General features: G+C 43.4%; 2 protein-coding genes and 1 pseudogene across 2 annotated transcripts; 1 reads left to right on the forward strand and 2 right to left on the reverse strand.

Moving 5' to 3' along the window:
* Window positions 1-83030: 83030 nt before the first annotated feature.
* LOC105475886 (DDB1- and CUL4-associated factor 13-like) lies at window positions 83031-84554 on the reverse strand (annotated as a pseudogene).
* A 12645-nt stretch (window positions 84555-97199) lies between these two features.
* On the forward strand, window positions 97200-118730 carry LOC105475326 (synaptophysin like 1). Its single transcript, XM_011730469.3, has 6 exons — window positions 97200-97342; window positions 97619-97690; window positions 110476-110600; window positions 111870-112077; window positions 117272-117460; window positions 118489-118730. The coding sequence occupies exons 1-6, from the start codon at window positions 97292-97294 to the stop codon at window positions 118621-118623; spliced, it is 780 nt and encodes a 259-aa protein (XP_011728771.1). The 5' UTR covers window positions 97200-97291; the 3' UTR covers window positions 118624-118730.
* Window positions 118731-129536: 10806 nt separating this feature from the next.
* LOC105475888 (cadherin related family member 3) lies at window positions 129537-243361 on the reverse strand. Its single transcript, XM_071094128.1, is given in 24 exon segments — window positions 129537-129665; window positions 141929-142059; window positions 174139-177838; window positions 179378-179406; window positions 179408-179424; window positions 181566-181597; window positions 183602-183762; window positions 185895-186076; window positions 187994-188125; window positions 188127-188248; window positions 189905-190076; window positions 192403-192629; window positions 194460-194558; window positions 195271-195373; window positions 197477-197648; window positions 205844-206033; window positions 209025-209169; window positions 212073-212095; window positions 214263-214345; window positions 216133-216227; window positions 226491-226590; window positions 229661-229824; window positions 235395-235644; window positions 243348-243361. Coding segments are annotated over 22 exon segments (2817 nt in total). The 3' UTR covers window positions 129537-129665; window positions 141929-142059; window positions 174139-177533.
* Window positions 243362-261906: the final 18545 nt, after the last annotated feature.

A 261906-nucleotide genomic window follows, 5' to 3' on the forward strand; every position in this document is an offset into this window, starting at 1 on the left:
AAAACAGGAAAATGAGAGAAAATATATTTTCAACATATATCCTTAACTCACAGAGAGCTGTTATAAATTGGTAGTACTTAAAATAGCAATATTTATAAAATCCCATAGATAAAGACTATGAAGAGGCCTGGCCTGTTCAGCTGTAGAAGAGAATCTGAAAATAGCCAACAATCTATGTATTGATGTTTAATCTCATTAGATCCCAGGAAAAGGCAAATTTAAAAAGAAGAGAAATCATTTCTGCCCATCATATCAGCCAAAATTGAGATGATTCTTAATTTCCTGGTAAGGTTGGTAAAGTTTGAGGAAGATAGCTATACTTGTTCATTAATAATAAGACTAAATTATTGCAAACTTTTTGATAATAATCTGGCATCACATATTTAAGTATATAGCACACATTCTCTTGGACCCAGAAGGGCTACTTCAGGGCATCCACAGAGAAGAAATAAAACTACAAGTATATTAACACATTTTGCAATAATATCAGTAACATTTACTGAGCATACACTATGTGCCCAGTGCTGTGCTAAATGTCTTACAAAGGGTATCTGAATTATCATAACAGCTTTATGAGGTACTTGCCATTATCTCACAGATGAAGACTAAAATTTAGCAAAGTTAAATATGTTGTCCAAGGTTTTAAAAAATACACTAGCAAATGTTAGAGTTGAAACCTGAAACTGTTCAATGTGATGGCAGCCACTGTAACATGCTGCCAAATTAGAGACAAATAACCAAAAAAGAAAACTAAGCCAAACGCCCTTGGAAGAGGAGTGGTCACAATGACCTCATCCACTAGAAACAAAATGCCTCGTCTCACTTTAGTTTCGGAATTAAAATCCACTTTGACTAGGGGTAGGAAAGTTGGAACAAATGTTTTCCATAGAAGCAGAGAGAAGTTGTGATGAGGAAGAAAGAGATTAATATGAAAATTTTTGCCAGATAGGTGGTTTGGGAAGAGATTTCTATCCAAGGCAACCTCACCTTCTCCCTATGAATGACTCTTAAGAATCGGAGGCAGAATCTCTAACCAGACCATGGGCAAGACGCAGCTTCCACAAGACTTCCCATGAGAAGCAGCTCTGCTGCCCTCACCCAAGCCGGCCTTCCCAAGAAAAACGGTTGAGGGCATGAGCAACATTTTCAAATGGCAGAGAGATGATTCTGAGGATTTTCAGGGCACTGGAAACATTGCCTCAGTTTTCCTGGAAAATGCCACTTATTTATTTTATCTCCTTGGTATTTGGAGAGTATGTCATAAATACTATGTCCTCACCAAGCCCACAGCTGACTCTGCCCTGAAACCTTAACCCCTGGTGGAAAGGAGAGAGACTTCATGTCTGTGGCAGGGTTATTTGCCACCATGTTCTGGGTTGCAGGGCTGACTACAGTCACTCCTCCTAGGGTTTATGTCTGGAATGCGGGTCAATATTCTACAAACAAACCACATGTCAGTGCTGTAGCTCTGGGTCCAGAGTACCCAGAAGCATATATTAGAATCGGTTCTCAACTATGCTTTAAAATAGGATTTAAAACAATAATCACCATAAACAAGTTGCAAGGACCAGTGTAGACAATATATTATAAGTCAAGGGTAATGATCAGTGTAATTCTGTGAACCCGAATTCAATAATAATATAAAAGAAATAAGTAGCAAGTGGCAGCCTGATAATCTGGTTTAAGAGACTATGATAATCAGTCCCAGACTTTTTTTTTTTCTTTTTGTCAACTGTTATTAATAGCTACTTTACCTAACCTTATTCTTTCTTCAGACTCATAGAAGTAAAATTCTAACTTGTCCAACTCCTGCCTTAAGAGTGAAAATCTTTGAAGCGTATTTATAGCTCAGTCTCAACAATGTGGGTATTTCCAGACAGACTCTCCACAACAAAGTGCTTGTAGAAAGTTCCTATTAAATTCTTCCTTTCCACATAGGAAAATTTTGCTTATTACCAGCTTATCCAAGAAGGCATGACGATGCTCCCTGACATGCCCAAGGAGCCCTAAGCATCATGAACAATCCCACACCTTCCAAGACTTTGACCACAACAGAGCAAGAGAAGACTGTTTTGTGGCATTGGATACACAGGAAACACCCAGATCCTGAGAGAACCATTATTTGGGTTCAGATCCCAGCTCTGCTACTTACTAGCCTTGTGAACTTGGGCATGATACTTCACCCCTCTGTGCCTCAGTTGTACCAACTATAAAATGGGAGCAATTCATTATTCCTCCTTTATAGATTTGTTGTAAGGAGTGAATGAGAAATCACATGTAAAACATATAGCACTATGTCTGCATAGAGGAAGCACTAGATAAATATTTAGTTGCTGTTGCTCTGTCATGTAAAAGAAAAAACAACCTTTGATGGACTTTCCTTGACGATCACAAGAGTGGTTAATCCCTTAGCTCTGGCATCTAACCGACTTGGATTCACAGTTCTGCTGTTTACTAGCTGTGTGACCTTTGACATTTTCTTAACTTTCATAAGCCCTTTCCTTATCTAGAAAAACGGACATGACCACAGTGCCATACCTCCTAGGGTTGTCAGGAGAATTAGAGATAATAAACCTTTTAAATTCCTAGTCCTACTAACACACAGTAAGTGTTCAATAATTAGCTGCTTTTTTATTTGAATGTGTACTTTTTATTTTAATTTCTGCTTTAAACAGGTAGTTAGAACACAACTGATTTCCCTACTAAGATTTGCAGGTTTACTGCAGTTTAATAGTCAGTACTTTTTATGGTACAAATCCTGGTCTAGGAGTTCATATATAAAGATACCGGACACGACTCTGTTGAGTGCTAGCCAGGAGACTTCAGGAAAATATCAGAAGCTCGAGTTTCTTCACTGTGAAATGCGATAAAAATATCCTTCCTCACAGCATAGTAACATTTCCATGGAGTCATGGATGATAAGCACTTTGTAAATTATAAAGCAATACAAAAATGTAAGACTTCATTTTCCCTGAAGAAAAATGAGGACTTCATATAAGAAATATAAATAGAGAATAACATAGACCTACAAAGTAATTTCTCCATTGACTGAAGTGGATTTGGAATTTTATTTTGGAATACATTTAAGATAAGAATCTTTAAGAATCTCTCAGATTGAGGCTGGATATAGAAGGACAGAATTCCACCACAATCATCAGTTAATTTGTGTACATGCTACGGGAACATGATGTCAAGAGAACAGGGACATAGACTAGCCTTCAGCATAGGGACAAATAGACCAAACTTTACCTCTAAGCACCAGACAAGTCTTCTGGGCCATGGAGTATGCTTTGGCATTTAGTGGGTATTTGCTTCTGGCTAATTTTAGTTCTGTGTCTCAAGGGATTCTCTAATGCATACAAGTAGCTAAATATCTGAAGGTCTTTCTCACCTCCCTCTCCCCCTTTCTCCTCTTTCTCTCTCCATTTTTTCTTTATCTCACTTTTGCTCTCTGAAAATAAACCCATAAACTTGTCAAAAGAATGTGACAGGCAAGTATTCACAGTTCTACTAAAGATTGTAGTTAAGTTAAACAAAAAAAATACTAATTATTTCCATTACTCAAAATTGTTGGTGGATTTTTGGTTTTATTTTCCCCATGGTGTTTTAGAGATCATATATTTTTTCTATTTGAATTTATGAATTGATTTATGGCTGAGAAAATTAAAAGAGATCCAGGATGCAGGCAAATCCATCGGTTGCCTTATCTCCTTTGCCTCTATGCAAGCAGTAATATTGGTTACCCAAACATCTGGTCACTTCGTCCTATGTGAATCCACTCCCACAATGTCCCATAATTTAGTCCCATACCAAATGCATTTGTTCAGACAAGGAATAGTCTCAGAGCAGTCAAATATTTTGATAAAATCCAGCTTAGAAAGAGGGTCTGGGTGCAGTGGCTCGCACCTGTAATCTCTTCATTTTGGAGGCTGAGGCAGGAAGATGACTTGGGCCCAGGAGGTCAAGACCAGCCTGAGGAACATAGCGAGACCCCATCTCTACAAAAATTTTAAAAATTAGCCAGGCTTAGTGGCACACACCTATAGTCCCAGCTACTTGAGTGGCTGAGATGGGAGGATCACTTGAGCCCAGGAGGTTGAGGCTACAGTGAGCTGTGATAGTGCCACTGCACTCCAGCCTGGGTGACAGAGTGAGACTCTGTCTCAAAAAAAAATTTTTTTTAATCCAGGAAAGAGAAAGAGGGGGAAGTTTTCCATCTTACAATGAGCAAATTAGTGTGCAAAGTAACTGAAGAGTTACTGCCCACAACTTCTGTAACTGCTGCCCACAACTACCTGACAATCTGCAGTCAGTGTGAGAGCAGATCTTCTGATGTCTGAATCCATCCCCAATTGCTCTTAAAAGAGAATCTCCATTAAAAAAATAAAATGACAGAAATAAACCGGGAGGGGGTCAACACACATTTATTCACGATGTACATACTGAGTATCTACTCTAAGCAAAGCAGTTCAGGGCACAGGAAAGTCTGTAAGAAATGATCTACTCTAGACAGAGGTTTCTCTCCAGCAAAGGGGATTAAATGACACAGTGGGCCATGAGTCCTGCCCGCCCCTCACCCTATTGCAGAACCATAATCTCAAGTAGGTCAAGAATCCACCTTCTTCAAAACCCTCCCACAAGGGTTATAGATTCCTCACCTCTTCATCCCCAGCTCTGCACAATTGGAATCCCATCATTTCATTCCCACCCTTTACTCTCAGCACTCCCCACTCCACATCAAGTTCAAGTAGAGTCCCCCCAAACACACCACATTACTGCACCTTGCCTGTTGCTGGGGTCCTCTTTGCTGCTAGAATGGCTTTTCCCTTCCCCACTTCCCAACTCTTGCACAGCCTGAAGCCTACCTGGACATCACCTCCTGCTGTCAATCTATCCCCTTTCCCCTCACTCTGGGCAGACTCATCCCACCTCCTGCTGCAGCCAGCTTTGGTTCTGTGCCATGGAGATGCTGTCTCTGGTCCTTCGTGGCTATAGTGTTTTCTGTCATTCTTCCTGGCTCCACTGAGAGCCCAGGTAGGCAAGGACCATGCATTTATCATCTCGTGTCCTCAGAGCCTAGCAGCCTAGCTTCTTGAACTTCTCAAGAAATCTGTTGACTTGAACGAAATAGGATAGTACTAGAAGACGGTCTGTGCTGAATATGTCTTCAGAGGGACCTCTGAAGAGTTCTAAAAGTCCACTGGAAGAAGAAAGGGAGTCTCTGAAGTTATGGATTCCTTTCACCAACCATAAGAACTTGTAAAGCCAGCAGAGCAGCAGATTCTAAAAAGCTCAGAAATGCACAGGGCCGGGCATGGTGGCTCACACCTGTAATCCTAGCATTTTGAGAGGCCAAGATGGGCAGATTGCTTTAGCTCAGGAGTTCAAGACCAGCCTTGGGAACATGGTAAAATCCCATCTCTACAAAAAAAAAAAAAAATACAAAAAATTAGCCGGGCATGGTGGCATGTGCCTGTAGTCCCAGCTACTTGGGAGGCTGAGTTGGGAGAATCACTTGAGCCTGGTTGCACTGAGCTGTGTTCACACCGCTGCACCCCAGCCTGAGCGACAGAGCCAGATCCTGTCTCAAAAAAGTACACAGAGGTGAGAGCACATGTTCCTACAAGTTTCACAGAAACTCGGCTAAACAATGAAGCAATATTATCATAATCAAAATAAACATTTTTAAGCACAAAGTGTATGAGCCACAGCTTTAAGCTTATAAACTTTGATTTTTAAAGGGATCAGCAGAGGTTAAGTAAACAGACACTTAAACAGAAGTATCACTAGGAAGGGCCACACTCTGAAGCAGCAGTCTACTCAGACTTTGGACTCACAGCATTAGGTCACATTCTGAGTCTGACACTTAGCTGTGCAACCCTGGGCAAGTTCCTTAATCTCTGTGGGCCTCAACTTTCCCATTTGTAAAATAAGACTAGTAGACCCCCATCATAGGGTTGGTTGTTAGAATGATTTAAAGAGATAATGCTGGTGAAAATGCTTAGCGTGGTTTCTAGCACACAGTAAACACTGAATGAAAGTTTATTGCTCAAACGTGATTTGCATCTTTCTATGGATGACCTAAACTCACAGGTCTCTTTTGATCTGGATATGGCAAATTCTCTATAAGGAATCATTCCATAGAAACACATGCTTCCTCTCATTCCACTCATTGCAATTCAGTCACTCATTTAGCAAACATTTACTGAGTATCTTCCATATGCCAGGCACTGTTCCAGACCCTGGGGTCCAGCAGTGAATAAAACAAACAAAAATCCCTGCCGATTTAGAGCTCACCTTCTGTTGGGGAGAGGTAGGAAATAAACATAAGTAAGTTATACAGCGTATTAGAATACGCTGTGCTATGCAAAAGAAATCAAGACAGGTAAAGGGAATTCAGAATGGGAAGGGTTGCACTTTAAATAGGGGAGGTCATAGCAGGCCTCACAGAGAAGGTAACACTTAAGCAAAGGAGGTGAGGGAGAGAGCTACCCAGAGATCCGAGGGAAGAGGGGTACAGGCAGAAAGGGCAGCCAATGCAAAGGTCCTGGGGCAAGGCCATGCTTCATGTACTCCAGGATAGCAGGGAGGCCAGCATGGCTAGAGCAGAAGAAATGAGAGAATAGAAGATGAGGTCAGGGGATAGTTGGCGTCCTAATTAAGCCACTGTAAGGACTTTGGTTTCTACTTGAAGAGAAGTAGGGGGCCACTGAGTGGTTTTGAGCCAAGGGTCAAGGTGGGGGCAGGGTGAGCTGCAAAGACTGAGGCAGGGAGACCTGTCAGGAGGCTCTTGTCGAAAGTCAGATGAGTGATTATGGCAATCAGAACAGGAAGGGAGCAGTGGAGGTAGAGAGAAGTGATAAGATGATTCTGGCTGTATTGTGAAACTGAGCTAACTGGATGCTATGAAGCGGGAGGGGTGGGGTGAAGGGCAGATGAGCCTGGTCTGAGCAAATGGGAAAGGACACAGCTGTCAATACTGTAACGGGGAAGGCTGGTGGAGAAGCCTCTTAGCAAGGACCAGGGTCAGTGATTCGGTGTTTGGCTATGTACACACTGAGCTTGGGATATCAAGGACATAGCTGGAAGTTGGGGGCAGTTGGTTTCTACAGTTCAGGAGAGAAGATATAGAAAGACCTCAATTACGTGTTAGAAACTAAACTGCCCTAGCTATTATGTCCTTTGTCACACTACAATTAGTCTTGAACCCGTGGTTCTCCAATTTTAGTGTTCACAAGAATCACCAGAAACACTTGTAAAATTAATGATTCCTGGGTCTCATCCCCAGAAGTTCTGAGTCAGTTGATCTTGGGTGAGGGGACATGGGTCGGGGAGAACAGGAAATGAATATTTTTAAGCTTTTGGGATTCTTGTCCAAGTGGCTCATGGATCGCCATCTGAAACATCTTGGGATCGTTTCCTCCCGCAACCCCACTTCACCACTCAAATATTCCAGCCGCCTAGGCAATATTCATTTAATTTCTCAAACCACTCAGAAAAATACACCCTCCCTCAAAATATTCTAGATTTAGAAAAAAGTGGTACTGGACAGACACTTCATTCAAAGGACATTTCACTTGCTATGGACTAGAGTCTGAACGCTGGTTTGGCTCCACTTCCAGCAGGCAGGCCGTGGTATAATTGGAAAGAATGCCCAGTGTGGCCCTCAGTCCTTCAGATCTGTGCCCTTTTCCTTACAGGCTACTCACCCAAATTCCACATGCCCTCAGTGTTGTCCCAGAGCCCTTCCATCTGTCATAGAATTAAAGAATTTAGATGAAGTGTTTATCTGAAAGTGTTACTGATTCAATCTGTTACTTCTTTCAGAATTGAGCCAGAAGGCAGGGCAACAATTAAACAAAGGGCTTGCTCCCTTATGGTGGAATTTCAGACAATGTGGCAAACAGAAGGAGGAAGGAGATATCTTAGTACATCCGGAGCGTGACCTCTGGTTTCCCCCGAATACAAGCTTTGTTGCAACTACCTGTGCTATCACATGCTGTCCACGCATGACACTACCTGTGGCAGCCACAAAAATAGACTGTATGTGACCTCTCAGATCAATGACTGCAGGGAGAGTACCTGCCTGACAGCTGAACTGAGGTGTTCGGAATCCACCACTGTGTTTTTCTGCACAGAGGCCATGCTTCATGCAGGCTGGGACACAAAGGTAGGTCCATGCCTGTGAAACTAGGACTCTTCCAATGAGGACTTTGGCTTGAGGCCTCACCAGCAGCCTGGCTGAACCTTTCCTAGACCTGCACCACAACCTAAGACTTTCTACCCAACCTTTCCTCCTTCCCTCTCTCCACCCCAGGGGCAGACTTGTATCAGTCTGATAGCTCTCCCAGCCTCCTCCAGCTCCCTCCTCCTCTTCCTCAAGGCATATTCCCCAAAACAGTTCTTACATATCTACTCCTGTCTTAACTTCTGCTTCTTGGAGGAGCTGAACTATCACAGCCACCTAATCCCCAACTCCTACAAACCTGATGTAGCGAATGTCTCTGGTGTCTACATCACATCCCTCAGCCCACCTCTGATTTTTGCCACAGCTGTGAGAGCTCAGACCCACTTGTGCTGACAGGATCCTCCCTCCAGCAACAGCCAACAGTTCTACTTTTTGTCTGAGTCTTCTCCAGTCCCATGGGGCCCCTCAGCCTGAGCACGAGCACAGATCATAAGTGCAAGGGAAGTTAACCACCACCGCCCCCCGGGGAAGCCCTCAGTCAGTGGAAGGAGAGAGTCAGTGGATAAATGCCCTGGCCTCCCGTCTTTCAAGTAGATAATGCTGGGAGGCATTCAGTCCCCTTCTTAGGAGGTCCCAGAGGAATCAAGTCCAAAGTGGCTATAGCAGCAGCCTCCATAACATACCTTCATATTGGCTTTCCCTTCTTCCTTGCTCACTGAACCCACTCCCATCCTCCTGCTTCCTGGGACCACTTCCCAAATAAGTCATTGTCTCAGGTTCTGCTTTCAGGGGAACCCAATCCAAAACATGTGACATGTGATTTACAGCAATGAAGTCATGTTAACAGATCACTCCTTCAGGAAAACAAAGCTGAGTATCTACATGGACCACGTGATTTCTAAATATTCTGTAATTATCCAGGCATGGTGGTGCACACCTGTAGTCCCAGCTACTTGGGAGGCTGAGGTGGGAGGATCAATTGAGCCCAGGAGGTCAAGGCTGCAGTGAGCACCATTGCACTCCAGCCTGAGCCACAGAGTGAGATCCTGTCTCAAAGTAAATAAAATATTCTGTATTTTAGTTTCCTGTACCTAGTATCAGTAACACAATAGGACATAGTGCCTTTTTGAAGGGTATGGTAGCCAGTCTCCAAGATGACCCCCACTGATAGCATCATGCCCTTGTGTAGCCCTCTCTCACATTAAATAAGAGTGGAATAAAGCTGAAGCGATCGTGTATGATTTCCAAAGATAAGTCATAAAAGGCATTGCACTTCCACATCAGTGTCTTAGGTCTCTCACTCCAGAGGGAAGGTGGCCGCCATGTTGTAAGGACACTCAAGCAATCCTACAGAGAGGCACATGTGAAGGTGAACTGAGGCCTCCTGACAACAGCCAGCACCAACTTGCCTGCCACGTCAGTGAGCCACCTTGGAAGTGGATCTTCCAGCCCCAGTTATGCCTTCAGGTGACCTCAGCTCCAGCAGACATCAGACTGCAACTTGGGAAATCTCAACAGAATCACCCAGCTAAGCTGCTCCTGAATTCCATACCCCCAGAAAATATGAAAGATAATAAATGATGATTCTTGTTTCAAGTTACTAAGTGTTAGAATGATTTGTTACATAGTAACAAATAATAGAGATACCCTGTCTTTTTATCTGCAAAGCACTTGAAACACATAGACTGTGTTGCATTGGTACTCATACCAGTCCTATGAAATAAGAATTATTTAACATCTGAATTTAAAAAAAAAAAAAAAAAGCAAAACAAGATAGCGAGAAGTTAAGTACATAGCCAGGGTCATTCACTTAACAAGTAGAAGAACAGGGATAGAAAAAAGAAGGTCTGGCTCCAACATTTGTGCTCTTAGCCACTGTAATGGCCCACCTCGAGTGTGGGAGTTACTCTGAGAAGAAAGTACTTGTATTTCTTAACTTATTCTGAATAATACTTTGTACCCTAAAAAACTTACTCTCTGTTTTGGCATTTAAGCATATGACTTTTTAGAAGTTGACTCTAGTTCAGGACATGATTTTTGACTTGGAGTAAACATTACCTTCTTCCAGAAAACACATTTATAATTTTATAAAATATCACTGGGAAAAAGTATTCCATGATCAAAAGTTCACTTCACTACCAAGCTATTTGGGAGCACATACATTCGTCAAGCAAGACTCGCCTCTTTCAACCCATTGGTGATGTTTATTCATTCTCAGTGTATGGATGAGATTCTATACAGGAAATACACAAACAGCCAGCAGCAAATCTTTCTTGAATTCCTAAAACCCTACTTAATCTGCATAATTCACCATTGGCAATGCTGTCTTATATTTTTGGCCTGTTCTGTTAACCATCTCCTGACCTCAGTGTTCAGCTCTCTGAGTGAAAGACTAATAGCTCACAACTTTTCTATCCTCTCTAGTGCCTTGCACATAATAGGCTCCCAGATCTTTGATTATTTAAGATATCCCAAACTTTCAGAACTAAAAATCATTCTATTTGTTCTCTGGACTGCTCCCAAATTCCACCAGTTTCTCTTGCTTCTAGAGTCCATATCTGTGCTGAGAGTTGTTTAATCTTCCCTATGAGGTTGTAAATAAAGCAGCAGAATGAGACTGTCCCAAGGGTTCCAGATGTGCTCATTAGAACCAACCCAAAATCCACCTTAGGGTTACTATACTCAGTTCTGAACCCCATGCATTAGGAGGAACATACATTGGCAAACTGGAGCTGCCCAGAGAAGGATGACCAGAGAAAGAAAGGTCTGAAAACCTGACCATGAAGAAAACTAAAAGATGCAAGGATGCTTAGTTTGGAGAAGATTATATTCACAGCACACACACAACCATTTGAAAAGCTGGCCTGAGAAAAGCAGGACCTGGCTCCTTAAAACTGTGAGACACCCCAGTCTTACCTCCCCAGCCATTTCCAGTGGAGCGTTAGTATGTGGCATTCAAGAAACAGTTGTGTGGGTAAATAAAATTGGAAAACGCCACAAAGGTAAGCCCCTCTGAAGTTCACAAAGCACATTAGCATACAGAAGATTCTGAGAAAATCCTCTAATAAAGAAACCTCTGTTCAAGTGTATTTACCAAACTCACTGAACCACAATCTCATCTTTTATTTCCCAATGTAATGCTTATTAACGTCACATGTAGAACATTAGGAAAAGCCGTTCTAAAAAGCAGAATTAGGCAAAGCATTGCATTGTACACTATAAATACATACACTTATTATTTGTCAATTATACCTCTGTAAAGCCGGGGAAAAAAGAGAAACAGAACTAGGGCAGGTTTTCAGAAATTATCAGGAGATGAATTCTGGCACAATATACAGTATAATATATCCGAACATTCAAGCTAGCCAAAGACAGAATGGGCTGCCTGTGAGGTCAGGAATGCTTTCTACTGAAGTTGTTCACTATGGGTCAAATGCTGTCATGAGTCACATCACAGGCTTGAGATTCTGTGATAAGTAGCAGGAAAAAGAATGGATTTCCATGTTGGGGTTTCCATACCCTGTTAGTCATCCATCTGGAATCAGGGGTCTCCACTTCCTGTTGCAGGAAGTCAGGGACCTCGAACAGAGGGACCAGCTGAAGCCACAGCAGAAGAACATAAATTGTGAAGATTTCATGGACAATTATTTGTATCCCAAATTAATACTTTTATAATTTCTTACGCCGCTCTTTACTGCAATCTCTGAACATAAATTGTGAAGATTTCATGAACACTTACCACTTCCCCAATCAATACCCTCATGACTCTGTGATGACTGCGTTAACTGCACATATTGTTTGTAGAGCATGTGTGTTTGAACAATATGAAATCTGGGCACCTTGAAAAAAGAACAGGATAACAGCAATCTTTAGGGAACAAGGGAGACAAGACTTGGAGCCTGACTGCCAGTGAGCCAGGCAGAACACAGCCATATTTCTCTTCTGTCAAAAGCAAATAGGAGAAATATCACTGAATTCTTTTTCTCAGCAAGGAACATCCCTGAGAAAGAGAATGCACCCTGAGGGTAGGTCTATAGATGGCCCCCTTAAGGCAACCGCCTTTGACAGTCGAAGCCGAAGGGATGTAATAAGCCCCGGTCTCCTGTAGTGCTCCCAGGCTTATTAGGATAAGGAAATTCCTGCCTAATAAATTTTGGTCAGACGGGTTGTCTGCTCTCAAACCCTGTCTCCTGATAAGATGTTATCAATGACAATGCGTGCCCGAAACTTCATTAGCAATTTTAATTTCGCCCCATCCTGTGGTCCTGTGATCTCGCCCTGCCTCCACTTGCTTTGTGATGTTTTATTACCTTGTGAAGTATGTGAACTCTGTGATGCACACCCTGTTTGTGCACTCCCTCCCCTTTTGAAAATCGCTAATAAAAACTTGCTGGTTTTAGGGCTCGGGGAACATCACAGATCCTGCCGACATGTGATGTCTCTCCTGGACACCCAGCTTTAAATTTCTCTCTCTCTTGTGCTCTTTCCCTTTATTTCTCAAACCAGCTGAGATGCCTAGGAAATAGAAAAGAAACCAGGATAAATATCGGGGGTGGGGTTCCCCCAATAACTTCCTTAGAAATAATTAGTCTCATACTCTTGTTCCACTTTCACTGATATCCTGGTATAATAATGATTTATAAACATGTATGCCTTCTGAACAATGACTCAGCCTGGAAAACACAGTCCACCTGCCCTTCAGCTGTGTAACAGAGATAACAGTATGTGAATTATAGGGTTATTGTAAAGATTTAATGAGCCACTTCATGTAAATCACATGGAACAGTATCTGGCATTAGGCAAGAGATTTAACAAATATTTTTGTAATGATATATGTTGGGACAGGAAGAACATTGAGACTCTTGCACTAGACATTGAATTCTTGAGAATACAGTCTTTTTTTATATATATACTTTAAGTTCTAGGGTACCTGTGCACAACATGCAGGTTTGTTACATATGTATACATGTGCCATGTTAGTGTGCTGCACCCATTAAATTGTGATTTACATTAGGTATATCTCCTAATGCTATCCCTCCCACCTCTCCCCATCCCATGACAGGCCCCAGTGTATGATGTTCCCCTTCCTGTGTTTAAGTGTTCTCATCAATTCCCACCTATGAGTGAGAACATGGGGGGTTTGGTTTTCTGTCCTTGTGATAGTTTGCTCAGAATTATGGTTTCCACCTTCATCCATGTCCCTGCAAAGGACATGAACTCATCCTTTTTTATGGCTGTATAGTTTTTCCATGGTGTATATGTGCCACATTTTCTTAATCCAGTCTATCATTGATGGACATTTGGGTTGGTTGCAAGTTTTTGCTATTGTGAACAGTGCTGCAATAAACATACATGTGCATGTGTCTTTATAGAAGCATGATTTATAATCCTTTGGGTACATACCCAGTAATGGGATGGCTGGGTCAAATGGTATTTCTAGTTCTAGATCCTTGAGGAATCGCCAAACTCTCTTCCACAATGGTTGAACTAGTTCACAGGCCCACCAACAGTGTAAAAGTGTTCCTATTTCTCCACATCCTCTCCAGCACCTGTTGTTTCCTGATTTTTAATGATTGCCATTCTAACTGGTGTGAGATGGTATCTCATTGTGGTTTTAATTTGCATTTCTCTGATGGCCAGTGATGATGAGCATTTTTTCATGTGTCTGTTGGCTGCATAAATGTTTTCTTTTGAGAAGGGTCTGTTTATATCCTTTGCCCACTTTTTGATGTGGTTGTTTGATTTTTTTTTCTTGTAAATTTGTTTTCTTTTTTTTTTTTTCTTGTAAATTTGTTTAAGTTCTTTGTAGATTCTGGATATTAGCCCTTTGTCAGATGGGTAGATTGCAAAAATTTTCTCCCATTCTGTGGGTTGCCTGTTCATTCTGATGGTAGTTTCTTTTGCTGTGCAGAAGCTCTTTAGTTTAATTAGATCCCATTTCTCAATTTTGGCTTTTGTTGCCATTGCTTTTGGTGTTTTAGACATGAAGTCCTTGCCCACGCCTATGTCCTGAATGATATTGCCTAGGTTTTCTTCTAGGGATTTTATGGTTTTAGATCTAACTTTAAGTCTCTAATCCATCTTGAATTAATTTTTGTATAAGGTGTAAGGAAGGGATCCAGTTTCAGCTTTCTACTTATGGCTAGCCAGTTTTCCCAGCACCATTTATTAAATAGGGAATCCTTTCCCCATTTCTTGTTTTTGTCAGGTTTGTCAAAAATCAGATGGCTGTAGATGTGTGGTATTATTTCTGAGGGCTCTGTTCTGTGCCATTGGTCTATATCTCTGTTTTGGTACCACGCTGTTTTGGTTACTGTAGCCTTGTAGTATAGTTTGAAGTCAGGTAGCATGATACCTCCAGCTTTGTTCTTTTGGCTTAGGGTTGTCTTGGCAATCTGGGCTCTTTTTTCGTTCCATATGAACTTTAGTTTTTCCAATTCTGTGAAGAAAGTTATTGGTAGCTTGATGGGGATGGCATTGAATCTGTAAATTACCTTGGGCAGTATGGCCATTTTCATGATATTGATTCTTCCTATCCATGAGCATGGAATGTTCTTCCATTTGTTTGTGTCCTCTTTCATTTCGTTGAGCAGTGGTTTGTAGTTCTCCTTGAAAAGGTCCTTCATATCACTTGTAAGTTGGATTCCTAGGTATTTTATTCTCTTTGAAGCAATTGTGAATGGGAGTTCACTCATGATTTGGCTCTCTGTTTGTCTGTTATTGGTGTATAAGAATGCTTGTGATTTTTACATATTGATTTTGTATCCTGAGACTTCACTGAAGTTGCTTATCAGCTTGAGGAGATTTGGGGCTGAGATGATGGGGTTTTCTAAATATACAATCATGTCATCTGCAAACAGGGACAATTTGAATTCCTCTTTTCCTAATTGAATACCCTTTATTTCTTTCTCCTTCCTGATTGCCCTGGCCAGAACTTCCAACACTATGTTGAATAGGAGTGGTGAGAGAGGGCATCCCTGTCTTGTGCCACTTTTCAAAGGGAATGCTTCCAGTTTATGCCCATTCAGTATGATATTGGCTGTGGGTTTGTCATAAATAGCTCTTACTATTTTGAGATACGTCCCATCAATACCGAATTTATTGAGAGTTTTTAGCATGAAGAGCTGTTGAATTTTGTCAAAGGCCTTTTCTGCATCTATTGAGATAATCATGTGGTTTTTGCCTTTGGTTCTGCTTACATGCTGGATTACGTTTATTGATTTGCATATGTTGAACCAGCCTTGCATCCCAGGGATGAAGCCCACTTGATCATGGTGGATAAGCTTTTTGATGTGCTGCTGGGTTTGGTTTGCCAGTATTTTATTGAGGATTTTTGCATCGATGTTCATCAGGGATATTAGTCTAAAATTCTCTTTTTTTGTTGTCTTTCTGCCAGGCTTTGGTATCAGGATGATGCTGGCTTCATAGAATGAGTTAGGGAGGATTCTCTCTTTTTCTATTGATTGGAATAGTTTCAGAAGGAATGGTACCAGTTCCTCCTTGTACCTCTGGGAGAATTCGGCAGTGAATCCTTCTGGAACTGGACTTTTTTTGGTTGGTAGGCTATTAATTATTGCCTCAATTTCAGAGCCTGTTATTGGTCTATTCAGGGATTCAATTTCTTCCTGGTTTAGTCTTTGGAGGATGTATGTGTCCAGGAATTTATCCTTTTCTTCTAGATTTTCTAGTTTATTTGCATAGAGGTGTTCATAGTATTCTCTGATGGTAGTTTGTATTTCTGTGGGATCAGTGGTGATATCCCCTTTATCATTTTTTACTGCATCTATTTGATTCTTCTCTTTTCTTCTTTATTAGTCTTGCTAGCAATCTATCAATTTTGTTGATCTTTTTAAAAAAACAGCTTCTAGATTCATGGATTTTTTGAAGGGTATTTTTTGTCTCTATCTCCTTCAGTTCTGCTCTGATCTTAATTACTTCTTGCCTTCTGCTAGCTTTTGAATGTGTTTGCTCTTGCTTCTCTAGTTCTTTTATTTGTGATGTTAGGGTGTCAATTTTAGATCTTTCCTGCTTTCTCTTGTGGGCATTTAGTGCTGCAAATTTCCCTCTACACACTACTTTAAATGTGTCCCAGAGATTCTGGCATGTTGTGTCTTTGTTCTTATTGGTTTCAAAGGACATCTTTATTTCTCTGCCTTCATTTCATTATGTACCCAGTAGTCATTCAGAAGCAGGTTGTTCAGTTTCCATGTAGTTGAGTGGTGTTGAGTGAGTTTCTTAATTCTGAATTCTAGTTTGATTGCACTGTGGTCTGAGAGACAGTTTGTTATAATCTCTGTTCTTTTACATCTGCTGAGGAGTGCTCTACTTCCAACTATGTGGTCAATTTTGGAATAAGTACGATGTGGTGCTGAGAAGAATATATATTCTGTTGATTTGGGGTGGAGTGTTCTGTAGATGTCTATTAGGTCTGCTTGGTGCAGAGCTGAGTTCAATTCCTGTATATCCTTGTTAACTTTCTGTCTCATTGATCTGTCTAATGTTGACAGGGGGGTGTTAAAGTCTCCCATTATTATTGTGTGGGAGTCTAAGTCTCTTTGTAAGTCTCTATCTCTCAGCAGAAACTCTACAAGCCAGAAGAGAGTGGGGGCCAACATTCAACATTCTTAAAGAAAAGAATTTTCAACCCAGAATTTCATATCCAGCCAAACTAAGCTTCCTAAGTGAAGGAGAAATAAAATCCTCTACAGACAAGCAAATGCTGAGACATTTTGTCACCACCAGTCCTGCCCTACAAGAGCTCCTGAAGGAAGCACTAAACATGGAAAGGAACAACCGGTACCAGCCACTGCAAAAACATGCCAAAATGTAAAGACCATTGATGCGAGGAAGAAACTGCTTCAACTAACGAGCAAAATAACCAGCTAACATCATAATGACAGGATCAAATTCACATATAACAATATTAGCCTTAAATGTAAATGGACTAAATGGTCCAATTAAAAGACACAGACTCGCAAATTGGATAAAAAGTCAAGACCCATCAGTGTGCTGTATTCTGGAGACCCATCTCCCGTGCAGACACACACATAGGCTCAAAATAAAGGGATGGAGGAAGATCTACCAAGCAAATGGAAAACAAACAAAAAAAAAAGGCAGGGGTTGCAATCCAAGTCTCTGATAAAACAGACTTTAAACCAACAAAGATCAAAAGAGACAAAGAAGGCCATTACATAATGGTAAAGGGATCAATTCAACAAGAAGAGCTAACTATCCTAAATATATATGCACTCAATACAGGAGCACTCAAATAATATATTCCTTTTTATCAATTTTTGTCGTCATTGCTAATTATTATCCTAGATAGAAAGGAAGTATTTAATAAATCCTTATAAGGTGGATGGATGGGTGAATGAGTGAATGCAATGGTCTTGTCCCCATTTGGGCAGCTCTCAAGGCCTTCTGCATGGGCTTGGCCCAACAACGTCTCCCTCCAAGTCCACTAGACAGTTGCAGGCCTTCCATAAGGGGCTCCCTCTCTCTTTCCCTTTTTAGGGGCACTGTAGCTTTAGAGCAGGTTTTCAGTTTTCCCCACTGAAGTATCCCTGTCCATGCAGGGGAATGACCAGAACCTCCTCTGCCCTCTGGAGTCTGAGGGCATGGTCTAAGGTCACCCAAGGCTCAGTATTTCTTCTAAGTCTAACCATTTTATCTTAACATTTGGTAAATTTTTTCTTTTATATCATAATATACCTGTTTGCTTTTAAACTGTGTTTTAAATTTTTACCAACGTGTACAATTGACGTCCCAAAACAGGTTGTGTTCATCCTGTGGCTTCCAGCCCCCCAACATTCTGCTGCGCATCTTCAATCATTCTGTTCCAGAAACCTAACAAACCTGAGTCCCATCACCCAAATCCACTTGCTCTATTTTGTTTGTTCTGTGTGCAGACTTACACTCTGGAATTGGATGCTTCAGACCCATTTTTGCTCCTGTCAACAGTAAACCTTTTAACATTCTAGAAGGCCAGGGATTCATCACATTTATTGATGTGTTTCTCTTGAGGAAGAGGGAAAAGACACAGACCTGGAGTCAAAGGATTTTCTGTCTGACAAAAAAAAAGTGACCATTTGTATAATTTCTAAAGTAACCATTCTCAAGTTGAATACCACTACGTTTGAAGACCAATGAGCAGAAAAGGGTCTTTGGAGGCTTTTAAAGGCTCTACTATGCAAGAGACAAATGTGTGAGACGGAATTGGCTTTTCAAACAAGTTTTTTATACACAGTCTTACAAAGATGTGCAATAATTTTTAAAATACAGGTGGCCTTTCCTTCTGATAGTTTTCTGTTTTCAAGTTTACCTAAAAAGTCTCCTCCAGTTGCCTTCCCTGTTCAGCATGCCATCCCTCTGACTCTGCATCACCTAAGCCTCAGTCCCTTCAGATTTCCTGATGTACTGGACCTCCTACTTGACAGGATTTCACTTGTCAGAATGAAATAAAAAGGTCAGAGCTGCCCGGGTGCAGTGGCTCATGCCTATAATCCCAGCACTTTGGGAGGCCAAGGCAGGAGGATTGCCTGAGCTTAGGAGTTCAAGACCAACGTGGGCAACATGGCAAAAACCCATCTCCACTAAAAATACAAAAATTAGCCAGGAGTGGTGAAGCGTGCCTATAGTCCTAGCTACTCAGGAGGCTGAGACAGGAGAATCGCTTGAACCTGGAAGGTGGAGGTTGCAGTGAGCCATGATCACATCACTGCATTTCAGCCTGGGCAATAGGAGAATACAGGAAAAGGTGTTTTAAAGAAAGGATCTGTGTCTATATTCTCTGACCGTCTTTTATCTAAGATAAGGGCAGTGCTTTTACTTTTTCACCCTCACAGAAAGAACTGGGCTTTCCAATCCCACACCCTAGGCACAGCTCCCAAGAACCCTGTCTGAGCCACAGCCCTCAGGCCTCCCACTCAGCCAGAAAGGAGGATGTCAAGAAGAAGACCCTCCCACTGAGAATGAATATAGGGAGTAAGCTCCTGCAGGATTTCTTCCATCGAGGCCTTGACTCAAGGCAGAATCTGGGAACTTCTGCTTCCAAGGAAGATGGAGGGACAAGGACTGTATTTGCTCTCATTCCTAAAACCACTTTTAAAAACATACACAGAGAGGAAAAAAACATGAAACTATGATTTTTAAGGCACTGAACACCGTACAACAAAGAAAAGTGATCCCTTGAAGAAACAAACAAGAAATGAACCTGGGGAGATTGACAGATTCTTTGAGTTAAAAAGCTGAAAAGCCAAGAAGACCAAGGCAGCTAGAGTTCACACGGCTGGCATGTAGGCTAGGGTACCATAAAGGAGAGAACTACAGAGAAAGAGAGAGCGAGCTAGAGAGAGCGAGCGAGCGAGAGAGCACGCTCCAGAGAACTGCGGAGGGTTTTTCTTGAGTATTCAGCAAATACTGATCAGAGCACGTGTGAGAAGAACTATCTGAGAGAGTTAAATGAAATAGAACATAGAACACACGCCAGCCCAGAAATGGTGCCTTTTTTCTGCCATCCAAATTAGAAAACATTATGATTCACAGGTTATGTGGTAGATACTCCAAAGTGTCTTACCTCAATAGTGAGAAACAATTAAACCTAAAGACAGTTCTGGCCCCACATAACAACCTTAAAAATAACCCCTGAAAGAATCAAATTGTTCTAAAATATTAACTGCATCCCAAAACAAAGCTCAAGAATATTTATAAAAATACAAAAATACAGTAGTCCCTTCTTATTCACAGTTTCACTTTCTGCAGTTTCAGTTACCCATAGTCAACTGTGGCCTAAAAATATTAAATGGAAAATTCACAAGTTTTAAATTGCACACCTTTCTGAGTAGCAAGATTAACATCTCACACTTTCCTGCTCTGTCCTGCCCAGGACATGAATCATCCCTTTGTCCCGCATATCCACACTGTTGTATACCCTATTCTCCCATTAGTCAGTAGCCATCTGGGCTAGCAGATTGAATGAGGCAGTATTGCAGTGCTTATTTCAAGCAACCCTTATTTTACTTAATAATGGCTACAAAGCACGAGAACAGTAATGCTGGCAATTCAGGTATGCCAAAGAGAAGCCAATAAGTGCTTCCTTTAAGTGAAAAGGTGAACATTTTCCTTGGATAGGTAAAATACATATATATATGCTCAAGTTGCTAAGACCTATGTTAAGAACAAATCTTCAATCTGTGGAATTGTGAACAAGGAAAAAGAAATTTGTGCATAATATTTATAGGGTTCTGTATTATCCTTGGTTTCATGTATCCACTAAGGGTCTTAGAAGATACTCCGTGCAGATATTCTGGTACCAACAAGGTAAACATAATATTGGCAGCCAATCAGATTTCAGAACACACAAAGAAGTAGAAAACTACAATCCGTTATAGGGAGAAAAATCGATCAACTGAAGCCAACCCAGATTGAACACAGATGCTCAACTTAGCAGAAAAGCACATTAAAACTTTCCATTATATTCTGTGTGTTCAGAAAGCTAGAGGAAACAGTGAATGTGTCAAGTAGAAACATGGGAGATATTGTAAAGACCCAAATTGAACTTCCAGAGATGAAAATTACAATATTTGAGATTTAAAACACACTAGATGGGAGTAAAAGCAGATTAGACAGTACAGGAAAAAAAAGGTTAGTGAATTTAAAGACATAGCTATAGAAGCTTTCTAAAATAAAACAGAGGGAGAAAAAAACACTCAAAATAAAATAACAGATCATACTGATTTGTAGGAAACATCAGGTGTTTCCTAATACATGTGTCATTAGAGCCTCCAGAAGAGAGAAGAAAGAGAAAGGAACAGAAAAAATAAGTGAATATATCTGAAATGTTTCAAAATTTAACTAAAATTATAAACAGATCTAAGAAGTTCACCAATCCCAAGCACAAGAAACATAAAACAACTATACCAAGACATATGACAATCAAATTTTTGAAAAGAAGTGTTAAGACAAAATATTGTCAGGCATGGTGGCTCACATCTATAATCCCAGCACTTTGGGAGGCTGAGACGGGAGGATCACTTGAGCCCAGGAGTTTGATACCAGCCTGGGCAACATGGCAAAAGCCAGTCTCTACAAAAAATACAAAAATTAGCCAGGTCTGGTGGCAGGCACCTGCAGTCCAGCTACTCAGGAAGCTGAGACAGGAGAATTGCTTGGGGACCTGAGGCAGAGGCTGCAATGAGCTGAGATCATATCACTGCACTCCAGCCTGGGTGACAGAGCGAGACCCTGTCTTGAAAAAAAAAAGTCTTAGAATCAGCCAGAGGAAAAAGATACTTTACATACAGGGAACAAAGATAAGCATTTGGTCAAATTTTGTTGGAAGAAGTGCAAGTGCGACAACGATGAAGAAAAATCTTTGAAGGATTGAGAGAGAAAAAAATCTATACCCAGCAAAAATATCTTTCAAAAATGAGGTGAATTAAGTACATTTTGAGATATATAAAATTGAAAGAATTTATCACCAGCAGATTCACATTACAAAAAGTGATAAAGTCTTTCCGAAAGATTAACACCATCTGATTTCAGTGTTTATTGTAAATCTACAAATATCAAGACAGTATGGTATTAGTATAAACATAGACAAATAGATCAATGGAACAGCACAGTCTAGAAATAGACCCACATGTGAATGGACAATTGATTTTTTTTTTATAAAGGTTCAAAAGAAATTCAGGAGAAAGAATGTTCTTCCTAATAAATGTTGACACAATTATATATCCATATGCAAAAAAATGTGCTTTGATCCACATGTCATATTCAAGAATTAACTCAAAATTGATCATAGACTTAAGTGTAAAACCTAAAACTACAAAACTTCTAGAAGGAAATCTAGGAAAATCTCTTTGTGACCTTATGCTAGGTGAAGGTTTCATAGCTATAGTATTCAATGCACAATTCATAAATGGAAAAGTTGACAAATTTGATTTCACTGAAGACAAAAGTTTCTGCCCTTTAAAAGATACTGTTAAGAATGAAAGGTCAGAAATCAGGAGAAAATATTTACAAATTACATGTCTGATAAAGGACTCTTATCCAAAATATATAATGAACTCTCAAACCCAGTAATAAGAGACAAACAATAAAAAAAGATACAAAAAAACCATTAAAAATGGGCAGATTTGAAAACACATTTCACCAAATAAGATATATGGATGGCAAATAAACCTTTAAAACATTCTCGACATTATTAGAGAAACGCAACTTCAAACCACAATCAGATACCATCATAGAGCCGCAAAAGTTGTCAGAATCAAAATGGAGTTACTTGTATCAAAACCCTGACAAATGGAGCTGGGGAAGGCCATGAAGAAAGGGCTTTTATGCACATATGCCTTATAACAGGAACTATCACAAAAGATTCTGCAAAGACCACAACCTTGCACAAAGGCTGCCACTACCTTACAAGAAACTACTTCTACAAGGACATCTGCCTACCAACTGCCTGTCCAAACTTGGATCGATGCCACCCTTGCTATTGGTCCTAGTAGCCAAGGATAATTGTCTGAAAACAACTTACATAATCCTCTTCGTTTTACCTTTAAAAACTCTTGCCTTCCTTTATCTTCCTGAATATTGTCTTCCTGAATACACCCAACATACTCTCATTTCAATGCCCATTCCTGAATAAATCTCTCTTTCAGAGTCTCCCTCTGTTATTTAGGTTTGACACACCTATTAGAGTGCTTAAATTAAAAAGACTAAACATACTAAGGTTGGAGATGTGGGATGTGGGAGATGTGTGAATAAACTGAATTATCATACGCTGAGAGTGGGTCATTTTACAGACCCGCTATCTGTGAAACGATGACTTTAAAAATAGTATGAGGCTGAGCGCAGCGGCTCACACTTGTAATCCCAGCACTTTGGGAGGCTGAGGCAGGTGGATCATGAGGTCAGGAGTTCAAGACCAGCCTGGCCAAGATGGTGAAACCCCGTCTCTACTAAAAATACAAAAATTATCCAGGCGCGTTGGTAGGTGCCTGTAATCCCAGCTACTCAGGAGGCTGAGGCAGGGGAATTGCTTGACCCCAAGGGGCAGAGGTTGCAGTGAGCCGAGATCACACCACTGCACTACAGCCTGGGCAATAGAGACTCCTTCTCAAAAAAAAAAAAAAAAAAAAAATTAAAATTAAAAAAAAATAAAAACAGTATGAACACTTCATAATATGTTAAACATACTCCTACTATTTGATCCAGACATTCCAACTGTAGGTATTTAGCCAAGATAAATGAAAATGTACATCCACACAAAGATCTACACATGAGTATTCATAGCAGCATTATTTGTAATAGCACAAAACTAGAAACCACTTAAATGTTAATCAACAGGTAAATGAACGCCAACTATGGTATATCCATACCGTGGATCTAACAGGTGAACACCAACTATGGCATATCTGTACAATGGAATACTACTCAGCAATAAAAACAAAAAAGCTGCTGGCACACAATTTATAATCTCAAAAACAAAAGAATGCTGACTGAAAGAAGCCAAACAAAAACATATACATCCACATACTGTATGATTTCATTTACATAAAATTCTTTAAAGTACAAACTATAACAGAAAGTTGATGGGAGGAAGAAACTACAAAAGGGCACTAAGAAACTTTTAAGAATGGTAAATATGTTCATCATGTGAATTTTGGTGATTGTTTTAGGATCTGTACATATGTCAAGACTTATCAACTTGCATACTCTAAAATGCACAGTTTATTGTATATGACAATTACACCTCAATGAAGTTGCTAAAAATTTACAACGGGGAAAAAGGGAATAAATGATAACCAAACCGTAAGAAAAGGGATAAAGAGGAACCAGCAAAATAAAACGAACAACAGGTGAGGCGCAGTGGCTCACACGTGTAATCCCAGCACTTTGGGAGGCCGAGATGGGCAGATCACCCGAGGTCAGGAGGAGTTTGAGACCAGCCTGGCCAACATGGTGAAACCCCGTCTTTAATAAAAATACAAAAATTAGCCAGGCGTGGTGGCATGTACCTATAGTTCCAGCTACTCAGGAGGCTGAGGCAAGAGAATTGCTTGAACCCAGGAGGCGGAGGTTGCAGTGAGCCGAGATCGTGCCACTGCGCTCCAGCCTGGGTAACAAAGTGAGACTCCATCTCAAAAAAATATAAAAATAAAAATAAAAAACAAACAATAAACATACTTAAGCTGGCAGAAGGAAAGTGAGTATAGTCATCCTTTGTTACACTTGGGGGTTTGGTTCCAGGACCCCCACAGATGCCCAAATCTGCTCATTCCCAAGTCCTGAAGTCAACCCTGTGGAACCTGCCTATGTGAAAAGTGGGTTAAAGTGGGTTTCGCATCCAGGGAGCACTGTATTTTCAATCCGAGTTTGGTTGAAAAAAATCTGCGTATTAGTAGAGTCTCCCAGTTCATACCCGTGTTGTTCAAGGGTCAACTGTAGTATCAGTTATCACTAAATATAGACAAACCGAATTAATCCATTAAAACACAGACTGTCAGGTTGGCTTAAAAACAAATCCAGCTATGTACTATATGCAAAAAAGAAATGTAAAACAAAGTGATTCTAAGAAGTTGAAAATAAAGGCGTGGGCTACCGATAGATACCTTGCAACCACAAAGAGAGGGAAAGTAGAAGCATGTTAATTAAAGCAACCAAAAAAGACGATCTAAGTGTCAAGTGGATTCAGAAAAATTAAAATTTAATAATCATTTGTCTTGAATAGATAGGAGCTAAAACTTAAGATACTAACATGATTTTACATAAATGGTGATCCAAAAGAGGGCCTATGCTGGTTTTTAAATTAGCCTACCTAAATTAACTTTTTCACAAGTGTTTTGTCCTACTTGGAGGTTCTTCAAATACCACTACTTGCTTTGAGGGCATAGTTTAGTGATACATTGTGTTGGTTTTAATCATTAATTTCCAAGGCTAATTGCTGTTTCTAAGTAATTATGAGTATTGAGAGTCTTTGGGGACAGACCATGATTTGTAATTTAACCCATCAGTTATTAGCATATTACAACTTGAAAAAGCTTGGAGAGTACTAGTTTAATGTCTTATTTTGCTGATCATTGGAGGACAACAGATGTGACAAAGCTTGGATAAAAATCTATCTTCTGTTCCCTTTTCCTGTAGATGCAGGATTTGGGCCAATGCAAGGATGGGCTCCATGTACTTTGTTGCTTTTTAAGGTTCTCATACTTGGTCCAGAGTTTCCATCAGGGTCAGGAAGAGGGAGGAAAGGGTTGTATTCAATCTACAACATGCCTTGAATGCCACCTTCTACAAAATATGTGAACTCAACAAATACTCTTTGAAGTCTTCAATCAGTCTTGCCAATGGGGTAGTCTAGAACTGTGGTTCTCAAACTTTGGCTTGCATCAGAATCATCTCGAGGGCTTGGTAAGATAGAGATTCCTGGGCCCCTTCCCCAGAGTTCCTGACCAGATCTGATACGGGGCTGAGAATGTGTATTTCTAACAAATTCCCAGGAGGTGCTGCTGCTAAGTGGTGATTCTGGCACTCAGAACCATTGTTTCTCCTGTTGTTGCTGCTTCTCAGCATGGCTTCAGCCCGTGGCTGTTTCTCTTGCCGTTGTCATGGCATCCACTGCCAGATGCACTCACCTGGAAGTCACCACAACATCCACTGCCAGACACACTCACCTGGAAGATGACAAGAGAAATAGCCATAGCTGTTTCTTGTCGTCTTCCAGGTGAATGTGTCTGGCAGATGTTGTGGTACCTCCCCAGATCCTTCTTTAAGACTTAGCACCTCATTCCCGAACAATGGGGAGTGTTGCTTATTCATTTATTAGAGACAGGGTCTCACTGTGCTGCCCAGGCTGTAGCGTAGTGGGGTGATCACAGCACATTGCAGCCTTGAATTCCTGGGTTCAAGCAATCCTCCCTCCTCGACCTCCCCAAGTGCTGGGATTACAGGCATGAGCCACCACGCTGGCCCAAGTGTTGCTTACTGATGGCTCACAAATCCTCCTTTCTAGGAATGCTGCTTCTAATTAAGGAGCTGCTTGCCCAAGGTCTGCTCCCATCTCTGAGGCAGCCACTATGTCCCCATAACTGGTGGATGAAGAAGGTATAAAGCTCAACCCCACTGCCTCAATTCAGGACCTCTGAAGAACCACCCTGACTCCCCACGGGGCTTCCCCAGTCTACATGCAATACAGCTGCATGCAAATCTCTGACTCTCAGTATGTTTCCCAGGACCCAGTGCAAGCCCCATCTACTCGGCATCCCTCACCCCACCCCAACCTTACCCCTACCCACATTGGGTCCCTCCCCCTGCATTAGCCTCAGAAAACTGAATACTCGGCCGGGCGCGGTGGCTCAAGCCTGTAATCCCAGCACTTTGGGAGGCCGAGACGGGCGGATCACGAGGTCAGGAGATCGAGACCATCCTGGCTAACACGGTGAAACCCCGTCTCTACTAAAAAATACAAAAATCTAGCCGGGCGAGGTGGCGGGCGCCTGTAGTCCCAGCTGCTCGGGAGGCTGAGGCAGGAGAATGGCGTAAACCTGGGAGGCGGAGCTTGCAGTGAGCTGAGATCCGGCCACTGCAGTCCAGCCTGGGCAACAGAGCAAGACTCCGTCTCAAAAAAAAAAAAAAAAAAAAAAGAAAAAAAAAAAAAAGAAAACTGAATACTCAGAGACCTTTGTGGGTCTGAGCCTCAAGAACACAGCAGCTGAGGCACAGAAGAGGGAGCCCTCACTGCCTCTGGCCCCACACAGAAGTGACGCTGCTGCCACAGTCACAGGAGTCAGCTGGACACTCCACATGCTCCACGTGCTCCTCAGTCTACAGGACAGTTGCCAAAACAATCAACCCAGGTGTTTGCTCTGCAGAAGAAAACATGCAGTGCTCCCGCTTCATAGCCACACAGGCGGAGTGAGAAGCCAGGAGGGTCCCACCCAGGGAAGGGCTGCTTTCTTACCCAGCTAGGTTCTCCCCAGAGGCCAAAATGTCCCGCCCTAAACTCACGAAGCTCTCAGAGACATTGGTTCCAAGAAATGCAGGGTAAGGAATGGTTTAACTGATGCTTTTCTTCTTCCATTCATTCACACATTCATTCAACCAACATTTGCTCGAGCTTCCACTGTGTTGAGCTCTGGCGTAATCTGGGGACCCAAGGGGGACTAAAACAGAATCTTTTCCATCAAGTGGTTTACAATCTGGTGCAGGAGATGGACATGAAATAGGCAGTCCCGGGAAGTCCCGTGAGAGGCAGTATGCACAGTGGTGAAGAACCTGGGCTCTGGAGCCAGAACACCCAGCTCCAATTCCTGTATGACCTTGGGCAAGTCACTTACCTGAGTCTCAGTGTCCTCGTCTGTGAAATGGGGATGATAGCAGTGCCTACCTCACACAGGGTGGATGCAAGGTCTAAATGAGTTAATACCTGAGAAGTGTTTAAAGCAGTGCCTGGTGGGCCCAGCACAGTGGCTCATGCCTGTAATTTCAATACTTTGGGAGGTCAAGGCAGGGATTGCTTGCACCCAGGAGTTGGAGCCCACCCTGGGCAACATAGCGGGACCTCGTCTGTACCAAAAATGGAAAATTATCCAGGCATGGTGGCACGTGCCTGTAGTCCCAGCTACCCAGAAGGCTGAAGCAGGAGGATCGATTGAACCCAGGGAAGTCGAGGCTGAAGTGAGCCGTGATCATGCCACCACACTCCAGACTGGGTGACAGAGCAAGGCCCTGTCTCAAACAAATAAAATGAAATAGTGCCTGGTACAGAATCCTAATTGTTAGGTATTGTGAATATCGGTGTGAAAGAGAGAAGGGTGCTGAGGACCCATAACAAGAGGTCAGGGTTCCAGACATGAAACTGACAACCTCTGAGGGCTACAGCTTGCCTGTAACATGAGCAGATCCAAACAAAGGATCCCTACAGCCCTTCTAGTGCTGGAGCTGTGGGCTAGAGGTGCCACCCAGTGGGCACCTACTAAAGAAGTAGTCAGGGGAACATCTCCTGCCTTGGACATGTAGGATTTAGGGAGAGAGGGAGGACTTTGCTACACTTGACTTCACAGGAGGTTTGATGATGGCTGACAGCCTGTTGCCAAGGACATCAGCTGAGGATAAGCAGAATGTTTCATGCCCAGCAGGCACCTCCTCCATCCCAGGGCCCCAGGACCTAGGGGCTGCAACCCCCCTCCACATGCATCTCCTCTCCTCCCCTCCCCTCAAGGTCACCCGCCCCATCTCTGGACCCACATTCCTCTGCTCTTTGTAAATGCCACTGACAGCCTGCAGATTTGCACATGCCTCTGCTTGCTTGGCCAGAGGGACTATCGACTCCACGGCACACATCAGCAGGGAACTTTCAGAGGTCATGGGCCAAGGCTTTAGGGAACATAGTCCTGTCAGTGAATGCCCAGGTCAGGAAAGGACACTGAATGACAGACACATGAAGAACGCTAGAGCTCAGAGCAAGGCTGGCGGCTCCCCAGAACAGTGGCTTGGGAGAGAACAGGCCAGCTGGCAGCCCTTCACTGTGCAATGCAGACTGTACCCTCTGCTAGGCCACCAACCAGAGGGGCATTCCTGGCTGTAGAGAAGGGAGGAATGATGGAGCAAATTCAGAGGGATCCCAGGGTCTATTTTGTGTTGTCTTATTCTCTGCCAGTTCTTGCCTTCCCTCTTTTCTCCTCATCTTCAGTTAAGAAAAATGGAAGCGTGGTGTGGGGGGTAGCTAAGACCTTGGTGCAACCTGGATGCTAATTTCAATCCACAACACTGGACGTAAGCCCTGGCCAGCAGCCCTCAGCTACTTCCAGCTCAGCCACCCGAGGCTCCTAGGGCTGAAAATACCCAAGCATCTGATGAAGCAGCTGCAGGTTAAATTTAGCTCTGGCAAACCTGGGACTGATCTGGGTGCTAGAAGCAGCAGAGCAGACTGACTGATGCACCCATCACAGGTGTGAGGGCCGACAATGGCACCTGGGAGGGAAGCACCTGGGAGGGAAGCGGAGCAAGGGAAAGAGATGGGGCGGGCCCCAAAGCCAGTTCTCATCTTGCAGGAGTATGACAGGACTCGTCAGCCCGGTGCTGCTGTTAGCGGATGCCGGGCAGGTAGCATCAATGAGCAAAGCAGAAAGATGTACAGAAAGGGGAAGGGTAGGACTGTGATAAACTGCAAAGCAGATGTCCCACCTAAAACCACTGGAACAGCCTGGGCGATAGAAGGAGACTCTGTCTCTAAATAAACAACAAAAGCACTGGAATTTAGATTTTTAAATAACATCACGTTAACCAAATAAAATCCTACATTCGGTCTGTAGACTCTCAGTGTGATACCCTGGCCTAGTTGAATGGAGAAGGCAACCCCATGGCCACTATTTCACCATCAGCTATTTCATTCTTTGTTTCTTCAGATCCTGTTAAAATCTAAACAGACCTCGGGCTTTGAGCTTTCTTAGGTAACTCGGTTATTCTTACTGACCCCTTTAAAGAAGGAAGGAAGGGGAAATAATCAGCATGCATTAATAAATTAGCTGGTAAATTGGCACCTATTAATATGTTCAGAATCAACTAATGGTTACCTGTATTAAGCAGCAGTTATTGAATGCAAAGAATTCCACTCAACTGGGGTTGGAGTCAGACAGGCTTTGGTCTCAATCCTGGCTCTGCCATCACTGGGAAACTAATTAACTTCCCCAAACTGCAGCTTCCTCTGTGTAGGGTGGAAATCATATGCCTTTCTTGGATTGTTATGAAGATTAAATGAAATAACCTAGGACAGTGTTCGACATGAGATAATTCATGCTCAGCAAACGGTGGATGAACTTTAATTATCTGAAAGCCAGGTTCTGTGCGACAGGGACTAAGAGTGGAAGGGGAAGAAGGCAGTGGGAGAGCCCTTCACCAGCTCACAGCTTTCCTGGAGCCTGGGTCCCAGCCCGAGTCAGGCCTCATGCAGAATCAGAGGGCTTTGGAGCCACGTGGGGCCACACTGCCTCCCTGTGCCCATTCGTCACACTGCGGCTGCATTCAAGCTAAGCTGCCATTTGAGATGCAGAATCAGTCCAGTAGACCACGGCTTCATCATTGTCTCTACTCCACTGGAACCCCTCCTGCTGTCTTGTACTGAGCTAGGTGGTTGTGGAAGCCAATTATCTACGACTGCAACATCCAGTCACCCAAGCAAGCTACTCCCACACTGGAGAGCACTTGTCCAACTTCCCTGAGCCAGCACTCACCCACAGACGGCCAGGTACTGTAATCACCTGGATAGATTTGGAAATAAATATCCATCGACACCCATCCAGACCTACAGAATCAAAATCTCTGAGGATGGGTCTGGGGGATCCATATAAAAAGAAAAACCTTCCCAAAGGATCTTACATTCAGCTGATTTTGAAAACACGCTGCTTTAACAACCCTTACTGGGCTGCTCCACAATACCTTTTGGGTCTGACTTGGTTTTGTAAGTGACACAAGCAGAAAAAGACAGTGCTCTCTGCACTGAAAATGAATATTCCCACGGAGCTGGAGAAGCAAGGAGGTAAGGAGTGGATGAAAGGAAGCAGACAGAGCAGGAGGTGGAAAAAAGGAGATCCTAAGGAAGACAGACAGAAGGGAAGGAAAACAGGCACAGAGAGAAATGGGGAAAAAGAGGAAAGGGAGGAGGCGGGAGGGAGGGAGAGGGGAGAGAGATATAAAGACATGAGATGGAGGTAGAAAGTAGAATGACAATTACTAGAGGCTGGGCAGGGTGTGTATGTGGGATGAAGAGGTGGCTTGATGAACACAAACGGATAGAAGGAGTGTATTCTAATGCTTGATAGCAGAATAGAGTGACCATTGTTAACACTGCATTGTATGTTTCAAAATAGAAGAAAGGATTTGAAATGTTCTGAACACATAGAAATGAGAAATACTCAAGGTGATAGATATCCTGGATACCCTGACTTGATCATTACACGTTCTATGCATGTAACAAAATGTCACATCTACTTCAATACTATGTACAAATATTATTTATATAAAAAAAGAAAGACATAAGATGCAGCACACTCCTAAACTCATGATAGCATTTGCCAGGGCAGTGATAACCTGCACCAAAACAATAGACACATTGTAGATTGAGAAAAAAAGTATTTCAATGTAGGCATAGGATTCATACCCACAGTGTGCAAAAAAAAGGTTCTACATATTGACAAGGATATCAAAATTGTAATGGAGAAATGAGCAAAGACATGGAGAGAAGATCCAAGTAGCCAACACATGAAAAAGTGTTCAGCTCACTAGCAGTTTGGGAAATGCAGATCATTATTGTATACCGGTACTTACTGGCAAAAATCAGAAAGCCACTTACTTATAGCTGGGTGGGATGTAGGGGAAAGTGTTTCTTTAAATCTTGATGGTAGAAAGTGTGAATTGTTACTGAACTTTGAAAAGCTATCTGATGTCATCTAACAAAATTAACCACTCAATCAATCAATCCACCTGTTCCATTCAGGGGACTTGATGCTCTCAAGATAAGATCACCAGGACACATTGATATTTGCATAAGAATGCTAATTGCAGCATCGTCCCCAGTAGCAAAGACACCAGTACAAAGAAAAAGGCCATTAATAGGGTACTGTTGAATAAACACTGATACATCTAGTCCATTCAATGTGGCTTTATACAGCAATTAAAAGGAATGAATAGAGCCATATTGGAGTTGAAATTTAAGGAATGAGGTATTGTGTGGAAAACAATAATTAAAAATATAGGGCAAAAATGTTCATAATATTGCTCCATTTTTGTAAAACAAAATAATGACAGAAATTTCTATTGTGCATATGTGTATGTGTGTGTGCCGGGCTGGTATTCAGTCAGTGTACACTGATAAAACCATATTGGTTATTTCAGCAAGTGTTCACTGTGTTTGGTTGGTACTGTGCATACTGCAGCCAGTACGTATTTGCTACATATTTTGAATGTCATTCCTGCATATATGCATTCATATTGTATACAAGTATATAAGAAATATGGAGAAAATATAGATGGCTGCATAGTAGGCTGTTAACACGGATTACTTGGAAAGGAAAGGAGGCTTCTTTGGGTAGGACAAGGGAAAATAAAAGAGGGGATAACCAATCTAATAAGGAAAAGAAAAATAAAGACAGCAGGAAAACCTGTGTAACACAATCATGAATACGCTATGCACTTCCATAAAAATATGTTTTCAAGTATATAGCATTTTAAAAATATAAATGTGAGAAGCTTGTATTAGTTAGCATTGTTGCAATCATGCTGTGTAACAACCCAAATCCGAAAATCTTGGCAAGTACAATGAAAGCATGTATTCTCACTCACAGATCAGTGGGTTGACTGGCGTGACTGCTTTAGGCTGTGGGTCAGGCTACAGTCAGCTCCCTGTGTCTCTCATTCTGAAACCAGGACCACCTGGGGCATGCTCTTCTCATGGAAAATGGCAGTGGCACAGGAGGGGAAGCTAAGCCACACAAGCACACGTAAAGCCTCAGCTCACATCTCATTCACTCACATTCTGATGTCTGCAGGAAGTCACATGGCCAATCCAACATCAGTGGGATAATATGTTCTTCCCATAAAGGGGTTGCGGGGGTATGGAGGAGGGAGAGCAAATACTTGCTAAATGAAAATAGTCTCCCCCAGAATCCTGTGGAAAGCTAGGCAAGAGAGGATGATTGTACCATGGAGAGAGAGCTCTCTTGGAAAAAAGAAAAAGGGGGGTGAAGACAATGCCACGGGCATGTTGTACAAATGGCCTAGTCAGTTGAAGAACACAGATAGCCCTGTCCTGACACATCATCACAACAGATGAGATACTTGTTGGTGGAGGAGTGTAAATTGGTGCAACATTTTTGGAAGGTTGTTTAATAATATCTCTTAAAATATAAATGCACAAACTTTAAAAACAATCTACAATTTCTCTCCTGGAATGGAACCTATCTGTGGATATACTAGCCAAATGTCATCAAGTAAAGCAATGTTTATAGTAGGAAACAAAAACTAGGAAAAAACTAAATATCGGAAGAATATGGTTAAATAAATCATGCTATATCCATAAAATATTACATTCTGAAATTGTTAAAAACAAAATACAAGCACTCTATATGTGCACATATCTAGAAATACCAAGATATATTAAGTTTAAAATGAAAGTTCAAAAAATAAGCAAAGAATATAAACAGGCAAGTCATTTAAAAGAAAACCCAAATTGTCAATGAATATAAAACATGCTCTACTTCACTAGTGAGTAGGAATTTCTAATTACAAAAATAATACGATACCATTCTACCCTCAGAAAAATTGATTTAAAAAATCTGATAATACCAAGTGTTGACAAAAATGTGGAAAAGCAGGAACTCTTACATGGTAGCAATAGTATCATTCACAAGTAACAAATGAACCTGCCTCTTGAAACTTCCGCTCAACAAAGGGACAGCTGATGATATATAAGGACCTTTTTTTTTTTCTTTCTTTCTTTCGGAGACAGAGTTTCCCTCTGTCACCTGGGCTGGAGTGGAATGGAGTGATCTTGGCTCACTGCAACCTCTGCCTCCCGAGTTCAAGTGATTCTCCTGCCTCAGCCTCCCAAGTAGCTGGGATTACAGGCATGCACCACCACATCTGGCTAATTCTTGTATTTTTAGTAGAGATGAGGTTTCACTCTGTTGGCCAGACTGTTCCTGAACTCCTGACCTCAAACAATCTGCTCGCCTTGGCCTCCCAAAATGCTAGTATTACAGACGTGAGCCACTGCGCCTGGCCTGTTTTCTTTTTATGGTAGTTATAATAATGTAGATATAGGCTGTGAATTTCAACAAAGCGTTTAGAAAGGCTTTCATGGCATCCAGGTGGGGAATATAGAGCTATGTGAGTTGAAGATTAGAACAATTAGGACCATCCATAGCTGGCTAAAAAAGAAAGAGTACCGATTGATTATTCAGCAAGTGCAAGCCAAAAGGGGGTCTCTACTGGTGTGCCAAGATCTCTAGACTAGACTCTTGCGATGTCTCAATTGACAAGATGTATGGCCTGGTCATCAAATGGTCAAATTATCCATTCAGCATAGTGCACATTCAACTGATTTGTTGGGCAAAGGCAAAAAAAAAAAAAAAGTCAAAAAGACCGGGCAGATAAAATGAATATGTCCACAAACAACAAAACGAGTGTCATAGGCATCAATGTGTGAAGCCAAGTGTTTGAGTACAAATATTCACTGGGATGAGTACAGAGTCAGAGATAGGAGGTTTGTTAACAGTCCATGTAAAAAAGAACTGGGAGGGTTTTTCACTCATTAAAAGATCAACTTAAGTCAACAATATATGTGGCTACCAAAAAGTAAAAATAAAAGTCTATTGTAGATTAAGCTATGTCATTAGAAGAGTTCAGAAGTTGTTGAACTAATTAATTACATCATTATAAGAGGTGCCTGTTCAGATTTGGTTTCTGCTTTTTTTTTTCTTTTTTTTTTTTTTTTTTTTGAGATGGAGTCTCTCTCTGTCACCAGGCTAGAGTGCAGTGGCACGATCTTGGCTCACTGCAACCTCCACCTCCCGGGTTCAAGAGATTCTCCTGCCTCGGCCTCCCAAGTAGCTGGGATTACAGGCATGCACCACCACATCTGGCTAATTCTTGTATTTTTAGTAGAGATGAGGTTTCACTATGTTGGCCAGACTGGTCCTGAACTCCTGACCTCAAATGATCTGCCCACCTTGGCCTCCCAAAATGCTAGTATTACAGACATGAGCCACTGCTCCTGGCCTGTTTTCTTTTTATGTTAGTTATAACAATGTAGATATAGGCTGTGAATTTTAAGAAAGCATTTAGAAAAGGCTTTCATGGCATCCAGGTGGGGAATATAGAGCTATGTGAGTTGAAGATTAGAACAATTAGGACCATCCATAGTTGGCTAAAAAAAGAAAGAGTACCGATTGATTATTCAGCAAGTGCAAGCCAAAAGGGGGTCTCTACTGGTGTGCCAAGATCTCTAGACTAGACTCTTGCAATGTCTCAACTGACAAGATGTATGGCCTGGTCATCAAATGGTCAAATTATCCATCCAGCATAGTGCACATCCAACTGATATATTGGGCAAAGGCAAAAAAAAAAGTCAAAAAGACCGGGCAGATAAAATGAGTATGTCCACAAACAACAAAATGAGTGTCATAGGCATCAATGTGAAGCCAAGTGTTTGAGTACAAATATTCACTGGGATGAGTGCAGAGTCAGAGATAGGAGGTTTCTTAACAGTCCATGTAAAAAAGAACTGGGAGGGTTTTTCACTCATTAAAAGATCAACTTAAGTCAACAATATATGTGGCTACCAAAAAGTAAAAATAAAAGTCTATTGTAGATTAAGCTATGTCATTAGAAGAGTTCAGAAGTTGTTGAGCTAATTAATTACATCATTATATGAAGTGCCTGTTCAGATTTGGTTTCTTCCTTTTTTTTTTTTTTTTTTTTTTTTTGAGATGGAGTCTCGCTGTGTCACCAGACTAGGGTGTCATGGCATGATCTTGGTTCACTGCAACCTCTGTCTCCCGGGTTCAAGAGATTCTCCTGCCTCAGCCTCCTGAGTAGCTAGGACTACAGCACGTGACACCACGCCCAGCTATTTTTCGTATTTTTAGTATAGACAGGGTTTCACCATGTTGACCAGGCTGGTCTTGATCTCCTGACCTTGTGATCTGCCCACCTCGGCCTCCCAAAGTGCTGGGATTACAGGCGTGAGCCACCGCACTCGGCCAGTTTCTGCATTTTAAGAGGGACATTAAAACATTATTTCTATGGACAGTATGTAAAACATTTACTATGCTCCAGGAATGAGTAAACATAAACAACAGGATAAGTTTTGTGTCATTTAACAGTTGTAACAGCTCTATGAGGCAGGCACTAAAATTCTTGTTTCACATAATAAAATAAAACTATGGCTCAGAGAGGCTAAGGCAACACTCTAACCAGGACTCAAACCCAGGTCCCTAAATCTATAGCCCTGGCCTTTGCATAGGACATTCTTCCACTTGCAGCTAGAGGTGGGAAGGCAAAACTCAGGATGAATGCTGCAGCCATGAGGCCCACTGGGAACAGAGCTCTGCAGCAGCCAGTCAACGCTTGGTACATGTTTATATAACTGTATGGTATAATTTTAGCAGTTGAGCCAATCACTGGGCTCAGGAGGCTTATAGAAACTAATCAATGCTTGGTCATAAAGATAGAAAATTAAAACTACTAACACTTTAGTAGTCACTCACAACTATTAATAGATAAATTAACAATAGCACTATTTAGTGGCAGAAGCACCTACCACTGCCTCATCTAAGTTGTCTGTACCTTCTCTGTCCCACCACCTCAATTTTTGTCGAGCTTCACCAATGGAAAAAAAAAAAAAAAAAAAGCAGAAGAAACTCCAGTGTCACTTTTGGCATAGGCTAGAACTCAGGGAGGCTGAAACAGAGAGGCCACAAAGGCTGACCTGGAACTTTCCAGTTATAATCTCTCACATTTCCAAGCCAACAGAGGGAACGACACAAAGAAAAATCAAAGCTAAGGGATCCAGCAGAAAGCGACCTAAGTCAGTTTCATGAGACTCAAACCCAGGAATTGTTCCTTATCTACTGCAAAGGAGAAAGTCACTATTTGAGGGAGCTAGGCCATGAGTCTGGAGTTCCCGGCCACTGTTTTGCCATCTCTGCCTGGTCATGAAAGCCAGAGGAAAGCTCTGGGGGAACTGGAGACAGACCACCGTAGATGGCACTCATACTGGTTACTGAGTGTGAGGAATGAATTACCCCAAAACGAAGCCACTTAAAGCAACACATTTACTATCTCACCTGCTCTGTGGGTCAGAAATGCAGGAGCAGCTTAGCTGGTGGTTCTAATTCAAGGTCTCCCCAGAGGCGGCGGTCATCTCAGGGCTCCCTGCAGGAAGAACTGCACTCACCCAGCAGCAGGTTTCAGAGCACACCTCAGTCTGAGCTTACTCACTTGGTTGTTGGCGGGCCTCGGGTCCTTGCTGAGAGCTGGAGACATCAGTTTCTTGCCACCAGGGCCTCTCCATAGGACTACTCCCAACATGACAACTTGACTCCTGCAAATGGAAGGCTCTGTGAGAAGAAGAGCAAGCGATGGCATGCAAGGCCCAGGTCACAGTCCCTCTGCAACCTAATCTCAGAAATGACATCCCATCATTTTTATTGTGCTCTATTTGTTAGAAGCAAATCTTAGGTCCAACTACACTCAAGGGGAGGGGATTACACAGGGAATGAGTACCAGGAGGCCAGGATCATTGAGAGCTATTTTAGAGACTACCTAACACAATAGAATTTGAGCCCCTGGAGTCAGCCATGCCTGAAGCAGGATTCCTCCTGGTCTTCTCAGTTATGAGACATAATATATTCTCTCCTTGTAAAAATCAGTTCAAGTTGGGTTTCTGTCATGTCATGTGTAGCCCAAAGACCCCTTCACTAAAACATTAATACACATCCTGAAGGCCCACACCAGTAACACCAGAGTGGCAAGAGAGGTCATCAGACAAGCTTTTCCTGGAGTGGATGCAATTCTTTTTTAGGTTTTATTGGTTTGTTTTGTTGTTTTGGCAGCTCTATGCCCAGTGCCTACCAAGCAGAATTCTTAACTGTTCTGTACAATCCTTGATGGTATTTTTGGACTTATTCTGCCTGGTTATAAAAATCTAGCATTCTCAGATTCTTCCCAGCTAATTTAGCATGCCTGTGTGCAGTGTGAGAGCATGCCAAACTCAGAATTTTCCTGCCAAAAATGATAGTGACTAGAATTAGACCATCAGGAGTGCAATTAGCTTAGACATGCTATTAACACTCCAACCATGAACACAGAAGGAAAAGCTGGAAAAAAATGCAAAGTTAAAAGGAAAAATAAGTTAGCTCAGTTAATGGCAAACAATAAAATAAATTTCTACCCTGAGTTCGATTTTGTTGTGGTTGTTTGTAAATGATGCAAAATTTTAACAATCACTTGCATAAATTTAGCAGAAAAACAACCTACCATGTGTCTCTGGCTAATAAACTATGCTGTAGAGAATACTGAGATTTGAGAATTTTCCTTTCTACGCTCGCCTTAAAACGTATTCTCTTTAGCACCCAATCATGGTGGATGGTATCACTTATCTCTCAGACACTTAACCATGACATAAAAGCTGTATGAGTTGGTTTGCTTTATGAAAGATATCATCTGTGTATGTATTGCCTGTGTGTGTGTGTGTGTGTGTGTGTGTGTGTGTGTGTGTGTATCTGGGCATATTTTCAAATACAGGATCTTACTACATTGCCCAGGCTAGAGTGCAGTGGCTATTCACGGGTGCAATCATAGCACATTGCAGCCACAAACTCCTGGGCTCAAACGATTCTCCTACCTCAGCCTCCCAAGTAGCTGAGGGCACCACTACACTCACACCTCACAAAATACATTATTAAAAAAAAAAATTTCAGGCACGTTTTTTGAGACAGGGTCTCACTCTGTTGCTCAGGCTGGAGTGCAGTGGCATGATCTCGGCTTGCTGTAGCCTCAACCTCCTGGGCTCAAGCGATTCTCCCACCTCAGTCTCCTGAGTAGCTGGGACCACAAGTGCGCCCCACCATATCCAGCTAATTTTTTTTTTTTTTAGAAACAGGGTCTCACTATGTTGCCCAGGCTTATCTTTCACTCCTGGGCTTAAGTGATCCTCCCACCTTGGCCTCCCCAAGTGCTGAGATTACAGGTATGAGCCACCATGCCTGGCCAGTAATTATATTTTAACAGGAGATGCTCACATGGACAACAGGGTTCCACTCTCCTCTACATCAGAGGTGTCAAACTTGAGTATGCTTCCAAATCCTCTGGGGAGCTTATCGAAACACAGATGGCTGTACCCCATCCCTGAGTTTCTGATTCAGTTGGTCTGGGGTGAGGACCTAGAATTAGCATTTTGAACCAGTTTCCAACTGACGCTCCTGCCAGTTGAGGGCCAGTGCTCCAAAAGTTGAAGGGAACTTGTTCCTCTCACAGCTACTCTCAGGCCCCCGGCTCACTCATGGGCCTCTAGAACTCTCACCTTTCTCTGGCATTGCTAATTCTCCAACTGCCATCCCTCTCTTTCAAGTCCATTTCTCCTAGCCACCAAGAAAGGCAACCCAATTTTGTGACATTTCTGGCATTTGTTAGCTTAAAAAATTTAATTTCTGATGACGTCTTTCTCATTCTAAATAAATTTTCCCTTTTGTATCTAGTTTTTATTCCAAATTCTGTGTTCTTTTGCTTACAGGCCACTCACACACACACACAATTATGTCAACCTTCAGGCCCCACCAGACTAATATCACATTGTATAAAGAAATATTTGAGACTGGGTAATTTGTAAGAAAAGAGGTGTAATTGGCTCATGGTTCTGAAGGCTGTACAGGAAGTATAGAGGTTTCTGCTTCTGGGGAGGCCTCAGGAAGCTTCCGATCATGGCAGAAGGTAAAGGGGGAGCAGGCATTTCACATGACGGAAGCAGGAGCAAGAGAGAGCAAGGCAGGAGGTGCCACACACTTTTAAACAACCAGATCCCACAATAACTCATCATCATACCAAGAGGATGGTGCTAAACCATTCACAAGAAACACTCCCATGATCCCACTGCCTCCCACCCGGCCCCACCTCCAACACTGAGAATTACAATTGAACATGAGATTTGGGTGGGGACACAGAGCCAAAACGTATCAACCACAAAACCTGGACCTGCTTCATTGCATGGAGCTCTTCATGGGAGGGGCCTGAGAGAGGGAGACTACCTAAAGTAGACATTCAGCATCTCCACAAACTCCCCTCTGCCCTCTTCCCGACAGACAGAGGGAAACTCCTCAAAAGGCACTGACATTTCAGAAGGAGACTTGTGCTAAGCACCGACTCCTGGAGGGGAGGTCGCATGCCTTCAGCATGGCATGAGGAAGTGACCCCCAGCTAACACTGGTCAGGAGGACATTTCCAATCCCCCACCAGGGCCCAGGGCCAGGTGAAGCCAGTCAGGGACAATAGACCCTGTGAAGATTTACCAGCTGGTGCAGTACCACAGCAGGTGCTAAATTAAGTCGTGGAAGACCAAAGATCTAGGGACAGAGCCAGAGAGAACTGTGACATTTAGCCCAGTCTGACTTTTACCCAGGTATTGCTCCCCTGGGCTTACTTACTTACCCGATCATGGGCTCTCTCCCCTACAAGAAGTCAAGCTCCTAAACAGCAGCAACTTTGGCCATCAGCATTACATGTAAAAATAGAAAGCTATAAACTGCAGGACTTTTTTCAGTCTTAAGATTATACTTGAAATCCAAAGCTACATGTTCCAAAAATGGTCATTAAGAAACTTTTAAAAAATAAAAATACTATCATCACAAATGCTTTGAGAATAGCAAGTCCAGCTAGTCTCAAAGACACCAAAAAGATGAATCTTAGCCAAGTTGGAGTAAAGGCCCTTTCAAGTCAGATCATAAAACTGGGTCCTTCCTTTGCCACAAGAATTCTTGCGAAATTCTATTTTAGCTGCTGTGGTTTACTGTGACGTAACCTTAACCCAGAGACTATGACACTTGTTTTACTATTTGCTGTAGAAAACTGAATTTGCTCATTGTACATTTGTTATGAAAAATTTGGTTACCATAAATCTTACATTATTTAATCCATTATTGGTGACCTCTCCAATCGTATTACAACAGAGCCAGGACTATAAATAGTGACGTAGATTCACTTGGGGTTAGAAAAAGCAACAGGAACTTTTCCTCGTCACCTAAGTCATGTAAAGTGGGGTGGTTGGTTGTTAGCTTTTTAAAATGATAATAGCAGAATAGTTTTTGAAAAGCAAGAAAAGCAAGAGCTTGACACTTTCTTCCACCTAGGTCCCAGCATCTAAAAGAGTGTGCGGTACTTGATAGGTGCTCAGCAAATGTTGACTGACTTATTCATTGGCTTCTCATTAATACTGAGAGGAAAAATATCTGTCAGCACAGGGCTCAACTGGAGGTCAAAACGTTAGAGCAGAACTTTCCTGGGGTTCTCTGAAATAACTTTTATCAATTTGCCTCAAATCTTTAAATGTCTAAGCTTTCCTCAAACACATAACTTATTATCATGAAGGAGGCTGGATCCAGGGAGAGATGAAATGCAGTTATGAACTATACCCTTTAAAACTGTTGGTCCCCGGCCGGGCGCGGTGGCTCAAGCCTGTAATCCCTGCACTTTGGGAGGCCGAGACGGGCGGATCACGAGGTCAGGAGATCGAGACCATCCTGGCTAACACGGTGAAACCCCGTCTCTACTAAAAAATACAAAAAAAAAACAAAAAAAACTAGCCGGGCGAGGTGGCGGGCGCCTGCAGTCCCGGCTACTCGGGAGGCTGAGGCAGGAGAATCGCTTGAACCCGGGAGGCGGAGCTTGCAGTGAGCTGAGATCTGGCCACTGCACTCCGGCCTGGGCGACAGAGCGAGACTCCGTCTCAAAAAAAAAAAAAAAAACTATTGGTCCCGACAAGTGCTTCCAGAATACAGTGGATTAAACGTCAAATACATGAAGCAGTAAGTCAGGAGGCCACTAGAGGGCAACAAAGGGCCAGGAATTTATTCCCATTTAGGCCCAGTTTCTTTTTTGTTTTTTTTTTTAATTATACTGTAAGTTCTAGGGTACATGTGCACAACGTTCAGGTTTGTTACGTATACATGTGCCATGTTGGTGTTTCTATGAGCCTGAGGGCAGAGGTGAGAACACAGCTAAAAAACCGGAAAAGACAGAGATGGATGATTTTTTTAAATTTAATCCAAATTAACAAAGTACATTAACAAAGTAGGAAATGCTTAAGAGTCATGGACGCAGGGAGCAGAGGACAATCGCATTACTAGTAGTGTTAAATACAAGGTTGAAAATATCAAAGGCCAGGGAGAATATACAAAATCAACAACTGAATCACTAGAAATTCAAGAATCTGAAGACAGAAAGCAAAGGGCACATGGTCTGATAAACCTGGGCCAACCCTCTCAGCCTGAAGTCAAATCCCCTGCAGCGACTAGATACTCCTGAACTGTGTCCTGTGATGAGGAAAAACCATTTTAGGCTTTTGGAATTTCTCTAACTTCTGGCATTGTCCATCATCCTAGAAGGCAGTACCCATTTACTAACCACATGATCTTAACCTCTCTACGTCTCACTTCCCTTGTCTGTTCATCGGAGCTAAAAACGATAGTGCAAAGTAACTGTTCTTTTTATATGACAAATGCAATATAGACTTCTCATTATACAAAATGCAGTAATTTAAGCTAATCCAGACAAAGAATATCAAACATTTCTGCTGTCAAGCAGGTACCACTTACAACACACTCAACCAGTCAGCCTTGGTTACGACCAGTCATGTAACCTTGATGTTCCATGATGCTTGACAAGATTTGGCTGGGGGTGGAGGAGCGATGGGAGGAGGCGAGATGTATAATAGAAATTTGCCTCATTTCAAACTTTGCACACAAAGCACGATTTTATTAATATCTTTATTGCACTATATCAAATTTCCATTAATTACATTTTAATTAAGTTAGCATGCCCTGTACCTACCCCACGGGTGTTGTGAAAATGAAGAGTCCTGGGCACAAAGTAGACCTTAATAAATCTCAGCTGTTTGTATCAGTGAGCTATGGCTGTGTAAAAAAACACCCAGAACTCCATGGCTTAAAATAACGGGAATTTGTTAATTCTCCTTCATCTGCCAGCCAGCTGGGGAGGTGGCTAGTCTAAGTAGGGTTGGGCAGTACTGCTGGTCTCTGTTGGACTCATTCATACTTCTGTAGGCAGCTAGGGATTGAATAATCTAGGCTGAATGTAGCTCGGCTTCACCTATCTTTCCTTCCCCCCGGGATTAGCAAATTAGTCATAGTGATAACAGAAGTACAAGCAAGCAAGTGGGAACACACCAACACTTGAGACTCAGACTCAGGACTAGAGGACCAGCACTTCTGCCCCATGCTATTAGCCACACCAATCACATGGCCAAGGCTAGACTCAAGGATGGGGAAATGGAGTCTGCTAGCTGATACATACTATGCATCCTTTTTTTTTTGGAGATGGGGTTTTGCTGTTGCCCAGGCTGGAGTGCAGTGGTGCAGTCTCGGCTCACTGCAGCCTCGACTTCCTCTCACTTCAGGGCTCAAGCTATTCTCCCACCTCAGCCTCCCAAATATCTGGGACTATAGGCACACGCCACCATGCCTGGCTAATTTTTGTATTTTTTGTAGAGATGGGGTTTCGTAATGTTACCCAAGTTGATCTCAAACTCCTGAGCTCAAAAGCAATCCTCCCATCTCGGCCTCCCAAAGTGCTGGGAGTACAATGTGAGCCACCACCCCCAGCACTTTTTTTTTTTTTGTCTGTCTCCTACAACTACAGTGTGAATGCCTTTAAAACAGGAATCCTGTCTTACTCCCATTTCACCACTGAGGAAACAAAAGCAAGGAAAAGCCATATAGCCATGAAGTGACAGAAGCAAGGTCAAATGAAGAGAATTTGGATCCAAAGTCTGTGCTATTAATAACTACACTACATTAACTCTCCTAATAAAAGACATGCAAGTAACTGTATGCTATGAAAGATTCTCAGCCCCAAAGTGGGCCTAAATATTCTAACCCTTTTTTCCTGAAGCAAGATTGTCTGGAGGAAGCATCAAATCACTGTTTACTACGGGATCAGATGGTAACACAGAAGGGATGCATTGAGAAAACTGCATTTATTAGAAAGACTAGAAGAGCCCATGAAACAACCCAGAAAGATCATCTGGTCCATCCCTCTGCTTCCAGGCAAGATTGCACATGAGTCTTATTAGGAGTACTTCAGTCAGCTATAATTTTTAGCCTTCAGAGCCTATTTCCACAACCACCTCTGGAAATGCATATCATTGTCTCATAATTCCATCAGCAAATTTTCTTAATGTTGGAACTAAATCATTCCGTTTAATTGCACTATGATTTGGATCAGCTCTCCTGTGTAAGGTTTAGATCAGGGGTTGTAAACTGTCAGACTGTGGGCTGAAACCATCCTGCAAATATATTTTGTTTTGCCTGCACCGACAAAAATGTTTAAATAATTGCCAACGTTTAAAAATAGAGAGAATTCTATTAAAAATCCAGCTCTTCTCGAAATAAGTTCCCTGAAAGGGTTTGCTTATAAGCAGAATTATCTACTCTTTTTAAGTTTGGTGAAAGTCACCTATAAAACCTTCTGAACTTGGTGTCTTCAAGGGATGATATTAACAACTGATCCAATTTGGTTAAGATCATAACACTATTCCTTTTTCTACTTATTCTTGAGTTAATTTAGTTACATTGTTCTAAGAATGTAATAATTTAAACCTTCCTAATTATTTGCAAAAAGTTATTCATAATTTCCTTTTACTATCATAATGTCTGCAGCATCTGCTGTTTTATTCCCCTTTTCATTCCTATCATTGTTATTTACATCTTTTCTCTTTTTTATGGGATAATTTTGCCTGAAGTCTATTTTATTGCCTTTTTCTATGAACCAGTTCTTGGTTTTGTTGATCTTCTCTACTATTTCTTTCCTATGTCAATATAGTGCTCTTAATATTTCTAAACTGCTCTTTTTGTTTGCATATGATATGCCAGGTTTATTCTTACATTTTTTAAGTTGGAATCTTATCTCATTGATGTTGAGTCTTTCTTTTCTGATATAACCACTTAAATTATCCATTTCTGGATTTCATTTTAGCTGTACCTCACAAGTTTTGATATGTTGTATTTTATTGTTCAACTTTAAAACTATTTACACCAGAATTTTTTCCTTTGACCTATGAGGGGTGATGGATTTGGTAAATTGGCATTTATCCTCTTTCTACAAACCTCTTTCTACACTACAGAAGTACTAGAGTTCAGATGGCCGGGCGCGGTGGCTATGCCTGTAATCCCAGCACTTTGGGAGGCCGAGGCAGGTGGATCACAAGGTCAGGAGATCGAGACCATCCCGGCTAATACAGTGAAACCCTGTCTCTACTAAAAATACAAAAAATTAGCCGGGCATGGTGGCGGGTGCCTGCAGTCCCAGCTACTTAGGAGGCTGAGGCAGGAGAATGGCGTGAACCAAGGAGATGGAGCTTGCAGTGAGCCAAGATCATGCCACTGCACTCCACTCCAGCCTGGGCGACAGAGTGAGACTCTGTCTCAAAAAAAAAAAAAAAAAAAGAAGTACTAGAGTCCAAAAAGTGAAAAACTTCATATATCAGACTCCCTTGCAGCTACAGTTCTGAATGTGAATTAGGTTCCTCTATTGGACACACCTACACATGATTTGAAAGGAGGAACAGAAGTAAACGCCCTCTTCCTGCTGATAGGCAAGGTCATGGAATGTTTTGTTTTTCTTCCATAGTGCTCCCATGTCTAGTCTCTCTGGGTTTTTTGAGTGTTAAGAGTTGGTTTTGGCTGGGCGCAGTGGCTCAAGCCTGTAATCTTAGCACTTTGGGAGGCCGAGACGGGCGGATCACGAGGTCAGGAGATCGAGATCATCCTGGCTAACATGGTGAAACCCTGTCTCTACTAAAAAATACAAAAAAAACTAGCCAGGCGAGGTGGCAGGTGCCTGTAGTCCCAGCTACTTGGGAGGCTGAGGCAGGAGAATGGTGTAAACCCAGGAGGCGGAGCTTGCAGTGAGCTGAGATCCAGCCACTGCACTCCAGCCTGGGCAACAAAGCGAGACTCCGTCTCAAAAAAAAGAGTTGGTTTTGATGGTGGCAACACTGAACTCAGAGTTCTCATGTGCAGGCACTGGCTTTGCAGGTGTGTGGCAGCTGTGAGGGCAGCAGGGGCTGCTTCCTGATCCCTGGGCTGTGATCTGAATGTTCATATCCCCTCGAGCTCATACACTGATATCTATCCTCTAAAGCAAGTATTAAGAGGTGGGAGTCTTTGGGAGGTGACTATGCCATAAGGACTCCACCCTCACAGATGGGATCAGTGCCCTTAAAAAAGGCTTGCCAGGTGCAGCAGTTCACACCTGTAATCCCAGCACTTTGGAAGGCTGAGGCAGGAGGATTACTTGAGCCCAGGAGTTCGAAACCAGCCTGGGCAACACAGTAAAACCCTGTATTTACAAAAAATACAAAAATTAGCTGGGCGTGGTGGTGTGCTCCTGTAGTCCCAGCTACTTGGGAGGTTGAGGTGAGAAGACAGCTTGAGTCCAGGAGGTTGAGGCTGCAGTGAGCTGTGATCATGCCAGTGCACTCCAGCCCAGGCAATAGAGTGAGACCCTCATCTCAAAAAAAAAAAAAAGAAAGAAAAGAAAAGAAAAAGAAGTAAAAAGAAAAGAGGGTTCCACCACATGAGGACACAATCAGAAGGCGCCACTTATGAAACAGGCCCTCACCAGACACACACTCTTCTGGTGCTTTGATCTTGGGTTTCCCAGCCTCCAGAACTGTAAGCAATACATTTATATTGTTTATAAATTGCCCAATCTAAGGTATTTTCTGATAGCAGCCCAAACAGACTGAGATGCCTGGATCACAGTCCAGTGGTCTGTTCAACTCAACAGTCCCCAGTGGCACCACAGCTGCCACAGGAAACCTGTTTCCACCCTCCCGCCCTGGCAGAGTCCAATGCAGTGCCCTTGGGATATTGTTCTGGGTACATCTCCACAAACCCCACCTAAAGTTCAATTCTCCATGCCTTCCAACAATTTTGTAATCACTTAATTCCTAGTATGAAGACCTTTTCTGCTCAAAATAGCTACAGTGGTGTTTTGATCTGAGCACTGAATGATACAGAGGATTTTTTTAGTTTTAGAGATTTATATCTCACAATTGGATTGTTGTCAGAGAATATGTTCTATATGATACTGAATTTCCAAAATCTGTAAAAGCTAGATTTGTGATCTAGCATGTGGATAATTTTATTAATATTTCTTATGTACTAGCAAAAGATGTATATTCTCCAACTGTTCGTATATGTTCCTTATACAATGCATGCTAATTGTGCTGTTCAAATCTCCTATATCCCACTGATTTTTGTCTGCTTAATCCAAAACTTACTGAGAGCAATGTGTTAAAATTTTGCACTATAATGAAGTGTCACTTTCTCCCGGTAGATTTGTCATTTTGCTTAAAATATTGTGATACTGTGTTATTAGATACATACAAGTTTACAAACTCTCCAGTAAAGTCTATCTTTAATTATTTTGAAGTTACCAGCTTTTCTATCCTTTGACTTTGCACCTTTTTTGTATCCTTATGTCTCATTTAATGGCATAATTTTATTTAAATTCAATCTGACATTCTTTACCTTGTAACTGAATTGTGGTCCATTTACCTTTGTTGGGATTAAAGGTAAGTTTCAATTTATTTTTACCATCTTAATTTTCTACAGATCCCTATTGCAGATTACTGACTGTAGGTTTCTACTGATCTACTGATTGTTCTTCTCTTTCTCTATCCCCTCCTGTTTTACCCCCAGATGTTTTAAGATGCATATCCTTATAAAGACTAAAGTTAATCAATGTCCTTACCTTCCTCCCAAAGAATACTAGAAGGATAGAATATGTTTTTGCTAATCATAACACTAATAACCTATATGCTATTTTTGTTTCAGTATTTTGGGCCTATTTTGTTTTGCCTCCATAAATACAGATTTATTAAAATCATTATTTTACAGGGTCAATGTTAGTGTATTGAAATCCACACATTTACCAATATCTGTGTTTATCATTCTTTTTTACCTCTCTGGAACCTTCTCTTTCTTCCTCAAGTTCATCCTTGAATTTTCTTCTGGTAAAGATGTATTAGTAAATGCTCAAATTGGGGTTTTTCTAAAAATCTCTTAATTTTGTCCTAATACTTGAGAAATATTATGTGAGCATAGAATTATGGTTTGAAAGTTATTTTCTATTATTAAATTGAAGCTCTTATGCTACTGTCTTCTGGCTTCCATTTTTGCTATTAAGAACCAGCCTTCTTAAATAGAAAACCAGCAACAAGTAAGGAGATTGAATCGGTAATAAAGAGTCTCCCAACAAAGAAAAAGCTCGGGGCTGGGTAGCTGCGCTGCCACTCTACCAAACTTATATAGAATAACTAACACCAATTTTCCTCAAACTTCCAGAAAATTGAAGAGAAGAGAATTATCCCTAACTCATTCTATGACGCCAGCATCGTCCTGATACCAAAACCAGACAAGAACACAACAAAAAAGGAAACTATAGGCCAATATCCCTGATGAACACAGAGACAAAAATCCTCACCAAAATACTAGCAAAACGAATCCAACAGCACATCAAAAAAGATAATACACCATGATCAAGCAGGAAATATCTCAGGGATGCAAGGGAGGTGCAACATGGACAAATCAATAAACATCATTTATCAATAGAATCAAGGACAAAAACCATATGATCATCTCAATAGATACAGAAAAAGCATTTGATAAAATTCAACATTTCTTTATGATAAAAACTCAACAAGCTAGACACAGAACATATCTCAACATAACAAAGACACAAACCCACAGCTAACGTCATACTTAGTGGGGAAAGGCTGAAAGCCTTTACTCTAAGAACTGCAATAAGACAAGGATGTTCACTTTCACCACTCCTATCAAACGTAGTACTGGAAGTCTTAGCTAGAGCAATCAGGCGAGAGAAAGAAAGAAAAAGCACCCAAATGCAAAACAGGGAAGTCAAATGGTCCTTCATTGTGGATGGCATGATCTTCTATTTAGAAAAACCTAAAGACTCTACCAAAAAATCTCATGGATCTAATAAATTAATTCAGTAAAGTTGCAGGACACAAAAATCAACATATAAAATCAGCTGCATTTCTATACACCAATAACAAGCTAGCTGAAAAAGAAAATCAAGAAGGCAATCCCATTTACAACAGCTACCAAAAAAAAAAAAGTATCTAGGAATAAATTTAACTGAGGTGAAAGACCTCCACAAGGAAAACTATAAAACACTAATGAAAGAAATTAAAGAGGACACAAACAAATGGGAAGACATCCAATGCTCATGGATTAGAATTCTTATAGTTAAAATGATCATACTACCCAAAGTAATCTATGGATTCAATGTAATCCCTATCAAAATACCAATAACATTTTTCACAGAAATAGAAAAAGCAATCTTAAAATTTATATGGAACCCAAAAAGAGCCCAAATAGCCAAAGCAATCCTGAGGAAAAAGAATAACATTGGAGGCATCACATTACCTAACTCCAAAATATATTACAAGGCTATAACAAACAAAATAGCACAATAGTGATATAAAAATAGACACATAGATCAATGAAACAGAAGAGAGAACCCAACAATTTATGTATTTACAGCCAACTGATTTTTGACAAAGACAACAAGGATATATACTGGAAAAAGGACAGTCTCTTCAATAAACGGTGCTGGCAAAACTGAATATCCATATGCAGAAGAATAAAATTAAACCCCTATCTCTCACTATACACAAAAATCAACTCAAAAATCGATTAAAGTATTAAAACTCCTAGAAGAAAATATAGGGAAATACTAAGACATTCACCGAGGCAAAGATTTTATGATTAAGACTTCAAAAGCACAGGCATGTTACATGTATCCATATAGACAAATGAAACTATATTAAACTAAAAAGCTTCTGCACAGCGAAGGAAACAATCAACAGAGTGAAGAAAAAAAACTGTTGAATGGGATAAAATATTTGCAGACTATTCATTCAACAAGGGACTAATATCAAAAGCATACAAGGAACTCAACAGCAAAAAAGAAAAAAACTAAATTTAAAAATGGGGCAAAGGACATGAATAGATATTTCTCAAAAGACATACAAATGGTCAACAGGTATATTTAAAAATCCTCAACATCACTAATCATCAGGGAAATGCAAATCAAAACTACAATGAGATATAATCTTACCCCAGTTAGAATAGCTACTACCAAAAAGACAGAAAAGATGCTGAGGAGAATGCAGAGAAAAGAGAACTCTTATATACTGTCGGTGGGCACGTAAGTTAGCCATTATGGAAAACAGTATGGATATTTCTCAAAAAAATGAAAAATAGAACTATCATATAATCCAGCAATCTCACTAGTGGGTATTTACCCAAAGTAAAAGGAATCAGTATATCAAAGGGATGCCTGCACACCCATGTTTTATTGCAGCACTATTCACAATAGCAAAGATACAGAATCAATCCATGGGCCCATCAGTGGATGAATGGTAAAGAAAATGCAGTAATATGTACCCAATGGAATACTGTTTGGCCATAAAAAAAATAAAATCCTGTCATTTGCAGCAACATGGATGAAATTAGAAGTTATTATATTAAGTGAAATAAGGCAGGCACAGAAAGACAAATATCACATGTACTCACTCATATGTGGGAGCTAAAAAAATTTCATCTTGTGGAGGCAGAGAGTAGAATACTAGTTGCCAGAGACTGGGAAGGGTGTTGGGGCAAGGAGAATGAAGAGAAGTAGATTTATGGATATGAACATACAGTTAAGTAGAAGGAATACATTCTAATGTTTGTAGTAGAGTAGGGTGACTAGAGTTAACAATGTGTTATATATTTCAAAGCTGCTAGAAGAGAGGACTTGAAATACTCCCAACACATAGAAATGACAAATGCTTGAGGCAGTGGATGTCCTAAATACTGACTTGATCATTACACAGTCTGTGTAACAAAATATTACACATTCCCAGTAAATATATACAAATATTATGTATCAAAAAAATTAGGGCAGGCATGGTGGCTCACACCTGTAATCCCAGCATTTTGGGAGCCCAAGGCCCGTGGATCACTTGAGGTCATGAGTTCGAGACCAGCCTGGCCAACATGGTGAAACCCCATCTCCACTAAAAATACAAAAATTAGCTGGGCATGGTGGCACATGCCTGTAATGCCATCTACTTGGGAAGCTGAGGTAGGAGAATTGCTTGTACCCGGGAGGCAGAGGTTGCAGTGAGCCAAGATGGAGCCCCTGCACTCCAGCCTGTGCAACAGAGCAAGACTCCATCTCAATTTAAAAAAAAAAAAATTAAGACTCAACCTTCTCTAACTGCTTTTCTTTTTAACATGGCTATTTTTACAATCTCATCTTTGTGGTAGTGTTCCATGGTTTGTTTATGGTGTGTCTGGTAGATTTCTTTTTTTTCTTCTTTGAGATGGAGTCTCGCTCTGTCACCCAGGCTGGAGAGCAGTGGCACAATCTCGGTTCACTGCAAGCTCTGCCTCCCAGGTTCATGCCATTCTCCTGCCTTAGCCTCCCGAGTGGCTGAGAATACAGGTGCCCACAACCACATCCAGCTAATTTTTTGTATTTTTAATAGAGACAGGGTTTCACCATGTTAGCCAGGATGATCTCGATCTCCTGACCTCGTGATCCACCTGCCTCGGCCTCCCAAAGTGCTGGGATTACAGGCGTGAGCCACCACGGTGGGCCTTATTTCTATCTATACTACTTGATGTCTCTTGGGCTTTCTAAATCTGATGAAATCTGCTTTCATCAAATTTGGAAAATTCTCAGCCATTGTCTCTTCAACATTGCCTCATTGACATTTTCTCCTCAGCCATTGTCTATTCAACCTTGCCTCAGTGACATTGTCTCCTTCTGAAACTCTAGCGGGTCATCTATTAGACACTCTTCTCTATCCTCTATGTCCTGTTACCTGTCTCATTTTTGTGTCTTTATCCTTCTGATCTGTTATGGATAACTTCTTTGAATTTATTTTCCCATTCACTAGTTCTCTCCTCAGCTTCATCTAAAATCTGATATTTAATCTGCCCTTGGAGTTGTTTTCAATTATTAATTTTTTATTGCTAGAAATTTTATTTCATTTGCAAATTTGCTTGGTCATGCCTTACAGTCTCTTTTCCAATCATATTTCCAAGTTGCTTTTATTTATTTAGATATATCACATATAGCTATTTTATACTTTGCATCTGATGATTTTAATACTCAAAGTCTTTAGAGTCTGTTTTGGATATCGATTTTTCCAACTGGCCTTCAGTCAGGTGTCTCATTTCCCTTTTCTTTTTAAGACTTTTGACCTTGAAATTCTCACTTACTTAAAAGTAAAGAAATTCACCATAGGAAATCTCAGAAGCCATTGTTCAGGTTGCAATCCTCCCGAAAGTTCTTATGTTTGCTTCTGCCATTTTCCTGAGGACACTATCAACCCAGAACCATTCCTTATTTTTTATTTATTTATTTTTTTTTTGGATGAAGTATCACTCTTTCTCCCAGGCTGGCGTGCAGTGGTGCGATCCCGGCTCACTGCAACCTCCACCTCCTGATCAATCAATTCTCCTACCTGTCTCCCAAGTAGCTGGGCCTACAGGCGCACGCCACCACACCCAGCTAATTTTTGTATTTTTAGTAGAGATGGGGTCTTGCCATGTTAGCCAGGCTGGTCTTGAACTCCTGATCTCAGGTGATCTGCCCACATCAGCCTCCCAAAGTGCTGGGATTACAGGCATGAGCCACTGCACCCAGGCTCAACCCAGAACCATTCTAAATGTAATTATCTGTTTGAGGTTTTGTTTTTTATCACATAGGTTACAAAAATTTGGACCACAACTCTAAGAGAGCCAGCTTGTCATTACAAATTCTCATGGGAGAGATTTTTATTCCCTCCCATCCGGTGTCAAGGTTGAAACAGGGAATTCTCCTTACTATCCTCTTCAGCATATTAGGTTTATTTCTTGCTCACTCCTGCCATCACATTGTAGCCTGCTGGGTTCTCATCCTTATGCAGAAGAGTCTCCTAACATACACTCACCCCTTGGGCATGCCCTAGCCTTATCGCCTACCCGCCCCCCATCTCCCCTGCAACTAACAAAAAGGAAGCTGAAAGTCTCCTGTCTGTAGCGGAAACTCTTGGTATTACTTCACAGGATTCTTGCTTCCTTCTTGTTTTTTGACCTCTCCAGATTTCTTTTAAAGAAGCTCAGTATTACATGTTTTAAAGATGTTGTTTTGTCTAGCATTTCGTTTCTGGTTTTCAAGTGGAAGATAATTTAGAGTGTTTAATCTTCCATATGGACAGAAACAGCTATCCCAACCCATGAGGAGTAGGTCACTGGAAGAGTGGTGGGTGGGGTAGGAGTCCTCTGATTGTGTCCACAAATGGCCGTGGCAGCAGTTCTGGGCCACTATTCCCGGGGCCATTTTGTCCTCTGCAAGATTCTGAGAGAGCCAGCTACTAAGGGCTCAGCCTTAGGAGGGTGTGACTATCCAAAACTACACAAGATGCTTAGAATTACCTTTTTCTAAAGAACTGCTGCCATGGCAAAGCTTCTCCTTATGGATGTATTCTAACTAACAAATGAAACAACAAAGAGATTATTGTTTCAGAGTATCACCGTCCACGCAGACATTGAGAATCGATGGCTGCTAACATCATGCACATAAAAGAGAGATTATGAGATGAAAGAAGCCTCACCACCTAGCATCTTACCAAGGGCTCAAGCCTGAAGGTGAGCCAGCCTCTGGATCCAGCTGCCCATCTGCAGGATCACAAAAGTCAGAGGAACATGAGAGATGACCACGCACACACAATCTAAGATCAAGATCATGAGTCAAGTGGCCCAGATTCTTAAGCCCATACATTTAAAGGGAAAGGAAAAGATGGAGGGGAACATGTAAATTAAAAATAACTTGAGGACACATGACAATATTCAAAAGGGGGAACAATATTAAACTACAGTGTCTAGGACTACACATTTAGATGACAAACTAGAAAGAAATGCAAATAAGTAATTGCTATAAAAGTCCGAATAGTGGTTACTTACGGGTGTGGGAGGCTGCTGTGTTTGGGTGTCTATGTTGTAATCATTCATTAAGCTATACTTGTCTTTTGTGTGGTTTTCTATAGCTGGTTTTATTTCATAGTATAAAGGGTTTTGTTAAACAGTCGGAAGGGGGCTACTATTCCTATCTGAAAATATTATCTCACTGCTCAGTCTTTATTGGTCCAACTCTACCTGAAGCATTCAATAGCTTTTTGAATTAAACTCTAAGGAACCCAAGGCAATCTGATAACACCCTTTCCAAACATATGGGCACAGATACACAGTACTTTATACACACACACGTACATACACACACCATTCTTCCCTCCTGCTGAGACCTTGTCCCTGTTGTTTTCTCCCCAGAATGTTCGCACCTCCTCCTAGCCTGGCTGCATCGGCTGCTTTTCCACAACCTCCCTGATCTCTAGCTGAATGTGAGCCCATCACTATCTGGTACTCTTTCGTGGGATATATCTGGATCTGTCTCATTTTGTAATGACTTCCCCTCCTTCTGAGTTATATGATTATAAATTCCTGCAAGCAGAGAGTATATAACTTGTTTCATGTGTCCCTTTTAGTATGCGCACAATATTTTGCACAATATGGCCATTGAGAAGCATTTCTTAAGTACAAGAAATTTACGGCCTTTCTTGCCTGGTAATTAAGTTAAAAAGCAACTGATGTCTCTATCATTGCCTTTTTTTTTTTTTTTTTTTTTTTTTTTTGAGACAGTATCTCGCTGTGTCGCCAAGCTCGGGTGCAGTGGCGCCATTTCGGCTCACTGCAACCTCCCCTCCTGGGTTCAAGCGATTCCCCTGCCTCCGCCTCCAGAGTAGCTGGGACTACAGGAGCGTGTCACCACACCCGGCTTTTTTTTTTTTTTTTTTTTTTTTAGTAGAGACGGGGTTTCACCATGTTGGCCAGGATGGTCTGGATCTACTGACCTCGTGATCCGCCTGCCTTGGCCTCCCAAGGTGCTGGGATTACAGGCGTGAGCCACTGCGCCCGACCCTATCATTGCTTTTTTAACAGTCATGTTGCTCATTCTATGTTAATGGAGCATTGATTTTACTTAGCATTCAGTTCTAAGTCACAAAGGTCTGTAATTTGCTTGTCAGCTTCTCTCTGTTACAGACCAAAAAGAAGTACCAGGAATTGGCCAGAGCTTTGAGGATAAGCACTAGTGGTGTTGGCAGCAACATTCCAGCAGAGGGCAGCAGAGGGCTGAGCGCTGGGCAACTGCCTGCCGCAGGGCTCCCTGCTCCCGGGATGTGTTTGAGAGCTGAGGCAAGGCGGGTGGGCGCACCCCAGGAAATCTATTTCAAGGCAGAAAATGTCTAGAATCAGAGAACAAGCAAAGCTAGAATGTACCATTAGGCTCTTTGATCTGAAAGAGATCATAGTTCTAATGGGATCTGTACTTGTTCTAAGTTCAGCCTCTGCTGGGGGTGGGGGTCAGATGACTTCTTGTTTTTTGTCTGGTTGGTTGGTTTTGAAACGGAGTCTCGCTCTGTCGCCCACGCTGGAGTGCAGTGGCACGATCTCAGCTCACTGCAACCTCTGCCTCCCCGGTTCAAGCGATTCTCCTGCCTCAGCCTCCCGAGTAGCTGGGATTAAGGTGCCGGCCACCCCGCCCAGCTAATTTTTGTATTTTCAGTAGAGATGGGGTTTCACCATGTTAGCCAGTCTGGTCTTGAACTCCTGACCTGAAGTGATCCGCCCGCATTGACCTCCCAAAGTGCTGGGATTACAGGCATGAGCCAGGGCGCCCGGCCTGGTTTTTGTTGTTTTAACATAACATCCTGAAGCAACCTTCCTCCTGACTCAACATCTGCCTCCTGGAAAGCCGCCTTCCTTCCTCTGAGGGGCAGCTTCTTCTCTGTTCTCTAAGACAGGAGTCAGTGCTTTGATGCAGCCTCCTGTTTTTCTTTTGTGGACTGCCCCTAATTGCAGCAGTCAGCAAGTTCTTTCCAGGGAAGGGCTGACTCACCTGCGTTTTGGAAGAAGCCATCCTTATTTTCAGGCACAGAGAACATCTATTAGCCCAAAATGTCTTCCAAATTTCAAGGAGTACGTGTTTCAAAAGGAAATTTCATCACAGTTTTACTCCAAGCAGTTGGCTTCCAAGAAGCCTGTCTCTGGCCATTGGGAATGTTAAAATAACCTAAATTCGGCCTGAGGAAGCCTTTGCACCCAAGTCCTTACTTAAGTAACTGCAGGCAGCCTGGCTTACTACTTAACCCAATTGAAAGCCCAAATTTAGGAGTATGCTTTTGTAAGAAATAGTTGAGTCTCCGCCATCACAGCAACTGAGCTTCCTTCAATCACAGGCCACCAACGATCAAATAAGGCAAACGCTGAGCCAGAACCAGTTAAACCCTATACGTACCTCACTTCTGTTTTCCGTGCATCCATAACACCTGATCACATTGCCGACCAAGTTCTTAGAACCTGTTCTGAATCAGAGGGCTGCCTGATTTACACGTCATGTTTTTTTGGTTTTTGGAGGTTTGTTGTTTTTTTTTTCCTCACTTAAACTCTGCTAAACTTGTCTAAGGTTTTTCTTTTTAACAGGGTCTCTGGGACTCACTGCTCAAAGATCTTCCCTCTTGTTTATTGAAAGGTGACAGATCCCCTCTAAAAACTGCAAGATCCAGTATGTCTGTGACTTTAGCGACTGTCAAAAGAATGCAGGCAGACCCAACTGAGTGAGGACAGAAGGAAATATATGGGATGACAAACAAGAACCGTCAGCTCTTGTGCCAGCTTCCTATGGACTGCCTGTGCTGGAACAATCATCCAGACACTGACAGGTGCCAGCCTAGCTGCAGATCAGGCTAACCCCAACCCCACCAAGCCCTGAGGCTGAACGTGGAGCAAGACCCTGGCTCAGCAACTACAGTCAAAGAACCGCCTTGTCCAGCAAACTCTTCCCATAGGACTCTGTAATACCTTTGGTTTCCCAACTTTTTACAAATTTACTTTGATCCTGAAATCTCTAGAGCACTTAAAGATTATGGACTTTTCTGTGAGAATCAGAGCTTTTGGACTATGTGACACTACTTGTTGCCTGCCCAAAGTCTATTCTTCCTCCTCCTTTAGTAACAGAACTTTGGACAATATGTTTGTTTAAAAAGAAACAAAAACAAAAAACTGCATTCCAAGCCTCTTGCACAGATTAATGTCACTAAATATGCCGGCAAGCCTGGGGATGAGGCCTTTTGGAAGGTGCATCTGCCCCTGTTCCTGTCCAATCCCCACTGAAACAGGGACGCAGCCACAGCACAGATGGTCCAGCAGTCATTCCAGCAGTCATCTTGTGAGCTCAGTGCTGAGAGCCACCCACAGGAGTGGCAGGCATACACAGGAGGAATTGACACCAATAACATTTTGGAGCCACCATACCTGCCCTCAACTCCTCCCTCCTTCTGTTACTGGAGAAGGTAACTAAAACATTTATTCCCTAATTTTCTTAAGTCACTGACATCAACCCCACCACTATAAATGGCAGGAGGTTACCCTGCCCCATGCTCCGTGAGCATCCAGCTAACAGTCACAGAGAAAACCCAGATGGAAGAAAGACACCCTCTCGCCTTTCCCTGATCCAGATAGGCAGCTTCTGTTTTTATTTCTCTCCCCGCATTGAAATAGAAATAACATTAGAACCTTAGAGTGAGGGGCCGGGGGTCAGGAGAGAACTTCACATCTTAGGAGCTGGGCAGTGACCAACCTGTGTAGGCAACAGAGTGAGGCCTGACCATCAATGCCGACTCTAGGAGGAACAGCCCAGCTGGCCTCCCTGCCCTGTCCTCCACCCCCCACAAGTTACATCTGAAGTTGAGGGAGGTGCAGCCAAATGATGCTTCTTCTCTTTTAAATTATAAACATAAACTCATTTAACCAGAAAGTTATGCAGATACATAGTACAAATACAAAAAAAAAAAAGAGGAATATCAAAAGTGCTAATAATTCCACCCAAAGACAATTTCTTTTAAAGCTGCAGAAATAACCTGGCAGATCTTTTTGGATATACATATACACAAATACGTTTTTATCATAAAATGGGATACTATAGATAGAATACTGCAATTGTAAGCGTGCAATTCCAACCCCTCAACAATACATTGCTATTTTAATGTAACTAGAGCTGCCTGCCCCACTGAGATACCAGACCTAGGTCTGCCCTCCCACACCACCACCAGTCCATCTCCATTTCTAAAAGGACTTGAAAGGTGGTGGCACTCTTTAGAGGATGGCTTTGAGACCAGAAGCTGAAGCTACTTCTCTGCACCAGTATCGACTGGCTTGGCCTGGGACAATGGTGGGCTGGGCGTGCCGATGATTCTGCCTGACACTGACCATCCAGTGCAGTTCCCCCACCCCAGCCCCCAGCTTTCCCAGGATCACATCACCCTTCACCCTCTTCCAGTGCACTGACGAGATGCCTCCCTTTTTAGTTTCTTTCCAGTCTTCTAAAGGGGTAAACTCATTGCTCTACTCCACTGGAGTCTTTCATTTTGGCTCTTCAGTAAACCGAATGTAAACTGTTTCTCCCCATGTTTGGCATCTGTAACAACTCTGCCTCCAGCGATGCGGCGCCATGGACCGGGAGAGGCGCGAAGGGTGGCCAGTGCCCTACCCACAGCAGCAAGGTGGTCAAGCACAGAACAGGGCCTGGCCTATGCCTCTGACTCCTGCCATCTGTAACTTCTATGACCTCAGAAATGTAAGGTTCAAAGAACTAAAGGAGTCGAGTATATTAGATAACTATTAGCCAGGGGCAGAAAAGAGAGCTTTTATCTGAGGAATGCAGGTCCCTTTAATTATCAGGCCCAGAGAGACACTAAAATGAGACTACAATCATGCCCTACTCCCCGCTTTGAGCTACGTATTCATCTCTTGAGACTATTTGCTTTTTCCACATTTAGCTATAAATTAACCTAATAACGCCACGCCTCACATTAGAATACACACCCTATAGCTTAACAATAGATAGCCAATCACTAATCGATATTTCTGTAAACCCATGAGAATTCCTGACAACTTTGTGTCAGCCCATTCCCCATGCCCCTTTTTTGCCTTTAAAAATTCACTTGTGGCCAGGTACGGTGGCTCACACCTGTAATCCCAAAACTTCGGGAGGCTGAAGTGGGAGGATTGCTTGAGCCCAGGAATTCAAGACCAGCCTAGACAACATGGCAAAATTTTATCTCTACAAAAAATAAGCCAGGCATGGTAGCACGTACCTGTAGTCTCAGCTACTCAGTAGGCTGGGGCAGGAGGATTACTTGAGTCCTGGATGTGGAGGCTGCAGTGAGCTGTGATCATCCCACTGCATGCCAGCCTAGGCAACACATGAGACCCTGTCTAACACACACACACACACACACACACACACACACACACACACACACACACACACACAAAATCCACTTGTAATCTCAGGGAAAAAAATTCCACTTGTAACTGCTGCTAATTGGAATGCATATTCAAGGCAACTTGAATCTGTGCTTCTGGCTGCAATCCTCAAATTTGGCCCAAATAAACTCTACTTGTATCAGTTTTGCCTCAGGTCAACAGCCACAAACAACTGCTTTTCTGAGTGCTGAGGGGCAGGTGGTAATGTTAGGACCATCATCATGGCCTGTGCTGAGTCTCCAACAAGTAAAGCCTCTGCACCTCAGAAACACAAGAGGAATGGGTTTTGCTACCTCCTAGGTTAGTCTCAAAGCCCTTGGAGGAAAGATGAATTCTTTTCAACAAAAAAAAATCATGGCTAAGATTTACCAAGCACTTATTCTGTGCCAGGCCCTTTTCGTATATAATCACATTTAATCCTCACAAATACCCATGAGGTGGATTCTATTTCTATCCCCGTTTTACTGATGAGGAAACTGAGGCCAAGGTGGTTAATCAATGTGCCCAAGGTCATAGTAACTGGTATATCCAGGAATTGAGCCCAAAAACCTGACTCTAGAGTTCGTTCTCTCTACAGCGTGCAGCCCCCAAAGGAGGGATCAAAATAGCCTCTAAGGCACCCATTTTCAAAAATCAGGATTTTTCTTAAAAAGGTCACCAGCTATTTCAGATTCTGTGTTTCCTGTACTTCCATCTGTCCCAATAAGTAGAACATAACAGATATGGGCATTCCAAACACTGGACTTCCATGGTCTCAAATCAAACCTTTATTTAATAAGACACAAGTGAGAAGAGTCCCTGGAAAGGACCAACTGGAAAATGTAGTTAGGTTACTTCCGAGATCACAGCCCAGGAAAGAATAGTAACCCCATAATCCTCTCTCAAAAAAGCCTCATGAGGTTTGAGCCAAGTCTCCTGTGAAAAGGTCAAAATCCTAGCCACAGCACCATTAAAGTAATTCAGAGGGAGAGCTTGCATAGGTGGGCATCAGGACTTATTATAAACCTATGGCAGCTAAGAAAGTATGCATTGTTATAAAAATTTAGAAAAATAGACCAATGGATAGAGTGGAGATCTCCAAAACAGACCCACGCACACAAGTGCCCTCAGGTTACAAGGAGGGGAGCACGGTGGAGGGCTAGGGAAAGGACCTTGTTCTTAATGTGGTTACAGGAGGAAATGAAACCTGGCCTTCGCCTCACACCATGCACCAACAACACTTCTCCGAGGACCTTAGACCCAGTTATGGAAGGCGATCAGGGAGATAGCTATAATCATGTTTGTAACCCCAGATTAGGGAGGATTTATTTAACAGGTTACAGAAATATTGATAAATTGGACATTAAAATTTAAAACTTCTGCCCACCAAAGGATACACTTACAAAAATAAAAAGGCAGACCAGGCATGGTGGCTCACACCTGTAATCCCAGCAGTTTGGGAGGCCAAGGCAGGTGGATCACCTGAGGCTAGGAGTTCGAGACCAGCCTGGCCAACGTGGCAAAACTCCATCTCTACTAAAAATACAAAAATGAGCCAGGTGTGGTGGTGAGCACCTGCAGTCCCAGCTACTCCAGAGGCTGAGGCAGAAGGATCGCTTCAGCCCAGGAGATGGAGGTTGTAATGAGCTGAGAGCATGCCACTGCACTCCAGCCTGGGTGTGAAATTTAAAAAAAAAAAAAAAAAAAGTAAAAAGGCAAACCACAGAGTTCAACACGGGTAAGATAAAGAACTGCAAATCAACAGGAAAAAGACACGTAGCGAACAGAACAATAGGCAAAGACTTGAGCAGTCACCTCATGAGAGGAGAATTCCAAATGGCCAGTAAATGCACGAAAAGGTGCTTGATCTCATTACAAATCCAACAGATGGGGCCGGGCACAGTGGCTCATGCCTGTAATTCCAGCACTTTGGGAGGCCAAGGCAGGCGGATCACTTGAGGTCAGGAGTTCAAGACCAACCTGGCCAACACGCTGAAACCCCATCTCTACTAAAAGTACAAAAATTAGCTGAGTGTGGTGGCAGCCACCTGTAATCCCAGCTGCTCAGGAGGCTGAGACAGGAGAATCACTTGAACCCAGGAGGCGGAAATTGCAGTGAGCTGAGATCTCACCATTGCACTCCAGCCTAGGCAATGAGAGCAAAACTCCATCTCAAAAAAAAAAAAAAAAAAAAATCCGACAGATGCGCATTAAAGCCACACTGAGATTTATCTAATGGAGTCTTTAGACCCAACTCCCAGCTTATAGAGAAGAACGAGTGGGACACCATGAGAAAACATCAGACAAATGCAGAACGTGGGACTTCTCAGGACAGCTGGCCTGGGCTTTTTAAAAAGCCCATGTCATGAAAAACAAAACAAAACAACAACAACAACAACAACAACAACAACAAAAAGAGACTAAAAATTAAAAGAGACTTAATACACAATGACAAATGCAATGCATAAACTTGGGTGGATCCTGATTTCAAAAAATTAGCTATAAATGCATTTTCAGGTCAAATTGGGGAAATTTGAACATGGACAAAATATTGTATATGAAGAAATTGTTTATTTTCTTGATTATTGTCATAAAATGGTAGAACATCCCTTCTTTTAGGGGAGTTATGAAGAAATATTTTAAAATCAGTGACACACACACAAAATAGATAAACAAATGTAAGTAGATAGATAACTAGATCAATTGACAAATAAATGATAGAGTAAATATGCCAGATGTTAATAATTTTTGATGTAGCCAGAGGCATGTGTTGTCTGTATTATTCTGTGTTTGAAATTTTTGGCCAGGTGCAGTGGCTCACACCTGCAATCCCAGCACTTTGAGAGACCAAGGCAAGTGGTCATTTGAGTCCAGGAGTTCAAGACCAGCCTGGGTAACATGGCAAAACCCCGTCTCCACAAAAAAATTAGCTGGGGCCGAGCACAGTGGCTCACGCCTGTAATCCCAACACTTTGGGAGGCTGAGGCAGGCAGATCCTAAGGTCAGGAGTTTGAGACCAGCCTGACCAACATGGTGAAACCCCGTCTGTACTAAAAATACAAAATTAGCTGGGCATGGTGGCGCATGCCTGTAGTCCCAGCTACTCAGGAGGCTGAGTCAGGAGAATCACTTGAACCTACGAGGCAGAGATTGCAGTGAGCCAAGATCACACCACTGCACTCCAGCCTGGGCGACAGTGCAAGACTCCATCTCAAAAAAAAAAACACACACACACACAATTAGTTGGGCATGGTGGCATGTGCCTTTAGTCTTAGCTATTCAGGAGGCTGAGGGTGGAGGATCACTTGAGCCCAGTTAAGCTGGTATTGTGCCACTGTGCTCCAGCCTGGGCAACAGAGTGAAACCCTATCTCAAAAAAAAAAAATAAATAAATAAATAAATTTTTTAATAAAAAATTAGGCTAATGCAATAATGAAAATTAGGTTAGAAAACCTCTCTCTCTCACACACACACACACACACACACACACACACACACAGATATAGCCATGCACACCACCCAGAGTAGCTAACCTTACAGAATAGCATTCTCCAGTGTTGACAAAGATGTGGGGCATGAAGACCCCTCATGTATAGTTGCTGTGAGTATAAATCCACAGAATCACTTTGGCATCACCTAGCAAAGCCAATGGAGCACACCCCACGACCCAGCAATTTTACTGCAGAGTGGACACCCTACTGAAATACGCACAGGGAGGCAGGGACAAGAATGCTCAGAGCAGATCTCTTCATGAAATCCCCAAATTGGTAACAAGTAAATACGTGCAATGATATGAATTTGTGAAAACCTATTGACGTGATAAAATGCTACATTGACAATAAGTGAATAAACTACAGCTATGTGCAACAAGAATGAATCTCATGAACATCGTGCTGGTGAATGAAGTCAGATATGAAGAACACATCCTGTATGGACCTATTTTTATAAATTTCAAAAGTAGGTATAATCAAATAATAGTGGCCATGGACATATATGTATGTAGTAAAATTTTAAAGAAAAACAAAGACATGAATGACCATAAAAGTAGAGGCAGTGGGGGACCAGGCACAGTGGCTCACACCTGTAATCCCAGCACTTTGGGAGGCTGAGGCTGGTGGATCACCTGAGGTCAGGAGTTCAAGACAAGCCTGACCAACATGTTGAAACCCCATCTCTACTAAAAATACAAAAAATTAGCCGGGCATGGTGGCAGGTGCCCGTAATCTCAGCTACTCAGGAGGCTGAGGCAGGAGAACCACTTGAACCTGGGAGGTGGAGGTTGCAGTGAGCTGAGATCACACCATTGCACTCCAGCCTGGGTGACAAGCACAAAACTCCGTCTCAAAAAAAAAAAAAAATAGAGGCTGTGGTTACCATGAAACAGGGGGGACTGAAATTGAGAAGGGATAGGCAGGAGGGCTCCAGGGGTCTCGCAAAGTTCTGTTTCTTGAACTAATAAGGGGTTTACTTTATTTTAACAAATAGTAACTGTTCATTGTGTGTAACATACTTTTTTCTTTTGAGACAGGGTCTCACTCTGTCACCCAGGCTGGAGTGCAGGGGCACAGTCTCAGCTCACTGCAGCCTCAACCTCCCCAGGCTCAGGTGATCCTCCCATCTCAGCCTCCTGAGTAGCTGGGACTACAGGTGCATGCCACCACACCTGGCTAATGTTTTGATGTTTTGCTGAGTGGGGTCTCACTACCTGAACTCCTGAGTTCAAATGATCCTCCTGCCTCTGCCTCCCAAAGTTCTGGGATTACAGGTATCAGCCACTACAACCAGCTAGTATACTTTTCTAAATGTGTTTTATAGCTCACATAAAGAAGATTAAAATAAATGTCCAAAACTGCCTGCAGAAAAAAATCTGGCCCCAAAACCCTCAGTGTTATCAGTCAGGCCTCCTTTCCACCATGTTTGTCTCGGGGAAGGAAGATGGCTTTTGAAATGAGACAGCAGGTTTCCGGGCTCTTCCAGAGAAAGCCTTTCTGGATTCAACCAGCCTCACTGAGGAGGGACTGGTTGGTGGTCACTAGACTTTGAGCTTTGGCGGCCATGAGAAACAAGCAAATTATTTATTTCTTTTTACGAATTTGCCCATGCTGCTGGAGAGGAAATTCTCACTCCCTCAGCCTGCAAGCCCCGTGAGGAAAGGTGGAAATCTCCCATATATTTTATGCCCAGGCCTAGAGATTAAGGGGGCCTCAGAGCACAGTGGTCTTGCCTTGACACTGGACCTTTTAAGAGGAAGTGACTGACTCTGGGGCACAGGATGACAGAATGACAGATCTAGACCTCAAACCCAGGCTTAGGCCAGGCACGATGGCCCATGCCCGTAGTCCCAGCTACTCGGGAGGCTGAGGTGGGAGGATTGCTTAAGACCACGAGGTCAAGGCTGCACTAAGCTATCATCACACCACTGCACTTCAACCGGGGGAACAGAAGACTCTGCTCCAAAATTTAAAAAAAAAAAAAAAAAAGAAAAGAAAAAAAAAAAACCCAAGCCTGCTGTGTAATTTTGTACATCTATAAGGAAAGCTGATCTCCTATTTCTTGTTCACTCTGAGCTTTTCCTTAATATTTTCAGTCATCAGTAAGGAATCTGATCCAGCTGTGTTCAATCCAAAAACAAGGTGGGGTTTTCCTTTCCTCTCATGGAATGATAAATTTTGAAGTAGGTGAGCACTGGTGTTGGTTCAGTGACTGAAGCGGGAAGGGCCATGACTTCTGCAATTTTCATGGCCCCGAAGAGCCAGCTTTAGGGCATGTAATACGTTTGCACCAAGGACAAAAAGGATAAAGTACAAATGAAGCACATGTCTGTCCCTGTTTCAGATGCACAATTCACTAAAGGGCACGCTTCCAGTAAAATCAGGGCTTATAGTGGCCAGGTGTGGTGGCTCACGCCGGTAATCCCAGCACTTTGGGAGGCCAAGGTGGGCAGATCACCTGAGGCCAGGAGTTCTAGACCAGCCTGACCAACATGGCAAAACCCTGTCTCTACCAAAAATACAAAAAATTAGCCGGGCATAATGGCGTACACTTGTAGTCCCAGCTACTCGGGAGGCTGAGGCAGGAGAATCACTTGAACCCAGGAGGTGGAGGTTGCACTCCAGCCTAGGGGGCAGAGATTGTCTCAAAATCAGGGCTTACAGGGTAGATGGCTGTTGAATAAGGAACCAGCAGTCTCTGCCATTCTCACCAGCGAGAATCAGGACATCTCAGAGGATCTGCCAAAGTTTGTCATGTGGGACTGAAATCTAAATAATATAAAGCCTAGGACCTGAGTTCTGAAATAAAAATGAATACCACTCAAGCCCAAACTAATTGCTAGGAATTAAATATTTGGATTTTCATCTAGCAGCAGTTCCTAAAAGAAGGGTACATGGATATGCAAAAACGCATGTGTCTACCATGCTTGCATTAGCTCGAGCTGGGGCTAGTCCTAACCAATGTACTCACATGTGCACACAAACATTTCAGCATGCATTTGCCCCACCCCCTTGGGGATGTGCGGTAGCTGTGCAGCCCTGCAGTGGGGGAGGCCATGTGGCTGCTCTGTTACTTGTGCTGAGTAGCAGGCACATCCCCTGGAGGTAGGTAGCAGAGAGGACACAGCTGACCCACGCCGTGTAAGGCATGGACTTTAGGTGACCAGGACCAGTTTCATCCACACTCACTTCTCTGCATCCTTGTGACCAGTGAATGAGCTTTCTAAGAAAGCTAGCCGGGATTAGGTGCTAATCCCCAGAAGGGAGGGCCACGCTGAGCCTCATTAGCACAACGAGCTATGCTGCAAACTCCGGCCTAACTCCAGAGCAGAGGCAGCAGACAAGTCTTACCTTCCATTACCAACACACGGGGATCAATACTGCCCGCCCGGAGCAGGGGTCAGCAACCTTTTTCCATAAAGGGTCAGGGAGTAAGTATTTGAGGTTTTGTGGACCATCTGCTCTCCGTGGCAATTACTCAGCTCTGCCTTTTTAGTGTGAAAAAACGTATGGATGATACATAACCAAGTGAGTGTGGCTGTGTCTCAAAAACAGGGGGCTGGCCAGATATGGCCAATGGGCTGTAATTTGCCAACCCTTGGCCTAGAAACCACGTGTCCACTTGTTGTAATGGAGGGTGAGGATGTCTCCAGGCCCATGGTGTTGTAGTCAATTAGCCCTGCCTGCATAGGTGTTGTAAGGGGAGTACCAGGCTCTAGATCAGTGGTCTACAAAGTGGGCTATGCCTACCCCAGGATGTGTACCATGTGATCCCATGGCATACAAGAAAAAGCATTAAATTTCTGTTCATTTTAAAATCTGATTTTAGACTATTGATCTTGTCTACCCTATCATGGGTCTGTAGAGTTGGCAGTGAGTCATGCCTTATATCTAACGTGCTAATGAGAAGTCAAGCTTATAAACCTCTGAAGAGGATCTCACAGCAGTTGTATCCTGGAATAGCAATATACCCATTGCCACTCCCTGCTTGTCAGGTCTGAGATATGCAGGTCTCTCAGGAATTCTCCTGAAAGGAGAGCAGTGGTCCCCGATTCCTCGAAGGCAGCTTCCTCAGGAACTATGGTGGACTTGCCACACTAAAGGAGTTTTGGATTCAAGGTCCTGTCTTGAATCTGATTAGTGGTTCAGCCATTGGTCAGAACACAAATAAAGGGAACTCCACCCATCCCGCAGCACAAACCATTCATAAGAGCATTAAATAAGTTGTGCTTTCCTGATTTCTGGTGGTCTCTCTCTCCCTCAGTAGTTCAGGCCTGCCATATAAAGTAGACAGATTGTACACTGCACGAGAGTGCTGCATCTAACGAGGCATCCTTCACATTGTAGACATGGTAGACTTATATGCCCTGTGATAACTTCCTGGTACATAGCAACGTGTCATTCTAACAAACTCAGTGCATTATGACCATCTCTGACCAATAGATGTAAAGCACTTTGAGGGAAGCGTGTCTCTTTAATTCCAGAAGAACTATATGGGTTTGTAGCAGCCACAACTAATAGGTGAAGGATAGAAAATAAGAAAAATGCACAAAGTCCAACAGATTCAAACTCTTCCAGGGCAGGGATGTCTTGTGAATGCCTTTTACAGTGTTGAGGGACCTCTTCAGAGTGAGACAGCGTTCGAGTGCTCAATCATTAGTACAGACCCCCAAGAGCAAAGACTTGGAGGTAACCATCACCCTTCAAACAGTCACCTCTACTGAGGACTGGAGGTGAAGAGAGAAAAGACAAAAAAATATTTTTCCCCATCCCAGCTGTTCTCCCTCTTGTATAGAGGAGCTGGAAGAAGTCAAGAAAAACAGCACAGATGTGTTTTGATGTTGACTCACATGGAAGCAAGTAACAAAAGAAGAAAAATAAAACCGTACTTCAAGAAGAGCCAGTTGTTTTGTAGCTTCCAACTATTTATTCTCCTTCTACTGGTAACAGCTCTCCATTTTCCCTTTAGGAAATCAGTTCTGCCCCATGGTTCCAGATCTCTAGAACTGACAAAATACCCTGCCTTCTACGAGCCAAAGGGGTGGGCACACAACTCAAGCTAGTTGCACTGTCTCTCTCCTTCTCTGTGATGGTTAATTTTGTGTGTAAACTTGACTGGGCCACAGGGTGCCCACATATTTGGTCAAACATTCTGAGTGTTTCTGCAAGGGTGGGTGTTTTTGAAAGAGATTAACATTTTAATCAGTCAAGAAGATTGCCCTCCATAGTGAGTGGTCCTATCCAACTACTTGAAGCGTAAATAGAATTAAAAGACCAAACTTTCCTCTAAGTAAGGAGAATTCTCTAGCAGACTGCCTTCATATGCAACATCAATTCTTCCTGTCTGATGGCCTTCAAATAGGAACATGGGTTCTGCTTGGGTCTCCAACCTGCCAGACTGGACTTACCAGTCTCTGCAATCACATGAGTCAATTCCTTCTTTTATACACACGGGGAGAAGGGGAGAGATGGTTCTATTTCTCTGGAGAGCCCTGATTAATATACACTCACTCTGTCTGGATTTTGAAGCATGAGTGTAGACACTTACAAATATAAGAATGTTTGGAAAGCAGTTATTACAGCAGTGGTGTCCTGATGAGACTGTCAGGGACCTAGTTCCTGCTACCTTAGGCCCTCCAGAGATGCTCTCATTCTTATCCTTTTCCAAAACTGGTTCTCAATCTTCCTAACAATGCTTTGATCCACCCTATAACTTCTTTTAGTCCATGAATATTTACTGAGCGCTATGATCTGAATGTTGGTGTCCCTCTAAAATTTATAGAACTTAATCCCTAATGTAATTGTATTAAGAGGTGGGACCTTTAGGAGGCCTCTCGAATGGGATTAGTGCCCTATAGAAAAGGTGTAAGGGAACCTGCAGGCCCCTTCTGCCATGTGAGGACACACAGAAGGCACTAACTATGAGGAACGGGCTCTCATCAGATACCGAATCTGCTGGCAACTTGATCTTGAACATCCCAGACTCCAGAACTGTGAGCAATAAATCTGTGTTGTTTATAAATTACCCAGTTTAAGGAATTTTGTAAAAAGTCTGAGCAGACTAAGACAATGAGTACCTACTATATTCAAGATACTGTTCTATTGAGGAAATACCAGTGAACAAGCTAGCCCTTGTTCTCATGGAACTTATTTTCTAAAAAGTCCTTTTCTGCTTAAGTAGATTAACTCTTCTTGAGAGTTTATTTCTGTTGCTTGCCACCAAAGAATCCCAGCAAGTACTAATAATCTCCCTGCAGAGACTTCCAGCTCCGCTCCTTCCCTGGGTCATCTTAGATAAACCAGATGTCAATCTTCAGGAGTCAGAAGATCCCTGGATCGATGCAATTCTTGAGAGCTACTTCTTTATGATCACCCCATGAAAAAAAAAAAAAAAAAAAAAAAAACAAACAAACAAACAAAAAAAAAAAACCCTGAGAACCCACCAGTGCATATGTCTAATGTCCTAACTTTTGGATATAAATGACTCCACAGGAACATCTACATCAGAGGGGTTTCTCAACAGATGCCCTCCATCGAAACCGTCTTTTCTCCTCTCCTGCTTAGAACCTGGGAAGATCCCTTACAATGAATATTACCTTGTTTATGCCTCATTATGACTTGTTTCAGGTTTAATCTTCTTCATCAGAGCCTTTTTAACGTCCTCCCCCAAGACCCAAAGGATTTATTCTGGGATTAGACAGGAGACAAGATCAGAGAAGCTGATCCAAACAGCCAGAGATGGCTTTCTCATCAGGTAGCACCAGGCAGTTATTTAACACAACTGAAACTCTATCTTGAAGCAAGTAAGCATGCTGTTTGGTTCACTGTGGGGGTGTGAGTGACTACGGCTGGGAATTGTCACAGTTTAGTTTAGCACTCCTGGCAAACTTTGGAGCCAGCTTGCATAATGCAGTGTCTAAAGAACATGATTCCAGTTGAACAGAGCATGTTTGCAGTTAAAAATAGAACTCTGTCGCATAACAACTCATATATAAACCATGAGGCTGGGGGAGGAACAAAATTAAATAATAGTCACTGGGAGTTCTTGAACACCTGTCTCAGTCCCTCAGAGCATAAGTTATCTGGGAATTGCCAGCACACTGAAGCCAACCCTGCCCTGAAATTAAACGGCAAAAATAAACAACCAAATTGACCCAGTTAAATCAGGAAACATGACCGCACCTTTAAGCAGGCCACCATTCAGGTGGCCTCTCCAACCCAGGCCTCCTTGGGGATTTAGCTCTGAATTCTGAAAGAATTAACTGCGGTAGATCCCATGACAGCCACGCTGGATTCACAGCGGGATTGAAAGCTGAGACTGTGTTAGGTCTGAATGCCACCCTCACGTTTGCATTTTCACTGCACGCACATGGGTTATACTTTGTACAGAATGCGTGAAACGTGGGCCCTGGCTCCTTCTAAACAGTCGTGGGAGTCTCATGACCCACTCCTCAGACTTGCAAAGAGTTAAGAATTAGAAACGAAATATTTGGGTTTCCCTGCCAGGAAATGCTTTACAACAGTGTGTAGGTCTAACTGGAGGGGTTGTCCAGTGACGGAGTGGAAATTTCATGGCTGAGTACATATAAAGCTAAGCTGTCAGAACAATTAATACTATAATATGCCACCAGAAAAAAAAAAAAAAGGGTATGGGGATGAAAAAGAAAATGAGGCTACCTCCTTCCCCAACCCTGCCACTGACCCAGGCAAATTGCTCCTCCTCTCAGGGTCCCACTTTCCCTCTTTAAAAATCTATCTATAATGCCTGCTCCCTTCCAAACTCACCGAAATGCTGGAAAGTTTCACTGGACACCTGTGTCACTTATTTGTTTCTGGTTCTGAAACTCTCGAGCAGTAATATGCTCTGTGCTTCACAGTCACCTGAAGAGTTTTTAAAAACTTCCCTACCTCAGCCGCACTCCCGGAGGTTTCTGGGTGGGTCCCAGGCACGGGTGGATTTAAAAGCCCCTCAGGTGATTCTAATGTGTCTCCAGGCCTGCGAACCAGGAGCCAGGACTGGGAGAAGCACCGCCCCACTGCTTCCCCAGGGAGCGATGGAAGATGAAAGAGATGCAGATTCTCCCACCTGCTCCAATTCTTCCAGGGATTTCCTTTTATGGGGCTGGACAAATCGTCTCATTCCCAGACCTTTTCTCACCAACATCCCCCCTCACCTCTGCCAGGTTCAATCAGCAAGGAAACTAGCTAAATATCTCTTAACGGTGGTGAGGAACTGTTTGTTGCTTTTTAAAATTACTTTTAATTTTTATTTTAAGTTCCGGGGTACACACGCAAGATGTGCAGGTTTGTTACATAGGTAAATGTGTGCCATGGTAGTTTGCTGCACAGATCAACCCATCACCTAGGTATTAAGCCCAGCATGCATTAGCTATTCTTCCTGATGCTCTCCTTCCCCCTCTCATCCCCCTCACAGGCCCCAGTGTGCGTTGTTCCCCTCCCTGTGTCCATGTGTTCTCATTGTTCAACTCCCATTTATAAGTGAGAACATGCAGTGTTTGGTTTTCTGTTCTTGTGTTAGTTTGTTGAGGATAAGAGCTTCCAGCTCCATCCATGTCCCTGCAAAGGACATGATCTCATTCCTTTTTATGGCTGCATGGTATTGCATGGTGTGTATGTGCCACATTTTCTTTATCCAGTCTATCATTGATGGGCATTTGGGTTGATTCCATGTCTTTGCTATTGTGAATAATGCTGCAATGAACATGCACATGCATATATGTTTATAATAGAATGATTTCTGTTCCTTTGAGTATATGCCCAGTAATGGGATTGCTGGGTTAAGTAACATTCAAGTATATTATGGCCTTTCCGTCAAAGAAGTTCTATCTTTTAGGGTTTACTTACTGCAGAAGCATTTGTAGCCAACGAGAGTCTCAGTCTATGTTCACACTCTCAGTCTGTGTTCCCTGTCTGGAGCAGGCTGCTGCCTTCATAGGGTGTTTCCAGGGGCTTCCCGTACCCAGCTGGTGACCCTGAGCCCTCCACGTGCCTTATGATAGGTCATTGTTGGTAAGGAATGCCTTCGTGTTAAGCGCTGCTATCCTGCAATGAAATGCAAATGATTTAGGCCAGAGGATCCGTTTGAAGTCCCCAATGCCTGGATGTGGGTTAATCCAGCCAGCTTTTTTCCAGTCCCCCAGTAGGCTCCATGTCCCTTCTGACTAATGCATCTGTTATTGTAGTGACTAAAAATATATTTTCCTCACCCATCCTAGACTCATTGTTGAGGCCCCTCTAATAAAAGATAGATGAACAAAAGAAAAAGAATATAAATTTATTTAAATGTAAGTTTTGTGGGTACGGGAGCCTTCATAAGGAAATGAAGACCCGAAGAAACAGTGAAACCTGTTTTTTCTGGTAGGTTTGATGAAGAGTGGATGGTCATGGAGACATATGCAAGGGAAAAGAGTATGATGTAACGGTAATAAGCTGGGGGAACTTAGGCAGGCCTGTTTGTTCCGATTTTTCTCTGTGTCCTGTGTCCTCAGAGGTAAGGATGCTCTTTTCCTCCAGATGTGGGGAGGGCACCTCTCACATGAGCACCTGAAGACCTGCTGCAGGGGACAGTCAGAGAGGCCTTCTAGGTTTTAGGACCTGCCTCAGGAAAGAAGGCTGGACAAAGGTCACAGAGACTTTCCTGCTTATGTGTTTTTTTCCAATTCCTTCAGCTTACACTGTTCAATATGCCGAGGTACCATATTTTGGGGGTAGCCTGTCTGCACCCCATCGTTACTGTTTGTTTTGTTCTGTCAATCCTCGTCTGCAGGTCAGTGGTGCTTCCCACTCTTACAAGTCCGGGAGAACCCATTGTTCATTCTCTGTGTCCTCCCAACAACCTGTAGTTTGGTTCTTTGCCCTTGAAAGCAGCCTGTGTGCTTCTGCTGTATTGAATCAAACATTTGGACGAAGCCAGAAATGTTGGAAGAGAAACCAAAGAGACAACAAGGTCATAGAGTCGCGTGTTTAAGAGCACAGACACCAAACAGGTCTAGATTTAAATGTTGTCTCCACCACCTACTAGCTATGACCCTTAGTCGACATACCCCACCTCTCTCAGGCTTACCTACCCTCTCTAAGCCTCAGTTTACTCAACTGTAAAATAAGATCGGTTATTAAGCCTGTATCATACAATTGGTGTGAGGATTAAATGGGATGTACTTGGTATCATGTGAATACCCCTCAAACATTGGCCACTATTACCCTTGTTGTTATTAATAAGAGTGAGAGGAGCATGGTGGACAAATGGTAGCTCCTCAGATTCAACGTGAACTGAGGAGCAACAGGACTTGGGATCAAAACACCTGAGCTGAGAGCCATTCCCTCTCTCTCTGAACTTAGGCAAGTCCTATCATCTCTTTAAGCTTTGTTTCCACAGTTGCGAAACTGTGATGATTATAATAATATAACACCTGCTTCACAGGCTTATTGGGAGGACTAAATGCAATAATGTATGTAAAGCTGCTTTGCAAACTACAAGGAACCATATAATATTGGTGATTATTACTCACACCCAGTTCTCAACATTTTCTGGGACTGGTCCTGGTAAATTGAAAAAGAATGAATGGATTATCTAAGAATAGGAATGGGAAAAAATGAGGCTCAATTCTCATGACTTTAATCTGGCAGCTCAATAAAGTCCAGGCCAAAGGGTGATCGCCACAGAGATTGAGGATTCTGACTAAAAGGGACCACCGGCACTGGGCTAATTGTGTTCCTAAGTGATCCTTTCCTTTGAGTCAGCAATGACCTACTGTTTACCTACCATATAATCTCATATTGCCTCAGGAGACACCCTAACATTAGTTACCATTATTGAATTTCATAAAAAATGACCTTCATAAAAGATGGACCAGTATCACAGGGCAAAAGAGAAAGAGTGCAAAAATATCATGGCATGTGTTACCTCCCTCGAGGACCTTTATTCTTGGCTCTCAAGATTTGTTTTAATGTTTACCTTTTATCAAATTTGCATTTTGGGTAATACTTTTCTGGTATTTTATTGTTTATGAATTCTCCAATTTCTGCTGGCTTTGCTAACTTATCTTCTATTTTCCATTACTACCCTAAATAAACATTTTTAATTTGAAAGTTAAAGGCTAAGGAACAGCTTACACCTGCAAGGAGGAGGAGGCTTTCACGGCCAAAATGTTACTAGCTGTAGGCAGGTCCGGGATGGCTCCTACCAAAGTTGGAGTTCTCTCTGAGTCCTGAGTTACCTAATTCCAGGCTCTCCTCCCCTCCACTCTGGGGCTGTCCTCAGAGCAGCCACTGACACAAGCTGTCTGCCATTCACATTAAGACACAGATGACTTAGTACAATTAAAATGCAGTCCTGGCCAGTGCAGTGGCTCATACCTGTAATCCCAGCACTTTGGGAGGCAGAGGCAGGCGGATTGCTTGAGTCCAGGAGTTCAAAACCAGTCTGGGCAACATGGCAAAACCCCATCTCTACTAAAAATACAAAAAATTAGCTGGGCGTGGTGGTGCACACCTGTAGACCCAGCTACTCAGGAGGCTGAGGTGGGAGAGCCCAGGAGGTTGAGGCTACAGTAAGCCATGATCGTGCCACTGCACTCGAATCTGGGCAACAGGAGTGAGAACCTGTCTCAAAAAAATAAAGAAAATGTGGTCCTCTGGCATACTGATTTTTCAGGAACAATCAAATTTAGCCAAAGGAAAGTTCTAGCAGAATTCCAGAATTCTAGAATTGGGCTTTGCTCAAAAGGTCTTATGGGAAAGAGGCAGAAGATAATTTATACAGTACTACTTTGCACAGTAGTACAAAACCTTTCAACAACATTCTACGCCTTTTACTCCTGCCCACTAGAAAGAAATTGGGGCCAACTGAATCTGCATTTACAAGAAGTGAGCCAGAATGGGGAGGCCAAATAAAATTCATGAGAGCATAAGGAGTGCCTCTTCTCCACAATTTTCTACATGCTTGTGGAGGCCACAGGATTAACTCAAAGTGAACAGGGTCAACCTAGCGATCAGGAATGTTCTCTGCCCTCGAAACGGCTCTGAGGAGAAGCATCTTGGAGTTGGAGTGTGTATAAACATTACTGATATGAAGAGCTCCCTTTGAAAGTTTCTCCACTGCCCCCACCTAACTTCATTTTACCCCAAATTAGAAAACAAATTAAGAACCAGAAAGGAAAATTTTAACTTACTCATCTAAATCTACAAAATTAAAAACTTCACTTACACAATAGGATACTTCACCAGCAAAATAGCAGTGTGAATTTATTTCAGTCCCTGGTAAGTATTCAAATGCAAGATCCTATAGTGGTATTATGAAATACATGAGCACTTAAACGTATAAGACAGGCAATTCAGGAAATGAACGTTCTTACGTGATCAAAGAGTAAAAGTAATCCGGAATTACAGTGAAGCCTAGCAAGAGCTCTGGCTGACCTAGTCACCCTTTGTGGGGCTCTAGACATATAAGAAACAACCAGATGAACAGGTGGCATGGTAGCATGCCAGAAGAGGGCAGACATAGCCCTGAAATAAATTGGAAATCTGCCATCAATGGCGTTGGGCCTCCATTCCCAACCACTGACATATTGGGGAAAGATGCCTTTGTTCTGCTGGGCCAGTTTTGCCCCCAGCCAAAGTAAATATTAGACAAATATTTGATGAATATTATTTCCAGCAGACAGCAGCTTATATGCCTGCTTGGAGTACCCATCTCTGTTTGAGATCCCTCTTTAAACCCAGGGCACAGAGGAAAGGTGTAGCCTCAGGACTGTTGACCTTAGGAAGGGGGTGCAAAGCGTCTTTCTCCCCTTCATCCTTTAACACAGGGCCCAGTGCTCTTGGGTTGCCCAAGGCCAGGAAATGGGCCAGGTGGGACAAGGAGAGAAGGGGAATTAAGCCAGGTCTGCCCACCCTTGACCCCCAGTACTGTCTCAGTTGTGCTTCATGGCAGGGGTAGGACGAAGGGGAGTTACATATTTTTAGCACTTATTAGATGCCAAAGATTCTGCTGGTTGCATTATGTACATTATCCCTTTCTAATATGAGAAACAACACTTGGAGGTAGTTATCACTACTCCCACATTCTAGATGAGGCTCCAGGGAAGTTAAGAAATTGATCCAAGTTCACACGGATATTCAAACGTGGGTCTGACTCCCAAGCTCCTGCTCACATGGCATCCCATAGACGCTCGGCTGCCAGATATGACTCAGTTGCCTCCATACCACCAACTTACTCTGCCTGGGGCCAGCCAGCGTCTTGCCAGGGAGGGCTGGGACCATGCCCTTGCTGCTGTTGGGCAGCTAGGCAGAAAAGTCACAGGCTTGAGATTCTGGCATCTCCCACCACTTCTAGACTTAACTAAAATACAAGATGTGAGATTTAGTTTCCCGGCTGCCACCAAAAGAGGCCAGATAAGCAACCCAGAGGTAGTGCCCCAGAGAAGTTACCTTCCAGTCAGAGACCCAATCTACTCATTTCCTCTCCCTTCTTCCACCCAAGGACTGCTCCAAGGCAGACCTGTCCCACCTGAAGACTCCCATGTGGCTGGACAGGCTCACCTGCCAACTCACCAGCAGAGCTCTTCATGAAGCAAGGCCAAAGCACCCCCAGCATTAATCCCTATCCTTTCTCCTCGCCTCACTTTCCCCTACTATCAATGCTCTGAGATTGCACTTTCCAAATAAAGCATCAGCCTCAGACAGTTTCCTAGGAAAGTCAGGCTTTCTAGTCATGTTTGTGCGTAGTTTCTTATTTCATTATTCTTAATAAGTACCTGGAAGCCTACCATCCAAAACAAAATCTGGAACCTTGACATAAACTTCATCTAACCATACAGTGCCCACATCCCACACCCCCCACCCCACCCCCACCCCCTCACCCCCCACCACACACACACACACAGGGTCACCATCATCCAGAGAATTCCTTAGTTTTTTGAAATATAGTTTTATTGCACCTATATGTATGTCTATACAGCTTATTTTTATATTAATTGTAACTCTAGAAAAATAGATTGTGCATCGTTTAACGACAGGAATACATTCTAAAAAATGCATCATTAGGTGATTTCGTCATTGTGTGAACATCACAGAGAGCACTTACACAAACCTAGATGGTGTAGACTGCTACACACCTAGGCTCACGCTAGCAATGGCATAACCCATTGTTCCTAGGCTACAAACCTGCACAGCATGTCACCGCACTGAATATTGTAGGCAACTATAACACGATGCTAAGTATGTGGGTATCTAAACATACAAAAGGTAAAGTAACAGACAGTATTAAAGATTCATATATTGCATACCTATATAGGGCAGTTACCATAGGTAGAGCTTGCAGGACTGGTAGTTGTTCTGGATGAGTGGGTGAGTGAGTGCTGAGTAAATGTGAAGACCTAGGACATTACTATAGAGTACTGCAGAGATTATAAACCCTGGACACTTAGGCGATGGGAAATTTATTTTAAAAATATTTTCCTTCTTCAATAATAAATTAGCTTACTGTAACTTTTTAACTTTATAAACTTTTTTAAACTTTGAAACTCTCGAAATAACACTTAGCTTAAAACAGGAACACATTGTATTTTCTTTCTTTATATCCTTATTCTATCAGCTTTTTTTCAAATTTTCCATTTTTAAATTTTTATTTTCTACTTCTTAAACTTTTTTGTTAAAAACTAACATTAAAACATGCACTTTAGCCTAGGCCTACACAGCGTCCTGATCAATGTCACTGTCTTCCACCTCCTCAACTTGTCCCAGTGGAAGGTCTTCAGGGGCAATAACATGCACAGAGCTGTCATCTCCTATGATAACAGTGCCTTCTTCCGGAATTCCTCCTGAAGGTCCTGCCTGTGGTTCTTCTTGAGGAGGGTCACTCTTCAGAAATACATGCATGGTGGTGTTCTTGGTTTGTTTCTTTTTTCTTTTTCTTTTTTTTTTTTTTGTCAAAGATTTGCTTATAAGCAGATACTGCACTATGAACATTCCTCTCTATTAATGAAAACTTCGGTGTTGGGGTCTGTGATTTAAACATTTTAAGGAGCTTGTTGAGGTTTGCAAATGTTCTGCTAAACCCTTCATGAATTTTCTTGGGGATTCTTCTTTTTCCTCTCCTGCAATTTCCTTTTCTCTTGCCTCTTCTTCAGCCACGCATTCCTGTTCCATTTCCGAAAACTTCTTGTTAGTCAATTCCTCAGGACATCACTAGGTGATAGGAATTTTTCAGCTCCATTATAATCTTTTGAGACCACTGTCATATATAGAGTCCATCATTGACTGCAATGCCATTATGTGGTGTATGACTATATGTCATATCATATAAATTTGGAGCATTTATTTTCTTCACTTCATGTTATTGCTAGGAGTTTTCCACATTGTTGTGAATCAGTGTGGTTTGTTTTTTTTTTTATGGTCCTACAATAGTTGTGTAAATACACCGCAATTTATTCATCTACTCTCCTGTTAACAGGCATTTCAGTTGTTTCCAAGTTTCTGCATCAAAAACAGGGCAGCTATGAACATTCTTGTACACATCTCCTGTTTTACATGTGTAAAAGTTTCTATCTTGGTCCTTTTTATGCAGCTATAACACAATATCACACACTGGGTAGTTTATAAGGAACAGAGATTTATTTGGCTCACAGTTCTGGAGGTTAGAAAGTTCCAGATCAAGGGGATGAATCTCCTGCATCACAACATGGTGGAAGGCATCACATGGCAAGAGAAAGTGCTCACACAAAAGAAGGGGGCCAAACTCATCCCTCAGGAACCCACCCCTGAGATAACTAACACAGTCCCACAACAACAGCATTACTCCCTCACCTCTTAAAAGTCCCACCTATCAACACTCTTGCATTGGAGATTCAGTTTCCAGAACCTGACATCTGGGGAACACAATTGAACCATAGCAGTTTCCTTTGGTCCCATCCCTAGGAGTGAAATTTTTGGGTCATACATAGATGAATGTTCAGCTTTAGGAAATAATGGCAAACTATTTTTCAAATTAGTTACACATATCTATGGCCTTTCGTTCATACAAACAGTGTTCTTTAAAATCCAATTTTGTTTTTGTTTGTGTTTTGAGATGGAGTCTCACTCTGTCACCCAGGCTGGGGTGCAGTGGTGCAATCTTGGCTCACTGCAACCTCCACTTCCCGGGTTCAAGCGATTCTCCTGCCTCAGCCTCCCGAGTAGCTGGGATTACAGGCATGCACCACCACATCTGGTGAATTTTTGTAATTTTTTTTTTTGTAGAGACGGAGTTTCACCATGTTGGGCAGGCTGGTCTCAAACTCCTGACCTCAGGTGATCCGCCCATCTCAGCCTCCCAAAGTGCTGGGAATACAGGTGTGAGCCACTGCACCTGGCCTAAAATCCCATTTTTATAGTTCCCTTTGTTACAGGAAAGGAATCCCAATCCAGACCCCAAGAGAGGGTTCTTGACTCTCACACAAGAAAGAATTCAGGGTGAATCCATACAATAAAGTGAAAGCGAGTTTATTAAGAAAGTAAAGGAATAAAAGAATGGCTACTCCATAGACAGAGCAGCCCCGAGAGCTGCTGGTTGCCCCTTTTTATGGTTATTTCTTGATGATATGCCAAACAAGGGGTGGATTATTCATGCCTCCCCATTTTCAGACCTCCTTGGGTAACTTCCTGACATTGCCATGGCATTTGTAAACTGTCATGGTGCTGGTGAGAGTGTAGTAGTGAGGATAACCAGAGGTCACTCTTGTCACCATCTTGGTTTTGGTGGGTTTTTGCTGGCTTCTTTCCTGTAACCCGTTTTATCAGCAAGGTCTTTATGACCTGTATTTTGCACTGATCTTCTATCTTGTCCTGTGACTTAGAATGCCTTAACTATCCAGGAATGCAGCCCAGTAGGTTTCAGCCTTATTTTACCTACCTCCTATTCAAGATGAAGTTGTTTTGTTTAACACCTCTGACACCTTCTTTCTGATAACTGCCAAAAATGAGAATTGTTGGTCATCAGTTAAACATGTTATGTTTCCTCTGGGTATTTGTATTTTTCAAGAGGATGCTTGGAGAGGCAGTACTTTAATGCAAAGCCATGAATTTTTCAGGCTAATATTTCAGGGCTTCTGTTTCTATATGCCTTATCAGATTCACTCATTCAAGCATCACTGAAATGCTTACTGGGTTCTGGGGCTGTGCAAAACATGAAAATGCAGAAGTGGGAGATACAGGCCCTGCCTCCAAACATCTTAAAGTCTGACGCTTGAGTAAGACAACAAAACCATTATGTTGGACTTTGACAGGATCTTAGGTGAATCAGGTAACTCAAGTTGACCTTAAGGCAGCAGAGGGCACAAGAAGGCTTCCAGGAAAGTGGGTGCATATTCAGCAGTCTTGAAGTTACCGAAAGGCAAATAACTTCAAGTAAGTCCCAGACTGGTTATTTGTTATCATCATTCCCCTACCACTGTAAATTTCCTGGGGGAGCTTAGCCCCTCCTGACAAGGACAAGTGGTTCTACGGTGAGTCATACCCCCTCCGCCCCACCAACTGTCCCCTTGCTAATAGGCTAATAGGAATCTATCCTTCTACTGAATTTCATTCACACAAGGATCTCTTAGCATGGACAAAATGTCTGTTTGGACTCTTTCTTCCCCCGTTCCCTATTCTTCCTAGCATTCTTTGCGTCTACTTTGCTTCATCTTCAAGTTAGCCCCTTCCATGTAGCAGCAAGATGGATAGGTCCTGGCTGCTCCAGACCTCTAGAGATTTTAGAGCCTATGATCCAAAAAAGGGACATTTTTCTGGAAAGTCTCTGGTAAAACACCCAGAGACTTTCAAATGGTCCATCATATACTACATACTCTTTCATGAGCCAGTCACTGTGATGAGAGGAATAAAATATACTGATTGCCTGAGCCTACATCACATACTTATCCCTGGCCCAAATCACATGACCAGAAATACTTTGGAGTGTTGGAGGAGGAGCATGTTTCCCACAAGGAATGCTAGGCAGACAAAAATGTGTGCCACTAAAAGACCTGAGGAGATAGTTTTATTTGATTGCTCTAATTAATTATCTTGCCTCTTCCACTAGTAGATACATGAGAACAAGGCATAAACATATTTTACATAGTTCCTTGGTATTCTATTAATGACAGTACAATTAACCTTTTAACATAAAAATAACATTAAGTTATCTCCCTGTCTTCTTACTTCTAATGGCTTTAGTAATCACATGCTTAGCTAAGAAAGTGTTTAGGACTCTGCATGCATAGTACCTATTTATAGTACCTCCTTAACGCTGAGCAACAAGTCCTCAAAGGCTTACTTTGGAGTTTCATGCATGGGATCCCCATGCTATGCTCTTTTTTTTTTTTTTTTTTTTTTTTTGAGACAGGGTCTTTCTTGGTTGCTCAGGCTGCAGTGCAGTGATGCAATCACAGCTCACTGCAGTCTTGACTTCCCAGGCTCAAGCAATCCTCCCACCTCAGCCTCCCAAGTAGCTGGGACTACAGGCATGCACCACCATGCCCGGCTAATGTTTTTTTTGTTTTTTTTTTTTTTTTGTATTTTTAGTAGAGAGAAGGTCTTGCCGTGTTCCCCAGGGTGGTCTTGAACTCCTGGGCTCCAGCAATCCTCCCAAAGTGCTGGGATTACAGGAATGAGCCACTGCACGCAGCCCCTACACTATTAAACTTAAAAGGAATTCTGTTGACCACTCTCCCTCTTCTCATTACCTAAGTTACTGATGTTGAAATGGTGTGAATTCACTCTCCTACGTGGATTATCTTCAGTCAGTTTTCTTGTTCATTTTTTTCCACAGCTCTGGGCATATTCCACATTCCTCTCTCCTTGTCACTAGCTGCTTCATGACTAATCACATTTCCCTGTTTCCTTCTTTTTAGGCCAGTCTGTTAGAATTCTCAAGCCTGGAATTTCGGGATATGTAACAGGAGGGTGGGCATTGTATAGGAGGTGGTCATAGCAAACAGAAGGTAGGGTTTAACATCGAACCACACAGGCAGCAGTTAATCTCACCTCTTTAATTATTAGAATTGGCTCTGAGGAGCCCCTCAGTGTTTAGAACACTGAGTCTACAGAATTTCTTTTTTCTTTTTTTTTGAATACTGAAAGGAAGTTTTATTATCTTAACTTGACCCAAATTATAATATTATTTATAAAAGTTATATAAATGCAGGCTGATTGTTTTGAAAGGGTCAAAAAGCCAAATAAAAATAAAGCAATAGAAATAAATTCAGTTATAAAAAGTTGACATCATTCTTCTAAATGTTATGTGGAATCATAGGAAGAAACATCATTGCAATCATTTTCAAAGTAATATTAAAGGTATTAGAAGAAATGTTTGGTCTTAAATGTCAATTCAAATGTAAAGTGTCTATGACAATAGATCAGAGAGAAAGTAAGTATATCTGTAAAGGAAAAAAGGCCAGGCATGGTGGCTCATGACTGTAATTCCAGCACTTTGGGAGACCAAAGCGGGCAGATCACGAGGTCAGGAGTTCGAGACCAGCCTGTCCAACATAATGAAACATTGTCTCTACTAAAAATACAAAAAAAAAATTAGCCGGGCATGGTGTCGGGCACCTGTAATCCCAGCTACTCAAGAGGCTAAGGCAGGAGAATCGCTTGAACTCGGGAGGTGGAGGTTGCAGTGAGTCAAGATCACACCATTGCACTCCAGCCTGGGCAACAAGAGCAAGACTCCATCTCAAAAAAAAAAGACAGGAAAAAATGACTGGGTGTGGAGGCTCACACCTGTAATCCCAGCACTTTGGGAGGTCGAGGCAGGAGGATCACAAGGTCAGGAGTTCAAGACCAGCCTGACCAACATGGTGAAACCCTGTCTCTACTAAAAACACAAAAATTAGCTGGGCGTGGTGGCACGCACCTGTAGTCCCAGCTACTCGGGAGGCTGAGGCAGGAGAATTGCTTGAATCTGGGAGACAGAGGTTGCAGTGAGCCAAGATTGTACCACTGCACTCCAGCTTGGGTGACACAGCGAGACTCTGTCTCAAAAAAAAAAACAAACAAACAAAAAAAAAAAAACAGAAAAAATGAGTTAGTTGCAAGTACTGTAAGTACTGTATCCTTCAATGAAAGAAGAACACAGATTAAGGATAAAACAGTTAGACAGTCTTATCAATTAGGCCACCTTTAAGAATCATTTATCAGGGTAGCTAAAAGGAGCAACGATAAAGCTCTACATATATAACTGAAATGTTTACAATTAATCTAGTCCCAGCACTTTTATTTGTAGAGTTCTCAAATCAAAAGTAACAAGTAATTATACATCAGGATTGTTAGGAATACCAAATATTTTACAACTGCCACTATGTGTTTCTTCTTCTCTGACACAATTGGCACAGATCCAGGCTTGCTGTGTTTAATGTGATTCACTTCCTTTCATCAACAAGCTTCCTTCATGATGCACTGTTCCTGAAATGGGCTGTAGACAGAATTTGGTAGATGTCAATGATGAGCTGTTGGTTGTATATGAGGATGATGCTGAAATTTCTCCTTCAGTTTCTGGTTATAATACTTGGCTGCTTTTTCTTGTGATGTAAGCACACCCAATTTTTCAGAAGCATCAGCTTTCCATAGGTGAATGTTCATTTCATCAGATCCATACATAATATACTTGCTGTCAGAAGTCCATTTTACACAGATAACACGTTGCTTTCACTTTGTGTGATATACCTCCCTGCTTTGACTTTTATCTACAGGAAAGATTCAAATAGATTTATCGAAACTAGCAAACACAAACTCTTTCCCAGTGGGAGAGTAATCCACATCAAGCACTGCAGATACATGATCCATATGGACCATTACAGGAGTGTCCAGTGCACACATATCAAAAGTAAATACGTTATAATTATTTGCTGCCATAAAAACGAAAGCTTCCATAGGGTTCCAACAGATTGTATTTGTTCTCATATCTAAGATAACCTTTTTCAGAGGAGTAGCTTGCTTCATATCATATAGTACTATATTCCTGTTAGACGTGCAACTTTCCAAGATAAGTGTCTTAATTGCATTAAATTTACCACTACTTATACTGTCAAATCTCCAGGTCATTGAACATATAGGATTAGTTCTTTGTTTACCCCAAATGTCTAGTTGCTGTCCACATGTGGCAAAAACAGCTTCTTTCCAGTGATGATCAATCCCAGTATCTTTCCTAATATTGTATGTAATGGCTCTTCCTCCTGTCTTTCCTGTCAATCCCACTGTCTTTCCTAATATTTTATGTAATGGCTCTTCCTCCTCTCTATAGCCTGGCCTATCTATTTTCCACTGCTTCACAGTTTTGTCATCACCAACAGTGAAAAGAAGTCCCACAAAAGCGAGTACATATTCCTCATACAAAGCCTTCATGTGCTTGTATTATACGGATACATTTCAGTTGAGTCAGGTTTCAAATTCTAACCTCTCCATCACATACCCCAGAAGGGACAGTAGCCAGGCTCTTTGGATGCTTTGCCAAGCAACTGACTCCATCTCGGTGACCATCCAGCCAAGCAAGGAATGGTTTTGCAAATACTCCTTCCAGTTTGGTAGCATTTAAAACTCTTACATATTCTTGCAGGACCTCAAAAGGATGTAAGGTAGGATCATAGTTTCTTGGAACAATCTATAAGTCCAACTGGGTTTTGCAGACATAGTTGTCCAGATTCCAGCTCAACATCTTCACCTTCACCTTGATTGCTCTTCCTGCCAGAATCCACAAGCTCTTCGCTCTACAGAATTTCAAAGAGTACCGAGAGTGTCATAGGATTATCCCCAGAAATTTCCTTATATAGGACCTGAGTCAATCATAGTTTTTATGTAGATTGTGAAGACTGCAGCCCTTACCAATTTATCTCTGTTTTGCCATAGATTTCGCAGGGCAATCTAATTGTAAAGCAGAAAACAAAAAAATATACAAAAAGTACATGTTTTGTGTTCTTCACTGCACTTATCACAACTTGAAAATATATATAGTTTTTGTCCTATCTTTCCCTTTATTTATTGTATTTTGTTGAGACAGGGCCTGGGTCTGTCACCCAGGCTGGAGTGCAGTGGTGTGATCTTGGCTCACTGCAACCTCCGCCTCCTGGGCTCAAGCCATCCTCCCACCTCAGCCTCCCGAGTAGCTGGTACTACAAGCTCAGGCCACCATGCCCAGCTGATTTTTGTATTTTTTGTAGAGATGGGGTTTCACCATGTTGCCCAGGCTGGTCTCAAACCACAGAGCTCAAGCAATCCACCTGCCTTGGTCTTCCAAAGTGTTGGGATTACAGGCATGAGCCACTGCATCCAGCCCTATCTCTCCCTTTAAAATATAAACTCTTTAAGGACAAGAATATCTTGTTCTACTTTGTATGATCAGTACTTAACAAAGTGTCCAGTACATATGAGTGATCAATAAATACTAGAAGGAATGTATGAAATGTTCAGGTTTTTCTTCTCAAATGATTGGCAAACAATGAAATTAAAGATGCTAAGAGTTCAGTCTTCCCTAAGCTAACTTGTATCATAAATCCAAGTTTGCTTTAGCTGTACTTTGCATTTTCCTTTTCTTCAGTACTGAGCAGCTTCTCCATCATACTTCCCAGGCATTCAGTATCCTTTTTACAGCTCCTCGGCAGCCTAGAACTTTTCCCTTTAGTTAAGTCTGTCTTCCTGGGATGGTGCCCAGATTCCAAGACCATCTCCTTCTTGGTATACTCCCATTAAAACTCCTTTTTTTTTTTTTTTTTTTTTTTTTTTTTTACGGCCAGGAGAAAAATATTCAGATAATTTCTCATTAAAGCATTATGCTGTAATAAACCATTTAATCCAATAATTCTCCAGGGTATTTGTATTTTAGAACATGAAGCCGTTAGCCTAAGATAATGTATTATGATGGCAGTTCAGGGTCAGTGTGACAGTGGCATAGGGTATATATATATTTCCGTAGGTGGGTGGGGGGATGATTGAGACTTTTCTTATTCTCTCAGGCCTCATCAAAAAGGTGGTCATCTACCTCGATTACAAAATCAAAGTCAGTAAATTCCTAGTCAAAGTCAATAAACTCAGGCTTCTCACCATTGGTCGTACTAGGAGAGGAAAAAATCAACAAAGAAAAATAAGAGGTCGGGCGCGGTGGCTCACACGTGTAATCCCAGCACTTTGGGAGGCTGAGGTGGGTGGATCACGAGGTCAGGAGATCGAGACCATCTTGGCTAACACGGTGAAACCCTGTCTCTACTAAAAATACAAAAAAAAAAAAAAAATTAGCCAGGCATGGTGGCAGGCACCTGTAATCCCAGCTACTCGGGAGGCTGAGGCAGGAGAATGGTGTGAACCCAGGAGGCGGAACTTGCAGTGAGCCGAGATCGCGCCACTGCACCACTCCAGCCTGGGCGACAGAGTGAGACTCCGTCTCAAAAAAAAAAAAAAAAAGAAAAAAGAAAAATAAGAAAGCAGAGGGGTTTAAATACAAACACAGAAACCTTGCTTTTCCCTCAAGGAAAATAGCAACGATAATAAATTGCTTCAGAAAGCAAAGACCAATTTATTGAGCTTGTAAGACAATGGCAAATGTTTATCACTTTAAAAAATTCGAATGGGTGGAAAGTATTAAAAAATACAAGCCCATGAAATATAAACAATGTTCACAAGCAGGCCAGGTGTGGGGGCTCACGCCTGTAATCCCACCACTTTGGGAGGCTGAGGTGGATGGATCACCTGAGGTCAGGAATTCGAGATCAGCCTGACCAACATAGTGAAACCCCATCTCTACTAAAAATACAAAAATCAGCCAGGCATGGTGGCATGCACCTGTAATCCCAGCTACTCAGGAAGCTGAGACAGGAAAATCGCTTGAACCTGGGAGGTGGGGGTTGCAGTGAGCCAAGATCGTGCCACTGCACTCCAGTCTGGGCAACAGAGTGAGACCCTCAGGAAAAAAAAAAAAGAATGTTCACAAGCAGATTCTCCAAAACATTCCTTTAAGTGACCAAGTCCTAAAGTATATTTAAAAGAAAATTCCATTTGAAAAAATTACAGTTATAGTTAAGTCTCTACCAGCACTTTGGGAGGCTGAGGTGGGTGGATCACCTGAGGTCAGGAGTTCAAGACTGGCCTGGCCAACATGGCGAAACCCCATCTCTACTGAAAATACAAAAATTAGCTGGGTGCAGTGGCGCATGCCTGTAGTTCCAGCTACTTGGGAGGCTGAGGCAAGAGAATCGCTTGAACCTGGAAGGCAGAGGTTGCAGTGAGCTGAGATCGTGCCACTGCACTCCAGCCTGGGCAACAGAGCAAGACTCAAAAATAAATAAATAAAAATAGTTAACTTTCTAGAAACCCACCTACTGTGCAAAGTACCTTCCTATGCCTGCTAGAGAAATGATATACAAACTTCCATTGCCTTCAGTTCATCAGCATTGGAATTTTCCTGACCAGCCTCCACTCAGGCATTTCTTTCTTTCCCCTCTTTGCATCATGTTAGAAGACTGATTTCTGTTGTTGATAAGATTATAGATGTCCTGGGTATGTGACTAGCTAATATTGAAAGTGGTCACCTTCAGTAATCTGTTCTCTCCTAATAAATGCTCTGATGTCACTCAGAATCTGATCTTGGTGGTTCTGACACAAATTCTGCAGGGTTAGAATTAGGAGGGAAGGGCTACTGTACATTTCTCTGGGCTTCCCACCCTAGATACGGGAAGTTCAGATCCTGGAGAAATTCTGTCTAGCAGGCTTAAAACAAAGCCCCTCGTTCACCCAGTTTATTGTCTCAGAAGATCTGTCAACAGTTTTCTCCTTCGTAGGAAGTCAGTTCTCTGTGCAATTGCAAATAGGATAAACAAACCATTCATTCAGAACTAGTGGACATTTTGTTTTGCTTCCCACCTGATTTCAAGAGACAGTGCTGGCTATAACACAATGCTAAACTTGGAAACTCTGTATAAATCTTTGTGGGTACTCTGCTTTTCAGGAAGACAATAAAACATGGAAGTCCTTTGAATAATTATTTATGATACAGACTGCTCAAAACTGGATCTTAAAACCTCTTATCAACCCTGCTTATATAGCATAGGCAACCTGCTAAGCCTTCCACCCTTAGCTATGATTTTGGGACCAGCCTGTAGCATATTCATATCTATCTTCGTTCCCAAGTTCTGATTTGTTTTATTTGAAGTATTTCATCAATGTTAACATATGCAAAGCTGGTGCCATACAAATACCCTCATTACACAGATGAGGTAAGCCAAAGGAAATTAAACAGTAAATGCTCCAGGAAAATTTGTAGATCTGACAAATCTAGGACAGCAGCCAGTGGTTTCTGTGTCTAAATGCTGTGCTTTTGTCACAAGCAGTTTATGCAGCTAGTGCCAACCTGGCTGTCTACACTTGCTCATTGTCACCATACCTGGGAACTGAGACCTCACGATCAATAGGATTAGAAAATATCAGCTAGCTTGAACCTACCACCTAAACATCTTTCCAGTTCAGCTTCTACACTACTGACATAGTAATCTTCCTAAACTGAAATCTAATCATATTACTCTCCTTTGCCTGAAAGCACTTCCCTGGCAGAGAATAAAGTCCAAACTCCTAGCCTGATACACAAAGCCCTGACTCTACACTGCTCCCCTTACCCAAAGCATCGGATATATCAAAGTATTTGGTCCCACTATAGAACTCCCCCTCCTCTAGCACTATGCCCTACCTGCCCTACCCTCTGCAGCATCTCTGCTGAAAACCCCTCAGCCCCCATCTACTTGAGGAATCACCTACACATCTCTCACGCTACAATGCTGTGTGACTTCCCCTATGAAGCCTTTCCTAATACACTTTCTTCCCTCTGAACTTCAGTTTCTGCATTAGCAAAATGTGGATTACAATTCCTACACCATTCTTTAACTCAAAGATCACACTAAAAAATCACCCTGAAAGTTCTCTGAAAAAGGCAAAACACTATTCAAAGGCCAAGTTATGTTATTATAAAATAGTTATTATACAATAAGCCTTTTTTAAATAACTTAATTACAGTACTTGTAATGATTATTATAAAAATAACCTCAGCCAGCACGGTGGCTCATGCCTGTAATCCCAGCACTTTGGGATGATGAGGCGGGTGGATCACTTGAGGCCAGGAGTTTGAGACTAGCTTGGTCAACATGGTGAAACCCTGTCTCTACTAAAAATATAAAAATTAGCTGGGCATGGTGGCAGGTGCCTGTAATCCCAGCTACTTTTGAGGCTGAGGCGCGAGAATCGCTTGAACCTGGGAGGCGGAGCTTGCAGTGAGCTGAGACTGGGACAGTGCACTCCAGCCTGGGTGACAGAGTGAGACTCGGGCTCAAAAATATAAAAATAAAAATAAAATTAACCTCTACAAATTAGAGGGTTTTCCCTGTTTATTCATTGCTTAAATGTGAGCTAAGCTTGAAATGGTGATGACACAAATAGATTAGAAGTAGACCCACACAGGGAGGATTAGCAAGACCTCTGCCCCACATAGCTTTCAGTAAGGAAAAACTGCATTTAATTTGCTTTCAAGAATTATATTCTTATTTCATATTTCTTTCATTTTATCAATGGAACATTCTTCCTTACAACTCTAATTCGCTCTAGCCAAAGTCTGATTTCCTTAAATGACTTTTGTTCTAGCACTAAGTCTTTGCTGCTTCTTACCCACCCGATCAGAAGGTTGATGCATCCACTCCACTGTTTCTGGAACACAGTGGCAAGAATGGGTAACATTTCCTCAGTTCTTAGTCTGTACCAGACGCTCTTCTAAATGATCTCTTATGATTATACAATTTAAATCCCACTACAACTCTCGTTTCCCGTCTGCAAAATGGGGATGAGAAAATGGAAACTTAGGAAAGTGAAACCTCTTGTCAAAGTGTAGGGTAAACGCCCCTGAGAGGAATAACTTGAGCATACCCTTAGAATGGCCCTGTACAGCAGATACACCTGAAAATGTATTCCCAGTGAGGGAATACAGGAGTGGCCAACCCAGAGATTCATTCCTTGTATAAAAGGAACATCCGAGCCTCAGGTCCATCTGGTAGAAGGAGAGCCAGCCATACAGGGGTTTGAGTCCTGAGTTTTGGGTTGGATGTGTAACTACCTGAGGAGTTTTTCCTGCCTGCTGTACAAAGAAAGAGTACAGCATTACAGTACAGAAAAAGTTTAATAGACATGAGGCCAGCCATGCCACGTGGGAGATGGAGTTAGTATTTAAATCAACCTTGTCCAAAGATCGTAGTTTAAGGGTTTTTCAAAGGCAGTTTAGGGGAGGGGTGGGGTGGCTGGGGTTGCTGCTGATTGGTTGGGGTAGAGATGAAATCACAGGGAGTGGAAGCTGTCCTCCTGCACACTGAATCGCTTTTGGGTGAAGTCACAGGAGTGGGATTGGTGGGTCCAGGTAGAGCCATGGGTGTCAGACTTCAAAAAACCTGAAAAGATACCTCAAAAGGCAAACCTACAATAGTGGTGTTATCTACAGGAATGACTGGCAGTCTGTGTCTACGCCTTAGCAGAAATCAGGCTCCTCTCCACCCCCTGGCCTGATGGTCATTCATTAGCTTTAAAAAGGTGTTTGAGTTTGGGGGAAGGGCTATTATCATTAAACTATAACCTAGATGTCTTCTAAAATTAACTCAGCCCAAAAGCCCCGGAATGATTAAGGCAGCTTACAAGCTAAAGGCAAGAGGGGCAGGTGGGCTAGATCGGATCTCTTTCACTATTATAATTTTGTGCACATTTAAACTGATGGGCAAACTACAACAAAAAAATTCATAGCTCAAATGGTTAACCTGCACTATAGAGTTAAGTAGAGTCTTCTAAAGCTCTCTATCTTCCTCTCTTTTTTTCTGCCTGCTTTAAACCTGCTGTTACTCAGCTGCTACTGCTGAGATGATACTCATTATTTACGGTCTAACTAGAAGGTAAACATTGGAAACTCATTTAAATTTAAAAAAAAGGTAAAAGAGGTTTTGTTAAACCAAACAACCTAGAATTTTTAAATCTCCCTTAAAGTTGATGGAAATAAATCCAGCACCTCCTTTAAACCTTATTCTTTTTTTTTCTTTTTTTTTTTTTTTTGAGACAGAGACTCACTCTGTCACCCAGGCTGGAGTACAGTGGCCCAGTCTTGGCTCACTGCAACCTCCGCCTCCCGGGTTCAGGTGATTCTCCTGCCTCAGCCTCCCAAGTAGCTGGGACTACAGGTGTGTGTCACTACGCTCAGCTAATTTTTGTAGTTTTTTTTAGTAGAGACAGGGTTTCACCATTTTGACCAGGCTGGTTTCGAACTCCTGACCTCAGGTTATCTGCCCACCTTGGCCTCCCAAAGTGCTGGGATTACAGGTGTGAGTCACCATGCCCGGCCCTTAAACGTTATTCTTAAAGCTGACTCTTTTTATTCAATTCTACTGCAAGCTCTCAGTAACTATCCAACTGCCTCTCTTGAGCAGCTTCACCCTCTTGATATTAATGCTTTTATAAGGGAGATAGTACACTATTACTATTTGCAGGGGGGACCTCCAAAACTACTGCCCAGGGGATATTTCTTCATCTTTGTCCTAGTAATGTTATTTACCCCCATATCACAACATTGATATGCTGAGGCACTAAGTGTTTGGTTTTTTTCATACTCTTTACAGTCTTTCTTCTTTCCTGTCTCCCTGAGTTTACTGTATATTGTCATTTTCCTTAAATGTCCTTCTGCGTTTATTCTGTCTATTATGGCTAACTATTGCTTCCATGGCTGCACCAAGCACCCAGTCTAACCAGTAATATCTCAGGTTGCTAACACAACACACAGCACTAACCGCTGGATATGTTCACGTTGGCAGTGACTCGAGAATGACATTACTCTCCTAGCAGTCCCACTATCTATAGAAGAAATTGCTAACACAAAAGCCCAATGCTTTGGATTCAACTACACCAGGTACACACACACCAAAAATACAGGTTTATGAGGTAAACCTAGGCCAACTGATCCCTCATGCCAATCATCCACAGTGACCGAGCAAATAGGAAAGTCACCAGAGATGGCCTGTAAGGCTAGAAATTCCAAGGAATCTGGCCCTTTCCCAGGGGCTTTAACACTCAAGGCCATTGCAATTACACTCTCAGCTATAACCAAACAAACCAGAATGGAAGCCATATAATGACTCTTAACAAGTTCACTGTGCGCCTCCAGTTTTTCTCTGTGATGAGGAAACAACAAAGTTCATGCCAGAAAGATTTATAACAATTCCTTTATGCCTATAAATAGTTCAGCAACCAAGATGGAATATATAGAAATAGCAGTCAAAACTGGATGACTTCTCAACTTCACTAATACATCTACATCTTTTCCTCAATTTTCTCTTATCTCATTAATATTCAAAAATCATATCTGTCCGGCCCCACATTCACATAACACTACAAGTCTAACTTTTACCCCTTATGCATGGATAACTACTTTCTGGGTCACTGCCCATCCACATTTAATCCTGGGGGACCATGGGATCCCTCTATTTATGCAAATCATACTGGAATCTAAACTAATCACACCTATGCCTGGATATGAGGTTCCTCTTCAGGAGTTTCATGAAAAGGAACTGGGTTCTTCTTTGTATACAGATCTAACGTATTTCTAGCCTTGCCTATTAAGTGAAGAAGCACTTGCACTATAGTTGCAGCAATATCTGGAGTGCATATATATAACTCCTCAGACTTTGTAACCTCTGGCCAAGTTCAAAAGTTAAAATCCTTCTTATGTTGGTCCCTCCAAAGGACATCAGAAGCAGTACTTAGTCTCCCATCACGTGGCATCCTCGCCAATAATAATCCTGCCATAGAGAAAAATGACCTAGGACATTCTGTAGCCTGTGCAATATTTTGGTTTGCAGATATACCCATGCTTAAGTGCAGTATTCATAATCTCACCATCCTAGTCCAGCAATCTTGGGAAGCTACAGTCACAGCCATTGAAGCGCAATGGCAGGCCCTAAACTCATTGGCAGGGGATGTTTTGCAGAACCAACTCATGTTGGACGTGCTTCCTGCTGAAGCAGGAGGCACCTGCATGCTGTCAAATAAACCTTGTTGCTTTTACATCAATAACTCAGGTCAGGTAGAAGAAAGTTTAGAAAAGATAACAGAGAGCATAAAAATATTAAAGGGCCTTCAAAAAAGAGTTCCTCAAGATTCCTTTTTAGCACAACTATTTCAAAGGTTCTCCAGTTAAATTTGGCCATGGGTTGCTCAACTTCTTCTGCCTATAATAAAGCTCATATTAGTTTGTTTATTTGCATCATGTATTGTTAACACTACATCTGGTTTTGTGTTTTCTAGGATACAACAATTTCAAACCAAAATAGTACTACAGCAAATCTATCTACTAAGAGAACTCCATAACTTTCCTTTGAATGCAGCAGAACAAAATTTTAGGCTACAAATGCTGTTCCCCCATAGTCTCATAGCAACCCTGCCCAATTTAGGTCTTAATTCCGGGATTTAGGCCCACATAACCTCCTGACCGACTAACAATCCTAGGGAGGGCCAACTCTACAGCCCTGGTCAGCAAGAAGCAGTTGGAAGATGAGATATTCAACCACATGCCAAAGATTAGTCATTGTTGCTCTGTCGGGGCGTGAAGAAAGGTAGAGTCCTAATTCGGGAAAAGGATTCAGGCTGGCAGGACCAGGGGAAAGCAAAACGAGAAAGCAGATAGATAAGCTATAAGTCTGCCTTTCTTCATGGTCCAGGACACATAGCCCTCATGCGTAATCACCCACAATCTTCCTGTGCCCAGCTATCATCAGATTCTTGGCTGATAGAAAAATTCAAGTTAGCTCACTGCAACTTCAGCATTATTATTACTACACAAAGTCTTCTTCAAGCGCAGAGCACAAGCACCATCCTATATAATTCCTAGCAAGCTTTTGTCTCTTTGCAGTCAGCTCCTCTTTTGCTGACCTGCCTGTTGCACCCTTGCAATACATTTTCCTACTTTCTCAAATAAATCTGCCTTTCTTTACCTACAACTATCTTGGTAAATTCTTCTTACTGCCTGCACCACTGGCCCCAGACAGTTGCTGATCACCTATGACACTCATTACATTAAATGTGGTTTCCTGGATGAGATCCTGGGGCAGTAAAAAAGACATTAGTGGACAACTGATGAAGCTTGAAAAATTCTTTAGTTTAGTCAGTAGTAATACACCAATACTTACTTTTTTGTTTTGACAAATATATGATGGTTATAGAAGATGTTAACATTAGGGGAAACTGGGTGAAATGTATAAAGAACTCTTTGTACTTTGCAATTTGTAAATCAAAATATGTTTTAAAATGAAAAGTTTAAAAGGCTTCAAATTAATTATTTTGAGATTAATTTACTGAGCCTATCAAACCAATCTATTGCACAATTTAAATATAGTTATTTTAAAATTTTTCTAAAATGATTATTGAATTCATTAGTGAAAACAAAACACTTATTTGAGTTTATAAGCAAAAGTCAGGTTTTGAATTTGGTATTAAACAATATCTTTTCAGAAAAGGAGATAAATATTGGTCAGGAATGAGTTACAAAGTCTCATCTTGCCAATAAGCTGACCAAAACTTTGTATTCCCATTGAGAAAAACAAAAAATAGTATAGTTAGCCAATGAGTTGCCTAATATAGCTATATGTAGTTGCCTAATATAGCTAATATACGGTTGCCTAAATATACTTTCCTTTCTGGCCTTCTGAGCATTCCTAAATCCCAAGTGTCACAGTCTGGCACATGTGTTCAAAGCCACAGAGAGAAAGTAAAACAATGACAAATTATGTAAGTAACTTAGCCATAATTACACCACCACAGATATAGTTCAATAATAGTACCCCAGATAGACAGAACCATTTTATATTACAGGGATTATTTTCCAAATAGCCCTAGTAGAGTAGACCTGGAACACGTTGTTCCCAGAGCATCTGGCTCTTTCCTCAGATTTGAGGAACAAATCAGAAAATGACCAGTGTTGTAATCAGTGTGATATAGTCATCTGAACATTCTTCTCAGATTTTGAACAGTTGTGCCTTCAATGAGATGCTGTTGTTTAAACACTCTTGTCTGGGGAAGATTTTTTTTTTAAAAAATCACAATTATCTTGTCACCCAATCAGATCTCACTCGCTCTGCCAGTCACGGCCAGTTCCTTCTCAGGAAGGTAGGCCCCTGAGCTTGGCTGACTGGCAGAAGCAGTGCTGGGTTGTGACTGAAGGTGAGCAGTGGTGGCTCACTTCTGTTTTGTTCTGCTCAGAGAGGTTGTCCGAATGAGTTCTGATAAGTGACCAGATGTGGTCCCGCTCACCCTCAGTGGTCTCCATCTTTAAAACTGAGTGCCACAGGGCCAAGGACGGAACCTTCTTTAAGTTCAAGGAGTTACTCTAACACTGAAGGTTTCCTGAGGAAAAGTAACCACCACGCCTTCCACTGGTGGGCTTGAACAAGAAGCAGGAGAGGCAGACAGAAGCAACAGAAAGTTTAGCACAGAAGCTGAGAAAGGGCCTGGCCAATTCCAATTTCTAAGGCCTTCAATAAACAAAAAGAAGAAGAGATGCCAATATTGGTTTACTAAGTTATGGTATGTTTTAGATCTTTAAAGTTAATTAATAAAGCTGCATGTGAACATATCTCTAATCTGTCAAGGCATATCTCATTTTGAAATAACATTAAGAGCTGGGCACGGTGGCTTATGCCTGTAATCCCAGCACTTTGGGTGGCCAAGGAGGGCAGATCATGAGGTCAGGACTTCAAGGCCAACCACCTGGCCAACATGATGAAACCCCGTCTCTAATAAAGATACAAAAAAAATTAGCTGGATGTGGTGGCGCCCGCCTGTAATCCCAGCTACTCAGGAGGCTGAGGCAGGAGAATCGCTTGAACCCCGGGGGCAGAGGTTGCAGTGAGCTGAGATCACGCCATTGCACTCCAGCCTGGGTGACAGGGTGAGACTCTGTCTCAAAAAAAAAAAAAAAAGAAAGAACGAACGAAAGAAAAAAGAAAAAGAAAAAGAAATAACATAACAGTCTAATTTGAATCTTCGTGAATACGAAGCTCAAGCTAAATAGTCCTACTATTCACTACTCCGTCCCCAGGTGCCTACCCAGAAGACCTCAACAGAGTGAGAGTAAAAGCTTAGAAAAACGGGCTAAAGAGAACAAAAAGAGAAGTACTGAGAGGAAGATTCAGAAACAAAGTAGAAAAAAAAGGGAGAGAGAGAAAGCTGAAAGACCTGGAACACCGCTCATCGTGGTCTCAGATGCACCAGGTAGCAGTGTATGGTCACCTTGCACTCACCTAGCCCTAAGGGGTATTTATGATGCTTTGTTGCTTTAGTGGGAGAAATCTGCAACCATCCATTTGATATTAGGTGCTCACTGAGGACTAACTGTGCTGGGGACTGAGGAACCGGAGCCAAGATAAAGATTGTCTCGGTCTGCATAGAAAATGAAAAGTATTCTTTGCACTCTCTGGACAGCAAACAAGGAGATAAACAGGTCTCGAAAGAGAAAGGGTTCTCTTACTAGAAAGACGTTCAATAACAGTTGTCAACCCTGACGGAATAACCTCAGTGGCAAGTAGCCTGCTAAATCATATTCGTGCTTGAAATTCAGGTAAGTACTTGGAAGCTGATTTTTCATATACACCAATATGCCACATTCCAGCTGTCCAGAAACTTTCCAGGTACTGAGGAAGCCAGCAAGGAGATCACGCTACCTTGGGGCTCCCGTAACAGGGTGCCAAGAGGAAAGTATTACCTAAGCCGAATCTTAAAGGAGTTAGCTTCTTGAAGAAGGAGACCAACAATGCCTCAAAAAGAGTACTCTCGACTGACAGGGTAGAAGAGGTGAAAGTGTAGGTCACCGAGGGCCTGTCCGGCCACGCCTTGTCTTTTAGGTATAACCTTTCTTCATTTTTCAACCATGGCTGCGATGCTAACTTTGAAAATAAACCTAATTTCCGTAGGAATCTTTGGTGATTCACACTTTCGAGGCACCCCACAGCATGGTGGCCAGAAGTCTGTCGTTTTGCAATTTTAATCAAAGGCCCCTAACACATGTCTTGAAACGCGACTTCATCTGTGCCAATACATTGTAAATTCATATAAAAGTTGAGATCTGTGAAGGGGAGGAGAGGCCAGCTTCGGTGCAGTGAGCTCAGCTGTGGTGAGCTCTGGGTCAAGTGAGGGTTTCTCTGAGGGCAGTACCCCCCAGCTGCGCAGGCGCGGACGTGGGAGCCCCCGGTCCAGGGCGCTCCGCAGTCGCGCGGGTCCGGAAGCGCGGCGCGGGCCCGAGGAGCGCACGCGTGCACGCGTGCGCAGGGGGAGACCGAGCGCCAGGGGCTGAACTGCAGGGAAGGGGGCGCGGCGCACGCAGCATGGCGCCCAACATCTACTTGGTTCGCCAGCGGATCAGTCGACTTGGCCAGGTGCGGCCTGAGGCGGAGCCTCCCGGTCCCCGCCCCGGCCCGCCCCTCGCCTCCCCAGCCGCCCTTCTCAGTCTCTGTCCCAGAGTCTCAGCCAGCTGCTCAACCGCCGCTGCTCCCCCCCCGCCCCGCCCCGCCCCACGGCAGCCCGGGCCCGCCTCCGAGCCCGGCCAGCGCGCCCGCCCCGCCTGCCCTTCCTCGCCGCCGGGCTGCTCGGGTCTCGTCGGTCCCCTCCTTCTCCGCCCCGTCGTCCTGACTCTCTCTCCCTCCTTCCCTCAGAGGATGTCCGGCTTCCAGATCAATCTCAACCCTCTCAAGGAGCCACTCGGCTTCATCAAGGTCCTCGAGTGGGTGAGTGCAGCCCGCGCCTGCCAGGCCCGCAGCCGCTCTGCGCGGCGCCCTAGGCAGGGAGACGGGGGCCTGCGAGCCGGGACGCTGCCCTGCCGCGCGGGCTTTGAGGCCGCCGCCCCGGGACTGGGAGTGGACGGTAGGGAGGGCCGCGGCCTGGGCCCGCGCTGGGCGGAGACGCCGCGGCGGGCGTCGAATCACGAGCTCCTCGGCCGCCTGGCTCCCCTGGGAGCACCCTCCCACACCGGAGCTCCCCTCTGGGTGCCCCGGTGGAGTGGGAGTTCAAATTTCCCCTTGGCTCCACCGCTTCCCGCAGAGGAAGGGAAAACTTCCTGCTGCGGTCTAACCGAAACCCGGCGGCTGGTGTCGCGCTCTGCGGAGAGGCTCAGCGGGTACGTCCCAGCTGGTGCCCACTCGAGGTCCAGCTCCCTGGGAAGCCGATTTTGTCTTGTAGACGTGATTTGGCGAGCATTCCGTTCTTAATTTGTTTTTAAGATGGGCTCCGAGTTAAAAATAGTCAAAAATAAACTGTGGGCCAGGGGAACGAAGGAAAGGCCTTTTAACAAAACGCATGGAGTCAGATCGGTTCACTTAATAACACGTTAGGAATGAACATCGAGTTTGTTTTGGGTATTTCCAAGCAACATCCTGCTTGGAAAGTCAGCTTTTAGTCCTTTCCTGAGAACACTCAGGAAATTAACAATCATTAACATCAAAGAACACTTATTAATTCGACCTTGGCAATGATCAGTCACTTGGAGGAGTTGGTGAATATACCTGGCACTGCGGGCTTCCTTCAAACTTCGTGGCCCACTACGTATTTCTGCAGGCAAGTTGTGTTTATAGACAGCATTTATATCCATAGCTTTTTCGCCCTTTTCTTTAGTGATAGAGTGGTGAAGAAGAATAAGAACTTTCAATTTCCTGTTATAAATAACCTACCGGGGATGTTTTTAAAAGCAACTGAAACTCAGTTTCTCTGATGGGTACCTAATGTGATTTTCTACTTAGACCATTGTAACCGCCCAAGGGGTTAGAGGGTTTCACCATTCACTGAACATTTTGTGTGTTTTCTGAAAACTGAAGTAGTGCTGACTTCACACGAATGACTACTTTAAAGACGCATAAATAAATATACCTGATTTTTTTAAACCTAAGTCCAGATTTAAGTATAAAGAAAACCATGATTAAAGCATTTAAAAATTGCAAGAGGAAAATCGCATTAACGAGGCTAATCAAATATAAACGTTAAGAAAGTCCTACATCTAGATTTAGTCTCATTGAGGATTATAGTTAAATTTATAACTAATAATTTAGATTTCCACTTAAATGAAGAGGCAGCTGTTTATATCTGTGCTTATATTATTTGTCAAGTTTTTAAACAACTGTAGATTTAGCTTTTTCCTTAATATTTCAAGCACTAGTGATAAGTTCATTCGTGTTCTGATGTATTTTGAAGAATACCCTTTTTAAGCATCTTACGGAAATACTACTTTCAGTTTGAACAGCTTGTTATTACACAGGAGAGCCTTTTATGAAAAGACTACACATTGTTAATGGTGTGGTAAATATTTATTCAATGAATATTTGACTATTTTATGCCAGATCTGTACTAAACACTAGCATACCAACATGAATAAAACATGGTCTTTTTCTCATGATCTATTAAGGATGAAGGACATAAAAATATGAAAATGCCATATAATAAACTGAAATAAAGGTGTATGCAAAGAATAGTAGAAGAAATGAGGGAGAGAGCATTTGCTTGGAGGAACTAGGGAGGACTTCATAGCTGAAGGAATACTTGAAGGATGGGTACTGGTTCACTTGGGGAGTGACTTTCTAGGCAGAAGGAATCTTACATTCAGTGGTAGGAAATGCTGAAGCAGCATAACCCTGTATGAGAACTTAAAAGTAATTAGGGGTTAGTTGGAATATATACTGGGTTGGAGGATACAGTTTGAGATTATTCTGAAAACACTTCAAAGAGGTTCGCTGCTTCTAGGGTTAATCTTTGGGAATCTGGGCCCTTAAGAAAATGCATATGTGCAGGGTACAGAATATTGGAGTGTTTATTCCACTCAAGCCCATAATCCCTGCCGTAGGGGATGGGAACTTACTTAAAGGCTTTAAACAAGTCAATAATATGACTAATTTTAGGCCCTCATAATTCCTCAATGAACAAATTTCTCTTCCTCCAATTCTGAACTTTCCAAACCATCCCGCTACACTGCTGACAAAATGAAAATTTCTAAAAGGATGGATTGGAAAGGTCAGAATTGGAGGAAGGGAAATCTGTTGATTGAGGAATTATGAGGACCTAAAATTAGTTTCAGTAGAACTGAAGGGGTTTACAAAAGGGGGTTACAAATTATGTATGGAAGGTAACGAAGAGGGAGGACCCTAAGATGACTGCTGTCTTTCTGACTTGGTTGCCATTAGCATCATTATTCAAGGTATGTCAGGAGGAGGAGGAGGAGCAGATTTTTGTGGAAGGTCAGAGGTTTCAGATGTATTGAGTTTGTGGTCTTTTTAGATCTTTTGGAGGTATCCTATAGGATACAGTTGTATATATGGATCTAGAATTTAAAATATGAGTTTGGGCTGCAGATACAGCAGATATCTGCCTGCAAAGGAGAGAAGGAATGGTTAGGAAAATTGAGGGAAATAGTGCCTTGACATCACTATTAGAATTTCAAGAAAAGAGTACCCCAAAACATTAGGTGCAATAGAATGGTTAAATAAAATAAGGACTAAAATGCATCCCTTGGTTCTACTAATCATACTGTTGGTGGCTTTAGCAAGAGCAGTTTCAGTAAAAGCAAAAAGCCAGATTTTAGTAGGCTGAATGAAAGTGTGGTAAGAAAGTGAAGACAGCATAAACTGCTGTTTGACTGTGAAGATGGGAGAAATTTGGTGTTTACAAAAAAAAGCCACTAGTTCAGCTTACAACTCAGTTGCTTAAATGCATTCTCTGGAGACAACCATTGTATTTGGTATGCAACAAAAGTCTTTATTTGCATTTCCCATTTTATCATACTGAGAAGAGAACTCAAGGGTCAAGGTTTAATAAAATTTTTACTGCTTCATCAGACATTCTTAAGTAAAACCGGTGTTTGTTGTTGTTGTTGTTGTTCGTTTTTGGTTTTTGGTTTTGGTTTTTTTTTAACTACAAGTGTGTGGCAATGAAATAGAGTTTGGTATTCTTCTTGATTCTTACTAAGCCCGGCAGTTTTCCCCACCAGTATGTCTGCTTCATCGGTACAAATGTCAACACAGTCTAAAAGGCAAATAATGTCTTAGTATTGTTAGGAAAATGTTTTACCTCCATGAACTCCTGAAAGACTCTTGGGAGCTTTCAGGGGTCCACAGACCACACATTGAGAATTGATGAGGTAAACATCACTGGGGACCAGAAACAGAACAGAAAATATGGCAAGGAGAAAGACTATTCCCAAATTTGGTAATTATTAATAAATCTGGAGAAAACTCAACTGACTGTCTGGATTTATGACTTAAATAAAACTGAGTACTTAAAAGTGTAGAAATAAAGAGATATATATAGCCACTCAAGACCTGGACCAATCTACTTGCAGGCTTAAGGTCTGGATTTGTGATAACTTGTATGTTCACTTATGTTGGTGGTTTGGGGGTCCCGTCATAAGGTGTGGTGTTTGTGGACTAGGGGATTCAGAAGACCAAGCAGAAATGACCATGACCATAAAGCCACTAGACAGGGATAGAAGCAGGAGGGGACAATCAAGTTGAGCCTATATCAAATATCCTAAAACACATGAAGAAAACTAATTTTTACTTAAAAACCCAAATTATGTCAGTGGCAACAAATGCTGTCAGTTTTCCACAAAGTGACAGGCTTATTTCAAGACAGCCAGCCAGATCAACAGTCAGGATATTGATTCACTCCAGAAGACATGAAAATAGTAGAGCAATTAGAAAATGATTTTTATTTTTCTGTATTTATTTATTTTGAGACAGAGTCTCTCTCTTGTCCAGGCTGGAGTGCAGTGGTGTGGTCTCGGCTCAATGCAACCTCGCCTTCCAGGTTCCAGAGATTCTTCTACCTTAGTCTCCCGAGTAGCTGAGATTACAGGCACTCGCCACTACACCCAGCTAAGTTTTGTATTTTTAATAGAGACGGGGTTTCACCATGCTGGCTAGCCTGGACTCTTAGCTCCTGACCTCAAGTGATCCACCCGCCTCAGCCTCCCCAAGTGTTGGGATTACAGGCATGAGCCACAGCACCTGGCTGATAAGTGATTTTTAAATAAATATATTTAGGTTCCTTGGAGATTTAAGGTGACATAAAGATGTTTTCAACATACAATGATTAGGAGTTAGCAAAAAACTAGCCGTTTATTTCAGCAGGAATTCTAGAGTTTACTTCTCATTATCCAATTTTTTTTTTTTTTTTTTTGGAGATGGAGTCTTGCTCTGTCACCCAGGCTGGAGTGCAGTGGCATGATCTTGGTTCACTGCAACCTCCATCTCCCAGGTTCAAGTGATTCTCCTGCCTCAGCCTCCCAAGTAGCTGGCACTACAGGCATGCGCCACCTCGCCCAGCTAATTTTTGTGTTTTTAGTAGAGACAGGGTTTTACCTGGTTTCACTAGGATGGTCTCAAACTCCTGACCTCAGGTAGTCCATCTGCCCCAGCCTCCCAAAGTGCTGGGATTACAGGCATGAGCCACTGCACCCAGCCATAATCCAAATTTTTAAGGGTTATTGAATTATCTTGGCAGGCTATTTAGAATTTTCTACTATTGTACATTAGAAGCAAACAGAGATAGAGTGAAACTGAAGCACTTTGTAACTGACTTTATTGCCCAGTGGGAATAAACTGAAATATCACCATCAAAAACAATACATGTTTTAAAATGAATAACTTTAGCAAACATTTCAGACTTTGACTCATAAAAATCAATACCTTGGCTCTAGGCATCTAATCTTTTGATTGTAAAGGCAAACGTGCTGTAATAGTTCATTTTAAGTATTGAATGATCATTTGACTTATTAAAACCAGCATACATTTGTTTTGCATGTAAACATTCATACATAATATACTTTTATATCTATTTTTGAAGATTTAAGTTATTGCTTTGATAAACTAAACCTTGGACAGAAAGAAATTTAAGTAGATGATTTCAGATTAATGGCGAAATTAAATAGCAGTGAGGATCCTGCAGCTAGAAACATGTAAACAACACTCATAAACCAGGTGAATACTAGTATTCTCCTGTAGAATCCTCAGAATGAGCATGGTCTAGCAATAGAAGTTAGGTCTCCAAACTCTTTTTAAATTTTATTTATTTTTTGAGACAGGGTCTCACTCTGTCACCCAGGCTGGAGTGCGGAAGCACGATCACGACTAATTGCAGCCTTGACTTCCCCAGGCTCAAGCTTTTCTCTCACTTCAGCCTCCCGGGTAGCTGGGACTACAGGTACACACCACCATACCCAGCTACTTTTATAATTTTTTATAGAGACAGAGTCCCACCATGTCACCCAGGCCAGTCTCGAACTCGTGGGCTCAAGTAATCCTGCTGCCTTGGCCTCCCAAAATGCTGAGATGAGCCACTGCACCCAGCCTCAAGAGTCTTTTTTGTTTGTTTGTTTCTTTGAGATGTAGTCTTGCTCTGTCACCCAGGCTGGAGTACAGTGGCGTGATCTTGGCTCACTTCAACCTCACCTCTCATGTTCAAGCAATTCTCCTGCTTCAGCCTCCCAAGTAGCTGGGATTACAGGTGCCCACCACCACACCCAGCTAATTTTTTTTTTTTTTTTTAGTAGAGACAGGGTTTCACCATGTTGGCCAGGTTGGTCTCGGAACACCTGACCTCAGGTGATCCACCCGGCTCAGCCTCCCAAAGTGCTGGGATTACAGGAGTGAGCCACCGTGCCCAGCCTGCAGAGTCTTTTTTTTTTTTATCATAAATGCCTATTAGTACAAAATTTTATGGACAGAGCCACAATATGCATCTACAACTTAAGATGCATGTTTTACTATGTCAGTTAGTATCTTAAGGTATATTATATACTCAGTGCAAATTTTGTTTATATTTTTAAATCCTTGTTTCAGATACTATTCTGATTATTTTTTGTTTTGCCACCTTCTTGTGATCTCATTAAGTAGTCTTTTTTTACTTTGTAATATGGCTGATTAATCATAGAGTATACGTAGAGTATGAATGCTTCCATTTTCTCTTTTATACATGAGTGTGTGTGTTACCAATCTGTAGTTTCTTTGAAGACATTTTAAAGCCACAGGACAATTTTGTGAAGGTTAGTTTGGTTAAAACTAGACAATTTATTCCATAAATCCAGGCCCACTCACATTGTAATGCATGAACACTAAAAGTGAACAAATAGGTGAGGTTATCACTGTCTGTCCTTCCATGTGTGAGATTCCCCTTACCTTCAGGATACCCACATGCTGTACTGACATGTGACCTTCTGATGTGCATGCCTAGCATGGGTTTCAGTGGTATATTAATTGCAATAAAGCTTCAATTCCTTATTTAAGTCTGAAAGTAGATCTAAATAGAAGTTTATATATTTTCTTCTGGTGCACCAGTTAATTGACTACTCCAGTCTACTTTGGAGACTAGTGCTCCAGAAAACCAGGCTGTAATTTTCACCCTGAGGTTACAATTCTGTGAATAAGATCTGCCATGGTGGTCGTCTAGTATGGGTCTGGTGGGCAGAGAGGTAAGTGAGACTGTTTCTCTGGATACTTGGGGCTGTATGTGAACATGTAACTTTTCTGACCTAAACAGAACCTTGCTGTCACCCTGCCCCTGGATTCTTACTAGTTACTCTGCAGATAGAATTCCATGTCAGTAGTTTCAGTCATTCTTCATGGGGTAGGAGTGTATGGGAAAATGAGTTTCAAAAGTGGCCAGAAAATATAAATCAGAACACCAGTACTCCTTCATTTTAGACTAGGGTTAGAAATTGAAATGGTCATAGGAACCACCCTCTAAAGTAAATGAGTGAAGCAAGATGTTTAGAAGAAAAACAATAGTATGTCATTGATTACTTACTGGCAACTAACACACATCCTGAGGGCTGTTAAGACAATGGAGAAGCAGATAACCTAGAAAGCACATGCTCTGCCATAAGTGACATCTGTCACTCAGTTCTCTCTGATTGTTGCTTTATGAGAATGTGGGTCTGATGTTGCCATTCTTCAGCTTTCCCATACACACTCGGGAAAAGCAGGAAATCCAAATTTTTATATGTAATATTGAAATTAATAATAATTAAATTAATTTAATTTATTAAATTAGCGATATTAAAACAATGACAGCAAATTCACATTTTTTGTAATACTGCAAAGGCCTCACAAATATATTTGCAGGCCAGGTTTTACCATCAGGCTGCCAGTATATAACTTCCAGTCTAGATCAAAATAGCAGTAGAATATAGGGAGAAGTGAGATAGTTGGATATTTTGCCCTCATAATTTTGTGCTTTGTTTAATATAAAATATGTGCTTTTGTCCCTTCTTTCTATAAGATAAAGACCAGAACTGCTGTCGTGATATTTATCTATCCTTATAACAAAAAGCTTTAAAATGATAATTATGTAAGATTCAAAATATGGTTTTACTTATAAGTTATTGGAAATTATTTTTTCCTTAAGCAGTTATTTAGTGAGCATTTGCTATGTGTCAGGTTTTCTGCTAGTCATTGAAAATTGAAAATGCTAAACAAAACCAGGTGCAAAGACATGACAGTCTGGCAAAGGAGCAGTAGAAGTAATAGTCTTGAAAGCAACAAGCTGTAGTGCTGTATGCTATTTATTTGCTACTTGTTATATTAGGAAATTCATTTTTCTATTTAATTTTTTAATTTAATTTTATTTTATTTTATTTTTAAGACAGGGTCTCACTGTGTTGCCCAATCTGGTATTGAACTTCTGGGCTCAAACGATCGTCCTGCCATGGCCTCCCAAAGTGCTGGAATTACAGGCATAAGCCACTGCACCCGGCCCCATTTTATTTTTTATAAAGCAAGTTACACAAGAAAAATGCCTATAGTAGAGTTCATATATAATAGAGTTAATGTCTGTGATAGCTCAAGAGAAGAATCATGAGTTCTACCACAAGGAATGAGCTAATTAGAGATGGGGCATTCCCAGAAGAAGCAGCATATACATTTAAGACATAAATACATGGTATGTTTCAGGAACAGTAAGCAGTATAATGTGACAGAATCATACAGTACCTGGCAGTGATACACTACAGATAAATCTATCTATAAAGTTGAGCATCAATCAGCCATGCTTTTTATGCCAAATTAAGAAGTTTGAGCATTTTTTGTTTAATTTAGGTTGAAAAGCAATTGAGGAAATTCCTTTAAATGGGAAGGACATGATCAGATTTTTATTTCAGATCAGTGTGACATCATTCTAAACTAGCTCTGTCCAGTACAAAAAAATACAATGGAAATCAAAAATGCAAACCACATAGTAATTTTCAGTGTTCTATTAATCACACTAAAATAAGAGGAAACAGGTGAAATTAATTTTAACAATATATTTTACTTAATCCAATCTATCCAAATTATTGTTTGAGCAAGTCATCAATATAAAAATTAATAAAATATTTTACATCTTATTCATACTAAATCTTCAAAATCTAGTCTGTATTTTGCAGTTGGAGTACATATCAATTTAGATTAGTGGCATGTAAAGTGTTCAAGACTCATAAGTAGCATTACTGGGTACTGCAGCTGTACTGCCCACATTATAGAAGATGAGTATCAATTGGAATGAAATTGGAAATGAGAGGAAGCATCTGCTGGGTTACGCCCAGTGAAAAATGGTGACGGCCTGAACAAAAATAGTGGCAGGTGTAATGTAGTCAGGTAAACAGAGCTTTTTAAAAAATGGTTTTATACTCTAGGTAGTCATATGCAACATGTTTTTGTTTTGTTTTTGTTTTAACTCAGCATTGGATTTCTATGATTCATCTATGTTGATGTAGGCAGTTGTAATTCTTATATCTTTTTTGCCATATGACTTCCCATTGTAAGAATATACTATGGTATTTTATCCATTTTCCTGTTGCTTTTCCCCTCCCCGTTTTTTATGAACATTCTTATACATCTCTTAGTACACGTGAGCAAGGGTTTCTCTTAGATCCATATACTAGTAAATCCTTTGTGACATTATGTTTATTATAAATATGTTCACCTAATTGGTAGCTTGTTTTACGTTCAACAGCTGACTTGATTACAATTTTTTTTCTGTAGTTGAATTTAACAATCTTTTATGGTTCTTTTAAAGACTTTTTACTTTTGTGTGCAGCTCATCTGGGCCATTTACTGAACAACTCTTCCTTGTATTAGTTATCTATTGCTGTATAACAAATTACGCTGAACTTAGCAGTTTAAAACAAAGGTCTGTTGACCTTTATTAGGTGAGATAATAAATCTCACCCATTCTTCTGTGGGTCAGGAATCTGGGAGCAGCTTAGCTATGGTTTGGGCATAGGGTCTCCCATAAGATTGCAGTCTAGCTGTTGGCTGGGGTTGCTGTTATCTCAGGGTCTCCAGCTCATTCTCATGACTGTTGGCAAACCTCAGAGCTCAGTCATGTGGTTACTGGCAGTCCTCAATTCCACACCGTGTGAGTCTCTAAAAGTTGCCTCAGTATCCTCCCAACATGGCCACTGGCTTCCCCCAGAGAATGGGAAAGTTCAGGAGTGAGAAAGGAAGACAGAAGCAGTCTTTGGCTGGGTGCGGTGGCCAAGCCTGTAATCCCAGCACTTTGGGAGGCCACGGCCGGTGGATCACTGGAGGTCAGGAGTTCGAGACTGGCCTCACCAACATGGTGAAACCCTGTCTCTATTGAAAATACAAAAATTAACCAGACATGGTGGTGGGCACCTGTAATTACCCCTGCTACTCCTGAGGCTGAAGAAGGAGAATTGCTTGAACCTGGGAGGTGGAGGTTGCAGTGAGCCGAGATTGCACCATTGCACTCCAGCCTGGGTGACAGAGCGAGACTGTGTCTCAAAAAAAAAAAAAAAAGGTTGCAATGTTTTTATAACTGAGTCTCAGAAAAGACATCCCATTTCTTCGCAGTACCATATTCTATTCTGTAGAAGCAAGTCACTATATTTAGTTCACACTCAAGGGAAGGGAAATCAAACTCCACCTCTTGATGGGAGTTTTATCAAAGAGTTGGTGGGCATATCTTTAAAACCACCACATTCCTTTCCTCTGTGATCTACAAATCAACTCTGTTAGATACAATTTGTCTTATACACACTAGTCTATTCCTGGCCTCCTTATTCTGCTCCATTGGTTCAATTTGTATATCTAATTTCTTTTCTTTTCTTTTATATGCTCAGGACTCATTTTCTGGCCTTTTCACTCTGTGTATTCATGCATATTTATTCTGAGAGAGTATCGATTCTTCTATCTTTACCTTTTTTTTTTTAACATAAAACATTATTTAGTACGAATAATGAAAAATGACTTCATGACACATTTTCCAAGGAAAGTTATTTTTACATATTTTGAAATCCTATGAAAACCAGGGATCACCTCTTAACGACCCCAAACTATGTGCTGGACATTACCTCAGACTCTTCCCTTCTGTAACCAGATTCTTTTCATGTATCTCTTCTTTGTGGGGGCAGGGAGGGGAAACAAACCCTTGACAATTATTATAATGTGGATTATGGCCTACAAGACTTAAGGCCCTGGAATAATCCATGGGAGGCATTATATCAAGTGTTCAACAGTGAAGGTTTGATATCAAATCTGCATTGAATTTTATCTGCTACCACTTGCTAAGTGTGTATGATCTTGAACAAAACCAAGTCCCTGACCTCTTTAAGTTTCTATTCTAGGGAAAGACAGACAAATTAAGTACTGTGTCAAGCAGTGGTAATTAGAACAGAGGAGAAATAGAGTAGAGGGAATAGGTTGTGTAGGAGTGCTGTTATTTGATATAGTGTAGTGAGGGGAAGGTCTCTCGGAGAAGGTCATACTGGAACAGGAAGCTGTGGAAGTGAGGGAGTGAACCATGTATTCTAGGCAGAGGAAATAGCCAGTGCAAAGGTCCTGAAGGAAGAGTTTATCCCATGTCACTAAAGGTGTTGCACGGAAAGCAGTTTGTGTATACAGATTAGGTAAAGGAAAAAGTAGCAACATGAGGTCAGAAATATAAGGGAAGAAAGGATCTTGCAGGCCTTTATATGAACTTTGGTTTTTATTCATAGAGAGCTCAAAAGCCATTGGAGGGTTTTGAGCAAAGGATAACATTTTCTGCCTTACATTTTTAAAAGATTGTCTTGGCTGTTATGTTGATAACAGACTGAAGCTGGGGCAAGGGCAGAAGCAGAGAGACCATTTAGTGCAAAATTCAGGCAAGAGGTGATGGTAGTTCAGATCAGGAGGCAGTACAAGTGGTCAGATTGCAAATGTATTTTGAAAATAGAGCCATCACCACTTGCTGAAAGATTGAGCTCTTGGACTTTAACAGCACATCTGGAGTTTTTTGCTTATTTGTGTTGTTTTGTAGAAAATTCACAAGTACAAAAATAAAAAGGAATTATTTTTTATCTTCCTTTGAGAGGTGACCTTGAAATTTTGATGCATAACCTTTCTAGTTTTTGTTGTTTAAATTTACTTTATATGTAATGAACACTTTCTATGTTGTTAATCTCCAACAGCTATATAATGTTTCATTGCATGAATGAATGAGTGGATGAATTATAGTTTGATTCCCTCTCAACATTTAGGTTGCTTCCACGTTTTTTGTGTTTTAGATAGTATTTGAGAGAACATCATTCATTTTTTTAAGCATATGCATGATTAGGAAAATAAGTCTCCAACAACTTTTTGAGACCTGGAAATACCCACAAGGGAGGCTTAACAGGCTCATGAAATAGTATTTCTTCTTTGCTTACAGCCTCTTGGCTTTACAAATTACTGGTAACTTGCATTCCAAATAAAAATACCTCCAATTTACCCATTTTGATTTTGATACTAATAAATGAGTCTCCCTCTATATTTCATACTAATACTTAGTAGATACACTAAAGTATGAACAAATGAATTGTCATATGGGCTGGTACATTAATTTCTGTATTATACTCAGGGGAAAATAAAATCACATTTGTCGAGGTTTGCAAATGAATGTTTTAATGTCTTTCACCATTTTAGTTTGTGTTTAAGGATTTCTAGAATGTAGCCAGGCATGGTGGCACACTCCTTAGTCCCAGCTCCTTGGGAGGATCACTTGAGAGTTCAGGGCTGCAGTAAGCTGTGATTGTGCCACTACACTTGAGTCTATACAACGGAGTGAGACTCATCTCTTTAAAAAAGGGTAGTGGGGAGCTGGTCACAGTGACTCACACCTGTAATCCCAGCATTTGGGGAGGCCAAGATGGGAGGATTGCTTGAGTTCAGGAGTTCAAGACCAACCTGGGCAACACAGCGAGGCCTCATCTCTAATAAAATTCAAAAAAAGATTAGCCGGGTGTGGTAGTGCACACCTGTGATGCAGCTGCTTGGGGGGTGAGGTGGGAGGACGGCTTGAGCCTAGGAGGCCAAGGCTGCAGTGAGCCCTGATCATGCCGGTATATTCCAGCCTGGGCGACAGAAACCCTGTCTCAAAAAAAGAAGAATTTCTAGAATGTTAGTGAGCCAATTTTTAATAATCAGTGTGCTTACAGTTTTAGTGACCCTTGTTTGGGGTGTAGTAATGCTTATCTTGTTTTTTCTTTTGTCTTTTTTCATCTTACTTTGTATAGATTGCTTCTATCTTTGCTTTTGCCACCTGTGGAGGTTTTAAGGGCCAAACAGAAATTCAAGTGAGTTGTCCTCCCACAATTACCGAGAATAAAACTATTACAGCTACTTTTGGTTATCCATTCAGGTGAGTTATATTTATTTTAATGGTTTCACTACTCTTTTTACTTTCACAGTGAGTCATTAAGGTTTCCAGCAATTTATTGATTGTAGAGGGTAGAAAATTTAGATTGCATGCTCATTGGTAAGTGATCATTACCTCCCAAACTGTGGTACACAGACCCATGCCTGTCTAAAAACATCTCCTGGTCTGTAACAAAATAGGACAGAAAGTGAGAGTAAGTGTTCAGAAACTTTTATAACAATGTGATGTTGCCTTGATAATTTTATTCTAACAGAGTAAAAATAAAGCAAACTAGAGATTGTTCTATCACCTTAATATAGGAAGCCCTAATGTAGAAGGAAACATAACTTAGAAAAATCCAGATTCTCAATGTTTTTTGCAATTACTGAATATTTATGTCTTTATATAGGTTTAAGACATAGATGTATATAAAGAGATTCCGTATTTCATTCATTAGCAAAAAGCCATACTTTCTTAAAGTAAGTGACTTTACTTACAGAAGAATATTTCATCTGTGAAGTCTTGTTTAACATCAGTATCCATTGAAAAGTTTACTGAATATGTCCTATGTTTAAGCCAGGGTGAGAATCTTCTTTCACTTACTAACTTTACTTACTTGACCCTAGACTCAATTTTTTGGTCCAGTAATTGGAAGTATTATCTTGTAAGGCTGTTTTGATGATTAAATAAAATCTCCATATTAAAGATAAGTCAGATAATAAGTGGTTAGTAATCATCAAAACCTCTCTATCTTGTATCCTTTCTCCTAGACACTTCTCACAAGGAACTGTTACAGCATCTTTAGTGACAAGTCTTTTACAATTTATGGTTGGGAAAAATGAAAGGCAATATTTATTGTTAGCAACTATTGATCCAGGGTTAAAAATGTGAATCATTGTTGTAATTGGCTCTTTTGGGGCTAGTCACACATACTCTGCCACACAAAATGAAATATGATGTCTCAAAGTATAAACCATGTGGTATAATCCCTCCTACCTAATTTTTTACTGCAGGAAGATAGTATCTGGGTATGAAAGTATTTAATTCAGTCTATATTCAGTGTATCGTAAACCAATACCAGGTATAACTTATATACATTTATTATGAAAATTTCGGTTTACTTAAATATAATATTTGAATTTTACTTTTTTTCCCCAAAGGAATGTTTTTAATATATTTGGGGAGTATTTTTTGAAGTGTCATTCATTGTTTTGCATAAATGTTTCTGTCTCTGCTGGGAAAGTTCAATAATTCATACGTTTATTTTAATAGGTTGAATGAGGCATCATTTCAGCCACCTCCAGGTGTAAACATATGTGATGTAAATTGGAAAAGTTACGTTCTCATAGGCGATTACTCTTCTTCTGCACAATTCTATGTTACCTTTGCAGTGTTTGTGTTCTTGTACTGCATTGCTGCCCTTCTGCTTTATGTTGGCTACACGAGTCTGTATCTGGATAGTCGTAAACTTCCTATGATTGTAAGTAATCACTTTATTTTTTTAATCCAAAAATAATTTGTATAAGCTAAATATAGATTTTCTTATACTGGAAATAAAAATTCTTGGTGTAAGCCAGTTCAGCATATTTTGGCCTGTGTTTGCCACAAGGTTGAGCTCTCTCCCATTAAGTTTAACTCAATTATTTTAGCCTATTTGCACTATAAAGAAAGTTTGTTTCTTTTTTAACTCTATTTTAACTTGGAAGAAACTCACATATGTAATAAAGCACATCAGGTTACAAATAGCAAAAAAATTAAGTCGAAATTAACTCTTTTAATTTGAAGAATTACTTACCACAACATAGTCTCATAAGTCTTTCTGCTGCTTACTTTTTTTCTTTCCCTGAAGGCTCACTTTATACTTCTACAAAACTTATTGAGCTTAATTATCTATATCTTGGGTTCGCAAACTATGTCCCAGAGGTCACTGTCTTATTTTTTATTTTTACTTCTTTATTTATATATTTACTTTTTGAGACAAGGTCTCGCTCTGTCGCCCAGGCTGGAATGCAGTAGCACTATCTTGGCTTGCTGCAGCCTCAACCTCCTGGGCTCAAATGATCCTCCTGAGTAGCTGGCACAAGCCACCATACTCAGTTACTTTTTGTGTATTTTTGTAAAGACAGAGTTTTACCATGTTGCCCAGGCTGGTCTCAAACTCCTGGGCTCAAGTGATCTGCCTGCCTTGCCTCCCAAAGTCCTGGGGGTTATAGGTGTGGCCACCGAGCCTGGCCTTGTTTTTTTTAAATAAAGTTTTTTTTGGAACTCAGCCATACAAAATCATTTACACATTGCCTGTGGCTGCTTCAGTGGTTAAGCTGAGTAGTTGTAACAGAGATAAAAAATAGATTTGCTATTTGGCCCTTTTCGAAAGAAGTTTGTTGATTCCTGGTCTATGTCCCTAAACTCCTTAATTTAAAATCAGACCCAGATAATTCTTATACTCAGCCTTAGTGGCAGCCATGAACTAATTTTGAATCTTTGAGGTATCAACAAAGGACTTAGATTTGAAGTCCTGATACTTTTGGCTTCAGAGCCTACTGAGCTAGAAATATTCTCTGAGATTTAGTTAGTAGGATCTGCCCTGGATTATTGGTGGCAAATCCAGAGATAAATCATGGTTTTAAGTTACACCTCCACTATAAAAGAGTAACTATAGGCCGGGTGCAGTGGCTCAAGCCTGTAATCCCAGCACTTTGGGAGGCCGAGAGGGGTGGATCACAACGTCAGGAGATCGAGACCATCCTGGCTAACACGGTGAAACCCCGTCTCTACTAAAAAATACAAAAAACTAGCCGGGCGAGGTGGCGGGCACCTATAGTCCCAGCTACTCGGGAGGCTGAGGCAGGAGAATGGCATGAACCCGGGAGGCGACGCTTGCAGTGAGCAGAGATCCAGCCACTGCAGTCCAGCCTGGGCGACAGAGCAAGACTCTATCTCAAAAAAAAGAGTAACTACAAAGTCAGTTATTAGTAACTTAAAGGGAGAACAGAGGTGTTTTTTATGTGTGATACTGGTCATTCATATGTATGAGAAAACACATCTGCTAATTATTGTGAAGTTACTTTAAAGGGAAGGCTATTTAAATATGAAGGAATATTAAATAAGATTACAAATTTTATTTACTTATTTATTTTTAATTTTTGCTGCTGGATCATAAGAATGGAAATGGTAAGTAAGTAATACAACAGTCTTCTATCATTCAGATTTATTCTGTTTCTTATGTCATAGGAGACATAAGAAAACTAGAGGTTTGCATAAAATACTTCTCGGTTGTTAAAAAGATAAGATGTCAACTGTTTTAATTTGCAGTGCTTATCCAACATACATGTTAGGAATCTATGTTTTCTGCAGACTTTTCAAATCTTATTGAAAAGGGAACTAGAATGATCTTATAGATAATTACATTTCGTTAAAATTCTTTATAACTAGAAGCTATTTCTCGCCATTTTGTCATTATCCCAACAAATTTTTTTACTAAATCTATCAATGTGCCCTTTATTTCTCATATTTTGTCTAGTAAACTTTTAAAAATACTACACTTCTTAAAGCAGCATTCAGACCTGTTTTTGTAGGTGGTTTTTCTGTCTGATAAAACTATAAAACTGACCTAGTTGTATCATTCAGAAAAGTAAAAAGTAATTTTCCACCTCAGAATGACCAATTAGTGGTCATATAAAGAAATAATCCAGAATTGGTTCCTTAAGTAGGTTTTTATTGTTATATAATGGGTGCTTCTTGTCTATAAAAGTCTAGCTTCGAAATTTAATTTTCAGTTCTATTTTTAATTTAACCATAAAAATATTTAAAAGTTTTCTTTGAGAGACTGAGTGCAGTGAGAGACTGATTACAGATTCATGCCTGTAATCCCAGCACTTTGGGAGGCTGAGGTGGGTGGATCACTCCAGGAGGTCAGGAGTTTGAGACCAGCCTGGCCAACATGGTGAAACCCCATCTCTGCTAAAAATACAAAAATTAGCTAGACATGGTGGTGGGTCCCTGTAATCCCAGCTACTCTCGAGGCTGAGGCAGGAGAATCACTTGAACCCAGGAGGTGGAGGTTATAGTGAGCCAAGATCACACCACTGCACTCTAGCCTAGGTGACAGAGCAAGACTCCATCTCAGGGGAAAAAAAAAGTAGAGGGTGGGGGGTGGGTTGAGATACCCAAAATTAAAGATATAGCCAAATATGACATTAATTTTTAGGTACTATTAATGAGCCCTTTTAGCAATATTCCCAATTCTGTGCTAAGGTGTTTCTAGGAGTATTTCAATTATGAAAATTTAAATCTACTTCAATTCTCTTTTGAAGTAAATATAGCACTTTTTTTGTTAAGTAGCAGGAGTTTAAGGTTTCAAGGCAATGTGGAAAATTGAGAATACCAGAAAATGAATCCAAACAAAAATAGGGTATCCCAAATTCTAAAAATCTATGAATCACATTATGAATTGTTGGGAGGAGTAGAGCTGCCCTGGGCAGCTGCAGGTCGTGCATTGCAGAGCTCCAGGTGGCACCATTCACTTAGAGTGCAGTGTGACTAGAGTCCTGAGTAGAGCAAATACTATCTGAAGGGACCAGAATTCCCCCACGTTCCTTCAACCTAGGTTACTTTGTGCATCATTTTCAGAAAAGTTCCTGCTTTTGAAATAGAAGGATGTCATACCCCAAGCCATCCAAGTGGATTTAAGAGCATAACCAGAAAAAAAAAAAAAAAAAAAAAGAATTTGGAAGGAAGAAAATACCTGAAAATTAGGAGGGTTTGACATATATTGATCAAAGTTGTGAACTTTTCCGTAAAGAGAAATTATTTAACATGCGATATAACCTCATGTTACTCATCAGTTTTCCAAAAGACACTATTTCTAGCAAGTGTTTAGAAAATGTTTACCTGCAGCAGAATGTATAGCAGATGTACAGCAGTAAAAAGGGGAGTACTTCCACAGTGCAGAAAATATAAGCTATATTTCTAGGCTTTTCTCTTTGATCTAGGTTTTTTAAAAGGACAAGTAGCAGCAGAGAGCTCAGATACAAAGTGCATGTTCTTTCGTGTTTGTGTAATTAGTAATTATTTTTGGTTCTCTAATCTTAAGTATTCATTCAGTGTTGTCTTGACCAAGTGGGCAAGCTATATAGCATAGCTTCTATATCTCGTAAGAGGTCACTGGTATTTATCCTAAATATTAGGTTGGTACAAAAATAATTGTGGTTTTTATCATTAAAATAAATAGCAAAAACCGCAATAACTTTTGCACCAACCTAATAAATGACTAAAAGGTGGCTGGCAAAATAATTAAAAACTAATTGGGTTTATTTAAAAAACAAAATGCTTCTGTGATAAGCTCCAAAACCCATTCTGAGGTTAGAAAGATTTTTGCTGCAGATGTATAAGAGCGCCTGTCCTTGAGTGTATGTATATGTTTAGCATATATAGCATCCAAAAGATAAAAATTTTATATTATTCCTAACCTGGTCATTAATTTGAAGGAAGATCAAACAAGATTGGACTTATGATCTAAAATATTAAAACCACCCATTAGAACCATTTATTCTAAAATATTAAAACCATCCCATTCTTTGTAATAAATAGCAAAGGATTCAGTACAGAGTTAATAGTGATAAGGTGTCTTGGGAGATTTTTGTTGTTGCCTTTTTTTTAATATAATGAGCATTCTTAAAATTTGTGGTTAGGAAATTTAAAGGAGATACCGTTCTGGTGTGTGCTTTTCACCATTTTATTATCCATCTCATGGAGAATTCAGTTTAAAGTTAGAGCTTTGCAGAAGAAGGATAAGGGAGTTGAGAATATATGCAAGGGATGATAACGAAGGCCCTTAGAGTAGAAATTGATTAAAAGAAGTGAGAATGGCCGGGCGCAGTGGCTCACGCCTGTAATCCCAGCACTTTGGGAGGCTGAGGTGGGCGAATCACCTGAGGTCAGGAGTTCGAGACCAGCCTGACTAACATGGTGAAACCCCATCTCTACTAAAAATACAAAAAAAAATAGCTGGGTGTAGTGGTGGGCACCTGTAATCCCAGCTACTTGGGAGATTGAGGCAGGAGAATCACTTGAACCCGGGAAGCAGAGGTTGCTGTGAGCCGAGATCATGCCATTGCACTCCAACCTGGGCAACAGAGCGAGACTCTGTCTCAAAAAAAAAAAAAAAAAAAAAAGTGAGTACATTAGTGAAGTGGTGAGACAGTAAGAAAGCAGTAGGATCAGATTGGAGGTCTTGGTGGGGTCAAAGGAGTTTTAGGATTGTGGTGCCAGAGAGAGTGAGCTGGAAAGAGGTGTTATCGGAAAATGGGATGATCAAAAACAGAGTATGGAAGGATACAGTTATTGGTGATGACAAGGTCCAAGGTATGATCCTGGGAGTAAGTGGCTGAGGTGAGGTTATGATGAAGGGTGTATAAAACTTTGGTTTCTAGTGTGAAAATCTTAGACTTCTGAGGAGATGACTGAGTCTTATTTACTGTTGTAACTCAGGCACTGTGCTTGTAACACTAACAGCAATGTTTACTATGCTCACTGACTTTTTTAATAAAGTATATCATGAAGGCCATTTCTCAGTACCATAAGGTTGAATGTAATCTCAGTTTCTTCATCATGGATTTGAAATTTAGTATTAAAATTAATTGTTCATTATTAACTCTTACTGATTTTTGCTTTAGGACTTTGTTGTTACACTTGTTGCCACTTTTTTGTGGTTGGTGAGCACTTCTGCCTGGGCTAAAGCTCTGACAGATATTAAAATAGCTACCGGTCACAATATTGTTCAGGAACTTTCGCCTTGTAAGAAGAAAGAAATACTGTGTTACTTTGGCTCTGTGACCAGTATGGGATCCCTAAATGTATCTGTGGTATGTATGCATTATTTATAATTTATTTCATATACTTGTTTAAAGTACTAGTAATTCAAGAAAGCAATAGCTTTCAGTAAATCTCTGGATGATTTTTATTTTTACTCAGCTATCTGAATTCTAGTTACAATATAGTGGTTAGTGAAGAAAAGTTTGTTTAAAAAAAGTATTGCCTGTAAACAAGATCATGATTTTATTCATCTCTGAGACTTTCTTTCATCTAGTCAGATTTATATCTGAGAAGATTAATTTCTTTCTTTTTTTTTTTTTTTTTTTTGAGATAGAGTTTCACTGTGTCGCTCAGGCTGGAATGCAGTGGCATGATCTTGGCACACTGCAACCTCCACCTCCTGGGTTCAAGTGATTCTCCTGCCTCAGCCTCCCAAGTACCTGGGATTACAGGCATGTGCCTCCACTCCTGGCTAATTCTTTTGTATCTTCAGTAGAGACAGGGTTTCACCATGTTGGTCAGGTGGTCTCAAACTCCTCCTGACCTCAAGTGATCTGCCTGCTTCAGCCTCTCAAAGTGCTGGGGTTTCTGGCGTGAGCCATCACACCCAGCCAGGAAGATTAATTTCTTTGAGGTTGACTAATTGGGATGGGAAATAAAGTTGTGTGACTCCTCTTTTTTTGTAGCTGCAACTGTTGGATTGGAGTAGAAGAGATGGTAGGAGGGGGTGATAAGAGGTAAATGGGAAAAGGTACACGAGCAGTTGATAATCATTCTAAATAGGAGGAAAGTGAAAGCATTCGGAAGAATAGCTAAATCTCTTAGCCATGATTTTATATGTTACAGATTTAGAGATTTAGCCTTATTCCATTGGGAATAAGTCATTTATATAACCACATTTTGTACGTTGAAATATAGTCTTCCTTCTTTATTTCACATTGTGTTTAGTATTAAACTTTAAGTGAAATAATGGCGTACTGCCTAAAAATATTTAAAGAAAAAGTGAGATTTTTTTAAGTAGGGCATGAATTTTTATAAGTAGGTATTTGATTTTCATATTTATTTTTCTCTTTCGTAGATCTTTGGCTTTCTGAATATGATACTTTGGGGAGGAAATGCTTGGTTTGTGTACAAGGAGACCAGCCTACACAGTCCGTCAAATACGTCTGCCCCTCATAGCCAAGGAGGTATTCCACCTCCTACCGGAATATAATTAAAGGGAAAAATACACTGTATGAAGTATATGTTGATACTATGACATGTTGCCAACATCTTGAGAAGCATTATTTGTTTCTAATAAAAGTAATGGCTTTGTCAATATATTGGTGGGTTTAAAATTTTGCTGCTTTTTTACATAAAGCCTGTGCCTTTCCTAGAAAGTTAAGATGTAAATGTGTTCTCACATGTAAATTTGAAACTTCAGGGGCCTATTATTAAATGATACACATTTTGAAATGAACCATAATTTTTTTCACTAAGCTGTTTGCCTTCCAAAGTGTTTACACCTTAAGCCTTAACATGTATCTTCATTCAGAAAGCAGTTATATTGTCATACCATAGTAGGAAGAAAAATCTTTATTTGGAATATACACTACTGTAAGTTTGTACAGATCATATACCTAAGACCCGTCTTTGCTTAAAAAGCCTTGATTACATAAATATGTAGGAAAAACATATTGAGTTCAAAATTTATATCTAACATTGTTTATGTTACGATGATTTTAATTGCAAAGACTAGGTGTATATTTTTTTCTGTTTTTCTAAATGACCCGTGGTACTTAATAGGTGTACTAAAATTGTGTTGGGAGCAGGGATTTGGAAATTTCTGATAGATGTGTAGTTAATATAGTAATTCTGTTTCATGAGATATAATCTATTATGCTAGTGGTTTAATAGGCTTGCTATATAAGTAGAAAGAACATGGCTCAACTAGATATCTTTATATGTATGGGCATTACTCTTAGTGATATTTGTTTCCTGTCCTTTGTTGCTCATGCTATTTAAGTGCAGGCTGAGACCCAGCCCCTTTGTAATCAAAATTATCCACTGTTTTTTGCAGACCCTATTCACAGGGTTAAAAAAATTAAGATTGCTTTCCATGTTTGAAATTTACCATTGAGAGTCAATGAAGTTGCTATTTTGAGTTTAGCATTGATATTGTGAAAATAAATGCAATTTGGATTTCATGTTTCTTAATATTCATTCTTGTTTCACAAATGAATGATTAAGGAATTATGCATCATAAAGGAACCTAAGTGAGGTATATGATGAGTGTATTGTCTTTGCACACACACATATAGGTATATTCTGAATACAAGCTTATTCACATTTTGCTTCCTAATCTTTTTGTTGTACAGGGATTCAGGTTTCTTATTCTTACAACATGATTGTTTGTATGTGAAGCACATCTTGCTGTTGCCTTATTTTTGATGCTTTTATTCATGATAAGAATTGTCAATATAAGAATGTATATCTTTTTTGCAACCAATTTAATAAAGGAGTTGAAAGAAAGAGTGCACTGATTGTTAATATTACAAAGAAACCTTCATCTTAAAGGCATTGAGCAGTACAAAACAGAACTGATTTTCAAAGCAGGAAACAGAATCACAGTTTTATTGTTTGGCAAGGAATACAACAGACAGAAGTGCTTTGGAGACTCTGGTTTTACCCTTTTTTCTTCCGACCTCATTTAGAAAATACTTATTTGTAACTCTCAGATTAAGTTTTCCTGATACACCTTTTCTCATTAATTGTCTAATTAACTAGCAAAGATTCCTGGTTGAGTATATGCTCTGCAACCAAACTGCCTGGATTTGAATCTTGTCTACACCACTTACTAGCTATTTAACTGTAGGCAAATAGCCCTCTGTGTGCCTCAGTTTGCTTATGTGGACATGTGAAATAAGTAGTTCCCTCCTGTTTACTAGGAATATGTTTCAGGACCCCCTGGAATGCCTGAAACCAAGTTTAGTACCAAGCCCTATACGAACTGTTGTTTTTCCTATCCATACATACACCTATAATAAAGTTATGCACAGTAAGAGATTAACAAGGACTAATAATAAAGTGGCAGAATTAAAACCATACTGTAGTAAAAGTTACATGAAGATGATCTTTCTCAAAATATCTTATTGTAGTGTTCTACGGGGAACTGAAACTAAGAATAGTTAAACCAATTTCCTGATCTCAGTGTGTTTATGATTTAAAAGTGACTTAATAAATGTAAAGCCCTTAGAACAGTGTTCCGCATTTAGTAGGCACTCTATAAAAGTTAGCTACAATTACTAACTTTTGATAGCCTCTAATATAGAGATTCTTAAACTAGGAATTCATGGGGCTGGAGCCGTTAAGGTGGTTTTGGACAAAGGGAGGATTGACTTCAGGCTTTCAGGCTTCTCCCTTTACAGTCCTTAAAGAGTTCTGAATCTTTTGGTGTGTTTTATTTTTCTGTTGGTTGACATTCGTAAGGTTAATGAGATCAAAATTTAAAACTTAAAAGTATTGATATTAGAATAGATTTTAAAAGGAGTTCTATTGCCTTTTCACTTCTGCTTTTGAATCAGCATTACAAGGTTAACCCATTTATAGGATAATTTCCAGGAGAGAAGCAATAAAAGCTTTACTTACTAGGTGTTAAGTTGTAGAGAATTATTTATAAAAAGATGAGCGTTCCTAATGTTTTTGTGAACAGAGGTCACTTCAATAGATGTTTAACCTACTGTAAATGTTAAAGGCAATATTGCTTATGTTTCACATTTAAAATGTTTTCATATAGTATTTGAGATTAATGGGTAAGCATACAAAATAATATTTAACAAATGCTTTATTTGCATCAGATGTTTGTTTGTTGAGACAGGGTCTTACTCTGTCACCCAAGCTAGAATGCAGTGGTGCCATCTCAGCTCCCTGTTAACCTCCACCTGCCAAGCTTCAGTGATCCTCCCACCTTGGCCTCAGTATCTGGGACTACAGGCACGTGTCACCATGCTTAGTAATTCAAAACATTTTTGTAAAGACAAGTTCTCACTGTATTACCCAGGCTGGTCTCAAACTCATGGGCACAAGCAATCCTCCTGCCTCGGCCTCCCATAGTGCTGGGATTACAGGTGTGAGCCACCATACCCAGCCTTGCATCAGATTTTTTTTTTTTTTTTTTTTTTTTTTTTTTGAGATGGAGTTTCACTCTTGTTGCCCTGGCTGGAGTGCCATTGTGCGATCTCAGCTCACTGCAACCCCCGCCTCCCGGGTTCAAGTGATTCTCCTGCCTCAACCTCCCGAGTAGCTGGGATTACAGGTGCTTGCCACCATGCCCAGCTAATTTTTGTATTTTTAGTAGAGATGGGGTTTCATCATGTTGACCAGGCTGGTCTCAAACTCCTGACCTCAGACAGTCCACCCACCTCGACCTCCGAAAGTGCTGGGATTACAGGCATAAGCCATCACGCCTGGCTTTGCATCAGATTTTTTTTTAAGGAAAGAAAATATTACAGATAAATCCTTTTCCTTACTGAGGTACAGTTACATTTTTCCTACCTTTCACTATTAAAAATAGCACACAAATACTCTTCTGCAGTGTGTGAGGGGTTCTCTAAGACCTATCCCTGTAAGTGGGAACTATTGGAATGTGAGATGTTCATGTTTTCCATTGTAACCTAAGTATTTCAAAATTGTTCAGCAAAATGCTTATAAAAAGTCTTCCACCAGCAATAAGATTTCCTCTTGCTCCATATTGCCAGTAACCTGATGTTTTTGGACTATTGCCAATCTGATAAGTTTGAAATTGTGTCTTTGATGCTTTCAAATTTATGTTACTCTGATTGCTATTTAGGTTGGTGGTCCTTTCCTGTATTTATTGGCCATTTGGTTTCCACTACCCTGTACTGCCTATTCATATCCTTTGCAAATTTTTCTGTTGTGATGCTTTTTCCTGTTGAATTGACATGCTCGTTATGTATTATTGATATTAACCTCTTGACATTTATAGAGGTTGCAAATGTCTTCTCTCTGTTCCCGGCTTGGATTTTCACTTTGTGATTTTTGCCATATAAAAGTTCTTTATGGCCAGGGGCGGTAGCTCACGCCTGTAATCCCAGCACTTTGGGAGGCCAAGGCAGGCGGACCACGAGGTCAACAGATTGAGACCATCCTGGCCAACATGGTGAAACCCCGTCTCTACTAAAAATACCAAAATTAGCTGAACATGATGGTGCATGCCTGTAGTCCCAGCTACTCGGGAGGCTGAGGCAAGAGAATCGCTTGAACTCAGGAGGCAGAGTTTGCAGTGAGCCTAGATCGTGCCACTGCACTCCAGCCTGGCGACAGAGCAAGACTCCGTCTCAAAAAAAAAAAAACTTTAATATTAATGTAACTATCTTCTTCACTGTTGGTGCATGTTTATGTGTTAAGAAATCCTCAATGTCATAAGGATATTAACCTTTTTTCTTCTGAATATGGTTTTTCACTTTTTAGTCGTTAAGTAGTTTGGGAATATATTTTTTGTATGTTCATGGTGTCTGCCTCAATTTTTATAATTTTCAATATTCCTACCCAATTTTCATAGTACCACCTTTTTTTAAAAGTTTATCTTGCCATGCACAGTGGCTCTCATCTGTAATCCCAGCGCTTTGGGAGGCTGAGACAGGTGGATCACTTGAGGTCAGGGGTTTGATACCAGCCTAACCAACATGGGAAAGCCTGTCTCTACTAAAAATACAAAAATTAGCCAGGTGTGGTGGTAGGCACCTGTAATCCTGGCTACTCAGAAGGCTAAGGCAGAAGAATCGCTTGAACCTGGGAGGCGGAGGTTGCAGTGAGCTGAGATCGCACCACTGCACTCCAACTGGGGTGACAGAGCTCAAAAAAAAAGTTTATTCACCTCTGTCATATCAGATTTCCATATTATTTGTAGTTCTTTCTGTATGCTCTTCACCCCTACCATATCTAGCCCCATCACCCTTGATTAAATAAAGCTTTAAAGTAAGAATTACTCTCTGATAGGATGAGCACCAGAGCACCATCATTATTCAGGTTATTCACAATTGTCTTAGCTATCTTGAAGCCCTATACTCTCCTATGAATTTTTGGATCAGCTTGTGAAGTTCCTAAAAACCTTCATAGGATTTCATTTGAAAAGAACTGCATTGAATTTATAAGATCAATTTGAGGAGAATGGTCATATTTATACCAAGGCTTTGTATTTATGAACATGGTATATCTATCTCTCCATTTATATCTTTTATGCCCTTCAATAAAGTTTTATAATTTTCAGCATAAAGATTTAAGATTCACATCTGTCTTGTAGCTTTTGCAGCTCTTATACAAAGTAACATATATTCTTCTCCCAAGCCCATATAATAAGTTGGAGTGGTATATTCTCTTATTCGATACTCTGAAATAATTGGAATTTTTCATTCCTTGAATATTTCATAGAACTCACCAGTAATACTATTGGGGCCTAGAATTCTCTTTGTGGTACAATTATTTTTAAATTACTGATTCAGTCAAGTACCATGACTCATATCTGTAATCCCAGCATTTTGGGATGTTGAGGCAAGAGGATCATTTGAGGTTAGGGATTCAAGACCAGTCTGGGTAACAAAGCAAGACTCTGTCTCTACAAAAAAAAATTTTAAAAATTAGCCAGGCATGGTGGCACACAACTCTAGTCCTAGCTACTCAGGAGACTGAGGTGGGAGGATCACTTGAGCACAAAAGGTCAAAACTGGAGTGAGCTGTGATCACGGCACTGCACTCCAGCCTGGGTGACAAAGTGAGGCACTGTCTAAAAAAAAAAAAAAGAAAAAGAAAAAAAATTACTGATCCAGTCTTGGTCTTGCTTTTGATTATAGAACTAGCTATTCGAGTTTGTTATTCTCCTTCATTCAGTTATATTTTACCAGGAATTTTTCCATTTCATCTGAATTTCCAAATTAATATGAAGTTGATCATAGCCTGTTGATTATATTTCTAATGTCTATACCATCTGCATTTATGTTCCTTCTTTTATTCCTATTATTTGCCTTCCTTTTTTCCATCCATATTGTCAGAGGTTTGTCAGTTTGATCTCTTTTCAAATGATCAAGTCTGACTTTATTGATCCTTGTTCTTTTATGTTTGTTTTATTTCTCTTAATTTCTACTCTTGTCATCATTAGCTCTTTTCTTCTACTTTCTTTGGATCTGTTTTGCTGCTTTTTTTCCTACCTCAAGATGGTACTTAGCTCATTACTTTTTTCATTTGCTTCAAGCCTCTTTTCCTCTAATATACATATTTGAGGTTTTAAATTTTCTACGAACTATACTTTAGCTTTATCCCACAAGTTTTTGATATGCAGTATTTTGATCATATTTCTAAATATATTCAAATTTCCCATAATTCTTTTTTGATGTACTAGTTATTTAGTAATAGGTTTCCAAACATACGGAATTTTCTTTTTTTTTTTTTTTTTATTGACTACTGAGGTAATCACATTGTGGTTTCTGCAATAATCAGGCCCTTGAAATGTGCTGAGACTTGCTTTCTGGCCTAGTTGATAGTCAAAAGTTTTAACTTTTTCATGTGTTTAAAAATATCTATTAAGTGTGATGTACTATGTTTGCCTTGTATATCAACTTATTCTATCCTTTAAATTTATGTTAATCAAAGCACATGTAAAATAAGGAAACAATATATTGAAAATGAAAAGAAAAAAGATACATTAAGCAAAACAGGTTTACCTGTTTGGGATTTGCTCAGTTCTTAAATCTGTAGGTTTATGTCTTTGCCAAATTTAAGGAGTTTTCAGCCATTATTTCTTCCAGTACTTTTTTGGCCCCACCCTACCCTATTTCTCCTCTCTATAAGACTCAAATGACGTGAAAGTTACTTTTTTTTTTTTTTTTTTGTTATAGTAATACAGGTTTAACAGTCTATTTTATCTCTAGAAATTGGGTAATTTATTTTTTTACCCCGCAGGTCAAAGCCAAGAAGATTTCTTTTTTTTTTTTTTTTTTGAAACAGAGCCTCACTCTGTTGCCCAGACTGGAGTGCTGCAGTGCAGTGGTGCAATCTTGGCTCACTGCAACCTCCGCCTCCCAGGTTCAAACAGTTCTTATGTCTCAGCCTCCCAAGTAACTCTAGGGACTACAGGGACGCACCACCACGCCCAGCTAATTTTTGTATTTTTAGTAGAGATGGGGTTCTGCCGGGTTGGCCAGGCTGGTTTCAAACTCCTGGCCTCAAGTGATCTGCCCACCTCGGCCTCCCGAAGTGTTGGGATTACAGGTGTGAGCCAGCGTGCCTGGCCAAAATTGGGCAATTTTTCTTCTCTTCCAATTTACTGAGCTGTTGTCTGTCTTCTGTTCTGCTGTTGAGACTATCCTTTGAATTTTGGGTTTTTGTATTTTTCATTTCTAAAATTTGGTTCTCCTTTTATTTACTGAGACTTTTTATTCTCTGAGACTGTTTTTTCCATTTGCTTCAAGCCTGTTTATAATTGCTTGTTGGAGCATTTTTGTTTTGTTTTGAGATGGAGTCTCACTCTGTCTCCAGGTTGGAATGCAGTGGCATGATCTCGGCTCACTGCAACCTCTGCCTCCCAGGTTCAAGTGATTCTCCTACCTCAGCCTCCCAAGTAGCTGGGACTACAGGTGCATGCCACCGTGCCCAGCTAATTTTTGTATTTTTAGTAGAGACGGGGTTTCACCATGTTGGCCAGGATGGTGTCGATCTCTTGACCTTATGATCCGCCCACCTTGGCCTCCCAAAGTGCTGGGATTATAGGCGTGAGCCCATTGTTGGAACATTTTTATATGACTGCTTCAGAGGCTTTATCAGATGATTCTAACATCTCTGTCATCTCAGTGTTGTTATCCACTGTTTTTTTTTTCCTTTGTTGGTGATCTAACTGGTTCTTGTTATGAAGAGTGATTTCGATAGGAACCTGAGCATTTTGGGTACCATGTTTTGAGACTCTGGGTCTTTCTTATGCCTTCTGTTTTGCAGGCTTTCTCTGACACCACTCCAGCAGAGAGAAAGAGGGAGGACCACCTCATTAGAGCCTTCTTGAGTGGAGGTGTTCATTTGGCCTTTGCTGGTGTGGGTGTGGGTGGAACCATAGTTTCTTCCTGTGGTGCTGGGCTAGGGTAGAGTAGTTATTGCCTAAAAGTTTTCTGTCTTGCTAGGTTGCTCTTTTCCTTGTCCTTTAGCTAGGAATTGCCAACTTTTGTTGGGACTTTTTTTTTTCTCCGGTCTGCATTATTGCTGTTCACATGTTGCCAGTTTCTTCAGCTCCAAGTCTGGGATTTATAAGGCAAAAGGAAAATCCAGACAACTTACCACCATGTTGTTTCTTGGGTTCCAAGGTCCCTAGCCAGTCTCCCTTCATCTCCACCTTTCAGAGACATCTTAGGTTTTCTATTAAGTTTTTAGTTGCACTTAATAGGAAAAATAAGGAAAGCGCATCTAATCCAAATTTTGGGAAGCTGAAGTTGAAGCTCCCTTTTATTTTTTCAATTGCCAAACTACATTTTTAGTCAGCCAGGCAGAGGGAAGACTTAGTAGAGAAAATGCACTGTTACCTCAATCTCAGCCATTGTTTTCTTCCTTCTTAGCACAATGGATCTGAAGTGTAGTGGCTGTAGGATCTGAGGTGTAGTAAGTTTGAGAGTGGGAGTAAAATTCACGCTAGTCCCAAAGGAGAAGTACATCTGGACTCTAAATTCAGTTTCCCCCCTCACTGTACCATGTTGCTTCTTATAATAGAGGTTTTTTGGTTGTTTTTTGTTTGTTTTTGTTTGTTTTTTTTTTTTTTGAGACAGTCTCACTTTTGTTGCCCAAGCTTGAGTGCAATGGCGCGATCTCGGCTCAGTCAACTTCCGCCTCCCGGGTTCAGGCCATTCTTCTGCCTCAGCCTCCTGAGTAGCTGGGACTACAGGCACATGCCATAATGCCCTGCTAATTTGTTGTATTTTTAGTAGAGACGGGGTTTCACCATGTTAGCAAGGATGGTCTTGATCTCCTGATCTCATGATCCGCCCACCTCAGCCTCCCAAAGTACTGGGATTTGGTTGGGATTTTTTCAAAAGATTCTATAAACTTATAAATCAATGAGGAATGCATTTGGTTGCAAATAACAGAAAGATTTGGTTTAAACAGAGGTTTATTTGTATCATACAACTGTTTTAGTGAACTAAATATGGCCTGAGAAGACTCCTATATTTGAGTCCTTGTGGACGAACCATAACCTAGCTTAATAGGCAGACAAGGTCAGGAAGCTAACTTAGGAGTATGCACTTGTAACAATCACTGAGTCTTGACCAATCCCAGTGGCCATACTTCAACCACTCACATACTGCTGAGTGTTCAAACTGTGTTCAGATAAGGCAAATGCCAAACTGCAACCAAACCAGCTTTTCTGTACCTCACTTCCCTTTTTTGTCTATAAATCTTCTTCCACCATGTGGATGCACTAGAGTCTCTGTGAATCTGCTGTGATTCTGGGGGCTGTCTGATTCGCAAATTGTTCATTGCTCATTAAACTCCTTTAAATTTAATTTGGCTGAAGTTTTTCTTTTATCATAGCCAAATGCTTTACCTCTTCCAAAAAATTAATGAGTAAGCTCACTCCATGTATTTATACTACACACACAGTCAAACACCTCGGAGAGATTAAGTAAGATAAGGAGTAAGAATCAACCATTGCCTTTGACATTGTAGAGGTTATTGTCCTTGACAAGGGCTATTTCAGTGGAATTCTGGGAACAACAGTACTTCATTACAGTAGTCCAACAGAGTAATTTGTAGGTGAGAGTGAAAACTAGCAGGTATGGATGATTCTTTTGAGGTGTTCTGCTATAAAGGGGAGCAGAGAATTGGAATAGCGGAAAGAGGATGTGAGATCAAGGGACGCATTTTTTATGTACTTAAGAATTAAGCTATTACAGCATGATTTTAACCTGAGAAGATAGATTCATTTTAAAATACAAAAAAAAAAAAAAAAATGCTGATTCAAGAAGGAGAGACGGGGTGATTGCAGTGCCAACTCCTTAAGAAGGTGCCCAAGAAGAAAGGTTGATCGTGGCGAGAGCAAACGCAATTCATTCATTATATTGGGAGGGAAACACAGAAGTTTAAAGGAAGATTTGTTTGTAGATTGTGTGGTGATTAGACTAAGGAAGTTCTCTCTACACTTGTTTTCTCAGTGAAATAAGCAAGTTTATCACCTAAGAATGAGTAGCAAGGCAGTGCAGATGTTTGATTGAAGAGGAGGCCATTTTCATAGAATGTGTAAAAATGAAATAACATTGTACTGACAATCCTAGCCAACAAAATAGAACAAGAAAAAAAGTAAATATTAGAAGGCTAATATTAGAAACTAAACTGTTATCAGCAGATACTATGTGTCCAGATAGAAAACCCAAAATAATCTACCACTAACCACTAGAATTAGTTTAGAAAGATACCCGAATAGGCCGGGTGAGGTGGCTCATGCCTGTAATCCCAACACTTTGGGAGGCTGAGGCAGGCAGATCGTGAGGTCAGGAGTTCGAGACCAGCCCGGGCAACATAGTGAAACTCCGTCTCTACTAAAAATACAAAAAAACTAGCCAGGCCTGGTGGCGGGTGCCCATAATCCCAGCTACTTGGGAGGCTGAGGCAAAGAGAATACTTGAACCTGGGAAGCAGAGGTTGCAGTGAGCCGAGATCACGCCACTGCACTCCAGCCCAGGCAACAGTGAGAGACTCTGTCTCCAAAAAAAAAAAAAGAAAGAAAGAAAGATACCTGAATATAAGATCAATATATAAAAACTGTTTTATGTAAGAACAACAGTTATAAAATATAACTTGAAAAATATATATCATCTAAAGTAAAAAAAAAAAAAATTAGGAAGCTAGAGATAAAAATAAAATGTGCGAAATTATTACTAAGGAAACTGTGAAACTCTCTTGTCTGATCTACACATTCAACTGAATTCCAATCAAATTTCTAAAGTTTTGGGGAAATCTTAATAAGTTGATTCTAAAATTGTTATGGAAGAGCAAAAATAGCTCCCCAAATAGCCAAGGCACTCCTAGAAAAGGTGATAGAGGGATTTGCCTTACTAAATAGTAACACTTACTATGAAGCTATTGTATGACGTCGTGAAGGGGTTACATGGATTAGGCCTCACAGTTGCAGGAACTGGAGAGGATGCCCATGGAAGATGGTTGCCACTGCATTTGGAGATGGATCTGAAGTCACAGTAGACCAGCAAGGCCAGGAGTCAGGAAGCAAAGCTGAACATGAAATGAGAGAACAAACTAGAATCTGTGAGGGCAAGTTGGAACCCACGAGAACAAATGGGAACTCAAAAGGACAAACTGGAACCCAGCATTTTCTACCTCAACCACACAGGTGAGCCACAGAAGCAGCCTGTGCCCTTCACTGCAGAGCTATCTGTTTCTGGCTCAGGACTCAGAGAGGACAAAGGCAATCTGACAGCAGCTGGAGGAGCAGCAGCCACACCTGGCACCCCTCGCTGACCTTCACAGCCTACTGGCTGCCTCCCCTCTGCTACTTTCCAAGTCTGTTCTCTGGAGCCCACTGCCAGCGGCGGGAGATGGGAATTTTGGGAAATGTAGTTATAGCTTAACTAAGTTACCACACTTTAAATCACAATGAGGAACAGCAAAGGGGCCAGTGTGGCCAGACTGCAGTGAGTGTGGGGGAAAGTATATAGCAAGGGAGGAGAACTGCAGAAGTATATTTTGAAAATACGCTCCCTGGGCATTCATTTATTTGATTCCCTCTACATTTGTCTGGAAACAACCCTACAATGTATGGTGCATTAGCTTCCTAGGGTGGGGAAATGCCTTCAAATGTATTTGATTGATGTCTCATGCCTCCCTCATGCCTTCAAAGTACAAGGAAGTAGGGGTGGTGAGGTAACAAACAGCACTGGTAATTAAAACTGGTTAAAACTTCAATTTTTGATTTTACCATGAAAGTCTTCATGATGTGGTTTCTATCTTCTCTTCCTGACAAGCAGGGAGTCTTAGTTTTGGCAAAAAAAAAGGAGTTCTGAGAGCAGGAAGTAGATAGGGTGGACCGGCGGGCTAAGAAAGTTCCTTTGCAACTTTTTTTTGTAATATTATTGTTTGTTTTTATAATTACATGAAAAGGCCTAAGACATTTTTATATCTTGCAAGATATCCATATGACACTAGCCTAAATGCCCACCTTGGTTTCTAGGCAACATCCAAAAGATATGGAAGAGTCTGCCTACTCATTACCAAGTAAATAGCCATTCTTTCCTTCTATATCAAATTAACAGAACTCCATTTGCCCACCCAGCTAAAGCACCACATTTCCCAGCCTCCTTTGCAGCTTTGTATAGCTTTGTGGCTAAGTTCTGGCCAATGGAATTAAAGCAATGTTGTGTGGGACTTTGAGTCTTCTTTAGATCCAATCTTAAATAAAACGCCTATAACAAAAATCATACTTAGTAGCAAAACATTGAGAAAATCAGGACCAAAGTAAAGAGGCCTGCCCTCATTATTTCAAGTCAGCATTTTAGGGAGATCTTGTGCAGCACAATAAGGAAAACACATAAGAATTGAAATAAATGAAATAAAACTATCATTTTTTTGTGGATGATATGATTGCCTACAGTAGAGTTGACTAAAAGAGTCAAACTCTGTAAAATATTTAAAGAGATTTATTCTGAGCCAAATATGAATGACCATGGACTGTGACACAGCCCTCAGGAGGTCCTGAGAACATGTGCCCAAGGTAGTCGGGGTACAGCTTGGTTTTATATGTTTTAGGGAGGCATGAGACATCAATCGAATACATTTAAGAAATACATTGGTTTGGTTCAGAAAGGCGGGACAACTCGAAGCAGTGGGGGCTTCCAGGCAATAGGTAAATTTAAACATTTACTAGTTGACAGTTGGTTGAGTTTATCTGAAGACCTGGGATCAACAGAAAGGAAATTTTCAGGTTAATATAAAGGATTATGGAGACCAAATTTTATTGTGCAGAGTAAGCTTTAGATAGAAGACTTCAGAGACAGCAGGTTGTAAAATGTTTCTTATAGGACCTAAAAGGGTGCCTGGCTCTTAATTGATTATCTCCTGGATCTGGAAAGGAAGGAAGGGAAAAAAAGGAGGGGAAAGGGATTCTCTATAGAATGTGGATTTTTTCCCACAAGGGACGGCTTTGCAGGGCCATTTCAAGATATGGCAGAGAAACATGTTTTGAGGTCAAATATTTTGATTTTCTTCCGTGTTATGCCAGAGTCAGATTGGAAAGTAAGTCATGATATACAGGGTTAAATAAAACCCTTCTGATGAGAATTTACAGTTTGTAAGACATGACTCCACAGACCCCTTAGATAGGAATTGGGACAAGATAAAAAAATCAAAGCTTAGTTATAAATAGAAATCCCCAAGGAATCTAAAAATAAATTCTTAGACATAATAGATGATTTTGATAAGATCAATATAAAAATTCAGTTTCATTTCTCTATACCAGACACAATCTAAAAACATAATTTATTTTTAAAAATAAATATCGCCAGGCATGGTGGCTCATGCCTGTAATCCCAGCACTTTGGGAGACTGAGGCGGGTGGATCACGAGGTCAAGATATCAAGACGATCCTGGCCAACATGGTGAAACCCCATCTCTACTAAAAAGACAAAAACAAAAAATAAAATTAGCCGGGCATAGTGGCAGGCGCCTGTAATCCCAGCTACGTGGCAGGCTTAGGCAGGAGAATCGCTTGAACCCTGGAGGTGGAGGTTGCAGTGAGCTGAGATCATGCCATTGCACTCCAGCCTGGGCAAAAACATCGAAATTCCGTCTCAAAATAAATAAAAATAAATATCAATATCAATATTATTGACAGAGAATATCACCAAACTATGTAAGTTCTAGGGAAAAAAAACTAACAAAGATGTGTAAAATCTATACAAAAAAATTTAAAAATTTTAGCAAAAAGCATTAAAGAACACCTAAATGGACAAAGATCCCATTTTTATGAATCAGAAGTTTTTATGATAAACACATGAATTTTCTCCAAGTCGATCTACAGATGTAATGAATTACAGTCAAAATCCCCAAAAAATTTTTCATAGAAAATGAGAAGTTGATTCTAGTATATATTGAGGAAGAGATATCAAGGATAGCCAAGGTATTTCTGAAGAAAAATTAAAAGGGGAGAATTATTCTAGAAGATATTATGATATTTTTATAAAATTATACTAATTAAGATAGTGTGGTCTTGGTGCAGGAATAAATGAACTGACTGATAGATAGAGGGCCAGGAATCAGACCCATGAATACTCGAATTTTTAAGACAGGCTGGAAGTACAGAACTGGAGAAAGGCAAGATTGAATAATAAATGGAGCTGAAAAATTGGTTATCCATGTGGAAAAATGAAATCAGATCTTACTTCACACAATATACGAAAATCAAACCTAGAAGGATTAAGAGCTTACGTGTTAAAAGCACACTTTCACTTTTAAAGAAAAATAAGTTAATATTGTTCTGATCTTAGAACAGGGAGGGATTTCCTAAATAACACACAAAAATATGCTCACCATAAGAAACAATATTCACAAATTCAGATATGTTAAAATTAGTCATCGAAACGTCATCAAAAAATATTTTAAAGAAATAGAAGAAAAATTCCAACTGAAGTTATTATAGCACAAAAGATTAGTATGCAGAATAGATAAGGGTTCCCGCAAACAAAAAGGGGGAGAAGCTAAAGAAACTGCAGAAGATTCAAACAGACATTTCACAGAAGAAAAAATACATACAGCTAAAAATCATGAAGCACTGTTGAACCTCATTATCAGGAAAATGGAAGTCAAAACCACAGAGATACCATTTCACACCTATTGATAAATATTGTATGTGACAATATTGAGTTTGAAGAGAATGTGAATCAATGTGATCACATTCCTAGTAGAAATGTAAATTAATATAACCACTTTGGAAAATAATTTGTCATTACCTTATCAGGTTGTTCATGTCTGAAGACCCAGTAACTCCTCATCTAGCTATATACCCAAGAGAAACATTAGCACCTATCTAATATGAAATAGAAGATTGTTCTAAGCAAAAAAGTTTGTCTTACAAAAAGAAATAGAAACAACTCAGATATCTATGGGCAGAAAAAATATAAATTTTTGTAGAGTTGCACAAGGGACTATAATACAGAGGTGAAAATTAATGAACTACAGCTTTACCAACCACGTGAATGTCTCAGAAACACTGTTGAGTGAAAAGAACAGGCTAGAGAAGACTATATACAGGGTGATACTACTTTTATCACCTGAGAAGACCCGATTACATATGATTTAGATGTTCTAGCATATTTGGTAAAACTCATCTTTAAAAAGCAAAGGAATGACAAACACCAGATTTAGAAGAAGAGTAACCTATGTGAGAGAGGCAGAGGGCAGAGATAGAGTGGGTGCCCTTCCCTTTCCCTTAGGTCAAGGTAAAATGGTGGTGATATTCTAGTTCTTGGTCGGGCCTTGGTTTTACCAGGTGTTCATTATTAAATGTGATGAAAAGTAAAATAAGGCCATTCACAGGCCAGTGATGATAGTGTGCCATGAATCAAGAATTTTTATTAATTGCATTCTGTGCATTTGAATTTCATTTTGTGAAAAAACAACAAAATTGTAAGAATTGCAAAGAAATGTTCCTGAATCCCCTATCAAAATGCAGCAAGCAGTTCCTCTTAAAAGTCTCAGTTAATGACCTGGAGCACGCTTTTATGCTTTCCAGTGAAGTGTGAAGTGTTGCCTGTCTTGTCAACAAACTGTCAGTCAGCACTGCACCACTTCCAGCAGTTCTGAGGTCAGGGGAAAGATTTTGAAAACCTTGGCTGGTAACTTTAAGATAGAAACAAAAAAGGTGTCAGCTAAGGTTTCTTAGGGACAGTTGTTCATTTGTTTAGTTTAAAAATCTGGTTCCAAAAAAGTCTCATTTAAATTCTAGGAAAAAAACAAATGAGAGTATTGCAAAGTAAACATTTATTCTAAGTGCCAGGTCACATTTATATTGTAATGTGTTTTATGCTTTTCTTGGGTGTAATTTATTATTAAAATATACTTTACAACTTTATACAACCCATAGTTTCCACATAGCAATGTAGAAAAGCATTTTGATTTAGAAATAGCAGCAAAAAAAAAGTAGTTTAGGAGGCTAGAACGAATGTGCATTTAGAGTAGCATCCCAGGCCAGGCACTGTGGCTCATGCCTATAATCCCAGCACTTCTGAAGGCCAAGGAGTGGACATTACTTGAGCCCAGGAGTTCAAGACCAGCCTGGGCAACAAAGTAAGACACTGTCTCTACAAAAAAAAAAATCAAAAAATTAGACAGGTAAGCTGGGCGTGGTAGCTTAACGCCTGTAATCCCAGCACTTTGGGAGGCTGAGGCTGGGGGATCACCTGAGGTCAGGAGTTCAAGTCCAGCCTGGCCAACATGGTGAAACCCCATCTCTACTAAAGATATAAAAATTAGCCGGGTGTGGCAGTGGGCGCCTGTAATCCCAGCTACTCAGGAGGCTGAGGCAGGAGAATTGCTTGAATCCAGGAGACAGAGGTTGCAGTGAGCCGACATGGTGCCACTGTACTCCAGCCTGAGCAAAACAGTGAGACTCTGTCTAAAAAAAAAAAAACAATAGCCAGGTATAGTGGCATGCACCTGTAGTACCAGCTACTTGGGAGACTGAGGCAGGAGGATCACTTGAGTCCAGGAGGTTGACGCTGCAGCAAGCCATGATTGTGCCACTACACTCCAGCCTGGGTGACAGACTGAGATCCTGTCTCGAAATAAATAAGTAAATCAGTGTTCCCTTAGATGCGAGACAAGCAAATGCACAATGTTCACTGTGTCATGAGCAGGGCTTCAGAGATTGGAAAGTGACTGGACTTAAGCACTGAAAGAAAACCCGTTTGCTAAGTCTCTGCTGTGCTTCCAAACAGCTGTGTATTCCTGAACTTCAGTTTCCCCATCTGTGGAACTCAGGGACTAAGATATGCCTTCCCTACCTCAGAGTTAATGTATTGACAAAATAGATGTGAGCATGATAGTGGCCAGGCTCATTCTGCCCATTACACAGTAAACCAATCACTGAGATGATGAATTTGGCAGTGGAGAAAAGATTTATTCTTGAGGCAGCTAAGTGATCAGCTAGAGAATGCCTCTCAGGTCCGCCTCCCCGAAGAAGAAGAGGCTTTATGGATATTTATGGGATAGAGTAGCAAGACGGTCTGAGGCATGGGGAAAGGTTACTGGAGTAAGGGAAAACAAGGCAATGAGTGATCTGCACAAGTGTAGTCAAGCTTCATGGCTCTTCACAGGATGCACGTTAACAAAACGACATCATTAGCGTGATCTGAGGGTGCAGTTTTTGGCCCTCCAACATCAAAAGGTCACCCATTGTGAAATGGGAGAGTTCCCTGAACCTCCTTGCAGGACATGCAACAAGAGTGTGGCTCGTCTGTTCAGCCACCGTGTGTGCTCAAACCCTTTACCGGAGGGGGAGCACACAGGCAGGTGCAGGAATCAGGGTGAGCGCTTTTGGACACCAGCCCACCAGTGGTGTCTAGGGGTAGGAGCCTGCAACTCCTGAAGCCCCAGTGGCTGAGCTACAGTCCTCTTTTAGCTCTGCCATCCGCGGATGGCTTAAGTGTTAAACAGCTCAGTGCCCTCTTGATACCAGGATTCTTGTCCAGTGTCCAGGAAGAATCAGATCACACACAGACTTGAAGGATGGTGAATGCGGGGGTTTTATTGAGTGGTGGAGGTGGCTGTCAACAGGATGAATGGGGAGCTGGAAAGGGGGTGGAGTGGGAAGATTATCTTCCCCTGGAGTTTGGCTGTCTAATGGCCTATCTCTCCTCCCTGACTGCCCCAGCCAAACTCCTCTTGACATTCAGATGCTCCTTCTCTTCTCTCCTTTTCTGCCACACCGTTCTGCAGCTCTTCTGTTCTTCTGTTTGTCTGTGCATCTGCTTGTGGAGCCTGGGGCTTAGGATTTATGTGAGTACAGGATAGGAGGCATGCCAGACCAAAAGGCAACATTTGGGCATGAAAACAGGAATGCTTGTTCTCATTCCAGGGTGCGGGTTTCCAGGCTTTAGGGTGGGGTCTTTGCCAGGGAACCACCCTCTTCTACCCAATATTTCCCTGTCTCCTGTCCATATCAATTGGACATTCACACACGTCCAATTGAAGCATTGGTGGTCTCAGCTGGTTTGAAGTGGACAAGGGCTGACCCCAACTTCCTGAAAAACAACTGTTATCATGGTGAGCAATGCCTTAGAGATGTTATCTATAAGGAGGCTACTGGCAGGTATAGATTATTTAGCTATATGGATTTTAAAATCAGCTAGAAGCAAGCAGCTCAAAGCAAGCAAGGCAAGATAAGCTTGGTGGGTCTTATAAGTTTAGTCTTCAGTTTCCATCAACAGCCCAAGGTCAAGCAAGAGGCAGCAGGTAGGGTAACAGGAAACCAGTGGGACGCAGACAGTGCGCCAATGCCCATTTTATAGTGCTTGGAGCATGAGTTTCCTATTTATAATGACCACGGAGTTTAGAGCTATTTTATTATTGCATTCCTGACAGAAATTATCAAATCATATCTGATGTGCTTGATGTCAAGTCCCTAATCCAGAATGTAAGTCCAAATTTATAACCTCATTTTTGTTTGTTTGTTTGTTTTGAGAGGAAGTTTCACTTTTGTTGCCCTGGCTGGAGTGCAGTGGCGCGATCTCAGCTCCCTGCAACCTCCACCTCCTGGGTTCAAGTGATTCTCCTGCCTCAGCCTCCTGAGTAGCTGGGATTACAGGTGCACGCCACCATGCCTGGCTAATTTTTGTATTTTCAGTAGAGACAGGGTTTCACCATGTTAGCCAGGCTGGTCTCGAACTCCTGACGTCAGGTGATCCACCCACCTTGGCTTCCCAAAGTGCTAGGATTACAGGCGTGAGCCAACGCATCCGTCTATAACCTCATTCTTATGATAAAAAACATATATAATCCAGTTTACAGAAACCTGTTTTATGATGCTCCAATTTATGTGGTGATTTCTAGAAAAAATTTTATGGTGATAACTGAGAATCGTCAGTCACCGAAATATTAATTACATAGTCAGTGAAGAGCAGGTAAAATATACTTCTGGGCTTCACTTTACATTAGAGATGTTTTTCTGAAGCGGTGCCTGTGAAACAAATCCTTGTCCCCACTACTTCATATTTATCATTTCAAAGGCACTTTATCTTTATTTCTGGTTGATCACCCTTTGAGGGTGGCACTCCAAAATGTCAGCTCAAAATTTCCCTGCCCTTCAGTTTCCATGACAAGTAAGTTAACGATCTGTAAATAAATCCTGAAATGTCCTCAGGAATCTGCCACTTGAAGGAATTCTATTAGGATTCTTCCAAAATGCAAACACTTGGCTTGTTATGGGCCTGCCTGAAGTTGTACGCTAGGCTTTCTGGAGGGCAGCAGACCCCTAAGAATAGAGTCCCAGGCTTTCCTTTAGTTCCTCTCGTTGTTTTTCAGGGACAAAAATCGTTATCTTATATATTTTTTTTTCCAGAGGAGTAGGAGTAAGATCTAAAATAGTTAGGTCTGGCAGCTTAATCTGGGTTGGCTGTCTCTGCCGGCAATCTGTAAAATGTGTTTTTCAAGGATAAGAAGTTTGGGCCCTGGGCCAGAGCTCATGTCTGTCATCAGCGGGAAGATAAATGATCCCTGTAACCTACTGCTATGCTCTGTTTACCTTTGTGCTTAAACATGAACACCTTGCCTTCCATAGGCCCAGAGCTGCTCAAAGTGGATCCTTTGCTCTTGTCAAACAGAACCTTCATAAGTCTGCCGTTTGGGTGGGCATGGTGGGGCCAGCCTTTTGTGAGGTGAAACTCCAAACCAGCGTCCATTCTTGGGACTGGTATGTAGTTTTTTCATGTTGCCTAAGAGGCTCAGGAAGGGAACTTGAGGTATTTGTTTTTTCATGCCTGCAAAGGCCATTTCCTAAGAGGTGAGAAGCATATATGCATACCTCCAAGTACCTGTGAATGTGGGCCACTGAGAGTCTCTGGGGCAAGAGCCCTTCAGGGGAATCTGGTATGTATTCATTATGCAAAACTTCATTCTAGCTAGAATCGGGCCTGGGATATGCTTAAAGCTTAAAGGGATGTCTGTTAAACCACGTTTCCTGTTTCCTGTAGAACTTACCACACTAGTACTGAAAGTATCAAAGCTCAGAGTGGAAGGTTAAGGTGTGAGAAAGGGACAGTATTGGCAGAAGGCAAGTGGTGTGAGCACTTCCTTCTCCACCCTCTTCTCCTGTCCCTTGCCTCCCTGGAAAAGCTGGTTTCCTCAGGAGTCACTCCTTCAGCAGCCGCACAAGGCAAACGCCTCGGGGAAGCTGGGCACAGGCTGGGGTTGCCTCCCTCCTGCCCCTGCCCTGCGTCCTGCCCCAGCAGACAGTGAATAAGCCACCTAGTTGGCCCAGCTTCCCCCAGTCCCACTTCTCAAGCTGGGGCACAAGGACAGGACTGTGTCGCCGGGAGGTGGAGTAAGATGGGTGATAGGAGCCACGGAATCAAAATAGCACAATTGACTCACTTCTACTCAAAGATTCGGAAAGGAAAAGTTCAGTTCTTTAACTTGTAAGTTCAAGTCAAATATTAGTTTTTATTTTACTTTATTTACTTGTTTTTTGAGACAGGGTCTTCTCTGTCGCCCAGGCTGGAGTGCAGTGGCACAGTCATGGTTCACTACAGCCTCCAACTCCTGGGCTCCAGTGATCCTCCTGCTTTAGCCTCCCAAGTAGCTGGGACCAAAGGCATGCACCACCAGAGCTTTTTTTTTTTTTTTTAAGAGACAGGGTCTCACTATGTTGCCCAGGCTGGTCTCAAACTCCTGGGCCCAAGCAGCCTCCCAAAGTGCTGAGACTATAGGTATGAGCCACTGCGCCTGGCCAAACATTACTTTTTATAATAAGACGAATATTTTTTTCTGAAATAAGGCCCATTGAAGCCCACCTTGTTTGTGTTTAAGAAGCCATGACCCAAAAGAGCACTACCCATTTCTGCCCAGGTTTGTTGCGGTCACCCATTTAATCACTCATTCAATTTGAGTGTGCTCATGGGGCTCTGGCCAACTGCCAGACGAGAGAGATGCAGGCCCCTCTCAGGAACTCACAGTGTAGCAAGGAGGTAAAAGGTCAATGCATGGTTTCCAGGGAGCAGTTGGAGCTCAAATAGGGCTCAGCAGGAATGGTTAGGGGAGACCAGAGAAAAGACACCGACGCAGCTAGGCACAGCTAAAGAGAGACAGTAGGCACTGGACTGGGGGAAGGAGAGAACTCATCTACCAAGCAGGTACACTGCCCTGGTCAGGGCTTGCCTGCCCTGGCCTCTGTTTCTTCACCTGCCAGATAGACAGTTAGAGGAGTGACTCTAAACCCTTGCCAGATTGATATGTCTGTGGCTGCCTTCACCTACATCTCTGCAGAGCTCAGTAGCTCTCAAAAGATAGAGCCCAGCCTTAGGGCAGTGCGGTGGTGTATGCTGAGGCTGTGATGTGTCAGGGTCGTCCTAACTCCAGGATGCAAAGGTGGCCATTGCTGGCCCCAGGGTTTCATAAATTGCTCTGCATGTGGAGAGTCTGGCGTTGGCAGCATTGGTTCTGAAATCCTGCCAACTGGGCATGATGCACCGGCCAGGTGGAATTCAGGGCATGTGCTCACTGTGGATTCTGGCTGTGGCAAAGGTGCTGCAGATTTGCCCCTTAGTTGATTTGTTCCGGGATGGTGAGCACACCACTCACCAGCCACACCCCAGAGAACATTCCCCCTGCTCCCTCAGCACCCAGCAGCCCAGCAGCCCAGCCCCGCAGCCCTCTTTGTCCATTCATTGCTTAGGCAGTACCTGAAAGAAATCTCACCTCATCTGGTCAGCTAGCCTGGGCTTATCTGCAGGGAATTTCACATCCTCTTCCCCCACCAAAAGACACACGTCATTTTGTGTAAATGTGAAACTTCAGGGACTCTTGCCTCACAAATGCATGTGTTTTTTTCTTGTATGCAGTGCTATTTTCAAGACCAATATTTAAGTCTTTCTGATGAATTCCTGCCCATCTGTCAAGATTTAGCCTGAATGGCCTCCTCCTACCCATCCTGTGGGCTTTCATAGTCCTTTGTGCATATCACCACTAGAGCTTTAGAGCACAGCCTTGCAATTTATCTGCTGACACATCCATCTCCCTAGCTGGTCCTGAGCAGAGTCTCAAGGGTGGGAACCATACAGTGGCAGCCTTCCATCACATAATACTAAGGCCTCTGCTGACACAAAACTCTGTAAATGTTGCCGTCAATTCCAAGTGTCTTTTTCTCAACTATTCTCATCTTAATTTTTATGGTTTCAATGCCTTCCACAATGGTTTGCTCTCTTATTTAGATTTCATCTATCTCACTGAATGGTGGTGTTGGGTCACCTGGGGTCAGAAAACCAGTGCAAAAATGCTGACACTCTGGCTATTACTATTACTGGAAGTGAAGAAACTGTCATTCTTCTCTGACCCAGGAGCCTCATGTCTTCTACCAACATCCGTGAAATTGTGGCATGTGTGCTTATTAGCCTGCACATAAGGTAAGATCTCAGTTCTTGATGGTATGGAGTGCTGCAGGGAGAGAAAGTGTGTGTGCACAGGCCCAGAGGCCTGGGGGAGCCCAGCCTGCTCTCAGAACTGCCGGGACAGCAAATGACTGTGGCACACCCTTGCTGTGTGGGGTGGCAAGCAGCCTCTTCCTTCAGGCTTCTGCCCAAATGTGATCTCATTAGAATGGCCTTCCCTAACCATCCCAGCTGACACAGAATCCCACATCACTCCCTGTCTCCTATCTTGCTCTTCTGTCTTTCACATGTATACCACATCATCTCATATATTTGTTTGTTTGTTGTCTGTACTTCCCTACAAAATGGCAAATCCCATCAGCGAAGGAACTTTGTTTCATTCACTGTTGTAATTAATTCTACCACTTAGGACAGTGCCCCACATGGAGAGATGAGGCTGTCAGGACAGACAAGCCTGGTTTGCATCATGGGTTAGGGCCTGTAAGCCATGCCAGGAGCTTGGGTGAATCCCGGGAGGTTTACAGATCCTTTTAAGTATTCTATGATTTGCATTTTAGGGCCATGATCCCTTCAGCAGTTGGGAAGTTCATTGAAGGGAGGGCAAGACTACAGGAGTCTGGGAGAGCAGGTGGAAAGTGGGTGCATCATCTAGGAGGAGGATGTTAGTGTTGATTTAAGACGCTGGGCTGGAGAGGAGTGGAGGAGTGTTAAAGCTATCAAGGAAGGAGAATTGATAGGGCTTGGCGATTGATTGGATATGGAATGCAGGGGAGTAGGGGTCACAGATGGTGATTTGGGTGACTGGCAAATGGTTCAGGGGGTTCAGAGGAAATGGGGGGTATACTTAGAGGTAGGATGTTCAACTGGGGCAAAAGTTTGACTTACTATTATCTGCTGAACCGTGAGAAGGGCTGTTATCCTGTGATCATTGCTTGACATCAATCCGATGGCAAGTAGTCTGTTGCTGGTGCCAGGGTCAGAATGTGGGAATGTCTTAGTCCTGTGGTTCACAGACCCTAAAGGAGAAGCAGGTTACAGGGATTTCTGGTAGTTGTTTCTGATGCCAGCTCCAGGTTAGACAGCCCTCATTCAACCTGACCTTTTTACACTTCTCCAATTTCTGTGTCTCAATATTTTTACATTTTTAATTTATATTCCATAAAATGCACAATTCTTGAGTGCACGTCACTGTGAATGTTTATCTATGCATACACCCATGTAACCACCCAAACCAGGATTCGCAACATTTCCATAGCCCCAGAAAGCTATCTGTGCCTCTTCCAAGTCCAAGGTAACCGTGCTCACCCAAAGGTAACCGCTATCTGACTTCCATTGTCTAGGATTAACATTGCTGATTCTTTAACTTCATTGTAAATAGAATTACACAATATGTACTTTTTTATATGTGTCTTGTTTCTTTCAACATCATGACTGTGAGGTTCACATTTCAAAAATTTGCTGTTTTTATACCATTCTCCTCTTGATGGGCACCTGGGTTGTTTGGAATAAAGCTGCAATAAACTTTCTTATCCAAGTCCTTTTTGCATCTACTCTCTTTTGGCAATTCCAGGAAGGCCTGTGTTTTGCGTGTGTGGATGCGTGGTAGTAAAGGAAAACCTTCTTGGCAAGGCCTTGAACTCGCTACTGGCCTCTGCCTGGGGTACCTTTGAGGATCAGCAGCTCCAAGGAGTAATGGGCAGAAGCTCTGAATCACCAGTGACCAAGGGTAATCTCATATGCCCTGAATTATTTATTTTTATTAGAGATCAGGAGAATTTGGGGAAAACCTGTGAGTGATTTTGAGCAGTTATTCTCATGTGTTTATAAAGACTTTTACCTCTTGCAAAGGACCAGGGCTGGGGAAACAGACAGAACCAGGATATAGGTTGGGCCTCATGTACTTGAGAATGGTATTGAGCTCCCTGCAGCATGTGGCCCCCAGTTAAGGTAATAGTTTTTCTATATCACAAATGGAAAATATTCTCATTTCTCTGTAATCGTAGTCATACTGTAAAGCATCCTTTACTAGGGTTTGAATGAAAGAGGTAATCTCCTAATTTCTGTTAAAGAACTTCTCACATCCTTGATTGCTGATGGCTATGACATCCTCAGAGGTGCCATTTCCCTTCTAACTTTTTTCCCAAATATTTCTGATCCTTCCCCAGAAACCCTACTAGAAAATATTCAGAAATTCCTAATCCTAGACTCCTCAGGCTTTTAGAAGAGAAAGAGAATTCTCTTTGGTTAAGAACTTGCTATGTGCCAGGTACTATGTGAGGTAGTTTGCATCCATTTCGTTATTTAATCTTTACAGCACAGTGAGATAGGTTTTATTATTTCCCTTTGACAGATGAGGAAACAGAAGTGCAGAGAGGTTCATTAATTTGCCCCAAATCACACAGCAGAGCCAGGATTTGATCTGACATATATTTGGCTTTCTTGCCTACAGCACATTGCTCCTTAAACTAAGTGTGTCTGGCCAGGCACAGTGGCTCACACCTGTAATCCTAAAACTTTGGGAGGCCAAAGTAGGAGGATTGCTTGAGGCCAGAAGTTCCAGACTTGCCTGGGCAACATAGTGAGACTCCCATTCCTACAAAAAAATAAAATAAGTGTCTCTGACCAGACCTCCTAGCCTGGCTCACACTGTGTCTATGGTACAAAACATTCATAAGGTCTAAAAAACATATTGTCTCTCAAATGACTGTGAGATTCCACTATCCTTTTATGACTTCATGATATAGAAAATAGACAAGCTCTTGAGGTTAAAGTAATGTAACCCAGAGCCACATGTGGTCCACTGTGAAAAAGCTTAAGGTGACCCAGGGTGCAGTGGTGACTTCCAGAAACCTGGAGACCAAAAGGGAGCTACATAAAGGCGTGGAAGGTGCTGAGAAGCACAGTCCCAGCTTGGCGCTAGGGCACTTCCCACCCACCCCGAGGGCTGTGATTAGCCCCCGTGCCCTGTCCTGGGCCCTGCACTGGCAGCTGCACACCACGCCTCTGCTCTTTGTTCCCCGGTAGCAGAGCTAGCATATTTCATGCTTCCTAATTTCTGAGGATGGTGAATCAATCTCCCCTCCAGTTTGCCTAGAAGAAGAGCTTCTGTAGATAAACACCTCCAAGGAAAAGTTGTAGAGAGTCACTTAAGAAAACAAGAGGCTGCTAAAGGAATGCTCTGCGTGCTGTGTGGAACAATTCGCAGTCAGCACGGGCACTCCTAGGTGGGGAGACGCTCCCTGGTGAAGTGAGCACACCTGCTGCACATCCTTCCCAAAAGGAGCCCCGCTCATTCGGGACGCTGGACTGCAAATAGAAACAGCAAACGCTGGAGTCCTGGAGTCAGGGAGGGGCTGGACGAAGGTGAATGAACTTTCCTCCTCTGGCTTCAGATCAGCCTTTAGACATTTCTCAGAATGCCTGAGGTCATCTAAGTGGTCTCTAAGTTACTGTCACACCACACCCATTTTAAGGGGGTTCAGGGCACCGTGGCTGGTGGGACCCTCTCCTGGGACACTCCTTCAGGCACCCCCCCCATCCCCTGGAGGTGTTGGACTGACAACAAACTGCCGCTTTAGGGGACAAAGGGCACTGGGGCTTGAGACTGCAGAGAGGGAACCCCGGGAGGAGAGCTGGCCTCCAGAGAGTGAATTCCAGCTGCCACAGAAGGCTGGGAAGGGGCCACCAAGAAGCTTCACCTCCAGTCCAGCCAAACGGTGAGCCGTGGAGCACACTGCTGGCTCCTGCCAGCCCTGAGCAGTTTCTATTACAAAAAGAAAAGGAGGGGAAAGGCTGTGAATGCTGGCCTGGTTCCCAGAACAGAGGCTGCAGGGAAAATGGAAACAGCTGTTCGCCTGGTCCAGTGGGCTTGGCAAGGGCAGGTCAGTGCACAACCAGAGGAAAAGGTGGAGCCCCCAGGCTCTGGTCCCTGAGGCCAGAATCACCCGTGCCCCACCCCTTCAAGTCTCAGCTCAGATGTGGTGGGAGTATAAAGAGTGCCGGATTGGGAGTTTAAGTTCTGGCTGGACTCCTAACCAGCTTCCTCACGTGCCCAGGAATCATGGACTCACAGCTCCCAGAGTCCAGGAGGACCCTCTCACCCACTAGGATGACTCACACAGTCCTGCCAGTCCTAGCTGACAGCAGTCCCTCCCATCCTGAGCAGCCACCAGGTCATCACATTCTCATGGCTCCCTCCAGATGCCCTGCTGGACAGAGCACAATGGAAGAGTGGAGAGCCCGAGCTGCAGGGTTCCTCTGCTCTCATCCCACTTTAGGTCTGCTCCAACCCCGTGAGGTCGGGCCCCTGCCTCCTGTGCCTTTCATATCCCCAACAGTTCCAGGGACGGGACAGGGACTCAGGGAGTATTTATGGCCTGGTTAATAATGAGCCCTGTCACAGCCTATGATTTGGGGTTCAATAAATCTGGGTTCCGATTTGGAGCCCTGCTGCCTGCTGGCTGGGAGGCTGAGACAAAGGCCTTGACCTCTCTAAGGGTTGGCTTCCTCTGCACTAAAGCGGTGGATGCTTCACAGAGCTGATGGGAGGATAAAGGAAGTAAGCATATGGCCAGCAGAGGGGTCCAGTAATAGTGTTCACTTCTCCATGCAACTGGAATCCTTGCCCACTCCCTCTAGACACAGGCTCAGAAGCCAGTGGAGCCTTTAAGCCTTTCATTGGTTTTAGGGTCACATCTGTTGCTGTGGAGGCAAATGGCACATCTGCTGGGCTCCACACTAGTCTGAGAGGCCTTATGCTGCAGCTGTTTCCCAACCGGCGGTGGCAAGGTGTCAGCAGGGCCCTGTTTAAACCCAGCAAGGCAGGAGCCCCTGCCTTGCACCTCAGATCCTTAAGACACCTGCTCCCTGATGCTCTCCCCAGGTCTCACCTGCTGGCGGGAATGGAAGAAGTGATGATGAGTCACCACAAAGACCCTTCATGGAACTCATTAACTTTACAGAATAATGTTTCTGGGACAGAGTGGAGGATTCTTTTTTTCTTTTTTTGCCCCCAATTACTGAAAGAGTGGAGGATTTTAAATACACATAGTGTGCTCTGGTGATTGTCAAATTTGACCCCTGCTTGACTTAATTCTAAACAAGCCTCACAGTGACGCGTTCTGGTGAGATTTCCAAGTTTCAGGAATGATGGAGGTGCGTGGGTGCATGTCACTAGGGCATTTTATGGTTTGCAGGGCAACTTACATACATTATTTCCTGTGATCCTCACCACAAATCTAGGAGGCAGGCAGGAAAGGAGTTCTTAGCCCGTGTTACAGACAATGGCATTGAGTCCCAGAGAGGCTGGGCAATTGCCCAAAGTCACACAGTTTATTTTTTGAAGCACAGTAACTCATGACCCCAGAGTTCACTTCTTGTCATCTCACAACAAGCCAGGGAGGAACAAGCACCATTGTCTGGCCTCATATACTGAGTTTTGGTTCCTGGGTTAGACTTCCTGTCACTATGTGCAGGGAAGAGACATGGATACCTGGAGATCACCCCCCGCCCTCACACCACTCCATGCTGTAGACCCTACTTTGGGAAAACAGTACATAAGCGATGCAGGGGTGGGGGGTGGTGAAAGAAATCAACATATTTCGTCCCCAAATACACTTCTTTGACATAATTTGAGATGGTTCTTCAGAGGGCCTGCAAACACAAGGAGCCCTGCAAAGCTGTCTTTCTGGGGAAGATTTGCATCTGCAGAATCGGCATTGATGCACCCAGGTTTTCTGAGAGGTCCTCCTTTGTCCAATCTAGGAAAAATTAACTGAAAATGGGACACCTTTAAAGGTCTGAAAGTAACATTTCCCATCAATTCTCTCAGGGCTGCTCCCTGTGAGGTTTCGTCTACGTAACAAGATCATCTTGGCCCACCAGGCCTCCTCATCCTCTCCTCCCATAACCTATTTTGCCCCGATCCAAGCCACCATTCTTTCTTTAACCTCAGGGTGGTATATATACTTCTGAACCCCAGGACGGTGGAGGTAATCACTCTGTGGTTCTTCCCCGTGTGCACATTAACACATTTGTCTGCCTTTTATTTTATTAATCTGCATTTTGTGAGATGATTTTTTAATGAACATACAGAGGGCAAAGGAGTTTTTCCCTTGGCCCCTACTGTGGCTTCTCTGGACTGTGAGACCACCTTTAGTCTTGCCCAGGCAGGTTCTGAGGCAGGAGAATAGGGTCTGGAGGCAGGGAACCTAAGGCTGATTCACACTGACTAATTATAACTGAATCAAAAGAGAAACCCCAACTTTCCACACCTAAGTAACAAAAGGACCAGAGGCTACTCCCTTTGTAAATACCCCCACCTCTCCCATTTGGTTGATTTCTGCAATCAATCAGACTGATTGCAGGCCACTACTTCATTTGCATGAAGTGTACACCAAGTGGCCTACGGGAAACCTCTAGGGGGTATTTGGACCCCAGAAGATCCTGTAACCAGCACCCTTGAGCCGCTGCTCAGGCCTGCTCCCACCCTGTGGAGTGTACTTTCATTTTCAATAAATCTCTGCTTTAGTTGCTTCATTCTTTCCTTTCTTTGCTGTGCGTTTTGTCCAATTCTTTGTTCAAAACACCACGAACCTAGACAACTAACTTGCAGTCAAGACCCTCCACCAGTAACAGTTCCAGCTGTCTTGACACACCCCGAGGCTCGCCTGAGGCCCTGCTCCATTGAGGCCCTGGGCAGTGGAGTCCCAGGAGGCACCTCTGACCCAGTGCTCTGTCTCAGGCTAGGGCAGGCCAGGTCCTGAGCCTGGGCAGGGCAACACTGCACCCCTGTGAATCACGCACCCAGCAGGGGCTGTAACAGGGCTGCACAGTCACCACCAGGCAGCTGCTGGCAGGACTAGGTTAGATGGTGGCATGCAGGACAGGCAGGGCCTTCTGCACGGAAGAGGGATAGTGGCACTTCAGTCCCACCAGAAAACCCGTTTCGTCACCCATATGTTCAGCAGCCACACACTGCCTGTTACTGTGGTGCATGCAGTACAGAGGCTGCTGAGTGCGTGTGGAGGCAGCTGGGGCAGAAGCTGTGAGGCACATCGCACAGTAATGAAGAACAAAGACGTTGGAGTCCCACAGCTTCAGGTTTGAATCCAGACTCCATTTTTTAGCAGATGGATGATCATGGGAAGTCGTTGAGTCTCCCTCTGTGCCAGTGTCCACATCTGGAAACTGGGATAAGATAGCACCTCCCATGGGGGTTCTGAAGTGATGTAAATGCAATGCCTGGCCTGTAGTGATTGCCCCATCCATGGTTGTTACTATAAGGGGTCAGTGAAATGCACTGTTTTTTGCAGCTGTGGTACCATGCAAATAAAATTATTCTCGGGACTATGCATCGCTCTTAACATGTCAGAGGTTTCACATTTTGTTTATTTCCTGTCTCCCCATTTGGAATAGAATCTCCATGAGGGCAAGGATTTAAGACTATTTTGTTCACTGGTGTGTTCTCAAGTGTCTACAAGACTCTTTGTGCATAATGGAAGCATGATTTGTTGAGTGAAAGAAAAACAGAAGAAAAAAAAAAAGAAAAAAAAACAGAGAGAGAGAAAGAGGAACTGAGAAAGAAAGAAGTAAAATCTCCTTGATATACAGATGACAAGGACTATGCCGGGGAGCCATCACTTGCCAGAGACGTGCCCTGCCTGCTGTTTTTATGAAGGCCATGAGAAACAATGGCAACCCTTGGAAGCTGGACTGGCTTAGGAGACACATGGGGTGGGATGCCAGGTAGGGAGAGGAGCTCAAACCAGACTTAGGAGAGCAGAGCAGCAAGGAGAATAGACCATGACCCAGGGGCTTGCTTGGTCCCACCTGACTTAAGGTTTCACCATTTCCTGAGTGGCCAGTTGGGAAGTAGCACCCAAACCCCACTGTTAAGCATGTGTTATTTATTGCAGGGGTCCCTCACCCCTGGGGCCTGTTAGGAACCGGGCCACACAGCAGGAGGTGGGCGTTGCTGCCCAAGCTCCACCTCTGTCAGATCATGGCAGCATTAGATTCTCATAGGAGCACAAACCCTATTGCGAATGGTGCATGCGAGGGATCTAGGTTGTGTACTCCTTATAAGCGTCTAATGCCTGATGATCTGAGGTGGAACAGTTTCATCCCGAAACCACCCCATCCTCCTTGTTCATGGAAAAATTGTCTTCCACGAAACTGGTCCCTGGTGCCAAAAAGGTTGGAGACCGCAGATTTATTGGACAAGGAGTGATGCAAACCTTCATGGCATACTAAGCTGTAGCCAGTTCTCATTCTGAGCATGAGTTCAGGCATTTCAGGACATGCTTTCAGCTGCCTGTTGAGGCTCCTAAAGGCTAACCAGGAAAGGTTTCCGAACAAGGTAAGCTCCCAAGGAAGAGTGCCAGCAAGATCCTGAGTGAGCAGGCCACATGGGGAGCCACTTAGGAAAGGCGCCTCGGCAGGCCTGGCTGCAGGCTGCGTGGGCTGCTTGTTACACACAGCTTCTGCCTTGGACAATAGCCTGATAGGGTTGTGCACTAGGGAGACGGGTAGCTTTGTTGCCAGCCGAGGGAGTACCTTTCTACCTGAACTTGGTCTAGAAGGTGCTAGTTGTCCAGCATGTCCTCCTGGAACTCAGTGTTGGGCTTGTGAGGTGGAGTGAACTACTTTTCTGATTGAAAATATGCTCTCTAGGCTGGGTGCAGGGACTCACACCTATAATCCTAGCACTTTGGGAAGCTGAGGTGGGTGAATCCCCAGAGGTCAGGAGTCCAAGACCAGCCTGGCCAACATGGCAAAACTCCGTCTCTACTAAAAATACAAAAATTACCCAGGCATGGTGGCGTATGCCTGTAATCCCAGCTACTCGGAGGCTGAGGCAGAAGAATTGCTGGAACCTGGGAGGTGGAGGCTGCGGTGAGCCAAAATTGTGCCACTGCACTCCAGCCTGGGCAACAGAGTGCGACTCTGGCTCCAAAGGGTGAAAATGCTCTCTAAAGCCCACTTGGCCAGATGAGACCTGGGGAAACATCAAGGGAAGGATGAGGATGGAGTGAGGAGGCCTCTGGAAACTGGAGGATCTGCCACACTCGCCATTGGTGAGGACAGGAAGGGAAGGGGCAGGGGAAGACTCAGGCTGTTAGTGGGAGGATATCGGGGGAAGGACAAAGCAGAGGGCTCCGCAGAGCCTGACAGGCCAGGCTTCCCAGGAAGAGGCCCAGGGCCACTGAGAGCCATCCAAGCAGCATCTCCAGGCCCCGGAGAGAGACTGGAGGACAGGGACTGAAGGAAATGGATCTCATTGCCTGTTCTGCAATTTCCTGGATACTGACAAGGTTAGCACCTCCCTATATTGACTGGCCCTATGTGTTGCCTCTTCTGTCAGATGCCTATTCATATTTTTTCCCATTTTTCTTCTGAACTATTTGTCTATTTCCCACTCCCTCCACCCTACCAGGCATTCAGGATTCGATATATTCTTGAAGCTAATCCTTTGTCACTACACATATCTTTTCCCACCCTGTGGCTTATCTTCTGAGTTTCTTTAAAGTACCTGTGATGAACCAAGGTTCTTAAATTTAATGTGGTTGAAATCGTGAATCTTTTTTTTTTAATGATTTGTGATTTTTGGTGTGTTATGTTTAAGAAATTCTTCCTTACTCCAAGATCAAAGAGATACTCACTTCCATTTTCTTCTGGTCAGATACCCCACCCACAGGGATGCTGCTGTTGTTTGAGGACCTATGCCCAAGGCAAGGATGGGCAGACCCCAAACCTGACATGCTGTCCCCAGATGCCAGGGGGACCACATGTCAGGGTCTGCACAACCTTAGGATGCCTTTCCTGTAAACCAGCCCCAGACATCACTGGGTACAAGCTCTGCTCCTAATCTACCCCCTACTCGTACTTCGGCCAACACAAAAGGTGCCAGTGAGCCTGAAGCCATAAGATCCCTGTGTCAGAGTTGAGGGCCCAGATGCTGCATTCAACTGGGGGTTCTCAAAATACTGTGATCAGCACAGATCTGTCTGCTCACCACATGCCAGGATCTGCCAGGGACCATCTCACAACTAATGATAAATCCTCCTGTCAGGGCCACAAAGCAGGGCTTTGTGACACTGTGTTAGCCCACATCGTCCCAGGGCAGGGCTCCAGGCTGAGTTGGTCAGCCCAGGCCACTGCAGACAATGGAGCCACAGTGGGGCAGGGTTTGCAACGGAAGTCAGTATGGAGGATGGTGACAAGAAGCAAACACCCTGACAGCAGCCAGGCCCATGCACGCCTCCCCGAGGAGGGAGGACAGGGCGGGGCAGGCTCCGCAGAATCAACTGGGCAACTTGAATCTTGCAGCATCTGGCTAGCACCCAGGCAGGCTCCACAGATGCCCGCCTGGGCCTGATTTTCCTGTTCTGTCTCCCACGTCTGCCAGGAGGCCTTGATAAATATTCAATAGCTGTGGCCTCAGAGCCTGTGTCTGGAGGACATTCTTAGGCAGTGAACTGGAGAGAAGCTGAGAGGAGGCCTTTAAAGGAGCCCCAAACCTCAGCCTCTCCTTTCTGCTCAGGGTTTGGTTTTAAAGGGTCCCAGGGGAGCCACCCACCTACAGGCCTGAGCCCCTGAGGTCGATGCGTGGGTTCTCTGAGCCTAGCTCTCAGGGAAGAAAGAGGCAGAATTCAGGCTGCTAGAGCAGCCGGGATGAGAGAAGTGATGCTGGCAAATGTGGTATTTAATGGATATTTTAAAACACCAATAGCAAATACAGTCATTTCTGGGACTTCTTTTTTTTTTTTTTTTAGAAGATGCTGAATTAAAAATTTGCATCTTCCCTCATTCTTGATCTCCTTCTGCAGTTCCACTTGAACAACCCCACAGGCTCCGGTCTCACTTCTGCTGACACCTTCCACCTGCTGCCCACGCAACTTCCTGCCCTGCCTCCACCGCCCCTGCGCTGTCCCAGCTCACCTGTTGGCCATCAGACATCACTCACGAGCCCTCCCTCTCACCACAGACTGTGGCTCCAACCATTTTGAGTATGAAGTTTCTCATTTATCTAAAAATATCTGACGGACTCCCTGCCCCATTCGTTATATTAGACACAGAGTCGAATATATATTAAACTTCAATTAGATCAATTCTATATTAGACTTCTATAAAACATCCAGTAAGTAAGAAACTATGTAATGATCAAAGTGACTGTGAATTCAGTAATCACATTCTGCAATCATATTTTACTTATCACAGAAGCATCTAGGCACCTTTGAGAACCAACAGGACATCCATGTGCAAAGGATGTGATTTGTTCAATCTAAAGACAGTGGAGAGAGGGGTGTGTGCATGTGGGCGTGAGCACACATACACAAATTTGCTGGCCCCTCACAAAAGCTCTAGTTTCTGGAAGGAGAACCCGAGTGTCCTCAGGCCCAGCGGTTCCAAGCATTACTGGGTCCCTCCACTGAGAAAGCAAAGGACTCACAGGTCTCCAGGCACCTGGTAATCATGTGGAATTGGCCGAGGCTGCCTGCTGCTAAGGAAGTTCTTGTCAAGTCTGGCCTTGGTGGGAGCACCGGTGGTAGTCAGAGGTTCTTCACCTTTTTTAGGTCATAAACCCCTTGGAGTGAAAATGTTGGAGGTTTCTCCTAAAAAGCACACTGCAATTCAGGAGATCCTCCAGGTCCTGGAGTTCATGCATAGGCATCATGGACCCCACATGGAAACCTTCCGGACTGAGAGGTCTCGAAAGCTTTTCCAGTCCTAAGAGTACAGTTTCTAATTTGTGGGAGTCAGCTGGACTTTCATTCCCTGGCAGAGCTATTTTGGAGGATGAGAAGTTTTGTCTTCTCTACCACCGCATATACGGTCCACAGTGACGGAGGGGAGTGTCATGGTGCCACCTTGTGTTTCTGTCCTGAAATTGCACCTTCTCTGGGGCCCACGCTCAAGTCTGCACTGCCCACCTCCCACTCCATGAGCCTCACTCCCTACCACTCTCCCACCTTCTTACTCTGACCAAGCCACATGGACTCCTGACGTCCCTGCCTTGGGGCCTTTGCACTGAGTGTTCCCCCTGCCTGAAGTCTGGGTTTAAAGCCGTATACACAAGTGCAGTTTGTATAGTCATATCATGAACCAAGAAAAAAAAGCAAATGTTTATGAAGATGCCTTTACTTTCACTTGGCCTAAAACGAGAAAATATCACACAAGTACATTAAAGAATTTTTTTAAATTTGAGGCAGCTTTGAGGAGAGATTGGGGAAGATGAGAGGGTATAGTAGTAAGCTCTCATTAAGTTTTGCTGCAATAACAAATAGCCTCAAAAATCTCAGTGGCTAGGCCAGGCATGGTGGCTCACGCCTGTAATCCCAGCACTTTGGGAGGCTGAGATGGGTGGATCACCTGAGGTCAGAAGTTCGAGACCAATCTGGCCAACATAGTGAAACCCCATCTCTACTAAAAATACAAAATAAATTAGCCGGGTGTGGTGGCAGGCAGCTGTAATCCCAACTACTTGGGAGGCTGAGGCAAGGAGAATCGCTTGAACCTGGGAGGTGGAGGTTGCTGAGATCACACCACTGCACTCCAGCCCAGGCGACAGTATGAGACTCTGTTTAAAAAAAAAAAAAAAAAATCTCAGTGGCTAACAGCAACAAAAGTATCCCTCAAATTGCTTATTTATTTTTATTTATTATTTTTTTGAGACAGAGTCTTGCTCTGTCACCCAGGCTGGAGTACAGTGGTGCAATCTCAGCTCACTGCAACATCCACCTCCTGGGTTCAAGTGATTCTCCTGCTTCAGCCTCCCAAGTAGTTGGGATTACAGGTGTGTGCTACCACGCCCAGCTAATTTTTGTATTTTTAGTAGAGATGGGGTTTCACCATGTTGGCCAGGCTGGTCTCGAACTCCTGACCTACAGGTGTGTGCCACCACACCCGGCCTCAAGTTGCATCTTCATGGTGGGGCAGCTGTGGCTCTGCTTTGTTGCAGGATGGAGCAGCGAATGAATTGCTGGGAAGTCTTCTCACTTTTGTCCCCTTAAAGACGAAAGCCATGAGGAATGAAGAAGCTGGAGCTCCCTGCTTCCCTCACATCAATAGCCTTTCTGAGGCTCCTGGCTTTTTTGCCTTCACAGAGCAGGACTGAAGCTGTCCCTGCTCCACAGGCTTGAGCTGCAGCCATGGGGTGGAATAGAGCCTCCCGCCTGGGCCCTGAACCTCCCAACCATCAACCATCACGCATATGGACCCAAAAGTTCCCAAGAACTCTGGGGGGGATTGCACAACCCCAAAGCCCTTCTACTCCGACTGCCACAAGAGGGAGGAAGAAGTCTTCTGGGTGCCATTAGAAGACTTCAAGCAAAGAAAAGGAGGAAAATAATCTTAAGGGAAGCGGAGGCCAAGAGAAAAGAGAGGAAGGAGGAGGATGCGGCACATGTGTGGAGTGTGGCAGCTATTAAGCCGGAGCCAACCCTGAAGTCTTCTCAGCCTCTCACCTGAGCCTCTTCTCACCGCAAAACAGACATTGGAACGACCCACCTGGAAAACTGATGGGAGCTTAGTTTCCCTCCCTTGAACGATCTCTTTTCTCAGCCACAGGAAAACAAGTTTCAAAGTTGATTGGGAAAGGGGGGGTGGGATTCAGATATGGAAAGAATGAGGAGGGAACAGATGGTGCCTACTAAAGCGACCAGATTTTTCCCCCCAGTTAATCTGGGAATGACCTAATTTACATAGTATTTGCATAAATTTCCATTTCAAATTAAAGCTGTCCTAACTTCAAGTATACAGGAGAAAATAAATGAGATCAAGCAATCTACTGTAATTGAACTCAAGCCGGTCCTGACTTCTGCGAAATGCAGGTCAGGCTTTTAAACCCTGGCACAGGAGAGGGAAGGAAGTTGGCCCCACTGTCCCTTCGCAGGAGGGGGCTAGAGGAAGCCTGTCTCCACCTCTGAAATTAGAGAAAGTCATCACAAGGTCCTGGGCCAGAGTGTGGGGAGATGAGGAAATGCCACCTCTCCTCTGCTCTACTCCTCCCTCCATTGCGGGGCCTCCTTAGGAAGGACCAGAACTAGGAATGGAGCAGAAAAGCCAGAGATGCTTTCCTGAAGTCAGACTGGACTAGCTGGCATCTCACAAATGAAGCAAAGGGAAGGTCGGCGTCAGGTCCGGCCTCTTCCAGGCACAGTAGACTGGGCTCTTGTGCAGGAGTGGGGCAGGGTTTGCACGCCCAGGTGCATGGGAGGCATACACCCGCGTAGTGTGTGGGGTTGTTTTTGCCTGCCTGACTCCTTAGCGCTCCATCCTTTATTCTTATCCTCCACCAGTTCCCAGATCCCATCACACAGCCTCACAGACACACAAACATATGTGAGTGCCAAGGAACACACACACACACACACACCCTAGGCATTACCACCAGCCCAGCCTGTGCAGTCCAAACCTAGCGACGGGAACTCTGGGAACCTAGGATGTGCTGGTCATCATGTTCACTCTATGTCCGGCCCCTTTGTCTATTTCTCGGATTAACTCAGATCCAGGGAAACTGCAAGGGCAGTGAATTCCTAGGGCATGTCAGATGGGGAAAGAACCAAAGTTGGAGGCTGGGACGGTGTCATGCTCTGTATGGAGTCACCAAGGAAGTACTGGCTGCTGCAGAAGGAAATCTCCAACACAATGAAGGAAGGCCAGCCAGTGGCCCTAGATGCCACCGACTTCAATGGAGGCTGAGTGGTCAAGGTGGACTTGAATCTGCCTTTCACACGGTCCTCTGATGGATGTCCTGAGTGCTGGCCTCTGTGTCTTCAGGAGCTATGTCTTCTCCCCTCATGCACTGATTCCCCTGCACTGAGCATCCCTCTGTGTTTCCCTACACACCTCAAGGAGGTAGGAGAATCCTTGCTCTATTTTGATGTTCGCTGAAACAATTTCTGCTGAGAGTTCTCAGGCCTCCCTGAAGATATAAAAACTCCCTGCCCAACCCTTACTCCCCTGAAACAGGAGGGCAGAACAGCGTAGCTTCTTCACTGGGGAGGCAGAGTTTGAGGAAAGGAAGGTGAAGAAAAAAAAAGACTGGGCAGGCATAGTGGCTCGCACCTGTAATCTCAGCACCTTGGGAAGCCAAGGTGGGAGGATTACTTGAACCCAGGAGTTTGATACCAGCCTGGGCAACATATTGAGACCTTGTCTCTACAAAAGAAATTTAAAATGAGGCAGGAAGATCACTTGAGCCTGGGAGATCGAGGCTGCAACGAGCTGTGATTGCACTACTGTACTCCTGCCTGGTTGACAGAGCAAGACCCTGCCAGAAAGAAGGGAAGGAGGGTGGGAGGGAAGGAAGGAAGGAAGGGAAAGCAGGAGAGAGGGAGGGAGGGGGAAAAAGGTAAAAGGGGGTTCATTAATATTTCAAAAAGTTACTTTGCCACATGTTTTTTAAGAAATAATGATGCAGGGATCATATAAGCCAAAAGAAAGAAGAAAAGGCCAGAGAAAAGAGTAGCTAGCAAGACAAGGAGGGAAGAAAAGATCAAATGGAGACATCAGAGTCTAATTCTGAATTTTTCAAGGGCTTGCACCCACTGAGCCGCTGCCCCACCCCCAGATGCCCTCAGCCAGGCCACGAAGTACCTGAGAGCCAGTCCGGGTCTCTGGGCAGCTGCTGGACAGCTGCTCGCCCGCTCATGCGGTTAAGATGAGTTCACCGCACAGTGGCACCACACAGATGCTCCTGCTGGCCAAAGAAGGCTCCGAAAGGCCAGGCATTCTCATTCAGCCAGCCGCTTGGAGGCTCCTCACCAGCAAAACCATTTATTTGGGGGTCACTCCATCCTCAGCATAAGAAATACCACACTTTAACCCAGAGGTTGGCAAACTCTGTAAAGTGCTGGACAGTAAATCCTTTAGATTTTGCAGACCATTTAGCCTCTAAAACAGAGACTCAACTCCCCTGTAATGAAAAAACTACCATAGAAAATATGCAAATGAATGAGTATGTCTGTGATCCAATGAATAGACACACTGAAATCTGAATTTATATAATTTTCATGTGTTGTGAAATTATTCTTTTGATTTTTTTTTTTTCCATTTAAGGTCATTCTTAGTTCACGGACCACACAAAAATGGCTACAGACGTGACTTGGCAAGTAAGGTGGATTTTACTTTAAACAAGCCCCAAAGTAGAAGGCTTGGTCTTCTTAAATAAAAATTAAGAATAGATTGATTTGATTTACAGAAGAATTTACCTTGGTGATCTAAATAGAGGGTTCCCTGAATGCATTCAAAATAAGATTTGATTGTAACTTTTTCCTGCAGTGTTAGCTGTCTTCCCTTTTTTACTTTCAGTGTTTTTCTTTCTTTCTTTTTTTTTTTTTTTTTTTTTTGAGATGGAGATGCACTCTTGTCACTCAGGCTGGAGGACAGTGGCACGATCTCAGCTCACTGCAAACTCCACCTCTGAGGTTCAAGCGATTCTCCTGCTTAAACCTCCCAAGTAGTTAGGACTTCAGGTGTGCAATGCCCACCTAATTTTTGTATTTTTAGTAGAGATGAGATTTTGCCATGTTGGCCAGGCCAGTCTTGAACTCCTGGCCTCAAGTGATCCACCTGTCTCAATCTCCCAAAGTTCTGGGGTTACATGTGTGAGCTGCCATGCCCGGCCCTTCAGTATTTTTCAAAATGACATTTGCCATCCACTAGTGGGCTGCAAAATTCATGAACATCATTTTGGATAGAACAGAACAAATAGAATAGAATAAAAAGGTATCAGAGTTCCTCACACACAATAAAGGTTGGTAATGTCTCATAACATTTTGCCAGGTGTGTATTTTCATGTGTATACATTCATATAGCTATGTTATATTGAGTTGTAATGTAAAACATATTTCTTGTTTTTTTTTTGTTTTGTTTTGTTTTTTTGAGATGGAGTCTCGCTCTGTCACCCAGGCTGGAGTACAGTGGCCGGATCTCAGCTCACTGCAAGCTCCGCCTCCCGAGTTAACACCATTCTCCTGCCTCAGCCTCCCGAGTAGCTGGGACTACAGGCACCCGCCTCCTCGCCCGGCTAGTTTTTTGTATTTTTTAGTAGAGACGGGGTTTCACCATGTAGGCCAGGATGGTCTCGATCTCCTGACCTCGTGATCCACCCGTCTCGGCCTCCCAAAGTGCTGGGATTACAGGCTTGAGCCACTGCGCCCGGCCAAAACATATTTCTTGTAATGGATCATGGTCAAAAGTTTGTGAAGTCCTGGTCTGATTAATATCAGGAAAGAGACAAGTTGCATTTCCAGCCCTCCTGAATTGCCCCGAGTCTCCCATTTCTCTCTCCACCCCTATGGGATTCTCTGCTGATCAACTCTGAGACCGACAGAGGCAGGAGGCAGAGCACTCTCCTAGGCAGATAGGGGAGGGCCCCCGGAGAACTTCCCACCCACCAAGGTCATTGTGCACAGACCGCTTGCCTAAACATGCTTGCAGTGAAAAATTCTGTCCCTTAACACATGCGCAGTAAGAGAAATAAATCAATGTGGAGTGGCTCAGACTAAGGGCTCACATGTGCACTAGAAGGACGGGGGAGGAGCCACCAGAAATTCATGCCACATACAAATAGGGAACCCAGCCCTATCAGCAGATTATAGAAGCCCCTTGTATTCAACTGTGAAGAGAGCCAACCAGCAACCTGCTTTCAAGACCCCTCTTTTTGCTCTTTCCTTTATAAATTCTATTCCATTCACTCTTTGATGTCCACATGCCTAATTTTTCCTGGTCAAGAGACAAAAACCCAGATCTAGCTGAGCTAAGGAATAAAAAAGCCTGCATCAAGACCACTGTTCAGATGCCTCATAGTGACCATCACAGACAGGGCACCAGTAAAAGATGAAGAAGGGACAAGTCACACCTCACCTTCATTCTCTGCACCCCCACTGCCCATGTCTTGTTCACTCAGCACCTTGCAGTTAAGAGTATGAGCCTGGAGTATAAGAGGTACTTAACAAGCGTGTGTTCAATGAATGAATGGCTGAATCCCAGACAGCAGGGTTGTAGGTAAAAAGGCCCTGAGATGTGAGGGAGCAGAGCACAATTGTGGAACTGAAACTCAATGCCTGTTCTCCCAACTACACCACCCAGCCTAAGCTTACACATAACATTCATTAAGGGTCTGGTCAGGTTTCCAGGCAGAGTATTCTCCTCCCCACCGCTTTGCCAGGTAGCAAAGGGCTTATTTCCCCAGGCACATGAGCTACGTGCACATACTTGGAAGAGCCCACCTTGGCATGAACAGAGGGACATCTCTATCACAGACTGAGAAATGCCAGTTATCCTCGAAGGCCACTGGCTTCTGGAAGACAGGGAACTGCACTCCAGCAAGCCAGCAGAATGATTCATTTCCATGGAACTTGGAGAGCAGTAAAGCAGGCAGTGCAGGACCGATTGCTGAGAGACCATGCAGGGGAGGGCTGGGCTGGGAGCAGCTATTACAGGAGAGAAATGAGAAGGACTGTCTTGGGAGCAATGGCAAAGACAGATCTAGCCCCTTTACCCACAGAAGTCCTCCTCCATGAATGTTCTCCTCCTCAAGACTCCTGCTCTGTCTTGGCTTTGTGCCGCTGGGGCCGATGGTGGCATTATAGGTGCTACTTACAGTCACTGATAGTTTACTGTTTCAGAGGCGGTGGTTCCAGAAGGGCCTCTGAGCCATGTCATATGGGCAGCTCCCAGGGAGGAGCTAGACACCTCATCCAGGTGTCCTGTCAGGCAGGCTCATTCTGGGCTTCCCCCTATCATGAACCAGGTTTGAGAACTCTATAATCTCACACAGCACCAGTGAAGCAATACGCTTTGGGGGCAGGGCACTCACAGAGCTAAAGGAGAGCAAGAAGAGTGAAGCGAGGGTGCATCCCCCATTCCCTCATCATTCCTGGGTGGGGGTGAGCTGGGCCGACAGCGCTGTCCTGTGTTCTGCTGCGGGACCACACAGGCTACTTGGCTCCAGGCAGAGGAGATATGCAGACATTGTCTAGATGTTGCACTGCTTCCTGCATGTAAGAGGGGTGGGGAGGGTGAAGAGGAAGCCTCCAGCCCCACAGCAAAGGGATCATGGGCGCCCTCTTGCTGGGAAGCGGCCTGGCCCCAGCTGGCTCATGGTCCAAGCAATGCAAGGAGCTCCCAGGGTCCCTTTCGGATGCCCCTGCCTTTGCTCTGCTGACCCAGGGAGAGCCACATGCTCCCCAGCATTGAGGCCAGCTGTGGCACAGCTCTCTGAACAGTGGGCCCTCCATATGCAAGGTCCCCCAGTTGTTCATGATTTTGAAGAGTCTGTTGTATGCTGATTGCCACAGTCACTCCTGTGTAACTCCAACAATGAAATGGGGCTCCATGCCTATCTACAGGCCACCACTACACCAGCAGGGACCTGTGCCCTGGGGGTGAAGCCTGAGAAAGGGATGAGAGACACGGAACTTTCTCTCCCTGCTCCCAGAAAGACCATCTTTGGTGCGGTGTTTTGTTCTGTTTCATTATTTTGTTTTATTTAGGTGAAACAAACATCTGGTACACAGATCTTCATCCATTTTAAATGCCTCTCTAACCCCTTACGGGTGTTGCAACCCCTCCTCGCCCCCATCCTGCATGTTAATTTGAATATGAACTTAATGGACTCTAAATAAGTCAGCCAAGATGCCAGTTTCAGTGCAGCCGAGCCGATGTATTTCTGGGGAAATGTGCTTGCACGGGCAACGTCACCCAAAAGGCACCTCAGTGAGCGCCCTTCCACCCAGGGGAACCCAAAGGGAAGCCGCAGCACAGCCAGCCTGGCATCATGCTGTGGGGGAGAGCATGGGGTGGCCGCCCTTTCTGGGGGATTTTCTTGTAAAAATGCTACCCCGTCTTCCTCGGGACCTGCCTCTGCTTCAAGTTTCCCCTCCCTTCCTGTGGAGCACCTGCCAGACACTGTACAAAGGACTCTGCCTCTGACTTCAAGTGGCGCACAGACAGCCCAGTGCTGGGAAAACAGTCTGTGCTCAACTATTTTAATGGATTCAAACCAGAGTTCAGGCTTTTAAATTCCACCTAGCCAAGTCCCAGCACTTTCGGGAATTCTGGGTAACGCAAGACAGGCCAAGGAGTGCTTAGCTTAGCCTGGGTGCACTCATCCCCACAGTTGCAGAATTCTTATCCGAAGTCTGAGATTCCTAGTTTGGGTCTTGGCAAGGACTCAAAGAGACTCCTTAGGCTAGCTGAAAGCTGGAGCTGTCACTCAGGCTGGTTTTATCCCCTCTGCCCCACCAAGGACTGTTCCTGAAGCTGCACTGGTGATGGGGATGTGGGTTGAGGCACAAAGCAGCCTAATTCTACACATGGAACTTTCTGTGCAGCTGCCTTTCAAGAGAGCACAGGGTACCCCTGCATTAGCTACAGTGTGCACAGCTGAAAGAACAAGGTTCCAGATCTGGCTCTAGCTCTGCATCTAATTAGCTGAGAGACCTCACCCTTGCTGGGCTTTCCTTTTTTCTTTTTCTCTTTTTTTTTTTTTTTTTTTTTAGATGGAGTCTCGTTCCGTTGCCAGGCTGGAGGACAGTGGCACGATCTTGGCTCACTGCAAGCTCTGCCTCCCAGGTTCACGTGATTCTCCTACCTCAGCCTCCGAAGTAGCTGAGATTACAGGCGCACACCACCACGCCCAGCTACTTTTTTTGTATTATTAGTAGAGATGGGGTTTCACCAGATTAATCAGGCTGGTCTCGAACTCCTGACCTCGTGATCCGCCCGCCTCAGGCTTCCAAAGTGCTGGAATTACAGGCTTGAGCCACCATGCCCAGCCTGGGCTTTCCTTTTTTCATCTGCATAACAAGAGGGTAAAGCAGATTAAAACTCCATGGGGAATTTCCTCCTCTCTAAACTGTGAAACTCAGAATTGTTACGAGGATTAAATTTGATAAGGTATGTGCAAAACTGAGATGCAGAGCCTGGATTTGCCTGGGCCGTCGATTCCAGACACTCTCCTATGGGATTTGCCAGCTCCTTAGATCAATGACTTAACAGAAGCCTGGCTGAGCCCAGATTAGGTCTCCCATATCCTGGGCTTGGGGGCCTGTCCTGTCGAGGCACTTTCTTAGAGCCAGGTGATATTCAAAGACCAGGGTGAATGGCCAGAAGTGGGGACTCCTCCCCTATGCCCATCCCCTGCTCTGAAAGTCCTATCCCTAGTGGCATCAAACAGCACCATGTCCTTAATGAAAACCCCAAGTAAAGAGTGGTGGCTCATTCACCCCCCCTCTACTTTCCAAACACCTTCCACTTGGTGAACGACCAGTCCAGGCTTGCACCTTCCAAGCCTGCTGTTGCCTTGGCCATCTCTCTGAAACTAATAACAGTTGGCCTGAAGCACTGAGAGGCAGGAGGAACCAAGCTGGGAGGAAAATCCCATGATGCCCACCTATGATATTTCTGCCACCCCACCTGGAAGGGCTCCAAAGTGGGCCACCCAGCAGGTCTCTAGGAAAAAGATCTGATGGCTCCCCAGAGAAATTCCACCTAGCGGAAAAAACAGCGAGTCTTTCCTGAGTGCTTACTGTGTGCATGATCTCACTTAATGTACACATGCCACTATGGGGCAGACTTATGACATCATCATCCCCATTTTACACAGTAGGAAACACAGCTCCGAGATATTCAATAACTTACTCAAGGTCACGCTGTTCGTAATCGCAGAGCCGAAATTTGAGCCCAAGTGCATCAAGTATCAAAGTCTACACTCTTAACCACTAGGCTGTGTCTTCTCCAAAGTGGAAACAGGTCACCTTGGTGTTGTTCACTTAGTCTAGAGACCATTTTTTTTTGTCTTGAGACACTCATTTGGCGCAGAAAGTCAAATAAATCACCAGAACCTGAGGGATTAAATAAATCAACCCTAAGCAAAGACCCTACAACTTAGGAGAAACAAACTACTAAGGTTTGCAGAGTTGCATCTCTGGGACTCAGAGAACCTTTAAATATAAAAAGGAATTAAACTTTAGTGATAGCATTCTAGGCTTTGGCAGAAGTCAGCCCAGGGGAAGATGTAGCTGCCCCAGCTTAATACTCTGTCCCAACCAGGGACAAGGCCAGAACATTCAAATCAGGAAAGGGGGACTTCTAGTACAGCCCTATCAGATTTCCTCCTACTGCCAACCCTGGTGGTTGGAGATTTTATTTTATTAAGAAAAGCAGCGTTCTGGTGTCTTTCGGTTCATTAAAAGGCCACACGGTTAATTAATGTCAGAGCTGCCAACCCTCTGTACGTGGGAGGCCTGAGCCAGGCCTCCCAGGTAGACTCTTCTGGTTATTTGGAAAACACTTTGGCTTGAAGCTGGAGGTTCTGGAATTGCCGTAGAGTGTTGCTGCAACACGACAGGATAAACTCAGAAGAACAAGCCAGAGGCCAGCCTGTGGATCCACAGCCCTGCCCTCAGCTACAAGGGGAGGCTATAGGGGAAATGTGTCCTTGTCCGGCTTCAGAGAAGGAGTTGAGAATACTCAACTCTCAACTCTGTGCCCACAGCTCAACTCTCATGGTCTCTAAAGGCCATAGGGCCCACAGCAAGGGTGGTGTGCTCTGTGCTGAGGATACTGAAATCCATGCTGAGCAGTTCCTCTTTCCTCACAGCCCCTCAAAGTCAGCCCTCTGGCTCCTGGAAGCTCATCACTTTCCCAGAGACAGCTGATGAGTGGGACATAGGAAGAAGAGAGGTGCTGAAGGTGAAGCCAGTCCTTGATAATTATTATCATTCCATCCCCTGCCATCATCTTGCTTTTCTCATATTATTTATAGGATGGGAGAATGTACCAGACACATAGATCATGGTAGCTGTCATACACACCATTCCCGCCTAAGAAAAACTGCCCAGTCACAGCCCCCAAGGAGAGAAATGTCCCAAAGTTGTCCCTCATTCAGCGTTTGCCTTGTTCTTAGCCATGTGACCCACACCTCCTCTTGACCAGCTGTGATTGGACAGGGGCAGACGCCTTGCCCAAGACCTCCTATCCAGGGACTAGTGGGGTTGTCTGATGTGGCCCAGCTTACCAACTCTGCCCAAATGATAATTCAAATTAGCAATTAGATCAACTGAATTATCTTTCCCTCTGCGAAAACTAATCTTAGGGTCTAAAGAGAATTTCTTTTATAGAAACATGATCTCACTGTGTTGGCCAGGCTGGTCACAAGCTCCTGGCCTCAAGTGATCTCCTGCCTTGGCCTCCCAAAGTGCTGGGATTACAGGCATGAGCCACCGCGCCTGGCCAGGAAACTGATTTTAGAGATAAAGAGAAAATGAGCCAACTGGTAGCAGAACAAAAGTCATAAGGAAACATTTAGAAGAGGTGAGTGAAGAGCGAAGGCAGAGAGTCGTATTGATGCCGGAGCCCTAGGACCAGTGGTTCTGAACCCAAACATCTCTGCACACACACCCACAGCGGCTGGCGGCATACCTTGCACAGGTGGCTAACACATTGTGCTCAAGGTAGAAAACGCACCTTTTGTTGCAACTGAGGATATGTATTGTTACAACAGTGCTTGTTGGACAGAATGTTGAGAAGAATACTCCTTGTAGAACGGGAGAATCCCAAACACACACATCGGAGGGAAGAGGTAGAGTATAATGACAAGTGTGTGCCAACACAACCAAGTTTCCCAGAATGTGTGAAAACTCTGTCTTGTGAGGACAGAAGAGAGGACAGTTGGGGCCGTAACAGTTATTCTCAAAGATATGGGCTTGCAGAGTAACCAAGCTAATGCTATAATAACCAGGGATATAATTTAATACCTCTAAAGGCTTGCCAAAAATTCTGGGATTTGAACATGTGCCATTGTATTAGTCAGGACCTTTTGGTTTCAAGTAACAGAAACCCAACTCAAAATTAACTTACAAAGGAATCTGATGGTTTATGTCATTGAAAAATCTAGGGATAGAACAGACTTCAATGATGGCTGGCTACAAATGCCCAACATCATCAGGAATTATTATTTCTCTCTCTCTTCTTATGTTTCTTTCCTCCAGTTGGCATTATTCTTTGGTTGGCAGGCTCTTCCGACACTCAACAAGGTAACCAATATTGGCTTCATGCTTCATATTGACTTCCTTCCAGCTTAGCAGCATCAGCAGATAAGGAGTAATTCCCTAGATCTGCAGCACAAGTCCCGGGGTAGTTCTCACTGGTCCACCTTGGAACATGTATCCATCCCTGAACCAATTAACAGAGCCAGGGAGAAGCTGTGATCTGATTGGCCTGGCCTGGGTCATATGCCCAGTTCTGGAGCCAGGGCATGATGTCACGCAAATCCTCGCCTGTCTGGTCACAGGCTTGATCCCACTGCCTTTGGTGCGTGTTACTATTATCATCTCTGCCTCTGCTGCGTCTGGGGTGCCATGTCCCTCCGCCATGTTCCACCCCATCACCAAGAACAATCCCATGCAGCAGCTTCTCCCTCACTTTTCACTCTTCTGCACTGAAACCTCATCGTATTACATCCACTCCACAGAGCCTATGTCATGTGCCTGTGTCCCAGCTGCAGAGGAGTCTGAGTAACTGAGTTCTGATCTCCACCCTGGTGAGGTGGCACCCCTCACATGGCATATTTTCCAAATTTAAGAAGGTTCTTCAAATGATGATGGGCTGGCACCAATATAACTAATACCTATTATGCTACACCACCCTTCGAGAAGTCAGATCTTCTGCTTCTTCTGGGTTCTGGACAGACTGTAATGCAGTCAACTCTTTATTTTCACATGTGATATCCCAATAAAACCATGATTCTCTGTTCTTTGCAACCAGAAAGAAACCCAGTTAACAAACACAATTTGGCCAATGTAATTTGGACAAAATTTAGCTTGGAGACAGTGGTTTTCATCCCAGCAGGATTGGCTCACAGAAGCTCATGGCTTCTTTACAAGGAAAGGCTCCAGTGGGGCTTTCGAGGGTGTCTGGAAAGCATGGCCACATGGAGCCCTCCCAGGAGTACCAGCCCACAGACATTTAATAGGCCTTGTTCCAGAACTCTGCAAATGCCACACTGGGCTACCACTTAACCACAAGTCATCCCCAGCGATTAACAAGAAGCTGGGTTGCAGATAGGGACCCCCTAGCAAGGGTCTTGCTAGTCCAATAATTTCCCTTCAGAGTCTGGAATCCTCTGGCAGCGCTTCCCAGGGGACTGAACTCTCTGACCTTCCTCCTGTGGCGTCTGCTGCTCCATCAGGAGCTGAACTGTGGCGTCTGCTGCTCCATCAGGAGCTGAAGCCAATCAGTAAGAAATCATTTTTGAGTATCAATGATGTCTTAGGCATTGTGCTCACACTGGACATGCTCTGTCTCCAGGGAGCCTTCAGACAAGGAAGTTGGCCAAGGCTTAAATTGCATGAGAGGAGGCCAGGGAGGGAACAAAATGTTCAAGTGCTATTATCCAGAAAGAGATGCATTGTTTTCATTTCTAAGCAGATTTATTGATCAGGGTCACTATGGACAGCAAGGTCTTTGACTCTAATATAGAAGTATAATCGTTCTATTTTCTGAGCAGGTCAACAACAAAGAAATTTCTCTGACTGGAGAATTCATTTGTGTAAAAGCCGTCTGAAGATTTCACCATTAAATTTAGTTTAGTTTAGTTATATTGAATAAATGAAGAGAACAAAATTAGAGGAAATAGTGACCACTTCAGAAAATCTAGATGGTGCAGAGCCAGTTGGATATGCATACCTGGTTCGTCTTGGGTGAACATTAGAAAGCCCAGTCTTTCTTTTTTTCTTTTTTTCGAGACAGAGTCTCACTCTGTTGCCCAGGCTGGAGTGCAGTGGCACAGTCTTGGTTCACTGCAACCTCCTCCTGGCTTCAAGCGATTCTCCTGGCTCAGCCTCCTGAGTAGCTGGGATTACAGGCATGTGCTACCATACCCGACTAATTTTTGTATTTTTAGTAGAGACTGGGTTTCAGCATGTTGGCCAGGCTGGTCTCCAACGCCTGGCGTCAAGTGATCCGCCCACCTACAGCCTCCCAAAGTGCTGCGATTACAGGCATGAGCTACCGTGTCCAACCTGGAAGTCCAGTCTTTTACCAATGGCCCCCGGCCCCACCCCTGACTCTCCTCAGAATACTGACATGTTTCACAAAGTGGGAGGATAGATAGTTGTTCAAAATATGCGCGCTTACAGCAAGGGAAAAGAGGAAATGTCTGATTTGGACCCCAAATCTCCTCCAGGAACCTAGTCACCCCGTGGCCCACCGCCCTTGCTATTTCTGCAGAGGCGGCACGTGCCCCAGGAGACCACTAGGTGTCGCTGTGAACCTGTGCGAGCGAGGCCTCACCCTGCGGGCGCACACCAACGCGGTCTGTTTTCAATCAACACCTTGTCAGTTTTTCTCCCCGAGGCCCCAGGGGTGTGCTAGGAATTTTTATTTCTTGAGAAATACTGTGATTCAGCTGCCCTTTGTTGGCCCTGCTGGAGAGAATGAAGGTTGTGCTTGCTCCTGCCAGCCCCCCAGGCAAGGGAGTCCCCTGCAAGCTCTCCAGGCCACCAGCCTCTCTCTATCTCCCTACCTCCCATTATTCCTCTTTATTCTCCTTTTTATCTTTCTCTCTCGGTGCCTGGTAACACTGATGTGCTGCTCAGGGAAAGGTCGCCATCCCGGAGGCCTCCTTCAACCCTTCTAAATTTCACCAGCTCCTAAATAAACTAGCTTGCAAATTCTGTCCTTATCCTCCCCTTCTGAATCTGCTCCCAGCCTTGCCCCTTTCTTTCAAAGCAACCACAAGATTGAGGCAGTGTTGGGGATGGGAGCAACAAGAGGCTCAGCTATCTTTTTAATTTCCTTTTTTTTTTTTTCTGACACAGGGTTTTACTCTGTTGCCCAGGCTGGAGTGCAATGACACGCTCACAGCTTCCTGCAGCCTTGACCTACTGGGCTCAAGCAATCCTCCCACTGCAGACTCCCTAGTAGCTGGGACTACAGGCCTGAGCCACCATGTGCAGCCAATTTGTGTATTTTTGGTAGAGCTGGGGTTTCGCCATGTTGGCCAGGCTGGTCTCAAACTCCTGGACTCAAGTGATCTGCCTGCCTCGGCCTCCCAAAATGCTGGGATTACAGGCGTGAGCCACCACACCTGGCCAAGGCTCAGCTATTCTTACTAGGCTTGTCAGACTCTACTCCTGGCACACAGGGGCTTAAAAGTCAGATCTGCTTTCAGATCCTACTTTCCTCTGCCACTTACTAGCTGTGTGACCTCCCACCCTTTCTGAGCCCCAGTTCTTCATATGTCAACTAAATTTACACGTATAAATTCTACATTAAATAGAATTATAAATGTGAAGACCCCACGTGATCTGGCATGTAGCAGGCATTCCATAAATGTAAAGTGATTTTCCTTATGACTACAGGGACACTTACCCAGTTCTGAGCCCAGCTGGGTGCTGTCTTGGTCAGTGGCCATAGTTTGCTTGGCAAAATGCCAGGATAGCTGTCCTGGGCCCTTCAGGAAAAGGCCACCTGTGGGTGGGGCAGCCGCTCACTCCCTCCTCCAGAAGGCTTGGTGCCGCCACATTCCCTGGTTTCCAGCTACCACATTGCTGCTCTGGTATTTTGGGGTGGCCACAGGGTGGAATCTTGACTTTGGATGCCCTGTGCCTGCTCTCCTCAGGCATTGAGGCCACATACCCTGAAAAGTTTGGGAGAAAGTGGAGGGAAGGGAGACCCAGTCTTTTACCAGAGGCGTTTCTGGACCATTCACTGGACGCCAAATGGCAAATAGAGGAGTCATGCCCCTGCTGGCCAACATAGGTCACTGCAGCCCCTCAGCCTTTGGGAAGAGGCTGTCGCTGAGTGATTAGGATCTCTGCTTGGAAGGCACTTTACAGCCAGGATGAGGCTGCTTTCGTGGAGCAGCAGATATGTAGGGGATGTGTGAAGAACAGCGAAAAGAATAAACATTGCCTCTTGCATTGCCCAAAGCAGTGTGCTGGGCTTGGCAGGGGTGCAGGAGGCCAGGGGCTGTTGCAGACCCCTAACTCAAGCCTCAAAAGACAGGACATGCTCAGAACACGTTGCTCCTGCAGACACTGGTGTTGACTCTGAACCTGTGAAGATTTCTGCAGCCATGAGCAGCACTAGACTTTCAGGGTAGAGAGCTGTTCAACCAGAGGATCTATCTGGAGGTCCAGTCACCTGACCCCTTTTCGCATCAGAACACAAATCAAAGGCCATCAGGTCTCCTGATGTCCTTCCTGCCTAGGCTCAGAGGAGACACACTGGGTTGCCATCCTGGCTCTGTCACCTCTGGACAAGTCTCCTAATCTCTCCAACCTTTAGCTTTCTCATCTGTAAAGTGGATACAATCCTCAAGACGCAGACCACTCTCAGAGGCATGTCATGAGGATTATAGATGGTGCAGGTGGAGGGCCCGCTTGTGGTAGGCATGCACTGCCATCATGAGGTTTCCAGAGACCTCTCTGCAGGCTGCTAAGGTGTGGCGGGAGCTGTTGCTGTTAACCTTGGTGAGGTCTGCCAGCACTCCAGACCAGACTCCTCAAACCAAAGCAGACGGGAGCTGGGAAGAGCTGAATGCCCACACTGCAGCCTGGGCTAAGGGTGCCTCACTTGTCTGTTTGAAAAACTTATGAAACCCTTGAGCATTGCTTGTGGGAATTTACAATGGTACAGCCACAGTGGAAAGCAGTCTGGCAGTTTGTCAACAAGGTAAATATAGTTACCACGTCACCCAGTAATTCCATTCCTAGGTATAAACCTAGGAAATAAGAACAAATGTCCACAGAAGAACTTGTATGCAAATACTCATTGCAGCATTATTTATAGTAGCCAGAAAATGGAAACAACCCAAATATCCATCAACTGACAAATGGATAAATAAAATGCGGTATATCCATGCAATGGGCTATTATTTGGCCATAAAAATGAATGAATGGACCTACAATGTGGATGAATCTTGAAAATATTATGCTAAGTGAAATAAGCCAGACACAAAAGGACAAACATTGTATGATTCCATTTCTATGAAATGTCCAGTATAGGCAAATCCATAGAGAGAGAAAGTGGTTTAGCGGTGCCAGTGCCTGGGGATGGGGAATGACTGTTAATGTGTGTGAAGTTTATTTTGGGGATGATGAAAATGTTTTGGAATTACATAGCAGTGATGGTTGCACAACTCCGTGAATATCTAAAAACCACTGAATTCTATGGCATGTGAGTTAAATTGCAATAAAATTGTTATTTTAAAAAGGACCCTTAGCCTGCCAGCTGGAGTGTGCTCTGACCGTGGACCAGCAAATGAGGTGGGCCGTGCGGGGAGTGCAACTCTTATGAGCCTTGCCTATAAATCAGATTAAGCGACTGCCTCCCTCAGCTGCGCCAGGTTCTGAAGGGCTGCAGCAGCCACAGGCTGTCTCTGAACACCACCGTAATGAAAAGGCTGCTGAGGGCACTGCGGCTCAGAGCATGAGCAGCACGATGCTCACTCCAGGCCCTGGGCCAGCCTCACCCGGATAGCCCAGCTTGCAGTCACATGGGAAGAATCAGAGTTTATGAGTGTGCCCTGCCTCGGTCTCAACCCTGATAGGGATCATGTTTTCCATACCAGGCATCAGAACTGATTGTATGGTTTGTACCTATAGGGACAGTGGGATACACCATTTTAAGTGAGATCTGCCTCCAGAAATTTGGGCATCAGGCTCCGGTTTTCCAGGACACACACATCGCCTTCTGTTCCCCCAAACAGACAAGTTTTCTAGGAACTTCAACTCTCTGGGGAGTCCTAGACAGAAGTCAGAGTTTCCTACAACACAGGTCTCCTGATGTTTAATCAGAACTGTACTTTTTCAGAGTAACAGCCAATCGAATGCATCGTTCAGCTTGAGGGCTGCCTGCAACCACCTTCACAGCCGGGCACAGAGTCCAGACCTCGAAATCACCGGGTAAGCCTGTTTCCTGTTTCCTTGGGGCATTGACTGGCATCTTGTTGGGAAGCGCAATGTGGCAGGAACACTGACCAGTCTCTTCACTCTACCCACACACTATGTGTGCACCATGACTGCCATCCCCTGCTGCAGACCAAGCATGGGGCAGTCACACTCAGGAGAGTCACTCAGTGTTACCTAAAATGGCTGTATCTGGTAGCTTCCACTGAGGGACGGGCTCATGCCTGCTGGGGAGCCTTGATCTCATACAGGAACAGGGCCTAAGAGAACTCAGGACTTCATTCATATCCGGGACACTCCTTCACAAAGGTACCACAAGGTTTCTACTGTCCTCCACCTCTGCCCCTTGAACCCAGCCCCCACCATCTCATATCTGGATGAATCCAACAGCTACAGAGCTGGTCTTTCTACTTCTACCCTTGTTCTCTCCCTTCCTTAAGTCTCTTCTCAAATCAGCAGACAGATGCTTTCAAAACATAAGTTGTGTCACTCCTCTGCTCAACACCATGCAATGGCTCCCATCATACTGAGAGTAAAAGCCAAAGTCCTTACAGCGGCCCACAAGGCCCTATGTGATACGCGAACTCCTCTCCACACACATCCCCCAACCCACACACCCCCACTCGCCACAACACACACACTCACCCGCCCCTCCTCCCCACTGACCCCTCTCTGAAGTCCCATCCTCCAGCTTCATGCTCATCGCTCTGTTCCTCCTGCTGTTCTTCCACTTCACGTTGCCTTGCACTAACTGCCTGGAAGGTTCTTTCCTGTTATCTGTGCAGCCCCTGCCCCACACATCCACCACTTGAATCTCCCCTTACCACAGGGGCCTTCCTTGGCCACCTGTTTAAAGTGGCCATCCTCCATAACCTCTGACCCTGTTTATTTTTCTTAATGACACTTAACACCATTCACATATCTCATATATATATATATACACACACACACACACACTTATATTTATATATAAGATATCATATGTGTATATATATCTAATCTGTTTGTCTATCATCTCAGTGGGAATAAACAAAGACCAACCCTATGATAAAGTGAGGGCCATATATTCCAAGCTTGCTATATTAAGGGAGTCAGCAACTGGCACTTGCCTTTGGCGAGAGGCCCAAAGGCAGGCAGAGGAGAGGGAGAGCTTCATGGTGGAAACCGGGGAAGGCTTCAGGTGAGCCCTACTTACAGGCTGTTGGCAGGAGGAAGCTGGAGGTGGGCTAGAGGCAGGGCCGCCTATGTGATTCGTTAGGGTGCATATTTGGCTTTCTGTGATGGGTCCTAATTAGGACTCGGGAACAAAAATAGGGAAACTATCAGTTATTAACGAAGTTCTGGCCATTTGGGGCCCATTGGTACATGGGTTGTTTAGCTTCATAGATTGTCACTAGAGATAGCAGTTTGGCCTCCCGAAAGTCTGATAGCAGGCTGGTTTCGTGCATTGTTCATTATACTACCGTAATTATCTATAATAATTGTAGATAAGGGAGTGGGTTTCCTGGGCAGGTTCCCTGCTGCAGGTTGTGGGGCAGTGTTCTGTTTTTATACAGAGTCCAGCCATCTCTCTGTGGTTCTGTTGTACATTCAGTCTTTTATACCTCATTAGAATATAAACACTAAGAATACTGTTTTATTTGCTATCGTATCCCCAGAGCCTAGAATAGTGCCAGTTACCTAGCAGGTATGCAGAAACTATCTGTTGTTGATTATGATCATGTTTATCTAGCTCTAGTTAGAAAAGTTGTGATTTTGCTACATGATGTGGAAAATAGGCCAACTACAAGCCTGCTTCATTCAATCCAGTTGTACAAATGTTTGTTGAGTGCTTGCTACATATCCAGGAGGCTCTGTGTTAGGCCACTCCAGGTTACACAAGACAAGTATTAGCTGAAAATGGATTGACGACCAGGATTCTAAATACTTTCGCCTTTCCTCTAAATTTCCCTTCAAGTTTAAATTCAACTTCACCTATAATACCACTGCAGGTTCCAGGCCCATTATTCTTTCAGAGGCTGTGCGGGCCCACATCTAGTTTCTCCAGCACTCACTGCATGTGGAGCTCATTTAGCTCCTCTCAGAAAGGGCCTGTGTGGCAGCCGGTTGTCTTTTGAATGAGCTGATTATCTTCTCAGTTGGGTTATTCCCTGAGAGCCAGAGCCACACCTTGCCCCTAGTACAGGTGACACATAGGAGGGTCCCAGGGTGATGGGAATCTCCTCCACTCCCCATTTTTGACCTTTGCCCTGAACTCCAAATCAAATATCTCACTGATGGTTTGTACCCATGGGGACAGTGGGATACACCATTTTAAGTGAAATCCATCTCACTTTCATCTTCTGCAAACAGAGGTCACACTGGCTCAAAGCTGCCATCTGGAGGTGCATTAACTGTCCTGATAGCCCAAGACTGGGAGCCTTACTTGGACATCTCAACTATTTTCTGACAAGGGCTTTCTGCTTTTTTTTTTTTTTTTTTTTTTTTTAAGGTTCTGAATTATCTCTTCCTCTGGGGAAAGATTCCAGGGATTTTATTCCAGGCTAATTTATCTTTCAAGTAGAACACTCAAGGATCCAAGAAGCAAATAGGCCAGGATGCAGCTGGAACTAGAATTCTGTGGAATAGCTTATCAGCAGGCCACATTCAGCTGTAGAAACAGAATGGAGGCTGCTGAAGGGCAGGGATGGAGGCTGCTGTGTTTCCTAATGAGTCAACGCTTGGCACATGGTAGTTGCTCCATAGTTATTTACTGAATGAATAGGAAGGATAAACACACTCTAAGTTTGAAATGAGAAATCCCAAGTTTAAATAGCAATAATTTTCTTCAATGTTCCCTCATTTTGTAGCTTAATTTTCACAGCCATTACAAAACACATTAAGTAAAAAAGCAAACAGTGAGAACCCCAGGTGTGAAAGGGGGCTCTGGGGAGCAGAAGTGTCACTTCCCAGTTTCTTCTTGTGGGCCACCCGTGCTTGCCGCACAGGCTGAGTTGCAGACCCTGCTTTCTACTGAGCACAACAAAAAGCTCCAATGTCACAATCTACTGTGCAGTTTCAAAGTCTTCAACAATTATGATTGCTACGTGATCTAATTCCTGAATGTATTTACCCCAGTTTTATAATGAATCAGAATGAGAAAAGTAAACATTGGCTATAATCAACTCATACCTGTTTAAGGCCTTGGGAGGAAGATGGGAGAAAACTTTCACCAGATCCACGATGGTTGCTGTCTTCATTTTATTCAGATAATTCTTTTTCCCAAAACCTGGTCAACATTGGGAAACTGGCTGTCTGCCAGTTTTTGGCAACCAATCAGATGTTTGCACAGGTGTGTGCCCTTTGTAACTCCACTTCAGTCTCTGATTGGTTGCTTTCTGCAACCAATCAGACGGATTGTGGGCCGCCACTTCATTTCCATGAGGTGAGCATGAAGTGGCCAACAGGAGACCTCTAAGGGGTATGTGGACTGGGAAGACTCTGCATCTGGGACCTTGAGTCACTGCTCAGGTCTCAAGGCAGGCCTGTTCCCACACTGTGGAGTGTACTTTGGTTTTCAATAAATCCCTGCTTTTATTCTTTCATTGCTTCATTCTTTGCTTTGCTTTGCTGGGCGTTTTGTTCCATTCTTTGTTCAAAACACCAAGAACCTGGACAACTTGCAGTCAAGACCCTCCACTGATGACACTTTGACTTCTGGATTTCGCCGAACCAAATAGCCAGATCTACGAAAGAAAATGGGCGGCAGGTGTTCTCTCCTCCCGGTGCACTCTTGCCCCTATTTCTTGAGTTTCTCCGGGCCTGCCTTGAGACTAAGAAGACTCTCAGCTCTCCCTGCCCATCACCAGAGAAGACACTGAGCTCTTCAGAGAGGCCCCAGGCTTCAGGAAGTCCCTCTTGGTGCCTGACTTAAATCTCTTCTCTGGCCATTAAGCACAATTCCCTCTTGCCCTGTCATCACTGGAGAAGAAAGAACAGCTGCTTACCACTCTCCTTTTAATCTTTTTCTTTTTTTTTTTTTTGAAACAGAGTTTTGCCCTTGTCGTGGAAGCTGAAGTGCAATGGCGCAATCTCGGCTCACTGCAACCTCTGCCTCCTGGGTTCAAGCGATTCTCCTGCCTCAGCCTCCTGAGTAGCTGGGATTACAGGTGCCTGCTAACACGCCCAGCTAATTTTTGTATTTTTAGTAGAGACAGGGTTTCACCGTGTTGGCCAGGCTGGTCTGAAACTCGTGACCTCAGGTGATCCACCTGCCTCACCCTCCCAGAGTGCTGGGATTACAGGCATGAGCCACCGCGCCCGGCCCTTTTAATCGTTCTTAATGGGCTTATAAGCGGTTATTAAGTCCCCCTTCAGCCTTCTCAGAGCCTCATTTTACTTGCATTGAAGCTGAGAGCTTCCGAGGAAAGCCTTTGACTCCGGGCCCCAAAGATTTGCAATGTCTTAAATGGGCAATCAGCCACTTCACTCACTTTAACCTGCATAAATGAACAGTCCTGCCTTCTTTTGCAAAGTATAAAGTCATTCAAAGGAATTCCCTGGCAACCAACCCTTATTAATAAATCACGCCCAATCTAGGCCAGGACAGGGCATTTCGCAAATGCTTCTTTTGCTTGAGAAGTGACACTGGCACTAGGTACACAGTAAACAAGCTGCTGCTCTCTCTGAAGCTCTGCATTTGCTGGATGGATCCAGTCAGTCTCCCATAGGACCCTGTGGGCCTGGTAGGCTCTCACCTGACTCCCCAGTTGGGAAGGGAGTGCTTCCCCAATGAACTCTCACCTGGATCTTTCTTAGGGTTACTGGACTAGGGTCACAGCAGCTGGGCAGCAGGGCATAGAGCTCGAGTGAGACTTGCTCAGGCTCTGCTAGGCACACATTGGAAAGTTTCATTTTCTATTCCATCATAATACCATTTATTTACAGTTCATTGCTCATGCCTACAGGTGAAAGTCTGAGTTGTATGTCTAGACAGGGCTTCCAGTATGTCCTCACTCAGAATCCCACAGTTCCTTCCGATCATAGGAAGTGGGAAGGAGCAAGGCAGGTAGGTTGTAAGGCTGATGGTGTTTCAGCTTTGAGGAAAAAGCGATTTCACTTCAATAGTAATTTTAACCAGAATGGCTAAAATTAAAAGGACTGACAATCCCAAGTGTTGACAAGGATACAGAGCAATTGCAACTCTTAGTGTTTGCTGCTGGAGTGTGAATCAGAGCCACCACTTTGGAACTCTTTGGCAGCATCCAGCAATTGCTCCAGCAATCCCACTCTTAGGTATATGAGCAAAAGAAGTGAGTGTTTATGTTCACCAAAATACACATGCAAGAAAGTGCATAGTGTTGTAATTCACTTTTTTTTTTTTGAGACGGAGTCTTGCTCTGTCGCCCAGGCTGGAGTGCAGTGGCACAATCTCTACTCACTGAAGCCTCTCAGGTTCAAGCTATTCTCCCTGCCTCAGCCTCCCAAGTAGCTGGGATTACATGCTCCCACCACCACACCGAGCTAATTTTTGTGTTTTTTAGTAGAGACGAGGTTTTGCCATCTAGGCCAGTCTGGTGTTGAACTCCTGACCTTAGGTGATCTGCCCACCTTGGCAAAGTGCTGGGATTACAGGCATGAGCCACCATGCCCCACCTGTAGTTCACTTTTAAGTACATTTTTTAAAAATAAAAAATTTGAAGCAGCTGCCACCCTAGTGTAGAATGGATAAATAAGTTGTGATATAATCATAGAATGAAATCAGACACAACAATGAAGAGAACTGAAGTACTGCTAGACAGGACAACATGGATGAATCTCATATGCAGGATGCTGATCTGGACACACAAGAGCACATTCTGTGTGATTCCACTTATATGAAATTCAAAAAAGGCAAAACTAATCTCTGATGATAAAGATCAGAATAGTGGCTGCCTCTGGGAGGAGTGTTGAACAGATCTAATGTGTTCAGTCATCTAGTTGAACACATTACATCTGTGTACTTTGACTATAAGTTACACAGTACCACAAGAGAAAACAAAAGAAGGTGCCTACTGCGTTTTCTTCTTCCCAGATGACCAACTCTTAATGTATTCATCTGTTTTTTCACTGTTCTGCTTCTTTTGAAGAAGATTTGAGGTGACTTACAAAGGTATATGGTATATTTATAAGTGAAGAAATCTGGGTGATGTTAAAACCAGGGCAGGAAAATAAGGTGGAAACCAGATGTAAGGATGGTCTTCACTATTTGTGTCAGGAAGTCCTGTGAACTTCCTATGGTGAACAGAATAGAGCTTCCTAGCAGTCAATGCAAAGAAGAAACAATTCCACACCCCAAAGTTAACAGTCCTGCTGATCAGAAGCACAGGTAGTTCTGAGATCTGATAGAAAATGTTCCTGTATCATTTCAGAACAGGAAACTATGTGATCAAATCCCTTTCTATTTGTTTAAAAATTTGTCAGATATCTCATGTTTGACCCTGGATGTCTGAATCCCCTCAGCCCACATTGTCCCACCTATGCCATGCCCACACTGTCCCCATAGAATTTAGGGTGAGGCAGCATCCCAGTGATTGACAGGCCCCTGTTTACTTTCCTGGGTGTGGTTTGGGGGAAGCCCTGTTAATGAAGGCTGGATTTCTGTTCTTTGGGGTGCCCAGCTTGCCATCCTCATTTCTGGAACCCAGACCAGCATCCTCAGCCCACGCTTTGCCACTCAGCTCATCTTTTCCCCGGTTGGCGCTTCTCAGTGGCCCCATCCCTTCCCCAGCAGCGACTCTGCATGGGGCCGCTCCCTGGGAGCTGAGCTCTTTCCATTTTGGCATTTGGGTTAGTGGATCTTTCCGCTTTCTGGATCCAGTTTTTGAGTTGAATGCATATATTTCCCCGGTCACTAGTGAAGAAAAAAACACAACAATCACATAAACCAGAAAATTCCAATGACTGTCTCTTCCCCCACTTCTACCCTGCTCTGTTCTGACTCCCAAGGGAAGATGAAGCACACTAGAAGATGTGAATCACTGACACCGACAGCAGACATGTGAATAGCACTGCAGTCTCCACAGCCTGCCCTTGTCACAAGCCATGCTGCTTGGACCACACAGGTAGCAAACAGCAAACCTCTCTGGATAGAAAGGCTTAGGAGCATCTCAAGGACATCTCAATTGCAGGATGAGAAGGCCGTGTAAATCTTGAACTCCATGCAAGCTTTGGATAAATTAGGTTCAGTTTCTAATGGGATTACCCATTACTTTCTGATTCGTTTTGTTTGTTTTAAAAGACCCCTGAATTCCTGCTATAAAAAGGAATTCACCAAGTGAGAAGGAAAAGGCTGATTTTTATTTATGTTAGGTTAGCAGCAATTTGTAGACACAGACACACAAATCTGGTCCCACTTGAGATGATGCAAGGAAGCCATTTTTATTGTGTCCAAGCCAGCAGACGCTAATTGATTTAGGCCAGTTGGCTCATGTCTTTTTTTTTTTTCTCTCAACTACACAAAAACACAAAAATCCTCCTCTGCCTTTTGCTCTGGAAGATCAGGTTTAAGGCAAGCCCTTGCTTCTTGTCATTTCCATACAGCATGAGTGGCCTCTCAGCTCAGGATCCCACCAGCACTTATGCTAATGTGGGCACATTATGGTAACAAGCACCTAATAATAGAGGGAAATTTAATTCCAGCAGCAGCAGCAGCAGCAGCAGCGGCAGCAGCCTCTCACTGGAGAGGAGCCATCCTCCTTAGGAGGAGGACCGGTGCCGTTTGCATATGAGGGTGGCAGGAAGCCAACACACTTGCCTCCTGAATTTGGTTTCCTTCCTTTTATTCACGTCTATAATTGAGCCTTTGTAAGTGGAGGGATGAGTGTAAAGGAGCTAAATTTGGAGCTGATTTCACGGGGGTGATGAGAGCTCTGGAGGCCAGCTCTACCTTATGTTCATCTTGCCGACCAAGAAGAAATTCTTGGCCCTGATCTAGGGAAAAAAGAAACTACACTTGCCATTTCTCTGTATCTTCCACTACTAATAAAATGCTATTAGAAGCATCCAGGAAGAATGTGGATGGGGGGCGGGGGGCGCAATGAGTACCAAAAAGCAGGAAAAAACCGTGGATTCCTGGATTCACCAGTTGCCTCAGCTGGTTCGTAATTTAGGAAGGGAGGCAAGAAAGAGGCATGGCCCTTGAACGTGAGCCTTTAGGTGGAGACCCACTGAGGCCTCACAAGAGTGATCCTGTAATTGAGCATCTGCAAGCCAGCTGGGTTCACAGCTGATCTCACGTTGTATTAGCCTGGAAGAGTCAGCACTGTATAGGCGACATAGCCAAACGGATTGACAAAATGAGTTAAAAGCAGGAAATTGGATAAGGTCCTCCATGCTTCTACCAGTCTGGAATATGAAAAGCATTCTTACAGCGGTATTGCCACTTAATTACCTGGATTTATGACTTCTCCATCAAAGACTGTTCATCTGGATAGTTTCCTAAGGAGAAGACAGAGACGGCATCAAACATAACCCTACATTCCTCCCCCCAGGCAAAGCCATGCATCCTTACAACCCAAGTTCCTTACCCAAAGCCTTCTTGACTTCTAAGTCTTTAATAGGCACTGTACTAGATGCTGGGGACACAGCAGTGAACAAAGCAGGCATGGGCACTGCCTGTACAAAGCTTGCCAGTTACAAACAGGTGCTGCAATGCAGAGTGATAAGGCTCTGAGGGGGAGATGTAGGCTGTCATGGGGCACAGGTAGGGGTAGAGGAGACATTTAAACCACACTTGGGGGTTAAGGAAGCATCCTGAGTAAATAAAATCTAAGCGTAGAAGGAAGAGTGGAAATGCCACACAGCATGGCTAAGACCTACATTTTGTCAGTGGATCGCTGTCAGGCATTGTCAAGGTGGACACAGGTGAGCTCCTAGGTGTCCGTACCTCTGGCCCTGGCACTCCGGCCCTCCCCTGCGGCGGCCTCCCATTGCCTAGGCCAATGCAATGTCGCATCTGGGCCTCACCTAAGTCCTGTGCTCCAGGTCTCTTCTCTTCCCTGATATGTCCTCGGTGCCACCCTCCAGGACCTGACTTCTGCCTAATGCACCTGTCCCTCGTCCCCATAGAAACACCCCTTCCCTCACATGCTGCCCTCTAGAGGTGCCAAAGTCAGGGTCGCTAGCACAGTAGCAGGGATTGTGTTTGGAGTTTGGCTAGCTTTCCAATCCCCAGGTTTTATCACTTAAAGGATCCCCTACCTAGTTCCCCACAACTCCCCAACTCTGAAGAGAGAGGAAATGGGGATTACACAGGCTTCATCAATTTGACCAGCTAAGCAGCCCCACTTTTTGTGGTCACGGGTATTTATTTAATAGACTAATTTAATATTACATAGTTCTAGAGCAATCTCTAAGTGGCATCCCCAAGGGTACTCGCCTTAGACAATCAGACCCAGGAGACCAGAGACTGCCTCTTCTTCCTGTTTGTACACTGGCCAGAACATAGAAGACTTAGGGGATGGATGTGCCTGAAGCCAAAATTCCAGCGCCCTGCATTGACTTCCTCATGGGAGGAGCCATTGAATTATCATGCAACAAATTCATGAAGCTTGGACCATGACAAAGCCTTACTCATGAGGGTAGGGAAGAGCTGGAGGGAGCCACCTTCAAGTTCTTTCACTTCACTCCCCAGGGGGTAGAGAAGGTTATGTCAGAGAGAGAGAGAGAGAGAGGTGGAGGAGAGGGAACTTTCCAGCTATCCTGTAACACTTTGCATTTGTGTGACACTTAACAATTTTCAAACTATTCCTCCATCTGTTATCTCAGGGCAGATGTCCTCACCCCCCATTTTACAGGCGAGGAACCTAAAGCTCAGCAAGGCCAGGGAAGTCCCCAAAGTGATAAGGCTAAGTGGGCAGAGCCAACCCCGGACCAGGCAGGGCCCTTTCTCTGTCACTTTTCTGCATGATACTGGAAGAGCAAAGGAAATTTAAATCAGCTGGGCGCAGTGGCTCATGTCTATAATCCCAGTGCTTTGGGAGGCTGCAGTGGGTGGATCACTTGAGGTCAGGAGTTCAAGACCAGCCTGGCCAATATGGTGAAACCCCATCTCTACTAATAATACAAAAAATTATCTAGGTGTGGTGGCACATGTCTGTAATCCCAGCTAGTTGGGAGGCTGAGGCATGAAAATCGCTTGAGTCCAGGAGGCAGTGGTTGCAGTGAGCCGAGATTATGCTATTCCACTCCAGCCTGAGCAACAGAGTGAAACTGTGTCTCAAAAAAAAAAGAAAGAAAGAAAGAAAATTTAAATATCATTGGAGGCTGAAGCACTAGTTTTGGTCTTTAAGCTTCACTCCCCCAACTCACTCTCGTGGAGAGCTGGTATAGATAATAAACACCACTACTCAATATTTATGAAATCCAGTTCTTCTGCAAATATATCAGCAGGCATGTTCAGTGGAGGGAACAGATTCTATCAGGAGCTCGTCACACAGCAATCTGTTCCAGTAGCCAAATGCAAGCACCTCTCTGAATGATAAGCATGCCCACAAGGCTGTGTCAGGCCTGCCTTCGGGGGAGATGGGGCCCCTATCCCCCAGTGTCTATGCCTGGTGCCCCACACTGCCCATACTCACCACCACAACGTCTCTCTTTGCAGTCTTCGTTTCTGCAGAGAACAGAACAGGCAGAAGTTAAGCTTCTTGGGCATTAAATTGACCTTAAAATTCCACCCCCACAATGGTATTTCCCCTAAATAGGCTTCGATCTCAGTCTTGCAGACACAGCAAAGAATTGTTCTGTCTGTAGATGTGTTTGTTGACAGCTTTCCATCTTCTCAGAAAAAAAATGCATACACATATGTATATACACACACAACAGTAGGGTTTTTTTACTCTTTTTCTAGCTTGTTATCAGTGGACCTAGAAAACTGGCTTTTAAATGGCTTTTAAGATAAGAAAGAAAGATTGGATTGGATACCTCTTTTCATAAAGTGGGAGTTTTATGCATTCATTCCCCAAGCCCTTTTATTTTATTTCATTGTTTTATTTTTTTTATTTATTTATTTTTTTTTTTTGAGACAGAGTCTCGCTCTGTCGCCCAGGCTGGAGTGCAGTGGCGCAATCTCGGCTCACTGCAAGCTCCGCCTCCCGGGTTCACGCCATTCTCCTGCCTCAGCCTCCTGAGTAGCTGGGACTACAGGCGCCCGCCACCGCGCCCGGCTAATTTTTTGTATTTTTAGTAGAAACGGGGTTTCACCGTGGTCTCGATCTCCTGACCTTGTGATCCGCCCGCCTCGGCCTCCCAAAGTGCTGGGATTACAGGCGTGAGCCACCGCGCCCGGCTCATTGTTTTATTTTATTTTGAGGCAGGATCTCACTCTTGTCGCCCAGGCTGGAGTGCGGTGGCACACTCACAACTCGTTGCAGCCTTGACCTCCCAAGCTCAAGCCATCCTCTCAGCTGCCTCCCCAGTAGCTAAGACTGCAGGCGTACACTACCACACCCAGCTAATTTTTTAAATTTTTTTCTACAGACAGGGTTTCACTATGTTGCCCAGGCTGGTCTCGAACTTCTGGGCTCAAGTGATCCTCTAGCCTCGGCCTCCCAGAGTGCTGGGATTATAAGTGTGAGCCACCATGCCCAGCCCCCAGCCCCTTTTTAAAAAGTGGGATTAGAGACAGTTTGTGAAAATCTCATTTATTAAAATCATCACTCTCAATATGATCAATAACCACTATAATCAAATTTCTAACCCTGTTGAGACAAGCCTTAAGCATGTCAGACACATGTCTGTGAATGAAGTGATTAAAGCAAGCATTTTTTTTTTTTTTAATTAAAACACTGTCCAATTCTTTGTCCTGTCTCCCCAACACTCTGGAGTCTACTTGAGGCCGGGCCAGGACACCTCCTCAGACCTGGAGCTGCTCAGATGGACCTTCCCCGCCCCCCCTCCAATGTACCCACTTCCTTGAAGTCATTCAGCTTTCTTGGCCCATCTCACCACCCCCATCTCCCCTTTCTCACTAGTCTAATCTAAATAATTTGTGGAAATGATCAAATCCATTAGAATCTGGGTATCAAGTATTATCTGGTTTTTTTTTTTTTTTTTTTTTTTTTTTGAGACAGAGTCTCGCTATGTCACCCAGTCTGGAGGGCAGTGGTACAATCTCGGCTCACTGCAACCTCTGCCTGCCAGGTTCAAGCAATTCTCTTGCCTCAGCCTCCCAAGTAGGTGGGACTACAGGTGTGTGCCACCATGCCCGGCTAATTTTTTGTATTTTTAATAGAGACAGGGTTTCACCATGCTGGCCAGGCTGGTCTCAAACTCCTGACCTTGTGATCTACCCGCCTCAGCCTCTCGAAGTGCTGGGATTACAGGTGTGAGCCACCACACCCGGCCTTATTTGTTCTTTCAAAAGAGGCCTGTGTCCAGCACAAAGCATTAGCTGTCCTCAGGACACCCTCCGTGGGCAGCAGTAAGCAGGTCTTGTCTACATTTAACACGTGGAGAGTTCTTTCCTCCTGTGCCATGCAGCAAGGGACAGACCTAGGTGTTCAACTGAGCTGATTGGAGAGGGTGCTAGGTAGGGCACAGACAGGACCAAATTGAGAGATCCAGGTGGGCCAAGATACTGTGCCCCTGCCCTTCCCATTCTCCAGCTGCAACCAACCTCCACTTCCTTCCATCCGCGGAAGATGCAGCTGAAAATGCTCCAAGACGTGATCGCAGCCTGATTCTCTGCCGAGTAGGAACCTTTTTATGTAGCACAACAGAGCAAGCAAAAAACAACAGATGAGGGAAACAGGTACGAACCTATTTCCTTTCTTTGTCCTATGCAGGGGAAAAAAGAGGGGATATTAATTCACTTGAAAGTATGCTGCACTGGCACGTACATGACACCATGGGGTTCTTTGGGCAACTATGCCCTTTGAGATACAGGGGTTGACTGAAAGAGGTGCCAGGGATAGGGACAAGAAAGACTAGACCACCACACCTGCTTCAAACAAAGCAGCTTCATCACTATTGGCTTTGGACTAGAATTTGATGAGTTAAAAAGTATCTGAGAATTTGATGAGTTAAAAAGTATCCCCTTATAAACTTCAGGGAATACATTGTCTCTGATGAGAACACCTGGTGAGGACATGACTGCCCTAGTCAGACTGCCCAGCGAGTCTTCCTGCCCCATCCCTTTCTCCCTAAGAGCTAGCAGAGCAGAAGGCTTGGCTCACAGCAGGGAGACTTGAGAGCTGGCAGTTACATTTTGGTTTCTTGTCACATGAAGAGCTGGACTTGGACCCCACGACCTTTCCCACGATCACCTTGGATTCTATAACTCTGTAACTCTAATTTTCTTCTTTGCTCTTTGATAAAAGTTGGCTGTCATATGGTGTAACTAATTTCCAGAGAGGTTGAGTCTGAGTCTGGTTTTCTAGCTAGTTTTGCTTTTTTAAGTCAACCATGTTGAAAACAATTAATATTTACAACCTAAGTTAAAAGAACCAGCTTCAAGGTACATATTTAACATTTAGCCATAAATTACATGAGAGTTACAGTGTCTATTGGATTTGTTTCTTCAAGAACTTCTATCCAAATCGCATTACAGTACACCACCATCCTTATAAGCAATTACTCTTTTAGAGCTGTTTTTATAAAAAAATCAATTTGTGAATAGAGTTCAAACAAAAATGCCTTTTTTAATTTCAGCAGATGCTCGAGGATTTCTTACCTTGAAGTCAAGGTTGCCCATAGCAACAAACTTTCGCAATAAATACGGCAAAATGCAATGCACATCTTTATTCTAATGCCTTGTACTTTTATACAGTCTTTCATCCATACATTTTGTTATTTGACAGTTAATCGTTAATATTTAAAATGCCCTTAAAAGGCACACATGTCTCATCACCCCCTCTTTTTGCCATTGAGAGATCCTAGAACTCAGAGGTTCCAATACCTCAAGATACTTGGGCATAGAGCTAAACTTGGAATCTAGAATCCTGAACTCACTGGGACTCATCTGTGAAGAATAAGGAAACAAGATTTGTAAAAAATGTCTGGGTAGTGTACTAAGCATTTACTCTGTATCAGGAATACAGTTAAGTGCCTTGTTTGCATTTGCTCATTTAGTTGATTAATTTTACAAACAAGAAAATTCAAGCTCACAGAGGCGGTGACTTGCTCAAAGCCATATTCCAAGAAAACGGTAGAGCTAAGACTCGAGCCCAGGCCCATCGAACTCCAAAACTCAGGCTCAGAACCATCTAAGCTGTAAGTTGTTAAGAGCTACCGAGAATCAAGAAGCCTGGCTCTGGGAGAAGTTTGTGATTCTTTGGTGCTCTCTTCATGTCACTCTACTACCTCACTTTTAGCCAGTAAAAGACACATCACAGATTGGCACTATAAGAGGCATATTAGTGGGCAGGTGAAAATTGGAAAGAGAGAAAACAGGCCTGCGTTTATAACCCTTAAGAGTGAGAGACTGAGACCACATGCAAAACACTAACAATTATTTGGTCACACAAAAACCCAGCTGAGTCACTGGAGACACAAGCTTATTTCCCTTATTGGTTTTGTGTGCTTGCCTTAATTCCATACTATCCTTTAAATATTCTACAAATAAGAGCATGGGATATTCTATCACTATTCACAATAGGGCTTTTCTGAAGGTTTTATCCAGGTCAAGGTCATCAGAAGGTTGATGCCCCAGTCTCATTGAGAGCCTCAAGGACAGAGTAGGTTGCCAGGGAAAGCCAAAAGGATGGTTTCCTGGCCTAGCAGGTGAAAAAAAAAGTGCACCAGGACTGAGGGGAGCTGGGATTCCTTCCCCCATATCTCCTTTTCCTGCCTTCATTCCAGGCAACCTGCCTTGTAGAGAAATCCTGATTCTCCATTTTTCCTTCTCCTAATATCACCAGAAAGTGTCCTAAAGGAGGAGGGGAAGAGGGCCCAGCCCACTGGCAACTTACAGATGTTCCTTTTTCTTCCCAGTCTTGCAGGCACAGTGTCTGTGGATGCCTTTGGCCAATAGGACAACCAGGGACACCAGGAGACCCAGAAGCAATATGGAGCCCAAAGTGATGACAAAAGGCACATACCATGCGGATGGAGAGTAAACGTTTTTCCTCAGGACCTGGTAGGTGACCCTGAGCTTGAACAACATAGAGCAGGGAGGGTGAGTGGAGGGTGGTAGTGATTTTGACATTCAGCACTCTCTCGTGTTGAGTATATATTCCACTCTTTGTTATTGCTCTATAAATTGGACATCTGTGTGCTCACAGTTCTTGCTGCTTCAACCCATCACCTTATTTATAGTCTTCGCAGACATCCATTAGATCAAAACCCAGAAATTTTAGGGAACTGAAAACTGTAGGCCTAATTTTATTCTCTGTCTTCCTCTTCCCTAAAGCTAAAAAAAGTCCATTGGCTTTTTTTCTACCATATCTGGGCATAACCCAGGGACGAATATAGCCATTGTCTCTCACCAAGACGGCATAAGCCACGAAAGTTGTTTTTTTAAACACCTTGTAGGCTTTTCAGTGTTTTCTCAACTACAAGCTGCCACTGCCAGAGGAGTGGGCTGATATCACAGCAAAGCCTCAAGTTCAGCATCTGCTTCCTAGAGCTGGAGACAGATAACAAACAAGTTATGGAGGTTTCAGGATTGGAGATGTCACAATTAGGTCATGCTCTGAGCCCAAGAAAGGTGGGAACTCCTCACTCAGGGGAGCCTACCAGCTCCTCCCACAAGGAAAGTCCTTAGGGTTGCCATATACCTCCATTCACTGGGGTCATATTGACTTGAGCACGGGAAAGAGAAGCATGAACCAGCTCCTGGGAAGACTCTGAGAAGAAGCTGGCCGCCTCCATAGGGGGTTCTCTAAGGTTCTGATTATCTTCCTTCTGGCATGCTGCAGGTATGAGGCTGCTGACCAAGGGTGCAGCTTCTACTAGGAGGAGGAGGAGGAGGAGGAAGAAGAAGAAGAAGAAGAAGAAAGGGGACAGATGAATTAGCATAGATGCAAGCCAGTTCCTCTAAGGGGCAGGGGAGATAATCCTGTTGTCAGATTCCAGGCTCTCCCTTCCTTCTCCAAGCCGATTCTGTGATAGCACCTGGTCATTTTCTTCCTACCCTTTCCCACAGTCTGTATTTACTTTGTCAGTTTGAATACTTGTTTGTAATCTATCTGCCCCTCTAGATCAGTGGCTCTCAGGCTTTAATGCACATTAGCATTCCCTGAAAGGCTGATTAAAAACACTGCTCACTGGGCCCCATCTCCAGAGTTTCTGATCCATTAGGTTAGGGGATAGAGTTGGGGATTCCAGCTTCCAGCATCCTTCCCTGGAGGTCATGGTGATGATCATGGTTGGGTGACCTATAACTTTAATAATCTAGGCTGGGCCCAAGAATTTGCATTTCCAAGCAGTTTCCAGGTGGTGCTGATTCTGATGGTCTAGGGGCCACACTTTGAGAACCACTCACCCATACAATAAGCTTCCTGAGAGCAGGGATCATTTTTGGCTTGTTTGCTAAAGTGACTGGCACACTATAGGCATTAAATCGATATTTGTAGATTGGATGAATTTTTTGGAGTGGAGGTGGGGTGTAGGGTACAGATTGGTACATGGTGATTCTTCAAAAGGTGTGGAAAAGGGCACCCAGCAGTAAGCAAGCAACCTGATTTCATGGATATTGATTTGCAAAGACTCTTCTGAACATGCAGAGAGGGGCTGTGAAGGTAGCATCTGGCAGCATGCCCATGAAAATCGGTTCCTGTGCCACAAGCCACACAGGTGGTTGAGGTCTGATCTCTCACAAGTCTCTGCACAAACAATACACTCTTCTCTACCAGAACAGGAAATATGAGTGGTTTTATGAGTCTGAGGTCTCACCAGATTTTTGCCACCCTGTAGCTACTCCAGTCCAGCCCGTGGTTGCCATTTTTGGCAACATCCTAATACCGCAACTCTTCAGTCCACCCCACATATCTCCGGGCAGGGGAAAGAATTCCATCAACATAACTCACAAGGGAACATGCCTGGGGATTCCAGGTCCTAAAGCCCTTACCCTGGGGGTTGTGGTGATGACAGTGGTTGGGTGGGAAATGACTTTAATACTCAGTGTCACTATCCCTGTCTCAACAAGAGCCTCAGCTTTCTTCCTGCCAGACAGCAAGTTGTCATCAGTTATGTAGACAGTTATGTAGCTTGTAGTCCCAGATCTTATCAAACCCACCAGCATAGTCAAAGGGAGATGTAAGCAGCAGGCGTGTGACGTTGGAACCAGCATTGGGAGAGAAGGTGAAATGATTGTTGATGTTACCTAAATGAGATTTGATGCAGGGGTGTTGGTAAAAGGAAGAAAAGAGAGTAAGAAATAAAGGTTTAGAAGAAAACTGCACTCAATCTTTTTCTCAAATGTCCACACCTCAAGTGTAGACTGTATCTGTGACACACCAGAGCTGGATTAGTTATATGCTACAGGCTTTAACTGCACCAGAGATGTCATTAATACAAAGAAACTCTTGCTCACAACCAGCGTGGCTATAAACAAGGCTGAGTAGAAAAGGACAATAGGACAACACCCTTAGCCTAGGTGCCATCTTGCTGAGTATTAAGCAGAGACTTTGTAACCCTGGTGCAGCCCTTCTGATTTCTCACCCGGCAATTATTTGGTAACAACACTGTAATTCACACTCAGACAAATGAGTGGGCGTCAAGAGGGTAGAATAGGTCACATCCCTAGCCATAGGCCAAGTTCACTGCATGCTTTTCATGGGACCCAGTGGGTCACACTGGTTATGGATGTCCCTGGAGTCCCCCAAAGGAAGGTGCCTCCTGGCTTTGCAGGAATGGCAGTCCCAGGTCCTCCTGAACCCACCCCATCACACCCCCAAACACACACGCAGCTCTGCTGGGGCTCATGGCTCAGCTCAGGGAGCCTGGGGCAGAGAGGCTGCCAGCCCAAGCACACCCCTGCTCATTCCTCCACTGGCTCCAGACTCATTACCAACTGAACACCAGTAAATGGAGCAGGAGATGATGCAATTTTTGCTCCCTTAACAGCAAAATGCTCCATAAAGGCCTTAGGGCTCTCAGTATGGATTATTTCCATCTTCGGCAACTGCAGTCTCGAGGCAGTTTCTGCCCCTGGGTTTTGTGACACAGCCAGCTCGAGAGGCTTCCTACTGTTCAAGTTCCTGCTCGGCCAAGGGCACAGCAGGCAGCAGGGATGGATTTTTACTCTCTCACGTGGAATTGTTCTGCTTGTTTGGGTTTAAATCTCTGGCCCCAGCACTTCATTAGATGAGCTATTTTGGTCTAATTTCCATTGAGGGGTGCTCTTTTTTCCCTAGAATGGTGTATTTTTAAAGAGAGAAGATGAATGGAGCAGAAGAGAATTCCTGAGGACACATTTCAAAATGCACCTAATCTATTTAATCTATTATTATCCAGAGAGAGGACTGGGATTCCCTGCCCCCACTACAAGCTTTCAGGAAAAGAGGTGGTTGAAAAGTTGGACTGCATTTTTTCTAATGATGCTAATAGGCTTTATCACTCATACTGTAGTCAGGAATTAGGGGATGGGGTTCACCCTTTTCTTGGGCTTTTGAGCAGTCACATATGGGGTCTGGGAGGAGTAAGACGAGAAGGGGAAACCGAGAGGAGCATCAGGAAGCATAGGGGCTGCTAGATTCTGTATCTCTGCTCTTCTCATTCAAACACTTCCCCAGCAAGCTGGGTGCGGTGATGCATGCCTCTAGTCCCAGCTACTTGGGAGGCTGAACAGGAGAATTGCTTGAGCCCAGGAGTTCAAGACTAGCCTGGGCAACATAGCAAGACCCTATCTCAAAAAAATAATGCCCTCCCAACTCCCATCCCACTTTGCCCAGATCAGTGTGTGAGCACAGACCCCTACCCTAGACAACTTCAGGGTCCTCACAGACAGGGTCAGGGTTGTTGACACCAAGTACTATACCTGGGCCAGTGGAATAATGGAAAGATCTGGGGCTGGAATCAAGGTCAGTACACGTCAGCTTGAAATTCTGAATATTTGTGCCAACTTTCAGATCCACTAGGAGGGCCAGGAAATAAGAGTTTGGAGTACAAATGGGCTTTTCATCATTTTCTTCAAGGATGTTCATGGTAACCTAGAGTAGCAAGAAGGTGGTCATTCTCAGTAGCTAAAACTCATTGAGTGCTTACTGTGTGTAGGCAGTTTTCACGCTAAGTACTTTCCATAAATTAGCTCATTTAAACTCACATGAGATAGATAACATGATTATTCCCATTTTATGGATGAGAAAATGGAGGTTTAGAGATAGTAGGTAATTGATCTAAGATCATTCAGCTAGTGAATGGCAGAGCTGGGATTTGAATCCTGGTCTGTCCTACTCCAAATCCTACGCTATTACTCTCTACCCCGTGTGCATGTGTGTGTACACATGTAGTGTATGCATACCTTGTCCCACCCACCCCCACACACACATGCACCTGAACACATAGGCTCACCTGCAGATGACACTGAATTGTTTTTCCAAGAAGGTATGGATTTACGGTGACTCCATGTACTGCCTTGCCTGCTGCCCCTTGTGGATTGGAAGTTCTTTAACTCTGGCATATACAGAAATGGTTTTCAACACTGGCTCTGCTTTCTTGGGCCCTCTTCAGACCCAATAGATTGGAGGGTAGGGGTCAGGGCCCTCACTGATGTTCCCTAGCTGATTCTAATATGAGCCAGGACTAAGACCCACTGGGACAGAACAAGCAGGCCTGGTTAAGCTGGGATCTCATCTGTAACCTGGGCTATTAGCACTCTACTAAGCCCTAGGGCTACCCTGCCATAAACAGGGGCCAGCCTATTCTCTTTCATCGCTGTCTTCTATGCCTGCTGAATTGGAATATAACTTGGGATGCCTGCCAGCACAGAATCGTAGAACATCAGCCCTGAAAGGGACTTGTGTGATCATTTAGTTCATCACCCTTTTTAAAAAGCTTATGAATTTTGAGTCATATTCATACTACCTTTGAAATTTGGGATTTCAGCTATTTCTGAGCCCGGGAATAAATTGAAATGTTCACTCTAGTTAGCTCCCAAAGTAGGGTCCATTCATTTTTCTAAAAAAAAAAAAAAAAACCCCAGCCTAACAAACACTGCAATTATCTCCAACTTTCCTTGGGTAGCAATGCCAAACCTTGCACATCATTAAAAACATCATCCCATTAATTCGAAGCAAGCTATCAGAGGAAGCGGACCATTCAGGCACAGGGTTATCAGGTGACTCTCTATTTAAGAGAGAGAGAAATAGGGACACCGAGATAAGCATTGCTCAGACTCCCTCGGAAAACTGGGATCAAAGGTGAAAAATGACTTGGTCTCCTGACTCTGAGCCAATCTTTGTCTATGGCTGCCTGCTGCTAACTGAGAGTTCATTTTGCCTCTATGCTTTTTTAGTTTACTAATGGGAAGGACCAGGGAATAGTTTGGTCTTTGTGGCTATCATGTTGCCGCTGGATAATCCAAACCACTAACAACAGGGACCTATTAGGCCCTTGCCACTCGAGGTGTGGCAGGGGACCAGCAGTGCCACCCTACTTGGAACCATGTCAGAAATGCAGAATATCAGGTCCCAGACCCGCTGACTCAGAATCTGTATATAACAACATTCTCAGCCTCAAAGGTTGGGAAGCAAGATAGCAGCACAGCATCGTTTTAAGATCTACCCCATCTGGTGTGCGTAGAGGCAGGGTAGGAACATGGCATAACTGCTCCTGGGGAGGAAATGCATAACTCCAAAACCACACTCAACTTCTGGACAGTGTGCATTTCACCAACAGCCTTCAGTGAAGGCAAAGCGAGATTTAAAGGGCCACAAGAGGAACCTTGTCCCACAAAGTGGCTTTGTGGGTCCACCAGACATTCCAATAGCTGGCCACCAATTTCAGTGCTTTTCTCAGTCACCCACAGACTTGGGCCTCAAAAAAAGGTGGGGCCGGGTGCAGTGGCTCACGCCTATAATCCTAGCACTTTGAGAGGCTGAGGCGGGTGGATTACTTGAGTTCAGGAGTTCGAGACCAGCCTGGCCAACATGACGAAACCTGTCTCTACTAAAAGTACAAAACTTAGCCAGGCACAGTGCTGCACACTTGTAATCCCAGCTACTTGGGAGGCTGAGGCATGAGAATCGCTTAAACCCAGGAGGTGAAAGTTGCAGTGAGCCAAGGTTACACCACTGTACTCTATCCTGGGCTACAAAGCGAGACCCTGTCTCAAACAAGAGAAAAAAAGAAAAGAAAAAGAAAAAAAGAAAAACGTAGATCTTTATTTCCCAGGGCACCTTTATTTGTTTCTCACCACACCTGCAGGATGTGCTCCTGGGAAGTTTCCTCATTGCCACATCCACACTCTGTGGGTGCCAGAGAGACCCTGAGTCAACCAGTTGGGTTACCGGGACTATAGCAAGCAGCCCCACTCACAGTGACAGAGCTTGTGTCCTCATTGTTGGTGGCCTAGATTCTGAGAATATAGATAGGGGTTGTTTCGTAGTCTACTTTAGTTACCAGCTGGAGTTCTCCCATCTTGGGATTAATCCGAAATACGTTCGGGTACTGGAGGCTGGCCCCTCCGGTGGAGATGGAGTACACGAGGCTGCGCTGGGGGAGGTCTTTATCAGTGGCTTGCACCTGTCCCACTCAGGTTCTGGCTGGAGGAATAAAGTACCTGCAATAAGTCCTGCTTTTAAGAGGTAGGGAAGGATGATTCAGGAACCGATGTCCTCCCTGCCATGGGAAGAAGGACTTCTGGAAGTCTCCTTGCTGTCCAAACTCTGTTTTATAGCTTCACTTCTACTAAATTGAAATAATGCTAACCAATACCCGCTAGGTAACTGGCCCTATGATCCAAGCAGTCCTGTGAGCTGTAATAGATAATTTATGCCTGTGTGTGTGTGTGTGTGTGTGTGTGTGTGTGTGTGTGTGTGTGTATGCGCGCGCGCATGCGCATGAGACAGAGTCTCATTCTGTCACCCAGGCTGGATTGCAGGGGTACAATCTCAACCTGCTGGAACCTCCACTTCCCAGGTTCAAGCAATTCTCCTGCCTCAGCCTCCCAAGTAGCTGGGATTACAGATGCCCACGACCACACTCGGCTAATCTTTTTGTATTTTTAGTAGAAACGGGGTTTCACCACATCGGCCAGGCTAGTTTCGAACTCCTGACCTCAAGTGATCCATCCGGCTTGGCCTCCCAAAGTGCTAGGATTACACTTGTGAGCTACCACGCCCAGCAATTTATGCCTTTATATAGACTCCAGGGACACCAATCATTTTGCTATCAGAAACAATAGTACAAAGAACATACATCCTCACACATACATCTCTGCAGCAGTGTTTTCTAAAAGTCCCGTGTTTTTCAATTTTCTATAATGAGCATGAATTGCTCTTATAAAAATAAACAATTGTTAAAGAATTTAGCAATTGATGATTACAGATTATAGATTTTTAAGTCCTCTTCCATTTTGCAATTTTTACAAATACTGTTGGTGGAGCTGCTAGCATTCTGGCTTGCTTGTTTTATAGGAGTTCCTTCTCATAAATTATACTCCTCAAGGGCAGAAACCTTCTCTTGTTCAATTCTGTATCCCAGCACTAAGTGTGTGACCCAAAGTAGGTGATCAAAAAGAACTGCAGTAAGATCTGTGAATTCCCAGAAAGTCTATTCCTTTCGAATTTGTTATTGACTGGATAAGGTATAAGAAATTAAAAGCGTTTTCTTTGGACCTTCATTTTGCCTTTTGCTTGAAAACTTAATGTCAGGAAATGGAGACCATCCTAAAGAGAATGGATCATTTTAGAGGGAGTGTTTTGGTTTTGGTTTGATTTGTTGTTGTTGTTTTTAATATGGAAAAAGGATCCATGATCTAAAGATGCAAGGCTGTGAGGAGTCTATTACACAGCACTTATAGTATTACCTTCAAACTGAGAGAGCGAGAGAGGCAGAAAGTGAAGCTGAAAGTGGGGAGTGAGTCTTTTCCTTAATGGGGGAAGAGCCTGCGAAAAGCAGGGTGTTGCAAAGGGCAGAAAAATAGGCCTTCAGGGAATCCTAGTAGGGGAGAGAGAAAATGTCTTTATTTTGTTTATAAATGAAGGAAATATAGAAATGGGAAACCTTTTCTGTTTTTAAATTTTAATTCTCTGAGTGAGCAGGATAAAGCTCACAGTGGAGACCAAGAGAAAACTTAAGCTAGGAAAAGGGAGGATTAGCGGAATCAGGCAAACAGACAAGGAAGCAATCAGAGGCTTCCAAGAAATGCAGTTTAATCAACAGTTTTCAAAAGTCCAAGTTTCACCTGAAGGGCTCCTCAGCAGCAAGGAAAATTTAAAAGAAATAAGAGGTGCACTAAATACTAATCAGCTGTGAATCACTGTGCACAACAGCATGCAAGGCCTCCAGAAGGGAGCTTTCCACTCCGCAGAACACACGTTTGGACGGAGTCCATTGAGAGCCCTCTGGTCTGTGTCTTGTCTGTTACTTACCCAGCCTTCTTTCTGACACATCAAATACGTAGGATGGCCTATCAAAAATGAGAGGAAACTCATTTTCTGGGCTTGTTAGGATATAAATGTAGATATTACCTAAAAATGGAAATAGAAACACATTCAATCACAAATCCATACTCATCCATTTGTTTATTCAACGTCTTTAAAGAATCTCCTGGGTACAGGCTTTGCGCATAGGGGATACCAGGTGACTAAGACACGGGAGCTCCTGCCTTTTAGACGCTGAGGGTGGTCACCCTTTGATAAGCACATGAGCGCACAGAGCACTACAGAACCCAGAGGAGGAACAGCTTCCAGGAGAAAGAACAAGCTGAGCCTTATAAGGACAGAATTAGACAAATGGGGCAGGGACGATATTGGGAGGTGTTGCAGGCGTATACAAAAATGCCAAGGTATAAAACCACATAATTCACTCTGGAAAACTTCAAGCTGTTTGCCCAGTTGGAAAAATATGGGGGCTTGGAAGCAAGTGACAGGAGGTGAAGCCGGAGAATTAAGCAGCAACCAAATGATGAAAATTCTTGTATGCCAAGCCAAAGAGTTGGAACTTGAACTGACAGCTACAGGAGATGCTCGAAGGCTTTAACCAAGGAAGTCATATGATGGCATTTGCATTTCCCTTCAAAGACTCTTACATGTTGCAATTCAGCCGAGAAAGAGGGGGTCCTTGCATGAGGGCAGTACTAGTGAGATGGGGGACCTAGCACAATACCGAGTATTGCCCCGCAGAGTTTAGTCATTGATACTCAAGAAAGACACTCATGAAATAAAACAAAATGATACTTGCTTTTATAGTAAGGGGGGGCCACATCCTGCACCTGGATTATCACCGTATATTTATTGCCAGCTGCTAGGTTACTTGGATTTTCATAGTCTAGATCACCAATCAGCTAGACTAAAACAGAGATAGTAGATTATACAGATTAAACAATCCTATTTATTAGGCTGTGAGAGATATTTTCATATACTGCTAGTGGATATATAAATTGGCAAAACGCTTTTGGAGAACACTTTGCCCATAAAAATGAGGAACTTTAAAAAGTTATGACCATACCTTTGCTCACTGCTAGTGAACTTAATGGAAATGATTTACCAGGAGAGAGAATCCATGTACAAAGATGTTCATTAAGCACTATTGCTCAGGACCACAACTTCAGATTCGTTGAAGAAAAGCACAAAATTGAATCTTATATGCAGGGTTACTTCATTATAGTAGTCCCCCCTTATTATCTGTGGTTTTGCTTTTGACAGTTTCAGTTACTTGCAGTCAACCACAGTCTGAAAATAGTGAGAACAGCACTATAAGATATTTTGAGAGAGAAACCACATTCACATAACTGGTTTTCCTTATTCTTTTTTTAGAGATAGGGGTCCCCTTTGTTGCCCAGGCTGGCGTGCAGTGGCTATTCACAGGTGTAATCATAGCTCACTGTAGCCTCAAACTCATGGCCTCAAGTGATCCTCCCATCTCAGCCTCCTAAGTAGTTGGCACTATGGGTGTTCACCACCATGCCCAGTGTCACATAACTTTTGTTATAGTATTTTGGTATAATTTTTCTATTTTATTATTATTATTGTCAATACTTATCCTACCTAATTTATAAATTAAACTTACCATAGGTATTTATGTATAGAAGGAAAAAACATAACTTATTTAGGGTCTGGTACTATCTGTGGTTTCGAGCATTCACTAGGGGTCTTGGAACATATCCCCGGTGGATAAGGGGGCACTACTGTATTTAAAATTCATATGCAGGCTGGGCACAGTAGCTCATGCCTATAATCCCAGCACTTGGGGAGGCCAAGGTGGGAGGATTGCCTGAGACCAGGAGTTTGAGACTAGCCTGGGCAACATAGCAAGACTCCATCTCTAGAAAAACCTAAAAAATAAGCCAGGCACGGTGGCACACTCCTGTAGTCCCAGCTGCTAGGGAGGCTGAAATGTGAGGATCACTTGAGCCTTGGATTTCGAGAGTTTGAGGCTGTGGTGAGCTATGATTGCACCACTGTACTCCAGCCTGTGTGACAGAGTGAGATACGGTCTCTTAAAAATAAAGAAATAAAAATAAAATATACCTATGCATATATGTATAAATAGACATAAAATATATCTATAGAAAAGAGACAAGAAGGACATGTACCAAACTATTAACACTGGTTATCAGTGAATGGTGATGCTTTTCTGTGCTTTCTATATTTTCTACAATGAACATGTATTAATTTCCTAAACAGAAAAAAATAGAAATTATTTTTAAGATGGCACTATGAATAAAGTGGGTGAGATGTTCTTGGGGATTGAAGAAGGGTTTGGGATGGGAGGTGGAGAAGAAAGCTGGGTGAGGGGAAGGGTAGTGGGTTGCTGGCTTCCCTCCCTGAGGCTGCTGCTTTCCCAGCCCTTTCATTTTTCTCTTCTCCTTCCCTACCACCTTCCAGCAGGAACTCTGTAAGGAAAGGTCTAACTCCGCTCATTGGGACCCACTTTTCATGTCCATCCTTCTTCCAATGCAGCTTTTGTCCCTTGGAGTTGCCAGGGAGGGGGCTCCCTACACATCCTCACTGTCTCACTCTCCTCTGGTCTCCAGTGGTTCCACGGTGTGGAATTTATCCAGACACACTCAAGGTCCCGGCCCTGCTTTCTATCACCTCACACCTCTATGGGCCGGGAATGAGCACTCAAATAAACAAAAGTGCCTGAGCACAGAGGGCACTGATGTGTCTGTGAAGGCATGCTAAGCAGGCACACAAACTGCATGCTATGCAAGAACGAATCCAGTCCTTAGCAGCCCAGGCACAACTATGTGTAACAAACGATTCCTGGAACCGGGGTAAAATAAAGAGCGGTTGGGGAACACAGACTCACTATTAAGCCTGTCAGTTATGGTCGCTCTGAGAGGGGTTACCTTGGAAATTTCTCTCTATGGGGCAGCAAAAGCACGATGCATGTTGGACCAATTCCCGATGCCCTTTTAATGATGCAATGACCATTAACTGACCACAATTTTCCCAGAGCCAGCTGGATCCTGTAAAAATCTGCCGCCGCTCCCCACTCCAGATGGCATGGTGAAGTTGAATCTGTTGTTTGGTACCTCACGGTCATCATCAAAGCAGAACTTGTTCAGGTCAAGAAGCAACGTCCCCTTGGCTGTTCTTTCCAGCACCATAATGCTGGTGAAAAGACACAATCCAGTATTTCCCCCAACAAATGGTAATCGACTGTTCCTTCTCGCATGGGTCCTGGGCTAGACACCTCTACTTTAACTGCAATTCAAAGTGAGTCCATGGTCATTGCAGTCACCTCCTAACTGGTCTCCCTGATTCTGCCCTTGCTACCTTTTGGGCTATTTTAAACACAGCGGCCAGAGGGATCCTGTTAACATGTTGTCAGATCATGTCACTCCTCTGCTCCTAAGTCCCAAATGGCTCCTCATTTCACTCAAAGTCCCACTTTTGATCTGCAGGATGCTTCAGGACGTGCCTGACTTTTCCTCTCTGAACTCGTCTCCCACTAGCTCCTCTCCTTGTTCACTCTCCTCCTGCCACTCTGGCCTTCTGGTGCTCCCTGAACTCTTCATGAGGCTCTGGCCTCAGCATCACTGCACTAACTGTGGAATCCTTTCCCCCCAAATACCCACGTGACTCACACTTTCACTTTCTTTCATCTATCTAATCAAATGTCACCTTATCAGTGAGGCTACCCGATCTAGAATGGCAATATTCCCTGCCCCGTACTTCCTCTCCTATTCCCCTCTTTATTTTTAATTCCCAGCACACATCATTATCTGATGCACCATATATTTCTCTTGTTTATTCTGTTTATTGTCTATTTCCCTCCTAGAAAGTAAACTCTATGAGGGCAAGGATCTTTGCTAGTTTCTTGGCACATTCAATAAATATTTGTTGAATGAATGAACAATAGACTTATAAGACTAGCACAGTTGTGAAGAAGAATAGAAAAGAAATACAAATTTTACCTCCTGCCTGAAGGAGTTTCTAATTGGGCTAGGGAGAATCCCTGTACCCCTCATCTCCCATGCTTTGAAGATTGAGAATTCCTTGACTTGTGTTCTAGTGGCTTCAATGGCCTAGAAGGGCCTCCTAACACCTTCATATTATTCATCCAAAAGATGTTTATTAATGGTCAAATTTGGGAGTCTCAATCTCAGTAGACTCCAGGGTTTAGGCAAATAACACAAATGAATAAAGCTACCCCCAAACTCAGAGCCTTCCCATCAAGCCCAGCTTGTTGTAGAAGGCTTTGAGGGAGACCAATGAACACCTTGAGGCTTCAAATCATTGAGGGGCTTTCTCCTGTCTCCAGGTTTCAGTTCCTCCATCTATAAAATGGACATAAATGATATCAATTAGTTTTTACTACATAACACACCATCCCCAAACTGAGTGAATTAAAACAACAAGCATTTATGATTTCTCACAGTACTACAGGTTTTCCCACAGTCCTATTGGTTTAAGTGTGGCTCAGCTGGTCTCTGTGGTCACTGACAGCTTGGCTGGGGATGGATGGTCTAGGATGGCCTCACTCACATGCCCAGTGGTGGGAAGGTGCTTGGTTTCTGCTTCTTGTTGTTCTCATCTTCTAGGAGGCTAGTCTAGGCTCATTGCATGGAGGTCTCTCGGTTCCAAAAGTAACAAGAGAGGGCAAATCCCAATGCACATGCATTTTCCAAGCCTCTGCTGTGCCATGTTTGTTAATGCTCCAGTGGTCAAAGCAATTCACATGGTCAAGTTCAGATTCAAGGAGACCCATCTCTTGATGGAACAGAAAAATCACATTGCAAAGGAGCATGCATGCAGAGCAAGCAGGGAGGAATTTGTGGCTTTTCTTTCTTTTTTGTTTGTTTTGGCTATCTTAATCATATTTTGCCTTGGTAGAATTTCTTACAAAAATATATCGTGGCTGTCATGAGAATGTGCCTGGAAGACCTTCAACCATGAGAGCATAACTGACCATCGGCCTCAGCTGCTGGGCTCTGAATCCATCACTGTGTTTGTGGTGAGGCCACGTACCAACAACTGGTCATGGCAAAGATACTAAGGCTCATTCCTGTCCTGTGTCAGCTGACACTGACTCCAGGACCCCCAATGCCCTAGCTGAACACTCCTTAGACTGCATGGCAGCCTAGAATATGTCCAACTACCTTTTCTCCCTCTTTCCTTTACTCAGATCAGCCTTGCATCATGATCTGATGACTTGCCCAGCCTTGTCCATCTCTCTCCCCATTTTCTGCCACAGGCATCTCCCCTAATAATAGCCTTGCACATTTAACCCCATCTTAGCATCTCATTCTTGGAGCATATACTTCTCTCTGCAACCAAACTCTGCTCCCTTCTTTGTTCCACATCCTCTTTTCATGGCAGATAAAATTGGCTCTGGGCTCAGTGCATACAGAGCAAAGTCTGACAGTAAGAATGGTCATGGGCCACTTGCTTGAGGATAACAGGTTTGCTTGCTGGAGCGAAAACAGGTGTAATGGAGTCTCCATGATGTTTCATTGGCAAAGATTACCTCTGTATTTCAGCAGGATTGGAGTCTGATCATTCCTGCCTTGATTGCACAATGTCATGGTTTCATTCATAGGGACTTAGAATAGACATTACTTATTAAACACCAACTGCATGCTGTATCATACCGAGCACTTTAAAAACACTATCTCTAATTTCCTCATCTCATAGAGGTTTGTATTCTTGTCGCCACTGCACGGGGGAAGAAAGAGTGGTTCCAAGCATTTTCAACGCCTGTCCAGGAAAGTGGATGTATACAGACTCGATCCTCTGCAGTGTTAGAGTCACTGTAAACTTTAACTTCCATCGATAAGTATCCAGGCTCACAGATGGTTTGGGGATCTAAGCCTTGATTTCAACTCTGCAGAAGCCGGGAGATTGCATCATTTAAAGAATCCAAGGTTCTGAAGCCAGACATTTCAGGCACTCCAACAGAGGCCTCTTCACTTGGCCCCCCAGAACTGCTTGGCTTGTTCTCTCATTCGTCCCTGACAGCTGGGTTTTTTTCCCCTAAACGCCTAACTTGGAAAGCCACTCCCCTCACTCAGCAATCCCTGCCTCAAAAGCGGACTATCTTCGCTCCCAGCCATCAGACCATGTTTCTCTCCCCATGCAAAGGCGACTGTGTCCAGCCCGTTCTGAATCAGCCAAACTGCTCCACCTCTTGCTCACAAACAGCTTGCGAAGTGCTTTCAGTGAAGAGCCTGACAATTTACAACCAGAGCGGGGGTTGTCACGGTGCCTCGGAAGCCTCCGCTGGGCCCTGGGCTCATTCATTATCAGCCTGGGAAAGCCTCAGGGGCTACGGTGCGAAGGGCTGGGAGCCTGCAGGAGCCCTCGCGGGCAGCAGGGGGCGCCCGCCTCCTCCAGGCCGCCCTCCTCCCAGCCGGAGCACAGCACGCGGCCTCCAGCAGCCGCGCTGACCCCACCCGCGCTGACCCCACCCGCTCTGCCACCTGCTCTCAAGAACTCCATAGCAGAGACCGCGCCCACAGCCTCTGGGGAGGGAACAAACATTCAAGAGCAAGTGTCAGAGACTGTGGCAGAACCACTGCCATTGTCACTTTGTTCTGTTTGGACCTGCTTGTGTGCTTGGCTTTGACATAGTCCGGCTGGAGAAGGTATCAGGCTGGGAGGATGGCGGGTGCTGCAGGTTAGAGCTTCTCACCCCTCTCGCACCCACCCTTATGCAGCCTTGGGACGCGGGACTGGGCTTTAGGCTGAAGACCTCCACCGCTGGAACTGCAGAGGAGGCGTCCCTTTCGTTGCCTTTCCTTACATCTTGGCGTTCATAGGGTGGCTGAGAGGTCCTCCCGCTAGAAGAGCCCAGAGAAGGGACTTGAGCCTTGGTTAGATTATCTTCAGTAATAAATGCAGTTAGTCCAGTTATGGATTTCACTTCGGCCTTCAGGGCTAATCTGGAGGGAAGATTATCAAGAGCAGGACTCTGTTTGGGCTTGCCTGGACAGTCTAGGATATTCAAATTGCAGTTTCACCAGGGAATATGGAACACAGTCTGCAAACTATCCTCCCATACCCCAGGGGAATCTGGACTGCAGGAAGCCAAATATACAATTAACAGATATGCACTGAAGAGAGAAAATGGACAAGGAAGGTTTGAGACAGCACAGCCCTCTCCAGACATTCTCACTTCTTAACCTTCACCCCCTACCTCTTAGGGCAGAGGAACAAGGAAGAGCAGGAGGACAGAAGAGGGCAGGAACTTCCCAGGATATACTGGAACCACCCAAGAGTGCTAGCACAGATTTAAAATGTCAAATAAAGTGTAAGTGTGATGCTGCCAATTGTCTTTACTCCATCCCCAGGGCCCAGACATCTCTCAATTTATGCATGTAAAGGTGTCGAAGTCACAATCCTAACTACCCATGCAGCTATCCCCACCCATCTGATGGACTTGTAGGGCTTAGGTTGGGATAGGAACCTACTATGTGCTCAAGATTGTGACTGACGTTATTGGGGTATCAGCAGGAAGCAGCTGGTGAATTAAGATCATTCTAGGAGGGGTCAGTAAAGGGACTATGAAGAAGGTGCTCACAGAGTATATGGAAATCTCATGGGACAGTACAATATCTCAGGGCTCATGAGAGTGAAGCACCCTTACCACCTCTAGGCCCAGGGGAGCCAGTGGAGGAAGCAGGCCCTGCCACCAGGGACAGAGAGCTGCCTATGGGAATGGAGATATTCAGGCAGGGGAGGGATGTACCCAGCTCACAAGGAGGGAGACTGACCCTCCTCTTTCCGTCTTTCCAGGACTCCCCATTGGCCAACCAGAAACTGAAAGGCAAGGGAGCTGGTTGGTACCTGATATGGTTTGGCTGTGTCCCCACCCAGATCTCATCTTGAATTCCCACATGTTGTGAGAGGCACCCAGTGGGAGGAAATGGAATCATGGGGGCAAGTCTCTCCTGTGCTGTTCTTGTGATAGTGAATAAGTCTTACAAGATCTGATGGCTTTATAACGGGGAGTTTCCTTGCACAAGCTCTCTCTTTGCCTGCTGCCATCCATGTAAGACATGACTTGCTTCTCCATGCCTTCTGCCATGATTGTGAGGCTTCCCCAGCCACGTGGAACTGTAAGTCCATTAAACCTCTTTTGTAAATTACCCAGTCTCATGTATGTCTTTATCAGCAGTATGAAAATGGACTAATCCAGTGAATTGGTACCAATAGAGTAGGGTACTGCTGTAGATACCTGAAAATCTGGAAGCAATTTTGGAACTGGGTAACATGCAGGGGTTGGAACAGTTTGGAGGGCTCAAAAGAAGACAGGAAAATATGAGAAAGTTTGGAACTCCCTTAAGACTTGTTGAATAGCTTTGACCAAAATGCTGATAATGATATGGACAATTAAATACAGGCTGAGGTGGTCTCAGATGGAGATGAGGAACTTGTTGAGAACCAGAGCAAAGGTAACTCTTCTTATGTTTTAGCAAAGAGACTGGTGGCATTTTGCCCCTGCCCTAAAGACTTGTAGAACTTCGAACTTTAGAGAGATGATTTAGGGTATCTGGTAGAAGAAATTTTTAAGCAGCAAAGCATTCAAGATGTGACTTGGGTACTGTTAAAGGCATTCAGTTTTATGAAGGAAGCAGAGTTTTAAAATTTGGAAATTTTGCATCCTGACAATGCAATAGAAACGAAAATCCCATTTTCTGAGGAGAAATTCAAGACAGCTGGAGAAATTTACATAAGTAACAAGGAGCTGAATGTTAATCACCAAGACAATGGGGAAAATGTCTCCAGGGCCTGTCAGAGATCTCTGTGGGAGCCACTCCCATCACAGGCCCAGAGGTTTAGGAAGAAGAAATGGTTTCATGGGCCAGGCCCAGTGTCCCTCTGTTGTGTGCAGCCTAGGGACTTGGTGCCCTGCATCCCAGCTGCTCTAGCTGTGACTAAAAGGGGCCAAGGTACAGCTCGGGCTATTGCTTCAGAGGGTGGAAGCCCCAAGCCTTGCCAACTTTCATGTGGTGTTGAGCCTGTGGGTACACAGAAGAATTGAGGTTTGGGAACCTCTGTTTAGATTTCAGAGGATGTATGGAAATGCCTGGATGCCCAGGCAGAAGTTTGTTGCAGGGGCAGCCCCTCATGGAGAACCTCTGCTAGGGCAGTGCAGAAGGGAAATGTGAGGTTGCAGTTCCCACACAAAGTCCCTAGTAGGGCACTGTCTAGTGGAGCTCTGAGAAGAGGGCCACTGTCCTCCAGACCCCAGAATGGTAAATCCACTGACAGCTTGTACCATGCACCTGGAAAAGCCACAGACATTCAAGTGCCAGCCCGTGAAAGCATCCAAGATGGAAGCTGTACCCTGCAAAGCCACAGGAATGGAGCTGCCCAAGATCATGGGAACCCACCTCTTGCATAAGTGTGACCTGGATGTGAGACATAGAGTCAAAGGAGATGATTGTGGAGCTTTAAGATTTGACTACCCTGCTGGATTTCAGACTTGCATGGGGCCTGTAGCCCCTTCATTTTGGCCAATTTCTCCCATTTGGAACAGCTGTACCAATGCCTATACCCCCATTGTATCTAGGAAGTAACTAACTTGCTTTTGATTTTACAGGTTCATAGGCAGAAGGGACTTGCCTTGTCTCAGATGAGACTTTGGTCTGTGGACTTTTGAGTTAATGCTGAAATGAGTTAGGACTTTGGGTGACTGTTGGGAAGGCATGATTGGTTTTGGAATGTGAGAACATGAGATTTGCAAAGGGCTGGGGCAGGATGATATGGTTTGGCTGTGTCTCCACCAAAGGTTCATCTTGAATTCCTACATGTTGTGGGAGACACCTGATAGGAGGAAATTGAATCATGGGGGCAAGTCTTTCCTGTGTTGTTCTCGTGATAGTGACTAAGTCTCATGAGATCTGATGGCTTTATAAGTGGGAGTTTCCCTACACAAGCTCTATCTCTTTGCCTGCTGCCATCCATGTAAGATGTAACTTGCTCCTCCTTGTCTTCTGCCATGATTGTGAGGCTTCCCCAGTTATGTGGAACTGTAAGTCCAATTAAACCTCTTTCTTTTGTAAATTGCCCAGTCTCAGGTGTATCTTTATCAGCAGCATGAAAACAGACTAATACAGTATCCATCCAGGTCAGTGTCTTGGAGCACAGAGCAGGGTGGAGACTGGATCTGAAGGGACAAGTCAGTGGTGCATCCAGAACAGAGTTTAACCATTTTGATATCAGACTCGAGGCCACATGGATCCTTTAGCATTACGCTGGGCATGCCATTTGGGAGAGGGAAACATTCATGAGTATAGTAAAGGAATTTCTATTTCCCCTGCTCCTCCAAGGCAATCTTGGTCTAGGGTCCTTTGTCCTCTGCATGTATTGGGTCTATGTCCAGAGTCACCTGGAGAAAACTTACAAAATGACTCAAAGATAAACCCAGGAGACTCACCCCATGGGGACATCCGGAACTGAGACCCACCCCAGTCATCAGCCTTGCTCCAGATACAGGGCTGTCTTTTAGCAAGGGCTACTGTGGAGTTGCTCCCCACAACTCAAATTCCTCCCAAAGAGCCCTCTTCAGCCTCTCAGGAGACCAGAGACTGGCTGGAACAAAACCTTAGAGATGAGGTTTATGTGAGAAATACTAATCATGTGACTCTGACAAAACAGTAGAAAGATAATATTGTTTTCAAAAAGCATATTAACCCAGAATCACAAGCGACTTTATTGTAAAATAATAGCAAATAGATTGTGGGACAAAGAATGAGTCAAAATATACAAAATCACTTGTATCCCGCTTGTACCTGCATTTTTTCCCTTTCGGATGTCTTTTGTTTATATTCAATTAAGTTGTGTAAGGTGAATTCGATGCTTTGTTTGGTTTTACATAAGTACTTGGTTTGATTTATTCATCTGGCTGGTGGTGTGTTTCTCTGGGAGTTCCTATTCACTGATCCTAAGTCTCAAACATCTATTATAACTGCTAACTAACAGCCCCATCTTGCCACCCGTGGCAATAAACAAAAACAGGCACGGTCTAGAGAGGGCCTAACAAGTCCCTGTGGTCCTTTTCACCAACGGAGATGAGCAGGATATAGAAGGGAGCAAAATAAAAAATAATTCTTAAGAGTAAGAAAGTGAACAAGGGAGATAATGAAGAAGAAGGAAAATGAAAGAGAGGGAAGAAAAAAGGATGACAACAAGGAAACCTGTGGACAAAAGTGAACAGTTCACATCGATTTATTCTACTAAGCTGTTTCTCCAAATGCTTATAATTCTTCAGGTCCTCCTGAGAATATACCAGATAAGCCAAAGGGTGGAGGACCACCAAAGAGGTAGAATGTCCAACCCAAGTTTCGAAGTGTGCATACCTGAAGGTGAACCTTTGGCATGTGGCAGGATTGTTGCTGATGTCTTCCACAATGAAGGTTATCTGGATGTGATTCTCCTGACCCCCATATAGTCTGTCCTTCACTAGAACTTCCAGGGAAATGGTGGGATTTTGTCTCAATTCACCTGCATCTCGGTGTATCATTTGGGCCACTTGGATTGCACCAGTCACGAAGAAAGCAAAGGTTAGAATGTGACCCTTTGAAGAGAAATGAAAAGGAATACAGAAACTTGGAGAAAACTGGAAAAGACCATTTTAACATGAGGAAGAGCTTATGCAGAGCATAATCTCTATACAAATACATTTTTGAAAACCCATTAAGTTCCTCTGTTAGACATTTATTGGGGTATCTGGCCTGACCCTTCTAGGATTTTTCACACTGCACTCCAGAGTTGGGTCCCTGGTGGCAGCCCTTGCCCAGAGTGGACTGGACTGGTGAATAACTGACTCCAGCTTGACCCACAGGGCTCTCTTATTGGAGAATTTGTAACTGAAAGGCACACATTGGAAGATCACAGGCTAATTGTGGAGCTACAGAGCCTAGGTCCCTGGAGCAGCACTGGGTCACATCCTTCGTATGCCCCCATCTTTTGACATTTTCTTAGGAGATGCCCAGAATCCTGTTGATAGATGTCCCTGCCTTTTTCTTTTATTTTTCTTTTTTTTTTTTCTGTTAGCTTGGTTTGCCTTAGTTTCTGTTACCTGCGACCAAAGAATCTTAATAAATATGCTCAACAAAAAGAAAAAAAAAAAACTCACTCTGCTTGTTAAAAGTTGAATTTTGCAACACTAGAGTGAACAGAACTCTCAGCCATGGTTATCCCTACACTATCAGCTGACAGGGCATTAGGACATTTTCAGAGGCAGTGCACAATTACTGCCTTTGCCTGGCTCTCCTGGGAATAGGTATCCTTTGCCCGAAAGCCTAAGGAGCCAATAGCACATTTTTTGGGGGGGATTGTCTAAGGCTGGAAGTCCTTTTTGGTGATGCGATCAGGACTTACAGGAGTGGGGCAGTCTGGTAGTGGTTAAGAAGACAGGCCCGAGGAATCAGGTGGCTTAGGTTGGTACTTGAACTTCACGACCTACAAGCTGTAAGACCTTCAACAAATTGTTTAACCTGCCTGAGGCTCTCCCTAGGCCTCAGTTTCCTCATCTGTAAAATGTGAACGATGATAGTTCATTCAGTTGCTATCTTGAGTACTTGAGATGAGATGTATGTGAATAATCACTCAGCATAATGCCTGGTGTGTACTAAGGCCCCAGGAAAAGATGGTTATAGAAGTGCAGAGAAGGGGAATTCGTCCCCTTCAGAGATATTCAGATGGGAAAATAACTCCCATCGGTCTGGCAGATTGAGCAAAATGACACTGTCCCATGCAGTTACCACTAGTCACATGAGAGTTATTGAGCAATTAAATGGTGCTAATCCAAATTGAGATGTACTGTAAGCATAAAACATACAACAGTCTTCCAAGACTTGGTACCAAAGAAAATGGTATGAAATATCTCATGAATCACTTTTTTTTTTTTTTTTTTTTGAGACAGGGTTTTGCTCTGTCACCCAGGCTGGAGTAGAGTGGAATGATCATAGCTCACTGAGGCCTTAAACTCCTAGGCTCAAGAGATCCTCCTGCCTCAACTTCCTGAGTAGCTGGGACTACAGGTGTGGATCACCACACTCAGCTAATTTTTAAACTTTTAGTAGAGACAGGGTTTCACTACGTTGCCCAGGCTGGTCTCAAACTCCCGGGCTCAAGCGATCCTCTGGCCTCAGCCTCCCAAAGTGTTGGGATTACAGACATGAGCCACCATGCCTGGCCATGAATAACTTTTAAGTATTGATCACGTGTTGAAATAATATTTTATACATGTTAAATAAAAATGCCTAATTAAAATTAATTTCTCCTATATCTTTTTACTTTTTAAAAATGTGACTACTAGAGACTTTGAAATTATATAAGTGACTTGATTCTATTCTTATTGGACAGTGCTGATATAGCCCCTCTCTTCAGAAGACTTCGGGGAACCCTCAGGATAAGTAACCCATCCGTCCTTACACACCTGCCTTTGAGAAAAAGGTGATGGGATTCAGGACACATTATCCCAAAATATGGCACCTTGGCATTTGAGAAAACAGCAGAAGCAGGAAGGTCTCTGACCTTCTCCTGCCCTTCTTCCCCGAAGCAGCCCTTAAAAGAGCTCTCTGGCTTTCGCTTGAAGCAGTCATAAGACCTTCATTCCAGCGGTATCCTACCTATACCTGGAGGAAAGGAACATCCTATTCTGGAAGACAGAGATGCCAGGAAAAATCTGAACAAACAGATCTTGCTAAATTCCCCAGGTTTATTATCATTGGGTCATACCCTTTTGTCCTGCAATCATACTTCTCCATAATTACTCACTTCATCAAACTGAGCATAAAAACACATGGATTTCCCTGTTTCTTTGAGTCTTCATTTCTGAAGACTCTGGTGTAACATAAAACTTAACATTGAATAAATTTGTATGCTTTTCTCTTGTTAATCTGTCTTTTTTTATAGAGGTCTCAGTCACAAATCTAACAATGGGTAAGAAAATAAATCTCTTCACTGCCCCCGCCCCATCCCCCACAAAGGTGAAGAGCGACATAGCTGTCAACCCTATTTAGTTTGCCCAGCCCCCATGCCAGCTGCTTTTAATACATCTATTACCTTGGTAACCAATGATGACCCCAGACAGAAAGACATGCCCCATACCAGAAGATAAGAAAAATACAATCAGCCCTCTGTATCCATGGGTTCTGCACCTCAGATTCAACCAACTGAGGATTAAAAATATTCAGGAAAAATAAATGGCTGGTTGCATCTGTACTAAACATGTACAGACATTTTTTTCTTGTCATTATTCCCTAAACAATACAACAACTATCTACATAACATTTACATTGCATTGGGTACTATAAGGAATCTAGAGATGATATAAAGTATATGGGGGGACATGCATAGGTTATATGCAAATACTATGCCATTTTATAGGAGAGACTTGAGCATACATGGATTTTGGTATCCATGGTGCGTCCTAGAACCAGTTCTGATGGGTGTCGAGGGACAACTGCATTGTAAAACAATTCAAATGGCTGAATTAGAGGATGCACTTAAGGATGGAGGTGAGTGCCTTACACTGATTTATCATGAAATATTTGCTAACAGTGGTAATGCTGTAGAGGAGGTGGCTAGGAAAACCTTCATCATCAGGATTCTCCGCTGTGATGTTGGCCATGATGGTTCCTGGACTCAGTTCCTCCAGGATCAGGTACACTCCTGTCTGACTGGAACAGAGATACAGCAGACACAGCTAATTTTCAGGGGCACGGGAAGGTAGCGTCTAGGCAATTGATATTTTGGTTAGTGCTAAATATAGTGCAGAGCTGTTCAAGTTGTATCAACATGCTCAGAGGGAGAACACAGCAATGGAAAGGAGGGGTGGCTGGCTTTTGTATTCCCAAAGATCACATCCCTGTGGATGTGAAGAAAGTACCTGTGAAGAAAGTATGCTGTCGTTGCAACAATTTACATGGGCCACAGTCTCTGACTCTACGCACATCTGCCTGATGTCATTTCAGATTGGCTTTGGCATTGACGTCTTTTGAAATAAGGATAGGTGGCCTATCCAGCTATCTTTTCTCATTGTCCCACTTTTTGTGCAGATTTCCATGAATTCTTTTAGAAATCAGTGTGTCCAGAGTTACATGCCAGGGTCATGTCCAGAGTTGCGGGTTCCCTCCCTTGTTCCTGATTCCTATCCCATGGCTGCCACCAGAAGCCAGAAAAATTGTAAAGCTTCTGTATTCTCATGCCTTTGCTCACTTTTTTTTCTTCCTTTTTTTTTTTGCCTGAGGATATAGAATTTATGCACAGAACTCGTGCACCTTTCCAAGTTGCATTAATCATGAGGTCAGCTTTCTGAACTGAGAAATAGGTCCCCTGGCAGAAGACCAGGCCCCATCATTGTCCTCCTTCTTGGAAGATAACCCCAAATCACCAACTTACCCATCTTCCTCAGACCTCCGCCAATGCCTTTGGAACAGGCCAGTAGTGAGACTGATAGGTTGGGAGTTTTAACTAACTATACATTGAGTAATTTTGAATGCTCTAAGGGAGGCTTATTGTTCAAAATAACTCTGCAGGCATATGGGGCAAATAGTCACCTCTAATTTCCCGGTTTCCCAAGTGGAGCTCTTCCCATATGGGATCTTCAAAAGGGGTATAGTACTTCTTAGATCTAAGTGACTGCATTCCTTTCATGAGCTTGGAATATTTCTGCTGTGCTATCTCACCATCCCTATAAGGTAGGTAGGGCCAGAGGAAGGAGAAATGGCAGGAAATCAATAGCTAGAGTCAGGGGCAGTCAGAGAAAGGCAGGAACCAGGGCCTCACCCAAACCCTCCCTACCAGGGCTCCTCCCTGGATCCAAGTTCCCCCCACATCCATTCACAAGGTGGTCTTCTGTGGGTATACTCCATTGCTGGGGGACAGTAATCATGTTCAGCCTAAGGTCACTCCAAGGTCCCACTGAAACAGGCCCATTCATCCTTTCCCTTACCTGACATACCTCCTTCTCAGGGAGTCTGTGATGTTGCCCCTGGTGGGTCTAGGAATAGGCAAAGGGGGATGGGGCCAAAGAGATGGGGTGGCAGGAACCGAAACTAGAACCAGGAGGGAAGGAGATGGCCCCAGCTCCCTAGGCTGGGCCAAGCCCCTCAGTCCCTTCTGTGAGTGCCCCTGTTGCTGATATAGTATGCTTTTGCTTTGGTCATCATGAGTGAGTTCTGTTAACTTCCAACACAGAGGCCACTAAGATGCATGTGCTAATCACACAGCCATGCGCTACTGCTCCAAGCATGCTCCTAGTAAAAGCATCACCAAGGAGCTGGTTAGACATGCAGACCTCAGGTCTGCCCACCCCAGCTCTCCGAACCAGGATTGGCTTTTTCACAAGATGCCCAGCAGATCTGTATAGGCTTTAACGTTTCAGAAGGAAGATAATAAGATGATGCCACAGGTAGCAACCACAGGCTCCCAGCTTCCCACAGGACAGAGAGAGGACACAGAGGAAAAGCCCCTTCCTCCCATCATCCCTCCTTCCTTCTCAGGCAGTGGTTCTCAGCTGGGGGGTGGGGGTGGTGTCTGAACACATGTTTGATTTTCACAACTAGAGGAGAAAGCTGCTATTGATGTTTAGGGGACAGAAGCTGGAGATGCTGCTAAACATCCTCCAATGCACAGGACAGCCCCTCTACAAAGGGGTACCTGGCTCAATGCCAGCGGTTCTGCTGTTTAAGAAACTCTGCTCTGAAGGCTCATCTAGTCCATGCTGAGTGCTCCAGGAACTCAGATCCCCGAGAAGGGAACTAGTCAGGCTATTGGCCACGACACAGGTGCTCAGGTGAAATATTCTCTCCTTGGTTAACCTGACATTGAGCCTGGCAGGAGATAAAATCTTTAGTCTATTTGATTTTTGAATCCAAGATACAGGTATATATAAAATATCATTCAACATAGACGACAGTTAAAAGCTATTCAAAGCACAGTGAAACCAGGTGCCATGCAGCCACCCTGACAGAGTAAAGCTCTGCTACCACTTGTATTCCCACACCCTTCTTCCCTGTAACACATGACCCCCAGAGCTTGGGCCAGCAGCCACACTTATGGGGAAGGGTGTGAATGCTGGGAAGCCATGGATGGCTTCACCACTATGAATGAGTATTCAGTAAGTGCCCAAGGTGTGCATGACACTGCCAAGCACCAGGTGGAAAAGGACTGAGTAAATACAAAAGAAATGGGCAGGAGGGGAGAAAGACCTACCTACCCAACTCTAAAATAAAGTGCTCTGCACACACAGCAAGCTCCGTGCACAGGAAAACAGTAAATATGTCAGGTGCTTTTTTTTTTTTTTTTTTTTCTTTTTTTGAGATGGAGTTCTGCTCTTGTTACCCAGGTTAGAGTGCAGTGGCATGATCTCGGCTCACCGCAACCTCTGCCTCTCGGGTTCAAGCGATTCTCCTGTCTCAGCCTCCTGAGTAGCTGGGATTACAGGCACTTGCCACCACACCTGACTAATTTTGTATTTTTAGCAAAGACAGGGTTTCACCATGTTGGTCAGGCTGGTCTCGAACTCCTGACCTCAGGTGATCCACCCGCCTCAGCCTCCCAAAGTGCTAGGATTACAGGTGTGAGCCACTGCACCCGGTCTGTCAGGTGCTTTTATAATAAGATGCTCAACTTCAATAATGGCAGACTCCTGGATCATGCATCCTGAGTCTATAAAGCTTTCTGATATTTGTCACCAACCAGGGGTAAAATGGGGAGACATTCTCAAGAACACACATAGGACTTGTTTGGTTGTGTTAACTACATGAGTTTAACAAATAGTAAAGATAGACAGGCTGTCTGTACGTTTTACATTTGTATTTCACCGTCAAACTCAGTACACTTGAGTCTGCTTGAGGATTTAATTTTGTTAATCCTGAATTAAAGAAGTTATCATTAGTGCTAGCACTGATTTATGGGAAAAGGAGGCTCAGAAGCTCAAGGGAACCATGAAAGCCCCCGAAGTCAGCATGTAGTTTGAAACCGAGCAAATCCTTTCAAATGGCGATGGCTGAGGGATGAGGTTGACTCTCATTGACTGCCCCCACTCCTTTTGGAGTGAGGCTCTAGCAGACCCATCCTCACCTTCAACCAAGGAATGCTGTTTGAATAAAGTCGACTAACTTAAAAAGCAAACAAACAAACAGAAGACTGTTACACAGATCATGCTGTCTGCCTGGGGATGGAGCCCAATATGTTCCTCTTTCAAACCTAAAATGAGAACCAGAGAGCTCCAGGCTGACCTCGGGGTGCATCCTAAGCCAGCAAGGGTCATGTTCTCTCTCAGCTAAAGTCAGTTTCTGTATTTTGGAAGATGTGGTCCAAACCAGATGGTTTATAAGCTCTGCCCCTGGGGAGGACTTACTATTTTTCGCTTTACAACCCCATTAACCTTCCTCCCCTCCTCCCAGATGGGACTTGTGGGGAAGGTGTCAAAGAATGCATCTGCTCCAGCCCTGCAGCCATCACCTTCCTCTGGGGGTTCTTGAAGAACGCAGAGCTGTGTGGGCCCATACCTGAGCCTGAGTCTGGGTTGGGATGTCATAACTGTTAACAGGCTGCCTGGACTTTGCTCCAGGAGCCACCTGTCAGCCCAAAGGCACTGAGCTCTCCTTCTGAAACTAATCCAGCATCAGGTGCTGATGGAAAGCATTACATAACAATTTAATAACAGCAGATAAATTGAGGGTCAAGGTTTGAAAGAGGAACGTATCAGGGCTCCATCCTCAGGCTGTGGGAGTGGAGCAGATGCATTCTTTGACACCTGCCACTGGACTGTAGACTGTGTTAACATCCAGAAGTTGTGCAACTGTGGTGTGTTTGCCAAGTGGCACCAGGTTAGTCTGGGAGTGAGGTTGCCTTAATACCTCCCAATCTTGGAATACTTTTGCAAGCCCTCTACCCACCTCTGAGGCCTAATGGTCTTTTATTGGTGGAGTATCCTGTGCTGAATCTATTCATAGCCATTCATGCTGTTAAAGGTGATTTTGCCACTTTCCTTGTGGCTGGCTCCTATGCCATCTCAGGGACTGGGGCAGGCAGAGAGCAGTATGTAAGAGAGTATACTGTAAGCAGTATGTCAGGCTGTTTGCAGTGCCATCTACTAGCTCAGAATCCCATCATCTCCTCCTAAATCCCCATCTACGATAGGCTCAGATCTTCTTTTGTGTCTGGGATAGTGCCAGGTACATTTTCACAAACTACCCTCCACCCAATGCATTTACCCTTCCCACCTCTGCTGGACAGAGGAGCTGCCAGACACAGCCGAATGACTTTTTTGGATCCATGATGGCAGGAAGAAACTTTAGAGCAGCCAGTAAAGGGCAGGCACCCTGAAAATAGCCCTCTCCTCAGTGCGAGGATGACATGCTAGGAGCGGGCATTAGGGAGTCGTGAGTGATGGTGCATGCTCTGGGACTCTGCTGTCACTAACGTGCGGCACTTTACTTTAAAAGCACCCTCTGCATGTGCACAGCGGCAGGCCACACCCCGGGGCATGTGTCCGCCCCTCCTCCACACCATATCCAAAATCCCATGGTGCATGTCAATGTCAGGGTACAGGAGGCAGAGGCAGCAAAGGTGGAAAACAGCAGTCCAGAGAGTCCAGAGGCCAGGATAAAGACTCTGAAGAGCTCATGCCTCTCATTTCTCCTGCAGGCCACAGCAAAGGGCATCCTTTTGCCTTGTATTAAATGTGCCAGAGGAGATGAGGCCACCTAAGAAGGAAGTGCCTGCGGCCCAGGGAGTCCTGCATGCCCTCAGGCCTACCTGGTAAAGTGAGGGGCTTCACCTGGAGCGCTCTGGAGGCTTTGAGGCCTCTACTGTCCCTCACCTCCACGATGAGATGGAAACTGCCAGGGAAACATTCCACGTAAGAGAATCAAGCTTTGCTGGCACTATTTCAAAACAGGATGGGGAAAACTATGGAGTAGGAGGAGTGAGAGCAGAGCCTGTCCTTTTGGTGGTGACCCTCTCCGTAATGCCCCCACAGTCTCAAGGCCTGCAGGGCGATCTTTCTCCCCCCGTCTCCGAACCCACTGGCTGCTTCTCATTCTGCAGGGGCTATTCACCACCATTGTCCCACCAGGTCAGCGTCTGCTCAAGCGCCATGCTGCACGCTCTATCCCGGTGTTTCTCACAAGACCCCTGGAACGTGCATATCACTCCCACGGGAGGAAGCGAGGCTCCCACGGCTCACATGGCTAGCTCTTGTTCCCACACCTGGCGCAGAGCCAGGAGCCTCACCTCCTTCACCCCAAGGCCAACATGTTTTCATCCACAAAGCCTGGACTTTCCCCAAGGCCTGCTCACCCTACTTTATTGCTTTCCCCTCATCAGCCCCTTTGCTTGGATGGCTGCCTCTCCCAAACAAGACGGGGTTGGAGAAGTCTTGTATAGATCACCCTTGACATTAGTGACTCCATCTTAGAAAAAAAATGCCATCTTACATTTCAAAAGGCATCAAGCCAGCAGGGTCCAGCTGTTCACCTAATCAATAGAGACAACACTCAACCAGATAAGGGCATAATCCTTTACTATCAGTCTTCACCAGAGGACTCAAGGGCCATAAAACGAGCAGGACTTCACCGGCTTGACACGGCCATCTTGACAGACCCTGTCTTGCTGTCACTTGTAATCAGCACCCAGCATCTGCCCAAATCAAAGACTCGTCCTTGCAAGACATTGATGACCATCTGGATGTGGCCAAGACACTCTCCTTGTCCTTGGAGAGTCAGACCTTAGACATCACTGTCCTTGGTCTGATTTATTAACCTCTTTTTTCTATTCCCTTTTCTCATGATGTTAAATGTTACTTTGTTTGATGTAGAATGTTTAATTTATAACATTTATGTGCTGATGAAGTATACTATGTATAGTTTACAATATTGACTGACCTGTGGAGTGGCTTGAGTCTGTGTGCTCTGACTACTGAGTTAGCAAGAAGTCTAAGCAGAGTTGCCTCCTTGGGAATTCCATGTAGCTCATGGCTTTTAGGATTGAAGTAGCATCAGTAATGGCCGGGCGCAGTGGCTCACGCCTGTAATCCCAGCACTTTGGGAGGCCGAGGCGGGTGGATCACGAGGTCAGGAGATCGAGACCATCCTGGCTAACAAGGTGAAACCCAGTATCTACTAAAAATACAAAAAATTAGCTGGGTGTGGTGGCGGGCGCCTGTAGTACCAGTTACTCAGGAGCCTGCGGTAGGAGAATGGTATGAACCCAGGAGGCGGGAGCTTGCGGTGAGCAGAGATTGCGCCACTGCAGTCCAGCCCGGGTGACAGAGCCAGACTCTGTCTCAAAAAAAAAAAAAGAAATAGCATCAGTAAAAACCTGACCTTATGGAAAGACACAAATGTGCATGAACCTGGTTATGTCTGACCTTGCACTGCTCATGACACTCCTGTACTTGGGCACCCTTTCCCATACTGTCATTCTTGTTCTCTGGAGATCAAAAGAGACCTCCCAGACAATTGCCCATCCGTCTCTGGGGTTCACTACCATCTGAGCTTACAATGAGGCTGTAGACTGCTCAAGGGCCCCCACCCAGCTACCCTCAGGTTGCACTGTGACCTATTCCTTATGTTTTCCTTGACCCTCAGATCAACAGTACTTCAAGCAAGGTCAGTAGCAAGGCTACCTGCTGTGTCCTGCTTCAAAGTCCAGTTCTGTTGTGGAGAAGAGGGTGCCATTAGCAGACATTCTGAAGCTCTTTGAGGGAGAAATCAGGAAATACTAAAAAATGAAGGGAAAAATTTGGTGAGATCAGCCCACCTACCCACCCTTCCCCAGAAGATGTGTGTGCTCATTTCCTGTTTTATATTCTCAGCCCTTGGAACATTCTCAATGCATCAGGATGCAGTTCAAATGAGCAGTTATCCAATTTAATCACTCTTGAATCCAGAAACTTCTGGCTCTGTTGGTCTGAGCCCTGGTTGACCACACCCTGAAAACCTGGTGAGTGGATCCTGTTCTAACTACAGAAAGTATATAAAAGGCCCCTGTCCAGGCAGGCTCTGCTTCTGAGTCCAGTCTTCTTATCCCTATCACTGTGTTCTCACTTCTACTGGACAACTTCTGATTTTGATTCTATGCCTTCGCTTTAACCAACACTGTTTAAATACACCTACTACCCACTAGGTAATAGGACTATACCAAAGTGAGTAAGATCTGTCACTACCCTTAAAAACAACTTACAATATAGCAGGGTGTAAAATGCACGAGCATCACTTATTGAAATGACTAAAGGAACAAGGGACAAAGGTGAACTGAGAATGAAACGTAGCAGGGCTTACAGTATAGCTCGGAAGCTGGTTTAGGGATACAGAAGAGCTGTTTTTATATCTAATTCCTGGCATGTGGCCATTGGGAAAGTCCTTCCTACATCTCTGGGTAGTTGAGAGTCTTTGTAGTCCTTGGCTCCCAGCCCAGCTCTCTTGATGACACCCTGCCCGGAACTCCTTGATCTGATAGGAAAAGACGGGTTTATGTGTACAGCCCACTGAGGGCCAGCCCATAGGAGGACTGTGCCTGTGCCACCCATGGCAGCTCATCAAGATTGCTCTGTTTCTCCCACACTGGAGTCAAGAAAACAGGGGAAGAGCCTGGATCAGAAGAGCTGAGTTCACGGTCCAAGTTCTTTTTTTTTTTTTTTTTTTTTTTTTTGTGAGACAGAGTCTGGCTCTGTCACCCAGCCTGCAGTGCAGTGGCGCTATCATGGCTTACTGCAGCCTCCGCCTCCCAGGCTCAAGCGATACTCCCATCTCATCCTCACGAGTAGCTGGGACTACAGGTGTGTGCCACCACACCTGGCTAATTTTTTTTGTATTTTTTGTAGAGACAGGGTTTCACCATGTTGCCCAGGCTGGGCTTGAACTCCTGAGCCCAAGTGATCCACCTGCCTCTGCCTCCCTGAGTGCTGGGATTACAGGCATGAGCCACTGCATCTGGCTTAAGCTTTGGTCCTCACCACAAGGTCTGGGACAAGTGCCTTTCTTGCCTATAACTTAGGGCTGATACACCCAATTGCTCCTTCATGTTATTGAGGATTAAATGAGAATGCATGCCGTAAAATATGACAGATCGCAGCAACGCTAGAGACTTACATGTTTATATTCATTTCTTCCAAAGGGCTTTAAGGTTAGAAGGTTTCATTATTTCCTGCTAGGATGAGGGATGTTCTATCCTCAAGGCCTTAGATCTCTGGATCAGATCATCAGTGGAGGTTTTGCAACCACAGCCACAGCCCCTGAAGTCTAGAATCAAAGGAAACACCTGCCAAGGTTTCCAACCCAGCGATTTGCTGTGTTATGAGTGCTGCTGAGCTTCCAGTACAAGAAGCGAGTGTGCACAGAAGATAGATGAAAGGCCTCCTTTGAGGCCAATATAAGGTTTTCAAGCCATTTTTAAATGTTTCCTTTTGTTTATTATTTAATAATGTTTTTCTAGTTGTAATGAACATATTTTATGCAAAACCAAGGCAGACAGAAAAGTATAAAAAAGAAATGAAATATGCCACCTATTAAATCTCATTTTGGTGATTAGCCTTCTGTTCTTTCCTATGCAAACGTATACCCTCCATAAATAGTTGGATGATGTTATCATCAAAATTATAAAATCTGTTCCTTGCATTTATATCTTGAGCATTTACCCCTATTCTTAAGTCTTATTTTACAGGCTGGTTAGTTAACGATGGCACAGCATCCTACTACAGGGGTTTATTTTACTAAATCATTCTTGCTGATCATTTAGGTGTTTTCTGCTCATTTTTAAGGGGAAATATTTGGGTGATGCCACAGAGCACCCTTCTTCCAGCCCCACAAATTGTGCAAGTACCTTGGCAGTACTCCCAGATGTGGGGTTTAAATCCCAAGCTCCCCATTAATATGCCAGCTCATGGCCTGGCAGCAATTGCCTAGGCCTGCAGCTGCCCACACACAGAGCCGTCCTGTGTCTTTGAGCAGAGGCTTCCCTACAGAGAAGCCTCGCATATCCATAAAGCAAAGCCTGAAGCTACATATGATAGAACAACTGGGTTTTAGAGACTCGTGGGTTGGGGAGGAGATTTACTACATGTATCTGAATCAGAGTGTCCTTCCACATGTGTTTTGAAATGCTCCAGGAGCTGGGTCTCCAATTCTGGTTGGTCCCAAGCATGATAAGGTCTTGGGATACAGAGAAGACAGATAGGCCCTACGCTCCAAAATCTTATGGTCAACTGAGGGAACAAAGGTTTGGGGAGGTGCTCCAAAGGGGATACATACAGGATATGATGGGAACTCAGAAGGACTTTTAGACTCATCTGTAATACAAGAGTCACAAATTAGGGTAGTAAATTAAGTTTGGTAACTCTGGAGCCAGAATATCTGGATGTGAATCCTGATTCATCACTTTCTAGCCATGTGAGTGCCTACAAAGAGTAATAATACCAGGGCATGCCTCATGGGTTATCATATAAAGTGCTAGAACAACGCCTGGCGCATAGCAAGCTCTCAATAAATGTTAACTACTGCTGTCCCCTTAGAAGGGATCCATGAGGGAAAGGGCTTCATTTTATTCACTCCTATATCCTCAGTGACTAGCATATAATAGATGCTCAATAAATATTTGTTCGATGTTAAATATTGGGGTTTTCTTCTTGTTCATTTCCCATCTAAGTAAGATCAACATTCCCACCTTAGAGAATCTTAAAAAAGCAACAACAAAAAACCGTCCTGCAAAACATTTTTTAAAACTCTATTTGAATGTGATAACGCTAGACTTGGCTATAAAATCTTCTCCAGTTGGGCCCACAGTCTCAACAACTCATGCAGAAAGGAAAAAAAGGAAAAAAGAAAAACAGCAGCAGATAAAAAGGATGTGGAGAACTGTAGAACTAGGCACACGAGAATTTTCTTTTTAATTTCGATTAAGAGGGTGATTTCCTGGAATCTTGATATTTTTTTTCTTTTTAACACCAGGCTAATTTCTTTTTTCTCTGAACCTAAGAGCTGTGTTAATGGGAATAGCAGTTTTGTACTTAGAAAGGAGATAATATCCAAAGGCTAAAAATATTGTGTCATGTGGCCATTTGCCAGCAACTCAGCAAGGCTCTCTGTAAAACCTGGCATTTTCTCCCCCTTTTTAAAGGCTTGTTTAATCAAAGCTGCTCCCTTGATATTCATTCTTGGAAAACAGAAATTAAATGGAATGAAAAGCAACTGCAGCCCCTCGCTGCCCCCAGTCCTGGCTAAGAAAAGTCCTGAGTAATCAGATCAATTCAGTTAACAAATGCTTGTCAGACAAGCTCTCTGGTTTTCCTGCTGGGAATATTTCTTTACCACCACCCCAGGTTTCTCTATTTGCAGCCCCTTTGCAGCTAGGTTTGCTCTCAGACACAAAAGCTTTAGTTTGGAAGACAAGAAGCCCATCCTTCCTGTCCCATTCACCCTTGATCGTGCCTTGGTGTAGGGAGAAAGGAAGGTGGGAGGGAGCTGGCCCAGTTTCCAGAAATGTCAGGCTCCCTGGGGTAACAGGGGAATGCCACCTCCAGGCTCACTTCCCCACTGCAGTCGGAGTCACAGGCCAATGATTCAACCTGTGCCACTTTGCAGCTATCAGTTGCTTTCAGGCCTGCAGTAGAAACAAACAAGAATTCAGCCTCTTGTCTTTTATAGAATAGAGGAGTCAACTACCAGGCCACCGCGGGCCGAGTTTCCAGAGGGAAAGACCCTTATTCTGCCCACATCCAGGGAGTGTCAATGGCTCCACAAGCCACTGAGTACATGGCCCCAAACCCACTCCAGAGGGCCAGAGCACTCAGGACTGTGGCAAGTTACAAATATGTTGCCACATTCCTATATTTTTCAATGGAAGCTGAATATTTTGTAAAAGCCTCAATTCCTCTCTTTGTTTTCCCCTATTCCACCCTTGTCTCAGCTCAGAGGTGGGACGTGGAAGAGGAAGGAGGGAAGAGTGCCTAGAAGAAAAAGACTACCGTTAAAAAACTACCCACTGCAAGCCCTTAACGTGGCTCCTGCTTGTGGTTCATTGTTCTGAGGATGAGCTAAGTGGGTTACAGGCAAGTACTTGAATGTTTTTAAGAAGAGACACGATGACAAATGCAAAACGCTGTTATTAATGTAATCCTTCACCGATAAAGCTGCAGATCCTATGCCCTCACACTCTGTCATTCTTTTTCCATAATCGGCCTGGGTTCTGTGCTGCAAGATTCAGGCTTTGCTAATCTTAATAACAATGATTCCCATCTATTTGAGAGTGTCTCTCTCAATATACAAACAGCCAGCAGTGACCACATATTTGGAGTGGGAATTGTCCAATACCATTGCTTTTTCCTTTTATAAGCATTTTAACAAGAACCTGGAGTAGAATGAGGAACGCCTTTTGCTAAGACTTCAGGTGGTGACTCCTGAGTTGGCAGGCAGATACCAGGGCAGCTGAATGAGTGGGGCAGGTGGGGGTGTACGGTGGGGACAGGGATGCTGTCACTCAGAAAAGAATGGGGTGGGAAGCCAGTGGCAGAACTTGCCAGAACAGAGTAGAAGGGAGTTGGGTCAGGAGACCTGGGTTCTCACGGAGTTACCTGGCCCCTCAGTTCCCTCCCTCATCCAGAAATAAAGTACTGCTCAATAGACCTGAAAGATCCCATCCAGCTAGGACCCTTGACAGGGGCAGGTTTGGCATATGATGACCACTTTATTCACAGGAAAACAAAAACTCACAACCGGCTGCCACTTCCTAGAGCCATGAGCAAGATGAAAATAGAAAGAGAACAAGGGCCCCTGCTGCCCTCCCAAAAGTCCAGGTAGTAGCTAGGTTATTGCTCTTTTAATTTAATCCTTTGTCTGCCCTGGTGAAGACAAAGCACATTGCATTTTATGCAAAAGCCCTTCCTCAATGGAAAGGCCAAGAGAAAGCCCCTTAATGGAGAAATTGCTGCACTAGATCATTTTGCCTCCAGCTGAGAGATTGATTAACATCCTGGGAGTCTCCAAGGAGGCTCTTCTGCAGTCACGGTGGCCATTTCCAAGCAGAGGGGGAAGCAGAGAGTGTGGGAGTTGATGGGAGGAGGGTGGTCTCAAAGAGCCTCCTTCAGGGAGTGGAGAAGAGGTGGGGGAGTACCCAAAGAAGAAATGCCAGTAAATATAATTATTCACTTGCAGATCATCCTTCTCACGTTCTGAGCCCATTATTAATGCATACCTCCAAGCTCTACCCACATGCCCACCACAGCACAGAAGGTACCCAGGGAGGGGTAACCAATGCTAGATCTAAGCCTGTGCCCGGCCAATGCATTAGCCACTACCCTCATGTATGTGTGACTATGAGCATTAAAATGTCGCTGGTCTGCACTTAGATGATCTGTAAGTGTAAAATGCACATGAAGTTTGAACACTGAGTATGGGGAAAAAAATGCAAAATATCTCATTAATCATTTTATGTTGACTATGTTGAAATATTTTGAATATACTGAGTTAAATAAGCTATTAAAATTAATTTCACTTATTTTGTTTTACTTTCAATGTGGCTACTAGAACATTTAAAATTACATATGCAGCACTCATTTCCGGCTCACGGTATAGCTTCATTGGACAGAGCCGGTGCAATATCGAACAGTGTTGGTCCAAACAACGTACCAGCACATGCCTTTTAAATTTCACTAAAAAGAAGGGAGCAAATACAAGTGGCTTCCAGATTAGTACCTATTTTACATTTACTGTGATACAGTTTCATTTTATTAAGCTGGAGAAGAGTTGTAAGATTTGTCATTTTAAAGGGGTTGAGGTTTCAAAATGCATCCTAGAGCTATTTTTAAAAATCCATTATTTATTCTCTAGTTGCTGCCACCAGCAGGGTGACTCGTAGACCCCACCAGGTTAAGATGACAGACACAAACCAAGCCTAGGTCACTTCAGGCATGTGCTTTGGTGTGTTGTTAAAGTCTGTCCCTGTTCGTTCAGTCCAGTGGTTCTCGAAGTACATGATACATCAGAATCACCGGGGAGGTTTGCATTCAAACTCAGCATTCTCATGCAATGTCCAGGAATCTGCATTTTTAAAATCAGCCTAAGTATATTCTAATGCCTGAACACACTTCTAAAGCCTGCAAAACACTTTAAAACCAGTGTTTCCATTGGGTGTGGTGGCTCATGTCTGTAATCCTAGCACTTTGGGAGGCCAAGGTAGGTGGGTGGCTTGACCCCAAGAGTTTTAGACCAGCCTGGGCAACACAGCAAAACCCTATCTACAAAAAATACAAAAATTAGCTGGGCATGATGGCGAGCACCTGTAGTCCCAGCTACTTGGAAGGCTGAGGTGGAAGGATCACCTGAGCCGGGAAAGTTGAGGCTGCAGTGAGCCGTGATTGCACCAGTGTACTCTAGCCTGGGTGATAGAGGTGAGACCCTCTCTCAAAATAAACAAACCAATGTTCCCAGCCTTTTTCACCAGAATAATTGCCTCAGATATTTGCCAAATATGCAAAATTGTTCTCAGACAATGCAGAAATGCAGACTCAGACTCGAAAACTGCAGGAGTGGGACTTGGAAATTTTGGGAGATGATGTCACAAACCAGCAGTCCTCAACCCTGGCCATGCATTAGATTCCCTGGGGGCTTTATAGTCCTGATGCCCAAGCCATATCCAAGTCCAATCACATCAGACTTTCACTAGGTGGGATTTAGACATCTGTGTTCTTTGAAGTTCTCCCAGTGGTTTCAATTTACAGGCAAAGTTGAGAAGCACAAGTTGGTCAGTAGCAAATTAACCCACCTCCCTTCTACTTTTACGAAGTTAACTATATCATTTGCTTCTACTTAGTACCCCCAAGCGCCCAGAATAAAACGTCTAAGTACAAAGGCCATAATACGTTATGTCCTAAACTGTTATTACCTTTTTCTAATCTGAGAAAGTTTTCTTCCAGATTATGTCCACCGCTCCTGCAGGCTGGCTGTTGACTTTCTGTACAGCTGTTAGTTCCAGCACAGGTGTTAAATATTTCATTAACAATTTCTGCTGCAACTCTGAGTACCCCCTCCCCAAACAACTCCTCAACTCACTGCAGAAGCCACAAGCCCCTGCAGCTGCTCTCAGAACGCTTTTGATGGCACTACATTTTTTTTTCTGAAGGGAGCGACACCTGCTGCAGTTGCTTCCCACCTGGGCAGCTTTCCTTCCTCTGAAAGGGTAACTGCCTGATCGATGAGGTGTTTTTAAAGGGGCCATGACCTTATTCTGTCTGCATAATTTGAGAGATACATTTAAAGTGGAGATTTTAAAACAAATATATATTTGTCTTCACAACTGAAATTCTTTCCAATTTGCCCCCACTGGATCCTATACAAACTTTACAGTAATTGTCATACTGAATTATAATTAGTGTATGCATGTGTCAGAAATCAGAACATGATACCCCAAAATATGGCATCTTGGCAATTGAAAAAAACCTCAGAAGCAAGAAGCCCACTTTCTCCCGACTTTCTCCCCTGAAGCACGATCATAAAGGAATTCTCTGACCTACCACCCCTAAAAGTAGGTCATAAGAACCTGATTCTAGAGGATTCCAGACCCTACAACCAGAGACCAAGAAGAATCTGAACAAACAGGGCCTTGCTAAGTTCCCTCAGTTTATTACCTTTAGGTCATACCCCTTTTAGTCCAGTTACGATTCTACATGACTGCCCATTCTCCATCAAACTTCAGCATAAAAATACAGTTTTCCCTGGGAGTCTTGGGGTCTTCATTGATGAAGCCTCCCATGTCATGCAAAACTTTGGTTAAATAAATTTGTTACACTTTTCTCTTCTTGTTAATCTCTCCTTTGTTATAGGAGTGTCAGCCATAAAATTTTTGACAAGGGAGGAAAAGCTATTCCTTCTCCCCCACGCATAAATCTCTGCCATTCAGTTTACACTTCCTGAGGTCAATGTGTCCTACTCAACTCTGTTTCCAAAGTCTCTAATAGGATTCTTGGCACACAGAGAGTTCTTTGTAAATGTTGAAATCAACTAAATATGTAAGTGAGGTGCTATACTTTGGGTTTCTGACCTTATCTCCATCCAGAATCCTGGGTCACCAGTAAGCGAAAGTGGCCGTAGGGCACAGTTCTGGCCAGTGAGATGTAGCAGAAGTCCTCTAGGTAGGGCTTCCAAGAGTTTTTGTTTTCCTGACAAAAAAAAGGGACAGATTGGGCCTGCCTTCTCTACCCTGTATCCCTCCCTGCTTGCTTCTTTCTTCTTCCTGCATGGAACTCAGAAGTAAATCCTGGAGGTGCAGCAGCCATCTCGCAATCATGAGGTGAGAAAAAGAGGACAGTGCCAACAAACATGCTCTGGTTAGAAAAACAGAAGCGTAAGAAGAGCCCAGGCTCCTGATGGTAGCAGCTGCACCAGTACGGAACTGCCTGCCTGCGTCTAGACTTATTAGAGAAGAAAAAAAGTTCCCATGTACACTCCCATGGTTAAGTTTTGTTATTTGCAGACAAACACATTCCTAACTAGTATGAGAAGGATGTTAAGAAGTATGCATTTCAAACTCCTAGGATTGCTCTTAACACATAGACACCCATTAAATGTTTGCATATTCATTTATTCATACAAATATTAACATGAATGAATTCTGAATGAATGAGTTAATGAATGAATGGGTGATTTTTTTTTTTACACAAGATCATCTTCTAATAAAAACAGACTATTCCCTTATTTTAAGTTGTATTCAACGATTTTATAACAGCTTTGTTTCAGAGTCTGTAGACTATATATATTGGTCCTAGCATTCCCGAGGCTCATTTCTTCCTGTTAGAAAAAGTAGTCCAATTGAAGCTGCAAATCATACAACAAACAGTAGAAACAGCCTCCTGGTGTTACCAATTCCCCGAGTGTCACATTTCAAGTATTCTGTGTAAGGCAGGGTGGGCAGAAGGGTTTCCTGCTCCAAGATTAGTCGGGTGGGATTCGCCTTTTTTTTTTTCCTCTCCAACCTGGGCTGCTCAGCTGCAGTGTGTACACAGGGCACGTTAGTGGGCAGAGCCAGGAGCTGAGGCATCCACTCCCAGGGACCAACTAAGAGGCTTCACCTGAGGATTGGTGGTTACAGTTGCCCCTCTAGTAGCTACATTAAGAAAGCTAATTAAGAAGGGAGAGAAGAGACATCCGCTGTCTCAGATTGAACCATGAGGCAATTCCCAGGACCCAATCTCCTGCTCTACAACCTAGAATTCTGTGGACTCTTTTTTTTTTTTTTGAGACAGGGTCTTGCTCTATTGCCCAGGCTGGAGTGTAGTGGTGTGATCATAGCTCGCTGCAGTCTCAAATTCCTAGGCTCAAGTGATCCTCCCACCTCAGCCTCCCGAGTAGCTGGAATTACAGGCACGCACCACCATGCCCAGCTAATTTTTTTATTTTTTGTAGAGATGAGGTCTCACTATGTTGCCCAGGCTAGTATCAGACTCCTGGGTTCAACCCATCCTCCTATCTTGGGATTACAGGCACGAGCTGCCGCATCTGGCCTCTTCATTTTTTAAACTTGGCTCTAAGCAGCTTGGCTTCCTATCTTGAGAAAGGTATGTAAATGCTTGGATTTGGGGTGTACATTTTATGATTTTAAAATAGAGCTGGTTTTTATCAGCTTCGATTTTTAAAATATTGAGCAGTTTTGATATGCCAGGCACTGCGCTAAGTGGTTTTACATGCATTGTCTATGTAATACTCACAGCTTCTCTACTGCGATAGGTGCTGGTACTCTTCTTGGTTTACAGATGAAGAAACTGAAGCTTAGAGAGGTAACAAATTGGCCTAGATCACACAGAGCCACAAATCCACTCTAGAGTGGCCCCAGAGCCCCTTTATTCATTCCAACTATCCCGCATACACTGGTTTGGAAGTGGACAGCACATTCCCCCGATTGCTACGCCCAAACCCACCCCACCAAGATTCAGGACAGCAGGCTCCTGCTCTAACCTAACACGGACAAACACCACCTCTTCCATATAAGGACACTTACACTGAGGGGAATGTTTCGGCTTGTGTCTTCTGGATCAAAGGCCTCAACCTGGTAAATGAATCCAGGGTTTGCTCCTTCTACTATGTAGAGGTGTAGACCTATACCAGTGTCCAAAGTGGAATCAGAAACATCTTATTAAAGCAAAAATGGGGAATTCCAAAATCAGGGCAGCTGTACACAACCAAAGGAATCAAGCGCGTTGGCATCGTGGGGCCAAGAACGCAATAAAAAAATCCATGAGCAAGACCAACGGGCCAACTGTCCTGCATGGATCCATTTAGGGGAATTCATAAAGTGCTAGGGTTGGCCAAGCGGGTACCGAGTCTTCATTCATGTCCTCTGTTGAGAGGTGCTCCAGAGTGATGATCTTTGAGTTGGGGGAAGGAGGAGGTGATGAGGCAGAGAGCTGGGAAGTGAACCCAGGTAGGAACCTCCGGTGTGAGGCTCCCCATGTGCTGAATCCGCTTTAACGTGCAAATCCCTCCTCAACTGTGCTAAGTTACTCCTTGAAGGACACTTGGCAGCTCCGCAGAAATGAGCCGCTGAAATGAGGGACCTTACAGCGGAACAGAGATAGACAGAATAAGTAGGGGAGGGCTACAGAGGCTCAAGGGAGGAACCAAAAATTGATTTCATCTGTTTCAGAGTTTTTCACGGTGATGCGGGAGGAGGGAGGAGCAGGCGGTACCACCACTGACCGAGGGGCCACAGAGCTCTCATTTGGGCATTTTTTTTGTCTGAGCGATGACGGACAATATGAAAAGTACTTGGCCGGGCGCGGTGGCTCATGCCTGTAATCCCAGCACTTTGGGAGGCCGAGGTGGACAGATCATGAGGTCAGGAGATCAAGACCATCTTGGCTAACACGGTGAAACCCCATCTCTACTAAAAAGACAAAAAACTAGCCGGGCATGGTGTCGGGCGCCTGTAGTCCCAGCTACTCGGGAGGCTGAGGCAGGAGAATGGCGTGAACCCGGGAGGCGGAGCTTGCAGTGAGCCGAGATCCGGCCACTGCACTCCAACCTGGGCGACAGCGAGACTCCGTCTCAAAAAAAAAAAAAAAAGAAAAAGAAAAAGAACTCACTCTTTTGGGGGCACCATGCTGAGGACTTAACATACATTTTCTATTTTCATCTTCATAACAGTTCTGTTAATATAAAGCAGCTATTGTATTTATTCTTTTAGTCTAATTAGTGCTTTTCAAATGAGAACACTGAGACTCGGGGAAGCTATGAAGTTGTCCTAGCTAGGACATGATAGAATCAAAATTCAAATCTAGATGCCTTACATCTGAGCTTGAGCTTTCACTCACTTTTTGTCAGTCTCATGCTTCATTAAAAAAAAAAAAAAAAAATCTACTGAGGGCTATGTCCAGACACTGATCTACACACTGGGAATACAGCAGCTCACAAAACAGAACCTTACTCTCATGCAACTTCCGTTTCCATGGGAAGATATGGATAGCAAAATAATTGAGTAAAATCTGTGTATATTAGTGAGAAACATGATGAGAAATATCGGGGAAGGAAGTGTGAGTTGGGTTACGATTTTAATAAAGTGGCTATGGAAGGTTCACTGTGGTGGGGAAGGGCATGACATTTGTCAAGATATTTTTTCTTTTCTTTTCTTTTTTTTTTTTTTTTTTTTTTTTGAGGTAGGGTCTTGCTTTGCCACCCAGGTTGGAGTGCAGTGGCACAAACACAGCTCACTGCAGCCTCGACCTCCCGGGTTCAAGTGATCTCCCACCTCAGCCTCCTGAGTAGCTGGAACTACAGGTAACTGCCACCACACCTGGCTAATACTGGTATTTTTTGTAGAGATAGGATTTTGCCCTGTTGCCCAGGCTGGTCTTGAACTCCTGACCTTAAGCAATACTACCACCTTGGCCTCCCAAAGTGCTGTGATTACAGGTATGAGTCACTGCACCTGGCCTTAAAGAAATGAGGAAGAGCCGGGAGATAGGAGGGGAGGCAGAGGAATCAGCAAAAGCAAAATGCTGAGGTAGGGTCATGTCTGAGGCATTCACAGGTCAGTAAGGGGGCCAGAAACTGGGTCACAGGGACTGAGGGGGAGAAGGGGAAAGGAGGAGGGGTGGGAGGGTAAGGAATGTAGGCAGCTTGCCAGATTTAATGGGTTCTTAAGGAGACTCCCTTTGAGTGAGACGGGAATTTCTTGTAGGGTTTTAAGCAGAGTGCCTTGATTTAACTGATGTTTTAATAGGATCCCCCTGGCTGCTGTATGGAAAACAGACAGCAGGGGGGCTGGGAGGCCAGCTGCCAGCCATTGCAACAATCCTGGTGAGATGGGATGAGTGGCTTGGACCATGGTGGTAGTGATGCAGACACTAGGGCGGGGTCAGGTTCTGGGTATATTTAGAAGCCGGCAAGATTTCCTAATGGATTTCATGTCAAGTGTGAAAGAGAGAGGAGTTAAGGATGACTCAAGGCTTGGTCCAAGCAACAGGAAGGATGGAGTTACTGCTAACCAAAATGGGAAAGATACAGGAGAAGCAGATTTGGGTGGGGGTGCAGGGTGGAGGGTGGAGAGGAAGCCAGGAGTTTGGTTCAGAAGCACATTAAGTTTGTGCTGTCTGTTAAACATCCGTGGAGATGCTGGGTGAGAAAGGTGGATATTTGTGTTACGACTGCCACAGTTCAGGGCAGAACCTGGACTGAAATGACTTCAAAATTGTCAGAATAGAGATGGTGCTCAAAGCCATGAGCTGGAAGGAGATCCTGTAAGACGTTAGTTACTGTGTGCTTTGGTCCCTTACATTGTCCCTATTGTAGCAGACACACACTGCCCTCAAGGAGTGAGAGTCCATGGGGAGAATGAACAAGCCAGTCAGTGACTGGGGTGCACAGGGATGAACCTAGAGGCGGCTCAGCCAGGTTCCTCCACAATGATCCACTCGCGGTCTCTCTCCGAGCTTCAGTTTCCTGCCCAGGACCGGGAGGGAACCAGGAGAAACCCTGCCTGTGAAGGGCTTTGCGTTATGATTGGGAGTGTTGAGCTGGAGGACGTTTCATTTATTCCCTGCTCATTAAGCAGCTGCCTTTTCCAGGGAAACAGCTGTTTGTTTATTTACTTTTTCTGTTTCTCTCTGTCCCCCAGGGCCCTCCCTGATGCCACCGGCTGGGCTGCAGTGCACATCCTGGTGTATCCTATCTTCCGCCAAGTTGCCTTGAAACTGGGGTGGCTCGTTCACATCTGTTACCTGGACGGTCAGGACTTGCAGGTCTGTGACCCCAACCTCATCCTTCACATAAATCTGCAAATCAAATATGTTTGGTCCTGTTTCAAAATCTAGCTGTTCCTTCCCAGTGGTGACAACCTAAAACGAAGTGCAAAATTCTTAGTAACCATGTGAAAGAAGATCTGTTTTGCATGCATGCACTTTGCAAAGGAATATTCCTAGGAAGGAAGCATCTGGCGTCCCGGAAACCAGCATTCTTTCACTGTCAGAGGAACCAGTTGTTTTGCCTTAGTCCTTCCAACATAAGCTCTATGATACTTCACTAAAGGGACTCCTGCATGTGATGCTGCGTTTCCTAGGAAAGAAAAATAGGAGACATTCTGATGCAATTGACTGGAGATGGAAAGCCTGATAATTAAAAAACAGAAAGCCCTCCACTACTTGGGGGTAGGCTCCTAGAAAAATCCTTTAACTACCCTGAATACAGTTGGATTTCCTCATTGTTAAGAAAGAATACTGAGCTTTCCTGGGATTGCCGTTAAGTGATATCTTGACTCATCACTTCATTCTAATTTTCCCAGAGCCACATCCAAAAATAAACATGTACGTAAGTAATGATATTTACTTAATCAACAGACTGTTCACTTTCTTCGTGCCTTTCCACACATTCTTCCATTGTCAGGAGCTTTAGTTGTCTGCACTATCGGTATTTTGGAGATGTGGGAGGGATGCGAGGAACCAGGCCGGAGAGACATCACCAGAATCTAGAGCTATTGCCAGCAGGAACTCTGGCGGCCTGTGTTGGGAGGGTCCTGCTCAAACCAACAGGAGACCAGCCTGTGACTGTTCGTATCTATAGGCACAGACTCCCAGCAACTTAGAGCCTTGAACTCCCAGAAAGCCTGGAGCCCTTCGGGACACTGAGGACTAAATTCTATGTATGTCCTTAATTATGCCAATAGAACCTTTTGGTTATTAATATGATTGGGGCCAGGTGATGAGACACTCAGCATCTTGCAGTGAAGACAGAACTTGGCTCTAATTCCATTTCCACCACTGAACTTCTGGGTGGCCTTGGGAAAATCACCTTCCCTTTCCCTGAGTTTGTTTCCATGTGATTGTAACTAGGGAAATAATCGTTGCCCTAGTTAAACAGCTGAAGAATGATACAAGGTATTAAAAAGCTAGGTTAAGGTACTATGGAAACTGAAGGAGAGAAAAGTTCACTGTGAACTGTGTTTAGCTGGGGAAGGCTTCGTGGAGGAGTTGGTAGGTATTGTGTTGGACGTTGCAAGTTCTAGGTTGGTTAAGAGGAGAACAGAGCCACAGATGTGAATGAGTACTTGTGGTGAAGGAAGAGGGCATGGAGGATTGTTGAGCAGGGGGAAAGACGTATTCTTGTGTCTACCGATGAACAGAAGCAGCCTAGGAGGCACATAAGTGGAGATGAACTGGTCTCTATGCTGGGCACATGGTAGTGAGGGGCAGCACAGGGGTCAAACACATAGACGCTGGAGCCAGACTGACTGGCTTCAAAGCCCAGTCTTCCCATTGCTTGACCCTCCTGTGCCTCAGTTTTCCCATCTGTAAAATGGGGATAATAACACCTACTTTTTGGGTTATGAGGATTCAATGAGCTAATCTATGGGAAGTACTTAGAAGACTGTCTGGCACTGAGCAAACACTCTGCAAATGGTGTCTTTTCTAATCATTAAGTAGTCAGAAACTGTTCAAGGAATATATGTCCACTAAAGCAGGTGGACTTCTGTTGAGATGATCCGCTCTCATGATTTACACCCTGGCTTCCTGATTTACACCCTGGCTCCCTGCTAAACCTGGAGCTCCCTCCTGCACGCCAAGCTTGGACGGATCCTTGACCTCAGTGTTACCTATTGCCAGCCTCTTCTCCTTGGGGAGTAGCTCTCACACCCCAGAGGAAGGAAATAGAACAGTGAAAAAATGGTCCAAAAAAGTTGTATCTTGGAACCAGAAGAATGGTGTTGCTCTCAACACAAATGGAAAAACTGTTCTTGTTCTTGTTACCAGCGTTTATTGAGCATTTTTGTGCCAGACTTGCCAAGTCATTTTGTGGAGCATTTCATCTAATTATCACAATGACCATAGGTTGATAAAACTTCCTCCATTTCACATTTAAGGAGATTAACTAGGAGAGGGAGGCGAAGGAGCTCTCCTAAGGTCATAGCTGGGAGTGGTGGAGCCTCAATTTGGTTGTGGGCAATCTTGCTACAGAGTTTTAGTGAAAGACAGTAAGTTTTGCTTTAGGCATGTTAAATTTGAGGTTGTTCTGGATAAGGCCGAGCACATTTGTAGGCCACAGTGCTCATGACGGTAGATGGGAAAAGAGAGGAGTCAGGCTCAGAGATGGACAAATGAGAGGGGCAGGTGCTGGCCTCCAGAGGATCTCAGAGAGCCCCTCTTTCCACAGCCGGCTGGCAGTCACTCCTCCCTGGCCTCTTAAGCTATGCTTCTGGTGCTGCTCCAGGACAATACCCTTGACCCATGATTAGCTACAAGTGGCTGAATGAGGATCCAACATCCCTCTTGCTGGGCAATAGCAAACCAGTGCAGTATGAGGGCTATGAACAAGGATTCTTGGAACAGCCTGCCTGATTGCAAATCTCAAGCCTGCCGTCTCCTAGCTGTGTTAACTTGGGCAAGTTGCTCAACCACTCTATGCCTCAGTTTTCCCGTCTTCAGAGTGGAAATAACAGTACACCACTTCACAGCATTCTTATGAGGATTAAATGAATGCCTTCACAAAATATTTAGGGAAATTGCTGGCATATGGTAAATGCCTCGTTAATGAAATGTTAGCATCCTCCTCCTCATTATTATCATTACTCCTCCTCACCACTCCCTACACCACCAGAAGTCTCAATAGCTGTGTCCCAAAGCAGGGAGGCTTGGCCTCTTGCATAATTTGGAGTTTACCCTCAGAAAGTACAAATGAGTCACAAGAAATGGTAACCTAGACTCGCCATCCTCCAGAATGTCAAGGCTATCAAAGGAGGGGCTAGGTTCTGCCACAGAGATTTTCATGTCTGGAAGGCTGCAGGAGTAACTCTTGTGAGTGATTTCGGTTGGAGAGTAGGATCTTCTTGGAGGGATGGTAGATGATGTTGGGTAGTTTCTGGGGAGAAGCAATCAGTTCTTAAGAACAGCTTCATGAGTTGTGAAACTGTGGCCATCTTAGTACAAACACAGGGTTGTACGCAGCTGTGGGGTGTGGTGCAAGGAGTGCATATGACTAGGACAGTACACCAAACACTTGAGCCTAGCTGAGTTGAGGTGCTAAGCAATCTGCCCTTTCTAGAGGTTAGGAACAGGATGGAATTCTTCCTTGATTGACAACCCTGCTTGAATCCCGTGGAATGTGGGAAGAGCAGGTCCCATGAAGACAGAGTTGAGAGCTCACCCAAACAGCGATAGATGTGCATGGCAATATGACAGAAAGCCTGGGACTGGCAATCAGGAGACTGAATGAAGTTCTTATTTCACCTTTTACAGCTATATGATCTCAGATAAATCATTTAAACTTGCTGCATCTCTGTTACATCTAAAATAGGAATAAAACATTTCAAAATAGTGATGATATTAGTGTTAGTTGTAACAATCAGGAGATCAAATCGCGTGTGGTGGTGCAGTGCCTGTAGTCTCCGCTACTGAGGAGGCTGAGGTGAGAGGATCACTCGAGTCCAGGAATGCAAGTGCAGCCTGGGCAGCATAGTGAAACCCCATCTCAAAAAAAGAAAAAAAAAGAGATCAGGTATGTGAATGTGCCTTGGAGCCTCTATGCAAATTCAAAGGAGCATGGTCATTTTCATCAGTAAAGGCTGTGGACCATAAATGCTGAGGAGGAGAACTCCCACATGGAGACAACCCACATGTCTGTCAATTGATGAATGAAAAAACAAAATATGGAATATAATATAATTCAGCCATAAAAAGCAATGAAGTACTGATCCAGGCTACAATATGGGTGACCCCTGGAAGTTTATGCTAAGTGAAAGAAGTCAGTCATTAAAGACCGCATACTATAATGATTCCATTCATAGGAAATGTCCAGAATAGGCAAATCCATAAAGACAAAGTAGAGTAGTGGTTGCCAGGGATTGAGGGGATAAGGGAATAGGTGAGTGACTGCTAATGGGTACAGGGTTCTGTTTTGAGGTGATGAAAATATTCTAAAATTAGATTGTTGTGATGCTTGCATGACTGTGAATATACTAAAAACTACTGAATTGTACAATTTAAATGGCTGGACTATATGCTGTGTGAATTATACTCAATAAAGCTGTTTTTTAAAATGAGAGCACTGGAGCCAGACTGCCTGGCTTCCAATCTCAGCTACCTACTAGCTGTGCAACCCAGGGTAAATTACATAACCTCTCTGTGCTTCATTTTCCCCATCTGTGAAAAGGAGGTAATAAGATAGATACAATCCTTATGTTTTGAGATGAGAAAAGCAAACACATGCAAAGCACTGTCAACAGTACCCAGTATACACAACTCACTGTATAAGGGTAAGAAATTGACAAGGCTTACAGGAACCGAGGAGCAGCAGCAGCTGTTAAAGACAAGCTGGATGTCTAGGGAGTCGGTGGACAGGGCAGTTCAGTCACAGAACCAGCATCTGGGACCCAGGAGTATAAACCGCATGCTGCAATGTAGACTGACTGTGTGCTCCTTACCTCCCCGAGGGCTCCCCTGGGGTGATGAGAATACCAGAAATCTGGGCTCTGGCCTTGAGTCATGGGTTCTGCAGGTCTGCTACAGGGCCCCAATATGCATGCTTTTTCCAAGCTCCCCTAGTCATTAATGATAAGCTGAGTTTAAGAGCACCTGGTGGGAACCTCAGGGAAGTAACCCTGACGCATGACCCAGAGGAATGGCAGGTTGGACCAATGGCAGAGCTGATGATAACAGCAGGAGGTTCCCAGGCCAGTTGAGGAAGGAGGTAGGGGCAGGGAATACTGAAAAAATAGGCAGATCCAGACATGGGACCCTAAAGATGCCTTAGAAGTCCTCTGCGGTTACCAGTGGAAAGCATGCAAGAAGCAAGCTTGTCCTCGCTTTAGGGAAGTGACAGCTTTGGAAAAGAGTCAAATGACAAACTAGAAAACAGAGCAGCAGAGGCATGCCTCTTGAATGCCAATGGTTGGCTCTGAATTATCCAAGAGGAAACATTCACATGGTAGGGCTGGACAGTTAGACTTATATTTTTATTAAAGGGTGTATGGCTTTTTAATTAAATAAGTCTCCTCTTAGATGATCTTCTGAAAAAATCAGACTCATAGGAAAGCAGAATCACTAGACACAAGTTAATCAGGGCATGGCTTTTAAAGAGATCAATATCCAAACTACTCCACCCAAAGAATTTAGATACTGTAGGCACACCTAAAACCTGATGTCATGTGAGGGGTGGAGGCAAGAAGCAGCAGCCTTCTATTTGCAACACATTGAGTATAATGCTTATGTGAACTGTACCGAGTAGAGAAGGTCCAAAGGCTACACAGGCATCTTAGCACAGAAGGCCCTGGGATATCTCAAACAGGATTTCTGGATCTTACAAGGGGGAAGATTAAACCAGAATGGAGGAATTAATCACCTATCTGGAATCCCATCCACCCTCATTTTCAGGATCACCTCTTTGCAGACAACACCCATGTTGGTAAGTTGTTGCTTACCTCAAAGTAGGTGCCTGACAGCTGAATCACCCTGAAGGCTTCAGTGAGGGGATTTGAGTTGATTATCTGAGGAAATCCTGGGATCACAGGTGACAGTGATGCTGATAACTTCACAGAAAACTTGTGCACTGAAGTCCCAGGTGGAGAATTCTCTGCCACGTTGCCTATAGCAGGTAAGAGGATTAGGTGTAGTGCTTCTCCCCCTGTGGAGTAAAAAGGGTGCAGGATGACATGAATGCAAAGCCTTTTGCTGGGAACAGGGACTTAACAGCTTGGTTTGTGGCTTCAATTCGTAGCTCGGGGTGACGATGGGAGCTGGTCACTCCCCAAGAACAAATGCTCTTGCCAAGTGCTGGCAATGGATATGTGAGATCTTCTGGGAGCCAAGAAAACAACCACCACCAAACAACCAAGAAATCTGCTTCTGTCACTCAGTAAATAAAGCTGCTGCTTTTCTCTTGTCTCCCTGCTTCCCTTCTCTTTTCTCCCAGCCTTTGGGAAGAGCAGGGAAAGAGAACTGTGACACCTTAGGAGACAGACGTTGCCTGAAAATGTCATCTCTCTTGCCAGGACCCTGTAGCTTACAAGAGTTTGTTTTCCTTCTCCGTGTCAGTGATCTAGAGGTCATCTGAGAATTGAGTGTGCATGACTGGAGAACACCAAAATCATGGTAAATCTCTCCACATCCATTAACAATCTCAAGGACAATTTTTGGTTATTATTGGACTCTGCAGGCATCATGCAGAGGGCCAAGCAGTACTTCTTGGTTGGTAAATTAACAATCGTTCCACAGAGGAGAAAACAAGAGGCTCAGGGACGGCATGTGAATTTGCCTTGGGCTGCCTTACAGGCAGGGAATTTTGCAATTTAAGAGAAAGCACATTTCTTCCAGGAAAGCCTTGGTACCATTCTAAGGTGCATGACACTGCAAGACTTTGCCAGTGCAGATAAAAGGAACAAGCTGTGTTCTCACATGCTTCCGTAATGATAGTTACTGTTGTGGGTTGAACAGTGTCCCTAAAAGATTCATGTCCACCCAGAACTGAAGAATGACCTTATTTGTCTTTGTTTTTGTTTTTTTGAGACAGTCTCACTCTGCCACCCAGGCTGGCAGATCTCGACTCACTGCAACCTTGCCTCCTGGGTTCAAGTGATTCTTGTGCCTCAGCCTCCCAAGCAGCTGTGATTACAGGTGTGCTCCACCATGCCTGGCTAATTTGTGTATTTTTTTTTAATTTATTTATTTATTATTATTATTATACTTTAAGTTCTAGGGTACATGTGCATAACGTGCAGGTTTGTTACATATGTATACTTGTGCCATGTTGGTGTGCTGCACCCATCAACTCATCAGCACCCCTCAACTCGTCATTTACATCAGGTATAACTCCCAATGCAATCCCTCCCGCCTCCCCCCTCCCCATGATAGGCCCCGGTGTGTGATGTTCCCCTTCCCGAGTCCAAGTGATGTCATTGTTCAGTTCCCACCTATGAGTGAGAACATGCGGTGTTTGGTTTTCTGTTCTTGTGATAGTTTGCTAAGAATGATGGTTTCCAGCTGCATCCATGTCCCTACAAAGGACACAAACTCATCCTTTTTTATGGCTGCATAGTATTCCATGGTGTATATGTGCCACATTTTCTTAATCCAGTCTGTCACTGATGGACATTTGGGTTGATTCCAAGTCTTTGCTATTGTGAATAGTGCTGCAATAAACATACGTGTGTATGTGTCTTTATAGCAGCATAATTTATAATCCTTTGGGTATATACCCAGTAATGGGATGGCTGGATCACATGGTACATCTAGTTCTAGATCCTTGAGGAATCGCCATACTGTTTTCCATAATGGTTGAACTAGTTTACAATCCCACCAACAGTGTAAAAGCGTTCCTATTTCTCCACATCCTCTCCAGCACCGGTTGTTTCCTGACTTTTTAATGATTGCCATTCTAACTGGTGTGAGATGGTATCTCATTGTGGTTTTGATTTGCATTTCTCTGATGGCCAGTGATGATGAGCATTTTTTCATGTGTCTGTTAGCTGTATGAATGTCTTCTTTTGAGAAATGTCTGTTCATAAAAGAGCCCGCATTGCCAAGACAATCCTAAGTCAAAAGAACAAAGCTGGAGGCATCACGCTACCTGACTTTAAACTATACTACAAGGCTACAGTAACCAAAACAGCATGGTACTGGTACCAAAACAGAGATATAGACCAATGGAACAGAGCAGAGTCCTCAGAAATAATACCACACATCTACAGCCATCTGATCTTTGACAAACCTGAGAGAAACAAGAAATGGGGAAAGGATTCCCTATTGAATAAATTGTGCTGGGAAAATTGGCTAGCCATAAGTAGAAAGCTGAAACTGGATCCTTTCCTTACTCCTTATAATTTGTGTATTTTTGAGAGAGATGGGGTTTCACCATGTTGGCCAGGCTGGTCTTGAACTCTTGGCCTCAAGTGATCCACCCGCCTCAGCTTCCAAAACTGCTGGGATTACAGGTGTGAGCCACCATGCCCAGCCAAGAATGATCTTATTTGGAAATAGAGTCTTTGTGGGTGTAATTGGTTGAGAGGCAGTCATACTGGATGAGGGTGGGTCCTAAATCCAGTGGCCAGTGTCCTCATAAGAAAACAGGACATGCACAGAAGGGAAAAGGCCATGATATAATGGAGGTAGAGACTGGAGTGATGCAGCTGCAAGCCCGGGAATGGAAAGGAAACGCAGAAGCTAGGAGGTAGGCATGGAGCAGATATTCCCTCAGAGCCCCCAGCAGGAACCACCCCTGCCAACACCTTGATTGGAGACTTTTGGTCTCCTGAGCTGTGAGAGAATAAATTTCTGTTGTTTTCAAGGCACCCAATTTGTGGTAGTTTGTTACAGCAGCCCTAGGAAATGAATACAATGATCATTTATCCAATGTTACAAGTAAGTGCAAAATGTAAAATCCTGTATTTCATTTACTCCTCAAACACTCCTCTCAGACAGGTATTAATGTCATCATTTTACAGATGGGGAAACTGAGCTGAAATTCACACAGCAAATGATAAATAACAGAGCCAAGATTTACACAGGTCCCCCTTCCCAGCCAGCTTCCCAATCTTGGCTGCCATCAGACCCTGAGAAGAAAACCCTGAACAAGTAGGAGGCACAGGGTGGGTAGGGACAGTAGAAGATTCTGTTCTGCTGAAAGGTATAAATGTTCTAGGAACAAACAAACCAGGATGTTTTATTTCCGTTGGTGTGTGGTGGGGTGAATGCAGAGGAGTAAATGGAAAAGGAAAAAATTGAAATATAAGCACATTCACTGATACAAGCTTTTATAAATCTAAAGTCATCTTATTTAGTTTAGAGACTAAAATGCATAATGCATAAGTTATTGTCACTCGCAGAATTATCAAGTTTTATGGACAAGGACTGTGCAAGGACTCAGAAATATCAAAACAGCTGAAGTTTAGGGTGATGTGAATATGAATGGATTTTTAAAAATCTTTTACAATTGGCTTTAATATTATAGCATTCTTATGATAAAAACCAGGAAGGAAAGAGTATAATTGAAGTATTTGAGACAAAACTCCCAAAAATAGTTTTTCAAAATGAGCAAAATAATCTATTGCTTTGATGGGTTGGGTATTTGGGGCATAATTCCCTCCCATTCTCTTTTCTCACGAGTGAAAGTCACCAGGGCACCTCTCTGAGCTGTTCATGAGAGTGTTCCTTCACTGTTCAGCAAGACAAGCACAGCAGTACAGGAAATGGAAGGTTGGCAGTCTGTCTCATGGGATGCCCACCTTCTCACCCATATTCTTCCCTTGCCCCTTCCAACCCTCCCCAGTGACTCGTGCCCCTCCAGGCAACAAGCAAAGTTAGAACTTGCTGTGTTTTTCTCAATAATAGCCTAGGGTAAGGTAGTGCCTAGCCCAAATGAATAGACCACTTCATTTACCAAGCACCTACTCAGCTAGCATCATGCTAGGAGATCCTTGACTGCCTGATCCCCTTAATCCCAGCACAATCCTCCAACACAGGTATTGCTGTCACCATTGCGCACATCTGAGATTATACGCTCAGGAAGCGGTCATGGAGGGCCCTGGTTCATGGCATCTGGATCTTGTAGCTGACAGACTACACATACCTACTACAGACAGTCGGTCACTCCATGCCTGTCACATGACCATGCACATAGGATGCATCGTAGTTATTCAGTGACCCTGGGACACTGCAACAACATGGCTGTGGGAGCTGGTAAAAAATTGACCTTCAACCTAGATGTTAGATCTGGATGATGTGATTTGTAAGAGGCTGTTTTTGGAACAACACGAAGAATTGAGCTGCAGTGTGAGCGTGGTGTGAGCTTGGGTAGGAGGGACTTGCTAAGCTCCACTCAGGGCTCTCCACAGCCTCACCCCAAGTGGAGAGTTCACGGTGGCTCCCAACCTTAGTGCATCTCCTTTGGGGAGCTGGGCTGTAGAGAAGCTATACTCCCCAAATATTGCCTGGTGATAGTTCCTGGTTTGCTTTGCTAGAAGTATATCCACTGATTTTCTTGAATTGATCATAACTTTGATAATTCCTGGATCTGAGAGACTAATTCTATGAAAGATCCAGCATTCCAATCCTAGGCTTCTGAATCCAAGGACAGCTCCATGATGTCTCCTTAAATCGGAGAGTTTTTCATCTTCCTCCTTGAATGGTCATATTTTGAATGGTAGTGAGGGAGATACTTTTGAGAAGTTGATATAGCCAGTGACTCTCAAGCCATTTTTATTGGGAACTGCCTGTCCCATGTATGGCGAAAGCCAGACTGTCCTTGGATATGCCCTTTCTGCCGATATTCTTGCTAGAAATGGTCTTTTTTTCAGGGTAGCCTGTCTTCCCAGGGCAAGGCCATGTGTGCCAGGGTCATGCAAATGAATCCTTAAAACTTTGAGGCAGACGTCCTAGTGACGCTGATTTTTTTTTTTTTTTTTTTTTTTTCCTTTTAAACGAGTCTCACTCTGTCGCCCAGGCTGGAGTGCAGTGACGCAATCTCGGCTCATGGCAACCTCTGCCTCCCGGGTTCATGTCATTCTCCTGCCTCAGCCTCCTGAGCAGCTGGGACTACAAGCACCTGCCACCACGCCTGGCTAATTTTTTGTATTTTTAGTAGAGACAGGGTTTCACCGTGTTAGCCGGGATGGTCTTGATCTCCTGACCTCGTGATCCTCCTGCCTCGGCCTCCCAAAGTGCTGGGGATACTGATTTTTTAAAAAAAGATAGCAAAGCTGGGTTCTCCTGACCTTAATTCAAAACCCAGTTTCTCCAGCTCTATTGCTATTTGTAAAAGAAGTAGTAGTAGTACTAATAGCAATAACAAGAATAATAAGTGACTAGGGTCCATACCCTAAAAATAGAGTAATTAATAAGATACAATATTCACAAAATGTTAAAGCCATCTGTTATACAGGTAAGCTTAAGCAGTGTAAGGCACCCATCTGGTCAATGGCAGAGGGAAGATTAGAGGCCAGGTGCCAGCTCTCTCTAAAACACTGCATACTTTCCTTCCATTGCTGGTCTTCCAGGCTTTCTTTGGTGGTCTGAGTGTTAGAGAGCAAGAAGCAGGCTCTAATGGAATTTGACTTACACATGCATCTTAATTAAGAATCGAACTAGAATTGCTTGAAGCATGTACTTTGGAAAAGAAAGAACATGCGAAAGATTTATTGTCAGCCACGGGGCCCACTGAAACATCTTGCTTGTGGCTGAGATCTGGATGCATGATGTGCTCATTTGTCTCCCTTGAATCACTGCCTCTCCAGAAATGGACCAATAGGGCCTCCCTGGGAGCTTATGTTGGGATAACTAAGGCTTCCACAGTCTCAGAGAGGAGGAAGTTGGCCACCCTAGATCTCTGACACTGAAAGTGGAGATGTGGGTCAAGAATGTGGGGTGATGCCATCTTCTTGGGGTGTAGCTGCTCTAACAAAGAGCTCTGCTTTCAATACACAGAGCAGGACTCACTGAGACCATCACTCAATAGCTACCTCTTCATTCTCTCTAGTACCTAATCAAACGGCAGTGAACAAGATCAGTTCTGTGAAAAGAACAAGAGATTTGGAATCAGACCCCTGGCTTCAAGCCTTAGCTTTGCCACTACTTGACTGTGTGACCTTAGGCTGGTCCCTTGACTTCTCTAGGCTGTGGTGCTACATTAACAGTAGCCACTAAACAAGGTCCCATTGCTAAAGAAGACTCATGGGACCCAAATGACAATGCTTACAAATCTACAGTTTTATTACACAAAACGGATACAGCATAGCAACAACATGAAAGTAAGGATACGCACAACAGCTGAAGGCTGCCTTGGCAAGAGATCCACAGAGGCCAGGTGCAGGCTAGGCTCTTACTGTTGTCTTTTCTCTATGGGACGGAAGATCTCATTTTCTTGGATCACGAACCGCCAATGTATGCACAAATGTCTTGGAATTATGGAGTCTTTGCTGGGATTTTCTTTCTGTTTTGCTGTAGGTATATTCTTGTTATATAACTGGCCTCAACAGCAGAACCCACGGGAGGTCCTCATCCACACCAGGTGCAAATAATCCATCTCACTGTTGTCAATAAACAATTCTTACAAGCTGCTACAAACCATTCAGAAACTCCTAGAACCATGGTTACAAAGCAACACTATTAATCAGCATGCTTCATGCCTTGACCAGGGGTTAGTGTGATGCAAGAACTTCAGCAGAAAAGTTCAGGCTAATATCAGGCCTATGGAAACTTATTCTTATAGCACAGATACCACATAAGAAAATGCATATGCTCAGCCGGGCACGGTGGCTCACGCCTGTAATCCCAGCACTTTGGGAGTCTGAACCAGGCAGATCACCTGAGGTCAGGAGTTTGAGACTAGCCTGGCCAACATGGTGAAACCCTACCTTACTAAAAATACAAAAATTAGCAGTGTGTGGTGGCAGCTGCCTGTAATCCCCACTACTTGGGAGGCTGAGGCAGGAGAATCACTTGAACCGGGAGGTGGAGGTTGTAGTGAGCCCAGATTGCGCCACTGCACTCCAGCCTGGGCAACAGAGCAAGATTCTGTCTCAAGAAGGAAAAAAAAAAAAAAGAGAGAGAGAAAGAAAGAGAAGAAAATGCATATGCTCAGTAAACTATAGAGCATTGTCAAATGTTATTTCAACGTATGCAACTTTTTCCTATTTCTTTAACTTCCACAATATATACCCCTTCCTGAATGGGATGTTCACCCACCCCCTTTTTTGGGGGGAACAAGGGACAATCCAGGCCAAGCAAGATTAACAGAAAAGAGCCCTTTATAAGACATAGAAGAAAAGGTGATCCAATTAGTGATTCTGTATATTAGGTTGGTGTAAAAGTAATTGTGGTTTTTACCAAAACTGCGATTAATTTTGTACCAGCTAGGTCATAATTGCCAAGAAACAGATGTGTTTATCTTAGAACATCACTATGGGGTGGGCCTGAGAAAGGCTTGTTTCTTTCAAATCTCTTCCAACTACACAGAGGCAAAAGTGGATGGATTCCAGTGACTGACTGACAGCTTGGGCTGGGGGTGAGGTTGCCATGGGCAAGGAAGAGATGAGAGAAGGGACTGTCTTTTGTTCTTCTGAGGTGACTGAACAGGAAAGTGACATGATGGAAAAAGTAGAAACCTCTTGCAACATTCTTTGGGTCCTATATATAGGGTTAATTGGCTGATAGAAAGACTTTCTAGAAATGGATTGCATCTTCTAGCCTTTTCATATATGAGAGCATTGAGAAGCATTTACACTTTAATTTCCAAGAATAAGAAACTCAGTCTCAGGCCTTTGATTTCCCAACACTGGCTAGCAGAGAACCCTGGCTAGCAGGTACAGACGATGAGCTGAAGAAAGCTGTGATCGCCTCTTGCCCAGAGCTTGTGGACAAACTCAGTTCGATGGGTTTGATACCTTTTCATGTCCATGCGAATCTTCTAGCTCCCAAGGATCCCTTCTTTCATTAAATACCCTGGCATTTTTCATTTCCAGGAGGGTAATACAAAAGCTGGTTCCTTGGATACTTCTTCAAAACATAGACAGCTTCCGCATGCAGTGGATTTTAAAATACCAAGGGTCCTTCTCTAGGTCCTTCATCTTCTGGGACTCACACGTGATCCTTTGGGACTGATGGAGCCAGAATACTGCTTTGTCTCAACTCTTCGCACTGGGGCAGTTGAGAGTTTTGTCTAGTTTGTATTCTTGTAGAGCCTCCCTTTGTAAGCTGTTGGTGGAATGGGCACTATAGCTTCACAAAGGGAAACTCATCTTTATAGAAGCTGGAAGAGACAGAAGCTAATTTAAATGTCAATATCAAGCAGGAAAAAGATCTAAAGCTCTACATTTGGGGTATATCAGTAAATGTGGGGAAAAAACCATACCAGACTCAAAAAGTAGGAAAATAAAAACAGCAAACATGTATTGGATACCCTCTAGATATGTGGCACACAGGGACAATGAGCAATAAGATATATGAAATCTGTTATTGCAGGGCTGACATTCTAGTTGAAGAGGCAGAAATGGCCATATAACAGATGAATTACAGTATGATAGCTCATGCTACTTTTGGCTGAGCACTGAATCTGTATCAGGTGCTGGACTGAACTCTTGGCATGCAGTCCATGTGCAGGCAGGAGGAGCTCCAGGGTGCAACAGCAGGAGCACTCCCCAAGAGCTAGGTCAATCCAGGAAGGCTCCATGGCAGGGATGGGACGTCAGTTGGGCCTTGAAGGAAGCATAGGAGTTAGACCCCATGAAAGGAAAGAGGATACTTTATGTTACTTTATTTATTTATTTATTTATTTATTTATTTATTTAAGATGGAGTCTTGCTCCGTTGCCCAGGCTGGGGTGCAATGATGCAATCTCAGCTCACTGTAACCTCTACCTCCCGGCTTCAAGCGATTCTCCTGCCTCGGCCTCCTGGGTAGCTAGGATTATAGGCACCCACCTTCATGCCCGGCTAATTTTTTACTGTGTGTTACTTTATCTGAGATTATTATAGTGATTCCTGCTTCCAACACCCTGAAGGGGTGCTGATGTGGCTGCCTCGCTAGAATCCTCTGTAGCCCAGGTGTTGGAGTGTGAGGGTAATGACCAGGTTCTCAGACTCACAAAAGAAGATGAGAGAGAAACAGTTTGCGTCACAGCAGCCCTTCCAAAAAATAAGATTTGACCTAAGGGATTCTATTGTGTGTTTTAAATAAGAAATCTCAAGTATTTCTTGCAAACCTTTGTGATCTATCCCTTTCACACTTCTGATAAAGTTCCAAATGATAGTGTTCAGTGTAAGAAATTGGATTCTTCCTAACCTCACTCTTTTCCCAGTGACAATAAAAGTCACCTCGACTCAAATGATTATGGCCCTAAAAGCCCATATTTCTGGGGGAAATCTGAAATGTTTACTTCAAGTGACAGTCTGAACTGCTTATGGCCCACTTCACATTCACAGGTTATCCTGCCCTCTGCTGAGTTGAAAAGCCCAAGATAGAAGCGGGCTCAATATTAGGAAACCCAGTTGTTTACTTATCTTATTAGGAGATCGAAGAGGAAAATTAAATGGTCATTTTCATAGATCTTGAAAAAGCGTTTGATTTAAAAATCCATTTTTATTTAGAAATAAGTACTCAAATATTCTTACATTTAGTTTTATTTATTATATTTTTATTTAGAAATAAACACTCTAATATTCTTATGTTAACAAGAATAAAAGCCACCTCCTTAACATATAAAACATTTCTCTCTCACACCAAAAGTTAACATCATGCTTAATGGGAAACAAGACAGGAATTTATAATCTTGTCATTATTTAATAATGATCAGAATGTCCAGGCCTGGCAGTTAGATAAGAAAAAAATAGGAGCTATAGAAATAGGAGAAGAAGAATATAAATGTTCATTTTTTCAAACATGGAAAATTCATGAGAATCACCTGAAAAACCATGCCAAATAGTAAGATCATCTGTTAATAGATTTCCCTACATCATACAATAATCAGCTGAAAGATGTAGGGAAGAAGAGATTCCATTTACAAATGTAAAAATGAAAAAGTAAAATAACTGGAAATAACCATAATCAGAATGTGCCAAATCTCTATGAAGGAAACCTCAAAATACTCCTAAGAAAAACAAATGAAGACTCAAACAAGTATCTAGAACCCTGTTCTTGGATTAGGAAAACTCAAGATCATAAATAATACTCACTAACACTTACTAAGCATTTACTATGTACTCAGACACTCTTCTAAGTATTTTACTACATAATTCATCAAAGATGTAAATTATCCCTAAATTAATTTGCAAATTTAACATAATTAAATTCCATACATTATGCATATACTACCTATTCAGAAATAACATTTAATTTTAAAAGCTCAATTTCAATAATCCAAGCTGACATAAAAAAGATCATCTAAGATTCTTGATGCCCTTGAATGAGGAAGAGGGAGTAAAAGGATCACTAGATTGAGTCTTTGGCCCTTCTCTCAGAAGGTGCTTTCTTTGTTCAAGAGGAAGACACCCCCTCAGTTGCTCACTTTCCTCACGGGATCGCTTGTTAACCTCAAGTTGCCCTACGAGGCTCCAGAGAAGGGCCAGAATCTCCATAAAGACTCACTTGACATACACACAAAGCTCTGCTACGAACACTATTTTCCCACCCTTAGATCTCAGGAGGACTACCAAATGCAGGCAGTTAACCCAAGAGCGTTACTACCAACATAGATTAGATGAGGCTCTTTAAGCATCTCTCTTCTCCAGGGCTCCTACCCGGTCCCCCAGGGCTCCCTGGAACTGCATCACCTCATTCATTATTGCAGCTAAGCCCTCAGTTGAACAAGCCTCCCAGGGGCAATTTCCTTTTTGGGGGACATTGTCATACAATGGTATTATGCAGACCAAGTAGGCAAGCAAGGTTCCAAAGCAAAATTGAGTTCCCACCTGACATGGCACCCAGGAGAGCCAGGAGAATGATTGCTTCTTGCATACTTGATGGTCATAACTGTGTGTGCTTCCAGCACATCATCCATAGCCTGAATCCCATCTGCACCCAAAGTTTATTCCAGACGCCACTCAGCTTCTCCTCCTGGTTTTGTTGCCATGTAAGAAATCAAACAGAGGCTTTGATGGTAGCCAAGAGGGACTCCAAACACCACAGGACTGTTTGTTCTTTGATTACCTGCTTCTGTGACTACATGGTACCCAAGAGACCAACCAGCCAGTCCTGGTCAGCTCAGAGTTCACCTTAAAAGTCCACACTCACCAAGTGCCTCAACCAAGAGCTCCAAAAGAGAAGGCAAAAGAGAAAGCCGAGACACGGAGACTACAGTAAGAGCTGGACATGCTTAGTCCGCCCACAATGGTGTCAGTCGCCCTGCAGCCAGGCTTGTGATCATTCCCAGAAACAGGGCTGGGAAGTGGGAGTTATTCTGCTGTCCTGAATCAATGAGTAGAACTCAGACTTGGGAATTAACTGGCACTTGTTCTAAAGACAAGATCTGGGAGCTGGGAGCAGACCCCTCCTCGAGGCTGACCTGAGGTGGAAGACTCTGTCCTCTGATTCCACCCCTCACCACTGCCCCTCCAGCCCTCGAAGAAGCCTGTGAAGGAAGATTACTGGAGTTGGGAGGCTTCTGCCCACTGGGGAGTGATGCAGGTGTTGCCCTTCACGATGTCTTTCTGTTCCACACAGCCCTGTGCCAGGGCCCAAGATGTGGCATGTGAACAAATGCAGGCGGGCGTCTAGTCTCCACTGAGAAGGAGCAACAGCAGAGCAGACAGAGGATGGCCGAGGACTGACCTGTCCCCTTGACATGGTGCAGTGAGAGAAGTAGTGTGCACAGTGGAAGGCAGCTGGGCTTGGACCATCTCTCCCGTTCCTCTGCCAGCTAGGGGAGGAGAGCGCAGCAACCCAAGGCTGGGGGCAGGAATGCAGTGAAGAAGGTGGGGAGTTGAGTCAGAACCTCCCAGTCTGGACGAGACCCTACAGGCGCTCTGAAAACTACACACACGCCCCACAAGTGAACCAGCTTTTGGCACCTGCTACACGGAAGTCACCAAAGAGGGATAGAGGGAGACAGTGTTGTGGAACCAAACTGGCGTCTGCTCACCCGGTGCAGTAAAACCAGATATCCACACCAAGGTTTTTGTGGCAATAGAAAGGAAGGCGTTTATTTGCAAGAGTACCAAGCAAGAAAGGCTCAAAGAGTGAGGGGTTTGACCCAGGCCACGCCGCCTGCCAGTGTCCCCTGTGTCCCCTGCATCCCAAACCTAAGGCGGCAAGGCTGCCCTTCCCTTCCACCACATCCAAACATTTGACAAGCCCTTTCCAGCCTCCAAGTGCCTCCTGCCAGACCCCTTCCCTGACTTGCTGCTACTGCCCTGGCTTAAGGTCCTTGCCTCTGGCCTGGGCTCTGGCCCACAGCACATCCTACAGAAACTTAGGTTAATTTCGCCAAAGTACAATTTTTGTCATTTACTTTCCTGCTCAAAATAACGGTTCCCTTAAGAAAAGTTGACTTTTCCTGTATAAAGCATGAAGGAAAGGTAGTAAGATTAGGAAAGTTAGTCTATAGTTCTCTGTTTGAAGCACAAAGATGGTAACAAAAAAAAAAAAAAACAAAACAAAATGGAGTTTTGCTGTGTGACCTTAGGCAATTTACCTAACCTTTCAGAATCTCAGTTCCACTCACTTATGTAAATCAGGGAAAATAATACCTGCTACACAGTATCATCTCAAGCAATACACAAGAGAAAGAAGTGAAAGAAACTGGCCCATGCTATGTGTTTTTAAAAATACTTTTTTGTGTTTTTTAGTGTTTTTTTTGTTTTGTTTTGTTTTTGGAGACAGAATCTCACTCTCACTCTGTCTCCCAGGCTGGAGTGTAGCAGTGTGATCATAGCTCATTACAGCCCCAATCTCCTGGGCTCAAGCAATCCTCCCACCTCAGCCTCTGGAGTAGCTGGGACCACAGGCATGCACCACCACACCAGGCTAATTTTTAAATTTGTTTTGTAGAGAGGAGGTCTCCCTATGTTGCCCAAACTGGTCTCAAACTTCCGGGCTCAAGCGATTCTCCCACCTTGGCCTCCCAAAGTGTTGACATTACAGGAATGTGCCGCACTACTTTTTCCTAATAGGACCCTGGCAAGGGCCGAAACATAGCAGATACTCAATATGCATCGGCCAAATAAAAAGAGAAATAAACAACAGTTGCCAAGCTACTAATTCTCACCTCTCAGTTTTTCCTGACATGTGAGTTACTGTAAATAATCCATTTCATTATGCATAATTAAAGCTGAAGCGATGGCTCAGATTAAGTTATGGAAAACGTCAGAATAATTAAACTTTTGCATTAAAGAAACTCACATCTGTTTAATTTTCAGCCTGACTGCACAGCATTTTTCATGCTGCCCTGTTTTTACCAGGATAGCATGCCTCCCCTTACTTCCCTTCCCTGGTTCTAGGGAGCAAAAGGGTCATCTTTTGGAATTGGTTGTGGGTGTTTTCTCCTGTAATTACAGCTTCTGTTTCCAGCCCCGAGGTTGTTTCTGCCATTGCCATGGGCTGCTGCCCATGTGTCAATTCCCATCTCCCTCTGAAATCACCTAGTCCTAGCACCAGAGACCCAACTGGGCCTGAATCGCACCAAGGCTGAATGGGACCTTGCGGTCTCTGGCTCTCCTGTCCCTGACTGCCAGCATGCTGAGCTGTCCTGGGTCCACCAAGGTCTCAACCGGATGGGATGAATGGGTCTCTTAGGCAGGGCAGGCACCCCTCCAGCTTCACATGAGACCCAGGAGCCTTTTCCTACATGCTGTCTGGCTCAGCAGTGATTCAGGTCCTTAGAGTATTTCAGGGGACTTCCCTGGGAACTAGCTACTGTAAGGATCTAATTTGCTAGCAAAGGAGTTGAGGTCCAAACATTTTTTGACTTGGAACTTGGAACGCAATTACCCTCACATAATCTAGTCATGCACTGCATATAGTCATGCACTGCATAACGACATTTCCATCGACCGTGGACTTTGTACACAATGGTGGTCCCATAGATGATAATGGAGCTGAAACATTACTGTCAACTAGTGACGTTGTAGCTGTTGTAACATCATAGTGCAACACGTTACTCATGTGTTTGGAGAGAGGCTGGTGGAAACAAACCTACTGCACTGCTAGTCATGCAAAAGTCTAGTGCGTACAGTTATGTACAGTACATAATACTTATGATGATAATAAATGTATACTTGGCATTTTAGAGTATACTCCTACTTATTAAAAAAAATAAAGCTGGCCAGGCACCATGGCTCACGCCTGTCATCCCAGCACTTTGGGAGGCTGAAGCAGGTGGATCACAAGGTCAGGAGTTCGAGACCAGCCTGGCCAACGTGGCAAAACCCTGTTTCTACTAAAAATACAAAAGTTAGCTGGGCGTGGTGGTGGGCACCTGTAGTCCCAGCTACTTGGGAGGCTGAGGCAGGAGAATCTCTTGATCTTGGGAGGCGGAGGTTGCAGTGAGCCAAGATCACACCATTGCACTCCACCCTGGGTGATAGAGTGAGACTCCATCTCAAAAAAAAAAAAAAAGCTAATTGTGCTAATTGTAGAACAGCCTCTGGCAGGTCCTTAGGAGGTATCTAGAAGGAGGCATTGTTATCATAGAAGATGACATGTGTGTTATTGCTCCTGAAGACCTTCCAGTGGGACAAGATGTGGAGATGGAAGACAATGGCATTGATGATCCTGACCCTGTGCAGGTCTAGACTAATGTGTGTTTGTGTCTTCATTTTTAACAAAAAAGTTTTATGAGTTTAAAAAAATAGAAAAATATTATAGATTAAGGCTATAAAGAAAATATTTCTTGTACAGTTGTGCGATGTCTTTTAAGCTGTTATTACAATAGAGCCAAAAGTTTTAAAAATATAAAAGTTTGTAAAAATGTTACAGTAAGATAAGGTTAATTTATTATTGAAGAAAGAAAATTTGAAAAATAAATGGAGTGGACTAAGTTTACAAACTCTACAGTAGTGTACAGTAATGTCCTAGGCCTTTACATTCACTCACCACTCACTCACTCACCTATAGCAACTTCCAGTCCTGCAAACTGCATTCATGGTAAGTGTCCTATAGAGGTGTACCATTTTAAAAAATCATTTATGCAGTTTTTTTTTTGTTTTTTTTTTTTTTTGACAGAGTCTCGCACTGTCACCTGGGCTGGAGTGCAATGGTGTGATCTTGGCTCACTGCAACCTCTGCCTCCTGGGTTCAAGGGATTCTCCTGCCTCAGCCTCCCAAGTAGCTGGAATTACAGGCACCCGCCACCACGCCCAGCTAGTTTTCTGTATTTTCAGTAGAGAGAGGATTTCACTATGTTGGCCAGGCTGGTCTCAAACTCCTAACCTCGTGATCCACCCGCCTCGGCCTCCCAAAGTGCTGGAATTCCAGGTGTGAGCCATCGCACCCGGCCTTATGCAGTGTTTTTACTGTACCTTTTCTATGTTTACATATACAAATACATGCCATCGAGTTACAATTGCCTACAGTATTCAGCACAGTAACATGCTGTACAGGTTTGTAGCCTATGAGCAATAGACTTTACCATAGAGCCCAGGTGTGTAATAGGCTATACCATCGACGTTTGTGTAAGTGCAGTCTATGATGTTCACACAGTGATGAAATTGCCTAGTATTGCATTTCTCAGAATGTATCCCCATCATTAACTAACTGTACTTGTCTGTACTTTAAATATTGCAGCCTTAAGATGAGACACAGAAGTACTGTGCAATGGCTGGGCTCTGTTAGCAGCTCCACGGGCGTTGGTGGGCTGGGCTACAAGCCTCCTCTCCTTTGTATCTGCGGGGCAGGTCTGTTCATGGTCCGTTCTTTCAGGACTGAAACTATGGGCTTCCAGGAACCCAAAACTTAGAACAGAACACCCAAGTTCCACCATTCGAGCACCTCCCCCATCTCAGGCCTCCCTCAGGAAAAGCACTCAGGGAAGACTCCTGCTCACAGCAATGGTGCCATGCAGATGGCACAAAGCTGCTTGCAAGAATGGAAACACATCCCTCCCCGTGTCTTCTTTGTGGGCCACTGCCCTAGCACACACACTGCTTTAGCACCACATCTCATGGATCTTTTGTACATCTGTCTCCAGGCAGCCTTGGCAAGTTTTCCAGGACAGAGCGGCTCTTATGCTTCTTTGCACTCCAATTGCTTCGCATTTAACACTGTGCCAGATGCAGAGCAAGTTCTCAAAAAATATGGAATTACTGAACTTGCTTTCTACTTCCTTGCCTTGAGCCATGCTCTCCTCTCACACCCACCCCAAACATCGACCCAGTGAGAGCCCCCCAGCTCTTGCAGGGATAGAAATAAAGAAGTCCCACAGCCCTTCTCACTTCTAGAACCCTTGAGCTGCATTCCCCGACTGGCCTTGAGGACTATGGGAGGGGCTCCTCGGAAGCCAAGGCTCCCAGGACCCACTGCTAGGGTCCTTCTCCTGGCTTCACGGGTAGAAGAGTGACTGAGAAGACGTACTTGGGGCTCAGCCCCACCTGACTCCAGGGCACATTCTGTGAGTGTGGGCTGGGCTGCCTGCCCTCTGGGCTCACATCCCCAGATAATTCTTTTATTTTTTTTCCAAACAGTTTGTGATATAATTCACATACCATACAATGCACCCAGTTAAAGTGTACAATTCAGTGATTTTTAGTATATTCGTAGAGTTGTGCAACCATCATCATAATCAATTTTATAACATTTTCATCCCCCCTAAAGAAAAACCTCTTCAATCCTTAGCAGTTACTCTCAATTTTCCTCTAACTCTCGCCCCCAACCCTAGCAACCACTAATCTACCTTCTATCTCTATAGATTTCCTTATTCTGGGCATTTCATATGAATAAAATCATACAATATGTGGCCTTTAAAAAAATTTTTTTTTAAATTTTTGAGATGGAGTCTCACTCTATCACCCAGGCTAGAGGGTAGTGGTGCGATCTCAGCTCACAGAAACCTCTGCCTCCCAGGTTCAAGTGATTCTCCCCTGTCAGCCTCCTGAGTAGCTGGGATTACAGGTGCATGCCACCATGCCTGGCTAATTTTTGTATTTTTAGTAGAGACGGGGTTTCGCCATGTTGGCCAGGCTGGTCTCGAACTCCTGACCTCAGGTGATCTGCCCGCCTTGGCCTCCCAAACTGCTGGGATTACAGGCATGAGCCACCACACCCAGCAATATGTGGCCTTTTGTAACTGGCTTCTTTTACTTGCGTAATGTTCTTTGGGTTCATGTATTTTGTAGTATGGCTCGATACTTCATTCCTTTTTATTGCTGAATAATACTGGGTTGGTGCAAAAGTAATTGCGGTTTTTGCCATTACTTTTAATTACTTTTGCACCAACCCAATATTATTCCATTTTATGGATATACCACAATTTAATTTTCTTATTAATTAGTTGATAGATATTTCAGTTATTTCAACATTTTGGTTATTACAAATAATGCTGCTATGAACATTTGTGTACAAGTTTTGCATGACATAGGTTTTTATTTCTCTAAGGGAAATACCTAGAAGTGTAATTACCATATGGAGACTCTACCAGGTCATTCTTGTGGGCAAATGTCTAACTGCTTTGAAGCCAGATCCTTCTCCAGCATCCTTCATTGGCTTCCTGGAGCCCCTACCCCAAGCTATGGGTCTTCTGCTAACTACCCTCTCTGCCACTTTGTTCAAACATCTTCATGCTAGCTGATTCCTTCTTCCCCTTCTCCCTTTAGGTGGCATTTATTATTCACTCAACAAATATTGACTACCTACTGTGTGTCAAGTCCTGTTGTGCATGCTAAGGTTATAGCAGAGAACAAAACAGACGAAAATGCCTGGCCACAAGCAACAAATGCTGTAGAAGCACCCCTCCTTCCATCCATCCAGTCAGCCAGCTGTGGCTCTGCTCGAAGCCCACCACATGGCAGTGCTGTGCTTGCATCAGGGTGGAAGGTCTGCTATGACATGGTTCTCCCATCAAGGAACTCAGCCCCAGTCCAGAGACAAACCAGTAAGCCCAGGATTACAACCAAGTAATCCAGGCATGCCTCCACTGAACTCCAGGCATGCCTGAGGCTGTGGGGCATGGGAGAGTGGAGGGAAAGAATCAAATTCAGGTCAAGAGTGAAGCTGTCAGAGAAGGTTTCCAAGGGCAGGAGTGAGCTGAAGAAATGAAGGGTAAAGGCAAAAGGAATTAACAACATAGAGGTATGAAATAGCATGGCTCACCCTATGGCATTATGCCAGCTGATTTATCCTTAGGGAAGCTCAATTTTTAAGAAAAAAAATTATTTTTGAATAGGTAATACATGCACACAATACAAAATTCTAAATCTTCAAAAGAGTAAACAATGAAACACATGTCTTCCTGTCTATCTCCTTTCCCCAGAAGCTGTTTTCCTCCTCAGAGAGAGCCATTATTGTCATAGCCTTGTAATCCTTCTAGAAACAGTCTATGCATATACAAACATATACTCAATAGCATAGTCTCTGCTTTATGGAAACATAGTCTGTGCTTCATGCTACTAATGGAAGCATATTATATCCTCTCTGCTTTACTTGGTTTTTCCTCTTACTATATCTGGGACATTGTAACATATCAATGGTGCATACATAGTGTCAGTGCATTCTTTTTAGTAACTGCATAACTGCATAATATCCATTGTATGGATGTGCCACATATTTATCAAGTCTGCTATTGATGGGTGTTTTCTTTGCTCTCAATTTTTTTCTGTTACAAGTAATGCTGCAATAAACATCTTTGAATCTATATAAAATCATACCAGAGTATATTTGTAGACTAAATTTTTTAAAATGGACTTGAATGGGAGAAAACATTAACTTTTTGATAGACATTGCCAAAATACTCCTCAAACAAGTTGTTCCAATTTATACTCCTACGATTGACATGTGAGAGTGTGAGAGAATCCCCCAAATCCTCACCGATATAGTGTTATCAAACATTTTACTTTTTGCCAATCTGTTAGGTTAAAAATATTGTATCTCATTTCAATTTGCATTTCCTTCTCATGAGTAAAATTGGGCATTTCTACCATTTTTCTACTGGGTTGCTGGTATATTTTCTACTGGTTTGTAGGAAATCTTGGTATGTTAAGGAATTTAGTCCTCTATCTGTAATATGCATTGCAAATATTTTTTCCTCTTTATCATTTGATTTTTGACTTTGTTTCTAGGGATTTCTGCCATAAAATTTTTTTTTAATTTTATATAGTCAAATGTATCACCTTGTGTTCTATGGCTCTGTTTTTGCTCGCTGCTTAGAAAGGATTCTCTCTGAGATAATAAATACTTTCCTATTTTCTTCTAATACTTTTATGGTTTTGTTTTCAAATATAAGCTTCTGATTTCCTTGGAATGGTTCTGAAATGGGAAAAGTTCCTTGTCCCCATTGCAGGGCGTGCAATGGGGCTGTGGCTCACTTCAGTGCCCTGCTGCTCAAACCTCTTAGGGGAGCATACACACCAGATGGGCAGGCTGTGGGGCTCCAACGCCACCACAGTGTCTAGGGGTAAATGTTTACAGCTGAAGCCCCAGGGGACGTGTGTTATAGTGTGCACTTTTAGTTTAGCCGTCCGTAGGTGGCCTGTGTTAGCTCAATTAGACCCCTGCCTGATCACAAGGACAGATGGCTTTCTGTATCCGGGGTTTCTTGCCTTGGTGTACCAGAAGAATCAGATCACACGTGGGCTTGGAGAAGGAGAGCAAGGTTTTATGGAGTGGAAGTAGCTCTCTGCAGATGGGGGAGCCAGAAGGGAGATGGTTTTCCCCTGGAGTTTGGTGGCTCGGAGGCCCCGCCTCTCCTCCGACTGCCCCAGCCAAACTCCACGTGTTCTGCCAGCATGCCAGTGCCTGTCAGTGCTTGCCTCATGACGTCCAGCTGCCCATGTGTTCCTCCGCTGCTGTGCTCGTCTCGACATCCAGCTGCTTGTGTGTCTGCCTGCTAGGGTCTCAGGGTTTTTATGGGCACAGGATAGGGGTGTGGCAGGCCAGGGTGGTCTTGGGAAATGCAACATTTGGGCAGAAAACAAAAATACCCTTCTTCACCTAGGTCCATGGGCACAGGCCCCAGTGTGGAGCCCTAGCCAGGGACCACGCCCTTCTCTACTCAGCACTTCCCTGCCTCCTTCCATATCATTTAAAGGGACCATGCCCTTCCCAGTACTTCCTTCCATATCAGTTCCTTAAGGTGTGAGGTGGGATCCAATGGGAACTTCTCTTTCCAACAACTGCTCTTTAGCCAACTTAGCCAGAGTGCTAATCGTCTGCTCAAAGAGTTGGGGATATGGGAATACTTTTCCCTTCACATTCAAAGAGTAGTTAAGCTTAGGATAGAACTATCAATCAGAGGAAATGTGCCTCTAGCCTGTTTCACACAGCACCTGGAAGAAAAGAGGAGCAAAGTTTCTTTTAGCTCACACCATGCCACTCAAGAGAAAGCTGGAACTTTCCCCCTGTGTGAAAGAATCAATCCAAGACTTGCTTTTCCTGGCCTCAGTCCCCTCATTTGCGTAGATGTGGGTGACCCAGTGTTCTGTGTGTATCAGCCCTCTGCTTTGTACATAGTAATCCAATCCTGCACAAAGCAGTGGGTGAAACACATCTCAGCGTGGGTGCCAAAAGTAAGTCTGATTCTTCAGGCTAAAGTACTCAGTGTTCTCCCTCCTTCCCTGCCTTTGCCTAAACTGGAAATTATGTCTTTACTCACCTCAGCTCATGCAACAAGACCAGAGAGAGCCTCATGACAGGCAGCAGGTCCTTTTGACCTCACAGTCTTCTAGTTAGCAATTCTGACTATTTTGATATATTTATTTATTTGTATTTTCCTCCTCCCAAAAGAAAGAACTTAGCCAGTTTTGAACTTTTCTCTGAAACCCTTCTTCCCATTTTCTAGGTTTTCTGTTATTTAGAATTAAATATCTCCTTGTTTCTACACACAAATGATGGGTATTTATTTAACCATCAATATTGTCAATACTTTTATATTTATCAAAATATTTAATAGCTTTCTTTATGCAGCTTTTCTTCTTTCAATTGTTTTTTCTAGGTTTTACTTCTTTCTTATATCCTGTAGTAGTTCTTTCATCCAGAGTGTATAGTCAGTGAGTACTTTTAGTTGTGTGTGTCTGGAAATCTTTATTTCATCCTGGCATGTGTATAATAGTTTAGCTGGGTATAGAAGTCTAGGTCAACAGTTATTTTCTCTTCATTTCTTGAAGATATGTTCTCCCTGTCTTCTAATATCTATTTTTACCCATGAATAGTTTGCTGTTGGCCTAACATTGTTTTTGGTATTTGATTTCAGAAAGCTGTCTTTTCTTTTTTGGTAGTTTTTAAGCCTTTCATTTATCCCTAATGTCTTGCAATTTTAAAATTCTAATTTTGCTTTGAGACTATGAGGTTAGCTGTTCTTGAAGTCCTATTGTAACTTTCTATTTTTTGAAAGGATAACAAGTTTATAACTTTTTAAAGCTCAACTGATTTGTTACCAATTGAAAAACAAATTCATTGAGTGGATGGTATTAGTATCAAAGTTTTGCTTTGTTATGTTTTCAAAACCGTAAGTCTAAATAGATTTGATAGAAGTGCCTATAAATCAGGACTTCTGCTGAGTAATGTCAGATAACCACAGTCTTACTGTATATGAAACATAACATTAAAATAACAAAATTTTCACAGATAACATTTCACATGTAACAAATCATTTTTGTTATTTCATCATAATCCTTTACAGGTATGTTTAATTAAAACCAATCTCCAAAGGAAAATAATCCTAATTTTCAAAGCAAATAATAACATGAGTTCTTGTAAGACAAAAATTTAGAGTTGCATTTATTTGGTTTGGTTTTGCTTAGCTTTGATGACTTAAGAGTCTCTTCTCTTTTTTAAAAAAACTGGTATACTCTCTTCATGCAATCAAAATATTTCAATTCAAAAAAATTTAACTTAATATCTATCTTTTCAGAAGCTTATTATATCTTAATATGAGATTCTTCTGTTTGTGTATGTGTATGAGTGTTTGTACATTTAAACCTGCATTCTCAAATAAGTTCCAACTCAAGCAGTTGGACTTTTAAACAGCTCTTGGTGCTCCTGTGGGCCCTCCATACCCTGCATTTAAAGTCTCTACTATATTAAAAATAAGAAAACTTTTTTCCACTGGGCTCCTAATAGAGCTGCCAGTCATTAAAAGTTTTCTGGACATCTAATTGATTATACTCATAGCTACACAAGCTTTGCATTTTCTAGATAAGAAGACAGTATAAATGACTTGCCCAACTCACAAACCAGTTAGCAGAGGTCCAAGAACGGATGCCAGTCCTCTGGCTCTTCAGCTCTGCTGTCTTTCTCCTACTTTAAAAGTGTGGTTAATAATAATAGGACGAACATAGAAGCAGCAGCCAATGACTGATCTACATATACTGCTTTACAGAAAGCACTTTCACATGCAGACAACATCTTCCGCTATAATTGCTTCATTGACCATCTCTTAGAACTTGCCAATCAATCTTCCAAACTGCCACCTCTGTCCCTCAACAGATAATGTGAGAATATAGATATTATCTGACAAAAATCTGGTTGTGGAGGACAGTGGCTACTGAACAGGCAAATCACCATGGCTGGACAGAGTCCTGAGGAAGGGCCTGAGGAGTGGGAGTGGATGGCCACTAGCTATTTGGACATGATCATCATTGTCATCACAGAACTCCCAAGGGCACAACACATAGGGAGGTGAGGTCCTCTGCTTTGGGGAACTCTGACGTGGAAGATGATAGATAGAAAGTGAAAGCTCTGCCAGCAGTGCTTAACGTGGCCCTCAAATATATCTGTGTGTGGATCTACACATGTGCGAAGGTATCATGATTTAATGAGGCTGGTTTTTAAATGTGTACATCTCTTTGAATACTGTTCTTCCACAGAGGAGATGCCCTATACCTGCCTTTTTGCTTGTGGGTATAGTTGGAAGTAGGGAAACCCTTTGGAAAAGTGGGATGGTAGAAAAGGAGCAGTACTGACTTCGCAGTTAAGTGGACGCAAGTTTGAATCCTAACTCCACAAACTACCGGCTATGTGCTTGTATGAGTGTTACTTAGCCTCTTCCTAGTAAAAGGAAAGAAAATGGGGCCAACTTCTAACTCACCCACGTCCAAGATAAATCTTGTCCAACACAGAAGGAAAAATTGACCTATGGGCATCAGAGAAAGCTAATCTTGACTGTGGGAAATCAGTTTATACTTGTTTTGAAGCTTAGTATTTTCCCAAACCTATTGCTTTTCTTGAAAAAAATAACTGATGGAGTAAAGCGGGAATGGATGGATGAGGTAAGCAGGTATTTTGACCCAGAAATAGTAGCAATACAATATAGGGAAACTAGAAAGGAAAAGCCAGACTGCTGCATCTCAGGTGAGGACCAACTGTGCTTCAGTCTTCTCTTCCAAGAAAAGTCTTCCAGCCAGAGAGAGCTGAACAGACTGATGAAGGAGAAGGTGAAGCCAAGACTATAGAAATGACAGTGAGAAAGCAAAGTAATGAAAGTAATGATGCAAACACCATCTACCTGGGGAAGGAAGGACCCAGGAAGGTGTCCTGAGTTCAGCTTCTGCAAGGAAGCCCAGTGCTAGGCTCTTGACATGTGGCTTAAAATTCAATGGGGTAAATACTGTACTAGGCAAAGGCTCCCACCAATCCTGAGAATATGTTTTAGAATTGTATAGGTATAGACACAAATCTTGGCTGCACTGATGATTAGGAGGGTGACTTTAGGCAGGTAACTTAATCTGTCTAATTTTATATATTGTGAATAGTAATATATACACATAAAATCGTATCAATTAAATGACATGATATCTATAAAGTTCTTGCTATAAGGTTGGCATTCAATAAGTAATAGCTTTTATAACAAGCATTAATTTCATAAAACACAGACTTAATGTGGGCAAAAGATAACTTTATTTTTCCTGTTTCCGGCCTTACTTTTCATCTTGAGCCTTCTCAAACCATTGTGGAAAACTCAAATTAGCTATTTTCAAGTAAACCCAGTCAGATCCAGCAACTTCCCAGGCATCTGGTTTTAGAACTGAGTTACAGTTCAGATTTTCTTCACCCTCTTTCCTTGTATCTCTGAGGTTGACACTGATGTCCGGCTGAATTCCCACTTGCCCACACAGTGTTGAGGGCTGGGTGAGGGCGTGGGGAGAGGGCACCCCCTTCTTGGTGCTCTGCTGGCCTGCTGCTTCTGGCACACCATCACCCTGCCTGAGACCTGCAGGTCTCCATGGCATCCTCCTAGGCTTCCTGTAGTCCTGACTGTGAGCTGTGCCTCAGGCTTGCTGTCTCCCAGGTATCTTCTGTGTGTCCTCACTCAGGAGACTTGGGTGTTTTCTGATGGCTGACACACCCTTTTAGGAATATGGAAAACTCAGGATAGCCTCTGGCCCCATGTGTGGTGCCATCATTTCTACCCACTACTGACACAACAATGGATCAGATGTAGACTCCCTGGAGTTTATCCTCACATTTAAAGGTGTTCCCCCAGACACGCCCACCTCTGTGAGTTGGCTGCTGTCACAGGATGTACGCCTTCCATGTTGCATCTAACTCTCTTACTCCCTCTTCAACTCTCCTCTCTCCACTCAGCCTGAAGGCTTTATCTGTTAGCCCAGAAGCCAGGGAAGATGTGGATGGAGAGCAGGCAGGTAGAAATGGGTGCTGCCTGCTCACATCTTCTTTCAGATTTTTCTTTTGTCTATGCCCGGCTAATGCCTTCTGCAGCCTAGGAGTCTGGTGTCTTGTTCTCTGTTTCTGTACTGTTTGGATTATGGAAAGCTATATTTGTTCACTAGAGCGACTATAACAAAGTGCCACAAACTGGATGGCTTAAACAACAGAAATTTATTGTCCCATAGTTCTTGAGGATTGAGGTCTGAGATCAAGGTGTTGATGGTGTGGACAGTCTGAGCACACCTCTCTCCTAGCTCCTGGTGGTTTGCTGTCCTCACCCTGGTCTCAACCTTCAGTGAAGACATGGCGTGCTTCTCCCTGTGTGTGTTTCTGTCTCTGGTAGAGGTAGATGGATCTGAGAAATTTTGTCAGAAAACATTCATAAGTACTTTCTGAGAGATGACTAAAGAGTAGAGATCAAGTCTCACCAAAAATCCAAGTTCTGTTTTTTTTCCTTTAAGCAAGGAAGAAGTGCTGCACCGGCCTGCTGCATCTTCCTTGATAAAAACGGTTGAATATGGTTTACATCAGTTATTCTCGACCCAGGTTCCTTTTATCCAAAAGGGACGTTTGGCAATATTGGAATACATTTTTGGTTGTCGCAGAAATGGGGCAGAGAAAGGGAGGAGCAAATAAGAGGCAGAGGCCAGGGCTGCTGTTAAAATTCTTGCAGAGTACATGACAACCTTCTGCAACAAAGAATTATCCAGCACAAAACACCAATAATGCTAAGATTAGGAGACTGCACTCTATATGTTTAAAAATAAAATGCTTAAAATTACATTCCTTACATCATCAATGAATTATAATCAGGAGAAAATTGATGCTATGTTTATATTAAAATGAAAGAGTTATAAGGTAAACAAATAAGTTTCACATAGTATCTCCTCTTTTAATTAGTGTAGAAAAGCTCTCGAGCTTACCCTGACAGAGACTGGAAAGATGAGAGGAATTAGAGGATGGCTTTGATCATTTATGTAACTAGGTTATAGTAGAGAAATTCAGCTCAAAGAAGATAAGTGTAGGATATTAAGTCTGGGAGCACAGGAACATTACAAAAGGAATGTTTGTTCAAGGGAAAGAGATTGGGCTTTGTTCTATTTTGCCACTTTCTTGCCTGTGGCAAAGTATTGCAGCACAGCAAAAAAAAAAAAAAAAGGTCAAAGGGTGCATACTACTTTCCCCATAAAATCAGACGTTCACTAAAGAGCCAACGGAGGTCTTTCTGTTCAAAGGAGCAGCAGCAGAGTGAACCAAGTCTCTGGTGGCTGAGAGTGATGGTGAAGACTTTGCTCTACAAAAGACGGGGCTTCCTTCCAGTTAACTTGAAGCTAAGCAAGGACAGTTTGGCCTTCAGGCTCGAAACCAATCACCATTAACAGATGTGTTAGAGCCACCTCTGGACACATCTGATTTACAGAGTGGAGAGGTTCTGCATATATAAAGACAGCGTTACTGTTTTATCTTGTTTTAATTCTCTGAGTCCATAATCTCTTACACCAGTGTTTTAGTGAGCCTTCAGAGCTTCTCCATGGATGACCATCTTCAAAGACTACAGATTTTCATAATCGTATAACAGGCTTTAGCTACCCTACAACCCCATTTTTATTCTATGGGATAGACTGGAACTTTTATCTTTACAGAGTGACCAAAGCTACAGTTTGACTCTGCTTATCTGCATGCATCATAAGGAATAAA

This window comes from Macaca nemestrina, chromosome 4 (assembly GCF_043159975.1).
Source record: "Macaca nemestrina isolate mMacNem1 chromosome 4, mMacNem.hap1, whole genome shotgun sequence".
Taxonomy (NCBI): domain Eukaryota; kingdom Metazoa; phylum Chordata; class Mammalia; order Primates; family Cercopithecidae; genus Macaca; species Macaca nemestrina.

Coding starts and splice junctions, on each gene's coding strand:
- LOC105475326 (XM_011730469.3), top strand. CDS start 97,292: ATGGCGCCCAACATCTACTTGGTTCGCCAGCGGATCAGTCGACTTGGC. Junction 112,078..117,271: donor GTCGTAAACTTCCTATGATT/GTAAGTAATCAC, acceptor TTTTTGCTTTAG/GACTTTGTTGTTACACTTGT. Junction 117,461..118,488: donor GATCCCTAAATGTATCTGTG/GTATGTATGCAT, acceptor TCTCTTTCGTAG/ATCTTTGGCTTTCTGAATAT.